This window comes from Podarcis liolepis (assembly GCF_965112155.1).
Source record: "Podarcis liolepis genome assembly, chromosome: 1".
Lineage (NCBI taxonomy): Eukaryota > Metazoa > Chordata > Lepidosauria > Squamata > Lacertidae > Podarcis > Podarcis liolepis.
The window spans coordinates 14234030-14444646 of record NC_139554.1 but is presented as its reverse complement, the minus strand read 5'-3'; the positions used below and the strand labels follow the sequence as shown (position 1 = coordinate 14444646).

Here is a 210617-nt window from a genome sequence, read left to right as displayed (position 1 = left end):
ATTCACCCCCAGGGGACCAATATCAACCACTTTTGAAGACCCTGGTGTGGACAGAACTGAGTTGAAGGACCAGTGGACTGACTGTTTTAATGCACCTTCCTAGCTTCCCCTATGGTTTGTTTGTCTGCTGAAAATTCCCCTCACCTTGTAATCTGCAAACAGGAAACTATATTATGTAATATGTGTTTGAGTATCACCACTCAAATGAAACATGTAAAAAAAAAAAAAAGCAGCTAGTCACACCCAAAACCCTGGTGCACCTGAAAGTCATTATTTGGAAACCATCCAATATGTTACGTGTGCTGACCAAAATGTTATGGTCCCGGTACACCTAGAATAATAGCCTAGGAAAGGATAAGATAGGATGCTAAGCAGAAGTTTAGATTTATTGAAAAGTTAAAGTGCCCATGGAATTAAGTGCATTACTGATTCATAAGAAAACATACCTTCTCTGGTTCCAGATTTTGGGTCTGCAACTGCCAACAGCAGAAACTGTGGTGTCTTTATGATGTATGGTTTATTTATACATATATACAACCTGAGCCTAGATGGAGGGAGTTCAGAGCATTGTCTTTCCAAGAAGGTCTCTGGCTTCTATAGTTGCAGCAGGATTGGCTCTCAGAACAGAGAAATCAGCCATGGTCTCTGTCTCTTGGTTATAGCCTGTCACAGCCAGCCAACATAGTTCTCCTTGCCCCTCTCCTTCTTCCTTCTCACTGCTAACCCTGTGAATTGTCACCCTGGTACTGAATGCCCTGATGGCTCATCTTTTATTAGATTAAGGACCAGCCATCATCAGGTGAACCTCATCAGGAAACTGGCCTTTGCTGTTTCCAACCTGAGTCCCCACTGGATCTGGGAGATCATTGCTTGCAGTTCAACTCCCCAAATCTTGATTAATTCTGTTATCGGACCCAGGAATTTAGGGTGCCTCGCACCCCACAAACTCATAAAAGGAAGTGTTTTCTTTTCCATCCCATAGCTTTCTAGTGAGAGCACCAAAAAGAAATTAAGTTTAAAGTAAGGCACAGAAGGAGATGGCATGTTTCGTAGAAGAGATCACCAATGTCTTAAAACAGGCATTGTTTTCAACCGTTTTAAATGCCATTATCCTTTAAAAAGTACAATCCTGTCCATAGAAATTGGCTTTGTTCATCTGAGTGGGGTTTACTTCCAGGTGAACGCATATCGGACTGCAGCCCACAAGTAGCAATAGATGAATGCACATTTAATCAGTGTTCATGCAGTGCCTTAGAAAAAAGGATGAGAAGACTTTTGGCATTTCACCTATTAGTATGTCTGTCATTCGCATTCCAAATGCGGGAAGAAACCAGAGATGCCTCAGTGGGGGCGGCGGGGGGATATGCAGCCTAAATATGCTGTCTATCCTGGGATAGTGATTGTTGATACATCTGTATTCCTCCTCCTTCCCCCCTGCCGCCGCCCCGACTCATCCATGGGCCAGCAACAGGTAAGTTCTGGTTCTTGGGATCTCCCTTAAAAAGTGTGTTGCAAAAGCTGTATCTTGAGTAAGCCCAAAGAGATGGGTGCCACCCACAGGTATCATAATAGTTTCTGTGTCACTGCCGTTAGGTCATGCATTCTGACATAGAATGGCAGCAGGGAGCAGAGCCAGACTTCTGATGAAGTGTGGAATGAGTCGGTGGAGGCTGGCCCATTGGACAAATGGAACAATGTCCTCATCAACCTCAGTTTGCTCTCGCTTACCTGCCTCGTTTATCTTGGACAAGCAGTCCAAGGGCGTCACTTCCTCTGCCATGGGTCATTTAAAGTGTATGGCTCCCCCATTCAATCACAAGAACTGTACTTTACTTCTCACAATTCCCAGCACCCTTAACAAGCTACAGTTCCCAGGGTTCTTTGGAGGGAGCCATTCAAATGTATGGTGTGGACGTGTTGCCTCTCGTAAAACTCAGCAGGGAGGACAAAATTAGAATTAGTTGGCTTTGCCTGTCATTGGCTCTGGCTGCACCTGCTGATGGTCTCCTTGCTTTCCATCCTACCAGCCCCAATGGGCACCAGCCAGCGCTGGTAGGACTCACCAGGCCTAAAGGGTAGGGAGAAACTGGCCAAAGTTTGTGCTTACTAAGCCTCCTTACTAAGTCTTACTTGATGAGTCTCTGCTGGAAGGAAGAATGAAGGAGCCATGTTGTCTGGCAGGGCAGGGAGAAAATAAGAACTTAATATGAGCCATGCTGGATCAGGCCAAAGGCCCATCTGGTCCAGAGGCCAACCAGGTGCCTATGGGAAGCTTGCAAGTGGAACCAAAACACAGGAACATCTTCCCCTTCTGCAGTTTCAGACAACTGGTCTTCAGAAGCATTACTAGTTGTAAAGGTAGAGCATGATGGCTACTAGTTGGTAAGAGAGAATGATCTTCAGCTGTTGCTTGTGTTTCACCATAAGAGCCCAGGGAGATATATGGAAGATATATGAGGTAGGACTGGAGTTATTAAGGGTTTGTTCTGTTTTTCTTAATGTTTTTCTTAAGTACTGTTGTTTGTGGTTTTACTCTGTGTTTTTATGCTGCAAACAGCCCCGAGAACTTCGGATGAAGCGCAGTATTATTATTATTATTATTATTATTATTATTATTATTATTATTATTATTATATTGTTCATAATGATTCAACATCTGCAGGTCTATTGTGTCCTCCTGGGAGAAAGCGTGCAAATATAAAATGCTGAAGTGTAACGGGGCAACCGTTTTCCCCTGCCTTACAACATATATTTCCATAGACCAATGCAGCAACCACAACTCTTTCTTATAACTACTGCCCTACTTTAAACATCCTGGATTAATTGGTGATGGGATGTAATTCTTATGAATACCATCAATTGTGTGCGTAGGCCTGGGCATGCGATGTTGAAAGCATGAACATAGAACAAAGGGGATGCCTATGTTAGATTTACAGATTTGTAAGATCCTTAGCCTGGAAATGTTCGGCATGCGCAGTAGTAGGTGATCTGTGTGCCAAAGAGTTATCACGGGGTGTTACATAAACACATTTTTTCCTCTTGTTCCTCCCCTTTTATGTGAAATAATGGGAGCGAAAAGGCACATCACAACCCTCAAAATAGTTAACAAGTGAATAAGAGAGAGAGCAAACTCTGCAAACTGAATGCAAAATCTTGCCCCTGTTAAGGTTAATTGGCAAACTCTTGCTGATTTTAAAAGGAGGCAAGATTTCAGGCCTAGGCTGCAAGCCAAAAACACTGTTGCAATTGAAAAGAATTTTCCAAAACAAGCCTAACTGAGTTAGGAATCTAGGGAAAAAAGGTACTCATTCAATATAAATCTCAGCAGGTGCACGGAATACAAATAGGCTAATCCCACTTTAGAAGAGATGAATTAATCAGTTAAGCACCACATAAAATAATTGGACTCCATCCAGGGGACTGTGCACTTACGGACAATAAAAGCCAGCCAACCAACGAAGACAATCTTCCACTGCATCGATGTAGAGAAACAAAGCATTCTGCACAACTCGTTCTGCAAGGTGGAATTCAGGGCTTGGGAGCCACACAAAATTCTTTAAGGTGCAGCAGGGAACAGAGAAGAACAGCGGGTCTTGATTTTATATGCTTTCAAATGTCACTGTTTTTATTGCTTCCATTTGCCTGGCTACTCTTCAATCCCCCTCCTCCCTTTCTTGGTCTATTCGTTCCACTGTTGCACTTCTCCATCAAGCCAAATCTGTCTCTTAAGTTGCCTGGCTGCATCCTTCCCCCCCCCCCCCTCCTTACTGCTCCCTGTCTTTTGAAACCTTCACCACATGGCATCCATTTTTTACTTCATCTGGGACTAGTTTTCAAGCAAACATTTCAACCAGAGGTGGCTAACCTGTGATCCTCTGGACCTTGATGGACTGCAGCTCCCACATCGTCCCTGACTATTGACAATGATGGCTGGACTGGTGGAAGTCCCACAACATCTGAAGACCACAGGTGTGTCACTTCTGCACTAGAAGGCAGCTTCCTGTAATTGTCGGAACCAGACAAACAGAGAAAAATATTTAATCAAAATTGGCACATAGGCCCTCTTTCCATAGATGTGTTTATCCTTGTTTTCTATTTTTGTCTTCTGGGCCCTAAATGAACAACTGCTTAAAGTACCAGCTTGTGTTCAAGAAGGATATGACTGGTTAGCCTAAAAGAATATGTAATTTAGAGAGCACCACTTGACTTTAATTTAGATAAACTCCTTCTGCCGGATTATACAGCTGGGCCGGACTGATTGGAAGCTTGCTAAAGAGATTGCGTACCATTCTGCTTTTCTTTAAATCAGCGGAGTTGGGAGTTTTAAAGGAAAAAACACATTTCCATGTTCTACTGCGCAGAAGACAGCGCTTGCATAGGGCTGAAATTTAGTTCAGCAAAAGGAACTTGGAGGTGGGGAAAGGACTGGAAATAATTATTTGAAACCGTAACTTCTGTACAGCTGTGAAATACAAGTATCAGAGGATCTGCTTTGCACGCAAAAAGCCCAGGGCTCAATCCCAGGTAGGGGTAGGAAAGATGGCTTCTTGAAATCCCGGAAAGCCACTGCTTGTCACTGTAGGCCACAGTTGGGGAACTTTAGGCTCTCCAGACATTGCTAAACTACAGCTCCCATCAGCCACAGCAAGTATGGCAATGTCCGGAGATGCTGGAAGCTACAGTTCAGCATCAGCTATAAAGTCAAAAATGCCTCACCTCTGCTGTACACAGTGCTGAGAAAGAGGGCCCAATGACTTCCTATAAGACAGCTTCCTATGAAACCTCTGCAAACTGCTTGAGGCTACTCCATTCCAGGTGTGAACATATATCAACATATGAAGTTACAAGGTTAGATCATTGGCTTGTCAGCCTAGGATTGCCTATGTGGCAGCAGTTCTCATAAGCAGAGACCTTTCCTAGCTGTCTTGGCCATGATCCTTTAATAGGGGGCACCAAGGATTGTGATGGGGCTTCTTACGTGCAGAATGTATGCTTTGGAGCTGGTAAAAAGGAAGGTGGGCTGGTGTACTTCTTCCAAAAATTGATTGCTGAATTTTGGGACAACTTCCTCTTGGGTCTTGCTGATGCCGCTTCTCCAGTAGAGCCCTGGAGCAGGGCTCCTCGCCCATCAAATCTCAGAGAGTGAGAAGGAATGATATTGACACTGTATGAGGTATGCTAATCCTAGTCTGTGAAGAGCTTTAAAGATTAAAACCAACACAAGGTTGTCGATGCTCTTATCTCCCGGCTCTAGGCCTGGACAGGAAATCCTTATGTTTTGAGACATCTTAAAATAGTCATAAAGATTACGAGGGGATGAACAACAATGACAAGATCCACACTCTACAGTTGCCATGCCCTGTTGTAATTGGAAAATGAAACTTATGAGATGCTGATTCAGAGGAAGCCCTGGATTGATAAAGCAATTGCTGACTCATCATTAACTCACACCCCAATGATTAGGGATGAGCACTGCCTCCTTTGTGTCTAACTTTAGCTTATGCTGACCATCTTGGATCCACTTGATCGTGGTTTCCAGTTCCAAATACTACTAGTCCAGCAGTGAAACAGCAGCTTTTGACAGTTTGGTCGCAGAAATCTAGCTATGGGTGTTATCCGAATACTTGCAATGCTATGCTACAAAGGGCCAGGTCATCTCTTCCTGCAGATTAGATGTTTTTGGGCTGCAAGTTTTCTCATTCCTCCTGACCACTGGCCATTCTGGGTAGGGCAGACGAGAGCTGGATTCATTTGGAAAGCCACAGGTTCTCCATCCCTGATATTAAACAACACCATTCAACCATTTTCCCCAGTAGTGATGTATGGAAGTGAGAGCTGGACCATAAAGAAGGCTGATCGCTGAAGAATTGATGCTTTTGAATTATGGTGCTGGAGGAGACTCTTGAGAGTCTCGTGGACTGCAAGAAGATCAAACCTATCCATTCTTAAGGAAATCAGCCCTGAGTGCTCACTGGAAGGACAGATCCTGAAGCTGAGACTCCAATACTTTGGCCACCTCATGAGAAGAGAAGACTCCCTGGAAAAGACTCTGATGTTGGGAAAGATGGAGGGCGCAAGGAGAAGGGGACGACAGAGGATGAGATGGTTGGATAGGGTTCTCGAAGCCACAAACATGAGTTTGACCAAACTGTGGGAGGCAGTGGAAGACAGGAGTGCCTGGCATGCTCTGGTCCATGGGGTCACGAAGAGTCGGACATGACTAAACGACTGAACAACAACAACAAAAGTGAACCATTAATACAAGTGACAAAGTGGAACCCCACGTAACCCAGCACACCAGCTGCCATGTGGCAGAGTGATTATCCCCAAAGCTATGCGGGGGTTAACAGCACACTGAACAGGAGAGGGGTTTCATCAGTGCTCATTAGACAGCCTTTTCACAATCTGTTTACATAATGGCTTTACATCCTGCGGGAATGAGGAGTTCTTAACAGCCACACAAAATGCTCCCAGAAGCTTAGGAAAGAAAATTAAGACTACCTTATCCACTTGACTTTAGCGAAGAGGGGAACTCAGCAGATTGGAACGCTCCCAGTTAGAACAGTCCAAAGACATTTTAACAAAATGCTGAAAGATCAGGAGGTTTTTCTTGTATACTTCACCAGGAAAACCAAAAATGTGCATTGGCTCAGCATCTTACACAACCACAGTAGCAGCACTTCAAGTGCTAAATGAAGGGATGGGGAGGGAACTACCAAAGCAAATAAACAATTTAATTTTCTTCCACACACCATAATTACGCAATGCTTGAACCTGAGGTTTGTTAAATATATTTCTTTCGCGTGAAGGTTTACCTGGTGCCATTAAGTGCCAAACAGCTGAAGGTCAAACCTGTTTGCAAAGCCAAACGTGCATAATAACTTTATTGCTCGTGGAGACCTAAGGGAATGATTAACAGAATACCAAAGCCATGTTTTCTACCAATCCTCCACTCAGCAACATTTTTCAAGCTGAATATTTTGTTTCCGCGAACAAGGAGCATCTGTTCTGAGACAATATGCTCATGGAACGAGAGCAAACTTTGGGCCTGCTGGGACTCTCAAATGTTGCTAGACTGTTATGTTACCTTAAGCCAGCAACTCCCAAATAGCAGGTAAAGTCTCCCTAGTGGGAACGGGGAGCTTTATGAACTTGTTGGCTATGCTTCGATGTCACAATAAAGGACGGTTTATTATTATGGGAACTCCTAGCTTTCCCGGGCTCCTATACTCCCCCTCCCCTCCTCTGCCGTGGCTATGTAATAATGGAGAATCAGAGAAGTGTAGTGTGGGAAGGCACCCTGAGGATCATCTAGTAGTCCAGCCTCCTGTAGCTGTCCCATACAGGGATCGAACCTGCCGCCTTGGCGCTATCAGCACCACGCTCTAACCAACTGAGCTATCCAGGCATGAACTTAATATTAAATCAAAAGTGGGGAGCTTCAAGCAAGGTGGCTGTCTGTGGCCCTGCAGGCCTATGTGGCCTCCAAGATTCTTACCAGGCCACATCATCATCATTATTTCAATTTATTTCAATTTTGGATTACTGTATTTTAATATTTTGTTAGATGGGATATAAATAATAAATTGTTGTTGTTGTTGTTATATACTGCTCTTTATCAAAAGATCCCAGGTGTACAATGTTAAAAACACATTACAGAACATCAGTGATAAAAACCTAATAACAAGCATACTGACAGACAGCCTAATAATAAAATAGTCATTATAATAGCAGTCCTCTCCCCCACACTTTCCCAGGCCGTAGATTATTTAATAGCCATAGGCCTGGATAAAGAGGAATGTTTTTGCCTGGCACCTAAAGAAATCTAACGATGGCGCCTGGCGAGCCTCTCTGGGGAGAGCATTCCGCAATCGGGGAGCCACTACAGAAAAGGCCCGTTCTCCTGTTGCCACCTTCTGAACTTCTCTGGGATGGAGGGTCATAGAGAAGGGCCTCAGATGACAAATGCAGGGTCTGGGTCGGTTCGTCTCACTTCCACACCCTGAGGGTCATCTAGTCCAACCCCTTGCAGTGCAGGAGCCTTTCACCCAATGTGGGGCTCAAACCCACAGCCCTGAGATTAAAAATCTCATGCTCTACTGACTGAGCTATAAGGTCTAGCATACTCTGGTTAGGTAAGAGCTACATCCATGACTCTCCCTCTGTCCCCGCCCACCATTGGAATGTGGCCCCAGAGAGTTGTCTATAAGGGAATGCAGGCCTCAGGGGTTGAAACAATTTCCTACAGCTGTTCCAAGTTCTGTTTCATTTTTCTTTCATTGCTAATTCCCCTTCTTAGAAACCTGATCTTTGTTGCAGCACACTGTGACTCTTGACTGAGCCACACATGTATCGTTCAAGGACTGTATACCGTATATGCTAGGGCTGCCATACGTCTGGGACATCAAGGGTGGAATTGACTTGGGGGGGGGGGGTTCCAAAACGCGGCACTTTGTCCTGGATCTTAGGCAAGTCAATAAAAAAATCACAATTAATAATGATAATAATAATAATAATAATTTATTTATACCCTGCCCATCTGGCTGGGTTTCCCCAGCCACTCTAGGTGGCTTACAACAAATCACTAAAATACAATAACCTATTAAACATTAAGTTAGATAGTTATTTTTCTCTTTGACATCTGGTGGGTGTCACTACCGAGAAGGCCCTCTGCCTGGTTCCCTGTAGCCTCACTTCTCACAATGAGGGAGCCGCCAGAAGGCTCTCGGCGCTGGACCTCAGTGTCTGGGCAGAACGATGGAGGTGGAGACGCTCCTTCAGGTATACTGGACCAAGGCCATTTAGGGCTTTAAAGGTCAGCACCAACACTTTGAATTGTGCTCGGAAACGTACTGGGAGCTCAACAACTTTCAGGGTGATCTGGCAGCCCTAATATCTGTGTGTTCCTTTACATTAGTGAAGTAACTTAAAAGATGCAGAGTCCAGAGAAAAGTCTGCTCAGAAGTAAGGACCATTAAGTTGTATGAAATTTTCTCCCAGCTAAGCGTCCATAACTGGAGTGAGAACTACTTGTGGTCCTTCAGATGTCGTGGCACTCCTGTCAGCCTCAGCCAGCATGAGGTGATAGTAAAAAGAAAGACAACTATTTGTATACCACTTAACCACAGTGGTCGCTAAGCAGTGTAGTTCAGCCACACTGCATGGCCACAGGTGCCCCACCCCTGGTGTATAAGATTGCACCCTAAGGCTCCATCTCCATTGGGAGAGTTGTCCTAACCAGTGCTGGAGCTGTTGGGGCCTCAACACCCTGGAAAGAATTTTGCCTGTCCCTTCGGTGCTCCCTCTCCTCCCTCTACTGAGAAAAGGGAAAGGGACCCCTGACTGTTAGGTCCAGTCACGGATGACTCTGGGGTTGCGGCGCTCATCTCGCTTTATTGGCCAAGGGAGCCGGCGTACAGCTTCCAGGTCATGTGGCCAGCATGACTAAGCCGCTTCTGGCGAACCAGAGCAGCGCACGGAAACACCATTTACCTTCCCGCCGGAGCGGTACCTATTTATCTACTTGCATTTTGACATGCTTTCGAACTGCAAGGTTGGCTGGAGCAGGGACCGAGCAACGGGAGCTCACCCCGTCGCGGGGATTCAAACTGCCGACCTTCTGATCGGCAAGCCCTAGGCTCTGTGGTTTAACCCACAGCGCCACCTGTGTCCCTCTCTACCGATGCTTACTCCTTTATCTGCTGGCTTTCTGAGCCAGCAAGTAGATGCTAAGATACAGGTAAGTCAGAGGAACTTTGGCTTGAGGGTATTTCCAAAATCTGGAACCAGCCCTGATCCTAATCTTGGAGATTCTGGTCCTGGTCTACATGAAGATTCTGAACCTTACGAAAGGCCTAGCTTTAAAGCTAAGCTTCGACGGTGGACTGAGGTTGTGGACTCTCCTTCCTTGGAGGTTTTTAAGTAGAGGTTGGATTAAAGCTCTGTCTTGGATGCTTTAGTTGAGATTCATGCATTGCAGAGGGTTGGGCGAGATGGCTCTTGAGGTCTCTTCCAACTCTATGATTCTGCGATTCTATGATTAAAGCTAATGTGGCAGAACAGAAGGTAGTTTGCCGTAAGTGAGGCAAAGGCACAAAGCAGAATGACCACAACTAGAATAATAATAATATAATAATAATTTAATATTTATACCCTGCCCATCTGGCTGAGTTTCTCCAGCCACTCTGGGCGGCTTCCAACAAATATTAAAATACAGTGGTCTGTTAATCATTAAAAGCTTCCCTAAACAGGGCTGCCTTCAGATGTCTTCTAAAAGTCAGATAGTTGTTCTTCTCTTTGACATCTGGTGGGAGGGCGTTCCACAGGGTGGGCGCCACCACCGAGAAGGCCCTCTGCCTGGTTCCCTGTAACCTCACTTCTCGCAGTGAGGGAACCACTAGAAGGCCCTCGGAGCTGGACCTCAGTGTCCAGGCAGAACGATGGGGGTGGAGATGCTCCTTCAGGTATACTGGGTGGAGGCCGTTTAGGGCTTTAAAGGTCAGCACCAACACTTTGAATTGTGCTTGGAAACGTACTGGGAGCCAATGTAGGTCTTTCAAGACTGGTGTTATGTGGTCTCGGCGGCCGCTCCCTGTCACCAGTCTAGCTGCCGCATTCTGGATTAGTTGTAGTTTCTGGGTCACCTTGAAAGGTAGCCCCACATAGAGCGCATTGCAGTAATCCAAGTGAGAGATAACTAGAGCATGCTTGACACACAATTTAAGGAAGTTGCTGGCCCAAGATCTGATGGTGGCAGGTGGCTTCCTCTCAAGTGGCTATACTACCTCCAGAATCAGAGGCAGCATTCATCTGAATACCAGTTTGCTAGGAAATAAGTGTGGAAGAGGGCTATTGGCTTTATATTTTGCTTGCCAGGCTTCACACAGAAATCTGGCCCGCCACTGTTCAAAACAAGGTGCTGAATGAGACGCATCTTTAGTCTGATCCAGCAAGACCTATGACTTGTGTTCTTAACTTTGCAGATCCTCAAGACTTGATTCCCAAAAGGATTTTCATGGTGATTTTTTTATTGTTTAGTTCTCCTATTTTAGTTGTTATATTGGCTATGTTCATCGGATTTTATGGTATTTTCTAAGCTGCCCCTGTACATAAAATATTGAAATAATTAGTTGCAAAGGTTGCAGTGGCATTTTTAAGCTGGGAGTGCTGTTCTTTTTGGCTCTGTTGGAACATAAGGATGCAGCCTCCCTGCAATTAAAATTTCAGAAATATTCAGGACTACGGGACACACTCAAGTAGTATAAGTTGTAGCACTTGTAGACACAAGTTGAGGAGTAAATCCAATAAAGGTATGAACAGATTTAATAGCCGAACACATGTGAATCCCTCAAGTCACTACAGTACTGTTGCTATCATTGTGTGGCCCTTTCAGAAATTTATTTGGAACTGCTTCCCTCTCTGAATGTGGGTTTGCCTCTATGAATTATCCTACTTTTACCTGAATCAGGAAACAGCCCTTTATCTGAGCAGGCAGTAGCTAGAAAAAGTTTAGCAGCAGCAAACCAGAATCTACAGTGAAATAAATGAAGCCCAGTTATGTAACATGGGGCCAAATAATGACTACCTTCGTGTAGAATTCATTTGTGTCAAAAATGATAGATGGAAAGCAAACAGGGAAGGCCAATCCACTTTAGTGACTACAAGTTAGAAAGGTCTCAATTTGCCACAATTAGAATTCCTGAATTTCTAGTTCTCAGAAGCTGCTCGTAAAGCCTCGCTGCCTTTCTGTTTTTGTTTTTGTTTTAAACTTCCTGTTAATTGCTAGAGCATTCTGCTATACGAGGAAGAGGTTTCTTGAGGATTAACTACTAATATTTAATTTCTCCCATCTGCCAACTTTGTAATCAGCAAATCAAAGCTCAGGGGAAATCTCCAATCTTGCTAGCTTCCGTTTGAACAGATTTCCAAACTTTCAGGACTACAGCAACGCAGCTGTTACAGGCAGGCTTCCTCTTATTCACTGAATTTCACTTCAGGCACCAGCTGATATGAGATCATAGAGGCGACACCTGGGTCTGACGTTCAGTATTTGTTGCTTTGTGACTAAACCAGCACCGCAAAATTCCAGCGAACAGGAACGGAAACAATCCAGAATTCATCGTCATATCCTAGTTTACATGGCACAGAGTCAAACCTGGATTCTGCCAGTATTTAATCAGTTCCAAGGAACCACTGATGTTTTGGTTCTCTCCTTTAAATAGCATCCTTCCTCTATTTTCCTTACATTTCATTGCAAAACACCTTTGAAACTAAGAGAAGTTTGCCTCATGAAATGGAGGAACAGTCAACTTGGGTACAAGTCTTTGGATTAATCTGAAATGGTCCCTCAGCTAAATACATACATTTTATGGAAAGTGTTCCAATAACATCTATTCATCAGGATTTATGGAATTTAGCAGATTCCATAGGTAAAAGTAAAGGTACCCCTGCCCGTACGGGCCAGTCATGTCCGACTCTAGGGTTGTGCGCCCATCTCACTCTAGAGGCCGGGGGCCAGCGCTGTCCGGAGACATTTCCGGGTCACGTGGCCAGCGTGACGAAGCTGCTCTGGCGGCCGGCACCAGCGCAGCACACGGAAACACCGTTTACCTTCCCGCTAGAAAGCGGTACCTATTTATCTACTTGCACTTTAGGGGTGCTTTCGAACTGCTAGGTGGGCAGGAGCTGGGACTAAAGACGGGAGCTCACCCTGCCGCGGGGATTCGAACCGCCGACCATGCGATCGGCAAGCCCTAGGCGCTGAGGTTTTACCCACAGCACCACCCGCGTCCCTAGCAGATTCCATAGTGGCAGCAATATTTTGTTTCATGGGACAACTGAAGCCACAGATTCAATCATAGATCTCCAATTATTCTAGTTGCCTTTTATCATAGATGTGTCATGGTAATAGATACCCAAGCACGTGCTAGCAATAAGCCAGTTAAAATAAATTAGCACTAAATGCAAGAGAGCCTGCTTAGTTTTCAGGCATTTAAAAATGCACACAGGTCAAGAGAGCATGAGGTTTCTGCACGCATCCAAGCGCTTGATTGGGCATGGGAGGTCTAAGGCGGAAGTTAAAATAAATTTGACCTTTGTTGCAACCCGATAGGTATGGTGTTGTTTTTTCAAATTGAGAATCCCAGCTGGCCTCAGCCTCACCTCTGACCTGCAATATTAACAGTGGACTTACATTGCAGGGCTGCTGTAAGATATTCTCTCAGCACAGCCCCTCCACACTGCAAAAGGGAGAAAACAAGTTAACTACACCACATGCTTAGAATCATAGAGTTGGGACAAGGGTCATGTAGTCCAACCCCCTGCAATGAATGAGGTTTGAACCCACAACTCTGAGATTACGAGTCTGATGCCCTAACAATTGGCTATCCCAGCTTGTTGTATACTAATCTCAGCCCAACCTGCAATTTGGAAATAAAAGCAATGCTTAACACTGCAGGGTTGTTGTACACTCTCAGCTTCGGCCCAATTCCCAATGTGCAATAAGGATTTAATATCACCAACTGAAAACCCTGACCTGCAGTATGCAGTCTTAACCAGTCTAAGGCTGCATAAACCATTCTCTCCAGTCACAACCTCTATGGGGCCAATGAACTACATTCGCTTTGGAATTTGTATTAGCAGGGTGGTGGTTGTTGTTTTTAAATCACAGTAAATATGCACCAAGAAGTAGCAGCAAACATTTTCTGCTCTCTTTGGCAGGTTTGTGAGGTGAGATAAACACAGTAGTGCCCAATTGCAGCTGCAATAAAATCAAGTCACTCCAGTCCATTCATGCTCTAATTCAATATTCTGATGTTTTCCCAACCAGTCCATGCTCAGTCCTCATTGGGCTGTTTTTGGCGATTTGCTCTCACCTGACTTTTATTCTTTTTTTATTTTTTTGGGGGGACGACGTGTTTCAGGTATTCGTATGTCTGCAAATCTCAGGGATCCCTGGAGTGCACGCTATTTCTGGCGCTCTTCTGACCCGGAAGTCAGTTCCTGCGGCAGAAAAAAAATGGTGCCGCAGGGAAGGAAAGCACAGAATCCCCCCCCCCCCGATCCACAGAACAGCTGTGGGCCAGTTCCAGGAAGCTCCCTGGGCCAGAAAGAACTGGCCCATGGGCCTTAGGTTGCTGACCTCTGATCAAGAGTATAAAGTAACAGTCTAAAGAATGGAACAGAAGAAAGTGTGAAACCACTTGAACAAATGGCAAATTCACATTTGGGATAGCACAAGTTTTGGACCAGCATACCTTAAAAACCACTTGCCACTCTGTACACTAGTAGTACGGAACCTGTCAGACTCCCAACTCCTATCAGCTCCAGCCAGCATAGCCAATTGTGAGAGATGAGAGTTCTAGTCCACAGCAGCAGGAGGGCCACAGGTTCTCCACTCATGTCCTAAGATGTTCAGAGACCTTTCTCCAGGTTCCCCTACCTTCTGAGGTATTGCAAAAGGAATAGTTGTGGAATGCTCTCCCCTGGTGAGATTTAGCTGGCACCTACACTGATGACATTTCAGCACCAAGCAAATGTCTTTTATTTTCTCAGACCCTTTGATTTGTTTTCTCTTGGCTGGCAGTTTCTTATGCCGTTTTTACAGATCCTGTTTTTTTTAGCGTTTTTGTTGGCTGTCAGCCTTTTTATATTTTGAAATTCTGTAAGCTGCCCTGGGAATCTGACTGAAGGCTGTGGTTTAAGGCTGTGGTTTAAACCCATATAATAGATGCCAGGCATATTATTATGTGTTATTGCCCTACTCTGCTATTGTGTTGTACTGCAGAGTTGAAATGCAGAATATAATAAGTAGAAATAAATAAAAGTCACACATAATAAGAGATTTTGATCATATTTGGAAGTGGCATGTGATTAAGGTAATACAAATTGCACTAATAATAGACAGCACATTTATTGAGCAACACATTTATTCAGTCCATGGCAGATTACCACTGTGCTAATGCTGTACACAATTAATTTTCCATGGTGGCAGCTTGCTTCATCTACAGTCAGGATGGCGGTTCAAATTCATACTGAAGAACATTTAATGGTGGCCAGAAGAGGATTCTGAAACAACACACACAGACAAACTCAATTGATTGAGCAATTTTCAGGAAGCCATTTGCATTCAACTTCTACGCTGTCATGTTTAGCCACCTTATAAGGACTGAAAAATATTGCAGATCAAGTAGTGGAACACATTCTACCGTCCCCATCAACCTGGTGTGAACACATATGAAACCTGGCAACACCTTTAGAAAGTGTGTTAGTGAGTTTTCTCCAACAACGTTTCCCCTTTGTTAGTTATGTTTATGAGAAACCAATACTTTTAATGACTATATTGGTAAAAGGATACTTAAGTTCATCTATTTTTTAAAATAAAAACGCGCAGTACGCTAAAATCTAGGTAGACAAGCAGCACAATTCTATGCATGACTATTGAGTACAAGGAGCCTTACTTTCTAGCAAGTGTCTTTAAGATTAGTCTGAGAGCCCCTTTGCTGTGCTGATGCAATCTCCGCCCTAGTGACAACAAGCAAACACTAACTAGAGCAGTTGCAACACTTCTCAGAGAAGAAATGGGATGCCGCAGTTCAGTGGCTTCTAGCAAGGAGACACTGCTGATGCCCTCAGCAGTTGGGCAGCTGTTGCACAAGCTATGCCCCCTGCAGCACTCAAGAGCACAGATATACCTGAAGTTTGTAAGGGACATCAGTTTTGTTGATCTGGCACAGATAGTGACTATTTATTTATTTTAATACCAATTATGTTCTAGCTGGCTGGATGATGAAATATAACAGCATGTAGGTTTGGTTTTAAAATATTATGGGCAAATGCCTGCAATATACAGTAGTTGGTTATAAATGATTTTTATTCAGAACATTTCAGAAGTGGCAGCAGCAATTTCAGAATTTTGCACACACCCTCAGCATCAATGATTGGGAACTATTTTACATTTTTTTGGAGCTATTTCAAGCTCTGTCTTGACTAATTAAACATTTTGCAAAAGAAAAGCTGTCAGTACTTACTATTTTCCAGTGACTTTTTTTTACCTAAGAAAATGAAGAAATTAATTAGAAAACTATTAATTAACAGTTCTCGTCAAATTTAGGCACAATGAAAAAGCCAGATTTAAGCCATGTTTTAAACATGACTACTACATCTACATCAGAGGTCAAAATTCAAGACTACCCAGTTTACCAGTTTCTAATCATTCTTAAGTGAGGCAATTCTACACCTGAGGTTTTTATTAAGGCTGAAGTCCTATGCAGTGGCCTGGGGATAAATCTCCATGAGTTTGGGATAGTCTTCACAGTAAACATGGATAGGATTGAGATGCACAACATTTACACTACTGGTTGGAAAGAGATAGTAAGAAAATACTGCTGTGCAACTTGGTAAATATGGGCCATACAATAAGGGACTAGTCAAACTAATTTGTACTGGCACATGTACCTGAATAAATCATGAAAGTAAACCAAGACAGAAGTGTGGGAATCTGTTAATCTTTTACAAGAAGAATCCAAGATTTATCCTGGGCCTACCATAGTGTTCCACAGACCAAATGGAATGTGCACCTTTCATTGAAGCTGTTTTGATTAAATCAAGCTTTAAAAAAAAAACCTCAAATAATAATAATAATAATAATATTAATAATAATAATATTAATAATAATAATTCACATAGAATTTCTTATTTGAAGTTAGGCCCTAGTTAAGGATGGCACCTCTCAGAATATTGAGAATTTTGCTATTAATATTATAGTTTATACAAGTTGTAGCTTGCTATTTTGCATTCAAATGAATGAAAGCTACTTCTGTATATTTTTTTTACATATAACCATAAACATAATCCATTTTTTGTTTTGATTCAGTAGCTCACTATTATTATAGTTCTGTTGGGCTAATATCCTCCCCAAGCCAATTTTAGCTGACACCTATAATTGCAACTTTGGAAGAGAAACGCACAAAACTTACCTCCATAGGAGATTTTGTAAAAGATGAGGCCGGTTAAGAGGGCACCAACCCATAGTTCTTGGTGAACTTGAGTATGGTAAATCTTTTGCATGTCCCACCATCTTGTCAAAGCACTCTTAAACATCTGTAAGTTGGAACAGAATGGCAGTCTTAGTATTTTGAAGTTAGCAAATGTCTAACATTAAGGATATAGTTGATGTTTTTGAAAAAAAGGAGTGGGGAACCTGTGGCCGTCCTTATGTTGCTACCAACTCCTACCATTCCTCACCATTGGTTATGCTGGCTGGGACTAATGGGAGTTAGGTTCCAACAATACCTGGAGAGCCACGGGTTCCCCATCCCTGAGTTACAGGCATAGGTCTCATTACAGGTACAGTGGTACCTCGGGTTACAAATGCTTCAGGTTATAAACTCCGCTAACCCGGAAGTATTGTATATGTAAGTATTGGAGCTCCAATACTTTGGCCACCTCACGAGAAGAGAAGACTCCCTGGAAAAGATCCTGAAGTTGGGAAAGACCGAGGGCACAAGGAGAAGGGGACGACAGAGGACGAGAAGGTTGAACAGTGTTCTCGATGCTACGAACATGAGTTTGACCAAGCTGCGGGAGGCAGTGGAAGACAGGAGTGCCTGGCGTGCTCTGGTCCATGGGGTCATGAAGAGTCAGACACGACTAAACAACAACCCGGAAGTAGTTGCTCCAGGTTGCGAACTTTGCCCCAGGATGAGAATGGAAATTGCGTGCTGGTGGCGCAGCGACAACGGGCGTCCCTATTAGTGAAAGTGCACCTTGGGTTAAGAAAAGCTTCTGGTTAAGAACTGACCTCCGGAACAAATTAAGTTTGTAACCCGAAGTACCACTGTACTTAAAATCAAGAGAATGCTTAGCAACATGCCCAACTCCAATCAATGTTTAATTGCATTTTTTTTTTTTGATAATGTGTTACCTTCAATATGGTCTTTTTAACTCCAAGGTGTATGGCAAAATTCCCCAACCTGGTGCCCTCTAGATGTTTTGGAGTACAACTTCCCAACTAACGGGCAGCCCCAACCACCACAGGGCAGGCTTAAAAACTTTTGCTTAAGAGTTCAGTCACTACATTTAGAGGTGTGAGATAGCTTTAATCAAAATGTGGAATGATTCTCAAGACCAGATTATGCCAGTGAACATGGTCATATGATTTTGACCACAGATGATAATGCAGGAATTCTACCAATGGCTGTCAAATGCCTCTTCAATGCTGTTTGCTCATCTGACATATTCTGAGGTGTCATCTTTTTAGACAGGAAAAGTCAACATGAAGAAAATGGTCTAATATGCAGATATCATGCACACTTGAAATGTCAAAATAAATTTGCCGTGTTGTTAATTGGCCTAGTGGGAATATTTCTCACTGATTCTGAAAGCTCTTTGCCAGTCCATTTCTAGGCATAATTGCTTTTGTTTACCTTTAAAGCCCTCACACAACTTGAGCCCTAGATAACTGAAGGAGTGCTGGACTAAGGAGTGCACACTAAGATCATTGTTGAACGCCCTTCTCTGAGGTCAGAGCACCAAGAGATGAGACAGGTGGCAACTGTTGATGGATGCAATCCTATATTCACTATCATGAGAGTAAGTCCCCCTGACTTGACTTTCTAACTTCTGGGCAGCCGGAACAACTTCTACCATCTCTTCTTGCTCTGCAAATTGCTGCTGCTGTCTCTGCAGGAAAAGTGAAATGCCGGGCCATCTCTGGAGGAGGACCCACCCACCACTTGATTTATAGTAGCTGAGCCGACCTTCACATAGGTCTTCTGAGTTGAGGGGGGAGGAGGAGGTTTTCAGATACTTTGGGCGTAAGCCATGTTAGGGCTAGGCAGCTTTTCTCAATATCAGGGCCTCATATGTTGGGACTACAACGCCCATCATTCCAAGCCATCATGACCAGGGATCACGGGAGCTGTAGTTCAAGAACATCTGGGGACCCAATGTTGAGAATACAGTCATACCTCGGGTTAGACGCTTCAGGTTGTGTTTTTTCAGGTTATGGACACTCCGAAACCTGGAAGTACTGGTTACTTCCGGGTTTCGGAGGTCGCACATACGCAGAAGCGCTAAACTGTGCATGCACAGAAGCGCCAAATTGCAACCCGCGCGTGCACAAACGTGCTGCTGTGGGTTGCGAACGTGCATCCCGCACGGATCATGTTCACAACCCGAGCATCCACTGCATATATAAAACACACTCACTCACTCACTGTAAAAGAAGCAAGCCTTATGTTGCCCACCTCCCTTAGGAAGAATACCTCACAGTGGATCAGACTCCCTCAGGAGGTGGTGGCCTCTCCTTCCTTGGAGGTTTTTAAGCAGAGGTTGGGTAGTCATCTGTCATGGCTGTTTGAGATTCCTGCTTTGCAAGGAGGTTGGGCTAGTTGACCCTTGGGGGTCCCTCCCAAATCTACAATGACAAGAGCTGTTCAGCAGTGCAAGGTGGGGGGTGGACTCTCGTTCACCGGAGATTTTTGATTTTTTTACACAGTGGGTTGAATAGCCATCTGTCAGGGATCCTTCAGCTGCGATTCCTGCACCGCAGCGGGGGTTGGACTAGATGACCCTCGGGAGTCCCTCTCATCTCCACGATTCCGGGATTGAGTCTCAGACCGGCCTCACCCGCCAAGCCAGTTTCTGCGGCTGACCCCTTGGGCTTGGCTCCTCAGTTTAAGTCTCTCTCTCTCCCCACACTCCCTCACGGTCCCGTAGCCAAGGCAACCCCGTTCGCCCTTCCGCAAGGCCGCCACCAAGGCGCGGGGACGAAGGCCCTCGACGCCGCCTCCGCCGCCGGGAGAACAGGGCAAAGCCTTCCGAAGGCTCGGAGCAAAAGGCCGGGCCTACCTCGAAGCCTGTGACACGACAAAGGAGGACGGCGAAGGCGAAGGTCACAAAGCTGCCGCCACCGGGACCGCCACCGCCGACCGTCGCAAGGCCTGCCGGGAGAAGAACGAGGCCTGCCTAGAGCGCCTCGTCGTCCGCTTCCTTCCGCTCGCAGCGCCCCCTACCCTGGAGGAGCTCGCACGACAGCCGCCGCTTTCGCCTGCCCTACCCGGTGGTGGACTGCACGTTGTAATAGGGATGATTCGCGTGGCCCAAGCTTTTATTTTATTTTATATGTCGCTTGACTGGGGACCTCGAAGCGGTTGCGCAAGGCAAATTTACAGCCATAAATTTACAAACACGATTGCAGAAAGTTTTGCTTTGAAGCTGCCGCTCCCACCGGTTTCAATGTACTGCATCCAGATATTAAAAGCTGCGTTTTTACGCGATCCGGATTTGCGAGCAGAGCCCATTGCATTGAGCAAGACTAGGAGCAGCATTAAAAAAAATCGCCTGGACAAGAGTTCCTAGGATAGGAATTAATTCCTGCGCCGCTCGAGCTTTCCCCGGTCGCTCAGGATTCAGCTCGAAAGGTCTCAAATCGTGTTCGCTTTCAAATTAGAGCCAGATCTATGTACATGGTTACTGGGAAATAAATCCAGTGGGGCTTGCTCCTAAGTAAGATTGCAATCTTACTCAGGGTGAGGATGAAGCCTATTAAATTCCGCGGGATTTTTCTTCTGATAATGCATAGGATCGGGCTGCAATAAAACCTCTTTAAAACAACAACGACGCCGCATCTGTTTGAACCATTAAGACCCGCATGTTTGGAGACATCACTGTGCAACATGGGAATAAAATAAGTCTCACTGAATTCAGCAAAACTTCCCTCGGAATAGAGTTGCATGGACTGGGGCAGTTCGACGTGCGAGCCACATGCTTCTTAATTTAAGCGTCTTAAACCTGCTTGCCCAGGCTGTCATTTTTTAATTTTTCACCGCAAGCGCTTGTCTCCTCCCAATAGCAAAAGCAGCATAGGTTACCGGTGCGGCAGGTTCTCCAACGAGCTCAAGGTGGCGCACGTAGTTTTAATTTTAATCCCTCACACCAACCTTGCGAGGTAGGTTAGGCTGAGAGGCAGTGGCTGGCCCCACGTGATCCAGTGAGCTTGACACGTGTACTGTAAACAGGCACAGCTGCTGAAATTCTACTTCTCTTACAGCCGCTCAGTAATTATTTCGCTGAAGTTATTTGAGGATGATCGCAAATCCAGGTAGTTGAGAATGGATCTGAAGTACATACCAGGCAGCTGCATTAGTAGGAGCCATTGGGCACAGTGGGACCTACTTCTGAGCAAACATACACCTGTATTTCTTTATTTTTACCTGTATATCCTCAAGCAGGTGTATGAGATTTCCCTCCTGCCGTTTTATATTCGCGACAGCCCTGCGTGGTAGGCTAGGCTGAGAAAGAAGTGCCTGGCCTAAAATCACCCAACGAGCATCATTGCTGATTTTTTTGGTGGGGGGCGGGTTTTTTTGAACCTGGGTGGGTCTTCCCCATCTGTAGTCCGATGCTGTAACCGCTGTACCACACCGCGCAGGATGGCGCTGTTTGTGGGCTAAGCTGGACTGCCGCCTGCCTGCCGTAGAACAATTGCTAACCTCATTGTAACTAAAAAAGTGCGTATGAAGTGCATGTTTTCCCTCCAGCAGAGTGGCTTATTATGGTATGCACTTTTGTGTTTTTATATTGTAAACCGTCCTGTGATATTTGGAAGAAGGGCAGTATTGAAATTTAATAATAATAATATATCCATCCATACTGTGCAGCAGCAAAAAAATAAACAACACAAATGTTTGCGTAGAAACTCCTCGGTGCAGCCCAAGCAAGCTGACAGGATGCAAATCGTCTCCTCTCGGATGATCAGATTGTCATTTAATTAGCTGGAAGAATGAAAGAGATCCTTGGAGATCAGCTGTGCAAGAGTGCAAAGTGGTCGCCGCTGCATTGCTGTGTGCGGCAACCTCCACCCCCAAAAAGACTAGTCGCTCCCTTTACCCTGCAGTAAGGTAGATTACATTTTTATTTAGAATTGCGAAAGAAAAGAGTAAAAGCGAGCCGACCCCGTCCTCTAGGCACGTTTACTCGTGGATGGAAGAAAAACCGACGAGATAACTGCATTTTGCGCGATCGACGACAGAAGTATAGATAAACCGTATATTGTGGGTTTTATCTATCAGCCTTTCTCATCGACCTTGCGCCCCCCCCCCGAAGTTGTTGGACTACAATTCCCATCATCCCTGACCACTGCTCCTTCTAGCTAGGCATTGATGGGAGTTGTAGTCCAACAAAAACACGCTTAGCACTTTGCAGCGCAGTTTCCAATTTAGGGAGGAAAGAGCAGCCGGTAGCAAAAACACGAAAATTCACCGGATGGTTTTAAGCAAGTGCGAGTAAAGGATGCAGGTCTTTCTCTAATATACACACATCCCATTTCACACTGCAGGGCTTACATTCGAGTAAAGGTGCGGAAAGCAGATTGCACCGCAAGGTTGCTTGCAGGCCTAAACGCGCCTGAGTTGAAGTTGGACTTCAGATTCAAACGGGCTTGTGCGGTCCTTACGCACGTGCGCCGCGCGCGCCTAGACTGGGCGCAAGCCCCTTTTGAACGCGGCGGCAGTTACTTCTGAGTAGATGCGTAGGAGAGCTCTGCACCGGAAGCCACGCCCATTCAAGAGGAGTAGCAGAATTCTGCCTGCGGAATGTTTAGCACGTGGCTGTGGGTGGCGCCTAGCAATTAACCTGGGTTCTTAGGGGGCGCTGGCCCTGCTGGGTTGTCTTGGCTTGGCGAGGGGGCAGAGATGTTGCGAAAGCTCACATTGGACCAGATCAGCGACTGGTTCACCATCGGCAAGGCAGTCAGCGGAGTAGAGTTCTTGGGGGGGCAGCCCCAGGCTGGTGGACCGGCTCACAGCCCGGGGGGGTCTGCGAAAGAGCAGGCCCCTTCTGCCAATGCGTATGTATTTCTGCGGGACAGCTTGTTGCTCACCGTTATTTATTTATATTTTGTTTTGGATGCTTTACTGAAAAATGAAAAAAAGCACAAAACGACATGTGCACAGAGTAAGATAAGACACAAACAGTACCCACTAGAAAACAAAAAGGAAAAAATAATAGTATTGTGTACATTACAAAAAAAAGAGGGGGGAAGCTTGTTATTGTAGTTAACCAGATCATAATCTAATTTGCCGTTATTTATTTTAAAAAGTTTAGCAACTTTCTCCAAAGGAGCCCAGGGATATATATGGAGAGGGGGGGTTTTACTGGTTTGTTTTGTTCTTGTCTTTATTATGTACTGTTTTTTGTGGTTTTATTCTGTGTTTTTATGCTGTGAACTGCCCTGAGGTTTTTTTGATGAAGGGCGGCATACAAATTTAATGAACAGGATTTGTAGATTGGTGTTCCATTGAATGGTGGAAATAGTAATCTTGGGAAGAAATAGAGCTGCATAATGCAAGCACCCCAAACCTAATTAGTAGAGTACATTAATCCCTGAGAAGAGTTGGGGCCTTGCAGGCTAACCTGCACAATCTATATTTATTGCTTACCGCATCACAGGGCAGTTGACAATATAAAAACACAAAAATGTGTAACCTAGTGAAAACAATACCCACCCCAAGGTTAAAATGCCATAGATTACAGTGGTACCTCGGGTTACATACGCTTCAGGTTACATACGCGTCAGGTTAAAGACTCCGCTAACCCAGAAATATTACCTCTGGTTAAGAACTTTACCTCAGGATGAGAACAGAAATCGTGCTCCGGCGGCGCGGCGGCAGTGGGAGGCCCCATTAGCTAAAGTGGTGCTTCAGGTTAAGAACAGTTTCAGGTTAAGAAAGTACCTCCGGAATGAATTAAGTACTTAACCCGTGGTACCACTGTATTTAATTTGTCCAAAGGAAAAATATGCCTTTTTCCAATAAAACATTCCATGCAGCTGATGAAGTGGTCTCTTCGGGACTGCTTTGTAACGAAAAATAGGCTGTACATCACAATCCTGTATGTGCTTACTCAAGAAGTAAGTGCCGTGGAGTTCACAGGGGCCTTACTCCCAGGTAGGTGTGTGTGGGATTGCTGCTTTTGTTGTGAAGATTATTTGTTCCTCATTGCAGGCAGATGTTTGTAGCTCCAGGAGACTGGAGGAAAGCAAGTGAAGAGAAATAGCCTCTTAGGAATACTCAGTCTAAAAAGACATTTGAGGCCCCAGAGTGTATATTATGTGTTTCGTTAGAAACAGAAGGGGGAAAGGAGGAGTATTTTAGGGGTATGATCCCACCTCAGTCACCTGGAAAAGCAGGTGGTTGAGGCTGACTATCTGGCATGGGTATAGCCAGGATTTTTGTTGCGGGGTGCAGGCCTTTTGTTGGGGGGCAGAACCTCAATTATATATTTTTGATTTTTATTCATGGGGCAGCTGCCCCTTCCTGCCCCACTCCCACTATGCCCATGCTACCTGGTAATGTGTTTACTGTTTGTGAACTTCTTGAAGGCATCTCTTTGGCCCCTGTGAGAGAGAATGCTGGACTAGATGAGCTTTTGATAGGATCTCTTAGGTATTGATTTGATGGATTGTTTGATTTCCAAGCTAATCGTGTTACCACCAGGTGATCAACACTTCACTTGCCCACTTTGGTCCTGCAGGCAGTTTTTGGAATGAAAGCAAAAGCTAACGTACAATAATCTAAAAACAGCAGCAACAACACAGGAATTGATAAAATCTAAGCTGTATAAATTAGAATTACAATTCAAAATTTCAAAGCCAGGAATCTTTCAGCGGCATATATTTTTAAATATCAGCGGGTAAGGTATGTCTTGGTCAAGTAAAACCTGACATGTGTGCGCTCTCAAAAGTCACAAGACTGATTTATAAAGCCACTTTTCCTTTATGTATTGATGGTTGACTCCTCTGCGGGAGGGATGAGTTCTTTCGGACAGGACTGGACAGGCACGGCTTTGCAGTAATCAGAATGGCTGCATATCTGTGCAAAATCTAGAACCATGTTATTCAAACGATGGGCCTTGGGCCATTTACAGGCAGGCCTCACCGCCACAAGCTCTTCAGCCTGCCCAGCCCCTTAATTATGTCATAGCTTTTTTGGTTAGGCTGGTGCCTGCACCAACAACTCCTTGCCTTCAGAGTCAAGATGGCTGGGAGATGTTCAGGGGCAAAAGGAAGGAAGGAAGGTCTCTCTCCTAAGTGGGGAAAAAGCTCGAGGAGGAAGTAAAGGAAATTAGAATGTGAGAGAAAAGTTTTCATATTTATTAATAATAACAATAGACTGGAAACCAAAAGGGATTGGGATAGAGCAGAAATGTAATGGGATCATGGAGGAGGGATGATGGAATAAATGGGAGTTTTGAAGGCAGGGAATAAGGTACAAGCTGAGTGTGAAAGGAGAAAGGGAGAAGAAATTACAAGAGGGGGGGTAAAAAATACTTGGAGAGGCATGTGGGAGTGGGAAGGGAAAATGATATATATGTTTTTGGGTTTCCTCACAGGCAAGCATCTTTTGGCTGGCCACTTTGAGAATAGGATCATAGAATTGTAGTGTTGGAAGGGGTCACGTGGGTCATCTAGACCAACCCCCTGAAATGCAGGATTTTTTTTGCCCAAGGTGGGGTTCGTTTGGCCATATCCAGCAGGGCTCTGCTTACATTCTTCTCTTCCAAAGATTAACAATATGATAGCAGCTGAGAGAGATTCTCTCCCCCCGCCTCCATTCAGTCAACAGGTCAGACAGTCAGTTGGGTGTAGTGGTTAGAGTATTGGACTAGGTCCCGATATCTCTGACTACTGGCAGTGATGACAAGGCGCTGATGCGATTTGTAGTTCAGTACCATCCACAGGGGCATCAATTCCCTGGCCCTCCCAACATCATAAATGCAGACTGTGCATGCACCAATTTGTGTGGAGGTCTCTGCATATCCTGCTGTGGAACTGTTGGTTGTTGCAGGGTTTTTTTGGGGGGGCCGGTGTCTGGAAGATAAATTTTGGGGAATAAGGCTTCATTTCTTTGGGAGGGCTTTATTTAAATAAAAAGGATAGGTGCATAAAAGGCAGAAAATCAAGATTGGGCTGCAAAGGGGAATTGATGGAACTCAGAGATCAGCTTCCTTGCATGTTTTTTCCCTCATGCTAGGAGTGCGTTGGATTCAAGATGCAGCCTTGAAAACCTGCCCAGTTTATTATATCCTAAGCATCAGGGGCAAAAGAAATGTTTGTATGCAATAGGAAACTAAAGCCCCGTTTTTACTTAAAAGCAAGTCCTATTGAATTCAGTGGGACTTCTTTTCAGGTGAGGTGGGATTAGGATTGCAGTGTTTGCCTCTCGACTCTAACTTTGCTATCTGGTGGCATAACCCTAAAACTGCAAGCGTGTCAGTTGCTGTTCCGTAATGGTGGGAGTTAAATTTAGCTTGGATATGTTTGCGGAAAAGTCAATTCTGGCAACTATTTTCATTGATTTTCTGCTCTACTTATGTCAGTTGTGGCCACAGTTCCCACATGTCAGTTTCAAGCTATTGGGGGGGGGGAACCACCCTTCTGCATGACCCCCCACAACAAATGCTTGAGGGGAAAAGCATATATTGAAGTGTTTAAAAACCACAGACTAACAACATGTATATGAAAACAAGCAAGATTGGAGTGTTTATATGTATGTATCCCAAGTTGGTTTGTTTTTAGATCTAACCAGGAATTTTACTGTATAGGGAACCTTTTTCTTCAGAAAAATTCTGTAGGCTGCCATGTACTGTGGTAATCAGACATCAAATCTGTAATCCACTTTTTAACCCCACACTGCAGCATAGGACTTGTGGTTAATTTCCACCTCATGCCCCCCCACCTTTAGGTATTTTTCTACTTTAGGATGACTACAAGCAGAGAAGATCAGAGCTCTTAAATTTGTTACACGGTGGAAGTGCTGCATCGTTCTTACACAACTATTAACAGTAGTAAATGAGTGCTGTCCTTGATTTTTTTCTTTCCCTGCCTCTCATTGAAAAAGCAAATAGTGGTGTCCATTGTTTTGTGATTTGCCTTATATCAGAGTGCTTCCTATCTGCTGAAGACCAACGTTATAAATAAGAGTGCACGAAAGGCTGTTTAATTTTTCCCTTTTTTACTGTTGAGTTTTCATTTCAGAGAGTAAATGACTTACTTTGGAAAAGATTGCATGCCTGCCGACCACAGAACAATCTCCCCTTCCCCTTTGCTATTGCTTTCCACAGTAATAATAATAATAATAATAATAATAATAATAATAATAATAATAATTTATTATTTATACCTCGCCCATCTGGCTGGGTTTCCCCAGCCACTCTGGGCAGCTTCCAACAAAATATTAAAATACAGTAGTCCATCAAACATTAAAAGCTTCCCTAAACAGGGCTGCCTTCAGATTTCTTCTAAAAGTCTGGTAGCTGTTCTCTAACATAATAATTTATACAGTGATTTCATTTTTAAAATATTGCAAACTGAAGTTTTCTACCGTACATGCTTATAGGAACATTATGAACAGCATACTTCAGACATCTCATTAAAAAAGTCTACTCTACAGTATGGATTGTGTTAGGAAGGTTCTTTTACACAACATGGTTAGCTAGCAAAACAGTAGAAAGAGGCTGGCATTCTAATTATCCTAAGGACTGTAAATTATATGCAAGTTGTAACAGGTTTAACATTCTGAATTTGCAGCAATGGGGCTGGAGTGGTGTAAAATTCTGTGATTTCTTCAGAGTTGTTGAATCTTGCTGATAACTGAGGGACATCAGAGGCAACCTTGGGAAGAGAGGGAAACTTAACTTGATGGGTAGTAATAGGGAAGATTCCAAATTCTGTGGGAGAAAGTTGGAAACATGCCCTGTGTGTTCTTGTCAACGTAACTAGATACAGTCGGGATCTCCTCTTTGTCTGTTTTGCCTGAGTTGTCGCCAGGTGCTGCAAAGTGCATGGAGCAATTTGTGTTCCAAACGTCGGCCAGCTGCTCCTGCTGAGCCTCTCTCTCCAGATTGGTTAGGAACTCTTTTAAAACTTGCTTGAATATGTACACAATTTCCCAAGGTAAAACGTCGTTTTCTGCCAGAACCTCACGGAATCTAGAAAGAAGAGGGGGAAAAACCCAAACAACCTGAAATCTAAGGTTATCAATCAATCACTTCTTTATTCGACCGTCAGTCAGAAAAAAAAAACATTTGTCAATACACAATTAAAACTCCAGGAAGATTTTAGAACTTAGCCAACACTAAAGTGGGCTAAACAGATAGCCCCATATCAATACAGTCAATTAAAATCTTGCGGCGCTTAAAAGCTAAAAAAAGAAATTTGGCCACCAAAGAAGGTATAGCTCTGGTGACGTTATTCAACAAGTGTAAAACCTGGTTTTCTCCAGGTAGAAAACTAGATTGACATAGGAACGAGTCTATAAAATTTTGTCTAAGCTCTGCATAAAAAGGGCAAGTCAAGAGAATATGTTGGGTGGACTCAACCACACCCATAGCACAATGACAGATTCTCTGGCCGTATGGTACTCCCCTGTACCTTCCCCACAATATCGCAGAGTCAAGGACATTTAATCTAGCTGCTGTAAGAAGTCTACGGTATTCCACATAGTGAATTTCTGCAAGGTAGGGGGCTGAAATCTAAGGTTGATTCCAGACAACTTTTTTAAAATTAATTTTTAATTTTAAAAATTAATTTAATTCTGATTCCTTTGCTGGGTATTGCATGGAAGGGAATTTCCAGTAGATTTTCCCTATCACTTATTGCAAAAGTCTGATGTTTTGGGGAAGTGGTTTTGTTGCCTGATACCTATACAGGAGCAACCTGAATTTGCTGGTATGTGCCTATCACTTCTATCTCTCTTGTTTTTGGTGGCAGTGGAGAAAGGTGTTCTGTCCTTTTTGTGGTTGCTTTCTAAAGACACCATCAAGAAACAGGGAGGAATGGCGCTTGTAATGCATATTGATGTCATACAACAGTGGAAGCTATTCTGCTCCCCCTTCCCATATTAAGCTGTCTGAGCAAGCTGATTCAAACTGACGTTGCCCTCCAGTCTTTTACTGGGCTCAAAAAGAGAGCATAGGATTGTTCTGATTTTCTTTTTTGAATTCCTATACACTGCCTGTGGGTGAAAAGTTGTATGTATAGAATTAGGAATGTTTTAATGGAGAGCTTTTAATAGGCTGCTTTTGTGAGTCGCACATGTTGGCTTTACCCACATGTGTATGAATTTGGATCGTGACTCACTAGTTTCACAACCACAACGATAGCAAGCAAATTTTAAGCTATACACACTGGGGGAAAGGGTAGTTCATACATATGCTGATGCATATCATGTCTAGCAAAAATAGTGCATGCATCTGATTTTTAAATAATAAAGACCTTTTAATAGGCATTGAATTTGCATAAATAGCAAAGCTAAAGTTTTGTTTCTAGAAGGCTTTAGCCTAGACGTTTTGTTCATCACATTCAGGGAACAGATAAACATTGAAAGTTACATCAACCAGCATTTAACTTGTGCAGTTAAATTTGCCAAAATCGCTCCTATGCACACTTGGCTTGAGGTGACCCATTGAACTTTGAGGGACTTAGGAATAAGCTAAGGCTAGAGTCCAGAGCATATTTGCAATGAACCATGTAACCACACTGAGGACTATCTACCTGGGGTTTACTTTCCATAAGCATTATTAAGATGAAACTGCAAGGAAAAGTCTTTACAGTACTTGATTTTTTGCAGACGTTTATGTGATGCTAGGTCAATAAAACGGTGTTACCTGCTGAGAATGATTCCAGTTTGGCACGGTTGGATTTGGGAGCAAAGGACTTCAAGCTGTCTTTGTTCAGTCGCTGGGATAGTTATCTGAGGAGTTTCCTGGCTCTTCAGCCAGTTGTAATCCACACTAGTTTTCTGAACTTTTTGTTCATTTTCTATCTCCTGTATCAGGCGCTCACGTTCCTTGAGGTGCCATTTCAATTCCCTCAGGAGGGTCTTGGTCACAACTTCTGAGCCAGGGTACTGTCCGGTCTTATAGGAATAGTTTTTTGGCCATTTCATCCAGCCAAAGAATGGCATTTTGGCAGCTGATTTAAAAAGATGAGAGAGAAGGTTCTTTATTCAGGTTTGTTCGGTGCAGTTACAGCATTCATAAATTACCACACAATCTGACACATGGAGGTGGCAATTCTATACACACTTTACCTGGGACCAAGGCCCATTGAACTCAGTGGGCTTTGTACCTGAGTAGACATATATAGGATCACACTATTTGGTAACAATCTGGACATATAAGCTTGCTCCCCCTTTAAAACCAATTGGACTCAAACATGTTTGGATTGGGTCAGATTATGCTATGTGTGTGTGTTTATGTGTAAGCTTTTTGCACTATATGAGCTAGGCAAAGCCCAAAAAACTTAACAAATGTACCGTAATCTTTTAAAACACAGAGATAGAAAAGTTTTTCCACTGAATTTAAAGGTTCCAGTTATTAAGATATGCATGTACATAACATGAATACATACAGACATTTGGATGCCTACAGTTTACTAAACTCTTAGAAATCTGGAAGTACAGATCACTACCCTTCCCATGCAAGACATTGGTCGTTTCTGATGCTTCTATATCCTTGTTTGTTTTGTTTTTAGTCAATACAATTTCTAAAGTCAATACAACTACAGTACTGTGCTTTTAATTTTCATTTTGTAAGTTTTGAGTGAAATGACTCACCTACTTACTGTACTTATTGAAAGGCGTATCTTTCCCCGATGTGGCTGTGTACGAGTTTTGCTCGACGTGAAGGCTGTTTATTCCAGCATCGTTCCCTTTTACAGGCAGTTGCACATTCTGTAAAAAAGCAGACAAGCATTCCTCACTCTACCCACTTGAGAAAGGAGCACTGAAGATGGCACATTCATCTTTTTGCATCCTTTTCCAGCTTCTGAGGTTGCTTAATTTGCTTCTTCTTACATTAGAGAGAGCCTGGGCACTTGGACGTGGATCCTTCCGAAATTCTTCTCCCAAAGTCCATTCAGGGCTTCTGCCTTTTAGACAGTTTTGTCTTGAGCAGTAGTTGATCTGTTGTGTGGGCTTAAAAAATAAAGGCAAGGACGAGGATTTCAGAAGCTTGTTACAGCTGCGATATGCATCCAAAGTTATTGTCGGTAGCTGGATGAACAACGATGGTCTGAAGTCATGCCAGATGTGCTTCTAGCTAAAGTTAAGACTGTCGGCCGGATGATGCGATGCTTGGATGTGCATAGCTGTAGGTCACAGTTTGGCGCTCTATTTCTATGCCTGTAGTGCTCTAAAAATAACCACGTTGCTTTCGTTGTCGAACTAAACTTTCAGGCCATTTTGATGCTGGATTCCCCCCCCCCTTTTGTCCCCTCCTGTTAGACTTGTGGTAGAGGAAGAGGAGGACAGGTCAGAGCAGCTGCTCTGTTTTACCTATCCACAGTTAACACACACACATATATAACAAACCAATACAGCCTTGCGATAGCTCATCTCAACTGGATTTGTGCCAGTTGGGGGCTACTTGCACGGCTGCATACAGAGAGAGATTCCTAGTCTATACTTCCCCTGATTAAATTAATCTCTTAGTATTTGCGTAGTTCTTATTTATAGTCCGCAGCTGTTAACGGTTTTGTGGGTTTTTTTTTTTTTAACATGATGAAGGTATTTAAAGAAGCAGCTTGCTTTGCTAGCACCTCCAATAAGCCATGAGAAACTTGGTTTTGAAAAATAAAAATCCTGGCTAGGATTTGGAAGTAAATGCACGTAGCCTGGCCTAGGATGAGGCAGTCTTCAGTATGTCCACCTATCTCAGTGTTGTCTTCTCTGCTTGGCAGTGGCCTTCCAGATCTCAAGCATAGAGAGAGCTTTCTTATCCTTGGCTTACCTGTTTTGTTCAAAAGGGGATGCCCAGAAACCTGTGAGCTTTCTGCGACCAAAACACGATCTTAACTATTGAATGATGGCCCCCTCCAAGAAACCTAGATCCCCAGCTCTTTTAAGAAACAATAGCCAGGTCTTATTGCAGACTTTTCTCCTCCATTACGTGAATATGACTTCTTCCTTAGTCTGCCTTTGCTGACTGGCTGATTGGGGAGGGGAGAAATACCCCCTTTCAAGATTCATTATATGTGTTGTTCGTGCAAAAAGTCTTAAACGGCCGTTTTGCCAAACCTTTTATTTCATTTCCTACCATAAACCTGAACAGAAAGTGTAGAATACAAGTCTGTTCTGTTTTTCCCTCCCGCTGCTGTAATTTCCAGTGACAATATTCTCTTTTATAAGTGTTGGTCTCTCCCAGCCAGCCCCCTTTCCCCTCCGTTGTGTTGTATTGAACTGCTTCGTGTGGTAGAACGGCCATGCAGATCTGGCCTGGATGTCATGCAATATAAAGGGTGACGTGTGTGGCTGTTATTAAAGCCGATGTTACTTATATGTTGGAAAAATTCAGGTGTCAGTATTAATCATCCTCAATAGGGAGGCTTTCACATTGCATTGTGTTTGGGGCAGTACAAAAAATAAAACCCACAAAAAAACGGGGAAGAGACTGGACTTGAAATGGCACAACTGCCTTTGCAAAATTTCCGACGGAATTAAAATGTTCCCTGCCAAATTTTCTCCAGCGGATTTGCTAGGTCCCTGCACTCTTTTTTATTTTTATTTTTCTAAAAACAAAAAAGAAACCTATACTGCAACTAGAAAGTTCTTTTTTAAAAAAAACAACAACACCCACCGTGTTACACATTCCCTTGGAGAATGCGATTCTTCTGTAAAAGGACTGAGTAAATTCTTCTTTCCAGTAGCACCTTAAAGACCAACTAAGTTAGTTCTTGGTATGAGCTTTCGTGTGCATGCACACTTCTTCAGATACACTGTGTATCTGAAGAAGTGTGCATGCACACGAAAGCTCATACCAAGAATTAACTTAGTTGGTCTTTAAGGTGCTACTGGAAGGAATTTTTTTATTTTGACTATGGCAGACCAACACGGCTACCTATCTGTAACTGAGTAAATTCTGTAACCTGTATGTTCAGTGAGCAATCTGCTGGAGATATTAGGCTTGCTTAAAATGTCTATAGTGTGGGGAGAAATTGTAAATGTCTGGCATTCCTCCCTCCATCCATGGCTGGATGCAGCAAAGCAAAGCTCAGGTAGGAATTTAGTTTGACAGACCTGCTGCGTTGGCATAAGTGCTAATGCTTCCATGGAAAAACTGGATTCTCTTCTCCACAGACCCCTATGTATTTTCATAGGTAGGTAGTTTATTTAAGAATGTGCTAACTAATAATGAAATAATATAGTTGTGTGAATTCAAATGGATGCTCTCTTTGCACCTCACATTCCCAAAATTGATCCTGACGTGACACCCAAACTGTTATACCATGCTGGCTTTTGGGTGATTAGCACCCTTTTTTTGTGGGGAGGGGTGGGTGAAATAGCTGTAATCTCTTTTTGTAATGGCCCTGTTGCCATGTGGTCACAACCAGGAGGACATTACTGAAAGTGACTCTCCGCTGTGGAACGATACTCTGCCTTCTCCAAATGTGTTTCGATGCAACTTTTGCTAAGTTTGCTTGTGCTACTTGGTCCCGAAACGAACAGACAAAAAGTTCTGAAATCTGCAGAGCAGGCAGATTTAGACTTGCTACGATTTTGGTGTCCCTCCCTTGTTTCAGATAAAGTGATGCTCTCTTGTAGCACGTTATGAAGAAAACAGCTCTGCTTGATCTCAGCTGGCAAATGACTCATGGCCTGAAGTATTAACTTAAGATTTCTTTATTTTTTTTATCTGGAGTAGTAAGTAGAGCTGGCCTCCTTACTTACATAAGGCTTCCTTTCTGTCTTTGTTGCTTTTTAAAGATATATATGCTATATTAACTGTACTAGTTGGAGGCTTTTAATTAGTATTCATTATAGTTGCGGAGGCACCATCACTTGGTGGTAGAATCTGTGCCTAGAAAGCCATTGTGGTCTAGTGGTTAGAGCGTTGGACTAGGACCTGGGAGGCTGGGGTTCAACTCTGTACTCAGCAGTGAAGCTCCATAGGGTGACCTTGGGCCAGTCACTGCCTCTTAGGCTAACCTACCTCAGTGGGTTGTTGTGTGGGAATCCAATTTCTCCTTGGAGGAGAAAGTGGGATATAAAAGCAGCCATTAAATAGTAGTAGCCATTAAATAGAAGTATTCAGAAGGTCCCATATTCAGTTGGCAGCATCAATTGTTAATAATAAATAATAATAAATTTCATTATTTATATGCCACGCATCTGACTGGGTTGCTCCAGCCTCAACAGAATAGTAAAAACACAATAAAACATCTAACATTAAAGATCTCCCTCTGCATTCAGATGTCATCTAAAAGTTCTTTATTTCCTTGTTAAAAGGAGCAGGCTGCAGAGTCAGACCTTGTCTGCCTAAGACAAGGCCTGCAACTGTTGCTGGCTTTTGTTCCTTCTTAGGCTAGCGGGCATATTTCAAATTTTTATTTATAGGCAGCGACCGTTCTAGGTTCGTCCGATATGTGTTGTGACCGTGCACAAGCGCATTGCTCTGTACCGGAAAAATCACAAAAAGAGGGTGGGTGGGTGGAACTGGGTGTTTGCAGGCTTTTTCAATGGCGTTTCCAATATATGCAATTCCACTTAAACACGCGATGCCTTGGAACGTAACCCCCGGGTAAATTGAGAGTTGCCTGTATTAAATTTGTATCACCTTTGATTTGTAGATCTCAGGGTAGCTCAAAACAGAAGCAAGGCAGATAAAAACACAAAAGACATAATAAGAACGCAAACCCAAAAGAGACCCCCCCGACTAATGAATGTTTTTCTGGGAGAATGCCACAAAATGGCCGCCGTGGTGGGTGTTGCGTAACTCTGAAGGTCTGCTGCATCTAAAAGTTCAGAAAAAGAAATGGCAACACAATATAGTATTTCCCCATCTCACATCGGTAGGCAAAAAGGCACCTACATCAGCCACCACCCAATTCATTCCCTGAGAGAAGCTCTTTGCATCTCTTCTTTGTTCAAAAAGGGAGGGATGGTGCGTGCCCCATCCTGCCATCCCTTTGAAATGGGAGCATTCGTAGGAGAGGCCAGAGCAAACAGGCTCTCACATACGGCGTATTTTGGAGGGGATTATTTGCTGAGACCTTTAGCAGACACCACATGGGAGGTGATTGCAGGGACACGGGCACCTGTGTCTCCTGTGTTGGCAACCCCTGGCCTAGGTTCCTGGAGAGCTGCTGCCAGTCAGAGTAGGCAGTATTGGACTATTTTGACAAGAAGTGTCATGGGGTATAAGACAACTTCCAATGTTGTGAGGCACTAGGGTTGTGACACTGGGTAGAAGTTGGACATAAAGTTCTATGGACCAGATGTGCCTTCTTAAGAAGAAATTTTTAATAGCTTTGGAAGCTGGGGAAAGTCACAGAAAATTGTGGTTAGATTTGAAGGGGATGGGGGCACAGGATAAAAAAAGGACTCTTATCCCAGGTAGGCTGCCTGGATTTTGGGCAAGGCTGGCCTGAGTTGTGTTGCTGTCTGTGACAGGGCACCAATTGCTCCCCCCACCTCCCCCAAGTTAAAGTGCATAATAGGCTTTGCACTGGAGGCAGAAATTGTCCTTCCTGGGCAGTAAAAAAAACCACAAAACCACTTTAAAAATTGGGCTGCAGTTTTATTTATTTCCAGTGTAGAGAGAGCTGTTTTCATCATGCGTGGTCCCAGCGGTTTACAAAGCAATCAATAAAGCAACCCGTCAGTCAAAATCAGGCATAGGCAAATGCTTTGGGACTACAACTCCCATCATCCCTGACCACTGGTCCTGTTAGTTAGGAATGATGGGAGTTGTAGTCCCAAAAAACATCTAGAGGGCCGAGTTTGCCTATGCCTGGTCAAAATAGTGCAGTGTATGAAACCCAAAAAGCACAGGCTCAGAGCTAAGTTGGCACTGTACTGCTGCAATAGCACAATGCTCGGATTGCATTGTTAATAAGGGTGTTTCCCAATGTCCTATTTATCGGGCTTTTGTGACTATTTGTGATCGTGATGGTATCAGGGTGGTCATACATGATCCCACTTTTAGTGCTGTTTGTTCCTGGAAGAGTTTTAGGGCAGTCACACTGCTTCATTTCCAATCAGCGTGTATCCCGTATCTTCTTGCTGAAATCCCGTAACCTTTTATAGGTCTGGTGTTGCGTACAACTGCATCAGAGGGGTGATGAAATATACTCAGAGTCGCAAAGTGATTTCATGCTCTTTATTCAGCTCATAGTGGTGAGGAGGAATGAATGAATGTCCCCTCACAGTATTTGCTTTATATACATTATTTACACAATGGGCCGCACATGATTGGCTAATTCCGGAATTCTACTGTAAGCCAATCAGGTTGTGGATTCACTTCTATCTGGAGCAGGATTGGGTGGTTCCTGCCAACCAATCATATTGCTGCATTGTTCTAGGACCAATCAGACTGCTTCAGTTTGGATCCTATTCAACTCAGTACATAACAGGTGAAGTTGATAAGTTTTTATTATACAGTCACCAGCGCTTTTTACTCAAGAGAAACCATCAGCAGTTTCTTCTGTGGCCTTTCTAGGTGCGATCTAAACCACTGGTGGCCTGTGGCCTGTGAATTTTAAAACTCACTGGACTAATTATTAATGGAGGCATTAAAACTCTTCAGTACAATTCCTATGTCAGAATGACCCCTAGTAGTCATATTTAGGGCTTATGATTGACGTGTCTTGGCTATGTGCTGGAGCTGCTTTGGGCATCCAGCTGAAAGCCTGGACATGACAGCTGACTGACAAGGTTAAGTTGATGGCCATCTCATTTGTGGGGGGTGGGGGTGGGTTGCAGGCTTTCTAATGTACAAATGTGAGATTGCCCTTCAAGAGAACTCTTTAACTGCCAAGGGGTACTCTTTCTATATATTTTTCACATTCAGAAGCGAAACAAGGGGTGTATACCTGAGTTGTGATGGATTTCTCTCTTCCCCCTCCCTCCTCAAAACAAACCTTCACTTAAATGATGCTGTGGTCCTTTCCAAGGAAAAAATGAGAATGGTAGGCAAGACTCAACTGATAAACTAAGGTCAGAATTTTGTGAAATAAGATGGCTGTGAGATCAGGGAATACCGAAAGTCATTCTGGGCCTAGAAGTGGTGACTGATCAGGTTGAATGCAAGGCCTGTAAGCTGTACACCTTTTGTACGTAGCTTGTATAGTTAACACTGAACCCCCCCCCCCTTTTGGGTTAAGAATTTAGATTTTATTCTGCGGTTCTACATAGTCTTCAATATTTATAACTGTTAAGCCCGAAGCTTTGAAATTCTGAAAAGGTACGCGTCATGCTAGTTAATGCAGTGGCGCATTAAGGTTTTTGAATTAATGAGTTTTCCATTCCCCCCTTTCCTTTCCCGAATCAGCCTATTTCGGTAGCTGAATTCAAGCATCTTCCAGTTTTGAATGCTACCTTGTCTACTAAAGGAAAGGCCACAGCCCCTGTGAATGTCGTTTATATAGGCTGAAAACTCTTTTCAGCGAGTGTAATAATAATAATAATAATAATAATAATAATAATAATAATGTAATAGCAGCTCTGTTGGATCACACTAAAGCAGGGGTAGGCAACCTAAGGCCCGGGGGCTGGATGCGGCCCAATCGCCTTCTCAATCCAGCCCGTGGACGGTCCGGGAATCAGCGTCTTTTTACATGAATAGAATGTGTGCTTTTATTTAAAATGCATCTCTGGGTTATTTGTGGGGCATAGGAATTCGTTCATTCCTCCCCCCCAAAAAAATATAGCCTGGCCCCCCACAAGGTCTGAGGGACAGTGGACCGGCCCCCTGCTGAAAAAGTTTGCTGACCCCCATACTAATACATACCATTTCCCACTGTGACCAGCCAGAAGACTTGGGAAGGCAACAAACAGGACATAGTTGAATGGTGGCACTCCCGTAGTATGTAGTGAAGGCCGCAGACTTTGATCGCTTTAACGGAGGGCTAGATTAATTTCATGGATGATAAGGTTCTCAGTGGCCACTAGCTAAGACAGGTGTGTACTTCCGCCAATATCAGAGGTGGCATTTGTCACTGAATATCAGTTTTTAGGGAAGGTTGTTGGGGAGAATGCTGTTCCTTGCAGGTTTCCTGTTGGGAAATTTGGTTGGTCACTGTGAGGACAGGAATCTGAACTAGCTAGCTAGGACCTTGGCTTGATCCAGCAGGAGGAGTCTTCTTTTAGGAGCACAAGAGCATTCTCTTGTGTTCTCCAGTGGCTGATGGTTCAGAGACCTGCTGCCATTGCCTGGTACACAGTGCTTTTTTCTTCTTCTGGTGGAATGTGCCGGAACCCAGTTCTGGCATATTTTTTTGGCCCCTGCCTTGCGCCACCGCCACCTTTGCCATCTTCCCTGCCTTGAGTGTTTGCACCCCGGAGCATGGTGGGGAGTGATGGTGATGCAAGCGGCGCAAAGCACAGCGGGAGATGCGACATTGCTAGGCTACCCACACACACGTCAAAAGCAAAGCAAATGTATTGCTGCCGGATTTGGCTCCTGCAACCCTGCGTAGCACCACCAGGTGTTCTTTACCAAAGAAGGCAACATGATGGAGTTGCAGAATAATCGATGCTGAAAGAGTGAAAGTTTTACCAATCAGAAACTGCGAGGGGTGGGCGGGGGCTCTTTCAGGAAGAGCATCAGGAGCCAATCAAGAAAGAAAGCTGTCGGCCAGTAGGCTAAAGTAAGGCAAGTGTGGGCAACACCATATCAGCGTACTGTGTTGATCATCCTTTTCGTGATGCGCCGATTTGAGGGGCGAAACAATCTGAATCTCCCTATAAGATGGTATAGCCCAGCATCTAGTCATGTGATTTTGGTTTCAAGATGGTGGCGACGTTGGCGACTATGGCGGTGAGCTCCGGCACTTCTTTTTCTGGAAAACGCTACTAGTACACATTTAAAGTACATTGGTACCTTGGGTTACATACGCTTCAGGTTACAGACTCCGCTAAGGATGAGAACAGAAATCATTCTCCGGTGGCACAGCAGCAGCAGGAGGCCCCATTAGCTAAAGTGGTGCTTCAGGTTAAGAACGGACCTCCGGAATGAATTAAGTACTTAACCTGAGGTACCACTGTAGTAGTAGTGGTGATGATGATGATGATGATGATGATAATATAATATTTATGCCCCACCCACCTGGCTGAGTTTCCCCAGCTATGCTGGGCGGCTTACAGCATGTAATAAATGACTTCATAAAACATAAAAGTCAGATAGTTGTTTATTTCCTTGACATCTGATGGGGGGGGGGTGTTCCACAGGGCAGGCGCCACGACCGAGAAGGCCCTCAGCCTGCGCACCAGATGGAGCTGATAAACAGCTGCCCTGGACACAGAATTGACCTGTGCCTCCATGGACAGCTGTGAGTCCAAAATGACTCCAGGCTGCATACCTGCTCCTTCAGGGGTACAGTTTCCCCGCTCAGGATCAGGGAGTCCTCCACACCCCCCCGCCCCACCCCCCCAAAACAGTACTTCTGTCTTGTCAGGATTCAACCTCAGTCTGTTAGACGCCATCCAACCGCCTCCAGACACTCACACAGCGCCTTCACTGGTTCCAATTTGAAAGAGAGGTAGAGCTGGGTATCATCCGCATAATGATGAACACCCAGCCCAAACCCCCTGTTGATCTCTCCCAGCGGCTGCATGTAGGTGTTAAAAAGCATGGGGGAGAGGACAGAACCCTGAGGCACCTCACTCATCCCCCAACACCAAAGTAAATTAATCAAAAGGAAAACAACATTTTTGCCTCTCTTTGTCTCTGGCTCCCCCTACTGTTGAACTTCTGCCCAATCAGTCTCAATAAGCACCTGCTTCCCTGGCAGGTAAGTGCACCTCAGTGTAAGCTTGGGGAAGGTCAAATTTGACACGGGGCATCCACTTCCAGCAGTGACCTCACACTGCGCATAACATTGTCGTTCAGCCCTTCGCCAGCTATAACTGAAGCAGCTGTGAGGGATGAGGAAGACACTGGTGCTGGAATGTGGGCAGTGTTTGTAAGAGCATCCATACAGATGAAAGCACAACCTCTGGGTTGATTGATGCTGGCATCAGTATTAAGTAAAACCCCTAGTCTCTTGCTAACAAAAACATTGATGTAGGGATGGAGAATTGGGTATTAAAGTGGAAAAATAAGGGCCTCAGAAATATCCAGGCTTGTGGAAGATGGGATGCTGTCACAAGTGCTTGCGTTCAGAGTTACGATTTCCAGTGGCTTTGGTACATCTTACTACTTCCACTTAAATTCCCATTGTTCATGTGCTGCCTTAGCACCCTGTCACTTTGTATTATCGAGAGCATTATAGGTCAAGACCAGCCATCTTGTATGTTGAAAATTCTGTGTTAGAATAGCTAATCCCACGACATGTTTTTATATTTTAAGTTCTGGCGATTAATGGATTTGGTGTAGGTTTTCGTTCAGTCTTCATTTGGTGGGGGGTGGGGGGAACCATGTACTGTATAATGAGATAAGACTCCAATGTCTCTATTCAGACCAGGTCTCTCCATGGTTTTAATTCAGCAACTTCTCTTTCCAGTCCATTTCTGAAATTCTTTTGTAATAAGACAGCTACTTTTTACTATGTTAGTTGCTTTTCTTAAAAGCTAACTCAAAGTGACCTACATTAAAATCAGTTAAAAACGACAACGAAAACTTTAAAAAAAGAAAGTCAAATGAAGGACTGAAAACATAGCTAAACCAAAAGGCAGGGCTATAAGTCCTGCCCTGCTAAAAGAGGCCACAATGCCATCCTTCAAATTAAGGGCTAAGAGGCTGGGCGAAAAGAAAAGCCTTTGCCTGGTGCCTGAGACTGGACAAAGATGGCTCCGGGTGTGCCTCCCCATGGAGAGTTTTCACAAGCAGGAGACCACCACTGAAAAATCTCCCTTTTTTGTTGCCATCCCCCAAACCTCACATGAAGGGGGAACATGAAGAGGGGGCCTCCATAGGGTCTAGGTTGGTTCATGTGGGGAGACACTGTCCTTGCAGATAAGGCTTCATAGGTAAAAACCAGTGCCAGAATTGGTGTTAATATGTTCTGACTATCCTGCCATAATTTGTCAGCTGCAGTTTCCATAATGTCTTCAAGGGCAGCTCAACATGTAAATGCCTTGCAGTAGTCCAGCCTAGAAGTTACCAGAGCATAGATAGCAGAGGTTAGGCTTCTTCTGTCCACGTAGGGCAGGGGTCAGCAAACTTTTTCAGCAGGGGGCCGGTCCACTGTCCCTCAGACCTTGTGGGGGGCCGGACTATATTTTGAGGAAAAAACGAACAATTTCCTGTGCCCCACAAATTCATTTTAAATAAAAGGACACATTCTACTCATGTAAAAACACCAGGCAGGCCCCACAAATAACCCAGAGATGCATTTTAAATGAAAGGACACATTCTACTCATGTAAAAATGTGCTGATTCACAGACCATCCGCGGGCCGGATTGAGAAGGCGATTGGGCCGGATCCGGCCCCCGGGCCTTACTTTGCCTGCCCATGACGTAGGGGCACAGCTGGAGCCACAAGTGGGAGCCACTGAGGTCACTTGAATCTGGATCCTACAAGCTACGTACCTGCTCCTTCGGGAGGAGTGTAACCCCATCTTGAGCAGGCTGCCTCCCATCCATCTGGTCTAGGGAGCCATCAGCACCCCAGTCTTGTCTGGATTAAGCTTTTGTTGATTGGCTCTTCAACTTCTTCCACAGCAACTTCTTGCAGTGAGGTTGTTTCAGAGCCGCAAAGTCTTCCAGCTTTTGGATGAGAAATCGTTAAAGATAATAGAAGTACTTCATATACAGTGGTGCCTCACAAGACAAAAAGAATCTGTTCTGTGATTCTCTTCGTCTAGCGGTTTTTTCGTCTTGTGAAGCAAGCCCACTGACGGATTAGCGCTATTAGCGGCTTTTAGCGGCTTATCTGCTGATCGGATCAGCTGATAAGCGGCTTAGCGGCTTAGAAAAAGGGGGGGGGAGGAAAAAAAACCAGCAGGAACTCGCAAGACATTGTCGTCTTGCGAAGCAAGCCCATAGGAAATTCGTTTTGCGAAGCACCCCCAAAACGGAAAACACTTTCGTCTAGCGAGTTTTCCGTCTTGCGAGGCATTCGTCTTGCGGGGCACCACTGTACTGGGATGCTCCCTGTTTTTCATTGTGTGCAGTTGTTGTGACCATCTCTTGTAAAGCATAATAAAAATTGTAACACAGATGTTTAAGAAATGAGAGCGTTATAGCAGTGTCATTTGTAATATCCCTCTCCTTGCTTTTGAGATATGTGTGATGTATATATGTGAAATATGTACATATTTATGTGTGTCTGTGGTTTCCTTTGTATGGGTTCAGTTCTCTCCCCCCCCCCCCCATTTTGCTGTCATTGGCTCACAACCTTTTCTGAGGTCATTTCATAGCTTTAAGTCAGGGAAGACCTTTTGAAATCCCTGAATTCATTTAAAGCCTAACGTGTTATTGTGGGAGTATATTTAGTACAAATGTGCCAATTATTTTTAGTGTTAAATGGTGTTTCCCTCCCAGTAATTCCTCTGAAGGGACAAGCTGGCATTCCTTTCGTTAATTTGATGTTATTTTTGTGGTTAGTGCTTAATAGCTATTTCTTGATACCAAGCAAGCAAGCAGGCAAGAAAAAAAAATAGCCTGAAGAGTTGCTTGGAAATAATTGTAAAGCCCTTGGATTTTTGAAAAATCCCAGCCCACTCAGCAAAACTCATTGGGTTAAACAAATGCTTCCTTACTATTGTATCATTTATGCCAGGATAGAAAAGAATAGAAAATTTACTTTTATCTTCACATAGGGTTGGCCTAAGGCATCTTGCTGTCTGAGGCAGAAAGGCATAATATGACCAAGACTGTTCAGGTTATTATGATACCTGAGGTATCATGACTTTAAAAATATGATGATGTTTATTATACAGTGGTACCTTGGGTTAAGTACTTAATTCGTTCCGGAGGTCCGTACTTAACCTGAAACTGTTCTTAACCTGAAGCACCACTTTAGCTAATGGGGCCTCCTGCTGCTGCTGCGTCGCCCGTGCACGATTTCTGTTCTCATCCTGAAGCAAAGTTCTTAACCTGAAGCACAATTTCTGGGTTAGCGGAGTCTTTAACCTGACGCGTATGTAACCTGAAGTGTATGTAACCCGAGGTACCACTGTAATAATGATTGATTGCATGTAATTTCATCGTCCTTTTATGACAGTTGAAAATCACCTCAGTCTGCTTAATGGTAGGACCGGCCCTGTGGTGCACCTTGGAGCTCAGTGTGTGACTGAGGGACCAAACTTGGTCCAGTGAGCATCCCCAGTTGCCATTTACAACTTGCTGCATCCTTCTCCATCACTTAACAGGAGTGCCTCATTTCATATCACTTGTATGCCACCTTTCTATATTACTATTCACAGGCTAGAACTGGTCTGGGACCGAAATAATAAATTCATTCATTCATTACTATGCACAAGGCAGTTTACAGCAACAAAGAACACACATCTTATAATAATTTGACCCAATATAAAAAGTCACCATAAAACATAACTTGAAAATGTAACCACTTATATCAAACAAAGCAATCTTTAATAATCTATTAGAATATAATAGAATATAATAGTACCATCTACAGTGGTACCTTGGTAGTTGAATGCCTTAGTTGTTGAACAAATTGGCACCCGAAAGTCGCAAGTGAGTGTTACGGTTTGTGAACATTTTTTGGCAGCTGAACATCCGACGCAGCTTCCATGACCCAGTTGGCTGCAGGAATCTCCAGCAGCCAATTGGAAGCCGTGCCTTGGTTTTCGAACCATTTTTGGGAGTCGAACGGACTCCTGGAATGGATTAAACTTGAGAACTAAGGTACAAGTGTCCTCTCAAAGCATCGGCAAATAATTAAACAGAAATCACTCTTTACAATTACAATCAGTAACTACTAAACGATGATCGATAAAAACAACTGCAAGTCACAACACATAAAATGCCACAGTACATACAAAACCATGTAGAAGGATCAAATTGCGAGACAAAAGACACACAACTTGTAAAACTTTTTTAAAAATAGAGGTTTCTTTGAGTTTATGAAATAAGAGTGAGACTGTATTTTGTCTTCCCACCTGACAGAGCTCGACAGAGTGCTGGAGTTGAATATGTTGAAAGATACAGACAACTGGAGTCCGATGAACTCGATGCATCAGACAGCAGTTGGCCTCCCTGTGAACCAGGTAAAAAAAAAAATTCTCCTTAACTTTAAAGGCACCTTAGGCAGCCATGCGTAAATTGTGAGAAGGGATTGTGAGATGCTGCATTTGGGAGAGGCTGGATTAAGATCATGTATGTGAACTTGAAGTGGTGCTTAGTTGGAGTGTTTGTGTATATGCGCAACACTTGTGCACAAGAGTCAACAGGAGGAACTGAGCGCATATTTTCCTAGACTGAAAATGCACGATGTTCTCAGAGGTTGCTGGATTGCATTCTGCATTGTCCCTGGCTATTAACCATGTTAGCTGGGGCTGGTGGAAGTCTGGATAGCTCAGTTAGTTAGAGCATGGTGCTGATAACGCCAAGGTTGCAGGTTCGATCCCTGTATGGGACAGCTGCATTTCAGGGGGTTGGACTAGATGATCCTCAGGGGTCCCTTCAAACACTATGATTCTATGATAAAGTCTGGTCCCAACAACACCTGGAGCACATCAGATTGGCTATCCCTTCCCTACTGTTAAGTGCAGGCATCCCCAAACTCTGCCCTCCAGCTGTTTTGGGACTACAGCTCCCATTATCCCTATCTAACAGGACCAGTGGTCAGGGATGATGGGAATTGTGGTCCCAAAACATCTGGAGGGGTGGGTTTGGGGGTGCCTGGTTAAGTGTCTTCAACAGTAATTTAGGGGCAGGCAGAGTGCAGTGCTCCTTCATCGTTTGCCACCCAACAGATGAACTATCTTGCATTCTGTCCAAGCATCATGTCTGCAGAAGGCCAGTTTTCTCTGGACCACGCTTTGCCACCAGCTGACCCATCACCATTGAAACTGTTATGAGGGTTTTCCTTGGGCCAAAGGAAGGGATGTAGCAACAGTTTTGGAAGCGCAGGAGGAATGATTCTCCCTTCATCCCAAGTCCATTGGAATTCTCCTGATCCCGCTCCTGAAGCAATCACAGTTGCTTATCTTTGGCATGGAGGAGGAACTTATATGCTTTCCATGGCCCACAGAACCTTTGGGACAGTTGGTTCAGTCCACAGAATCTTAAGGGCAGTTGGTTTGGTCTCCCCTTTTGTCTTTCTGCAAAGGCAAGAGGATTCTATGTTAGAAACGCCCCTTCCCTTCCTGAACCCTCAACTTCACCCATAATAACTTCACCCACAGTGGCAAACTTAGCAAAACTTGACAAGAGGTCTCAGCCCCTACCCTGAGCAAAGGTTTGGGGGCCCACCGGCTTAACCCCCCCACCTTCTTATAATGCTACACACTTTGCTGTGTCACAGTTCACAAAAGGGTGAGTGTTGCACTTCTGTGTGAAGAAAAAAAATGTGTTCCATGGCAACCATTTGTGCTGTGGAGAAATTAATACTGGACGCCAGTATTAAGCCCGTAAAGGCTTAATACGTCAACATATCCTCTATAGATCCTACTTAGAGCTTGGAAACAACATGGAATTCAGGATCCTGGGTGTCACCAACAAACTTCTAGGCACCTGGCAGTGAATCTCTTTGGATTTTTCCAATGCTGCCAGAACCATTTTCTCCTAGCGGCTTAAAATATCTTCCAGCATTGGTCAAATCATGCAGAGCTGTTGATGTTTCCATACTGACATCTCTGAATTTGCCAGAGGGTGGGTAGCCAGCTAGCATTGTACTGTTGTGACAGAATGCTGTAGTGTACATGAGTTTTCCCAAGGATTATATTTAGAAGAATCCTGGCCAGAAAACCTTATTACAAGGAGGAGAAGTGTATTACTGCTCATTAGGGGCACAATCTAGCTGAAGTTAATCACCTTTAAATGCTATTGACCTCGGTGGAAGGGGGCTGATTGTTAAGACTAGTTGCATTTGGAATCACAGAATCATAGAATTGTAGCATTGGGAGGCACCCTAAGGGTTATCTAGTCCAACCCTCTGGAATGCAGGAATCTCAAAGCCTACATGGCAGATGGCTACCCAACCCGGGCAACAGCACAGTGGCCCAAGTTGCACATTCATGTCAGCAGTGAAATGCAGGAAGTCTTTAAAGGTAAAGGACCCCTGACAGTTCAGTCCAGTCGCAAACGACTCTGGGGTTGTGGCCCTCATCTCACTTTACTGGCCGAGGGAGCTGATGTTTGTCTGCAGACAGTTTTTCCGGGTCATGTGGCCAGCATGACTAAGCCACTTCTGGCGAAACCAGAGCAACGCACGGAAACGCCGTTTACCTTCCCGCTGGAGTGGTACCTATTTATCTACTTGCACTTTGACGTGCTTTCGAACTGCTAGGTTGGCAGGCGCTGGGACCGAGCAACGGGAGCTCACCCCGTTGCGGGGATTCGAACCGCCAACCTTCTGATCGGCAAGCCCTAGGCTCAGTATTTCCTGTTAACATCCCATAACAGTCTGGTGTGTGCCCTCAGCTTTCTCATCTCAGCAGAGAAGAGGTTAGGAAGTGGTTTACTTCCAAGTGAGTTGTTGCCAACTCCCAATTTCTCTTTCTGTCTTTGAAGCTATGGAGAATCTCAGACATGGGGCTATGACCGGTTGAGGGAGAGATGTTTTTTTAGTAAGCCTTCAGGTCTTCCCATAAGCAAGGACTTGCTCTGAGCCTCCTTAGAAGCTTAGCTGCATGGACAATAGGTGAATGGTGTGAACATGACTACTCTCTGATTCTGTGAGTTTTCTTCTTCCTTTGCTGTGTTTCACAAGAGAGAGGTTACCAGAGCATGGGCAAAAGAAAAAAGTTAGGCTACCCCTGTCCAGATAAGGGCACTGCTGGGCCACCAGCCGAATCTGATGGATGTATGGTTGAAGTATTAAACTGAAGTGTGGTTGTCCAAGCTGGGCTGTTGCACTCTTCTCAGTTAGGGACCAGAGTGCTACATTCCGGCTGATTCCAGACAGATATACCGCTCCTAGTGTGGCTCTTCTGTTGTAATCTGCAAGCGGAATTTCAGTTCAGTTTGTACACGATCAATATTGTATGTCGTTTCATCCACACCAGGGTGCCATGTGGCATCTGTGGGTGGGGCTATTTGAGGCTCAGCAAATATTCATTATAATACTTGCAGAGGAAAGCCATTTTAGGACTCAGTTTTTTGGTTTTTTAAATATTACTATTGTTGTTGTTGTTATTTACATTTCTATTCTTGTACTACCTCCCAGAGGAGCAGCAAAGCCAAAACGTTAAATCAATAATATTTAAAAATAAAAACACGTTTCAAACATTTAAAAATAATGAAACCATCTAAGAACATGAGAACATGTGAAAACAGTTTAAACAGTTAGTCACTTACCCTCACAGCTAATAGTTTCAAGTTGCCAAGAACAATATATATATATATTAATTAAATTGGTATGCTTCCCTTCATCCAAAGATCACAGGGTGGTTCAATATATAAAAATACAAAATAAGAACATTTGGCCATCAAATACCTGGCTAAACAGGATCTTTTTAAAGTTCACCTAAATCACGTGCGTCTTTTTTTCTCCCCCATGTAATTTTGGGAAATAGGATTGCGAGAGGTGCTGTAAAAATACTTGGTAGAAGTCTGCAGCTGATTCAGCTGCCAAATCTTGTTTGTATTCTCTAATAATTTACACATTGTACCAGCAAGGGCAAAGGATCTTGCTTGTGTGCCTGTCTGTGTGCTTTCAAAAAGTCCAGATTTTTGCCACCAGAAAAAAACAGATCTTTCAAGAAGCCATGAATAATGCAAGCTCTGCAAATATGAGGAAATCCAGTTAATCCTCAATTCAAAGCATGGATTTTTTGGGGAAGAATACTCTTTGTGGGGGCGGGGGCAGAGGAGGGGAACTATTCAGAAGATGTATAGAACAGAAATGAATCCAGATTATTTATAGCCAGCTATAAACAGGAGTAAGCAAAGTCCTTTTTTCAAAAAAGTGGCTTCAGATGCAAGAGCATATTTTTAATAAATGCAGAGGCAACATAGTTCATGTAACTAAGCCAGATCTTGGCATACAAAACAGCATACGAAATTGCATTATTTCAGTAGCATCTGCTTTGCAAAAAAATAAATTGTATTTTAGGTAAAATTGCATATAAGCCTCTGTATATTGGGAGAAATTTGCTTTAAAAGCTGATAGATTTTCAAAAGGACTTTTATTTATTTATTCCAAACTGATTTGGAGAACTGAATTTAAGGTTGGAAAAAATGAGAAACTGACAAATTCGCCCATCCGACTTGGTTAACATTTTGACTTGACACATGTTTTCTTAACCTTTTTGACTGTGTCTCCAGCTCCACTCCAACCACCCCAGCGTGAATCCAGTCCTGCAACTTGCATGCCAGTCAGCAATTACAAATATCCTGATCTGCCTGTATCAAGATACAGAGAAGAGGTAAATGATGTTGCATCTTGGTTTTATAAAGTTACGCTGTGTTTTCTTTCTCCCACCCCCAAGCTACTGTCTGCTTGGTTTTCACTTGTGCTAAAACAGGTATTGGAAAGGGTTTTCTTGCCTTTGGTATTTGTAATTCATCAATAGCTTCCTCCCATGTATATCTGTCTCAGGCTTCTCTGTTGATGCATGTGGACTAGATTAATGGACCAGGGAGATGGTTTTTTGGCCTACTCTGAATGAGCATCACAATGCCACTTAAGGAACAGGTTCACAACTTGAGCACTATTAACGCCCCCCTTACTTTGGATGCCGAGATAGTCATTGCATCAAGTCCTTTTCATCCATTAAATCTTAGTGTGCCGGCTGCATCCTTTCTTGGGTAAAGAGGATCTCACTGTAGTCATCGATACTTTGGTAATATTCAGCAAGAATGTGGTGTGGCAGTGTCCCCAGAGCTTTATTTTCATTTTGGACAGTGTCAGGGAACAAGTTATGGCAACTGAAGATGCTGGGATTGAATCGCAAAACCCTACTGTAGAGTTGGAAGCATGGAGAGTCGTGTAGTCCCAACTCAGCGTTCGAAATTCGCCAGGCGGAATTCGGCCACTTGTGACCAAGTGAAGATGCCTGGGTGCCAAGATGGATCCTTAGATCTCACCTGTTTTCACACACTCAACAGCGCATCCTGTAGAATTCCACCCTTGATATTTCATCTGCACAATTGGAACCAATTTCAGGAACCAAAAACTGGAATGGAAAAATACAACTTTTTTTTTAAAAAAAAAATTATTCAAAATTATAACAAGACATATTATCCAAAACATATCATCCTTCCCCCCCATTTTTCCTCCCCCCCACAAAACCCACCCACCCCCCAACTTCCCTCAGTTCCAGTCTTTGGTTTCTCTAAGAATGCTGTTTTCTGCATGTTACAAAGTTGTATAGATCCTCAAACTATTTAGCTGATTATTATCAATAAAAAGTTTGTGAATGTTTATTCAAAACCTGCCAAGGAGTCCAGTTCACTTTGTTGCATCTTCAAATACTTTGTAAAGGGTTCCCAGTCATCCTTAAAGTCACAGTTATCCTTGTCCCGTAGCTTATATGTCAGTTTTGCCAGTTCTGCATAGTCCGTCAATTTTTCTTGCCATGATTCTTTAGTTGGGGTTTCTTCAGTCTTCCTTCCTTGTGCTACCAGAACTCTCGCGACCGTTGTCACATACATGAAGATGTTTTTCAACTTTTTTGGCAGGTCTTTCCCTACAATCCCCAACAAAAATGCCTCAGGGAAAAATACAACTTTTGAGCTGTCTGACCGCAAAATGGCAGCTGGACATTCTGTTTTGGTGACTGTAAACCCTGGTTTAAGGAGCCATTTGGCGCCTAGCTTATATAGCTGAGTTTCTAACACTGGTCCAACCCCCTGCCATGGAAGGTCATGTGCAAGGGAACACGGACTGAAAGAGTAAGGCAAGGCCATGCATAGGATTTGAAGCAGCAGTGGAGAACGGATGGTTTTCTGGCCTCAGTGTTTGCTGGACTGCAGTATCTGCCCTCTCTGGCCAGAGGCTGTGCTGATGGGAGCTGGAGCCCAACCACATTTGGAGGGCCACAGGCTCCCCACTCCTGCCTTAAAGGAGAGGAGAAGCACTGTGTTGAGGATAACATTCGCAAGTGGGACAGAGGAGAAGCTTCTCTCTTTTTTTAAAAAATATATTTTTTAAAGTTTCTTACAGATATAACACATATCACAACAGAAGAAAAACAAAAAACAAAAGAAAAAAGACAAGATCACAAATATAAACAAAAAATAAAATAAAAACAAGGTACCTAAATACCTAAACAACCTAAACAACACAAATTAATTAATTATTTAAACTTCTAACCTCATAAACATATTTTGAGCTTTCTCTGAGCCCTCCCATCTGAATTTCCTTGTAATTAAAATGTAGCAGTTTTCTGGTATCATTTTTTTAAAAACACAGTATTCCAATTCAAATAAAATTTCTTAACTTTCCTTTAGGTTCTAAATCTTATTTATTTAATTAACTCTTAATTTAATCCTAGGCCTATTCTGGTACTTTCAAGTAATTTCTAATTTTTAATACCACAGTATTTATTCAAATAGTCCGTAATTTTTCCCCACTCTTCTTGGTAATCCTCTTCTTTTTGGTCGCGGATTCTTCCAGTAAGGTCAGCCAGCTCATATATTCCATCATTTTCATCTGGAGGAGAAGCTTCTCTTGATCAACCCTCTTAAATCCATCAGCGGGCAACAGAAGGAACCAAATGTGGATCTTTTCCTCTTTTTTTAGAGTGAAAGAACTGAGAAGGTCATCAAAATCCAGAGAAGGCTGTTAATGATTGCGGCCTGTCATCCTGCAGACGTGTCTTAAGTTATGGTTCTGTATTATTATTATTTTTAGATGATCTCCTTGATAGAAAGCAACTCTGTGCTAATCGTGCGTGGATCTACCGGCAGCGGCAAAAGCACTCAGCTTCCACAGTTTGTTTTGGACCACTGCGTGCAGCGCTCCACCTACTGCAACATCGTAGTGACACAGCCTAGGAAAATTGGTGCCAGCAGTATTGCGAGGTGGATTAGTAAGCAGCGGGCGTGGCCCCTGGGGGAACTTGTGGGCTACCAGGTACAGTGGCATGTTAACCCAACGTTAAAGTGCGTGTTGTGTAAAGAACCCACCTGAATCTCTTTTCACTTTCTTCCCTCTTGGAATTGGACGGGCCAAATCATCTGATTCTTAGACGGCCTTTGTTGTGCGCTGAAATAGAGGTTTAGTCGAATCCCAGTCTTCTGTGCCGAAAAGGCATTTGCCGTCCTGCTGCAGGTCTGTGGCTCAAGTTTCCCTAATGAATGACCACCAATTTTAGGTGTTTTCAGAAAGGGCCGCAATTTAATACCTTGCTGCTTGTTCTTCTGAGGACATTTCTCTTCCAGAACAGCTTCTTTTTCATTATGCTCAGGTGACGCTTGGGACAAACAAGGGTGCATTATAGAGCGCCTTTCATACCAGCCCTTCCTGGGCGTGGGAACCATTTCAACCAAAATTTGTTGACTGCCACAAATGTTTTCATGATATGTGTTTGAAGCAAAATGTGTGTTGTTTATATTTTTCAATGGTTTTTAGGTTGGTTTAGAAAAAGTTGCATCCAAGGACACGAGGCTGATTTATATGACGACAGGAGTTCTCCTTCAGAAAATAGTGGGGTCCAAAAGCCTTTCGGAGTTCACCCACGTCTTCATAGATGAAGTAAGTTGAAAGAAGATAAAAGATTGCACCAAGGCTGCTTATCGTAGGAAATGTTTCCGTCGGGCTCTTAACCTCACACCTTCTGCATGAAAATAGCGCTCGGATGCCTGTAATATCTGCGTTCATCATTGAGAGTTGCCAGGTTGGGGGGTACCAGGGGCCAGGGCCTTCTCTGTGGTGGCACCGTATCTTTGGAGTGCACTCCCCATGGAAATGCAGATCATTGTCATCAAATTTATTACGAGTAAAATGAGTAAAACATACCGCGACACAATAGGGTGGGCCCTGTAAACACCCAATGGCCTGGGTAAAGAGGTGCTTCTTCAGCATACACCGAAAGCTGTATATCAAAGAAGCAAGGCTCACCCCTGTGTAGAGGCAATTTTACAACTTAGGAGCTGCCACAGAGATAGCGCTTTCCTGGGCTGCTGCTGCCACCACTCTCAACTTCCGAGTGTGGTGGAACGGTACCAATAGGGCCACACTTCTATTGTTAACACCTGGGAGGGTCTGTAGGGTCAGGATTTCAGGCCTAAGTTGTTTAGGGCTTTAAACACTAATGTGAGCACCTTGAATTGTGCCGGGAAATGGAATGGCAGCCAATGCAATTTTTTTAGGGGTGAGGTGGGTCCAAAATCGCATCCCAGCTGGTAATCTGGCTGCTGCATTTTTTGCCTTTAGCCTGTTTTATTTTCCTTTCGTATTTTGAACCGGTTCACGGTCAAATGATAACTCTGCACCTTTTTAGCTGCAACCAGGAAGGATGGGATGAGAGAGGAAGAGAAATGTGCATGCCAGGGGTACCCTTCTGATCTCCTGACAATTATTATTATTAATAATAATAATAATTTTTATTTATACCCCGCCCTCCCCAGCCAAGACCGGGCTCAGGGCGGCTAACAACCAATAATAAAAACAAGTTGAATGAATACAACTTAAAAACAAAATTAAAATGCAACATTAAATATTGAAACATTAAAAAATGTAGCCTTATCGCAGGAGGAGAAAGGAAAAGAAGAAAGGGGGAGGGAATCGAATTGGCTCCAAGCCAAAGGCCAGGTGGAACAACTCTGTCTTACAGGCCCTGCGGAAAGAAATCAGATCCTGCAGGGCCCTGGTCTCATGAGACAGAGCGTTCCACCAGGCCGGAGCCAGTGTTGAAAAGGCCCTGGCTCTGGCTGAGGCTAATCTAACTTCCTTAGAGTCCGGGACCTCTAGGGTGTTGCTATTTATGGACCTTAAGGTCCTCTGTGGGGCATACCGGGAGAGGCGGTCCCGTAGGTACGAGGGTCCTAGGCTGTGGTGGGGAGAATTAGCTAGGGAGAACGCTGATCTCTGAGCGCAGTGCAGCTCTCAAGTTCACTTGTGTTAAGCCCTCTCATCTGCTGTGACCCCCTTTAGGTGCACGAGCGTACTGAAGAGATGGATTTCTTACTGCTGGTGGTCCGTAAACTGTTGCGCACCAATTCGCGATTTGTGAAGGTAAATTTAAACTACAAGTTAATGCATTCTGAAAATGCAAGATTGGCTTATCATAATTCTGCGGCATGGAAATAATCTCCTAATACTGCAGTTTTTGGTGTTAGCGGTGTCGTGTAACAGCCTACCAGGCTCTCAAAGTAGTGACAGAGTAGGACTTAGACATCAGCATACAGGGACAAAGGACATCTGGCTTGCGTCACAAACAGCTCTATCCTGAGATATCTGGTTGCTTTTGAAAGTCAGTTAAGGCCCACCCTGCCACTTGCACACGTTCTCTCTCCACCCCCACCACCCAGTCCTGCGCCTTCCAGGTTCCCTTGTTGTTCCTTTCACCAATGCCATCTGCTGCCAGCTATCACTCGTTCTCCAGCTGAAAAGGGCATCACAGCTGAATCCAGCCCATTCAAAGCCAGGAAACGCAGCTGGGAATGCCGCGGAGCAATCCCTGCGCATCGGGGCTGGCAAGTTTTCAGCTGGAGTGCATCATGGTTGGACATTCTGTTTCCCCTGGAATACTGTTCCTCTGGGAGCATCTGCAGACTTCAGAGTGCCCCTCGTGCATTTGCGATCTTTTCCAGCTCAACCCTCTGTTCATTGAATAGCGATAATGAAAACTGATTCCAACAGTTTCGCTGTTGGATGAAAAGGCCGCGAAGTGGTGGAAAGCATTGATGTGCTGCGTAAATAACTATTGAAAAGCATGCCATCTCTTCTGAGAAGTTAACAGGCTTCCAGGGCTTCTTCAGGCACCCAACAGTGATGGGTAGGTGATGCTCTAAGACAGCCTTTCCCTGATTGGGGGGGCCTCTGTTGTATTCCTACGAATACAACAGCTGTGATGGCTGGGGCTGATAGGAGTTGCAGTGCAAAGCATTCAGAGGTTGGGAGAGGCTGTTGTAGTAGACAGAGGCACAACGAAGGCAGCTATAGGAGGATAAGGCTATATCCTACCTCCACTGTTGGAAACAGTTGAGGTTGTTTTTGGCATTGTCTCAAGAGACGATGGATTGCGCCTCTGAAGGTGGTCAAACTGCTGTGTTAGCAGCAGCAGAGTGACCTCTCCAGGGTTCAGACCTGGGCAGTGTATATGGAGGTCCTGGGCTGCCCAGACGACAAGCCCGCTCTCTCAGCCTCGTTCCAACCCCCTTCTGCCCACTCTGTTGCAGTACAGGATTGTGCTTGCATTAACCATTCCATTAACCATTGATATGGTCTATTGCTACTTGCAACATTCACAAAGAATAAGGAAGTAACATTGGAGGCGCATATTATAGTGGGGGAAGATATATGCACCAAGTATGTATCAGAGGATCGCCAAAACATTTGCTATCAGGACGCAACATCATCAATGTATTATAGTATTTTATTATTTTTTGGGAAGCCGCCCAGAGTGGCTGGGGAAGCCCAGCCAGGTGGGCGGGGTATAAATAATAAATTATCATCATCATCATCAAAGCTGGAAGTCAGGTCCTTCGTTATTCAGATTTAGAAATCCCCCCCATTACTTTCTCATGCATGCACTTTTCGGTTGGGGCTAAAATGTTTTAAACGGTTCTAATTTTCGTTTGTTTTTTGTTGGGTTGATGTTGGTTAAATGTTTAGTTGTGGTTGGCGGTTATTTTAATTTGGGTATAACTGCAAATTGTTTATTATTGTTGTTATTTGTTTCTATTGACTTATTGGTTTGTTTGTTGCTCGTATAGGATATTTTGTTTTTTAATGTTTAATGCTTTGTTGTTTTTATTTATGTTGCAAGCCGCCCATAGTGGCTGGGGAAACCAGCCAGATGGGCGGGATATAAATTTAAAAAATATTATTATTATTATCCTTGATGTGGTCCAAAGGAAAGCAGGGTAATACATTTGGCACCAGCTTGGCTGCAGGAGTTGCCGGAAGGAGGCATACAAGGCACCATCCAACCGCCTTAGGGACTCCACTCTGGATTTGTCTAGGGTTTATTCCTTAGCTTTTTCTTCTCCTGAAGATATACCTGCCACAAGACAGCGGAGGTTTAGGACCAGAGTTTTCCTTCTCTTAGATGGGCTACCTTCCCAGGTTGACGAGCCCCATCTGCCCCTCACTTCTTTCTACAGCACATGCAGAAACCTCCTTCTTAACTGGCAGTAAGCCTCTAAATTCTAATTGCTGGGAGTTGCAATTGAGCAGTCCTGCTTGGGAGCTCCTCACACTGGCAAACCAGATGCCTCTGGGAACAGGATGCTGGACTAGAGAGGCCACTGGCAGGGCTGCTCTTACATTTTGAGGCCTGATCATGCTGATGATGAACCCTAGAAATGACATTTACACAGAGGGGATCGCATGACACTAGCAGAATGACATTTGGAAGCAGCCCCCCCCCCCGACTCCGATTTTGTGACACTTCGTATCTATTAACGAGAGACCCGTGTTTTGCAGCAGTATTGTGCCCCAAGGGTTTTTAATCTTCCTATTGTGCACATTGAGTAAACATGTTGTGCTTTTTTCTTGTATGGACAAGATCAAATGTAGTCAGTGTCTGAAACTATCTATACCCACTTCTCTTCTTAAAACACACACACACACAAAGTGTCAAATGCAAACAGCTTTATTATTATTATTTATTAAATTTCCCTAGCATCCTTTATCCGAGGAACACATGACAGTTTACAAAATAAAAACATAAAAATACATAGCATAGTAACAAACAAAAACAATACCATTACTGTTATGTACTGAAGTTCTCACCCTGGGCCAGCAGGGTAGATAGTTATGCAAATAAGGAATCAAAAGTGACATTCAGGGATTGGATAGTTTTAGAAAATTGTTACAGTTACGTTGTACTGGAGCTCTATATAAGCAGGCTGACTGAACCCTTCAGTTCAGTTCTGTTCTGGCCTGTGAATAAACAAGAGCTGTTTGAAGAATCGATGTGTCATCTGATATGTTCACCCACAACTTAACAATTACCACCCAAAAAAATTCAGTACACAGTAGGAATTCAAGCTGTGAAGCTTCTGAAGCTCGTTTTCATACTTCCCCCTTTCCACAGGTAATTCTGATGTCTGCGACAATCAACTGCCAAGAGTTTGCCGACTATTTTGCTATCCCAGTCCGCAACAGGCTGTATCCGGCATATGTGTTTGAAGTAGAAGGCAAGCCTCATGCTATTGAAGAATATTACCTCGACGACCTGAGGCCTATTCTCAGTCATATCAGGGTATGGAAAACAACTGGCTTTGGGCTCTCTGTCTAGAAGAACTTTGGGGGCATAAAGGGTAAGGAGATGGGCTTTAAAGTCCCAAGAAATTCCCCCTCTCCTCTTTCTGGCATATGCATAGTAGCTTCAGGAGGTAAGAAAGGAAGCGGTTTAAAGTAGAGATTCTCCCCCACCCACCCTAACATAACGTCTTCCTTTTAAACCAGGTTTCAGATTCTGCATTGTCAGTGTAATGTGATCTAACGAGTGAATCCTGCCGAAGCATTGATTTAATGGTTTCAGACTTAATTCAGTGGGGAGGGGAAGGGGCCAGTGGGAGAGGAGAAAATTAGTTGGCTGTACACTCCAGGCAGGCGTATCTGTTAACCAGCAAGAGTGCCAATCAAAGGCAAACTGATAGACTCCTGCAGTCATCGAAGTCCTGATACACAGAACAAAGAGTATCTGTCCTGTTATAACAATGTCCCGTCAGCATTCATGTATTTGACAGCAGTGTGTTGGCAACACCCATGGACAGAACAGGGAGGGACGCTTATATAATCCTTCTGGATGTTTGTGAAAGAGTCCTGGTGATGCGTGGCAAGTAAGAGAGTCAGGAAAGTTGACTTGAAAGTCTCTCCCTATCAGGTCAGATCAAGGTTTCTTTAGTGTGTGGTTGGGCACAAAATGTGTGTAGTTTTTTTCCGGGGGGGGGGGGGGCGGGGATTTGCAGCTGGGAAGCGGATAATGCGCAGTTTGGAAAAAAACCTGTGTGAAGGATTAGACACATTAGGTGTTACATGTTTATCAATCACTTAAATGACAAGCAATGTCAGGGGCAGCATGCACAAAAATTATATAAGGGTAGAACACACAGTTTCCATATTTAAAAGAAACAGCCCAAACCGTATTTAAACAGCAACAACATTTTTTCTTTCTTTCTTTGGCTGGAACCTCTTCTTCACATTCACCTTTCAGCAGGTAACACTTTGTCACCTTCTTGTTCATAAACTTCTCTTGGTTTTACACCTGTTAGTTGCTGATCTAAGGCAGATAGTCAGTGTATAGTAGACTATACACTGACTATCTCCCCCCCCCCCTTTAAAAGTCTGACGGAGAATTTGTGCAATTGGAAAATCTGCTTTTTAAAAACTTCCAGGATTGGATCTGTCAGACGTGTTATTGCTTCTGTCAATTAGGTTTCCTAGCCGCTTGATTTCAAGCCCGACACCTTCATGTGTATGGGAAAGGGGCTGCTTTAGGATCCTGGCTCCTCTACCCCAACCTTCTGAAAAGATTGTACAGCTTTAATCCTCCCATTATTGCTACTGTATTTCCTCCCCCTCTTCTCACTCCCCCTTCCGCCCTTCCTGGTTTACGGCCCTTCTTCTTTGCTTAGTAGGGAGGAACAAATAGGATAGTACAGGCGGTTGTGTTTTGTACCTTTAGGGCAGCTCTGGAGCAGCTTTGATAATAGCGGTGGAGCCCTTTTGGAGTTTTCCTAGAAGAAAAGGCACCAAGCTTTGTTTGCTATTTTATGAAGGCTTTTGCTTTTTTATTTTATTTTGAAAAAGCTGACAGCTATGGGTGGTATTGAACACTTTGGATCTGCTGATGCAGGACACTTGAGCTAGCGGCCTCCAGCCCACCCTCAAAATCAGCCCCAGAGGGTTGGGCAGATACCAAAAGATTCCAGCTGAGGAACGATTCTGTCCCTGTGGAGATGGCAATTTGGAAACAGTAGCTCATGTTCTGCTGTCCTGTCCCCTTTATAAAGATCTGAGGAATGAGATCATCACCCCACTCCTACTTACCATCCCAGGCCGCCCATCTGCGGCCACATTGTTCTTTCTGTTATCAGATCAAAATGATCAGACAACAGCAAAGGTTGCTAGGTTTATCGAGAGTGCAATGAGATTAAGGGCCACTATCTGAACGATGAGGGATGCGGGTGGCGCTGTGGGTTAAACCACAGAGCCTAGGACTTGCCAATCAGAAGGTCAACGGTTCGAATCCCCGTGACGGGGTGAGCTCCCGTTGCTCAGTCCCTTCTCCTGCCCACCTAGCAGTTTGAAAGCACATTAAAGTGCAAGTAGATAAATAGGTACTGCTCTGGCGGGAAGGTAAACGGTGTTTGCGTGCGCTGCGCTGCTTTGCCAGAAGCGGCTTAGTCATGTTGGCCACATGACCCAGAAGCTGTACGCCGGCTCCCTCGGCCAATAAAGCGAGATGAGCGCCACAACCCCAGAGTCTGCCACGACTGGACCTAATGATCAGGGGTCCCTTTACCTTTTTATCTGAACGATAATCTTGACCATTTGTCCTTTTACGAATTGTTGTCTTTTTAAATGTACATATTGCTTGTTTTATGTTGCTATGGCCGTTGGCTAATGCAAATAAAGTTTTTTTAAAAAAACTCTGGAGAAGCATTTTGGAAAGAGAGTAAGTGATGCATTGGATGCAATTCTATGTAATGGGTTGGATTCCAGTTGGAAACTGGTGTTGTGGCCTCACCGTCAGACGAGGTGGGTCCAAGGATACTCAGCCTCCAACTGGGAAATCGGATCAGGCTCCTCATCCTGATGTGAACCAACAGAGTTCAGCGCTGGTGGTCTGGAGCCTACACAGATACTTGTCCTCTGAGCCTGACTCATCACACAAATCGGCTACCTGTTCTGCCCAGTGATGCAGGGAACAGAAGGAGGGACCAGCGGGTTGTCCCTTTAAGAACCACAGTCTCTCCCTTTACCTCTGGCCTGCGTCAGAGCTATGGGAGCTCTCCATGGTGCTGCAGCTACTAGCCTTTGCTGGCTGCTGTGGAAATTTGGCACAGATGGGTCAGAACAGCTACAGCTTCTTCTTTTTGTGTTTTCATAAAAATACTGAAAATTCTTTTTGTGTTTTCATAAAAATACTGCAGTGCCTGATGCTGCACTGCAGTGCATAGGCCGGTTCTGATGCTTGTGCAGAAGGTACCAGTGCAAAGAGCAGCCTTTCCCAACCTCGTGCCCTTGGTTTATAAGTCCCACCTACCCCAGGCAGCTGTGCCAGTATAACTTTATGAATATGAGGAGGAATAGCATGATTATTTATTATTATTTGTTAAATTTTTGTATTATGGGACTTGTAGATCGGAAGAGGTAAGGTTATGCACAAATTTGGAATTCTTGTTTTCAGCGAAAATACTGCACCACACCCTTTCCTTATGTTTACAGGGTGCAGACCTACTTGCTTGTCATTGGTTACTCTATACAAGGCTCCATTTTTAGTTTGTCTACATCTCGGTGCTTGAAACCCCGTCAACTACTTTTGCCAGTAGCAGAATGCTGTCACCACTCAGTAATGCCACTGGTCTGTGGGGTGGGGTGGGGAGAATCCCTTTTAAGAAAAGCCCTGCTATTTGTATGCCACCTTTCCATAGTTAGAAACATACCGTGATCAAATCCCGCCCGGAAACCAATGTCCCCACTGTGGAAGGACATGTGGGTCCAGAATTGGCTCCCATAGTCATTTACGGACTCATTGTTAAAACCTTGTTTATGGAAGACAATCGTATTCTGCTACGAGTGATCGTCAAAGAAGAAGTAGTAGTTAGAACCATTCTCAAGGGGGCTTGCAACATGAAAAGATTTACGTAATCACAAAGCATGTCAAAAGTTTTATTTCTCTTGTCTGAGGAGAGTTTTGTCATTTTCTTTCTTTACAAAACCCACCACATTTACTTACTTGTTTGCAAAATGTTCTTTTTTAAAAAAAGATATTTAGTGAGAAAAATTTTTGAATATAAGAAAAAATAAAAATAAACATACAAAATAACAAGCAGTTAAAAACACACATTAATTTTCAATAACATAACTTCCATACCCTTATTTCCTCCGACCTCCTCATACTTCCCTTCTTTGTATTCCATTTCAGTTTGTTAGTTCAGCAAATCCTTACCATTAAACTTTTACCCATTTATAATCCTTTTTTCATATCTCCTAAAGCATTTCAGCTGGAAACCGCTTAGTTTCTATCCAACACTTGTTTGCAAAATGTTCTGTACCGTCAACATTAAGAAAAAGTGTCGTCGTGTTGAGCAGCACAAAAATCAACAATAAAATTCCATCAGTAAAACCAAATGCAAAGCACATCACAAATCAGTAGATCGGATTATAATGCATCAACATAACCTGGTGGGGGAAAGCCTGGGGGAACAGGCTTCCTTGCATGAATTGTTGTTGGATCCCAACAGCTGCTTTTCCTCAAGAGTAGAGCAACTTGGGAGTACTTTGGTTTTTAAAGGCAAAATAAATTATTTAAAATTATTCTCTTATTTTTTTATTTCTGTGCTGGGCTTGTTAGAAGCCCGCATTGTGTTGGGTAAAGCTGTCTCTATCAGATTTGTTTCCAGTTTGAATGGGTCACTTCTGGCAGCCAGGGTACCATTTGTGGACTCTTGTACTTGTCAAACTGCAAACTTCCCTGGTAAAACGCCCTGGCAGCTCTTGTCTTCGGAGATAGCAAAAAAAGGGGGGGAGGCGCCGAAGCTTCAGCAAGGTGAAAACTTGAGCTCTGAAAGCTACTGAAGCAGAGAAACTCAAACTGATGGCTTTTACATTCTAACAAGTAAGAATGGAATAGTCCTAGGATAAGATAGAAGATGAAACGGCCTGTAGCCTTCATAAAATGGTTCACCAACCCATCCCGACCATCCAGTCTCACTGCCTTAGGTGAAATATATGCAACTGTTCAAATGAAACTAACATATTCACACAAGGATTTGGGTTAATGGTCACTGAGCAACAGGGTCAGGGAACCTCTCCAGATGTTGTGGAGCTCAATTTTCGCCACCCCTGACCATTAGCCATTCTCACGAACGGGTGGCAGTTGGGGTCCAATGTCATTAGGGCTGCAGGTTCCCATCTCTGCTGTGCAACATGGTTTTTTTGTTTGTTTGCTAACAGTCTGGCATACTTTATATTGTGATTGATTGTTTCCAACATTGCAGGGGGTTGGATGACCCTTGGGGGGGTCTCTTCCAACTCTGCACTTCTGTGTTCACATATCTGTAGGACACCACGCATAGCGTGTGCTACGTGCGCCCAAAAAAATTGTTCCTTCTTTTCTATCTCAGGACTGCCAAGTTTAGTACAGTGGTACCACTGAGCCTCTTGGGCTTGGCGATCGGAAGGTTGGCGGTTCGAATCCCCGCGATGGGGTGAGCTCCCGTTGCTTGGTCCCAGCTCCTGCCAACTTAGCAGTTTGAAAGCACACCAGTGCAAGTAGATAAATAGGTACCGCTCTGGCAGGAAGGTAAATGGTATTTCTGTGAGCTGCTCTGGTTTGCCAGAAGCGGCTTAGTCATGCTGGCCCAGAAGCTGTACGCCGGCTCCCTCAGCAATAAAGCGAGATGAGCGCCGCACCCCAGAGTCGTCCGCGTTGTCAAACGTAATCCGTTCGGGGAGTCCATTCGACTCCTGGAACCATTTGAAAACCGAGGCATAGCTTCTGATTGGCTGCCGGACCTTCCTGCACTCAATTGGAAGCCACGTTGGACGTTTGGCTTCCAAAGAACATTCGAAAACCAGAACACTCACTTCTGGGTTTTCAGCATTCAGGAGCCAAAACATACGAGTACCAAGGTGTTTGGGAACCAAGGTACAACTGTACATAAATGGAACTTGTAGAAATCATCAAACTCTCTTTAAAAAGCATTGTTTCACCATCTGTCTACTTCTGTTACACACAATTTTTAAATATGTTGATTATCCAGGTTTCTCTGACCTTAGAAAGTAATTCATTCTTTAGCCAAGGGGAACAAAGGCTGTTCACTCAGGTGGAATTGCATCTCCTTTTAGAAGACTTCCGGTTAATTAACATTGTGAATTAGGCTTTGAAAAATGTACTGATGGAAGAAGATTTGTGTTGGCTGGGAATTGCAAGTTTCTTCATGTTCGCCTAAAAGCTCCTTTCTCACAAATAGACTACATCTTAGAAGGAAGCAGCTTCTTTATGTTCCGCAATCCGGAGCAGAATGTGCCCTTTTGTACTTCCTGCCTGTCAACTTTGGCATAATTGGAAAGAGAATAAAATCATACTAGAAGTCCTTCCACAGGAAAAGCAGCTGTGCTTGAAATGTATCAGGACTTCAGTTCATCATAAAATATTCTCTCTACCTGTTGGTTGCCTGCCTTCAGTGTCTTGGTGGGGTGGGGTAACCCATTACCACCAGGGCTGTGTACACACTATGCATTTAAGCACATTCCCGCCCCCCTCCAGAATTTTGGGCAACATAGTTTACCCATCACCGAGCTATAATTTCCAACACGAATTAACAAACTATATCAGCCTTATATGGAGACAGACCTTTTGGTCTATCTAGCTCTGCATTGCTTACACAGACTGGCAGCAGCTTTCCAGGATTCTCATAACATGGGGCACCCCCCTCCACCTAGGAATGCTGGGAATTGAACCTGTGACCTTTTGCATGCACTGCAGGTGCTCCACCACCAAGCCTCCATCCTGCCTCACCTTGCTTTCTGTCCTACGTCTCTTCTGATTTCCTTCACTCATCCCTGCCATTCACAACCCATCCCTGACGTCTTTTTGTTTTTCATTTTCATTTGTAATTTCCAGTTATATACATTTCAGTAGTATTACAGTCATTTTAACATTTCAAAACTCTACTTCCTCCTTCTCTTTCTGCGGTTAAATTTATATTTATCACTTCCTGCATATTCTGAATTAACTGATTCTTTTATATTTACTTTGATGAAACTGGAGGTTATTACAATAATCCTGCCAATGTCCTTATCAGTTTACAATTTATTTGTACATATTCAATAAACCATTTCCATTCTTCTATAGAAAGTTTGTTGTCTTGATTTCTTATTTTTCCGGTAAGTTTTGCCATTTCTGCATAGTCTGTGAGTTTTTGTATCCAGTCTTCTTTCATTGGGACTACTACTACTTTCCATTTTGGGGCCAATAACATTCTTGCTGCTGTAGTCGCATGCATAAATAAATTTCTATACTGTTTAGGTAGTTTTACCCTGATAATTCCCAGAAGGAAAGCTGCTGCTTTCCCCCCAAATGTTATTTTAAACATCATTTTCAATTCATTATATATAATTTCCCAGTAAGCTTTAACCTTTCTGCAAGACCACCACATACGATAGAAAGTACCTTCTTTCTCTTTGCGTTCCCAACATTTACTCGATCTTGTTTTATACATTTTTGCCAGTTTACTCGGTGTTAGACACCATCTATATAACATTTTCAGGGATGTGGGTGGTGCTGTGGGGTTAACCACTGAGCCTTGGGATTGCTGATCAGAATGTCGGCGGTTCGAATCCCCGCAACGGGGTGAGGTCCCGTTGCTCGATCCCAGCTCCTGCCAACCTAGCAGTTCGAAAGCATGCCAGTGCAAGTAGATAAATAGGTACCGCTCTGGCGGGAAGGTAAATGGCATTTCCGTGCGCTGCTCTAGTTTTGCCAGAAGCAGCTTAGTCATGCTGGCCACATGACCCGGAAAAACTGTCTGTGGACAAACGACGACTCCCTTGGCCAGTAAAGCGAGATGAGCGCTGTAACCCCAAAGTCTTTCACGACTGGACTTAACTGTCAGGGGTGTTTTACCTTTACTATACAACATTTCCATACATTTTCCTCTTAACATCCCTGACCTTTCTACATCCCCTGTCCATTTACCATTGTTTGCAAGACCCTTCAGGCAAGGAAGGTGTCATAATTCTTTCGGTGTCACCCCACCTCCTTAATACCAGTAATTTTTTATAAATGGCAAGAGTAATAGTAACCCCCCCCCCTTTGCTCTACCCTCTAGATTCCTATTCAAGTTACTGAGGACCCGGTCATACCTGAAGAGATGTACAGAGCTGCAGTTTCTCTGATCCAGTGGTTTGACGAGTTGGAAATGAAAGAGAGCAGGTGAGATTCTGTTCTTCCTGCTCCCTGCGCAAAGTTGCACAGGTGGGCTCCTTGCCTCTGAGGAAGAGACCTTTGAACATTTTGACCAGGAAATTGGTGCTTGTCAGCGGTGGATGGTGTCTGGTAGGGCAGAAGGCAGGGAGTTCAACAGTAGGTGGCGCCAGAGATTATGATAATCTTATTTTATGCCGCCCAACTGCCTGGGTTGCCCCAGCCGCTCCGGGTGGCTTCAGCAATGACAAAGCCAGCTAATTCCAGTTTTGTCCACATCTTACTTCTTGGTGAGTTATACAAGGGCAACACTGAGGCAGAGGAGAAAGCTGATAGGCAGTGCCATCCCCAGACTTGTTATGAGTAAGAAATCAGACAGGTGTTGCCCAGCTGAGGGCAGACTGAGGTTGGGGGCGCAGTGCCATTCAGCCTAATGGACTAGCCTCTACTGGACTTGCACCCCTTTCTCCTTAAAGGGTGTCTTCAATGAACTGTGAAGGTGGGGACTTGAATGCTCCCCCATAACGAAACCAGCATTCCCTGCAGCTGTGGGTCAGTTCTGGAGGAACACTCTCGAGTTTTCCTGTGATCGAGCCCCTTTAGTGCAGAATTCCTAAATGAATTCCGGTACTCAAGACACACCAAGTGAAAACTACACCGACAGAACAGCCCTGGGGCCGTGTTTTCTGCAAGTCCCCTGCTGCGTGTCCTGCCCCCTGTTTTTTTGGGTGCTTCGCAAGAATCTGTCCCTCTCTGGGAAGGTCTTTGGTCCCTTATCTCTTGGCAAGAGTTGCGATGTGGTGCAGACTGTCTTAACCTCTTCCTGTAGAAGTGTCTGGGCCCAAGCAGTAGCCAGTTTGTCACTGGGCTGATGGAGGTGTGCGTGTATGTGTGTGTGCACGCTGTGGCATTGGTTTGTGTGTTCTGCAGTGGTGTGCACTGGGTTGTGTGTGTGCCTCACCAGCCTAAGTTCTTTGCACTGGGGACAATTACCCCCATGTTACCCCTGATAAATTGCACGACTGGAGTCCGGTGCCCTGGGAAAGCAGCCAAATGCAATGGAGATCAGACCGGAAGTCCTGCCTCCATCCATACATGAAATCAATACATGAACTGGGATGGGCATTGAAATATACTTGGAGTCGAGAGTGGATTTCATGCTCTTTATTCAGCTCATAGTGGCAAGGAGGAATGGAAGTTCCCCCAGAATGTCTGCTTTATATACATTATTTACACAATGGGCCCCACGTGATTGGCTAATTCCGGGATTTTCCTGTAGGCCAATCAGGTTGCGGATTCACTTCCACCTGGAGCTGGATTGGGTGGCTCCTGTGGACCAATCAGACTGCTGCATTCTGAATCTTATTGTTCTAGGACCAATCAGACTGCTGCATTTTGGATCCTATTCAACTCAGTACATAACAGGCATCATCACTAGCACAGCCTATGAATGGTTGGACTTGGCAGTACTTTCAAGCCTATCAAGGGCATGTCTGTTCTTTATTTTCTTGGTGCTATTTTCTAGTTGTATGTTTCGTCCCTCCTATGTTGAATGGGTTTAAAATATGCCAACCACTTCTCCCCCACCCCCCGGGATTTCTTTCTGCCCAGATCCAGATTAGGGATGTAAACATGGATTAGGAAATCCAAAATCTTGGCACCAAATTCCAAAATATGTCCCGATACTTGCTGCTGCTTCTTGCCTGTTTTTGTACGCTAATGCAAATTCTACATAGACTAATACGTGTTTGGGCTTTACAGATTTTGTTTAATGCCTTGTTTGCATTTAAAAGCACATCTGTGTATGAGTGTCTCTTTAAGTCGTGTTAAATGGAAGAGTTTGCCTTGATAGCTGTGGGGCAAGATTGTATGTGTGTGTTTGTGTAGTTTATGGATGAAATTATTTCGGAGAGAGAAAAAAATGCAACAAAAACTTCTTATATGGATGGGGGAACCCCAATGCACTTTCTCCTGAGCGCTCTCTCTCTCTCTCTCTCTTTTCATCTTATCTTATTTTGATACTTAATGTCCATGTTAGTTCAGAGTGCAGAACGGATTAAGGCAATGTAATCTGCTGTGCTCCGGAGCGTTTTGAGTAGCCTGGCATGCAGTGACTGCAAAAACCCGAAAGCCTCATAAGGCCGGCTCCTAACTTAAAATTGCATTCTATTGAGATTTTTAGTACCGTCTTGTTGATAAGAGGTATTATAAAAGAGCAGAGTCCTCTATCATCATCTTTTTTTACAGTCTAGCAATTTTAACAATTGGGAGAGAGCTTGTTCTTGCAAGACTTCCAGAGTTGCCTTGTATTTATCAGAGGGCAGTTTCATAATATGAAAACAAACAGAGGGGAAAACATTCACGGACAGATAATTGCTTTGTTTCATGGTAATGTATGACCTTTTTTCTTTTTTCTTTTGGAGAAATATGGCTTGTCTGCACTGCCCCCCTCCATTGGATATCTGACCTAGTTTTAAGTCAGAACAAAATGCTGTTTTTAAAATAGCTGCTGTTAACCTCAATCCTAATACTTTTTTTTACTGTCATAATCTCATTGAGATAAGGAAAATTACACTAGAACAAGTAGATTTTAGATTGCAGCTGCGAAAATGGGAAATTGCCTTACGCAGGGTTGAGAAGATTGTTCCACCTAGCTTAGTATTGTTGACTGTGATTGGCCTTCCATTATTTCAGGTGTGTGTGTTTCTTTCTCGGCCCTAGCTGGTGATGCTAAGAATTGGACCTGGCAGCTTCTGCATTTGAAACAGAGAAGGGGCACCCTTCTCAAACATTCCCTTCCGGGGAACCTTTAGGAAGTCTCAGGCCAATGATGGGCAACCCCAGAGGCCAAAGTGGGTAGAGCAACAATTCAGATTTCACCTCCATACAGTAGTTTCCACACACACTGATACCTCCCTCTGTTTCCTTCATCAAGGCAGCCTACAGACATTCCAGTTGTGCAAAACATTTGAGCAGAGGGTATGAAATAGGACGACTTCTTCTTTGGCAATCACTCATAGCCGAGTAAGATTGTCTTCCATAAACATGGTTTTAAAAGTGGGTCCGTAAGTGACTGTGGAGGCCAATTCTGGATCCACACATCCTTCCACACTGGGGACATAGGTTTCCGGGTGGGAGTTGATCACGGTGAAGGTTTGCCAAACATACCTTCCTCTTAGCACATTTTCCCCTTTCGTCCTGAGTTTGAGCATCTTCAAAGTCCATGGCAGCTTTGGTAAAAGCTGTTCTCCAATTGGAGCGCTCACAGGCCAGTGTTTCCCAGTTGTCGGTGTTTATACTACATTTTTAAAGATTTGCCTTGAGACAGTCTTTAAACCTCTTTTGTTGACCACCAGCATTACGCTTTCCATTTTGAATTTGGGAATAGAGTAGTTGCATTGGAAGATGATAATCAGGCATCTGCACAATGTGACCAGTCCAACGAAGTTGATGTTGAAGAATCATTGCTTCGACACTGGTGATCTTTGCTTCTTCCAGTACACTGGCATTCGTTGCCTATCTTCCCAAGTGATGTATAAAAAATTTTGGACTAGGGAAGCAGAGGCAGACTGGTAATATGGGGCCCCAAGCAATGAAATTTCTTACTTTTCACAATAATTTCTTTTGGTACAGTTTACCCATATATTTACTCGTATTTTACCTGTATAAATATAGATAGTATTGTTGTTGTTGTTATATTTTGCACCCCCTCGGCTTGGTGCCCTATATGGGGGAACCGCCTGCAGCACCCTAAATCTGGCAATGTAGTGAAGGGTGTGGGTGAGGAGGATGTGGGGTGGGAGGTGAGGAGAGTCAGCGGTAGTCAGTTTAGGGCCCTCCAGGTGTTATTGGACTCCACCTCCCATCACCTCTGAGCATTGGTCATGTGGGCTGGGGCTGATGGAAGCTGGAGTCCTGGAACATCTGCAGGGATCAAGGTTGGGAGAAGACTGTTTTAAATAACTGGCTTTCATTTTGTTCGCTGTCCTAAAAGCTCTTTGGGAACTGAAGAATGGTAAACGCAGTGTTCCCCATCATCCTTGACCACTGGTCTTGCTAGCGAGGGATGATGGGAGTTGTAGTACAAAAACAGCTGGAGGCCCAAGGTTGGGGAACACTGGGTAAACGAACAAATATTCATTTAAAAAAAGAAGTCGTTATTATCCTAGACTGACTTCCATCCCTCCCTTAGTATTTTTCTTCTAAAATGAGGTATTTAACAAGGTAAAAAGAGTGTTCCAGCATTGCGAGGCCCCCACTACCAGGTGCTTATGTAATACGTTGCATTCTATCCTCTGGATGCTGTAAGTGAAGTGAATATCTGCAGCGTTTCATATCGAGGTCTAATTATTCCTATGAAGCGGAAGAGATTTGCAATACTGACTTCTTTTGTATTCCCTTATAAAGAGGCTTGCAGTGTGTGTGCCCCCCCCCACGATTGATCAGAAAAGCTCATAATTGGGGAGGCGGGGGGTGACTTTTGTCAGATGGATTTAGCTTCATAGTTTTTGCGGGGTGCCGTTTTGAGTTCTGTTAAAAGTTACCTAAAATTATTGTTAAAGGGGGCCAGGTGGCAAGTGATGGGGGGGGGGAATCTGCCTCAGAATCCCTAGATTTGCTGCCCGTCACATTTCAGATTTTGAGAGTGCTGCGGATGGCAGCAACAAAATGAGCTTCTGGCACAATGGTTTGCTGATAGGTAACGTTAAAGTCTGTACCACTTTGCAGAGCACCCATTTCCCTGATCGGGTGTCCTTGAAATGTTGCTCTACAACGCCCATCATCCCTGACCCTGGGCCATGCTGGCTGAGGTGGTTGGCTAGAAAATGGGGAAGGCCACTCAGATTCCTATTGTGAATAAAACATAGATACATAGTTCGAAAGCATATGTCTTTGTTTTTCAGCTGCTAGAATTGCTCCAAAACATCAAAACTATTCTATTTGTTACATTGCCATCTCTGGGAGATGCATTCCAGTGTGAGCTGCTGTGATGTAAAGAGAGCGCTTGTAAAAGCTTGTTACACAACAAGTTTTTGAGATATAATAGGGAATAAGAACACTTCTCTTTCTGTTAAGGCTATTGTAGGCTTCTTGCTCTTAGCTCCTTCATGCATGTATTTTGCAGAAATTGTAGCTCCAGGTAACACTTTGTAAACACATCTGTTCAATTAGCCGAATAACATTAAACACAAAGGGAAGCTTCCCTCGTTGGCATTGTGAGCGAATCTGTTCCTTAGGCCTTTTTTAAAAAAAAGTAGATCAGTGTTCCTTTTAACTTGAAACTAATGCATACTGTCTCTTTCCCTAAAACCAGAAACCCACATGCAGAAATCCAGAATTTGGACTTCATAACTGAGCGTGGCAGTGTACTGGCATTTTTACCTGGTGAGGTTTGTTTTTACTTTTTTGGGATGGAGGAGAAACTGTTAACATGTTGTAGTGGATGGGAGTTACTCGTGCGTAAACTTTCCCACTTTGAAGCTTGGTTGCATAGTTTAAACCGTTTTGACTGCACAGCCCATCTCAGCGTGGCTGCCTCAGTCGCTAGCAGAATCTGTCTGTGGGCGTTTCTTAAACCTTTGCCAGCATAAAAGCTGTTTGACACCCAATCGTCTCCGCCTCTCATTGCGCGGAAGTCTTCTGCGCAGGGAGGGCGTGGGTAGTGGAGGACCAGTGCTCTCCTCACTGACTTCCAAGGAAGAATCCCGGAGCCCTTCCACCTCCTCTGCCATTTGCTCTCCTGGATCCTTGGTGTTACGCTGATTTCCTTCCCCCTCTATCAAGCTACGTCTCCCCCTTGTGCTGGTACCTTCCCCTGCAGAATCAGAGAGCCTCTCCTTCTCCCGTTGCTCTGATGTCAGTTCCCTGACACATGTGATGAAATGTCACCAACTCTTTGTCGTTTGGGCTGCGGTTTCCTTGTGTAGAGTTAGGCAGATAACCTTACACATGGCCAGACTCTTGGTTCTTTATGGCCCAGTTGCCTGGCAGTGGTTTTCCAAAGACTTGGGCAGAGGTACAGTGGTACCTCAGGTTACATACGCTTCAGGTTACATACGCTTCAGGTTACACACTCTGCTAACCCAGAAATAGTGCTTCAGGTTAAGAACTTTGCTTCAGGATGTGAACAGAAATCGTGCTCCGGCGGCGCAGCAGCAGGAGGCCCCATTAGCTAAAGTGGTGCTTCAGGTTAAGAACAGTTTCAGGTTAAGAATGGACCTCTGGAACGAATTAAGTACTTAACCTGAGGTACCACTGTATTTCAAATTTCCTGCTATCTGATCTTCTCCCACTCTTTTAGATTTAAACTGGAGATGCCGGGGATTATTAAACTTGGGACCTTATCTAGGCACTCCTACATATGGGCTCTCCCTTTGAACTCCCGGTTTCAAACAGGGGCCTAGCCAGATGAGCTAAAGTGGATTATGTGCTCTCATTCTTTGGCTCCCTCATCCGGGAACAAAACGGAACAGCTTCATCAAGGTTGGCCTTTGCCATTGGCCAGGAGTATGAAGCCTGTGAATTGGTCAGGCCTGGTGCAAATACTAGCTTTCGGCAGTTACTTGGTCAAGTGAGACAACCTTCCTGCTTAATTTGAGGCTCTAGAAACCGAACACACCCTCCCAAGATAGGGCAACCATCACTCAGCCTCTCAGCCGAGTCTGGAACATCCTGGGCAGTAAATGTTAACAACTTACGTGAAGGTCACAGGGAATGCAACGGACACAGCACGATAGCAGGGGTGTGAAATGCGAATGTAAGCCACAATCTGAGCACTTGGCTGGAGAATCAAAAAGTGTGAACGCAAAGCAGATCGGAGACGTTTGTTCGGGGTGAAAGCCGCTTGCGGTTGAATAAACAATCTTCCAGATGACTATAAATGATTTTGTACTTCTTTAGCTCCGAGTAAACATGCAGCACACTATTTATCGGTTATTTTTCACCCTCCAGGTTTGGCAGAAATAAATCGCATGCATGAGCTTCTCACGATCATGGCTCACAAGAGGTGAGTCTTGATCGGTTTATGGTGAGAGGCGCTGTGGTGCTAGTCCTGTCGAATAAGGTCATTCTCTCTCCCTGCCCCCAATATATTTGCCTTTAGCTGCAGTAAGCTACATGGATAGGGCAAAATTAAATGAAGGCCACTTGCACTCCCTACATTTAACACATATTTAAAGCCTGTGACGACTCCAAGGAGTGCTGGAAACTCTAGTTTACCCCTCACAGAAATATAAGTCCCAGCACCATTAACAAACTACAGTTCCCAATTCTGGGGGGTGGGTGGATGTGGTTTAAGTGCATGGTATTTGCACAGCCACATTTGATGAAGATAAGAGTTTGGTGTAATAGCACAGAAAGCTTAAGAGAGCCTATTTGGGGCAGCAGAAGGGTGAAAGAGAAACTATTACCCTACATGTTCTCTTTTACAACTGTGGGCCCCTTGTTTGTTGAATCCTGACAAGACAGAAGTACTGTTCTTGGGGGACAGGAGGCGGGCAGGTGTGGAGGATTCCCTGGTCCTGAATGGGGCAACTGTGCCCCTGAAGGACCAGGTGCGCAGCCTGGGAGTCATTTTGGACTTGCAGCTGTCCATGAAGGCACAGGTTAAATCTGTGTCCAGGGCAGAGTGGCTGGAGAAGCCCAGCCAGATGGGCGGGGTACAAATAATAAATTATTATTATTATTATTATTATTATTATTATTCACAGTAGGCGCGCAAATTGCACCCACTTTACTTGTGACGCAGCTTTATGTGCTTGGTGGCTGGCCGATAGCACACAAATTAAATGCATGCAAGGCAGCGAGCTTAAAAGCTCTTTCTGCACCTACTCTCCACCTGCCTTACCTTGTGTGGTCATCCGAGATCTTGCAAAGGCCTCCAGAGCCTGTGCGAGAGTTTCCCAGAGCCCAGTAAGCAAGGCAGAGACCTTGTAAATTCTGGAGAGGTCTTGCATGGCTCTGGAGGCCTTTGTGAGATCTCACACGGCCCCATGAGATCTTGCACAGGCTCTGGAAGGTAAGATTGCTTGTGCAGGGTTGGTTCCAGGGGACTGACTATATGTGATTTCGGCTTTACATGTTATCCCCCCCCCCCGAATAACCCCTGCACAAGATCCAGTTTTATTTACTGCCTTCTTGCAAAACATCAGGGTGATGCGTAGCAACATAAAAAACTGCAAAAGCAACACAGAGCAATCATTAAACCAACTTAAGAAAATGTTAAACAACTGCTTGGGCCCTTTTGTGGGAATAAAAAGTCTTTGAGAGATGCCTGGAAGTCAAAAGCAAGGATGCCTGCCAAATCTCTGCTGGAAATTTCCATACCATGGGACCAGCAGTGCCAGTGTGTGGTTGTGCCCTTCCATTGCTACTGGGGCCACTTCCAGAATGTCAGTATTTTGCCAGTGGGTTTCAGTTGTACGCGGTCAAATTTAGCTTGCACAGTTAAAGTGGGGTTGGTGTTCTTGTGCAACAAACTTATCTCCACCCCGCAGGACTTTCTGCACTAAGGCAGGTGGCAGCAAAGTGCGCTGGGATAAGGGTTCTTGAGGTGGTATAATACCAGTGCAAACAAATCACAGCGATAGCTTGGTAAACAGCGGGCATCGGATTACCTCCCTGCAAACTTTGTGAAAATATATAGAGATGAATGCTCAATAAGCAGGTGGTTTGGAAGAGCCGCAAGTTTCTCACATGTGTTTCCTTAGGTTGCAAGTATATCCGCTGCATTCCAGCGTCACCTTAGAAGAACAGAATAATGTGTTCTTGGCTCCAGTTCCTGGTTACCGAAAGGTGAGATTTTTGAACAATGGCTTCAGTAGTATTCACTCATAAATCTCTTTTTACATGCATCTCAAGGCTTATTTACAAACATGCTAAGATGCCCATGCCCAGTTTTTTTTAAAAAAATTAAAGTAGCTATTGCAGACCATCCATATGCAACCCATATAGTCTTCTCATCTAAATAGCTTGGGGCTAGGATACCTAAAACATTATCTATTCCCATAGACCTACCTGGACAGGAGGTCAGTTTCTGAGCCCCTTCTCCAGGTGCCTTATCCAAATAAGAAGCACCGGATGGCTGCTGGAGATGAGGACTTCTTGGGGGTGGCTTCTGGTTAGAAAATGTGCTTGCCTGGTGCCCACATTATTATGGTTCTTTGGGTGCCTGGTGAACACATTTTTATTTTCTCCCAGGGTTTGAAATTAATCTTTTGGCGCTGTTTATGCTTTTGCTTTTGCTGATGGTGTCTTTGTCTCTCTTTATATCTGTCATGGATGCTTTAGTTGAGATTCTTGTATTGAAAAGGGGTTGGACTAGTTAACCTTTGGGGGATCCCTTCCACCTCTAAAGTTCTATGATTCTACTTGGTCATATATGCTGTATTTAAATAACAGTAATAATTTTTGTTGTGATTATTTGCTTTCTTGTTTTTTTTAAGGCTTTTTAATATTAAGGCTAGTAAATTGTATTGTTGTTGAGCAGCCTTTAAATGCCGTTAATTAAATCAATCATGTAAATCATTAAATAAATAATTCCTTATTTCCTCTTTTTTAAAACCTTCATGTAGATCATTCTGTCTACAAACATTGCAGAGAGCTCTGTAACAGTTCCAGATGTCAAATATGGTAAGCATGTTTTGATGCATTATGGTCATAGGAATAAAAATAAATATTTGTATGTTCTGCTTTTCTTTTCTTCTAGCATTATTGATAAATCGGCATTTAAAACCCTTTGAGCTGCTTGCTTCAGAGTAACTTCTGAGCATAAGGTCCCTGGGTCCCTGTTTTACTTTGTAAGGCAGAATTGCTAAAGTATTTTTCTCCCTGTCTCGGAGCTCTCTCAAAGGCACATTTAAAACTAGGATGGAGTGTTCTCTGTGCCAAAAATTCAAATTCTGCCCCAAGGAAAAGTTTTATTTTGTTCAGAGAGAAAGTCAGGAAGAGGGAGTTATTTATGGCTTTTGGCAATAACTACTCACATTAAATTAGGCATATTATTTTAATTTACTGTGATTCATTCAATTTGCATAAAATCAAATGCACTTGCTTCGGGTACTAGTTTGGTAAGCACCAGAAAGGTAAAGAAGGGGGGAGGTTGTAGGACAGCGAAGTGGGGAGTAGCGTTTATTGTATTAATGCAGTGGTTAGGATGTGTTGAGTAGATGTAAGGAATCTCCTCACATATACAGAAGCCTGGCTTTTTGAGTCTTTTGCAGACAAGTTGCTTGCATTTTTTTACCATAGGGGCTAGAAACTTGAGCTTTTAAAAGTAGAGATTGACAGCTCTTGGCAAGCCAAATATTATAATGTAGCATGGAGTATAATGGTCACAAGGCAGAGGCCATTAGCCATACCAAACTTGTGCAGAAACCAGTGAAACGTACAACACTATTTTTAAAGTGTCAGCCTTCTGCAGCACTTTGATTCTTCCAGCTTCTGGGTTGTACACAAATTGCTCACACCAAAGAATGCTAAGCCAACCCAAGCTGGGTTCTTCAGTGCTTTTGCTTTCTGTGAAATTAAAGTGTGGTTTGTTTGTTTTTTAACTTTGGTAGCTTCAGCACTAGTTGTTTAGTCTGGAACTGCCATCCTTGGTTCGCTCGCTTTTCTTTAAATAGGGAAGTCAGGCAATATTGTTGGCAACCCAGTACATTCTAGTGTGTTCTATATTGTATCTGTGTTTCTCTTTCACATCTGATTTGCGGAGATTTTGTCCTCTTCAAATGGAATTGTCGCTCCAGCCTGTCAAATGAAGACTGCCAAACTTTTCAGCGCTACTGTACTGTTCAGTTGAAGGTTCCTCCCTTTGCCGTCTTCCCATGTCATTGCTTCCTGCCTAGTGGAGATATGGCATCGTTGACTCTCGTTTTATTGACTATGAGTATGCATGCCTTAATTATAGGTTTACTTGAATTACGTTTTCTTTTCTTTTTGAAGGAAAGCGAAGAAAACTTAACCAGGAATTGAAGAGCACACAGGCTGCTGAGAAAAGAGCAGACTAATTAAGTTGCAATTTAGTGCTTTAGTACCCTAATAATAATAATAATAATAAATTTATTTATACTCCGCCTATTTGGCTGGGTATCCCCAGCCACTCTGGGCGGCTTCCAACCGAATATTAAAAACAACACACACCAGACATTAAAAACTTCCCTAAACAGGGCCGCCCTCAGTTGTCTTTTAAAAGTAAAGTAGTTGTTTATTTCCTTGACATCTGCTGGGAGGGCGTTCCACAGGGCAGGCACCACTACCAAGAAGGCCCTCTACCTGGTTCCCTGTAACCTTACTTCTCGCAGCGAGGGAACCGCCATAAGGCTCTCGGCGCTGGACCTCAGTGTCTGGGCTGGATGATGGGGGTGGAGATGCTCCTTTTCCCTTGGAAAAGAAAGCAAGGGGAAGAAGCGTTGAAGAGGACCTTCTAACTAAAATTGCAGGGGATCTTATGTTGAATAAGAAGCATCACGAGTAAACATTACAACAAGCATCTTCACCACGGGGAAGGCGTTGCCTGATGACATGGCACCATATGAAGCACTATGTGATCTTTTAAAAGTCTGCTTTCAGCCAGTTGCAGAAAAATACGATCACACCAGCACGAAAGGGCTCTAACGTAGGAGAAGCCTTTGTGTTGAGGATGTGCGACCTTGCTCAAGAGCCGTAGGCATCAACTGGCCTAATCTGATAGGAGCATTGCTTTTTAAAAACCAACTCTTTCAAATGCTGTATTGCAGTGACGAATGTGTGTGTGTGTGTGTCGCTAGAGAGGAAACCTGCTTTGAGGCCCATAAAGTGTGAGCTGACTCTTGGCAGCAATGTGAAGCATCTAAACAATTATGCGGAGCGACACAAACGCAAGATCAAGACCTTCCGATTGGCACTAGCAGCTTCTCAACAAAAGGGAGCTCCCTGTCTTGTCCCTGCTAGGAGAGAAGGAGGCTTGTTTTCACATCCCGCTCTCCATCCTACCCCCCACCTCCTCGCAGGCACTTCCTTGATTTTGCCTGGTGGTTTGGTATTGCTGTTTTGTGACCTTTGCGCTGGCAGCAGCCCCAAGCTTAGCTGACAATATTCTCATGACCTCTGGTGGTAGCAGCAGCAGCAGCCATGAGGTAAGGAGGAGAATGTCTGTGCCCTTGTCTTAATCTATTCACAGTTGCTTGATTTTTTAAAAGGAGGACAGGCTTTTTCAGTGGGTAGTCAGAATCTTCTGCCTGCTGAAAGCGTATGTTTTAGAAATGATAGCTCCCTCCATTTTAAATCTGGTCTTCAGTTTAGCGGCGAAAAAAGGTATAACTTCTGCAATGGAGATTACCTCTTAAAAATGCAAGCAAAACCAAACACCAATATCTTTTTTTGGGGGGTGTGTGTGTGTGTAAAGTTTGCATCAGATTCAGACTGCGGCTACATATTTTAATTAATCACATGTTTATCCCATTCTTACGATTCTTCGGCCGGGATGTAAGAAGTCATCATTTTCTTTTCCGTCCTGCATTTATCCCATGCAACACTGCTTCAGTTCCACTTCAGTTCATCTTCTGCAAAAAGCGCATTACTCATTCTCCGCTGTGGCGAAATTACGTTCTTCCACTTCGTTCACTTGAGTGCAAAGGAAGCACAATGCAAATAAGGGGAAATCTAATTAATTAAATACTGTTTGCAGACTGAAAGCAACAGCAGTGAATGCAGATTGTATTCAGTGGAGTGATTTTCATTCTGGACGTGGGACGAATAAGCGAACATTGGCAGTTTCTGCTCCTGTTTCTGTTGGAATTCTCCATCTTTACTCTTCAGTGAGGCATATGTGCTTCTTATTCTCTGTCTCCTCTTACAATCCTCCCACAACAGCCCCGTGAGATGAATTAGAGAGTTACCCACATCTTTTTGCGTGTTCATTCTAAGTCAGGGGTTGGCATATTTTTTCAGCCGGGGGCCAGTCCACTGTCCCTCAGACCTTGTGGGGGACTGGACTATATTTGGGGGGGGGGAATGAATGAGGGATAATGAGCAACATGTAAGAGGGCTCCGGAGAGGGACTTCTTTAAATGGCAGCCGCTTGAGAGGGGCGCTCAGCCAACAGCGGCTCCGGTGTCTTGCGAGCGGCAGGGGCTGGAGGCGGCTGTGGCGATCACACAGGGCTCCCGGACATTTGGCGGTCTATTGACCCTGTGGCACCACTGTGATTGCTTTCTTCGCTGCCACCAACCCGTTTCTCCTCACGGGTACATACGGAGTCCAGTCAGTTGTTAACGTTAACAAATAATCAAGTTTATTTTTAGGCATGAACAAGCTTATGGTTTCAGTTAATTTTTCTTGGCAGTTTCTTAATCTTAGTTCCTTAACTGTCCTATTCGTTCCTAACAACTTCAAACTGATTATCCCAACTATCTATCTATCTGACTCCACCTAACAATTCCTCTCACAACACAACTCAACCAACCAACCCACAGACTATTCCTCCCTCCTCCTCCTTCAACTCCCAACTCTCAGCCAGTGTGGTGTAGTGGTTAAGAGCGGTAGTCACGTAATCTGGGAAACCGGGTTCGTGTCTCCGCTCCTCCACATGCAGCTGCTGGGTGACCTTGGGCCAGTCACACTTCTGTGAAGTCTCTCAGCCCCACTCACCTCACAGAGTGTTTGTTGTGGGGGAGGAAGGGAAAGGAGAATGTTAGTCACTTTGAGACTCCTGAAGGGGAGTGAAAGGCGGGATATCAAGTCCAAACTCTTCTTCTTCTTCTTCTAACTGTCACACAACTCCCCCTCTAACCCTAACTCCTCCTATCAGTTTCCACTGGCCAATCACATCACACTCATTTTAACCCTTTCCTTATGACCCACCTTGGAGGCAAACGCCACAGCGGCGGGATGATGAGCGGCTTGCAAAAGGGCTCTGGAGAGGGGCTGCTTTAAATGGCGACCGCTCGAGAGGGGTGCTCAGCCAACAGCGGCTCCTGTGTCTTGTGAGCAGCAGGGGCTGGTGGTGGGGGACGATGAGCAAGGCATGTAAGGGCTCCGGAGAGGGGCTGGCAGCAACAAAGCCCAGCCCCCTTCCTCCTCTAGGCAGGGTGGGGAGAAGCCAGGAGGAGGGAGGGAGGAGGCGCCGCTGCGTATGTGTGTGTAGGAAATGGTGCAACCCGAACAATCAGAATCAGATGCACGCCTATCCGCCTGGCGATTCCCGGACCGTTTGCGGGCTGGATCCAGAAGGCAATTGGGCCAGATGCGGCCCCCGGGCCTTGGTTTGCCGACCCAAGTTCTAAGTCATGGTTTGGCATAGCATTGCTTGCATTCTGGGCCAGTGACTGGCGAGAGCTTCATGTCTGCGTGGGATTTGAACCTGGGTCCCGTCTGTCCCACCCCCCCCCCCAGTTACCATCAAACTTTCTAACCCAGGGATTAGGCACCTGTGGACCTCCAGAAGTTGTTGGACTCTCACTCCCTTCATCCCCAGCCAGTCTGGCCCCAATGATCGGGGATGTTGGGGGCTGCAGACTCCTAGAACCATAGAATTTTAGAATTCTAGAGTTGGAAGGGACTCCAAGGGTCATCTAGTCCAGTGTTTCCCAACCTTGGGCCTCCAGCTGTTTTCGAACTACAATTCCCATCATCCCTGACCACTGGTCTTGCTAGCTGAGGATTATGGGAGTTGTAGTCCAAAAACAGCTGGAGGCCCAAGGTTGGGAAATGCTGATCTAGTCCAACGCCCTGCAATGCAGGAATCTCAGCTAGATCATACATGTCAGATGACCATCCAAGCTCTGCTTAAAAACCTCCAAAGAAGGAGAGTCCACCACATCTTGGGGGAGTCTGTTCCACTGCTGAACAGCTCTTGCCTTCATAAAGTTCTTTCTGATGCTTAGTCAGAATCTCTTTTCATGTAACTTGAATCATTTTGGGTCTTATCCTTTGGAGCAGGAGAAAACAAGCTTGCTCTGTCTTCCATGTGACAGCCCTTAGATATTTGAAGATGCTTATCATACCGTATTGGTCCGAATATAAGCCACACTTTCCCCCCCAAATTTCGACCATGAAAAGTTATGACTGCCTCCAGTTGAGCCAGGTTGAACACAGTTTCTTGTAATGCAACATGCCGTTTCAGAGCATCACTCCTCTGTTTTGCATAGTCTTTTCCTCTCTTTTGTGTGTGTTATCTTACATTAAACCAACATTTGCATTGCAGAAGCACAGTTTTATTCCCTAAACTTTGTTCATTCTTATTTATTCATTTTTGTAGTCATTGATTTCTGTTTGACCAAAAATCTTGTCTGTGATGAAGAGACCAACTATCAAAGCTTGAGGCTGTGCTGGGCTTCTAAAAGCAGCAGTAATCAGAGGAGAGGTAAGGATGATGCTGATGTAAAGTTATTATTATATTATTATTATTCATTTCGTTTGTATATCACTTTATATTTTAAAGACAAACTCTGAAAGTGGTTTACAACACATTAAACCATCAAATAAAACAATCCAGAATACAGTGGTACCTCGGGTTACATACGCTTCAGGTTACATACATTTCAGGTTACAGACTCCACTAACCCAGAAATATTACCTCAGGTTAAGAACTTTGCTTCAGGATGAGAACAGAAATCGTGCTCCAGCGGTGCAGCGGCAGCAGGAGGCCCCATTAGCTAAAGTGGTGCTTCAGGTTAAGAACAGTTTCAGGTTAAGTATGGACCTCCAGAACGAATTAAGTACTTAACCTGAGGTACCACTGTAAAACAAATCCTAGCTTCAAGGAGGATGCAGAACTACAGACCAGGGCGCAAAGAGGCTTGTTCTATAATGAAGTTTGCAGGGGTGGTAGAAATGTTGGTCATGGGGCGGATTTGTCTGATGGGTTTGGAAGGGCTCTATTCCCTTTTCTTTCTTTTTTTGCCCTTCCAAAGGCTGCAAAATTCAGGAAAGATCCCAAAAGGCCCCCAGTGTCTCCCTATTGCTGGTGCCTCTGTGGATGATTGATTCTTTAGTCCATTTTTGAGCATAAGGCTTAAATGAAAGCAAGCAGGCAGCATTTGTGGGATACGGCAAGCTCTCCTCTCAGGAGTAGTCACCGTTAAGGAAGTTTTAAGCTCAAACGTAACCAGTCAAATCAGCTTATGCCTTTTCTGTGAAGGTCGTGCTGGACGTGTTTCTAAAGGATACTGCTACAGGCTAGTGTACAAGGACTTCTGGGAAAATTGTATACCTGAGACCACCTTGCCTGAGATGATGGTAAGAATCACACACAATATAGGTATACCTGCCAATTTCAGTTTCTCTCAGTTCCTCGTTTTTCCAAATCTTATATTCCGTTCTCCACATTTCCGCAACAGTTTGTGAATTTCTTCCCACGAGAATCTGGCAGTAATTTGCTGCACAGCTTTCCCAATAAACACATTTTTGCATGCACTTTTGACTAATAAACACATTTTTGCAAACTGTTTCCTCCAGTATAGTGCATTTTGGTATTTGCATGTGTCAGAGCTGCTCTCAGATCCTAGCTCACAGAGGATCACGCTAGCCAGCGTTCACTTTATAAAAGTCTTTATTGAGTTACAGTTTCCATTTCCAAGCTGCTGCGTGCAGCTCTACGTCCTATAAGCTAGACCGGCGAAGCTCCGTCTGAGTCTCCGCCCCTTGTACACCAACTTAATACCCTAGCCTTACTCCACCTTTTCCGCCTGACTGTTCTCCTCTGGGTCCCTCTGCCCCCCGTGGTCTCTTCCTTCCTGGACTCTTCTGACGCTGACCCCCCGGACCCTCCTGTCTCCTTGCGTCGGGCTTTAGGACCTGGCTCCCTTTCTGGGCTGCTCACTGCGCCGCCTTCCGGTGCATTTGAACTTGGCGCGCGCGCCCATCCTTCCACTTTCCGCTCGACCGTTTCTTCGCTCTCCGATGGAGGTGTGGCCACTCCTGACTCATGCCCTCCCCCCTGCTGCGAGCTGCCAGAGCTCGATACCTGGCGCCTTTCCTCCCCACTGCGCTCTGTTGGTGACGCTGGCCCCGATTTCCAACTGCTGCCCTCTGAACCCTCTCTGGACCCTTCTTCCTGGGGTGTCCCCCTAAGCTCCCCCCTTGCTCTGGCCACTGGCGCTCCTTTCTGTGAATCTTCTGATTCACTGGACAGGCTCGGAGATCTCGGGTCGTCGTCGTCACTCATCTTTTCTTCGGACTCCTCCCCCTCGCTCTCTGTTTCCTCCCTTGCCCTCGCCTCTGCTCCTGAACCCCTGACAGCATGCTTATACACACTTTACTCAAATATAATGCATTTTTGTACACATTGTTTGGAGAAGCGCAAATTTTGAGGGATAGCTGTGTTTTGCTATGCATATTAGGTTGATAAGTGTGAACTGGGTGCTGTCCAATTAAAATGCAAGCAAAATCAATTTTCTAGACATGCCCTTTGAGTATGTGCCCTGGGTCTCGCAAGTGGGCTTCCTGACAAAACAATTCCTCACTTAGCTTGAGAAGGTTTCAATCTTCTGAGGAGGCACTGAACCCCAGTGGGGGACCATGTAGATGTCCAAGGAGCCACAGTTACAGGTGAGCAACCTGTCTCTCCTGCTTGCTATGTCTGTCAGGAGATTGATGGCTTGGTTTGTACATCGCTTCAAGCTGTAGTTAAGCTAAACTATGGTTCAAATCTAGATCTGACATCATGGGCACTTCACATTTTCTCTGCTGCTTCTGCTGCTACTTCCGGGAAACAAGTCATGGTCTGGCTTAATGTATTGTCCAAACCAGAACTCACATGTGTTTTCTCTCCAAGCAAACCACAAACAAGTAGCCAAGGTTTGTTCTTGTTTTTATTATGTATTTTGTGTTTCTTACCTTTTTTTAATGTGGTGAACTGCCCTGAGATCTACAGATGAAGGGCCGGTATACAAATTTAATAAATATACCGTATTTTTCGCTCCATAAGAATCACTTTTTTCCTCCTAAAAAGTAAGGGGAAATGTGTGTGCGTCTTATGGAGCGAATGGCGCCGTGCTGTTCCCCCTCCCGCTTCTCTGGAGGGGCGCTGCGCAGCTCTCCCTCTCTGCGCAGAGCCTGTCCTGGAAGCTTCTGTTCCTTCTCCAGGAAGGGGCGCTGCATAGTTCTCCCTCTCAGACAGGGAGAACTGCACAGCACCCCTTCAGCAAGGCGCCTGTACTGGCTTCTGTCTTAGCCGTGCGCCGCCTCTTCGGGCAGGGGAAGCCTTCATCCCGCTGCCCTGAAGAGGCTTGGCGCGGTTATCCCAGAAGCCAGAACAGCCACACGGTATCCCAGAAGCGAGATCCCTCTTGCTGTTCTGGCTTCTGGGATTCAGAATAATTTTTTCTTGTTTTCCTCCTCCCAAAACTAGGTGTGCCTTATGGTCTGGTGCGTCTTTTGGAGTGAAAAATACGGTATACAAAACGAAAGGTGCTTTCATGGCTTACTGTTTATTGGTTACTTGGAGAAAACAGACCACAAGGCCAGGTTTCTGCCGTAACGCTAAGCCGGGCCACGACTTATTCCTTGCAGCGTGGCAGAAGCGGAAGAGTAGCAAAGCACCCATGGCCTTAGCATGCACTTGCATTCTGCGCATTCATATTTAAGCATGGCTTCAAGTGATGTGTGAACACGGCCACTGTCAGGAGATTATTACTGTACCTCCTCCCCCCCCCCATATGATTTGCTCAGCCCAGAAAGTAAAGGCAAACATCTTTCCAGCCGCCCGCGAAGAGATTTGCAACACAGAATCACATTTGTCGTCACTGTGCTCTTACTCTTCCTTTCAGCGGCGCCCATTGGAAAGTACCGTGCTGAAGGTGAAGCTCCTCGACATGGGTGAACCGAGGGCCTTGCTAGCAACCGCTCTGTCTCCTCCCAGTATAAGCGATATTGAGCGCACCGTTCTGCATCTCAAGGAGGTTGGGCCCTTCTATTTATTTATTTTTAAAATAATATTTTTATTAAGTTTTCCATTTTAACAATCCAATCCAATCACATTAAATATTCCAAATTATACAAATATATATCATAAAGTCCAAATATTTTGCCAAATTATAATTTTTTTGTTGGGGGTTCCCATGCTTCAAGTTCAGTGGGGTCCAATCATCTCATATTTCTACTGCTTTGAGTGTCCACTAGTCCCATCTTTAAATCTTCTTGTTATTATCCTTCTTCTTTCATAGCCTCTGAGTTGTTTCCAGAGCTGAAATGAGCAATATTATGCTTCTGTGTGAACTTTGTATGACTCTCCCTCTTTTTTTCTCTTTTTTTGCAGCTGGTAAGTCTTTTATTTGCAGTATGTCCTCACATGCTGGTATTTATGCTGAATCCATCCAAAAGTCCTTCTCGGTTGGCAGACGCCATCTTTTCTCAGTTCTGATGAAATAGAATCTAGGCGTTTGCTCATGGGCCCTTCTATTTTGATATATCAAACCTCAGAAACAGGGAACACTTCCCCAGGAGGCATCCGCTATCCCTCAGCCACGCCCTTCTCTGGGCCCAAGTGTTTTTGCCTGGCTTCAGCGGGCAAGATTCACCTAATGTGCCCCTCCAGCAGAAGCTCTCTGCAAGGACTTCCCTTGCGCAACAGGGCATCCTCTCCTCTCCCCACATGCCTGTCGGGATTCACAGAATGCTGTGTGAGATAGTAAGTCTGCAGGCTTAAGTTGCTAGCTGATGCAACTGGCAGATGCAATCAGCCTGCAATACTTTCTATGGAAGTGCTGGGTCAGAACGACTCAGCAGTAATGTGCTGACAGGTGATTGGCTGTCAGCGGTTTAAAAGGGAAACCTGTCCAGCAGTAAAGGTGGTGATGTAGAGGAGTGTGGTCCAAGAGAGAGAGAGAGATAGAAAGGTCTTCCTATTTGCCTTAAGGTGCAGCCAGGTACTCTGTTGGACTGTATGAGCTACTCGTGTATTATAGCCTGTAGATTATTGTGTGTGTGTGTGTGTGTGTGTGTGTGTGTGTGTAGATTATACAATAATCTACAGGCTATAATACACGATCAGTTTATACAGTCCAACAGAGTACCTGGCTGCACCTTAAGGCAAATAGGCATGCATATATATATATATATATATATATATATATATGCAGGTTTTGGTGTCTTCGGGTGTCTTCCCGTGTAAGAGTTGGGGTGTCTAGGCGACGTTTCGACGAGGTCTCACTCGTCATCTTCAGGCTGGTGCTTTCGGCTTCTTGTTACTGGAACAGAGACAACTGAGAACTCAAACACTGAGATCCTGCTCTGTTCCAGTAACAAGAAGCCGAAAGCACCAGCCTGAAGATGACGAGTGAGACCTCGTCGAAACGTCGCCTAGACACCCCAACTCTTACACGGGAAGACACCCGAAGACACCAAAACCTGCATTCCTGTACCCGTGAAAATCTACGAAAGCATATATATATATATATATATATATGGTAAAGGGACCCCGACCGTTAGATCCAGTTGCAGACGACTCTGGGGTTGCGGCACTCATATTGCTTTACTGGCCGAGGTAGCCGGCGTACAGCTTCCGGGTCGAGTGGCCAGCATGACTAAGCCACTTCTGGCAAACCAGAGCAGCGCACGGAAACACTGTTTACCTTCCCGCCGGAGCGGTACCTATTTATCTACTTGCACTTTGAGGTGCTTTCGAACTGCTAGGTTGGCAGGAGCAGGGACCGAGCAACGGGAGCTCACCCCGTCATGGGGATTTGAACCACCAACCTTCTGATCAGCAAGTCCTAGGCTCTGTGGTTTAACCCACGGTGCCACCTGCGTCCCACAATATATATATAGCTCACAATAAATATACTGCACTGCACCGAAGAACCTGGAACTCTGAGCATTTCTGCTAAAGTGCCGCGGAGGATTCACGACAGTGCCCCCTGGAATTGGCTCTGGGGTGGGGGTTGGAATAACTCCTGGAGCAGCATGTGGGGGAAGGATTGTTCCGGTGTAAAGGTCATAACACCATGATGTTGAATGGTACCCCATGTCTCCATGAACCAAACGCTTCTTGCTTGTTTGGATTCAGGCGTGTCGGTATGTAGAATGTAGTCTGCTGTACAAAGGTGAAATTTATATTAGCTGCTGTGCCCACTTTTGCCTCTGGCATGTGCCCCCCAGAAGGCAATGTGGCCCTTAGTCTGAGAATACTTTCCCACCCATGTGCTAATTGGTTGAAAAAACTCTTTTTTTTTTTTGTTGTACATGCTCAAATAGTACAGTGGTACCTTGGTTTACGAACAGCCCTATTTACGAACGATTCGGTTTACGAACTCCGCAAAACCAGAAGTAGTGTCCTGGTTTGTGAACTTTACCTTGATCTATGAATGGAATCCAAACAGTGGAAGGGCACTGGCGGCGGGAGGCCACATTAGGGAAAGCGCACCTCAGTTTAAGAACGGTTTCAGTTTAAGAACGGAATTCTGGAACAGACTAAGTTCGTAAACCAAGGTACCACTGTATTGTTTTTAACATTGACAACTGCAAAAGCAGGCATAAGGAAGAAGAACATGGTGAGCAGAGCACTTTTATTTTCTTCTGACTGAAAACTTTTGTTTCTGACTGTTACTGAATTTTACAGTATTGTTGCATTATCTTTTAGATTTTTAAAACTAATTATTGTTGTTGATGATATTATTATTATTAATTGATTGGATTTATATACCGCCCTATACCCAGAGGTCTCAGGGTGGTTCACATAAAAAGATCACAGTAATGGTGGTTCTTTTAAAAAAAGTACGCCGTGTGCCACTCTGAGACCTCAGGGAGGAACACAACCACATGCACCACACCATTGTAAAATGGATGAAGCACTCAATAAGTATTGAAGTTATCAGAAGACGAGGCCAACATGTCCTGGAGGAGGTCATATTCCCTCTTAATTCATCAGTTGTATGTGGGTTTGGACGGATACAATAGCGCAGGCCTGACATTAATAAGTATTTGCAGGTTTGGAATATATATTTTGGGGGATTCTTAATTTTAGCCTTGAGCTTCGTGACTGTTGGCAAATCAGTTTCCCATTAACATCTATCTTTGCTTGCGTTTTGGTATAGATAGGAGCACTTGCTGTCCATTCAGAAGCAAAAAACCCTTATGATGGTGAGCTGACCTTCCTAGGCAGGGTGTTGGCACAGCTACCCGTGAACCAGCACCTTGGCAAACTAATGGTTCTTGGCCACGTTTTTGGGTGCCTGGAAGAATGCATTATAATAGGTAAGTTGGATAACAGAGTAAGTATAGTTAATGCCTTAAGCTGGAAGTTGCATACCTAGGTTTTCCTGGTATCCTCAATATTCATGGTGCTTTAAAAATCATGGTGCTTTTTAAAAATTTTAAGTAATGTAGTTGTCCAAAGGAGCTTACAGAAGGGTTTCCCAAACTTGGGTTGCCAGCTGTTTTTGGTGTTCATTGTTGTATTTTAGTGTTCTGTTGGAAGCTGCCCAGAGTGGCTGGGGAAACCCAGCCAGATGGGCGGGGTATAAATAATAAATAATAATAATTGTTATTATTATTACAACTCCCATAATCCCTAACTAGCAGGATCAGTGGTCAGGGATGACGTGGAAGTAAAATTTGGATCCTAGACCTCTTTTTGTGAAGGAGAGGTGGGGTACACTTTTTAGAATTAAACCCATTTCTTTTTCTTTGTTTCAGCTGCTGCCCTCTCTTTGAACAACTTCTTTGTAATACCTTTTAGGCAGCATCTTGATGGATACAGGTATTTTCCCATGGGCTGTCATTTGATTTTTTTAAAAAAGAAAATTTCAGTGGGTCAGCCAGTGAATTCTACATAAACTTGCATAGAAATACAAAAATAGTTGGAAGAAAACGGCACACTTGCTTTGTTTTCAGATGATGTATGTTAGCATTGCATGAGGTGGATGAATCCCTTCTGTTTGAAGGTTGGTGGGCAGGGGAACAGAATATCTATTATATGAACTAAGGGGGGGGAGTGCTAGGAAATTGGTGTGTTTGGACCTGTTACGCCAAAAAAAAGATGAAGTCGCACCAAAGTTATATTTTGATCTGCCATCTTGTGTGTCTTCACCTATTTTCCATTTTGGCTGAAGAAAAGCATTTAAAACTTGGCAGTTTAGGCTGCAACCCTGAACATAATTTCCTTGCAGCTAAATCTGTTGCAGTGGATCTTCTTTCTGAACGGACGTTACTTAATTTGCTGTTTTATTTTATCAGAACCGGTACTTGCATACAGGTGTTCCTTTGGTGTTTCAGAGGCAGTAGCCAAAAACGTATTTAAAAAAGTAACAGTGTTGTAAAACTGTAAATCGTGACAGCTGCTCTTTAACTTTATAACAATTTGCGGTGAATTGTTTACAGGAATAAACGGCATTTTTCTGGGAATAGCAAGAGTGACTGTATTGCGCTTCTGGATGCCTTTAAGGTAACTTTTCCCCCACTACCCGCAAATTATGTTCCCATTTTCTACTAACAACTGGTGTCACCATGGGGGGGGGGGAGCAAACATTTTGGTACCATCTCTACACTGTGCAGTGGGACCGCCACTTAGTTGGGGGGGGGCCTTGCTTCCAGGGGTCTACACACAAAGGTGAAATCAGGAACCTCTGGAACGGTTTCCCGCCCCCCATAAGGCAGAGGGCTACTTACTGGAATCTAGGAAGGCCCCTTCCCAGGAAGCGAGTAGGCGCCTTTCTTACTGGCCTCTGGGATGTTCCCAGAGCCCTCTCACCTCCTTCCCAGATGCTGGGGTACGGAAGGCAACGCCTTGCTTTCCAGGCTTTGGGAAGGTTGTGCAAGGGCTCTGGGATACTCTCAGAGCTATCCTGTCCCTTTTCCAAAGCCCAGTAAGTGAGGAAAACATGCTGGGTGGGAAAGAAAATGGAGAGTGGTGGGTTTATTGCTCATTTAAAGGTAAAGGGACCCCTGACCGTTAGGTCCAGTCGCGGACGACTCTCGGGTTGCGGCGCTCATCTCGCTTTATTGGCCGAGGGAGCTGGCGTACAGCTTCCGGGTCATGTGGCCAGCATGACTAAGCCGCTTCTGGCGAACCAGAGCAGCACACGGAAACGCCGTTTACCTTCCCGCCGGAGTGGTACCTATTTATCTACTTGCATTGGTGTGCTTTCAAACTGCTAGATTGTCAGGAGCAGGGACCGAGCAACGGGAGCTCACCCCGTTGCAGGGATTCGAACCTCCAACCTTCTGATCGGCAAGCCCTAGGCTCTGTGGTTTAGACCACAGCGCCACCCATTTACCACCTGCCATTTCAAATAGGCATGGCTCCTCCCCCCAAAGAATCGTGGAGACTATAAATGGATCCAGATGTTGAGTGTGGTTAGGAGACACACACCCCAATTCCCCTCGCAGAACTACAATTCCCAGAGCGGGTTAACACTCAGTCCCTCTTCCTAGGGAATTCCCAGCACCCAGGATTCCTTGGGGGAAGTTGGGGGCTTAATGTGTGTGGTGTATACAAAGCCCAGGTCTCGCTCTTGGTGCATGTGGAGTATTTTGTGTCCAGGCTGTGTTGAAGTGCAAATTACCAAATTATTGTTGTGTTGGTTTTTTGTTTGAACCTATTCCCTTTCCCCCCCTCTTGCTTAGGAATGGCAGGAAAGCAAGAAGAAAGGAAAACTGAGACACCCTAAGGTTAGCTTCACTTGTCATTCAGGTGTTTAGGCATCAGTCTGGACTTTTTAATTGCTGGGCACCCAGACATAGCCTTTCAAGTAGTACCAGGCCTGGCTTTCAGATCTGTGGTTGGTTTATTTATTGAGCTTTTAGGTCCACACTCAGGGTCCCAGGAAGGAGTTTAAAACCAGAGCCATTGCCATACACAGCCGATAAGAACATGAATAAAACACTAACACTATGTAAGTAACAGAAAGTTAAAATAAAACAACACCTTAAAAAGCTTGTAGCAACCAGAAATTATGCTAAGACATTGAACAATCATACTCCTTATGGCTAGATCCTAACACCAGACTGATCCTTTGACTTTACAATACATTATTTTCCTCGTACATTCTTTTGCTCTCTGTGCCTTTTCTAAAGAAGGTTGTTTATGATGTAACATTGTTTTCTTCCTGCATTCATTCTGCACTCTCTTCTGTTTTTCCTTTGCAGTTATGTCATTTTGACTTGTGATATCTGTTGTAATGGAAAATTCAGTTCAACAGCAATCAGATTCCTCCAAACACCTGGGTGAACAGCAGGCATGGCCAAATCTGTCAATTCTGGTTTCTCTCCCCCCTCTCATTTTCCAAAACCCAGCTCTCCTTATTTCTCCATATAGCCACACCAGTTTGCATTAAAAATAAATAAAATAAAGCCATCCAAAGTCATCAAAAGCATTTTAGTGTGCCTTTCTAATAACACACACTTTTGAAATGCGTTTCTGAAACTGAACCGAATTTCTACTTCATCCCTACTGAACATATACATTTCCCCCGATTATATAGGAGCCACCACTACCTCCATACGAAAAAGCATTATTATATCAGAAGAAATTGCTTAGCAAACATGTGTATAATTAGGAGAGATTTGTCCTAAAATGCTGATGAATTTGCATGAGGACTTGGGGGAGGGAATAAATCAAAATAAATCAAAATGATGTGGCGATGTGGAGGATTGGAAAAACGAGAAACCAAAAATTTGTATTTATTATTTAGTTCATAAAATTGAATACCAAGAACCTCAAAGTGGTTCACAAAAAGATAAAAGAAAGTCAATAAAAATCCACAACCTTACAACTGTTAAAATACTGCAACAGATTCAAATTGCCTCAACTTTCTAAGCATCTGGATAGGTTTTTGTTCAGGGGCCAAAAAAAGTACAGTGAAAGTGCCTGCTTGATCTCAATAGGCAGGGACAAATTGACATATCCACCCGTCCCTAACGGGAACATCCTGGAAGTTTGGGTGCTGACGTGAGCTCATAGAATCATGGAATAGTAGAGTTGCAAGGGACCCTGGAGGTCATGGCTCCAACTCCCTGCAAGGAAGGAATCTTTTTTTGCCCAACACGGGGCTCGAACCCACGACCCATAGATGAAGAGTCTCATGCTCTACCAACTGAGCCATCCCAGATTACCTCCACGGGATGCTTTATGAGCAGAGATGGGTGTAAGGGGTTGAAGAAACTTTCCATGGCCCCCTTGGACTGGAATTAACTACCCACCAGTTGCCTCCTTTTTGCTGAAGGTGGTGGAGAGCGAAGTGGTTTTGCATGCTTTTTAGCCTCTTAGCTTCCTGGCTTTCTCCCGCAGGATGAGCTCGACTGGGGTCGTTCCAACTACATTCACATTAAGAGAATTAGAGAGGTGAGTTGGATGTGCGTCTTTGTTTTCTTTCCCCCAATAATACAAAGTACCTGGGCAAGAAGAGGCCTGCTGGAACAGACCAAAGGTCCATCTAGCCCAACAATCTGGCTGATCAGATGCCTGCAGGAAGCCCACAAGCAAGGCATGAGCCCAACAGCTGTATCTGTGCATGTAGAATCATAGAATCATAGAGTTGGAAGAGACCACAAGGGCCATCGAGTCCAACCCCCTGCCAAGCAGGAAACACCATCAGAGCACTCCTGACATATGGTTGTCAAGCCTCTGCTTAAAGACCTCCAAAGTAGGAGACTCCACCACACTCCTTGGCAGCAAATTCCACTGTCGAACAGCTCTTACTGTCAGGAAGTTCTTCCTAATGTTTAGGTGGAATCTTCTTTCTTGTAGTTTGGATCCATTGCTCCGTGTCCGCTTCTCTGGAGCAGCAGAAAACAACCTTTCTCCCTCCTCTATGTGACATCCTTTTATATATTTGAACATGGCTATCATATCACCCCTTAACCTCCTCTTCTCCAGGCTAAACATGCCCAGCTCCCTTAGCCGTTCCTTGTGTGTGTAAGTTCCTTCGTACATAATCCACATGAAAACCATACAAGCACCCTCATTGTTTGTGGGATGTTGTTCGCTTACTCATTTCAATGCCAGGAGCTCTTAAGCAGCTCCCCTCAGACAAACACCACATTTTACAATTCCAAAGTGAGACCAGACTATGGGGTTCCCATGATAACCACCTCCTGATCAGCTTTTTTGCTTCATTTTTTTTATTTGTCTCACCATTACATTTATACCTCGGCTTTCCTCCAGAGGGAGCTCAAGGTTTCACACACAGCTAACCCCACTTTTCCTCGTTTTAACTTTCCAACAACCCTTTGAGGTAGGTTGTGCTGAGAGAGCCATCACTTGGACCCAAGAGTCTCCCCAGTCCTAGCCCAACACTATTTTTTGTTTTTGTTCTAACTATTTGTGCTTTCATGTTGCATTTTTATCTTGCGAACTGCCCTGAGATCTTTGGATGAAGGGTGGTATATAAATTTTATTGGTTGTTGTTGCTGCGTGTCAAAACCCTGAGGCCTCCCCCTTATGTTGAAGAATAACACCAGGACACAGTATTTTAGGTTAAATGGGCAAATTTAGGCCACAACTTCATTGGTTACAGAATGTTGAGTGGTAGTGGCTTAGGCCAGTGATGGCCAAACTTGTCCCTCCAGCTGTTTTTGGACTACAATTCCCATCATCCCTGACCACTGGTCCTGCTAGCTAGGGGTGATGGGAGTTGTAGTCCAAAAACAGCTGGAGGGCCAAGTTTGGCCATCACTGGCTTAGGCTTTCGATTTGAACCAAGTATGTCTGACTCCTGCCTGCCATGCTGGGAGTCTAGTAAAGGTCAACGGCCAATAGGGGGAGCCCTGCTGATGTACATCAACTAGAGCTCCCCCAGGGTCCCCGATGGGGTCGTGGCATAGCCCTAGCCCTACCTGGGCTTTGGACAAAGATCCACACCCCTGGATCCCTTTAACGCAGCTGTTCTCAACCTGTGGGTCCCCATATGTTGTTGGACTACAACTCCCATCATCCCTGAGCTCTGGCCTTGCTAGCTAGGGGTGATGGGAGTTGCAGTCCAACAACATCTGGGGACCCACAGGTTGAGAACTGCTGCTTTAACGGAACACCCTATAACATGGAGGGGCAGGTGATGGCCACACCTCCCCTCCCCCAAACCAGGCTTTACCAGTGCCTAAACACCAAACCTTACAAAAGTTGTGATGATTGCTACGAGGTAGGTGAAAACCAAATGGACAGTGCCAGTTTGCCAAGTGAAAAAAATCTTACCAGGCCCCCTCAACAGGCGAGGGCATTTTCAGTAAGGAAGATAATGTAATGGAAAGTTTAATTTCAGTGCTCCCCCCCCCGGAAGTACTTAAGGGTATGCACCACTGGCACCTTTCCCACCCCCAAATGTTAAAAGTATGGCACTTCCTGTAACAACTTTGTGGTGAGTACCTTCACCTTTTTTTCTTAAAAAACAAAACAAAAACTAAGCCAGCTATAACATTTCCTGCCCTGCCATTCCCTGCTCCTCACAGTCTTCTGCTTTTAAAAAGGCATAATTGGATGCAGTTCGTTTCATGTAGGTCCACAGATGCCAATGCGTAACTTAGCAAAAGCTGTTCAGATTTCCTGCTGCAAACAACGGACAAAGGCCGCTAATGAGTGTGCTTGAATCGCGGTGCTCGGTTACTAAGCTTACCCTGCACTTAACGGAAGTTGTTTATCCCCGCTTGAACGTAACGGGTTGCACCCTGAAAGAGTAAATAATGGGGAACCTTCATTGGCAGGGACATGCCTTTCCTCCGCTCCGAGTTTAATTGGGAACATTGCTCCAAGCAAACAAGCCCTTTGATCCAACACACAGGAACGCAGTGGAACTTCTCAGTGCAGCTTTGCAGAGAAAAGTCACAGTGTTTAATGTGGGACTCGGAGCGTACCCTCTCACGATGAATTGTTCTTGTGGCTAAGCAGTTTTGTGTCTTGGCCTGCCGCAGTTTTTAGACCAACGTGCTACTCCAAAATTGCAAATCATTTGTAAAAAGATATTTTAAAATAATTTCACTGCTCCCCATGCTGGCAGCAGCAGGAACGCAACTCTCCTGTTGGTGGGAAAGGCACTGTTTTTAACACCAAGATGACTTTAATACCAAGATGATGTTTCCGAGCACGATTCAAAGTGTTGGTGTTGACCTTTAAAGCCCTAAACGGCCTCGGCCCAGTATACCTGAAGGAGCGTCTCCACCCCCATCGTTCTGCCCGGATGCTGAGGTCCAGTGCCGAGGGCCTCCTGGTGGTTCCCTCATTGCGAGAAGCAAAGCTACAGGGAACCAGGCAGAGGGCCTTTTCGGTAGTGGCGCCCGCCCTATGGAATGCCCTCCCACCAGATGTCAAAGCGATAAACAACTACCTGACATTCAGAAGACATCTTAAGGCAGCCCTGTTCAGGGAAGTTTTTAATGTGTGACATTTTAATGTATTTTTGGTCTCTGTGGAAGCCGCCCAGAGTGGCTGGGGAAACCCAGCCAGATGGGCGGGGTACAAATAAATTATTATTGGGTGCGGCATTTTTCTGGGACAGGTAATAAGCATGGCGGCTGAGAGAGGAGTTGTGTTGCTGCTGGCAAGTGTGACACTGACGTGAAGCTCAAAATAAAAGCTGTATGAAGCTGTTGCAACTGTTGCTGCTTAAGGCAAGGGGCTAATTCCGGTTCAGTTCCGCCCTTGAGAAGCGCACGGCCCGCAAACAGGGCCTCAATAGTCGTGGGCCCTTTTGGTGCCATCTTATTAAGGACATAGGTTCCTAGCAAAGGGCTTCTCCCTCCTTCAGCTTCTAGGATTCCCTCGTTCATACGATGCTGCTATCCTTCCATCTTACAGCAAACTCAAATGGTGAAAGCCAATAAAAATGGTGCCAGAAAAATAAGGCCACTGAGAAGTGAGAGAGGTATCGACATGTTTGGGGAAACCCTAAGGCTTGTGGAAGCAAAAACATAATGTTTTAAAAAATCCTTAAGGTCCACCTCCATCCCAAAAACACTTTGGGGTCCAGTGAGGGACAGCATGTTTGGAAGCCACAGAGTACCAATTGAGAAAGAAAAATGGCAAACTGGTCAAGGTGGTGGGAATGGCCTTTAAATTGGGTTGTGGCTGACCGGAACTCTGTTTTTAGGATGTGGAGATAAACTACAATGTTTTTTCCCCTACCAATATTAATTTAGCTTTTGGCCTAGGCCCTTGGTGCCTATGGCATAAATAGATAAGAAATCCTCTTCTAGTGTTGTGCTGTTACAGTCATTGTATTACGTTTGGCGTATATTTTTTATTTGCATTTTCTGTGAGCTGCTTACAAATATTTTTTTAAAAATAAAATAGTGAGGTGTGGGTTGGTTTGTTTTTGCAGGGTGCAGAAGAGAGGGAGATGTTTTGCCTTAATGAAATTTCCTTTTGATGGTCTTGGGATGTATTGTGCTTAATATTCAGATGTAATTTTTTTAGGTGGCTGAGTTGTATGAGGAGCTGAAAAAGAGAATGGGTGTGTTCAACATGGAGGTCAACCCTCACCCCCCTGTTATGGATCAGGACCATGTGTATAAGCAGCGATTCATTTTGCAGGTGAGATGTCAGGATGTATGAGAGATGTTTTTCTAGATATACATACGTAATATACATACGTAAAAAATCTTTTTTTAAAAATTGCACAACAAAACTCAACCATTTCCACATAAATCACAACAAAATTGAGAATAAATATACAAAAATCCACCAGCAACAACCCTCCGCCAACAAACCCTTCCAAAGCACCCCAGCCCAAGATTCTGTTTAGCGGCCTCAGCTTTTGTAGCTGGAGTCAGTCAGGCCAATTGGAAAAATGCCTGCAAGGCAGGCAGTAGGCCTTCCAGGACTCTTCAGCAGCTTCAGCTTTTGTAGCTGGAGTCAGTCAGAGCCCCACACACCTGAGTCCCAATGAAAATCTGTGAGACTTAAAAATAAATGCTTGGTTCCAAAGTGGAACCTCTTTTACTCCTACTGCAAATTGCATTTACGCAACTACAAACACATTTGCAAGCCCCACGAAACCAGAGAGTTTGGCTCACGTGTCATTGCAGTGTGACGAATGGCTTACTGCAGGAGAACTGCCACCTCTCCTGAGGCAGTTAACTTTTCCTTCTTCCCTAGGTTGTAATGGCTGGGGCTTTTTATCCGAATTATTTTACTTTGGCGGAACATGATGAAGAAATCGCCGTCCGGGAGATGTCAGGCAAAGATCCCAAAACAACTATAATGGTACAGCTAAACTAAGTTTTGACTCTGCCTTGTGAAGCCATGTTGAAGTGTCCTGTCCCTCTTCCCCGATACTGTTGTTTTAATAATCACATTTCTCATATATAATATTTATATACAGTGGTGCCTCGCAAGACGAAAATAATTTGTTCCGCGAGTCTTTTCGTCTTGCGATGTTTTAAGAAAAAAGCGCAAGACGTTTTGGTCTTGCGAAGCAAGCCCATAGGGAAATTCGTCTAGCGAAGCAACGCAAAACCGAAAAACCCTTTCGTCTAGCGAGTTTTTCGTCTTGTGAGGCATTCGTCTTGCGGGGCACCACTGTATATATATCACACACCATTGTTGTTTTTGACCTATCTGAAGGCATACATTTTCCTTAACAGTTGAAGAACATTCCCCCGTACGGCTTCCTCTACCATAAGCAGCTGCAGTCCCTGTTCAGACAGTGTGGCCAAGTGAAATCCATTTCCTATCATGGGACCAAGTAAGGGAACTTCCATTTTTAACATGGGCATAATTCATTCTCGAAACAAAAAAGAAAAGAAAGTCCTTCCAGTAGCACCTTAAAGACCAACTAAGTTAGTTATTGGTATGAGCTTTTGTGTGCATGCCCACTTCTTCAGATACGAAAGCTCATACCAATAACTAACTTAGTTGGTCTCTTAAGGTGCTACTGGAAGGAATTTTAAAATTTTATTTTATTTTATTTATTTTGTTTTGTTTTGGCTACGGCAGACCACGGCTACCTACCTATAACTATAATTCATTCTGGTTTTGCTAATCATGGGCAGGGCAGAACGTTTTCTCTTTTGTGCATTTTTAATATTGCTACCCTGGGATAAATATTTCAAAAGGGCTGTATATAAATACCTAGCGTAAAAAGATTGCCTACACGTTTTCAAAGGTATCTTCGCAGTCATAAGGGTTTGAAATGTTCTGGGTTTGTGTGCCTGTCATATATAACTGAAAGTACTTGGCAGTCATTCTGAATGATTTCTGTACGATTTTACACACATTTTACTTGCCAAGCAAAACTAAATTATATTAATTTTTCCAAAATATCTTTTGAATCTCTAAGTCACATTACAATTTTCTGGCAGCCTTCATTTTTGGAATTTGAACGTTGGAAAATTCAACACGCCCTACCACCTTAGTATTTTCTTCGTTCTAACCTGCAGAACATACTTTATTTTTACTTTGCATTTTCTCCCTGTAGAGCCTTTGTAGAATTTTCCCGGAATCCAACCGAATGCTTTAAAACACTTTCTGCCGTGTATATGGCCCTTAAGATGTCACAGCTGCGGACTCCATTGGAGCTGAATATACATCCCCCAGAGGAGATTGAAGGGAAAATGGATGGAGGACCAAACATGCTGGCGCGGGGTTCACAGTATGACGCAGATTCATCAGTTTTCAAATTAATGCAAATTCTCATGCGCCTTTTTTGCATAAATTTATTCTGTCGGCAAATAAACAGGAACGGGAGCAGTGAGTTAAAGCCGCACTGCACGGTGTGAATTCTGCTCATTCTTTGGGTTCGGAAACTTAATCCCGAAATCTGAACAATAAAGAAAAGAGCAGGTTGTTCTGGAAGTAGGGGAGAGTGGTTTACATTTTCTAGAACGTGCTCTTTCTTTTTTAAAAATATTAGCTTTTTAAAATTTAGATTTACAAAATATTGAAGAGAAACCTATGAAAATGAAAGATGCATAATCATTCACGTCTATGTAAACGTAGCACTTGCAAATTTACGCAAGTTGTGATTGCAGCTGGTAATGCTAACCTAGCCAGGCTTTGCAAACCAGCTGTTTCAAACTCGGTTTCAAGCTCTGGTTTGGAACTAACCATGGTTGACATTTAAAATCAGCCTAGATGCCACACTGCACCATGGTTAGCTCTGAAAATGGAACAGAGGCATTATTATTATTACTATTATGTGATTGGCCATGTGTATGAACAACATTTTCAATGTATTTTAAAAGCATCATCTTTGTTCAACTCCAGTAGCTGCTCCAGCCTTAAAAAGCCAGGTGTTTTGCTCGAGGGGAGCATGTCCTTTTGTTACGTTGAGGCCTTGCCCATGAGAGGAGAAGAGTTCGTTTCAGGTTTGCTGGTTACTTAAACCAGTGATGGGGAACCTGTGGCTCTGCAGATGTTGTTGGACTACAGCTCCCATCAGCCCAACCAGCATGACCTGTGGAGAGGGATGATGGGAGTCGTAGTCTTTCGCTCTGGCTAGGCCAGTTGCTACAAACAGTTTAATTGAGGGAGCAGTCTGCAGGAGGGAGCGATGAGTGATTTCTGTTCTGTTTGCTTTGCACTTCGCATTTCTTTTTAGAGTGAATGTGGACTTTCAGAAGCACACAGTGTCTCCCATGGAGAAGTTCAGTAGTCCTTTGGAAAAACTGCAGACCATCAGCAGCCTTGATTTATCTATCAATGTCACAGAGGTACAAATGTCATAAAACTATACTGCAGCAGTTAGTGCACATTCAGAGTCTGTTGTTGTTTAGTCGTTTAGTCGTGTCTGACTCTTCGTGACCCCATGGACCAGAGCACGCCAGGCACTCCAGTCTTCCTTCCTCCTGCAGTTTAGTCAAACTCATGCTGGTAGCTTCGAGAACACTATCCAACCATCTTGTCCTCTGTCATCCCCTTCTCCTTGTGCCCTCCATCTTTCCCAACATCAGGGTCTTTTCCAGGGAGTCTTCTCTTCTCATGAGGTGACCAAAGTATTGGAGTCTCAGCTTCAGGATCTGTCCTTCCAGTGAGCACTCAGGGCTGATTTCCTTCAGAATGGATAGGTTTGATCTTCTTGCAGTCCATGGGACTCTCAAGAGTCTCCTCCAGCACCATAATTCAAAAGCATCAATTCTTTGGCCATCAGCCTTCTTTATGGTCCAGCTCTCACTTCCATACATCACTACTTTGAAAACCATAGCTTTTACTATATGGACCTTTGTTGGCAAGGTGATGTCTCTACTTTTTAAGGTGCTGTCTAGGTTTGTCATTGCTCATTCAGAGTCTAGATCATATTATTGCTGCCAGAACCACTCCCATGTCCTCTTTGCACTTCTCATTCCCCGCAATCATTGGTTGAGGTCTCTTCATTTCTGCATCAGCTGGCAAGTGTAAGTGCTCATGAAAGCATTTCAGTCTGCAGCTGTCCTAATACACACATTTTTTGCGAGCTGTTTTATGCTCATCGTTATGGAATGGGCAAGGCAGCAGGGAGCTCAGTGCAAGCTTGGCATCGTGAGCATGGGATTAGCTGTGCCCACACTGTGCCAAGCTACCCATTGCCTTGCCAGCCATGTGCAGTTGTTGGAAAGCCTGGCAAGGAACGCTGCCCTGTCAGCTGCTGCTGCTGGGCAGGTTTACATTAAAAAGCGGACTCAGCCAAATTTCTTCACCCACCCCTACCTTTAAAAGCCATTAATGGTGGCTTCCCATTTCTCACGTAATGAGAAACTGCAGTTAGCTGTTGCCTCTTTGCTGGCTTTCGTGTTTCTGCAAAGGGAGTAGCAACACAGCTGACTGGATATCCTGGATGATTAAGTAAGAATTTGACCACACAGTCAATACCTATCTATCTATCTATTCCCTTCCATCTCTTCAGGTGGTCGAAGTTGGGCACTTTTGGGGTTACAGAATTGACGAGAAAAATATGTCTGTGCTCAACAACGTGTCTGCTGAGATCAACCAGCTACAGCTTACCCCTCTGCTAGTCCGTCCCTATCCAGATTTGGTGTGCTTGGCACCCTTTACTGAGTGGGAAGACGAGAGATACTACAGAGCCCAAGTCTTATATGTATCCGGAGAGAATGCAGAGGTACATATTTTTTAAAAGCATGATTGTGTTTGCAGTTTAATTCAAACCCAAGGAAGCACACACAGCTCTGAATCAACTCTGAGGGCTCTAGAAAATGGGGGAAGGGCAGGATTGGCAAATGCTGGGAGAGAACGATTGGAGGGGTTAGAAAAGGCTAAAATATATTAAATAGTAGGGCAGATTCTTTCATGTTGGCAAATTGGGCTGACTTTGCATGGCCGTTTTAAGAAATTGCATCCTTGGGAATCTAGTAAGCTTCCTTAAGCTGCAGTAGTCAACATGGGGCTGTCCAGTTGTTGTTGGACTCCAACTCCCATCAGCCCCAGCCATCATGGCCCGGTGGTCAGGGATCTGGAGGGCACCGTGATGACTGCCCTTGCCATATGGAGTTAGACCATTGTTCTGTCTTCAGAGTTTCAGGCATGAGTGCTTCCTATGTCTTCCTAGAGAAGTTAGGGATTGAACCCGGAATCTTTTGCCTACAAAGGTTACGCTGTCACACCAAGCTGTTCTCCACGGTCCGTTGTCTGCCCTGGTGACAGCTGCACTTGTTCAGCGAGCCACTGGTGTGCCGGGTACTCACAATATGCAGATTGGCACCTCACCTCTGCTCTGTGCTCCCTGACCACTTCAAAACATTCCTGCCATTGTTTCATAGTGGGGGAGAAATGGCGCCCAGCCTCGTTGTTGCACACAAATCACTTTGCCCTTAGATCAGCTGCTGCTGCAGCTGCAAGTTTCCCCATGGTCATTTTAAGCAAAGGGGGCGCCGGCTGAAATGGCTGCCTTAGCCATAAAATTTCACGTGGTGCAATAACGGGCCTAATTTTTGCACCAGGAGGCTCCTCTGAATTTGTAAGCCAATTTTCTTCTGTGCTTTGGAAATAATTGCCAGTCCTTCTATTCATTACTGTTGTTTTACCATCCAGGTTTTCTATGTAGATTATGGCAACAGATCAAAAGTAGCTTTGGGACACTTGCGAGAGATTCCAAGCCATCTCCGAGAGCTTCCGTTCCAGGTAATGTTCCTTTTTGTTCTAAGAATCACGGAACTGTGCTACGTGTTTTCGAGGGAGGAGTGTGTGTGTTAAATAACTATTATTATTGCTATTCTTATTGTTATCTTATTAAAGTGCATATATTCGTATTTGGCGGGTTTTTTTGTTTGTGTTTTGGTGTAGGCTCTGGAATTCAAGCTGCGCAGAATGCGGCCTTCTGCCCAGTCCCTTGTATGTGGAGAGCAGTGGAGTCACGCTGCAAGCCAGAGCTTTGCTTCCTTGGTCAGTGGCTGTGCTCTGCTGGTGAAGGTCTTCTCGATCGTGCACAGCATCCTGCTTGTTGATGTGCTTCGGTACTCTGGGCTTTTGGACATTGTGAACGTCCGTGATATACTCATTCAGGAAGGCCATGCCGAACTGGCGGAAGACTCCTATGAATCCAAAGTGCGTTCTCTTGTTCCTTCTCAAAGTCTTGGCATTTTAGGGTTTTTTGAAGCTGTGAGAGCAGGGGGGATTGAAGGCAAGGCATTGCAGGCTTAACCTCTGTCGTGCTGTTAGTTCTGATGTCGGTGGAGCCGCAGGGGAATGGTTTTCCTGGACAGCTCTGCACAGGGCTCAGGCTGGAGAGCAGAACTGGGACATCGCTTCAGCACCAGCAGTCCCTCAGATCAAGCCATAATAATAATAATAATAATAATAATAATAATAATAATATATTTTATTTATATTTTTTAATTAATATTTTATTAAGTTTTGTCAGTGAAAAAATTCAGAAAAAATGCAAAAACAGAAAAATACAAAAATACAAACATTAAGCACAAAAAAGAAGGGAAAAAAAGAAAAACACATAAAGAAAAAACAAAAGTCCCTCTTTTTAAATTTCTCATCTTTAGTTAACTTATTTTCCTGACTTCCTCGCGCCTCCCTTTTTTGTATCCCTTTTTTAAAATTGGTTCAGCAAATTCATATCCAATTAGTTTATCTATTATCAATCCCTTCTTACATTTTACCTTGTTGCTAGAACCCCTTCAATTCATTTCAACGTGTCAGCATTCAAAATTTTTGCAGTGTTTCTGTAAATAAGTTTTAAATTTCCTCCAATCTTCTTCCACCAACTCTTCTCCCTGGTCTCAGATTCTGCCAGTCATTTAATAATAATAATTTATTATTTATACCCCGCCCATCTGGCTGAGTTTCCCCAGCCACTCTGGGCGGCTTCCAATCGAGTGTTAAAAACAATACAGCATTAAATATTAAAAACAGGGCTGCCTTCAGATGTCTTTTAAAGATAAGATAGCTGCTTATTTCCTTCACATCTGAAGGGAGAGTGTTCCACAGGGAGGGCGCCACTACCAAGAAGGCCCTCTGTCTGGTTCCCTGTAACCTCACTTCTCGCAATGAGGAAACTACCAGAAGGCCCTCAGTGCTGGATCTCAGTGTCCAGGCTGAACGATGCGGGTGGAGACGCTCCTTCAGGTATACTGGACCAAGGCCATTTAGGGCTTTAAAGGTCAGCACCAACACTTTGAATTGTGCTTGGAAACGTACTGGGAGCCAATGCAGATCTCTCAGGACCGGTGTTATGTGGTCCCGGCGGCCACTCGCCGGCAGCGCATTAAATACAAGTTGCACCTCCTGCATCACCGGGGGTTGAAGCAGATAGATGGTGACCATGGTGGCCCCTCGTAACTCTGATTTTGTTATTCTGTCCTAGCAACTGGCTCCACCTTTGCTGAAAGGAGCCCCACCCTCCTTTTTAGCACTTATTGACTCCAATGCAGCAGGGGATGTTATGGTTGTGTTACGGCTTCTGAACTGGAGTCTACTGCCTCAGGCCATGGGTTGACAGGGACTGCAGACACATATTGTGGTGCTTCTGGGACTGGCTCTGAGGGCTATCCACTCTCCCACTCAGTGTTATACCCTGAAGAAAGGGAGTCTGGCCCCAGGCTCAACTCCCAACAAAGCAAAGCTTAAGTCAGGCACCCTCAACCTGCAGCCCTCCAGATGTTTTGGCCTACAACTCCCATGATCCCTAGCTAACAGGACCAGTGGTCAGGGATGAAGGGAACTGTAGTCCAAAACATCTGGAGGGCCAAAGGTTGGGGATGCCTGGCTTAAGTACAGTTCTCATGCCCCGTGTAGTATAACTAAGTCTCTTTCCTCCCTCTGCCCCCGCCCAATAACTCTCAAAATGTTTTCTTTTGAATTTCCCTTAGCTCAGCCACGAAAATCTTAAAGAGCTGTTTTCAAAGCCAGAAGAAAGGAAGAGGGATGCTTCTCTCCAGAGGAGCTCAAATGAAGAGGAGAATCGCTTGATTGAAATGCTCTTGGAGAACGCCTCTGCCAATAGGTTTAGTGCGCCAAACTGCAAGGTAAGCTTAAGAGGCACGGTCATTACTTTCCCCTGCTTTCAGAGTGGCGTGCTGTGGGTGCCCTGAAGGACGTAATTCAGCCTTTCCATCCAAGTATCTATTAATACCAGGTTTCTTCATCACTGAAACCACGTGGCTGGTGAAGGTTACTTTGGGGGTGGGAGATCGCTGCATCTCTACAGAAACGTGTGAGAGCAGCTTGAGCGAAATAACAAAACGCACAATGTTCATGTAAACTTGCGATTTTGTGCAAGCCGTTTTTATGCTTTGGGTTTTCCGGAGCTCTAAGAGGCTGCATTGACGGTACTGCCAAACCATGGTTTAGTGTGTAGGAGAAGGAACTGGAGCAAGTTTCACGCTCCCCGCAAAGAGGATTTTGTTTCAGTGACATCTTGTATGCCATCCACACTTGACAAAGTGTGGTTAGTCTTCACTGTTTGCTTGTTGAAACCAAGCCAATGTCAAGTCATAGTTTTAAGAAGCTGGATTGATTCAATAAACCTTAGTTAAATTTAACTACGTTTAAGGAATGCATGGCACACTTAACTGTGGTTAATCTCAAGCAGGCAGAGTCTTTCAGTCTTTTGGTGGCTGTGCTGGAAGAAGGGGGTGTGTGAGCCCCAGGCTCACGGTAGCTCCTCCTTGCACCGCCAATCCGTGGTTTCATGTTACTCATGAACTGATTTTAAGGGTTTGGGGTGAGGGGGTTATTTTGATGCCTCCATATTTACCCTTCCTACCCCAAAACATGAGCCACACTTTACTACCATAAGAAGAAAATCCGAAATGGACTAATTTGGTTGTTTTATGTTCTGCTGTAATTTTTTTCTTCCTAAGGCAAGGCTTATTGGCCCATACAACCCCTACTGCCTGAAATTCAGCAGCATGACCAGGATTTCCAGATTTAGGTAGGATGGCATGTTACTGTGCTTTGTTCAAGGTCATTCCGTGACATTCTGGCTGAACTGGACTTCTCATTGATCTCCTTCCAGGTCATGTACAAAATTGTGTCCCCCGGTTCTCATAATTTTTATTAGGGCTACCTCCAAATTTGAAGAACGTATAATCAATGAATTGAAATTAATTTCAATGGATTAATTTGCCACATCTGCATAAGCCTGACCTTCATTGAATTAGTATTTCTGGAGAAAAAGGCATACTTGCTTTGGTATTTAGGTTATTTAATTCTGCATTCCTGCCTTAATAAGCCCCAACCCAGCAGTTTTACAAAAAGAAGCAAACCAAAAATGATTATTAAGTAACAAAATAAGCTAAAACTAAAACTGTAAAATCCAACGAAGCAGAGTTAAAAGCTTCAACAATACATTAAAATCCATGCATAGCAAGAACATTTTCAGTGCTCACCTAAAACAGCATCGGGGATGGGGCTAGTCTCACCTTCCTTTGGGAGAAAATCCCCAAACCAGTGTCCATTCTGACATGTATTTGTCATAACCAGAGCCAATTCAGTTTTTCTGCAGTTTGGCTTCTTCCAGCTGTGACGTTATCATCTCACTTTCCACTTACAGCCAGAATTTTACACATTTTTTGGTCGTACTATTGCCATGTTCCATTATGTGATTTCACACCAGTTACTTCATGTGTTCCGTATTTGCATTTCCTGATGTAGTTCTTTGTTGCGGTTAATTAAGACCCAGAGCCCAATTGTACCTGATTTCACAATAATTAAGTATTTAAATGTTAACAGTGGACAGCCATTCCCTTCATCTCACTGACCCTCCCCCCCTAAAAACCTCTCCTCACTCAAGCACCTAATCTCATTTAGACAACTGCAGTGCATTAAGGGCTCATGAGATTAAATTATTATTTACTTGGTCCCAACCTGAGTAGCAGTTTACAGGTCTGAGCTTGTATTTTACATGCATTTTTTCAAGCTGTGTGGTTTTTTGTGCTTCTGGATTTTTGCTTCTTCACAGGGTGGGTGGGTTTGTGTGTAAGTGAATAAACTCCGGTCTAAGAACACACTCCCTCTATTTTTCTAAGTAAACCAACTAAGTAGGAAGAGCAAAGGTTTTCCTGAGGGCTTTCTCACACCTTGACACTTCCCTCTTCCAAAGCAACTAGAATATAATATAATATAATATAATATAATATAATATAATATAATATAATATAATATAATATAATATAATATAATATAATAATAATAATTTGTTATTTATACCCCGCCCATCTGGCTGGGCTTCCCGAGCCACTTTGGGCGGCTTCCCAAAATTAAAATACTGTAATACCTCAAACATTAAAAGCTTCCCTAAACAGGGCTGCCTTCAGATGTCTTCTAAAAGCCTGGTAGTTGTTGTTCTCTTTGACATCTGGTGGGAGGGCATTCCACAGGGCGGGCGCAACTACCGAGAAGGCCCTCTGCCTGGTTCAGGGACGTGGACTTAGAAAAAATATTGGGGGGGGGGGGCCGGGAAAGCTCATGAATAATAAATAAGCTCATGAATATGCAAATAAAGTGGCTCCGGCCCTAAATAGGGCAAGCCACGCCCCCCCCAGCCAGCCGATTGGCTGGCTGGGAGGTGTGGCCAGTCGGGATTCCCCTGTTCTCGCGGGATTTCCGGCAGTGCCTCCGATTAGGGCGCGCGGCTGGCTGGCTGGCTAAGGAGCAGGTGGGGAGGAGGCGGGGGACGGCGGCGGCGCTCTGCTGGAAGGGTGCCCGCCCGAGATTATTGGGGGGGCTGAGCCCCCCCAAAATTTTTTTTGAGGGGGCTCGAGCCCCCTCAAGCCCCATGGAGTCGGCGCCTATGGCCTGGTTCCCTGTAACTTGGCTTCTCGCAGTGAGGGAACCGCCAGAAGGCCCTTGGCGCTGGACCTTAGTGTCCAGGCTGAACGATGGGGGTGGAGACGCTCCTTCAGATATACTTAACCGAGGCCGTGACATTAAATAGCCCTAGCATTTTGCCGCCAGCTGGAGGTTCCAAACACTCCTGTAAGGTAGCTGCAGGTAGAATGCATTGTGGTAATCTAATCATAGGTCACCCAGGCACATATAGCTGTGCCCGGATGTGCCCTTTCTATCAAGGGATGGTGCACAGATGCCACAGTGGGAACTGTCTTGAAGAGAAGCCCTTTCCTCCATGGGGAAGACTGAAGAATGATGCCCCCTGGCAGCAGTAGTTCTATGTAAATGCTTGTACGTAAAAGATGATGATGATGATTTAGATTTACAATGCATACAAAAGTGGCTTTAAAGCAGGCATAGGCAAACTCGGCCCTCCAGATGTTTTGGGACTACAACTCCCATCATCCCTAGCTAACAGGACCAGTGGTCAGGGATGATGGGAATTGTAGTCTCAAAACATCTGAAAGGCTGAGGTTGCCTATGCCTGCTTCAGAGAGGGGGGGGGGGGCGAGAAAAAAAACGAAAGCAATAAAACCCCAAAGGATATAGTACATTGCCATAACAATCATTATCAATTGACGGTTGCAATTTTCGACCTACTATATTTGGTATAAATGAGTTTCAAATTGCATTATACTTGTCCATGCAAAAGAAGAGAAAAGAAAGGATGTTTGATAGAACCCTTTTAGTAGGAAAGGTGTTGAAGAGAATAATTTCGCTAATTAGTCAGTGACAATTTCACGACATTGGATTTCTTCTGCTTCATATTAGGAATTCTGTGCAAGGCTGGTATTTAAACGAACTGAATTGCTTTTCTCTCTCCCTCTCCCTCCCCTCTAGAGCAGTCTTAGTGGAGAAGGAGAGTGTGAACTCTGTGGTGGTGGTTGATGCCCCTGAAGACTCGTTTCAACAGATGCTGGTTGCTGCCTCTGTGACAGTAAATGCAACAGGTAAATGGTGTACCATTCCTGGGTGAATAGAGCATTGATAAAGAGCTGATCGATCACTTGTGCCTGTACTGTAGTTCTGTTACCACTGGATCTTACATTTGCAAAATTATTGCATTCTTTAAAATGACCAAATAGTATTATCATTACTACTGTTGTTTTCTGATAACAGGATCCACAATGTTGCTCAGGGAGACATCTCTGATGCCTCATATTCCAGGACTTCCAGCACTGCTGGCCATGCTGTTTGCTCCTGTGATAGATCTCAGGTATGTGCACATTTCTAAACAAGAGCATCGCAGTCAACTTAAACGCTTGTGCTGCTTCCTTTATAGTTCCCTGATAGAATGTATAACACTCTTTCCAAAGGCTTCATGTTGTGTGACATAAAATGCAGTCCCCCACACTGATAGTAAACATTGATCTTTTTTTCAAATCCAGGGCTATGCTTACTGCCAGGCCTGTGCATATTTAAAGTACCGTATTTTTTGCACCATAACACTCACTTTTTTCCTCCTAGAAAGTAAGGGGAAATGTCTGTGCGTGTTATGGAGCGAATGCCTGCGGGTGGCGGGGGAATCTGCTGCAGTCGTGAGCAGAGGATCCATCGTTCCCCTTCCTTCCCTCCTCCGTGGTTACAAAGCATGGATCCACATGGATCCTCAGGATTTTTGCATTGGACTACTCCAAACTCCAAACTCACTGTCAGATCACATGTCTGTGGCCACAGCATGAACCACAAAAATCATATATCCACTATTTCGTTTAGAATTTTTTTTTCTTGTTTTCCTCCTCTAAAAACTACGTGCGTGTTATGGTCTGGTGCGTGTTATAGAGCGAAAAATACGGTAATTAATTTCAAATGTTGCTGAATTTAAAAGCTTGTAACCTGCCATATTTGAAGTTCAGAAGGTGATACTGAAAATTTGCTATCCCTGAGAATCATATTTCTGTAAAGAAAGAGGTGAAAAGAGTCTGTGGGTAGGGTTTGCCCAAATCACAGAAGCTCAGGCGCAAAGGGATCAGGAGGGGCAGGATTTCAAGAAATCTGATCACAGTAATCCCTAGAGCATGGCTTACTGTGAATGAACATGCTTCTGTTCTTGTCTAGGTCCTCCTTTCCTTGAGTTTCGGGCAATAAACCACGAGTGTGCTTACTGTGAAGGGATGCGGGTGGCGCTGTGGGTTAAACCACAGAGCCTAGGGCTTGCCAATCAGACGGTCGGCGGTTCGAATCCCTGTGACGGGGTGAGCTCCCGTTGCTCGGTCCCTGCTCCTGCCAACCTAGCAGTTCGAAAGCACGTCAAAGTGCAAGTAGATAAATAGATACCGCTCTGGCGGGAAGGTAAACAGCGTTTCCGTGCGCTGCTCTGGTTTGCCAGAAGCGGCTTAGTCGTGCTGGCCACTTGACCCGGAAGCTGTATGCCGGCTCCCTCGGCCAATAAAGCGAGATGAGCGCGGCAACCCCAGAGTCGTCCGCGACTGGACCTAATGGTCAGGGGTCCCTTTACCTTTACCTGTGCTTACTGTGAGGTATGAATCAGCACTCATGGTTTATCTCTCTCCAGACAAACCATAGTGGTAAGCCAAGGTTTGCTCCTGGCCTATGGATCATGGGTCATTTGGGGAAAAACAACCAAGCTTGTTGCTCTTGGAGTGAAATGGGAGCAATTCAGCATGCCTAGAACACTGCTCATTCATGCTTTTTGGTTTACAGTTACATACAAACAGGGCCATTATGTGCAGACAAGCGGTATTCGGTTATGATGCCATATAAAGTTTCTGCACTTGTGTATTTTAATATACCACTCCTCATCTGAGGATCACAGGCCAGTTTACTGTATAAATGACTTGGCCATTAAAAAGCTTGTTGCTCTCATTAGGGTTGATGAAAGCAGGAACAGATACATTGGTGTCCTTTGTGGCTTGGGATGGAACTACTCGCTGGGAGTCCCCATCCTCTCTGACCACGACATGGAGTTTATGTTTGATGTGAAAATTGATGCAGATGACATAACCCAGGTAAATTCCGCACCAGTTCATTCCGTTCATGCTGCCCCCCCCACCCCCGGTTTCTTGGAAGTGAACCCAACTGCCTTGGCTGGTTTATGTGCAATGAGATTGATCCACATCTTGGGAAATAATCCTGTATTTGGGTAGACGATTAAGCTAACAAATTCTTTTAACAGATCTGGTTTTAAAGTGTTTCAGTTTGAATCAGAAAAGTAGTTTCATCAAAAGCTCAACTACAGTGGTACTTCGGGTTACATACGCTTCAGCTTATTGACTCCGCTAACCCAGAAATAGTACCTCGGGTTAAGAACTTTGCTTCAGGATGAGAACTGAAATCATGCTCCGTCGGCAGCAAGAGGCCCCATTAGCTAAAGTGGTGCTTCAGGTTAAGAACAGCTTCAGGTTAAGAACGGACCTCCGGAACTTAACCCGAAGTACCACTGTATTCAACCAGGCGCCATCTCTGCTGCCTTCAAAAAACGACCCTCTTTTATTCACAGATAAACATTATAAGGATCGCCATTAACAAGCTGGTCTCAGATGGTCCAAATGGCCTGATGCATTTTGGTCAAGAGAGAATTGCCCAGTTGCAGGATGCCACTCGCCAGAAGCTTTTAGGGTAAATTACCTCCTTTTTTGCCATAAGAAGTTGCATTCATTTTTATAGCACACAGCATGAGAGAGAGTGCATTACAGATCTGAAGAAGCGCTAACTCAGCTTTCCCTAGCCTGGTGCCATCCAGATGTTTCGAACTCCCACCAGCCCCACCCAGCATGGCCATGGATCAGGGATGATGGGAGCTGTGGTTTCAAACATCTGGTGGGCACCAGGTTAGAGAAGGCCGGGCACAAATGTTAACAATCCTGGAGAAGCGAAAGAACCTAAATGTATCATTATGTATTCGGGGCACTTGTGCATCTGCAGTTTTAAGTTAATTGTATTTACCATATGTCATCACTACTTAACGGGAAACTCTGCGTTTGAAAAACATGTCTAGACAGAATGAATTAAAACGTATCACTGCCGTACTTTGCACAGCTCAGGGAGACAGGAGATGGCAGGCGGGGAGTCTGTAGTAATCGAGTTGTCACACACGACAAAACATTCCCAAAATAACTAGGATTAGATCTGCATAGACAAATTCAGGCACATGCACGTGTATGCACTCGGCTGATGCAAACATTGGCACTGGGAGATCAACTTAAATTATGATGTTTTAAATGCTTGCCTTGTCAAAATACTCCTAATAAATTAGCTCAGCCAGGGCTTGAATTAGAAAGGGGCAGGGGGAGCTGCTGGCCTTCTTAGCTTGTCCTCCTAATGAAGGTTAGGAGGGGGGCAGGATTTGGCTACAGTTGGGGAATGTTGGAAGTGGGCTTTCTGGCTTTCATTAAGGACCCCTTTAATGCCTCCCCTTCCGATAATTAGGGCACCAGATTCTGTGTGACGCTGAATTTTTTTCCTGAGCGGCTTCCCAACAAAATAAGGTTGGCAACTGGTGGGCCCTGGAATCTCCATCCAGCCCTCTGTGTAGCCTCTGCCTGCCCCCCTGCTGGGGACCTCAGCTACTACCCCTCCCCTTGCAAGGCAAAAACACGATTAGAGGCCTGTTGAGCTTCATTCACACCATACATATAAAGCGGTCTTACACCACTTTAGTAGTTTTGACTTTCCCCATAAAGAATCTTGGGAACTGTAGTTTGGCACTGTAGAACTACAGTTCCCAGGATTCTGTTGGTGTACTACGCTGGGCCTTGTAACCAACTTGGGAAAACACCAGGCAGCTGCATTCTCCCCCCCTCAAGCGCCTCTCGGGATGATCCATCACTCCTCTGTCCCGATGCGCTTCTGCGACACATATCCGAAGATACGTGCACACAATACAGTAGCAGAGTCCAAGCAGAAACTAGGCATAGAAGTGTAGATTCTCAGCTAATTTATTATGTACATGATCAGGTGTTACAGAACAAAGGAAACACGTCTCCTCTCCTCTTCTTCTCCGAGAGAGAACAGCAAATGCAAAAATACAACAGTAACGGAACCGTGTAACTGAACTTCCGTTCCCATGATTCCAGTAGTATGGAATGTCAACACAGACATGTGATGAAAACAATCACACATCAGCAGTGGAGAGAATGAAATCCCAACAGATTCTCCATCACTGTTCAAGTGGTATAAGAGTGCTTTAAATGTCTGTCCTACTAATACGGTTTTTCTTTACTCACAAAGAGTTTCTTTCTCCCCGCTCTCTCAGCCTGTTTTGTAAATCAAAACCTCGTGAAATTGTTCTTCCCAAATTCTACCCGAAGCCATATGAATGGAGTCAGGTAAGATTTGCTTCCCAAATTTAGACCTCAATAACACCAGTCCCAAGCCTTCCAGCCTCAGGTATGGTGACTCTCCACGGTCTCTAGCAGATCACATACTACCTGACTGTTTTACTGAAGATGCCAGGGTTTGAATCTGGGGTGTTCTGGTTGGGGATACTTGACGAATTTGTTGCAGTGAATTTCAGTATGACCTGCCCTGATCCACAGCACCTAGACTGCGGTGTGGATTGGAGCACATTTATCCTTTGCATTCCACTCTTCTCTGAATTTTGAGATGTAGTGACCAGCATAAAAATGTCCCCCAAAATGAAGCTAAACACTTCCTGAAAAAAATATGTAAACCGAACTGCAGCCATCGTTCAAAATTCACACACTTCCCCAGATTTAGCAGTGCAGTTCTCTAGTCAAAAAATGCTTGTGTTCAAAAATGAACATACTAATAAAAATAATATACAGAAATGCCCGTCTCTACCCTCATGTCATTGTGTTAGTTTGTAGTTGTGCCTGTACCATCCTGCCAAGTGCTAGAGATAATTTTAACATTCTATACCACATCTACCTACCTACCTACCCACCCATCCATCCATCCATCCTCTGTGAGTTATAAGCTCTGCCCAGGAGAAAATGTTACTGGAACAGACACCCCTCTCCCCCCCCCCTTCAACCTCACCAGAAAACCTTCCCTTCCATTCAAAGCATTAAACCTTCACTTTAAAAGAACAAACAATAAAATGTTCATTATTTGCATGTACTAAGTTACGTTGTTTGGACATTGTTCCCATGTTTTTCTTTCTCATTTAGCCACAGTCAAACATTGTCATTGACCAGTCTGAACCGCAAGATGCACGAGCGAGGACGGATTCCTTGTACCAGCTGCATAAGTTGATTTTGTTAAATGCCTAAGGCTTCAGCACTCATCGTCCTTCGCTGGAAGAAAGTCCCATTAGACCTGGTGCAATCTGCTTCCAAATAAGTGTGTTTAGGATCAGAATGTTGTTGTTGTTTTAAAAAAACCCTATTGTTCTGTTACAGAAAAATATAAAAGATGTGTTTAAAAATGTGACGTTACCAGTTTAACTGTTTGTCTTGTTTTCCTAACAAACAAGAAGCCCCCAGAAAATGACACAGGTATGTGCAGTACAGTATTTGAAATTGGTAGAACTTCAGTGCTGCTCACTTACTAACCACATGAGGCACTGCTTATCCCTAACATTAGACTACCTGGCTTCACCCCTCCAACCTATATGCATTCAGTAAAGTTCTGAATGCCAGGGTTTGTAGGGGGACGGTACATGCTTAGGCTTTTTCATACACCTGAGAGCCCTGATCACCCTTGGCTCCTGGCATTGGGGGAGGGGAGAGTTCGGTGTCAGGAACGGCTTCCCAGGCAGAGTGAAGCTGCTGTGCCATCTTCCTGGCAGGTGGAACAATGTTGCTTACTGTGAGAGGGGCAAGATGACAAGGGGTCTGGTGCAGTGCAGACGCACAGGCAGAGCTAATCTGCTTGCATGTTTGCACTGTGCCAACCTCCCTTGCCACTTTCCCTCCTAGTAAGCAGCAGTGACCCATCTGTCACCGGGGAACTAATGTAATGACTCTGCCCCGCAAAGCAAGCTGTTTCTGCCTGATGTACAGAAGTTGACGGGATGGAGCCAAGCAGCTGTAGGACGAGTGGGAGCACAGTGGGATGTTGCCATGGTGGGCAGTGTCAGGAAGAGGAGTCCTTCGCCACCTCCATTTAACCCTGCCTATGATGTTTCTCTTCTTGAGTTCAAAGCAGGGCTGGGGGGGGGGGAACCTATGGCCTTCCAGATGTTGTTGATCTACAGCTCCCATCATCCATGACAATTGGTCTTACCGGTTCTGGAGGGACAAAAGTCCCCTATCCGTGCTTTAAAGATGCATACAAGTTGCTATGGCTAAGATTCTTGGAACTGATAGTTTTGACAGCAGGGCTTAGCTGCGACAGATTCTTTAAAGTGCATATAATTAAGCCGCTTCAGTTTAGCTCGTAGTTAGCATTCACAGCAGCCAAATAGGAAGATAACGTTTTGGTTTTGCCTTTGGATTAAAGTGCATTTCAAGTTTTAAGTGTTCCATTTAACATTTGCTTTCTGTTATTAGCTATATCTGCAATTGCTAGTTTGCTTTGAAAAAATAAAGCCAATGAGTTTTAATACACTGTGATTTTTGTGTCTTTTAAAATACATATTGGGCAAAAGGAACAGCGTAGATTAAATCAAATCTGTTGTTCCTTTTTACATTCACGCAGCATGATGGAAATTGCCATTTGTTTCTTCCTAGCTTGAAGTGTGTGTGGGGGGTGGGGGGTGGACAGACATACCTTTATAGAAGTTAGCAGTGGAAATACAACTAAAACAAATAGCAACACTAAAGCAAGAAACATAAAGGGCAATTTTATAGAATTGGTTAGAACTGATTAACCAGATCATAATCTTAGTACAGACCACAGAATGTGGTTTGGCAACCAAAGGAAAAAATACTGCAATCAGTCTGCTCAGTTCTCTCCCACCAGTGCAAGAAAGACCACTTACCTTTTAAGGTGGAAATAAAAAAATTCCTTCCAGTAGCACCTTAAAGACCAACTAAGTTAGTTCTTGGTATGAGCTTTCGTGTGCATGCACACTTCTTCAGATACACTGAAACTGTGTGCATACACACGAAAGCTCATACCAAGAACTAACTTAGTTGGTCTTTAAGGTGCTACTGGAAGGAATTTTTTTATTTTGACTTTGGCAGACCAACACGGCTACCTATCTGTAACTTTTAAGGTGGGCGAAGGCTGCAGCGACGGAGGGTGACAGGATAGGCTGCCTAAATTTTAAATCTAAATCGGCCAATGAAGGTCTACGTGTGGGGCAGGGCTTTGGCAGACTGGAGGAACAACATCGGCTTGGCATCATTGGCATCCAAATGCCAGCCTGTAACTCTCACCCCCACTCCAAAATCTGGATTTACTTTTTCTGAGGCAAATCCAAGAAGTAACAAGAAAAAACCCCAACCCTGTTGCCAGCTACTTGTTTTTGCAATATTTCACTGACCCATTTGTCATTTAATCCCGATGTTCCAGAAATTGTACTCCAGAGCAAGATATCCTCCTTGCCTTGCACAAGAAAAGAGGTCTGCATTACGTTGATGTGGTGCCCTTGACTCAATGCATTGCATATAAAGTCTGGAAAAAGTCTTAAAGTAGAAGGACACCTCTAGATCCAATATACTGTTCGATCTATTAAAACATGTGAAATATTCTCAGAGCCGAGTGTGGATTTCATGCTCTTTATTCAGCTCATAGTGGTGAGGAGGAATGGAAGTCCCCTCACAGTATCTGCTTTATATACATTATTTACACAATGGGCTGCACGTGATTGGCTAATTCCGGAATTCTGTAGGCCAATCAGGTTGTGGATTCACTTCCATCTGGAGCCGGATTGGGTGGCTCCTGCAGACCAATCATACTGCTGCATTGTTCTAGGACCAATCAGACTGCTGCAGTTTGGATCCTATTCAACTCAGTACATAACAACATGAATATCCTGCCAGTTTTCTGTGTGGTGAAGACCAACTGCCTGATGTAATAGAACCTTGTTTCCGAAAGAAACGAGCGGTACACTGTTACTTCTGGGAAAGAATTGGGAACACCAGTTAATCCTGCAAGTCCCACGTGTGTGGGACTACCAAGGAAAAATGGCTTACTGCCTGAATTCAAAAAAGCGCAAGCAGGGCTTGACTCATTCTTTCACCAAAACAGCCCCCAGCAGAGTTTAAAACACAGGTCTGTGCAGCGTTTGCAAAGCCTCTACCCCTCTTAGAGTGAATAGACTACAAACCTTGGTATGTTTAAGTGCTTTACTTACAGTAATCACAGATTTCACTCACGCAATGTTCAATGCAACAGCAGAAATCATAAGGGCAAGGTCTTTTTGGTTGCAAAATGCAGGTGTTAGTCTCCAACATGCGGTCTGAGTCTGGAGCCCCAGCCTCTGACGTGCTCAGCTACATGGTTGGAACAAAAGGGGAGGGGGGGAGGAACAAGAAACAGACAATACTTCCTTGCAGAAGGTGAGGGGGCATGACCTAGCCATGCCTTGTCTAACAATTTACAAGTCCTGGGTTAAAGTGTTTATTTCTACTGAACTCACCAAGTCTCTCAGGGCTATCCACCACCCCTTCAAGAGGAGATCTTCTGCCAAAAGCTTCTTCCCAATTTGGACACAAGGAGGGCACAGATGGGGTTGAGAGGGAACATGCAAACCCCAAACTAGGGAGAAAGGCGAAGGAAGCCTGCCCAGGATCTGGATACTGCTCTTGTATATCCCTATTGGGAATGTCTTCCAGCAGCATTTTGCAGATATGGAAGTTTGTCTTTCTTTGATATTTTTTTTTTAATGGTCCTTTGGAACATTCTGCTCACCTCTCCTTTCTCTGCTGACAATATCTGGGTGCGTGGGTAATGAATTCTGCTGCCACCTCACATACTGTTAGAGCTTCCTTTCCCTGTCTTAGGCAGATGTTCCTTAACTGGAGGCTTCTGCCTTTTCTTGCAGGGGAAGTTATCTTGTCTTCTTTGTTCGCTCCCTGTTTTTCCTTCATGGTTTCTGTAGAGTTGTAACAGTTAGGTTCCAGTCCCTGATGCAGTTACAGTTGGATGGTATTTTAGTAGTTGAGGAATTATCTGCCTTGCCAGTCAGTCTGGAGAGAAGGATGACTCCTCTCCCTGGAAGGGAAGCAGAGGGTTCAGAAGACCTTGCCTGTATGGGGAGAAATGAAATATATGAAATATATGTGTTTGTGTGTGAACAACAAAAAGAAATGGCTGAGTGTCTGGATTCAAATGCGGGGGCTAACACAGAGCCCCAGTAGCCCCAGTTAAAATCACAAAATAAGCAGCCCATTAAAGTTTTAGGAATACAGGTTGTTAAACCTCTCATTCAACTACATACAGCAGCTGACCTCTTTCAATCCCTCTTGCAATGAGCAGACCACACACAGTTAAGTAAGTTTAAAATGTTTTACTTACAGATTCAAGGTCTCAGTCATGCATTGTTCCATGCTGCAGCAATGATAATATAGGCAACATACTGTTGAGTAGAAAATGCAGAATATAGTTCCAAACATGTGCTGTAAGCTCAGGAGCAAGCTTACACACATCCTCCTTCAATGATTACATGAAGCACAGGGGGCGGGGGGCGAATAGAAAGGCTTGGATGTAACTTGAGTCTCTCTACAACTCTGTGGTCCTTAACCTCTTCATGCAATAACTAGCAGTTGTGCATAGTTAGGTTTGACTGCAATCTCTTGCAGCCTGATCCTCCCAGCAGCATCACCAAACACAAATTCATGGGAAATACAATTTTCTGTTCTGCTGGGAATCTGCTGCCACCCAGTGGACAGTATGGATTTACTTTGTATTTGAAATTTATTTGCAGGTTTGCAGCTCCTTCCAAAACATGGAATATATATATTCAGTTCATCAACTGCCAACAGGCAGAATGCAAGAGTTAGGCCTCATCTGCACTTTGCTTTGAAAGCAATATCCTATCACTCTAAACAGTCATGGCTCCCACCTAAGAATCCTAGGAACTGAAGTTAGTTAAGGGTACTGAGAGTCACAGAGCTAACAGTGTCAAGAGCGGTTTGACCGTCAATCATTCTCACCAGGGCACTCTAGTAATTGTAGCACTTTGAGGGGAAGAGGTGGATAAAATGGGCACATAGAATGAGTTGCTGCACATGAGTTAAAAGAAAGTTGAAATAAAAACTATCAGTTTGATTGGATCATCAAGTTCCAGATTTGCCAGGCAAATATTTCATAAAAAGAATGCCAAATCATATTAAAGGTGTCTGGAGGTTCCAGTCCTTGTTGAAATCTAAAATCATGAACAATTTCCTCCATTATAGCTATATTCTAGAGTGAGGGTTACCAAGCATCCAGTGTAAGATTTTGGGTTATTTTCCATTGAGTTGCAATTACTATTCTTGCTGCCAAGACCATATATAAATAAGACCAGTTCTTTTGACAATATATTTACATCAGTATCCTCAAAAATTTCCAGTAACATTAATTCTGGACAACAAACAACCGTTTCTTTAGTAATACTTACCATTTCTGTCAAAGTTGAATCCAAAAAATCCTGCACCAACTAACATTTCCAACCATAAATGATAATATGTACCAAGTTTCTTGCAACTCCAACAATTAAGTGCTGTGGAAGAAAACATAATTTTGACATTTGCAAAGGAGTGCAATACCATCTGTGTAGTAATTGTACAGTATACTATTCATTGATGTTTATATTGTATGTTCTTGAATTGTGGTTTAGGATATTTTCTACTGCACAAGTCTCTTTGAGGCCTTAAAAAACAAATAAAAGGAACTAATTTGTCATAACTGGAAAACTACACTTGGAGATGGGATAACTGAATGGTAAATAGGGGGAAATGGATTAATGTAGTCAGAGCTAGAGAGGTGTGAAACAGCTTTATAACCACTTTGTTCCAAAATTGAGTGTTTTCGTATTGCATTAGTATAGCAAGGTACAAAAATCTGCCTATACCTATACACTGCTAGGTGCATTGTGTTTTGTATGTGGGTATGTGTGGGGCGCTGTGGGTTAAACCACAGAGCCTAGGACTTGCCGAGCAGAAGGTCGGCGGTTCGAATCCCCGCGACGGGGTGAGCTCCCGTTGCTCGGTCCCTGCTCCTGCCAACCTAGCAGTTCGAAAGCACATCAAAGTGCAAGTAGATAAATAGGTACTGCTCTGGCGGGAAGGTAAATGGTGTTTCCGTGTGCTGCTCTGGTTCGCCAGAAGCAGCTTAGTCATGCTGGCCACATGACCCGGAAGCTGTCTGCGGACAAACGCCGGCTCCCTCGGCCAATAAAGCGAGATGAGCGCCGTAACCCCAGAGTCGGTCACGACTGGACCTAATGGTCAGGGGTCCCTTTACCTTTATGTGTGTGTTTATGTGAATTCTTAGCTCTGGGAAATTGTTTAAATCTTTTTAAAAAACACAGTGACAAATAAACTACCCTTTCTGTTTAAAAATCACTGGGTACCTTTAAAGCTTTCTCTCATGAGATGAATGATGAAGGCTTGATTGATTGATTGATTGATTGATTGATTGATTGATTGCATAGGCTTTGCAGCCTGAGAGTTTGCGAGTGGCTGTATCTGTTCAGCCTTCTGCAGCGACACCAGCAAATCTAAGGATGTAGTGACTGCAGAAGGGATAAATGTCAGATGGGAGGTGCACGTGCTTTGGATAAAAATAGCAAGTGCACTGAGACTCCGGTTGAGGCTTTGGGAAGATCAGCAGCAGCACTGACCACAGTGGCAAACCTGGAATTGCCTGGAGAGCATAGCATTGGCACCCCATGGCTCCAGCGGCTGAGAAGCTCTTCCCCTGAGCCACGAGAGCTTGTGGGGCTCGCCAGAGGTCTGCCCTGCCAGGGAGGAGGCTAGGGCCTGGGTGCCGGTGCTCAACACTGGGGGCACCATTGGCATTGGGGGCGCCGAGTGTGATGGAGGTGGGTGGGGGAGGTGACAGCCCACAGTGGGGAGACAGAGGATGGGGAACTTTAATGTGCATGATGCTACTTGTCCCTGAGTAAGAGAGCACTTTTGATCTTGTGGGGGAGAGTTCATAGTTCATGCTTTGTATGTTCGATCCCTAACATCTCCAGGTAAGGCTGGGGAAACCTGTTCCTCTGAAACCCTGGAGAGCCCTGCTGCCACTTAGTGCGGATCTGCCTTCTCCAAACCTTTTCCAAACCCTGGAGAGCCAGTGTGGTGTAGTGGTTGAGAGCGGTAGACTCGTAATCTGGGGAACCGAGTTCGCTTCCCCACTCCTCCACATGCAGCTGCTGGGTGACCTTGGGCTAGTCACTCTTAGAATCATAGAATCATAGAATCATAGAGTTGGAAGAGACCACAAGGGCCATCGAGTCCAACCCCCTGCCAAGCAGGAAACACCATCAGAGCACTCCTGACATATGGTTGTCAAGCCTCTGCTTAAAGACCTCCAAAGTAGGAGACCCCACCACACTCCTTGGCAGCAAATTCCACTGTCGAACAGCTCTTACTGTCAGGAAGTTCTTCCTAATGTTTAGGTGGAATCTTCTTTCTTGTAGTTTGGATCCATTGCTCCGTGTCCGCTTCTCTGGAGCAGCAGAAAACAACCTTTCTCCCTCCTCTATGTGACATCCTTTTATATATTTGAACATGGCTATCATATCACCCCTTAACCTCCTCTTCTCCAGGCTAAACATGCCCAGCTCCCTTAGCCGTTCCTCATAAGGCATCGTTTCCAGGCCTTTTACCATTTTGGTTGCCCTCCTCTGGACACGTTCCAGTTTGTCAGTGTCCTTCTTGAATTGTGGTGCCCGGAACTGGACACAGTACTCCAGGTGTGGTCTGACCAGGGCAGAATACAGTGGCACTATTACTTCCCTTGATCTAGATGCTATACTCCTATTGATGCAGCAATAGGAGTATAGCATCTAGATCAAGGGAAGTAACTTCTCTGAAGTTTCTCAGCCCCACTCACCTCACAGAGTGTTTGTTGTGGGGGAGGAAGGGAAAGGAGAATGTTACCCGCTCTGAGACTCCTTCGGGTAGTGATAAAGCGGGATATTAAATCCAAACTCCTCCTCCTCCTCCTCTTCCTCCTCTTCCTTCGCCTCTCAGTGCTTCTGACTATAGCTCCCACCAGCCCCAACCTGAGAGGACAATGGTCAGAAGTGATGGAAGATGAAATATACTCGGAGTCGAGAATAGATTTCATGCTCTTTATACAGCTCATAGTGGTGAGGAGGAGTGGAAGTTCCCCCAGAATGTCTGCTTTATATACATTATTTACACAATGGGCTGCACGTGATTGGCTAATTCCGGGATTTTCCTGTAGGCCAATCAGGTTGTGGATTCACTTCCACCTGGAGCTGGATTGGGTGGCTCCTGTAGACCAATCATACTGCTGCATTGTTCTAGGACCAATCAGACTGCTGCATTATGAATCCTATTGTTCTAGGACCAATCAGACTGCTGCATTTTGGATCCTATTGTTCCAGGACCAATCAGACTGCTGCAGTTTGGCTCCTATTCAACTCAGTACATAACAGAAGATGTGGTTGGAAACATCTCTATGGCACCAGGTTGTCTCAGTGCCACTTCATTTGCATGCAGCCTGTGGAAGTGGTTGGGGCTGCACTAGTTGGGGACTTAGATTCAGCATTCCTATTTCAGTAGTTCACTGCTTCCAGAAAGGAATGAGCTTCAGGAAAGCAATGAGCCTTACTTTGTGGTTGGCATCTGTCTCGCGAGACAGTGGAGTGCGCCTCTGGTATGAAGTCAAATGGAATACGGCATATGTATGGCACCAACTTGGCTGCAGGAACTGCTGGAAGGAGGCTCCAAGGCGCCAGCCTATTGTCTTAGGGACTCCAATCGGGATTTTTGTAGGGTTTACTCCTTAGCCACCCGGAAGATATCCAGCAAGGCAGCAGAGGTATAGGATCAGAGCTTTCCATCTCCTAGGCTGATAAGCCATCTGTCCCTCACTTCCCTCCACAGAATGTGCAGAATCTGCATTCCATTACTGGTCTCATCCACTCAATCTGCCAGAACCTGTCTTCACATCCAGGTTTATAATTTGGTCATCACTGTAATAAATTTGCTGCTCCTTAGCGAGCTGTGAGTTCCATTGATGACATTTCTCCTCTAAGGCTGTCACTGAGCATCTGAGGGAGGGGAACAGGAGGGGAGCAGATACGTAGAACTGGTGTGGGAGGCGATCAGGAGAAACATAATTTTAATGAGAAGTCTTATCTAATCTCTACATTCCTGGTGTCAGATGAAGGCTTTTCTTCAGCCTCCCATGGAGGGGATCGTACTGGAAACTTAAGGGTGAGGCAATGCAGCAAACAACCTCCCCAATTTCCTGGAAACAACCACCCTGATTTGCTGGAAGAGTTTCAGCAAGTGATGGAGCAGAATGTGTTTGCGAGGGTCTGTGGCTTCAACCTATGGAACCAGACGGGTGATGAATAGGACAAGTGCATGGTGCAGAATTTCTTAAAATTATAATAAAGTAGACTGTGCTGGGTTCTGTGATGATAATTTTAAGTGGGAAATTATGAAAAATTGGTGGATTTTTGTTTTAAGTAGCAACTAATAAGCAAAAACAAACAAACAAAACAAACAAAAAACAAACAAACAAACCAGCACAAAAATGGGGATATAAAGGATTAAGTTTTAAGAACACTAGCACTCAAAACTGTCACAGACCCTCCATGTCTCCCTATTTTCCAGGGACAGTTCCGGATTTACAGAAGCCGTCCCGGTGTCTGATTTGATCCCGGATAAATGTTGGAGGGTATGGTACCCTGAGAGACCTGGAGGGGACAGATTGGGCTCCTGGCCTGAGGTTTCCAACCCCTTCTCTAAATAGATATTATACCTCCAACTCCCTGTACATCATCACTTTGCAGCCGGTTAGATTAGCTGCATCAACATTTCGGCATTTGGTTATATCTAGTTAAAGCTATGGTTTTCCCAGTAGTGATGTATGTAAGTGAGAGCTGGACCATAAAGAAGGTTGATCGCCGAAGAATTGATGCTTTTGAATTATGGTGCTAGAGGAGACTCTTGAGAGTCCCATGGACTGCAAGAAGATCAAACCTATCCATTCTGAAGGAAATCAGCCCGGAGTGCTCACTGACTGGAAGGACAGATCCTGAAGCTGAGGCTCCAATACTTTGGCCACCTCATGAGAAGAGAAGACTCCCTGGAAAAGACCCTGATGTTGGGAAAGATGGAGGGCACAAGGAGAAGGAGACGACAGAGGACGAGATGGTTGGACAGTGTTCTCGAAGCTACCAACATGAGTCTGACCAAACTGCGGGAGGCAGTGGAAGAGAGGAGTGCCTGGCGTGCTCTGCTCCATGGGGTCACGAAGAGTCGGACACGACTAAACGACTAAACAACAGCAGGATCTTGCTCACGTTGGAGTGATTTCAGCTGGCGATATGACACTTGAGGTGTCTTTGGCAAAGCTTTCATACGTGCTGGGCAAAAGGCAACTTTCTTGGAAAGAGAAGAAGCAGGTAAAGAATGTGTTACATGGAAAGTTGTCATTTTTGAACTTGTATTACTTTTCATTTACATATGAAGCTGCTGTAAAGCAAGTCGTGGAATGGCTCGTGGATCTGTTGATGGATCTCTGGGCAATCTGCATTAGGTGGGCAAGAACGACTCCCTGTTGTTGTCTCACAAGAGCAATGGCTAAACTGCTTTCTCCCTTTAAATTAGGTTTCTGAAAAAACATGGGTGTCCGCATGGTGGGGCGGAAGCGGGCGGGACTCATCCCCCAAATCCTAAGTGCATTTATTTAATTTATTTATGCAGATTCAGGTAATTAACAAGAGGTTTAAAGTGATCCCTGAGACCACTCCTGTTGACAATGACTGTCAGATTTGGACTCTCTCCACTTGTTGCGGGGAGAGCGTTCCTGGGCCAGCAGGCAGCTCAGACATGCATCAATGCTCACTGGAACCCACAGCTTGCTAAGGAGCAGCACATAAACAGCCCTAAACGGCCTCGGTCCAGTATATCTGGAGGAGTGTCTCCACCCCCGTTGTTCTACCCGGACGTTGAGGTCCAGCGCCGAGGGCCTTCTGGCAGTTCCCTCGCTGCGAGAAGCCAAGTTACAGGGAACCAGGCAGAGGGCCTTCTCGGTAGTGGCGCCCTCCCTGTGGAATGCCCTCCCATCAGATGTCAAAGAGAAGAACAACTACCAGGCTTTTAGAAAACATCTGAAGGCAGCCCTGTTTAGGGAAGCTTTTAATGTTCGATGTATTACAGTATTTTAATATTTTTTTGGAAGCTGCCCAGAGTGGCTGGGGAAGCCCAGCCAGATGGACGGGGTTTAAATAATAAATTATTATTATTATTACATATAGTATAACAATAGCAGTTCCAAAGCAGCTCAAAAAACCAGCTACAATGTGTTGATTAAAACCTGAAAATATAAAATAGTTTTTTAAATTTTGATTTTTATGCTGCCCTGAGATCTTCGGATGAAGGGTGGTATACAGATTTAAGAAATAATAATAAATAATTCAGACTCATGCCAAGTAGACTGAAAAACTTGGTTATTGTATTGGGTAGTTCAAATGGTAATGACATTAACTTGAAAACCCTGTATTTCTTTTTCCTATTTTGCTCACACTCTCGCTCATTTCGGAATCTCACTAATATTATTTATTGTTCATTCTATTTGTGTGTTGCTTTTTGCGAAAAGAATGTCTCAGTGTCTCCCAACAATAGCATAATTCATGACAAATGTGTCAGTTAAAACAGCAATACCTTAACATATCTGTGTTGCCATATTTATATAAATATCTGCTGTACTCACAGATAAGATGTATTAATCTATGGCTTTTAAAACTCTGTGTGGAGGGATTATTGTTTTCATTTCTTACTATGTTATGTTTGTGTTTTTATATTGTAAATTGCTCTGTGATCTTTGAATGAAGGGTGCTACAGAAATTTAATAAATAAATATAAATACCATACAGTTATTGCTTAATGTTATGGAATGTATACATAATCTTTCTTTTAATTTTTTTCTTGTCGTTCTTTAGGAGCTAGGAGCTTGAATTCCACCTATGGCTTGTGCTGCTGCTAATACTGGTAACCTGAATACATTGAAAGCAATAGAAGAAGTGGGAAATAAAAATAGCAGAAGCCTGCTCAGAAGCATGATAAATACTCAATGTGTAATTGTGACTTCCTCTACGGGCGTTTCCAAACCATTGCTATATTGAGGTGTGATTCAATCACAGTCCAGCAAATTCAGATTGCATAACTGCTGTTGACCGGAATATCTTGCACAACATACTCAACTTTCCCCGAATACCAAACTTTTCTTGTTAATGGGAGTGGTAGGCAAATGCTGTGGGGAGTGTGGGACAACACTCACTTTGATGCAACATCATTTAGCTTCCCTGAAAAGTACAGTGGTACCTCAGGTTGCATACGCTTCAGGTTACAGGCTCCACTAACCCAGAAATAGTGCTTCACGTTAAGAACTTTGCTTCAGGATGAGAACAGAAATTGGGCTCTGGTGGTATGGCAGCAGCAGGAGGCCCCATTAGCTAGTGGTGCTTCAGGTTAAGAACAGTTTCAGGTTAGGTACGGACCTCCGGAACAAATTAAGTACTTAACCTGAAGTACCACTGTAAGTGGAATAAATGCTAATTAAATATCCAAAATCTTCTAACCACTCTGCAAAAAACCAGGATGAATGCTTATTAAATAGCCAACATTGTCTAATCTCCCTGCAAACTAAACAGCTTGGATGCTTGTGAAATAGGCAATGTTGTCTAATCTTCCTTCAAACTAATCATAACAAGCATATTAAATAGTCTATGCCAATTATTCATCCTGCAAATGAATCAGGATGAATGTTCAATAAGCAGGTAATCTGGAAGTGCATTTAATGTACGTCAGCAGGCTGAGCCACTATTTCGCACCTGACTCTGGCTGGTGGTTTTTTGGGTTCCTGGAAAAACCCAAAAAATACCACCTACAAGGCTGAAATCTACCCACCTGCCCTGGCCTCTAAGGCTCCAGGTTGTTTTATTCCTGAAGATGCCAGATACTGAACCTGTAACCTTTTGAGCTACAATCTCTTTTACAACATTTCAGTTTTGGCTTTGCTGGCCTGATGAGGTGAATTCAGCTTATTGAAAAGTTCATTATAGCATTGCATTTGCTCTCGCAGATGGGAGATATGTTTCTTTTTTGCAGGGTGGAAACTTAAGCTGTGAAGATTATGATGGCCGCACTCAACTTCATGTTGCAAAAAGCAAAGGGCACGCAAAACTGGCTGAGTACTTGCTGAAAAGCGGAGCAAGTGTTTATGCTCTCCCTCCCTCCCTCTCTCCCTCTGTGTGGCACATCAGATGGGGCTGATCATTGAAGGAGCCGCCAATTTATCATCTCACTTGATCACCTCTGAGTTCCCCCTTCTGGGTAGCTGCCAAGCCAGTCGCAGAGAGAAAGCAAGTGAGTGCTTACACTGGCTTTGTCTTGGCACGTCATCCCTGGTAGTTCCACTAAGGACTGTTGAAGGAACTTATTAACTATGAATTTGTCAATAATTACACTGGTGTTTCTTTCTTTTTTCTATAAAGGGACATGGAAATAATTTGCCTACTTCAGGGAACTGGAGCTCACCTTTCCAGTGAAGAGCTGGAGAATGCCTCTAAGCAGACCACCCTGCCCCCAGCTCTAAAATTAAACCTAAGATCATTAGAAGAGACCTGCTAGATCATCTGAAAGGTCTTCTCTACTTCAGCATCCTGATTCCCATAGTGACCAGTCAGATGCCTCTGGAAAGTCCACTGGCTATGGTGCTATGAGTCTGATGAATCCCCTAGATAGACTCCTGGGAACATACGTAAGAAGTGGATTATAATGTCCTCCCTGCCTATAAGCTGGATGTACCAGTGTAGTGTAAACTGGAATTTTAGGGTGTTTCCAGACAACAAATCTAAAGAAAGTAGTATAAGAACTGTTCACCCAGGCAGGATTTAGTTTAAGAATTGTGTTCTTAGATATGCAGCATTTTGCAATTATACAATGGTATCCATTCTATCCATCTGGTGGGTTGCTAGATCCCACATAGTTCTGAATAACCTGAGAGAGGTCTGGCTTAGTGTATATACCGTTCTGTGCCTTTACTTGCACTCAATTTTGGGGAAGTAAGTTTTTTTTTTGTTGTTTAGTCATTTAGTTGTGTCCAACTCTTAGTGACGCCAGGCACTCCTGTCTTCCACTGTCTCCCACAGTTTGGTCAAACTCATGTTAGTAGCTTCGAGAACACTGTCCAACCATCTCGTCCTTGTCGTCCCCTTCTCCTTGTGCCCTCCATCTTTCCCAACATCAGGGTCTTTTCCAGGGGGTCTTCTCTTCTCATGAGGTGGCCAAAGTATTGGAGCCTCAGCTTCAGGATCTGTCCTTCTAGTGAGCATTCAGAGTTGATTTCCTTCAGAATAGATAGGTTTGATCTTCTTGCAGTCCATGGGACTCTCAAGAGTCTCCTCCAGCACCATAATTCAAAAGCATCAATTTTTTGGCGATCAGCCTTCTTTATGGTCCAGCTCTCACTTCCATACATCACTACTGGGAAAACCATAGCTTTAACTATATGGACCTTTGTTGGCAAGGTGATGTCTCTGCTTTTTAAGATGCTGTTTAGGTTTGTCATCGCTTTTCTCTCAAAGAAGCAAAGTAAGTTTTGCAGCACCATATTTTAGCAAAATGGCTGGTGAGAGCCGCTTCCTCTACATTGCACCCAAACATTCTAGAGAGGTTTTGCAAGGTTGGCTAGCACAAAAAACTGTTGATAAGCTAGTTAAGAGAAACACATGGGCAGGAATCAACCAAAGAATCCCATCAGCAGAAGCCCTGAGCAATGTGATTTTCTGTTCTCTGATTCCTGTCACCCTTGGAATTGGCTCTTTGGGGGTCAGGAGAACCCCCAGAACAGTGGGAGGAGTAGAGAAGGGGGATCATTCGATCCGGCAAGCCAAAATGCCTTCACTGATGTAACACTTGCCTTAGCACAACACTGATTTCCTCTCCATATGACAATTGTTCTTTTTTTATTTTTTAAATCCCCACTCTCAGCCTTGCTGCGACTGGAGATGTGGATGGATTGATGGTTTGGCATTTATCGGGCATAGACATGGAACGCACTGATTATAGTGGCAAGATACCTTTCCAAGTGGTAAGTGCAGGTATCAGTATACAGCAGGGTGAGGAACATTTTTCATTCTGAGGGCCCCATTCTCTTTTGGTCAACTTTCCAAGGGCCACATGACAGTGGTTAGTGGGGTGAGGGGCAATGGGGATGTGGCTTGGTGAGAGGGGAGACTTAGAGATATTTCCAAGGGCCAAATTGAAAGCCCTGGAGGGCCACTTTTGGCCTCTGGCCCTGAAGTTCCATGCTCTTGTTATACAGGACTAATCTGAGCATATTTGCTATGGCAGGGAGGTCAAAGCTGATGCAAAGCATGATAAGGATATAATAGTAATTTATTATTTATACCCCGCCCATCTGACTGGGTTTCCCCAGCCACTCAGGGCGGCTTCTAACGAAGATTAAAAGTACATTAAAACATCAGTCATCAAAAACTTCCCTAAAAAGGGCTGACTTCAGATGTCAGAAGCCAAGGTACAGGGAAAAGTGTAGCAGATTCCCAGCAATAGCTAAAATAGTTTTTTCGTAATGTTAGTCTGCTTTAGTGCTGGGAAGTGAAGCAGAAGCCAACTCCTTTTTGGAATAAAGTCAGCTTGTTTCAGTGCTGCACTGTTTGTGACATGAAACTGAATGCAGTTAAGCAGCTGTGCATGAGCCATCTTTGGACTGTCTGTATTTTGCTGGAGGGATTCAACCACATACTGTGGTACCTCAGGTTAAGAACTAAATTCATTCTGGAGGTCTGTTCTTAACCTGAAACTGTTCTTAACCTGAGGTACCACTTTAGCTAATGGGGCCTCCTGCTGCCGCTGCACTACCGCCGTGTGATTTCTGTTCTCATCCTGAAGCAAAGTTCTTAACCTGAGGTACTATTTCTGGGTTAGCAGAAGCTGAAGCGTCTGTAAGCTGAAGCGTCTGTAACCCGAGGTACCACTGTACTGGAAATTTAATTGATTGATTAATTAATTAATTTCTATACCACCCTATACCCGAAGGTCTCAGGGAGGTTCACATAAAATATCAAATACTTAAAATCAAAACAAAACCAACAATCCAATTAAAAAAAACCCCAAAAGAGCCAGCATTTAAAAACAGGGTATAGGATGTAGATCAAGTCAGGCAAAGGCCTGGCTGAAAAGGAATGTTTTTGCCTGGCACCTAAAGGTGTATATTGAAGGCGCCAGGTGAACTTCCCTGGGGAGAGAATTCCACAGACAGGGAGCCACTGCAGAGAAGGCCCAGGTTATAGAAACAGAGAATTGTAGAATTGGAAGTGACCACGAGGCTCATCTAGTCCAGGCTTCCTCAACCTTGGCCCTCCAGATGTTTTTGGCCTACAACTCCCACGATCCTTAGCTGGCAGGACCAGTGGTCTGGGATGCTGGGAACTGTATCATCTGGAGGGCCGAGGTTGAGGAAGCCTGATCTAGTCCAAGCCCCTGCAATGCAGTAATTTTTTTTTTTTTGCCCATTGCAAAATTAAAGTGAATTGAAGTGCTCTGGTACATCAAATCCACTTCAAACAACAACATGAACTTTATGATGTTAGAATATTGATGGAGTAATTCACTAAAATTGTGGGATAAACTATTGTTTAACTGGAAGGCGTATAACCTCAGTGCAAGTGACTCAGGATGAATGCTCATTTTGAAAATTAAGATGCTCACTGTGGCAAACAAACCAGAACGAATGCTCAATACAGTGGTACCTCGGGTTACAGATGCTTCAGGCTGAAGACTCCGCTAACCCAGAAATAGTACCTCGGGTTAAGAACTTTGCTTCAGGATGAGAACAGAAATCGCACAGCAGCAGTGTGAGGCCCCATTAGCTAAAATGGTCCCTCAGGTTAAGAACAGTTTCAGGTTAAGAACGGACTTCCAGAACAAATTTAGTTCTTAACCCGAGGTACCACTATACAGAGTGAATATTGTATGACCTCTGCATAAGCTTTGTGCAAGCAAATCAGGATGAATGCCCCATAAGTATGTTGTCTGGAAGAGCCTTGACAGCCAGTCGTGTGCTTAGGACTGTAAAATTGGTAAGAGCTGCCAGGCACAAGGGAGGCCAAAGTAAGTGATGGGTACAGCTTGATGGGTTGCAAATTATGCAGGCCTTGCCCATTTTTTGACACCTCTGGAAATTCCTTGAAACATTAAAAAAAGAAGAAGCTCTGGTGTATTTGCAGGCTGATGCTATGAATAAGAAGCCAAGTCCTGGACTTTTTGAATCAGCTGAAATAAATATTAGGTAGGAATTGTTCCATTCCCCCCCCCCCCCCCGCTTTTCCCTTCCTGCAATATGCTTGGTTTTCTGCATGATTTATTGTTGCAGTTATAGTATGTCCACAGTCCATAATCAAGTCTTAACTCCAGTCCTAATTGAGACCTAAACAAACTAGGCGGTATATAAAGGCAGAAAAATATTCAGAGCATATACAGTCATGCAAGATCCTTTAATGAATAGTACCCTGGTTAAAAGATATTTATTTGGTCCCTGAAACTACAATTCAAGGTCATAGACAAATTGCAAAGATGAGGCAATGGTGCTTCTATACAGTGGTACCTCAGGTTACAGACGCTTCAGGTTACAGACTCCGCTAACCCAGAAATAGTACCTCGGGTTAAGAACTTTGCTTCAGGATGAGAACAAATCACACAGACGCAGTGGGTGGCCCCATTAGCTAAAGTGGTACCGCAGGTTAAGAAGAGTTTCAGGTTAAGAACGGACCTCCAGAACGAATTAAATTCTTAACCAGAGGTACCACTGCATAGGTATTTCTTGTTTCTTACTTTTCTATGCATGGAATAAGGGGAGAGGTCTGCTTGCGGGTCAGGAAGTTAAGTAGCAGGAAGCAGAAAGTAGGAATAAATATACCATATTTTTTCGTGTATAACATGCCCCTGTGTATAAGACAACCCCTATTTTTGGGGACTCCAAATTAAGGAAATGGGGGTGGGGATAGCTGGAAATCACTACACGTCTGATTGATGCTGCCAATCGCATGCATCAGCGAACCAATCGTATGCCCGCTCGCCGCCAGCAGCTGCCAATCGCCTGCCCAATTGCCGCAGCGGCACCCAATCAACAGCAGGCCTTGACACAGCCACCAATCACCCGCCCAACTGCGGCAGCAACAGCCAAATGACAGCAGCCCTTGATGCAGCCACCAATTACCCCAAACCCCCCCGCGGAAAATCTCCTGCTCGCGGCTGCAACCAATAGCCCGTCCACCCTCTGCACTATCCATATACAGTGGTGCCTCGCAAGACGAAAATAATCCGTTCCGCGAGTCTCTTCTTCTAGCGGCTTTTTCGTCTTGCAAAGCAACCCTATTAGCGGATTAGCGCTATTAGCGGTTTAGTGGCTATTAAAGGCTTAGCGGCTTAGCAGCTAAAAGGCTATTAGCGACTTAGCGGCTTAGAAAAAGGGAGGGGGAACGAAAAAAATCGCAAGCCTTGCAAGACGTTTTCATCTTGCGAAGCAAGCCCATAGGGAAATTCGTCTTGCAAAGCGCATCGAAAAACAGAAAACCCTTTCGCCTAGCGGGTTTTTCATCTTGCGGGGCACCACTGTATAAGATGACCCTCAATTTGTAACATTATTTTATAAGAAAAAACATTGTCTTATACATGGGAAAATACGGTAAGTATTCTGTAGTAGCCAGTAAAATAGGTTGTGATGTGTGCATAGGTGCGTGCTACCTATAAGTTTCTCTGGTTTGCAAATGGGCACAAGAAGGCTGTCAAGGCCTGCACTAGTTTGTAGAACTAAAATTAACCATCCTTTTTATGATTTTTCCTTACAGTTCTGTGAGAATGAGCATTCTGAACAAAATCTATACCGGTGGAAATATGTTTGAATTCATGACTTTTCTGCTGACTGGATTTTGAAGGTTGAAAAAATAAATGATTGCACTTGACATTTCTGTGAAAATGTAGCAATGAAAACGTCTGGAACATACACATATGTCTTGCAATACTTTCATGTTGACTTCTGTTTTTTTCTCTCCCTGCCATAGAAACATAGATAAATATTTTTGCCATTGTTTAAGTTATTAGGCATAGGTTAAAATAAAGACATAATTCTAGGCAAATACGTACATTCATCTTTGTCACTGAAATTCTACCCAGCACTGACAATTTTAGCACCTCCCATCTTGACATATATTTTTAAATTTCAGCTCATGTCTTAACATAATTATTTTGGAGCAACATACAATTCACATTTGCCACAATAATATCCAAATATTTTACTTTTTCCAAATTGAAACCCTGTTTCAAAACCTTCTCATCTTCTGTTGTCATATTCTCTGTTAACATTTTTGCTTTTTGGTTACTAACCTTAGACCCTGCTAACATACCAACATCATTTAGTTGCTCCATTAGAATCCCCACTCCCTGCAGTGGGTTTTCTAGAATTAACATCTGGTCATCAGTAAATGCCCTTAACTTAAACATTTCTTTTAAAATCTTTATTCCCACAATTCTCTCATATTGTCTAATGTATCTAAGTAAAACTTCCAAGACTAGAATGAAAAGTAGCGGGGACAATTAGGTATATGTGTAATTGGCTTCTTTCCAGACATCTGCTATTTTACCATTGTAGAATATTATTCATTGTCTGTTGCAAGGGTTGTAAAAGTTCTTCAAAAAGTCTTCAAAAGACTTATAGTAAGAAGCCAATAGTCCATCTGGGCCTGGTACTTTTCCTTTCTTTTATTTTTTTATAGCACCACATAATTCTTGAGTAGTTATAGGGCCAATCATTATTTGTCTTTGAAAGTCTGAAATCTTTGGTAGATGTTGTCTATTTTTCTATATTTTTTTGAATATATTACTTGATCTTTATACAACTTAGAATAATATTGGTGAAATACTTTTTCACATTTGTCTTACCTGTTATTACAGCATTTTCTTCTTGCAACTTCAATACCAACTTCCTTTCTTTCTCCTTCTGCAGTTTATATGCTAACCATTTCCCAGGTTTGTGAGCAATTTTTTAAAATTTAAATTCGTTTAGCATAATCCAGTTTTGTTCCTATCTCCTGCACTGTTAACATAGACAATTGTCTCTGCAACATCTTAATTTGCCAAACGGTTAGAGATTGTTCCAATTATTTTTCTTTTTGCTTAATCTCAGACAAGATTTTTTTCCAGTAGCACCTTAGAGACCAACTAAGTTTGTTATTGGTATGAGAAGTATCTGAAGTATCTGAAGAAGTGTGCTTGCACATGAAAGCTCATACTGGAAGGAATTTTTTTATTTTGTTTCGACTATGGCAGACCAGCACAGCTACCTACCTGTAACTAGAACAAGATTTTTTGTAATTTCGCCTGTCTCTTTCTTTTAAGTAAGGAATTCTGTGATATGAAAGAACCTCTGTGGAAAGCTTTGTTGCATCTCAAACCATATGTATCTCTGTGCCTTTAAATTGTTATCAAATAATTATTTCGTAATTTTTGCAATATTCTTTTGCAATCTTTGTTTGCAATCTTGTGCAAACCTTTTCTTGTTGCCATAACACTTTCTTAAGTCTCCAAGTGAAAAAGTCATTCTTCCTTTCGTAAGTCATAATAACTGGATTTTGGCTCCTGAACGCAGCAAACCCGGAAGTGACTGTTCCGGTTTGTGATCTATTTTTGGAAGCCGAACATCCGACGGGGCTTCCGATTGGCTACAGGAGCTTCCTGCAGCCAATCAGAAGCCATGCTTTGGTTTCCGAATGTTTTGGAAGTTGAATGGACTTCCTGAACAGATTCCGTTTGACTTCCAAGGTACAACTGTATTAGCTTTTTGGTGTTAGCTTCTGCGCTGTACCTATCCAAAGGTGGATCTAGGGGAGTGCAACTGGTTCACTTGCAACCGGTTCAATGACAGCCAACAGAAGGCAAGAGGTGGTGGTGGGGTGCTGGATTTTGCCGTCGCACAGGGTGCCACTGAAATTTGAGACACCAAGGTCTGCTGTCGCCGACCCACCTCTGCTAATTCTCCTTGTTACAACTTTCAAGTCAGCACAACAATCCTCCTTTCCAAATCTATTGAGATCTCTCCCATCTTGTTCCACTCTCAGGGTCCTTCCCTTCTATGGCACTGTGGTTGTGCAACCAGCCTTCTCTTTTGTCCCCCTACCTCATCCATAGTGGAATCCAGGATTGTGATGTGCCTCTACAAATCAATGGGGGCTGCATGATGACGGATAAATAGCTGTATCTGTGTGTGGGCATGCGTACGTACGTGTGAGTTAACGTTTGACACAGTTGAAATGATTGAGCCAAATTATCATTCCATAATAGGCTGTCAAAACTGAAAGGTCACTGTTCCTTTAGATTTCTGTAAAGCAGACGGCCCTGTTCTGTTGAATAGCATCCCTGCTGCGATAGTACAGGTGCCCCACTATCTCTAGAAACAACTGAAGACATTTTTCTTCCCATAGTCAGTCCTAACTGGAAACTGTGTCCACTCATTTCTCTCTCAGGACGTTGTTGTTGTTTAGTCGTGTCCGACTCTTCGTGACCCCATGGACCAGAGCCCGCCAGGCACTCCTGTCTTCCACTGCCTCCCGCAGTTTCGTCAAACTCATCCTGGTAGCTTTGAGAACACTGTCCAACCATCTCATCCTCTGTCGTCCCCTTCTCCTTGTGCCCTCCATCTTTCCCAACATCAGGGTCTTTTCCAGGGAGTCTTCTCTTCTCAGGAGGTGGCCAAAGTTCAGCTTCAGGATCTGTCCTTGCAGAGAGCACTCAGGGCTGCTTTCCTTAAGAATGGATAGGTTTGATCTTCTTGAAGTCCATGGGACTCTCAAGAGTCTCCTCCAGCACCATAATTCAAAAGCATCAATTCTTCGGCGATCAGCCTTCTTTCTGGTCCAGCTCTCACTTCCATACATCACTACTGGGAAAACCATAGCTTTTACTATATGGACCTTTGTTGGCAAGGTGATGTCTCTGCTTTTTAAGATGCTGTCTCAGGACAGGCTGAGCTTAAAGAAAGAGATTTTTTTGGTGTTCTATACCAAAGAGGGCTTATTAGGAAGCGGAGGAAAACTGCGTCTACTTTTTTTGCTCCCCCACGAAGTGTGTATGTACACACACACTCACACACACACACACTCTTCATATAAACCACTTCTCGCTTGCAGCCTTTTGTTTTTCCCTCGCTGCTGAGGGGACAGTCTAGTGTGGTGGAGGTAAAACACTTGGGCAGCCATTCGGGCCAGCGGCTTTCAGGGGTTAAGAGCGAAGCCCCTTTAGGTTCCCTTAGGAAACCCCTCGCATGCCCAACCGCCTGCCCTCAGCGCGCCCCAACGGCCTAATGCGGCCTCTTTTTTTGGCGCGGGCGCGGGATGGGGTGGGGGCTGTGTGTCTCTCTCTCTCTCGTCTCACACTTTCCCCCCCTCCCACTCCCCCCCGCAGGCGGAGGCAGGTCCAGGCTCCGGCCAATGAGCGCGGGCGAGCCCGGGAAGGGGGCGGCGCTTCTGAGCCGGTATATGGATGCGCACGTTGCCCGTCTCTGACACCGGCTCGCCCTTTCGGCCAGGTAGCGGCATCTCTTGAGGGGAGACCATGATGGCAGCGGAGGCAGCGCAAGCGGGCGGCTTTCTGGGCCGAGCCCTCTCGTCCACCGAGCCCGCTCCGGCCCTCGAGATCGGCGGCGGCTGCGGGGCCGTGGCCGAGGCGCGGGTGCTGGTGATCAACACGGGAGGGACCATCGGGATGGTGCCTCAGCCGGAGGGTGAGCGAGTGAACTTGCTGGGCAGCATGGAGGGTTGGGTCTGTGCGTGTCTCCTGTGGGAATAAAGACCCCGCGCCACCTTCAGGCAGAGGTCCCGGCAGGTGGGAATTCGGCAGGTGAAGCTTTTCCCATCACCTGTTGAACTTCAGCCTGATAGTTTCCAGAGGGGTTGACCCAGTAGCCTGTTGCATCAAAAGTGACAGAGTTTTATAGTACCTCAAAGAGCAATGCTCACCTCACACACTTTAAAAGGTAAAGGGACCCCTGACCATTAGGTCCAGTCGTGATCGACTCTGGGGTTGCGGCGCTCATCTCGCTTTATTGGCCAAAGGAAGCCGGCGTACAGCTTCCGGGTCATGTGGCCAGCATGACTGAGCCGCTTCTGGTGAACCAGAGCAGCGCACAGAAATGCCGTTTACCTTCCCACTGGAGCGGTACCTATTTATCTACTTGCACCTCGACGTGCTTTCGAACTGCTAGGTTGGCAGGAGCAGGGACCAAACAACGGGAGCTCACCCCGTCACGGGGATTCGAACCGCCGACCTTCAGATCGGCAAGTCCTAAGCTCTGTGGTTTAATCCACAGCACCACCTGCGTCCCTCACCCACCTTACCTGGGAGTAAATAATTTTCTATAGCTCAGCTGGTGGAGCATGAGACTCTTAATCTCGGGGTGGTGGGTTCGAGTACCCCATTGGGCAAAAAAAAAAGTGCATTGCAAGGGGTTGGACTAGATGGCCCTTGTGGTCCCTTCCAACTCTACAATTCTGTGATTCTAACATTACAAACCAAACTTGTTCATGAGTAGGATTTGCTCTTAGCCTGGCTTTGGGGGGATGGCAGAACACTCCATCTGATGTTATGTGCAGAGTTGCAGGTAGTACATGGGAGGTGGGGATTGTGAACACGCAGCTGGCTAGAGGAAGCCCTATGTGCGGGTTTCTCTTCTAGCTCAGGGTATTGGGCTACTTATTCCTTCCTCCAAGCAGGTATTTGGACTTGTAGAATGGCTCAGAGTGTTCCTTTGTTTCAGTGGCTACATGCAGAAGAGAACAAGGCTCACATGGGCATAGCCAGGATTTTTGTTAGGGGGGCAGAACCTCAGTTAGCTATATATTTTTAGTGATTTTTACTAATTTGAGGGGGCAGCTGCCCCTCCCTACCCCCTGGCTATGCCCATGAAGGGTCATGTACTGTTTAGTTATTAGGTGAGGTGCCGTTTGTGCATTCAAAGTTGTGGAAATTCCAGTTATTAAATGGTAGAGCCAGGGGTAGGCAATGTGGTGCCATCTATATTTTGCTGGATTCCATTACCCACAATCCTTAACTACTGACCAAGCTAAACTGACAGAGGTTGATGGGAGCTGGAGTCCAGCAACATCGGGAGACGGCCATGTTTGCAACCCCTGGGCTAAAGAGACACTTTATATAACAGAATTTGTAGACCTCTTAATGACCTTTTATCCAAGAACGACATGCTCAAAAGTCACAAAGCATCACCCAGTGCTATTTTTCTAGAAAAAGAGGTGCCGGAACTCACCATGAATACCTCCCTCGTTCTCTTAGAATGGCAGTGGTGCCCATCTGAGAGGTGCCGGAACTAAGTCCCGATGAGTTCCAGCTGAAAAAAGCCCAGGCATCTCTGTTTCACATCCTGCTGAACTTGCAACCCCAGCAGTTAAAGCGAGGATAAGGAAATTCAGGTGGAGGCAGGAGTGTGGGGTGTGAAATGTATCATCTCAAGCCTCTTTGTCTGGCCCACAAAACTCTCCCCAAGCCCTCCCCTCACTAGTCCTCCAGTGTTTTTGGCTGGCTGGTATGTGTCTTTGAAGTCTGATAATCCTTCTTGTGTGTCTGAATGGAGAGGGATAGAGTATATGTGTAGATACTAGCCTCCTGCACAAAGGTAAAATTCACATTCATTGCTCTACCCATTTTCCTCTGGCTTTGACCACCACTGACATGTGGCCCCCATAATGTCGTTTGTAGGGAAATGTGGCCCTTCGGTTGAAAAACGTATCCCCACCCAAGTTAATACTGGTTGGGAGAAAGGATATTTTCATTACCTTTCAGTGTGTGTTTATAGCCCAAGTTGAGATGCTAATCTGCATTAGTGAGTTTGAAACCATGGAACATAGTTTAGTAAACACAGAATGTGAGAGCATGGCTACTGCAACTCCACCTACAAGGTCACAGTTTTCTCCAGATCACCATTAATTTAGAGCAGCAATTTCACAAATGCAGAGACTGAAAAGTGGGATGTTTACCCTTCTGCCACTCTTTAACCATTCTGATCAATCTGTGTACAGTAATGTGGTTTTGAAAGTGGAGTTTGTTCAAGACCTGTGGTTTTCAAAATCAGGATAGCTAGAATGTGGCAAAAGGTGATAATTCTTCATCCCTTTGATGTATGCTTAGCCACATTAGTAATTATTAATTCAGAAATGAGGTATCAAATAGAAGTGACATTAGGAGTTCTGTGAGAAGATCTCCTACGTATTTTGCCGTTAGGTAAAAGGAGCCATCTCCATTTCTTTTCTTTTTTCCTTCTACTATGGACAAACTCATTACATTTTCCTTTTCACAGTTGCTACCAGTGCTGTTTACTTGTTATTAGCCGTTGGAGAGCATTGGTTGCAAGATGACAACTTTATTTATTACATTAGCTCATGCTTCAGTCAGGCTAAGTCCACACCGTACATTTAAAGCACACACACCTCTGAATCTTGGGAATTATAGTTTGTCAAGGGTGCTGGGAAATGTAGCTCTGGGAGAAGTAAACTACAGTTGTCAGGATTTAGGGGTAATTTAAATGTATAGTGTGTATGTAGCCTCCATTTCTTTGTAAAACAGGGCAGTTTTGTGCAACAGGACAGGGACAAATAATCTTATTTCATATTTTGCTTCAGGAAGGATAAACTCAACTGTTTACATGCAATGTATGAGACAGATTGAGATCCTACAAGTTTAGAGAAAGTCAAGATTCCTTAGTATGACATTACTTGTGCTGAAGTGGACCATACTGTGCTTGTGCTTATTTCATTTCATAAATCCGTTATACCTTTCCATTGTAGAGATCTGCCAGAGGTCATTAATTTGTTATAGTTTTTAAGGATAACGTTCATTAATTTTAAGACGGGTATGCAACAGACAACTCACCCTTTGATTAGTCTTAATCCCACTTGTTACTTTGAAAATACAGAATTCATAATGAAAGCTTGTGAACCATGTATAGTTCTGAATCAACCTAGGATGGTTCCATTTTCCTCATCTGAATTGATTGATTGCATTCCTTCCTCAGCAAAAGCAAATAAAAACAAATAGCAACATGGGGTAGGTGTGGGTTGGTGCAATCAAGATAAGGAAAACTAACAGAAGGGAAAAGTTACTATTACCGGTATATTGCATTACATTATTTATTTATTTATTACATTTGTCAGTAGCTTTATTCTGTGGTTCAGCTCAAGTGGCAAAATATCTTGGGCTGGCCTTGGGAGGGAGAGAGAAAGGATGCAAGAGGGGGCAGTGATGATCTTAAGTTAAGAGATAAATGCCTAGATGGGCAATTTAAAAAATGTATAGAAGTACAGAGGGATTTAAAAGCACAGGCAAGGAGAAAATAAAAACAAAATGAGTGAAAAATAGCTTTTTTGCCCTCTTTACCTGGTAGTCCTGTCTCTGTAATAGACTTTGTTAGGAGAGAGTTTTCACCTGGGTGACATGGAAAGCATTGGGTGGTATTCAATGTGCTTGTCACAGGGCAAGGATTTATGCCTGCGCAATGGAACTCCTCCCCTCCTCTTTCACACACACCCCTGCCAAGAATCAGAGGGAATTTAGATAAGTAAGCAACAATCTTCCTTGGTAGGAAGTTCACAAAACCACTCCTAGAAGAGGGGGACCTAAGCCCCACCAGAAATGCAGTGGGAGGACGGGCAGGCATGGCATGCCTCCAACAATTCCAAAAAAAGAGGGCTTCCTAACTCCAACCTCATTTTAGTCCGTCTTATCTGCTGCATTGGAAAGCTCTTCTCATCTATTGGAGAAGCAGCTGTACTGCTTGGTTGGGCTTCTGAGCTTGTGCATGTGTCTGCCTGCCTCCACGATTCATTCTGGATTGCAGGATTGCTATGGCCCAGAGGCACCCAATGAAGTGCTGATTCCAAGGAATGGTGAAATGTGAGAGGCTAATCTGGGACCGCTTGGAAGAAGGCCAAGGGCCACAGATTGCCCACCTCTGTTATGTATGTTATATACAGTCATAAAAAGGTAAAGGGACCCTGACCATTAGGTCCAGGCGTGACCGACTCTGGGGTTGTGGCGCTCATCTCGCGTTATTGGCCGAGGGAGCAGGCGTACAGTTTCCGGGTCATGTGGCCAGCATGACTAAGCTGCTTCTGGCGAACCAGAGCAGTGTACGGAAACACCGTTTACCTTCCTGCCAGAGCGGTACCTATTTATCTACTTGCACTTTGACGTGCTTTCGAACTGCTAGGTTGGCAGGAGCAGGGACCAAGCAACGGGAGCTCACCCTGTAGCGGGAATTCGAACCGCCAACCTTCTGATCGGCAAGTTCTAGGCTCTGTGGTTTAACCCACAGCACCACCCGCATCCCATATACAGTCATACCTTGGGATAAATACGCTTCAGGATAAGTATTTTCGGGTTGTGCTCCATGGCAACCCGGAAGTAACGGAGCGCGTTACTTCTGGGTTTTGCCGCTCGCGCATGCGCAGTCAAAATGACGTCATGCGCAGAAGCGATGAACACTTACGTTCTTTTCAGGATGCGAATGGGGCTGCAGAACGGATCCCATTTGCATCTCGAGGTACCACTGTATATGAATGTAAGCTGTCCAGAGTGGCTGAGGAAACCCAGCCAGATGGGTGGGGTATTATTATTATTATTATTATTAATTATTATTATTCTGAAGACTCTAGGTATAGGCAGACTGAGATCATTCAGATGGACTCTAAATGTATAGCACCGTCTGGATCCTGTACATCATGGAAAAGGTTTCTTTGGTCTTAGCTGTGCAATTTACATTATGTATTTCATCAGTTGGGAACAAAGCATATGTGTAGCGAGTCAGCTAGAAATCGAACACTTGTCTGCTGCATCTATTGAAAACAAAAGTGCAGTGCAGAGTTTGTCAGTTTGCCACTTCCTTCCCCACCTCCACATTCTCAGAACTTGCACTTCTTGTAAGGAGGTAGTACTTGAGATGTGAATCATTGAATGCTCTGTAATATACGTTCCCACTGAATTCATTTTGCATTAAAGAATGTACGGTACAATTTTCATTCATTTCTAGATGTATCCCTGGATGTAACAAATTAAGCCAAGTTGTCAAAATTTCCCACTTTTTAATAGTGGAAAAACAAAAACAAAATGTATTTTTCTCTCTCCAATATTTTCCAGGTTATTTTCAGTTGCAAATAGTATGTACTGATCTCGGCTCTTGAAATTCTAGCGCATGAATGTGCTCAAAATCACTGCTTATGGCAACTATCCTAAATTATGCATGTAGCAAAATTCTGTGTGTGTTTACTTGGAAGTAAAGTCCTGCAAGGAAATCAATGGGATCCAATGTAGAGTATAAACATTCATTTGCCGTTACACTGTTTTTCTTATCTGCATTTTTCATCACAGATGACTCGATCTGTAATACATTAAGGAAACAGCTATTTTATCTGCAGTGGAACTGGATGTTTATGTGTCTTTGCCCAAGGGCTTATGTGTCAATCATTAATAAACAGTTAGCTTCTTGATCCAACTTTCATTTTCCGTGTATAAGTTCTATGGAAGTTAAGACTGCAGGTAGATTTTAGTTATTTCAGATTTGAAACACACATTTCCCAGTTTACCATTCGGATTGTTTATTTCTGTTTACAGACAGTAACCTGTCCCCCACAAAAAGCTTGATACTTGCCTCTGGAGGTTTTCAAGCAGCTTCACCCTCCTTGTTTCCTTTCTAATTTAGGCAGAGGATTGCAACAGCTGCGTGTGTCATGTTTATTGTGAGCACTGCCCTTAGCAAACACTTCAGATGTTAGTGAAATGTGGCAAAGTGGGTGAAGTTAGGTTTCCCTGCAAGCCCATCCCTTTTAGGGAGTGTTCTCTTAGAAACCTCTAACCTTGACTTTAGCTTCTGTCCTACATGAATACCTGCATCCTGGGCATATGGGCCAGCTATGTCTAATCTTATTTAAAAAAATATTCCCCCCCCAAACATAACATAAACAAAAGCAAATAAAAATAAAATAAATTGCCAGCTGACATTAACAACAACATTAACAATATTCCATCATAATTTAAACTTAATAGTGTAGGATTCACCTAATATGACCTGTCTTGTGGAAGCTCTGTGCAACAATATCTGCTTGTGAAATGGGGCCTTTGCATCCTGTGCACCCCCAAAATTGGCTCTTTTGGGGGTGCCAGGGAAACGCTTGAAACCACAAATTAATATAGGCAGTCCATATCTAAATGATATCATGCTTATAAACCACTATTATAAGCTGTGTTCAAACAGAAAAGGCAGCGTGTGGGAATGTTCAGGGATGCAGGAGAGCATATATTGTTTGATTACAGTGGTATCTCGGGTTAAGAACTTAATTTGTTCTGGAGGTCTGTTCTCAACCTGAAACTGTTCTTAACCTGAAGCACCACTTTAGCTAATGGGGCCTCCTGCTGCTGCGCCGCCGCTGCACAATTTCTGTTCTCATCCTGAAGCAAGGTTCTTAACCTGAGGTAATATTTCTGGGTTAGTGGAGTCTGTAACCTGAAGCATATGTAACCTGAAGCATATGTAACCCGAGGTACCACTGTATATCCTTTCCAACTTGTGTTAACAAGTTCCACAGTTTAGCAGAGTAACATTCCCCTTTTTAAACTTACACAGCAGATACGTTTGCTCAGGCTCGCTAAAGCCTCTATAATAGGTTTTGTTGGTAATTCCCCATTTAGTCCCTCATAAAAAGATAGACATGACACAGTCAGTAGTAGTAGTAATAACAACAACAACAACAACAACAACAACAACAACAACAACAACAACAATATATTTATACCCCACCCATCTGGCTGGGTTTCCCCAGCCACTCTGGGCGGCTTCCAACAAAACGCTAAGATACAATAACCTATTAAACATTAAAAGCTTCCCTAAACAGGGCTGCCTTCAGATGTCTTCTAAAAGTTTGGTAGTTATTTTTCTCTTTGACATCTGGTGGGAGGGTGTTCCACAGGGTGGGTGCCACTACCGAGAAGGCCCTCTGCCTGGGTTCCCTGTAAGATGGCTTCTCGCAGTGAGGGAACCGCCAGAAGGCCCTCGGTGCTGGACCTCAGTGTCTGGGCAGAACAATGGGGGTGGAGACGCTCCTTCAGGTATACTGGACCGAGGCCATTTATGGCTTTAAAGATCAGCACCAACACTTTGAATTATGCTCGGAAACGTACTGGGAGTCAATGTAGATCTTTCAAGACCGGTGTTATATGGTCTCGGCGGCCGCTCCCAGTCACCAGTCTAGCTGCCACATTCTGGATTAGTTGTAGTTTCTGGGTCCTCTTCAAAGGTAGCCCCACATAGAGCGCATTGCAATAGTCCAAGCGAGAGATAACTAGAGCATGCACCACTCTTTTTATAAAAGTATAAAAAAGAATTTACTCACACATTCTGTTCACAATTGGATCCCAGAAGGCAGACTTAGCTTAGAAAAGCAATATACTCCTGGAAACTATCCCATAAGGAAACAGTCCCTTTGTCCTCACTTGGCTGGAAGAGAGGACATCTTAGGCTAAGCAGATGTTGCTTCTTCGATGAATGTAGTCAGAGAGAGAGAGATGGCTGACCAGTCCTGCTATTCTGTTACCTGGGCAGGTGAGGTCACACCCACCTCTAGTCACATGCAGAGGAAGTCTGTCCCAGACAGGAGAAACAGGAAGTTCTGATTGGCTGGTCCAGACATCCCCTTTTATGTCTGCTCTAGGGAAGTTGTACTTGAGTTGACTGCTCTTGAGTTTCACATCCCACACAGTGAGCTCTTAAGACCATTGAGTAGTAGATGGTGGGTGTTTGTCCTTCCAGCCTTGGAGTATATGTCTTTTTGCCACCATAAGGGATGGCAGATGCACAACTTAAGATATAATTTAAGAGTGTATGAACATGATCTGTGTCTAATTTTTGGTGCACAAATTTGTATACAAGTTTTAACCTTATGCAATTAGCACAACATTTCGAGGAGCTAGCCTTTATGGTGTCTTGAGATTGCTGCTATTTTTTGTCATCTTGTTATTTACTATTCAATCTTTTAAAATTGTATAAAATAAAATAAATAAAAATTGCAGGCATTTATCCAGAGGTTTTGGGTTGCTGTTTTTTTGCTGCTGCCATGCTCTTATTATTTTATGTCATTTATTTAATATTTGTATATGTGTAAGCTGTTTCATACATGTTTTTTAAAAAAATAATTTTTATTGAATGGTTTTATGTTACAAAAAACAATACAGCCATACTACCACTAAATATAATTAAGAAATAAAAAATTACATACATCGATATTTAGTTTGTTATTTGTTATTTATCATCTTATTTCCTCCCAAACATTGCATACAACAACACACATATGTGCAGACACCCACACACCCACACCTGCACAGAAAATGATAATAATGAAAGTAAATATTTCCCCCCTTTTATCTTCCAAAATCTTTGCTTCAACTTTGACTTCCTGTCAAGTCCCTTTGCATATGTTTTATCTTACATTCGAATGTACACAAAACAATAAACCTTTCTATATAATTTTTCTAATACATTCTGAAAACATAATAAATCCTTAATTGTAGTCCACCTCCTTTATCACTCGAATGCTAGCACGGAGTCAAAACTATTATTGTATTTTTGAACATATTTTTTGTAAACATCCCATTTTCCCGCTAATTTTTGCTTTGAGTTTCCTCTGAGTTTCCTAGTCAGTTGAGCCGTCTCCACCAATTCCTGTAATTTGATTTGCCAATCTGTTATTTTTGGAGCTTCGTGATCTTTCCATCCCTTGGCCCCAAGTATACGAGCCGTCACCAAGTATACTGTGGTTGCATACAAAAATACCTCTCTTAGATTTTTTGGGATCTCTTTATCTAAAATACTTAATAGAAATGCCTCCGGTTTTTTAGTAAAAGTTATCCCCATCATCTTTTTTAATTCATCGTATATTTCCCCCCCCCCCAAAAAAAATAGTTTCATACATGTTTTGGAGAAGTGGTGTAAAATGCTATTAAATAAATAAGAAAGCAAATAAATAAATAAATATCAGAAGCCTATGCTGTATTTGTAGAATTTAAACCAGTTTTCTTATATACCTTGAGCAGATGATAAGGAGGTTCAACTGTCAGATAAGAAATTAACGAACATTTTCTTTTATTCACATTTTTCTTTTCTTCCTTCTGTTTTCTCAGGCCTTGCTCCTGAGGCCAACATGCTAGCAGGGGCCCTGAAGAAGATCCCAATTCTACACGATGCAACATATGCCGAGGAAACGAATCTGTATTCCCGCCTTCACCTTGGAGATGACACCTTAGTGCTTCCGTATGTATTAGGGAAAGAAGAGTTTCCTTAGAATTCTGAAACTTTCTGTGTAGTAGCATGTGCTTTTAGCTTTTTACCCGATTGTTAGGGCTTTGTATAAGCCGCTGCACAGAAGTAGCATAGGATGTGACATGCGTCAGAAATCAGATTCCTGAACACCTCAGATTTCATTTCTTTTCAAGGCAAATTTCAAACCTTCATGGTTGGAGATACTGTATGTTTGAAACTGTTTGGGTGATGAAATCTAAGAAGCCAGTGGGTTGACTGATGCTCATCCACACTTTTACTTGGTCCATATTTTGATTGTACTGTGTAATGATTAATTCTCCTGGATCCGAGAGCTTTTCTAATTAATCTGCAGCTTTGGCTTTCAAAAATCCGATCTTACTCGCTGCATTGAATCATATCAGACATTCAGAAAATTCAAAGAAAGTTTGCTAACCAACCTTCAGTTCAGCAGGTAACTTTCTCTAACGGACAGCAGATTTGCTGTTCATTAGAGAAGTACCTTGGGAATATGATTATCTTTTTTATAACAGCATACCACTGAGAGGAGTAGTAATTAATACAATTACAGTGGTACCTCGGGTTAAGTACTTAATTCATTCCGGAGGTCCGTTCTTAACCTGAAACTGTTCTTAATCTGAAGCACCACTTTAGCTAATGGGGCCTCCTGCTACCGCTGCGCCGCCAGAGCACAATTTTTGTTCTCATCCTGAAGCAAAGTTCTTAACCCAAGGTAATATTTCTGGGTTAGCGGAGTCTCTAACCTGAAGCGTATGTAACCCGAGGTACCACTGTATTTACAAAAAAAGAAAAAAAAGTGGTTGGCAGATTGTGTTAGAAGAGGTATTCCTTTTTCTGTCTTACTCATGAAGGAATACTTTTTCTACTATGGTATCTGCTGTATTGTGTGTATATCATCTTGAACAAAGGTTACTTTTGGTTTTAGAACTCTTATTTTTTTTTACATGCATAAGAGCAAAAGAAGGTCCATGTAACTGGATGCAGATTTAATTGTCCAATATTTCAACTGGCTAAGATTTCTTCAATAGAATAACAGATGAGATAGGAAGAGAAGTTTATGAAGTTCAATTTGTGTCACAGAGTGAACTTCCTCAGATAGCAACAATATCCCCTTGTAGGCTTTCTTACCATGCACAGCCCAATGTTCAGGTTTCCAGTGGAAAAGGGGCTGCAACTAAAATAGTTCATTTCATAAAAAGTTTTTTTTTCTTTGACAGCATTTCTAGACAAAATAAAAGAATTATCTACACCATCCTGGAACTTTCTCCACTGCTTGATTCTTCAAATATGACTCCAGCTGAATGGGACAAGATTGGCAGTCTCCTGGAGGTATTTTGGATTAATCTTGTCATGCTGTTGGTCACAGAAAAAATATTGAGCCATAGCTAACTAAATAAATTTTGTGAGCAGAACAACTTTCGCTTTCATAACGGGTCTTCTCCCCTCCCCTCCCCCGGGTTCATCCCACATTATCTCCAGATCTGATCCGAAGGGTTGGGAGAACCCTCAGAATATATCTAGGGGAGCACATGGGGAGAGCGGGAGGGGAGTCACATGCCATATGCAGAAGTCCTCATGTAGGGAGTTACTTAGCACTATTTGGAAACAACCATTGTCTTTCACATTGTGATTCCAACAGCCTAGAATAGTTTACATGCTGACAAAACGAAACCACTTTCAGTATCCATAGGGTAACTGGCAGGATGTTTCAACACATGCTGTTCTTTACCAATCTTCGTCGCTGACCAGCAAATGAAGCACATGAATAGTTTTTTTTAATATTCACAATAACATGCTGTTTCCATTTCACCCCTCTTTAAAAATGCAGTGGTACCTCGGGTTACATACGCTTCAGGTTACAGACTCCGCTAACCCAGAAATAGTGCTTCAGGTTAAGATCTTTGCTTCAGGATGAGAACAGAAATTGTGCTCCGGTGGTGCGGCAGCAGCAGGAGGCCCCATTAGCTAAAGTGGTGCTTCAGGTTAAGAACAGTTTCAGGTTAAGAACGGACCTCCAGAACGAATTAAGTACTTAACCCGAGGTACCACTGTACATGCATACATTTAAAGCTTATTGCAACATAAGATTTGCTCCTCAAGGGCTGGCTTTCTGAAGCAATCTCATGACCACGTTGCTAGAGCAACAGCAAAAGTCCCTACATAATCCAGAGTTTTGGTTCTACCCAAAGCTTCCAGGATTAATCTGTAAACAGGATCAAACTGGAATCTAGGATCCTGCTCACAGGATTGTCCATGGAAAAGTCTGATGTAACTTTAATGCAATCAGTTTTCTTTTGCAAAGTTCTGGTTTGTGTTTCTTGCAACACATCACCGTTCTTTATCTTGCCATTTCAACTTCCAGTTAAAATCCGATTGACCACAAGGTGGAGGCATAATGCAGCTTTGAGCACTGCAAGGTTTATTGCATGGTAATGCCAGTTAGACTTTTCTGGATCACAAAACATTTTGGCCTTGAGTTATTGAGGAACATAATTGATTTTTTTAAGCACTTCAGTGGGATGAGAAATGGAGGACTCATAGCTCATTGGTAAGGCACATGCTTCCCATGCATAAAGTCCAGGGTTCAGTTCCTGACATCTCTAATCAAAGGACCTGTAGCAGCAAGACAGCTTTATGCTGAAGACCTTCAAGAGTTGCTGTTTGTTAGAGTAGACAGTATTGGGTGAGATGCATCTAGTGGTCTGACTCAATGGTATATGGCAGCTCTCTATATACAGAAGTATTGACTTGCATTGCATTTTTGTGATTATGCCTAAAAGCTCTGCGATGAGTCGGCAGTTCTGGGCTAGATAAGCCATGTACCTGACTAGGTATAAGGCAACTTCATATATTCTTCATAAGTTTGGGGGAAACTGCCCTGGAATTTTCAATCTGCTAAATCGGGGAAAGCGAACATGATGTCTTCCAGATATTACTGCACCACAACTGTCCTCCGCCCTAGCAAGCATGGCTTATGGTTAGGGACAATGGTCACGAATAATGAGAGCTTTACTGCAGTACCATCTGGACGGCATTACGTTTGCTGTTACATTAACAGAGGATCCAGTTACAGATAGGTAGCCGTGTTGGTCTGCCATAGTCAAAATAAAAAAATTCCTTCCAGTAGCACCTTAAAGACCAACTAATTTAGTTCTTGGTATGAGCTTTCGTGTGCACGCACACTTCTTCAGATACAAGAAGAAGAAGTGTGCATGCACACGAAAGCTCATACCAAGAACTAACTTAGTTGGTCTTTAAGGTGCTACTGGAAGGAATTTTTTTATATTAACAGAGGACTTTCAAATAAACTGCACCCAAAGTCTATACATTTCATAATAATAATAATTTATTATTTGTACCCCACCCATCTGGCTGGGTTTCCCCAGCCACTCTGGGCGGCTTCCACAGAGACCAAAAATACACTAAAATGTCACACATTAAAAACCTCCCTGAACAGGCTGCCTTAAGATGTCTTCTGAATGTCAGGTAGTTGTTTATCTCTTTGACATCTGAAGGGAGGGCGTTCCACAGGGCGGTCGCCACTACTGAGAAGGCCCTCTGTCTGGTTCCCTGTAACCTCACTTCTCGCAATGAGGGAACTGCTAGAAGGCCCTCGGCGCTGGATCTCAGTGTCTGGGCTGAATGATGGGGGTGGAGACGCTCCTTCAGGTATACAGGACTGAGGCCGTTTATATAAGAATGAATATACAGTGGTACCTCGGTTTATGAACTTAATCCATTCTAGTAGTCTGTTCTTAAACCAAAACCGCTCTTAAACCAAGGCGCACTTTCCCTAATGAGGCCTCCTGCCACTGGAGCCCTTCTGCTTTTTGGATTCTGTTCTTAGGTAAAGGTAAAGGGACCACTGACCATTAGGTCCAGTCGTGGCCGACTCTGGGGTTGCGGCGCTCATCTCGCTTTATTGGCTGAGGGAGCCGGCGTGCAGCTTCCGGGTCATGTGGCCAGCATGACTAAGCCACTTCTGGCGAACCAGAGCAGCGCACGGAAATGCCATTTACCTTCCCGCCAGAGCGGTACCTATTTATCTACTTGCACTTTGACGTACTTTCGAACTGCTAGGTTGGCAGGAGCAGGGACCGAGCAACGGGAGCTCACTCCGCCACGGGGATTCAAACCGCCGACCTTCTGATCGGCAAGCCCTAGGCTCTGTGGTTTAACCCACAGCGCCACCCGCCAAACCATATATATATATAAATATTTTAAAAATTGTCCAGTAGCACCTTAGAGACCAACTGAGTTTGGGTATAAGCTTTCGTGTGCATACACACTTCTTCAGATACACTGAAACAGAAGTCGCCAGACCCTTATATATAGTGGGAGGGTGGGGTTTTTCTCAGGAGGGTAGTAGGAGATGGGTGATTGACTAAATGAGTATGGTAAACCTGTTGAGGACTGTTAACGACTGCAATTAGTCCTAAGGAAAAAGCAAGGGATAGTATGCAGATTATTAGCATATGTAATGAGACAGGAATCCAATATCTCTATTAAGACCAGGTCTCTCCATAGTTTTCAGTTTAGTGATAAGTTGTAATTCAACAACTTTTCTTTCAAGTCTATTTCTGAAATTCTTTTGTAATAAGACAGCTGCTTTGAAGTCCTGTATTGAATGTCCTGGGAGGTGGAAGTGTTCTCCTACTGGCTTCTCTGTCTTGCGATTCCTGATGTCAGATTTATGACCATTCTCAAACCAAGACACTATTTCCGCTTTTGTGGAGTTGTAAACCAAATCGTTCTTACACCGGACTGTTCTTAAACTGAGGTACCACTGTAGACAGCTCCATGCCATCTTTTGGACAGAAGAGGGCAGCCTTACATTAGTGATTTGCCTCTCTTGAGACTGGATCCTGGGGCTTCCTTCTCATATGTACTATTACAATGGCCCCAGTTTGCTTAATCTGTTCCCGTAAATGGTATAATCCCCAACTAAAAGAGGCGACAAAGAAATCAGACCATATGACTCATTTGCATATGTTAACATTCCTGTTTTAAAGCAACTGCTAAGCTTTTCTTAATTAGCAGTCTTCCTCTGGTTAAGGACACATCATTAATATGTATACACTGAAGAACAGGTCTTTGAATTTTCTCATAATTAGCTACTGAAAGAACTTCATTTTCTGTTGGCTGTATTCTTTAACAATTAATTATGTTCAAGTCAGAGCTTCTCTGGAAGGAAACATTCAAATGCGAGATAGGAATAAACAAATAAATATGGCTCCATTGGTACAGTGTTTTGTTTTGATTTGGTTGTTGTTAGGCACACAGCCTGCCTCCTCGGTAATATAAGACAGTGTGGTGTAGTGCTTACCGGTAGATTGTTGGACTAGGACCTGTGAGACCATGAAGCTCACTGGCTAACCTTGGGGCAGTCACTGTCTCCCAGCCTAACCTACCTTGCAAGATAAAAAAATTCCTTCCAGTAGCACCTTAAAGACCAACTAAGTTAGTTCTTGATATGAGCTTTCGTGTGCATGCACACTTCTTCAGATACACTGAAACAGAAGTTGCCAGATCCTTCTATATAGTGAGAAGGTGGGGAGGGGTATTACTCAGAAGGGTGGTGGGAATGGGAGATAGGCAGGTAGCTGAGATGAGCCTGTTGACGACTCTTAACGACTGCAATAGGTCTTACAGGAAAAGGCAATGGGTGAGAAGGTGAAAAATGGCTTAGTCATGTATAATGAGATAAGAATCCAATGTCTTTGTTCAGGCCAGGTCTCTCCATGGTTTTAAGTTTGGTAATGAGTTGCAATTCAGCAGCTTCTCTTTCCAGTCTATTTCTGAAATTCCTTTGTAGTAAAACAGCTACTTTGAGATCTTGTATAGAATGTCCTGGGAGATTGAAGTGTTCTCCTACTGGTTTCTCTGTTTTGTGATTCTTGATGTCAGATTTATGTCCGTTTATTCTTTGGCGTAAGGTTTGGCCTGTTTGTCCAATATAGAGAGCTGAAGGACACTGTTGGCATTTGATGGCATAACTACCTTGCAAGGTTCTTGTGAGAATAAAATGGGGAGGACAGAATTACGGGTGGGATTCTACTAATGAGTCCCAGCAGTGGAACCCCAGCACAAGGCATTCTGCTTGAGCAATGGGACTTCTTTCTACCCTGTGCTTCCAGAAATTGGCTCAGGAGGGGTCCAAGATAACCCCCAAAACGGCATGTGGAGGGAAGAGAGGGGTGATTGTTCCATCTGGCAAACAGAAATGCTTGCCCTGATGGAACAGATTAGCTTAGTGCAATGTTGAATCCCTCCCTAGGCACGTCACCTTGAGTATCTCCGAGGAGAGGTGGTATATATACATAAATCTTAATAAGTCTGGTTTGTTCTTCTGGCTAAATGTACACTTAAAAAACCAAACCAGAATTGTCTCACAATAGCAGTGTTTGTATGTCACAACAAACCATGGTTTATCATGATGAGAGGAAATTTATTTTTATGCCACCTTTAAAGGTGATTATTTTTATACCACCTTTAAAGGGACGCGGGTAGCGCTGTGGGTAAAACCTCAGTGCCTAGGACTTGCCGATCGTATGGTCGGCGGTTCGAATCCCCGTGGCGGGGTGAGCTCCCGTCTTTCGGTCCCAGCTCCTGCCCACCTAGCAGTTCGAAAGCACCCCTAAGTGCAAGTAGATAAATAGGTACCCGCTTTATAGCGGGAAGGTAAACAGCGTTTCCGTGTGTTGCGCTGGTGCTGGCTAGCCAGAGCAGCTTCGTCACCCTGGCCACGTGACCCGGAAGTGTCTTCGGACAGCGCTGGCTCCCGGCCTCTTAAGTGAGATGAGCACATAACCCTAGAGTCGGACACGACTGGCCCGTACGGGCAGGGGTACCTTTACTTTTTTAAAGGTGATTTACAAAACATTTCATGTGCCCACACACATATACCGTACTTTTCCATGTACAAGACAAGGTTATTTTATTAAAAAATTATGTTAAAAAATGGGGGTCGTCTTATACACGGGTAGTGCATGGGGGGGGGAGTGGGATTGGTTGCTGCTGCGAGCCAACGGTCAGCGGCTATTGTGTGTGTTATTGATGGCTGCGGCAAGGGCTGGTGTTGATTGGCTTTCGCTGCAGCAAATGGGCGGGCGATTGGCAAGGGGACAGATGATAGGTGAGGGGAGAGACGATAGGTGGCTTTTGCTATGCGTGTGAGTGGCAGAGTGGTATGTTAGGCAGATCAGCGTTTTTTGGCAATCCCCCCTAAAAAAAGCTGAGCAACTCTGGCCAATCTCGCTCCATTTTCTTATTTTGGAGTCCCCAAAAATAGGGGGCGTCTTATACACGGGGGCATCTGATACACAGAAAAATACAGTATATACACTTATACAATAATATTAAAACAGCTTTCCAAATAAAAATTAAAATGTAAGTAATAGTTGTTCCCCCTGCCTCTGCTGTATGTTGCTTCAATATTTGAATCCTGGCACCTAGAATGCATTTGGTCATTTGAAAATTATTTAACAGCATGTTAGAGGAAAATAGTACTATACTAAAAAATCAACTTATTTGGTGTAGTTTCTTCCCCTTTAAAAATTCACGTTGTTGTACTCTCCCCAGACAATCATTCCTGCCCATTTTTAAAATCTATCTTCTTAATGTGAGAAATTTGTTCTCTATCAACAGATATACTATGAAAAGTATGATGGCTTTGTGATCCTTCACGGCACAGACACAATGGCCTATACAGCCTCAGCATTGTCTTTCATGTGTGAGAACCTGGGTAAAACCATTGTTCTGACGGGATCTCAGGTAAGCTGCTTCCTTGAAAACTGAGCAGGGTGGGCTCTGTCTTGTGTCAAAGTTAAGCTGACATGTACAAGGTGGGTGTCTCATTTTACACATAGCAGCCTTGGGAGGTATGCGCTTAATGTGTCTTATTTCACAGATAGGGGACACAAGGCTGTTCCACTGGGGGAAATGGGGCACGGCCCCACCAACCTCAGTCTGCCCTCAGTCAGCCCCCACCTGCCTGCCTCCTTCCCTACAACCAGTCCAGGGCACTGGCTGTCAGTTTCTTTCTCCATTGTCTCAGTGTTGCCTTTGTAGAGGAGGATGGGGAGAAAACTGGAATTAGTTAGGTTAGCCAGTCATTAGCACTGGCTCCAGGTCCACTGGGCATAATCCACCGCTGTCCTACCCTAAAACCACTAGTGTCTGGAGGCGGTTGGAGGATGGATGGGGGCTAACAGATTGAGGTTGAATCCTGACAAGACAGAAGTACTGTTTATGGGGGAAAGGAGATGGGTGGGTGTGGAGGACTCCCTGGTCCTGAATGGGGTAACTGTGCCCCTGAAGGACCAGGTGCGCAGCCTAGGAGTCATTCTGGACTCACAGCTGTCCATGGAGGCGCAGGTCAATTCTGTGTCCAGGGCAGCTGTTTACCAGCTCCATCTGGTACGCAGGCAGAGACCCTACCTGCCCGCAGACTGTCTTGCCAGAGTGGTGGATGCTCTGGTTATCTCCCGCTTGAACTACTGCAATGCGCTCTATGTGCACCTTTGAAGGTGACCCAGAAACTACAACTAATCCAGAATGCGGCAGCTAGACTGGTGACTGGGAGTGGCTGCCGAGACCATATAACACCGGTCTTGAAAGAACAACAGTGGCTCCTAGTACGTTTCCAAGCACAATTCAAAGTGTTGGTGCTGACCTTTAAAGCCGTAAACGGCCTTGGTCCAGTATACCTGAAGGAGCATCTCCACCTCCATTGTTTTACCCGGACACTGAGTTCCAGCGCCGAGGGCCTTCTGGTGGTTCCCTCACTTCGAGAAGCCAAGTTACAAGGAACCAGGCAGAGGGCCTTCTCGGTAGTGGCACCCGCCCTGTGGAATGCCCTCCCACCAGATGTCAAAGAGAAAAATAACTACCAAACTTTTAGAAGACATCTGAAGGCAGCCCTGTTTAGGGAAGCTTTTAATGGTTAATAGGTTATTGGGGTAGAAATAAATAAATAAATTATTATTATTATTATTATTATTATTATTATTATTATTATTATTATTTAGCCTTGCTTTGGGGGGTGGGGGAAGAGAAATACAGTATAGATAGCCAGCGTCTTTCCTTCAGTGGGGCTTATAGCAGTTTTGGAGGGGGTGACTTTGGGTGGGGAAATGGGGTGTTGAAGGGAACAATTAGGCTCTTCTTCCATCAGCATTAGTGGTGTGGTGACATTAGCAGTCTACTGTGCAGTGTTTTGAAGTACAGTAAAGGAGGGGAAACCAAAGCAAAGGAAGGTCTGATTATAGATCTCTCTTGCCACTGGCAGTTTTGCCCTTAGTCACCTGCCAAAGGAGAATCCACGGTTGTCCCAGGATAATGGGCTGCCGGTGAACCAGCCCCACCTGGCAGCTGGCTGCCACATTTTGCACTAGCTGAGGTTTCCAAATAATACGCAAGGCTGTAGGTTGTCTACTGGGGGAGGGAGGGTGTGTCGTAATTGGCAAGTGATATTTCTTCCAGGTTGAAATCTCCACTCTCTCCCTCCTCTCCCTGCCAGCATAAAGAATATGCAAAATTAAAGGATAACTTTATGAGGGTTGGGGAGAATATATTTTAAATTCAACTGGAGAAATTCCACCATCTGCCATAGTTTAGAATGATGGAGAAATACGTCCACGTTCCAATAAATCATCTGATAAGAGAACGTTGCATTAATTATTCATGGATTTACACTTGCTTGTATTACATATCTGGAGTCTCCTCCAGCCCCCTATCTTGCTGCTGCCGCTGTGTGTGTTTTCAACAGCAGTCATTTCTTATTCTCTCTCTTTCTTTCTAGGTACCCATATACGAACTGAGAAATGATGGTAGAGCCAATCTGCTGGGGTCACTGCTCTTTGCTGGACAATTTGTAATCCCTGAGGTCGGGTCACCTTCTTGCTGCTAGTCTTACCTCTGCTTGTCCTGCATGCCTCACTATCCTTGATGATTATCAGCCCAGTCCTTTCACTGACATTTCAGATTTTGCAGTCAGTGTACAAACCAAAAGAGAAGTGTAATTTTCAGTTTATCTTCTTGATAGGGGAACTTTATAAAACAACAACAAATGGTATTTGAGGTTATAAAATCATACATTTCGAAACGTAAAATAACACCTCCTTTAATTTAGGATACTAAAGATAGGGTTTTTTTTTTTTTTGCACAACCCAGAAGGTCCCCATTATAGTAATACATTCTCCTCTTTACATATTCTGTTTTGTACATGTACCATTCCATTAACTTGGAATTAGCAGGTGCCCAACTGATTTTTAAAAAATGATTATATACCTCGCAATTATTTTTAAAAAGGAAATAGCACCCCATTTCGATTTGACATCAGTTATTAAAGAAATATTGCTTACTAATTCCCCCCCAAAAAAAAACATTAGGAATATAGAGCACCACCATCACAGAATCATAAAATCGGCAGCAACCAACTTGCTAGAGGAAAGTGTTGCTTAGGGGAAAGTGCTTTTCCATTGGAGTGTGTGTGTGCTATGCTGGATGCCCCCAGTGGTACAAACTGCAAGGGGGCCTACGCTCCTGTCTGCCTCTCTAGAAATAATACGTGCTTTCCCAACCATTCTAAAGCTTCTGAAGCTATTTATATACCCACAGTGTACTCAAGAGCAGTGCACGTCTTATGGTAAGAGTCCCTTTCAACCCTCACTTTTTAACATCCTAGTCACTGGGTCTCAACTTGAGAGGTTCTTGGCAAACCGTGAGAGCTGCCAAACCTGCTCTTGGATGGAAATGCCACAAGCTGTTAGCTTATATTTAGTTCCAATAGTCTGAAACCCCAAACACTTAAGTGACAAGAGGTGGCACTTTTTGAAAGCACAAGAGATATAAACCTCTCCTACATAATTTTCATTGTATTTATAACTCTCTCCTAAGTCATTCTCATTATATTTAAAGAAAGAGTCAGGCATTAAAATAAATAAATCTGTTGGATCTTTTAATTACAAGGTTTGTATACTGACATGTTCCTTTTCTCGTCCTTGTAGGTGTGCCTGTACTTTCATAATAAACTGTACAGGGGAAACCGGGTTACTAAGGTGGATGCAGAGAGCTTCAATGCCTTTTCCTCACCTAACCTGCCTTCACTTGCAACTGCTGAGGTGGATATTATAAGTAAGCCATGCTGTGATTTCAGTCCTTCCAGCTGTATAATTATCCCATCTGTAACCCTTTCCTGACCTGTTGCAGTACTAGGTCAAGACGTTTAAGCATCTTTATTGTCAGAGCTGCTTGAAGATCCTAGCTCACAGAGGATCACGCTAGCCAGCGATCATTAAGTAAAAGTCTTTATTGAATTACAGTTTCCATTCTCACGCTGCTGCGCGCAACTCTACGTCTAGTAGCTAGATCGGCGAAGCTCCGTCTGAGTCTCCGCCCCGTGTGCACCAACTTAATATCCTAGCCTTGCTCCACCTTTTCCGCCTGACTGTCCTCCTCTGGGTCCCTCTACCCCCCGGGGCTTCTTCCTTCCGGGATTCTTCTGACGCTGACCCGGACCCTCCTGCCTCCTTGCGCCGGGCTTTAGGACCTGGCTCCCTTTCGGGGCTGCTTACTGCGCCGCCTTCCTCTGCATTTGAACTTGGCGCGCGCGCCCAACCTTCCACTTTCCTCTTAACCGTTTCTTCGCTCCCCGATGGAGGTGTGGCCACTCCTGACTCATGTCCTCCCTCCTGTGGTGAGCTGCCAGCGCTTCCCCCCTGGCTCCCTTCCTCTTCCCTGCTTCCTGGCGGTGACGCTGGTCCCGATTTCCAGCTGCTCCCCCCTGAGTCCCCTCTGGCTCTATCTTCCTGGGGTGCCCCCCTAGACTCCCCCCTTGCCCTGGCCACTGGTGCTCCTTTCTGTGAATCCTCTGATTCACTGGAAAGACTAGGAGATCTCGGGTCGTCGTCATCACTCATCTTTTCTTCTGCCTCCTCCCCTTCGCTCTCTGTTTCCTCCCTTGCCCGTGCCTCTGCTCCTAAACCCCTGACATCCATCCCCCCCTCGAAGCCCCCCATTCCCCCCTCCCCTCCTTCCGGTGCCGGAGCTGGGGGCTGCTGTTGCCAAGGGACGAACGTCGGATATCGGTCGCTTCCCGTGGCGGGCCTCCCTCTGAAGTCTCGCGGGTCTTCCTCCCTGCTCTCGTCGACAACGGTCACCTCCGCTTCCATCTCTGTGCCGCCGTGCTCGAAACCAGGGTCGTCCCCGAAAACGTCCATGTCCGTCTCTCCCTCACTTCCTCCTGGCGGTGTTGCTCGTCCCGGGCCTTCCAGCCACCGTCTGCGGAACTGCTCCTCTGGTCTATCGTCCCACCAATACGAGGGTTCTGATGCAGATCCCGAGGGTGACCCCTCCGGGGAACGGACGTCTTGTGTCGGGTCCTCGTCCGAGTCGAACCCCTGGAAAGTGCTGGCCGAAAGCGTGGGCGTGAAAAGCCAGTCGTCGAAAAAGTCTGCTGGCATAGGTCTATGGGGAAAGAGGGCATGAAACTCGTCTTTGAGGAGAGGTTCGTCCAAGGCGTAGCCCGGCACCCAGCTGTTCGCACTGGCCGGGGTGCCCTCCTTGGCGAGAAAGTATTCTACCCCCTCTTCCCCCCATCTGGAGTCCAAAATCTCCGTGACTTCGTTGATGCGCTCCTTCTGTGCCACTCCCGCGTGCCCTGTTCTGTCTCTGACTGGACTCGGCGCTGTTCCGGGTTCCTGGAACCTGTGCGGTGCCTTGTAGGGAGTGAGCACCGATCTGTGGAATACCGGATGCATTCTGGAACCCTCCGGAAGTGCCAGTCTGAAAGCTACCGGGTTGACCTGCTCTTCGACTTGGTAGGGCCCCAGTTGTTTATGCCCTAGTTTCTTCTTGGCCAACGACCTGGCCGGCACTGCGTGGGCTGCTAACCAAACCCAGTCTCCCACGTGGAGCTCTTCGCCAACCCTTCTGTGCTTGTCCGCTTGTACCTTGTATGCGTGTTTGGCCAGCTCCAGGTGGCGCCTCAGCTGATCGTGGACTTCCTGCAGCTCCGACGCGAACGCATCTGCTGTCTGCGGCTCCCCCTCCCCCATTCTTTCCAGTCCCGGGAAGGTTCTGGGGTGCCTCCCGTTGTTGGCGAAGAACGGTGTGACCCCCGTGGACACGTGCTTCGTGTTGTTGTAGGCGAACTCGGCAAGCGGCAGGTAATCCACCCACGTCGCAGGCTGTTGATTTGCATAACATCTCAGGTACTGCTGCATGATGGCATTGACCCGCTCTGCTTGCCCGTTGGTCTGCGGGTGTCTCGCCGACGCCAGGTTGATCTTGACGTTCAGGAAGCCCATCAGCTTCTGCCAGAAATTCGAGATGAACTGCCGCCCCCGGTCGGACAGAATAGACCGTGGCAGACCGTGAACCTTGAACACGTGGTCTATGAACAGTTTGGCGGTTTGCTCCGCCGTGGCCACCTTAGCACACGGAATGAAATGCGCCATCTTGGAAAACAGGTCCACCACCACCAGCACTGCCGTCTTGCCCCTCGAGCTGGGCAGATCCGTGACAAAGTCCAGAGCCACCCTCTCCCAAGGTTCGACCGGAGTTTGCAGCGGTTCCAACAGTCCGGCCGGCGGTTTGTGCACTGGTTTGGCCCTCTGGCAGGTGTCACACCTCGCCACGTAGTCTGCGACCTCCCCTCTCATTCCAGGCCACCAGAAATCCCTGGCTACTAATTCCACCGTCTTCTCCTTGCCAAAGTGCCCGGCCGTGGGCGCGTCGTGCAGCTGCTGCAGTACCTTGGCGCGAAGGTCGTCTCCCGGCACGTAGATGGCCCCCTTACGGATGAGCAAACCATCTCGTAGCTGGAAACCGTCGGCCGCAGCCGTGCCCCTTTGCACCTCTGCCATCTTTGCTTGTGCGAAGGAGTCATCCTGCAACGCTCGTCGCACCGCCTCCAGGTCCACAGTGGCCGCGGCGCACGCCCATACTGTTGGTGCGAAGATGTGCATGGCGGCCGCTGGCGTTGCGTCCTCCAGATACTGTGGCTTACGGGAGAGGGCGTCCGCCATGATGTTAGTGTCCCCCGGGACATACTCTATGCGGAAGTCGAAGTTCGCAAAAAACTCCGCCCAACGTATCTGCCTCTGGTTTAGGAACTGTGCCGTGCGCCAGTGCTCCAGATTCTTGTGGTCCGTGCAAACCTGCACCGTGTGCTTGGCGCCGATCAGGAAGTGCCTCCACGCTTTGAACGCTGCATGAATGGCCAGCAACTCCCTGTCCCAGATGGTGTAGTTCTGCTCGGACTTGCTGAGCTTCCTGGAGTAAAACGCTGCCGGTCGCCACACCCCCTGCTGGTCCTTTTGCAGCAGGACCGCCCCCACGGCTCTGTCCGAGGTGTCTGTCTCCACCCTCATCGGCCTGCTGGGGTTGACGTGAAGCAGCTGCTCTTCCGACGCGAAGAGACGCTTGAGTGCCTGAAAGGACTGCTCCGCCTCCTCTGTCCAAACGAACTTCTTTTTCTTGGAGCTAAGCGTGTCTGTGATGGCCGCTGTCTGCATCGCGAAGCCCTTGATAAACTTGCGATAGAAGTTCGCAAAGCCGACAAACCTCTGGACCTCCTTCCGGTTGCGTGGACTCTTCCAATCCAATACCGCGCGAACCTTGGCGCTGTCCATGGCGAGCCCCTTGTCAGACAACTTGTAGCCCAGAAAATCCACCTCCGTCACGTCAAATTGGCACTTCTCCAGCTTGGCGTAGAGCCTATGTTGCTTTAGTCTGGTCAGCACTTCCTTGACGTGTCTGTCATGCTCCTGCTGCGATTCCGAAAAGATCAGGATGTCATCTAAGAAACAGACGCACGTCTTGTAGAGAAGTCCCGCCAACACGTGATGCATGAAAGCTTGAAAAACGTGGGAGCCATTTTGCAATCCAAAGGGCATAACTCTGTATTCGTAGGTACCCAGTGGCGTGAACATGGCCGTCTTCCACTCATCTCCCTCCCGCATACGAATGAGGTTGTACGCCCCTCGCAGGTCTAACTTGGTGAACACTTTTCCCTTCCGCACCTTCGCCAGGAGGTCGTCGATTCGGGGCATGGGGAAGTCCGACGGCTTGGTCCCATTGTTTAAAATGCGATAGTCCACGACCAGTCTTTTTTGGGGCGTGTCTCGCTTCTTAACAAAGAATACTGGACTGCCCCCCGCTGCCTTGGACTCTCGGATGAAACCGCGCTCCAAATTATGATCTATGAACTGTTTGAGTTCCTGCAGCTCGTCCTCTGACATGGAATACAGTTTCCCCTTAGGCAGCGCCACCCCCGGCAGCAGGTCAATCTTGCAGTCATATGGTCTGTGAGGGGGCAGCCTGTCCGCCTCCTTCTCGCAGAAAACTTCCAAAAATTCTGCGTACTTGTGGGGAATCGCTTGCAGCGTGCCTAGCAGCAGCTGTGACTCCTCTTCCTCTCCTTCCTGCCGGGGCACGATGCAGTGTTCAGCACAAAAGGAAGAGCCGAAGATCAGCTGCCTCTGGTACCAAGCCAGCGTTGGGCTGTGCTTGTCCAGCCAACTCATTCCCAATACAATGGGCGTATCCGATAGTTGAGTGACATTGAAGCTGATGATTTCTTTGTGATTTCCAAGTCGCATCGCCATGGGCGGCGTCTGCTTCACCACTTGCCCCCCTAGCAACTCCCTGCCATCCACCGTGACAACCTGCAGGGGCAGTGTGGCCGGCAGCAACTGTATAGCGTGCTTGTCGACAAAGTCCTGCCCTATAAAGTCCGCATTGCTGCCCGAGTCAACTGTGATGGGCACGTCAGTGGTGATTCCATTGGGCAGCTGGAGAGATGCGGTGAGCCTCACCACTGGTTTGGGCGGGAGGGGGTTCACGGGCTGTAAAACCTCTGGGGACTGCGTCACTAACACGTCTGGCTGGGCCCCAGGGCCTCTTCCTCCAGCCAGACTGCGTCGTTTCCCTGCTGTGGTCCCCCTTGCTGCGGTGCTGCAGTCACCATTGCCGAGGCTGCAGTAAGCTTGTGGAGCCTCTGGGGACACTCTTTTGCCATATGCCCTGGCTCCTCACAGACGTAACACTTCCTGTTCCCTCTAGGAGGCTTCGCTTTCACTGCTGCCGGTGCTAGGGCTCTGGTTGCTGACTGAGCCCTTGCACCTCCAACCTCCATAGGTTCGGCTCCTCCTCCTGGCGGAGGCGTGGATTGCGCCCGCGCTGCTTCTCTGGGAAGGAAGGAGGGGCCCCTGGCTGGTTCGCGCCCTCCACGCCCTTCGTCCCCGCTCCACGGACGTCCTTCCAGCTTCACCCCCACTGCCAGTGCCCTCTGAACGACCTCCTGGGTGGTTCGGGGTCTCTCCCCCCTCGCGATCTCATCTTTAATCGAGTTGTGCAGCCCCTCCCAAAAGAGGTCTCTTACAGGAGCCGAATCTCTGTCCCATTCCAGGGCACTGACCAAGGCGAAAAAGCGGGCATGATACTGCCTGACGCTGGCCCTCCCTTGTCTCAGCCCATGCACCTCCTTCCGTGCAAGATCCACGTCAATACTTGATAAAAAACACCCATCCATCGCTTTAATAAAGGCATCTGCATTCTGGAGCGCCGGATCCTTATCTCTCCATAAATTGCGTAGCCATGCTTTCGCATCCCCATGCAAATGGGACATGATGAACCCCACTCTCTCTTGTTCATCTCTAAAGTCTTTATGCAGCAGTTGCAGTGCGCACAGTACGTCGGCTCTAAAGTTGGGATACTGTTGCAGGTTCCCATCGAAGTGAGAGACCAGCCCGCCTGTCCGTCTCGCCAACCCAATTCCCTCCTGCCGGGGTGTCTGCTTTGTCAGCACGTCTAACCTGACCTGGAGATCCCTGCAGGCGGCAGCTGCCTCCTCCTCTCTCTTCCTGGATGCGAGAGCCTCGGCGTTCAGTTGTGCCACTGCGTTTCTTAGTTCCTCTATCTGCTGCTCAGCCGTCATGTCGTCTGCCGTTCGTGAGCTCGCTAGTAGGCACCTGTTTCTCTCCCCTCCTCGAGGCTGTAGATGCCCACAAGAGGGAGACGGAGCTTACTGTCAGAGCTGCTTGAAGATCCTAGCTCACAGAGGATCACGCTAGCCAGCGATCATTAAGTAAAAGTCTTTATTGAATTACAGTTTCCATTCTCACGCTGCTGCGCGCAACTCTACGTCTAGTAGCTAGATCGGCGAAGCTCCGTCTGAGTCTCCGCCCCGTGTGCACCAACTTAATATCCTAGCCTTGCTCCACCTTTTCCGCCTGACTGTCCTCCTCTGGGTCCCTCTACCCCCCGGGGCTTCTTCCTTCCGGGATTCTTCTGACGCTGACCCGGACCCTCCTGCCTCCTTGCTTTAGGACCTGGCTCCCTTTCGGGGCTGCTTACTGCGCCGCCTTCCTCTGCATTTGAACTTGGCGCGCGCGCCCAACCTTCCACTTTCCTCTTAACCGTTTCTTCGCTCCCCGATGGAGGTGTGGCCACTCCTGACTCATGTCCTCCCTCCTGTGGTGAGCTGCCAGCGCTTCCCCCCTGGCTCCCTTCCTCTTCCCTGCTTCCTGGCGGTGACGCTGGTCCCGATTTCCAGCTGCTCCCCCCTGAGTCCCCTCTGGCTCTATCTTCCTGGGGTGCCCCCCTAGACTCCCCCCTTGCCCTGGCCACTGGTGCTCCTTTCTGTGAATCCTCTGATTCACTGGAAAGACTAGGAGATCTCGGGTCGTCGTCATCACTCATCTTTTCTTCTGCCTCCTCCCCTTCGCTCTCTGTTTCCTCCCTTGCCCGTGCCTCTGCTCCTAAACCCCTGACATTTATACATGCGGCCATTTTTGTTCATGGACTCTGGCCGCACCATTGCTTGTATACTTTAATGATAGGTTCCGTACCACTTCTGCTTTGGATACTATCACACAAAATCATGTGGAGTCATGTTGCTGTTTTTCTGGATCAGCTTGATTCTGGCCAGCTTTATTTCTGAGGATTTTAGCTTTATTTTTTAAAACCTAAAGCGTTTGACAACTTGGAACCAATTTACCCAAGGGACTGCCATGCCCCATATATCTCTACCTGGCACCTGTGCTGCTCAGATGCTGAAAATAATACATGCCCCATAAGTGCACTTAGTTTGTACTAGAAACCAGGGTTTCGGTGATGCAGCTCCAGCCCTCTGGAACAATTACCAGCTGAAATTAAGCACAATGCATCCAGCATTGTGATGTTTAGGTGCCTACCGAAGACATTTTTGTTTAAGAAGACTTTCCCTGAGGTTTTCCCTACATCTATAGAAATTGTTTTATTGTTTTTAGACTTCGTAGGAATGGTTTTATTTGTATTTTAGGATTTCTACATTTTGAATTTTATTGAATTTTTAACATGCACATTGCTTTGATGACTTCAGGCTGATGCATGGTGTACAAATTTGTGTGACGAATGAATGAATGAATGAATGTTAAAAAATAAAATAAGTTTGTAGCCCTCGAACTCTCTGGAGTGGGCTTAGGGGGTAGCATTTTATTTGTATCTCTTTGTTACTACCCTTTTTATTTCTCCTCTCTGTTATCCGCACTTCATTACTGCCACAAAATTCCGACTTCTGCAAAACTGTCAATATTTTTTTAAAAAACAGATTTCAAGTTCAGGCTTAAAATATGGCATTTGAGCTCACTTAGACAAAATAAGTAAATTTGAATAATAATTTGGGTGGGTGTGGGGTAGGTTATTACAAGCTCTATTTCTGTTGGAACTGAATTTAGTCAGGGATTAGTGCAAAGAATGAATGGCCCTGGATAGAAAACTGCTGCCCCAGGTGACAAGGTAAATGTTGTTTCAGGAGAAGTTATCAAGCACAAATACTTTGGTGCTGTGATCCTCCTGGGAGAGTTGTTGCTGAACTAGGCATGCTACATACATACACTTGTTTCCAAAAGTCTAACTTTCTGTTCCCACAGTCAGTCTAGGATGGCAGGTGCCAGACAGACAGATAGGTAAGGGTGGTGCTGTTTCACTTCCAGCAATTATATGATGAAGAGGAAGTGGAGATGTACAATGAGGCCAGTATTGCAGACTGTGAAGACTGCTGGGTAAAAACAAATAGGAATATGTTGTTGGGATTTATGGAGGTGAGTTCTGCTCAGTCTGTCAACATCTGGCTGAATGGTGGGTAAGGGCTGTAGCTCAGTGCTAGGGTATCTGCTTTCCATGCAGAAGGTCCCAGGTTAAATCCCAGGTGCAACTGGGAGAGAGCCTAGCTGGAAACCCTGGAGAGCTGCTGCCAGTCAGTTAGTGTAGAATTCTGCCTTACAGTTAGTGGAACTGCCTGATCTGCATCATTTGTCACAGAGCCCAGCCTCCACTGAGCAGACTAGTACTGGGTTGCATCACATTCGTGCAAGGCTTTCTGCTGGAAAACGGAAATCTGCTCTAGAGGGTTGGGGAAATGCCCAGAACAGATTTCTTTGGGGGGGCGGGCGAGGAGAAGAGGGAAGTTCCAGTGCATAAGCAGAAATCTAGATCAAGGGAAGTAATAGTGCCACTGTATTCTGCTCTGGTCAGACCTCACCTGGAGTACTGTGTCCAGTCCTGGGCACCACAGTTCAAGAAGGACACTGACAAACTGGAACGTGTCCAGAGGAGGGCAACCAAAATGGTCAAAGGCCTGGAAACGATGCCTTATGAGGAACGGCTAAGGGAGCTGGGCATGTTTAGCCTGCAGAAGAGGAGGTTAAGGGGTGATATGATAGCCATGTTCAAATATATAAAAGGATGTCACATAGAGGAGGGAGAAAGGTTGTTTTCTGCTTCTCCAGAGAAGCGGACACGGAGCAATGGATCCAAACTACAAGAAAGAAGATTCCACCTAAACATTCGGAAGAACTTCCTGACAGTAAGAGCTGTTCGACAGTGGAATTTGCTGCCAAGGAGTGTGGTGGAGTCTCCTCCTTTGGAGGTCTTTAAGCAGAGGCTTGACAACCATATGTCAGGAGTGCTCTGATGGTGTTTCCTGCTTGGCAGGGGGTTGGACTCAATGGCCCTTGTGGTCTCTTCCAACTCTATGATTCTATGATTCTATGATTTTATGAAATCTTTGCATGGATGCAACATTTTGTTGGATACAACCCACTATATTTAAATGTTATTTGGATTCATAATACACGAATGGCTTTTCTTTAAAAATGGATTCTTGCAGATTTCTTTACTGCCTTCATGGAATTAATCCTCACTCTGTACGACTGGCCACTGGGAGGGTCTGTAACTCAGTGAAAGGCCGCATGTTTCACATGCAGAAGGTCACAAGTTCAGTCCCTGCTATCTTCAGTTGAAAGGATCAGGGAGCAAGGTGCATGAAAGGCCCTTGCTTAAGAACTGACTGGGAGGACCAGTCACCTGACTCTGTATAAAGCAGCTTCCAACGCTCCTTTTCTCAGGGTTGCTATATTTCAAAAACCAGGACATCAATTCCGCCTTTTAAATCCCGGTTTTATCTAGGAAAATATGGGTGTATGGCAGCCGTACTGTTCCTGTTTCACTCAGAGGGAACTAAGGCTGAGAGAGAGTGAGGAACAAGACCCAAACAATAAGAGCAAGTTAGTGAAGTCTGGCCTAGAAGCCCTGTCTCTAGCTATAGAATTCTGTGTAAGGAGGGACCAAAGCTATCACTGTGATTATCTGGCAATGCTAAATTTTATTTTCCACATGACAGCAAACCTGGGTTTGCCATTGGAATTCCATTTCAATGATAACACATGTTCCTTTCAATTGCAACGTTAACTTTTAAAAGTATTCATAAAACAACTTAGGGCCATACTTTAAAAATGTGTGAAGTGGTCCCAAGCAAGCCATGCATTTCCAGAAAGATCAAGCCACTTTGGTATGTTTAGGTAAAGGTAAAGGGACCCCTGACCATTAGGTCCAGTTGTGACCGACTCTGGGGTTGTGCACTCATCTCGCTCTATAGGTCAAGGGAGCTGGCGTACAGCTTCCGGGTCATGTGGCCAGCATGACTTAAGTCGCTTTTGGTGAACCAGAGCAGCGCACGGAAATGCTGTTTACCTTCCCGCCGGAGCGGTACCTATTTATCTACTTGCACTTTGATGTGCTTTCGAACTGCTAGGTTGGCAGGATCAGGGACCGAGCAACAGGAGCTCACCTTCGCGGGGATTCGAACCGCCGACCTTCCGATCGGCAAGTCCTAGGCTCTGTGGTTTAACCCACAGCGCCACCCACGTCCCTTCTTGGTATGTTTAGATGAAGGCTATTTGCATTACTACCCCACTCGCTATAAATGCAGGCATGTTTATTCTTGTCATGAGTATCTAGGTGGCAGAGTTTTACATATCTCTCTTTTACAAAAATTGAATCAATTATCTTTCAGAAAATTAGTGCCATGAGAAGAGGGCAGTGTGTGTGTGTGTGTGTGTGTGTGTGCGTGTGTGTGCGTGCGCGCCTGAACTGTGCCTTTCTTTGCTTCAAGAACATCCACCCATAGACTCTTTGTGGCTCTCCACTTCTTGGCCACCTCCCTGCATTCAAAATGAATACTTCACAAACCTATGTAATGGGGTCTGGCTTACTTTTAGCCTAGAAAAGAAGAGGTGAGAAGAAAGCATCTGTCTGGAGGTCGGAACTCATTGAAAGTTGCATTTCTGGTTTGATTTCATAACACTGAATTCAGGCACCCCCCTCACTCCTTAGGGAGGTGTCTCTTCTCAGAGCTACTGCACTCCGTGAAGTGAATGAGTTCAAACCTGTATTGTAGCGTGACTCCTGCATGTTGCCTAACCAGAGTCCTACTGCTCTCCATAACGTGCTTGGATTAGTTAAATTTCCCCTACTTTTCAACAGTGTTGTCTTTACTATGTGCAACAAAGAGAGTAGGGCTTGTTTGCAATATTCTGAGTGGCATTTCACATGCTAAATGGGTATATGGTATCTATGACATCAACAGATAGGCTTGTTCCTCACTGCTGATGGTTTTGAAACAACGAGCTTTCCTGGATAACAATAAGGCAATAAAGGCCATCAGCAGCCACTAGACTTCATGGTTATGTTCTATCTTCACTTTCAGGGACATTGTAGTTTTGAATACCATTTTCCTGGGAATCATAAGTGGGGAAAATGCAATCACATTAAGATATTGATTTTAGGCTTCCCATGGAGATCTGGTTGACCACTGTGAGAACAGGAAGCTGGACTAGATGGGCCATTGGCCTCATCCAGGATGTGAGGGCGATTTGGCTGCGACATCTGTCACCCCATTGATCGCCAGGGTTGGTTCAGCTGATCTGGCTGGCTAGGCGGGTGTCCCCTTCCTCCCTCACCGCTCCATGTGTGTCCCTCCCAAAGCTGCATGCTCGGTGGAAGAGGACGACCATTGGTGCTGCTTCTATGGAATCCTTACAACACATGTTTCTACTTTTTAGAATATCTCGGAACTCTTCTTTGTCCCAGGAGACAGTTTCCTCATGTGCTCACATTGTGATTCTCTAAAGCGTTTTAACAATTCTGAAATCAGTTGGGTAACTTTTCTTCCTTACATCTCCTCAACCAAATAGGTTTGTCTGTGCATTTAATGTCAGCCCGGCATGAAGAAATGAAATTGACTAAGCTTTCCCTGTTTCTAGATCAGATCAGTGCCAACTTAATTATTGCATGTCAGCCTGTGCTGTTTGAGGCACAGCACCACTGGCAAAAGGTGACAACCCCCCTCCAAAAAATTAAAATTTAAAAATGCTTTCTAGCATCACTGCCAATATTTTGCACCTGTTGTTTTTTGTGACTATCAGTACCCTAGCCTTCAGTTTCTTTGCAATACTATGGCAGAAAGAGAAGAGAGGGAGGCTTGATGGGATACAGATGAGGTTGACAGAGAAGCTACCGTATTTTTTGCCCTATAGGACGCACTTTCCCCCCTCCAAAAATGAAGGGGAAATGTGTGTGCGACCTATGGGGTGAATGCGGGCTTTCGCTGAAGCCTGGAGAGCGAGAGGGGTCGGTGCGCACCGACGCCTCTCGCTCTCCAGGCTTCAGGAAGCTATCCGCAAGCCTTGGGAGCCCACGGGAGTTCCCGCCGGGCTCCCACGGCTTGCGGAGAGCTGCCTGCATCCTGAAGCCTGGGCGCGCTGAGCAGTCGCGCCCGAGCTTCGGGTAGCTCTGCGCAAGCCACGGGAGCCCTCCCATGGCTTGCACAGAGCAGCCTGTTCTGGGGGCTGGGGAAGCTCGGGCTTCCCCCAGCCCCGCGCCTGGGGGGGAAATAATTTTTTTTCTTTATTCCCCCCAAAAAACTAGGTGCACCCTATGGGCCAGTGCGCCCTATGGGGCGAAAAATACGGTAAATTCTGTCAATATGTCTTTGAGCGTTATTCTAAGGATGCCTAACCTGTTGGTTTTAGTTGGAACATAGGAAACTGCCTTACGCCAAGTCAGGCTGGTCTAGCTCAGCATTGTGTAAGTCAGCCTTTTCTAATTTGGTGCCCTCCAAATGTCTGGGACTTCATCTCCCATTGACCATGCTGATTGTGGCTGATTGGACCTGTAGTCCAAAACCTCTGGAGGGCACTAGATTGCGGAAGACTGGATGGTAAGTTTGGCTACCTATACATGAAAACATTTTTATACTGAGACTTGCATCCCCTACTTTTTGTATGTTTCCCTGGAAGTAACCTGAGTTTATTTAATCTTATTCATAGCTCACAGTGTGTAAGCTTGTCGTTTAATCCTACATATACTTCTTCAGAAGGCTACAGCAGGACCAGCCACCCCCCTCTCTCCCTCCCTCTCCTTCTGGTGATCTGTTCTACTCATGTACAGGAGCCCATGGAGGAAGGCAGTTCAGTTGTTGCAAAACCACGGAGAGCTCCAAGTGAGCAACTTTCTCCACAAGTGTTGAAAGTGAACTGAGGCCTTTTGAGCCTTTTTGTCTGCAGTCCACCTCTCCTAGGTACTGACCCTTTTTGGAAGATTAGAGTCCCTCAAACAGCCAACCCTCTGACCTGAATAAGAGCATTTCATGGGCTTCAGACTGGTATGCTGCCCATGCAATTGTACTGGCAAGGTACTGTGGAACTTGGCTGTTCAGACCCAGAGGAAGGATCCCACTGTTTCTATTTCCACGGCTGCCCTGGTGCTATGGCATCTGGTTCATTAGACTCCTATCCACCAGCTTTGGATTCAGTGGACAGACTGAATTCTAATAAGATAACCGATTGCCCTCTTTGAATGATCTCTTTTAATCTTGGCTGCCTCTCTGTGAGGATCAGTGCCAACGTACATCATCTCAGACGCTGTATTAAAAAACACATACAACTTCCAAACTAGGTAGGACATATTTTGAAGGAAAACTTGGCAATAACTCTTCTGCAACAACATCTGCTCAGAAAATAAGTCCTTCTGGGGTAGCTGATGCCAGACTGCGAGGGGGAAATTGATTGGGGTTGAAAACAAACTAATCTTCAGTTGCTGCAAAAAAGATGACTTGGGTGCTGTGACATTTTTATGACATAAGATTGCTTATCTTTTGGCTTAAAAACAACAACACCCTGCTGAACTCTTATCCGACAAAAAAGTGGTGTTCGGATGTGTGGTGCTTATTGTGTAGGGAAAGAAGAGTTTTGCAGTGGCTGCTGGTTGTGCAGCTCAGTCTGGACACGTGATGGGAAGAGCAGAGGAGTGAGGTATGCAGAGGCAAAAGGACTAGAAGAAGTGTGTCTGTTGAAGCTTCCTGACGAAACCTTTGTGATATTATCATTCTTTCAATGGATTCTTATAATCATAGCTGCTATCCAATTGTGTATGTGATGGAATATGCGTACTTGAGAGGGTCCTAGTTTTGTTTGGTTGTTTATGGATGATATTAATACCCCTCCTAGTAGCTGAAAAGGCTCTCAGAGTGGCATGCAAAAATCAATATTTAGGAGTATAGAGCTTCCTCTATATTCTCCTTCAGTTTTTTGGTGGAAGTTTCATCTAACCCAGTTTGATCAACACAGAGGTTCTTTTCTTTCCCTTTTGATACCATCACACAAGTTGTGTCTACTTCAGTTCACTGTTTCAAAAACTATGGCACAACCAAGGTCCATTTTGTGCTGATGGGGAGCACAACATGTAAGGCCTCAAGGTGTGCTTGGCATTTTCAGTAGTTGTCATGGGAGTCAGATCCAAAAGAGGACAGAGCTTTCTTGCACCTTTAATTACCAAGTAGAAGAGTGTGTTTCCGTAGGTGTAGGTTGTCATGCAAACTCCTGTTTGCCCAGACTCTTCTTTAGCCAGGAATTTTGCTTCTTACCAAAAAAAGTTTGGAAAATAGATATGGATACCATGTGTGGGTTGGGTGTGTTTATACATATTATCCAATGCAACTCTCTGCCAGTCTTTTGAGATTATTTACACACCCCATTGTCTGCTAGGCAGAGATGGTGAGCTTTTCCAGAATTAATAATGACTGTTTGGCATTTAGTAATGGGAACTCAAGAGTGACTATTAGTTAAGCAGCTGGCATCTGGCTTCCAATGTATAATCACACTTAATTGAATCATTGCCATTTTATTTAATCACTAGTAACTGCATTATAAACTCTGGAGATGATTAGTGGTAAGAGTAACAACATCTGTCTTTTAAAAGACATGTGAAATATGTGTCATGTTGCTGATGCCTAGCAAAGTGGCTTTGCAGAGTCCCCCCAAGGTACACATTAAAAGAATCTTGAATTACAATATTGGAATGCTTCTTCTAAACAAGAACTTCTTCATGTTGTGCTGCTACAAAGTGTTAAGAAACTTCAATCCAGATAGTTTGGAGTACTTTGGGGAATTATAGTACAGGTAGGGGGTTATTTGGAGGCATCGCGCCTCTGTATACCAATTGCTGGGAATCACAAATGAGGAGACCACTGTTGTACCCACGTCCTGGATGGCCACTGCGAGAACAGGATGTTAGACGCGATGGGTCTCTGGTCTCAGGGACAGACCTTGGTAATATACCACCCTGTACAAGGCCAACATTTGACACCCTCCCCCCAGCTCTTGTGGTGCTGGCTTAAGCCAGGCTTTGGGAAGGAGGTGTGAGGCTCTGGCTGGGTTCTAGAGCCCTCCCACCTGCTTCCCAAAGCCTGGTCAGTGTTTGCCTGTCTTTGGGAAGGAGGAATCTCAGACCCTGTCAGAGCCCTCATGCTTCCTTCCCAAAGTTGGGGAAGTGCTTAGTGGGCTTTGAGAAGGCGCCTCCCTTGCCTGTGCATCCAGCAAGGCTGTTCTTACATTTGGCTTACTTGTTTTGTAGATTGGGTTGTGATAAGCAGGGCCTGTGCAGGAAATGTGTTGTCTTGTTCAGATCTCCCAATCCTCTAGAGCAGATTTTGAGGGTGTGCCAGGGGGCTGCAGGGGAGAAAAGAGGAGGGGAAGTTCTGTTGCTGAAGTTGAGGTCTGCCACACTAGCAGAACAACAGCGTTAGATATGACCCTTAATTCTCCATTGGATTGAACTGTAAGGCGATTATGCGAAAGGCTTCCTAGAAGGGGTAGATTTTGAACTGGGATTGGAAAGAACAAACACTTTCTCTCCCTCTCAAATAATATATTTGTTTTTCTTTTCACAGTTAACTGGGAGACTGTTTGGAGGGCCAACACTACCAAGAAATTTGCAATCCACAAAATGAACTTTGATCAACATGTTGGCCTACTGAGAATCTTCCCGGGGATCACTGCTGAAGCGGTCAGCCTTCCTCTGTCTGAGAGCATAATGAGAAGAAAAGCTATGATGACACTCATGTGTAGGAGTGTTGATTGCATATAATGAGCAATAAGAAAAGGCGATGGCATTGCTGAGCCACTCCCACAAGGCCGCTGTGCCACTGCTTTTCTCAGAGCTGGTTGCATGTAGTCAACAATCCCACAATACGTGTTCGGATGTGAGAAAGAAGCATCACAGAATACTGTCATGTCCAAAAGTATTCTATGGTGCTTGAGGAGAATGCAATCAAAGATTTTAAAAAACCCAATCTCTTATTATGCTTTTGAATGTTGCATGTTTGAGAAGCGGGGTTGTGCATCATTTCGATCATTTTCAGGCTGTTGAGATTGGGAAGGGGCAATTTGCAGGGGAGAAGTAGCAGAGGCAGTTCATTTGTGGAGTTCCAAACCTGTCCTTATCTTAAAAATGTGGGTGTGAGATCCAAATGTGAGAGGAGGCAGAGTTCGTTGGAGAAGAATTGTAGAGGGAAAGTTGAAAGCTGGATGAAGTGCTATGATTCTGCATAATTAGAATGGACAGGTTACTTGCATCCTTCTGCCCCTCCCCCCATTTTGGCTCCCTGTGCTAATCAAGTTGTCCATCCCCTGTATAACCAACCACTGTCTATTCATCTTGCTGTTGTACTGCCTGTAGTATATACTGGCATTACTTGTCCCCATCCTGTACCCCCTACAGTTATGTCTATGTATACAGCGAAGCTGTTTTGTAAATGTTTTGAACACCTCACTCTCAAACGTATTTATATAGCACTTTTGCTTATGAGGACTTGTGATTATCCATACATTTTGGATGGGCCATGAAAATAATCAAAGTTCGTACAGCATGCCAGCAGTCAACCTAATAAGAATCTGAACTCCATATTTAAAATATTTGATCAATCTTTCCTTGCATTAAAAAAGATAGTGTTGTGTAGAAAAGACCATATTTCAATCTAGGTAAACACTTTTGAACTGTATATATATATTTCTTTCATGCAGGTGAAGGGGTTTCTTTAGAGCCCAATAAAAGGGATTGTGCTTGAGACCTATGGGAGTGGGAATGCCCCCAATAATTGCCCTGCTTTGTTGGAAGAGTTGCAGAAAGCAACCGATCGTGGTGTGGTGATTCTGAATTGCACCCAGTGTCTGCGAGGAAGTGTTTCTTTAGTCTATGAAACAGGAAAGGTGAGACAAATTCTATTCTTTAAATCAGCTTTCCCCAAACTGGTGCCCTCCAAATGCTCGGACTGCAACTCCCATCATCCCTGACCATTGGCTTGCTCACTGTGATTGATGGGAGTTGTGATCCAGAACAGCTTGGGGAAGGCTGTTTTGAGCTATGCCACTGAATTCAGGGTCGCTCAATTTTGGGTTGGGAAGGAATGTTCATCCAGGTAAGATTAAAAATGAAGCTTTCGGCAGGTGAAGGGGTGGAGGCAGTGGCTGCTGTTCTGGTATTTTTTTAATACCATTTGGCTTTCTTCAGTGCACCTGTTGTCTTACTTGTGGCATTTTGTCTTCTGGGTTATGCAGAGCAACCTGTATGGAGGCTGGTGGGTGGCCTTTATATTGTGGTGTTGGCCTTTAGATCCCAGTGCTGTGGCATAAAGGTATGAGATATATTGATAGAATTAGTAGGAACTAAAGAACTTTGGTCAGGAGACACCAACGGTCAGTTAGTCTCTCCCGGTCCCCACCCAAAGGAAGACTTTCATCCAGCAGTCCATGTCACCACCACTAGAGCAGCCAATGTTACTGGAAAGAACCGAATAGGTTCTAGTGCAGAACACAAAAAACTAGTGTAGGCATCTTGGATCAAACTGTCTCTCCCATGAACTTCCTTTGTGGCCTTTTGCAAAGCTCCCCTACCTCAGTCCTGTTTTGATTTGTCATCTTGATTCAAAGTGGCACCTGGCAACCAAGCATTGGCAGAGGTTGTTGCTGCCACCTTGGGAACCCTCATGCCGAGTTTGGCAACAATATCTTAAGAGACAACCAAACCTATGCCCCCAAATGGGCAAAGTCCTGCAAAAGTGATGTTTTGGACTGCCATCTTGATTCAAAATGGCACACGGTGTTCAAACAGTGATGAAGTCTACTGCCCCTAACTCAGGAACCCTTGTGCTGAGTTTTGGCAATGATACCTCAAGACGTGGCCAAACCTATGCCCCAAAATGGACAAAGTCACACCAAAGTCATGTTTCACTCTGCCATTTTGATTCAAAATGGCAGCCTGCCTCAAAATGTTGATGATGACTGCTGCCCCACCTCAGGGTTTGGCAATGATACACCGAGAGGCGAACAAACCTATAGAGAACAGATGGAAAAACAATCAGACAAACCACTTTCCACACCATAATATATCATAGATAAAAGAACTTTTTGTGCCCTGTCTGATATTCATTCATCCCCTTGCCCTTGCTCTCTCCATACTTCCTCTCAGTGATCACACTTATATGATATATTGTGGTTACTTTGATAGTTTCTCAGTAGATGCTCTGGTGTGTCCGCCCTGCCTTGAAATCCCAAACAAGGGCAAGACTGCGCAGGAAAGTAGGAAGGTTCCCTTTAGTAAAACCTGCGGGGATCATTGATTCAGGAAATCTGCTTCTTTTCCAGTATGGAATGGCAGAGTACTGGCTAGATTCGAAACCTTTAATTTTTATCTGTCCAAGCCCTCATCAAGATTTTCATTCCTGTGTCACTCCTAGATGCAAGATCAATTGTAATGGATATTTCCTGGCTTTTACTATGTTGAAAACTTCTGGACACATTTGGTAGTTATAATCCTAGCATATACAAAATGATGGTGTCTCTATCCAATTATGGTTGTGTCATTTTGAAGGGTGTGTGTGCCTGGAACTGGGGACCACCAGAGTGATGAATGAATCAGAGGTTTTCAATATGAAGATGGCTAAGAAATCCCCACACACATCTTTAGATACTTGCCCCTCCCAAAGACTTGATAGTAAACTGAGCAAATCTCGATGGGATATTTCCCAAAGGTTCAAAGTGGGTGGCAGAATTAAAAGCCCCACCTTGATATGATTAGATGAGTTAGAGATAAATCAAATTTTAAGTGGTGCCGCCAAGTGGGCTGGGTCATGCCTGGCATTGGAGTTTTTTATTGCTATTTTTAATGCTGTTTTGTTTTCTGTTTTGCCCCAAAGTTAACCAAGCCCTCCCCCCAGTCTACTACTTGCAAGTTAGGCTTGCAATCTACCACTTTCAGTGCCAAGTACAAAGCTAGACCTGTTGTTTCCCTTTCCCACTTAATTAAAAGGCCTGGTTAATGTGCACATATTGGTAATTATTACTTCATTATATTATACTGCTGAACTGCTTGATATTTTTTAAACTGGCTTGGCTTTCCTAGAAATGTTTTAGCTAAGAGGTTTGCTCTAGGAAAATTGTTGAATCTGCCACTGCAATAATGAAAAAAGAAATAATGTAAGAACTGTCTTCAGTGCAGTTTGAAGTCGTTCCCTCTGGAAATGTGAAACTGGCCTATGGGAGCAACTGCAAACACACTGATCTAATCTAATCTGTGTACTCTGGAGATTACAGGTGAAGAGGCTTGCTTTCAGAGCTCCCCAGGATGTCTGTGACAGCTCAAGAAACTCAGTTCTGGACTCTGTACCAGAGCATGCCTGTTCCAGATATGGGTATCAACTACTGAGGAACATGCAGAGGGCCAGTTCACACATTACAGCAGTCAGCCCAGTTTTACCATTGGGTTTACATTAAACAAAGAGCAACAGCCAATGTCAGCTACCTGACAATTACACCTGTGCGATATAAACATTTTTCACATTCCCACTATTTTTAGGTATGATTTTAATTTAAAACATACTAGGTTTGTGGCTAAGACAGGTAACCGTTCAAGAAAGAATTAGAATTAACTTGGATCCTTATTTGATGAATGTAAGAACTCTTGTACATTTAGCACTGAAAACAATAAACATGTGATTCTGTGAGCTAACGTGGATGGCTTTAAAAGAAGATTAGACAAATTCAGGGAGGAGAGGACCATTAATGGCTACTAGCCACGATGCCTATGCTCTACCTCAGGCATGGCCAAACTCGGCCCTCCAGATGTTTTTGGGACTACAATTCCCATCATCCCTGACCACTGGTCCTGTTAACTAGGGATGATGGGAGTTGTAGTCCCAAAACATCTGGAGGGTCTACGTTCACAGTTGGAGGAGGCAGTTAATGATTTCTGAATACCAGTTGCTGGATCCAACAAGCTTTCATTTATTCTTATGGGAGCAAGATAGTATCAGTGACCACAAACAAAGCACTTTATTAGCCACCAAGGCAGCATTACAATCTAATATAAAAGGAACAAAAAGATTAAATTATCTGACTTGCAGTAACAGATTTTACCTCTGAGAACCTCATATACTTGCAGCACTCAGCACTTTGTAAATAATAACAGATAATTATTAGAATAATTATGGGATGTATGCAGTTGTGGTTTTACACCAGCAGAAAGCACTTCTACTCAGACAAGACTCTGGTGACCTGCTTTGCGCATACCACTCCAACCCCCTGCTCCTGGTCCCCCCAACCCTCAGCAGAAAATTGCAATATCTCACCGGGCACTGCCACGCAACCCAGGTAAGGGAGGCAGCGGTGGCGGTGGCAGCAGCAGGGTGCCATTTCATGTTCCCATTCTGCTTCCGGTGGTGAAACGGGACACATCAGAATTATGGGATATGATGCAGAGGTATAGAGAGTAAAGGGAAACTGGGTACCCAGTGGATACCATTTTTCAATATGCATACCTTACAAAACAGCACACTCATCAAACCACCTTTTCTTCATTGACTACAGACCCTTATGGACGCAGGTGTAATTCCAGGGGGAGATATGACACCCGAAGCTGCTCTTACCAAGCTGGCCTATGTCCTGAGCAAACCTGGTACCTTGGCCGAGAAGAGAGAGGTAATATATCTTTGACTTCTGATTTTTTTTAAAAAAAGTCTAGTAGTCCTTTTCTCAAGTTGTGGCTTTCTGAGCTTTCCTTCCCCTTGACACACATAGGCCTGGACTAGATGGGCCTTTGGTCTGGTTAATCCTAGTATTGTTGAGTTGGAAAGGGACCTCAGGGATCATGTAGTCCAACTCTCTGCAATGCAGGAATCTCAGCTAGAGCATCCCTGACAGATGGTCATCCAACCTCTGGTTAAGAAGGGTGTTTCTTTTGGTCAGAGCCCACAAACTTCCCACTCCATCCCAACTAGGTTCAAAGGACTGCTGTCTATATGTAAGATTAAACTGCAATAATTAAACATATGTAAATAGTTTGCTTATTTTTGTACGTCACAATAACCGGGGACCGAACTGCAGCTGAGGAACCATCACATCTGGTTCATGGCGAGGGGAGGGAGAGAAACTGCTTGTTGTTCTGCCATATGGGGGAATGCCCCTGTACAGCAAATCAGAGTCTCACCTCCCATGGAAAAGATCAGTGAAACGCTCCCACACCTACAGTGTTCTCTTTCACTACTTCTCTTTTTAAGACATGCCTAAACAATGCTAAAGTTGAGGGCAGCCTTCCTTCCCACAGCACTCCTTTCTTTCACTTTGCACAGCCATGTTTCCAGATAGTTATCACAGTCATCTATATTCCCAGACTCTCTCTTTTTCTCTGTAATTATGAAGCAATTCTACATTGCAGAAGAGCTAGGCCACAATTCAATGAAATCATTTATGTGCACACAAGTGCTACAGTTCTTCCATTTTTTTTTAATTTCTGGAAGCCCTTCTCTTGCATAGCATCAGAACTCTTTTCTGCCCTCTCCTCTCCCAAATATCCCAGAAAATTGTAGTTCTGTGAGGGGAGGACTAGGGGGTCTCAAACAGTTCATCTTCAGCAGCCTAATCAAATACATGGATTCTTTGGGGATCTTCAACAACTGCTCATACCCTTTCCCAACTTCACAGTATCCAATCTCTAATATGACTTCTAGGCTGAGTAACTGAAGTCCCATGGCCTTACGGGGTATTGTAACAAAACCTGTGTGTGTGTGTGTGTGTGTGTGTGTAGTGTTGGTTTGGCTGAAGGGACTTACATATCACATGCTAGTATATATATGTAGAGACCTCCTAAGGCAGTAGGAGGGACTTACAGTGGTACCTCGGGTTACATACGCTTCAGGTTACATACGCTTCAGGTTACACACTCTGCTAACCCAGAAATAGTGCTTCAGGTTAAGAACTTTGCTTCAGGATAAGAACAGAAATCGGGCTCCAGCGGCACGGCGGCAGCAGGAGGCCCCATTAGCTAAAGTGGTGCTTCAGGTGAACCACAGTTTCAGGTTAAGAACGGACCTCCGGAACAAATTAAGTACTTAACCCGAGGTACCACTGTACTTTCTAGAGGTTTTCCAATCCCACTTCAAACATTTTAGAAAATAATCCAGCATTTTGAAGTTATTTTTACATGATCCAAGGACCTGGTTCTCATGTCATATTAAACCGGGCTCATGTTAAAGTTGCATACATTATGTCTTTGTTTCACTTTTACTATATCTGAGATCTTTTTACTTACCTGTCTGTCTTCTACACTGGAAAATTATTTAAGGTGAAGACTGTCAATTATGCAGATGGACAACCAAAGGTGCAGAGGTTGGGAGCAGGACCTGCTGCTACAATCCTTCCCCTCCAAACCAAAGACGCACACGCCTTCACCTCTGACTTGGTTCCCAGCCTGCTCACTTACTTCTTTTTTCTCCTTAAGATGGTGAAGGAGAATCTGAGAGGAGAGATGACTGTTGTGCCCATTGGAACCCAGATCACCCTCAAAGATAGCAAGTTTATTCAAGAGATTGCAAAATACCTGTTTATCAGCTGCAAGGAGGTACTTGCTCAAATGACACCTGTTAAAGCAGAAAGCCCGTTGCATAATAACTAGCACCTGGGACCATCTAATAAAGCTGATTGCGTGGCGAGTTCCCGCCCCCCACCAAAATAAATAAACACACGAGACACCATAATTAAGGTTAATTGGGCGAATTAGGCCACAACTTTATTGAATTCAGGAATGAGAGGCATTGGCTTAGGCATTGGTCCTATCGACTATCCGGCTCCAGCCCATTTGCTGGAGACATGGTGAAGGGTTAACACTAATCGGGGGAGTCTCCCGCCGAGGCACGTTGACTAGGAGCTCCCCCGGGTCACCGCTCTGGGGCATGCCTTTGGCCCACACCTCCATAGGCTTCGGACAGGGCCACGCCCCCCGGAGTTCTTTAACGGACCACCCTTCGTTCACTAGGGGGAGGTGATGGCGTTCCTCCCCCCCCACATCCTCTTAACCCCTTCTTACCAATGCCTACCGCCAATGCCGAAGAGTTGTGACGAGTTGCTATGAGGTAGGCGAAAAACCAAAAGGCTGTAAATTGCCAATTGGGAAAAATTCCTACCATGCCCCTTGCGGCAACAGACCGAAGCCCATAGCAAAGTCAGACCTACCTAAAGCCCAACTAAAGGGAGGGAGGGTGGGGAAACGTGGGGCTAGCCGGAGAAGAGAGGGCGAGCCCCCTCCGCTCCGGCCCTAAATAGGGCAAGCCACGCCCCCTCCAGCCAGCCGATTGGCTGGCCGGGAGGCGTGGCCGGACGGGATTCCCCTGTTCGCGCGGGGGCTGAGACCAGCCCCCCGCTCACGTGGGGAAGGGCGTGATGCCCGCAACCCCACCTCCTGGGGCAGGCCTGGAAGTGGCTTTGTTGGAAGCTATAGGACAGACAGAAGAAAGAAATACTTCTTTAAAAGAGCTTTTGACAAAGCAATGGAGGGTGTTTAAGGCTGTCATTGGCTACTTGTCATGATGACTGTGCTCTGCCTTCATATGCAGGATGGTTCTAAATAGTATTTTGGGAATCACAAGTGGGAAGAGGACTATTGCCCGTATGTCCTGCTTGCAGGCTTCCCATAGGCATTTGGGCAAGATGCTGGACTAGATAGCCTTTGACCTGCTCCAGCACGACTCTTCTTATGTTCTTTATTTAAAAAAAAGACAGCAAAGGGGATTGTTGAGTATAGAATGCTGGACATTTATGCAGTTTGTACGATAAATTTCCTGGGAGCACAAAGCACTTTAAAGCAACTTCAGCCCCCTTCCCTCAACAATTCATGCACCCTGGATGTATCAGAACTGAAGACCAGACGCGCTTCACAAGGTCCATGCAGAACAAGCATCTGTAGATAACTTCACACAAGCAAGCCACGCTATTATATCCAGGCACGATGGGATGGGATTATGGGAAATGTGTGGATGTTTGTTAAACTGGGCTGTTTTAATTTCTCAGGAGCTAGCAGCTGTTAGAGATGCTTTGACTCCTCCTCTGGCTTGCGCAGCGGCAAAAAATGGTGACATCGATGCCCTAAAAGCCTTACAGAATATGGTAAGACCCTCTTTTTTATAGTGTATTTCATATGATCATTTGCACCCTGAGCAGGAGAAAGCCTCACAGGCTATGGTCATCTCAGATGCATTTTTGTTTTGGGTGCGTATATAACTCTATGACATTCAGGCTCTATAGTTATGAGGGGAAAATTAAAAACCCAGGGTAGTCTTTCAGCAGGTATAAACAATTACTGTAGATTAGAGCTAGAGTAAGATCAGAATGACTGCTGGCCTTTGTATTTTCAAAGGGGAAGCAACCATCACTTATGATATCAGGATTGTGCTTTTTTTTAAAAAAAAAACAGTCTAGTCCTTTGTTTATTTCGTTCAGAAGTAGGTCCTGTACCAATCAATGAGGCTTACATGCCCTTACGATTACGATATCTTTATTGTCATTGTCCCTTGCGGAACAACGAAATTGAAAATTAGGTGTGCAGCCTAAGACTGCGTAATACCTTCTTCACTAAACATGACAAATGAATTATATTCTTATACTGACTGCTCCTGTAGGTCTGATACTGTGGTGCTATATGTTTTTGTGCCTCCCCAAATTTGTCCATTTATTTATTTTTAATAATAATGTAAGGTGGTATTCAACTTTTACTTAAAGGAAGTCCATTGAAATTAAAGTTAGATCCATTGATTTCATTGGATCTGTTCTGAGTAAAAGGTAGTTGAATACCACCCCAATTGTTTTAACTAACTGGAAGAAATTCAACATCACATACTTCTGATTGGGCAAGCATTTTGAGTTGCAAGATGGAACGATTTCCTCTCCCTTTGCTGCTGTTCAGTGGCTTCTCTTGACCACCCCAATCCAATGGGGGAGGGGGGAGCACAGGGGGAGGAAGGGGCTGTTGCCCTGTTGGGTGAATGGAAGTCCTTGTGCAGGGCTTCTACTGATGAGACTAGTTAGTTGAATCCTGCCCCCCCCTTTTACTGACTTCTCCAATAAGTACTGTGGTGCCAATGGTTTTTGTGTGTGGCTACCACTCCCTGCCCTGCCCAAATTTGCCTGTTAAAAACAATTAAAAAATAGGGCTTTTTTGCCATTCCTGTGGGTTACCTGCCGTAACTCTGTGATTCCGAAAGTTTTTGTGGTTCTCCCATGACCCTCAAAATGCAGCCGCAGCCATTTTTACACTGCAGCCGTACCTTGCAGCCTCTGAAGGGTTGATGATGGGTCATTGTGGCTCTCATACTGAAAAGGTTAGCCATCCCCATTATAAGGTCCCTGATGAGGGCTTTTCAACCTGATCATTGCTGTGTGCCTCAGCTGTCCTGGATTGGCCCACAGAAAGAAGCCTCAAGAGAGTGTTCTCCATTAATTCAAGAGTTCATATTAAAAATAGTAAGAAAGCCAGTTTCTTGGCTGAGAAACTGGGAAACGATAAACTGGGCATGTTGCTGAGGCCTTCGTTAGATGGATGAATTATTATTATTTAAATACACTCCTTTAAATAAACTTGTCACAGGGTGGCAACTTGAGCTCCGAGGATTATGATGGTCGCACACCTCTTCACGTTGCATCCTGTGAAGGTAATTTGGAGATAGTCAGACATCTGCTGAAGTCTGGGGCAACTGTCTACGCTAAAGACCGATTTGGAGCTACTCCACTGCTGAATGCCATAAAGTTCAGGTATTTATTTCTTAAGTGCAATTTACAGTGCTTTTTTTCTTAAAAAATGTTTAGGGGTACTCTCATTCCATCTGAGATTTAGGACAGGAAATGAGGCCGCCATCGGGGTAGCAACGGAACTGATGATTCACTGCGCTATTCAATGGAACTGACGATTCACCGTGCTAGAAAAGAAACAATTTTTAAAAAAATACTTTAGTTTCTTCTCCCATTAGATTCACCCCTGCGTACCCCCCAGAAAAAAAGCACTAGCAATCAGAAAACCCCAAAAGCCCAGAAATGGACCATCCCAAGGGTGGATTGGGGACGAGCCAGGCTGGGATCCAGCTGCCCTCACAGCTGGCAGGGGCTGGGATTGGAGGCTGACGTTGGCACAGGCATCAGTCCCAATCTGCTTCCCTCTGCAGCTGCTGTGGCTGGTCAGGCTGCAGATGTGGCAGTAACTCTTTTGTTGAGCAGCTGCAGCAGCAAGCAGTTTAGATTACTTTGCCCGAGTAGACCTGTACCTGTGGGTGTTGTGAACAGGAAGAAGAAGTGCCTCACACTTCCCCTTCCTCTGTAGCACTGCCTTTCCCAGAATAATTTTTTGTATCTGCCCTGTCCTGGGGATGCATAGGGTGTCCTTGCACCTGGAACATGCTTATATCTCAGGAAATAAAGATAGAAGCACGTCCAATGGGACAGTGTTGTGAAAGAGCAGGAAGCGTGAAGTACTTTCTGTTGCACTTGACAACCTTGGAACATCCAAATCTGTTCTTGGTTGGAGGAAAACCTCTGACCATTGAGTAGGCTAAATATCTCTTTTGCTGAACGTCCGTCAGGGTTAAAAATACTACTATGTTCCTGAAAATATGTTGAATGTATATAAATTTTTTTATATGTGTGGTATTTACTATTTAGTATCATATGCAGACTACGGGTATTCTCTTCTTTCAAGATGCCTCTTTCAGGCTTTCCTGGAAGTATTTTAGAAAAATGCAAGTAGTATCTTTAAATATAGGACCTCTCTTGGGGGCTTTGAGTGGCTCACTTGAGCTCTGAGGATTATGAGCTCTGAGGACTCTGTTCATGTTCTGTCCCTTTCCATGTCCAGAATCTGTTCCCCAATCCTTTCTCTAGTATATCCTATGCATTTTATTCTCCTTCTCCAAGAAGTTTAAAATTCTGCAGATACATGCATCTATGAGAATCAGTTATGAGAAATAACTACATCTTTGCAAACTTTACTTGCTACACAAATATGGTAAGTGTTTGGAGGAAATCTAAAAACTCTAGCTACATTTTAGGCTAGCAAGCTTATCAGCTGCATCTTCCCCATAACTACAGCATTCATAGGAAGCAAACTTTTCTCCTTAAGACTTTAAGAAGTCTTTGGTGCCAGAGTAATTCTTCTGGCCAGGTCTCCACACTCTTGACATATATTTTGTATTGCAGATGGGTCATTAACAGTGCAAACCTATACAACCTATGAAGCAAGTACCTTTGAATTTAGTCCTATACAGCCAGGTAATAGGATGTATAGAATTGCAACCAAAATCAGTTGGCATGCTTTCTTAATAGGCGTTATGACAATCTTGTTAGCTCGCCAAGCTGTTCAGATACAGGAAAATTTGCCAAGAATCTCTTAAAATTCTCTAGGAGCAAGTTAAACAGACTTACTGCTGAACAGAGATGACCCTTGTCCAGCACACCTATGCAAAATATTCCTGCAAACAGCTCTCTCTCTCTCTCTCTCTCTCTCTCTCTCTCTCTCTCTCTGTGTGTGTGTGTGTGTGTGTGTGTGTGTGTGGTTAAACCACACCCAGTCACTGCCTAAGGAATTTCACATAAGTTTGTTATTCAAATTCTTAAGCTTTACCACTCCCATAAGAAACTCCTACTGGGGACTCTTGATCTTTTTAAAGCTGCTGAAAGGCAGGTTGGAAGAGAATGAAGCCGGGTTTTAGTTCAAGCTTATGCTGCTGTCAGGTTGAGAGAAGACCTGAATCATTTGTCAGTTTGCAGAGACTGTAATGATAGCTTCAGGCCTACTCTGCCAGCAAACTTTACTGCTAAGCTTAAGGTGGAATTGGATGGTTGAAAACCTATAGAATCAGTTAGATGCTACTTTTGCAGTTGGAAATAGATTGTGGAATTAATTGTACAAAAAAGGGGAAATCAAGCTTTAATAATATTTTAACGCTTACCAATACAAGTACATATAACTGGAGGTGCAGTATGCAATACTGGAGGAAGAAACTTGGTGGTTATTGCAATCCAGCTCTCTCTCCTGAAGCAATACCCGCTTATATGTAAATATTCCAAACATGATATGGAGCCAGTTAGATAAAAAAAAATAAGCCCTGGCTATATTGTAATGTCCGAGATACTGCTTTTCTCCAAGGCACTGTAGTATTCTTTGCCTCTAATATGACATCATCCATATAGCTGTAGTGATAACTACAAAGTTGCTCTCAAAGTATTTACTCTCTGAAGCCCTAGAGCAATCAGTTCTGAAGCATATCTTGAAGTATTTATATAAACAGTCCCGTGGAATGAAGTAAGTGCATTTTTCCACAAACAATTTCTTAGTGTCCTGATGAGATCTGACAGCAGTTTAGGAACAAATGAAAAAAGTGGAAAGATTGTGGGAACTAAGTTTATACCTGATACATATTATGGGGTGTGGGGTTATGCGTAAGAGGCAGCATGCACAGGCATGGGACATGCAGTGTTGCAATCTTTCCAGATTTCCAACTGAGGAATGAGAGCCCTATCTTGTCCTGGCTCTTTGAAATCTTAGTCCTCGAAGATTCTGATATGTTATGTGGTGCGTCCACCTTTTGAAGTTTGTTCTGTCTGGGGCGTGATAGGTCAGTTCATTGCTTTTGCAGGAGAACCAAGGAGCCAAAGGAATGAAGCCATTCAGGTTTTGGAGTGGGTTACAGCTGCATTTCTTTAAGTGGTAGGTGGGAAATGTGCTTGTGACCCCCCCCCCCATCTCTGTAATGCGTCAATCAGATTCTTCAGGCCCAGTGCAGGTGGGGCCATGAAAAACCATTTAAAAGCATTTGCTGGATTAAAAGATGTTGGTCTTAGGAAGTCTTATGCCCTCCGATTCTGATCATACCACAATAACTAGAATCATGCTTAACTAGGATCATGTTTAGCAAGTATAGAGTGCTTTCCACCTTCGCCGCATCAAGCAGTTGGTCCCTTACCTTTCCCGCCCTGACCTGGCCACAGTGATCCATGCGACGGTCACCTCCAGGCTTGACTACTGTAATTCGCTCTACGCGGGGCTGCCCTTGAAGCTGTCCCAGAAACTCCAGCGGGTGCAGAATGCTGCAGCGAGGCTCCTCATGGGGTCTCTGCTATGGGAGCATATTCACCCAGTGCTTTTCCAGCTGCACTGGCTCCTGGTGGAGTACAGGGTCAGATTTAAGGTGCTGGTTTTGACCTTTAAAGCCCTTCACAGCCTAGGACCCTCATACCTACGGGACCGCCTCTCCCAGTATGCCCCATGAAGGACCTTAAGGTCCATAAATAGCAACACCCTAGTGGTCCCGGACCCTAAGGAAGTTAGATTAGCCTCAACCAGAACCAGGGCTTTTTCAACACTGGCTCCGGCCTGGTGGAACGCTGTATCTCATGAGACCAGGGCCCTGCAGGATCTGATTTCTTTCCGCAGGGCCTGTAAGACAGAGTTGTTCCGCCTGGAGTCAGTTTGATTCCCTCCCCCTCTTTCTTTTTTCTTTTTTCCTTTCTCCTCCTGTGATGAGGCTGCATTTTAATGTTGTATTTTAATCTTGTTTTTAAGTTGTATTCATTCAACTTTTTAATTATTGGTTGTTAGCCGCCCTGAGCCTGGCCTTGGCTGGGGAGGGCGGGGTATAAATAAAATTTATTATTATTATTATTTAGTAGAGTGGTTCCTGGTTCAATCCATGGCATCTCCAGTTAGAACATAAGTAGAGCCTGCTGCACCAGGTATGTGGTCCATCTAGTTCAGCAACCTGTTCTCACAGTGGCCATGGGAATCCCACAAGCAAGACCTGTGTGCAATAGCACTCTCCCCTCCAGTTTCCAGAAAGTGGTATTCCGGAGCATACTGCCTCTGATTGCAGATAGTAAGACTGAGAGAGACCTCTGCCAGAAACCTTGGAAAGCTGCTGCCTGAAAGTCAACAGTAGTGGGCTTGATAGGCCAATGGTCTGATTTGGTATAAAGCAGTTCCATATGTGCATAGGTAGGCCAGTCTTTTTTTATTAGCTCTCACTCTTCTCAGAGTTGTTTCCTCCAACCTCCCATCCAGGCACTAAGCCAGAGTATTCGCCATTGGCATAATCTTAGGAGTTTCCAGACCAGTCACTTGCAATCTCATATCACAGCTGAAAAGTTGTGGCTGGGAATATCTTGACATTTTGATTGAGGTAATTCAGAACAAGTTAACTGCGCTTAAGTCTGAGTTAAATCATTGGGGTGGGTTAAATAAGCTCCATTATTTTAAAAAGGCTCCTAGCATTTATGTCATAAATGCTAACTGGCTGCCATTTGTTTTCAGGTTCAAGTCATAGTGCTCATTTTGGCTTATGAAGCCTGATGTAGCTCAGGACCAAAATACAACCAAGGTTAGCTCCTTAATAATAATAATAATAATAATAATAATAATAATAATTAATAATAATAATTTATTTATACCCTGCCCATCTGGTTAAGTTTCCCCAGCCACTCTGGGCAGCTTTCATTAGAACCTGCCCTGCCTTTATGATTGTCACCTGAGGCACTTCTCTCTGACTTTCTCCAAGAGAAGTGTAGAGTGTGCCAGTAAGGGGATAGGTCTTTTTAGTGGTAGCCCCACCTCCTCTAATAATCTCCCCAAGGAGTTCTGCCTGGTGCCTACGTTATTAGCTTTTCAATGCCAGACAGTTTTGTTCTCTTGGACTTTTTGTTCTTAAAGTGATGTGATTTTAGTCTGTTTCGGTGTTTATCTTTAAATTGGATGGGAAATAATTATGTATGTATGTATGTATGTATGTATGTATGTATAACCCTGTAGTTCAAAGCTGCTTGGGTTATGTTGCATTGTGGAACACAGCACTTGTTGCTACCTGAAAGGGAGAAAAATGTACTTGATGATGTTGCTGTGTCTCAAGAACCCTTGTGATGAAATATTTAAGATAACGAGCAAATGAATGAGGTCTATAATTGCAGTAGCAGTTAATAATATATCTCATGGAATGAAGTATTGCGAAATCATTTCTTTCAGAGAAGGGAAATTGCTTGGTAGTATGATTTAATATTTATTTTCCACTTATCGACAGAAGCAAAAAGAAAAGAAGAAGAAAAAGACTTTTTGGAAAGTCTTATTCTTCATATGTGATAATGTACTATCTTGGTCATATCTGCCAGCCCTTATGCAAGTTTGTATGTGTCATTTCCCTTGAAGTAAACAATAGGGAGCAGTTACCAGCTCACAGATCCTACATGCTACTTCTGAATTGCTTGGTTAGGCATCAGGGTAATATAAAGCCTTTTTGCCTCTTGAAAAGTCTGAATGTGATATTGTAATGTGCTTACACACAGACATAGGATATAACACAGTCATTGTGCAAGAGGATCCCTTGTTCTCTTTCCCCAGGGAGTTGGGCCCATCTTGTGTACTGGGCACAGCTATTGCTGACGATGATCCTGTTCTAGCACAGCCGCCACCAAATCTCTACATGGCTGCTCCACTGAGCAAAGGGCTGTTTTGATTGATAGGGAACCATGAAAAAGGGAATTAAGTTATGGTCAACTCTGTGTGTCCCATGTTTAAGACCACTGGCCCTCAAATGAGTTTCCCTTTCTTCTTTTACTCCCTGAAAATGCCCACTTGACTCACAGACTGTGAAGAATTTTGTGAAGGGATAGCTATCTCCATCTTGATCTATGAGTTTTCCAGGGCCACCCTCTGCTGGAGACAGAGTGTTTGGAATTTAACACTTGATACAGCTAAATATTACACTTGGAGAAGATTTGGCACAGTTTGTGTTTACTTACGACTGAATGATGGGCATGTTGCACTGACCACAAATTCACAAACATGCCTGAGTTTGATTGACAAGTAGGCATTGATACAAATCTTTCCTACATCATGTTATTTGTCATCAGTGTGACTTACAGGTCCCCTTCTGAAGAGAAAAATCAATATGGGAAATGGCTCTTAGATCCAGTTTATCAAAGAGTTGTTTCCATGTTAGCATGCTACAGATATTTCTATTAAGGTACTGGTGTGGTTAAAAATAAGTTTGTCCACTTTCTTAAAGGCACCACGATGTGATCCGCTTGCTACGCACAACGGGAGCTCACCTTTCAAGCCAAGAGCTCGTGAATGTTGGAACAGAACTCTGCAGGTATGAAAAAGTCATTTTTAAATGTCTTCAGATGACATTGCACTGTCTCTATAAACTAGTTGACACATGGAATGACATCACTTGATTTGTCCACACTCATTTACTGTACATTTGATGACCAGCAGCTGAATGAAGTGATTTGAAAGTTCTTTATTTATTACATTTATTGTCAGGAAAAAGCAGCAATGCAAAAGCCAGCTGCAGGTGGCTGGAATGCAAAACAGGATGTTGTGGTCTGGAACTGTACTAGTGGAGAAAGGGTGCAGTCTATTCTCCGTACTGAGCACCGGATGTTAGCTCAGAGTGTCATCTGACCTGTACTGGAAGTACAGGGGCGGAGTTGTGACTCTACTGCTGGAGTCTGGAGGGTACAGACACGTTTCTCTGTACTGCTGAATGACAGGAATAAAACATGTAAATAGGACTCCTGTCTGCCTCTTTTCCCCTCCCTGGGGAATGCAGGGAGGGAGAGAAGGAGGAGGGTGTGTTCTTCTCATGTTTGAGGAGGATCGCCGATTTATGACCTTGCCTGCCGGGAGACGCAGACGGGAAGGTCAACAAGTATCTCAGTCGGTTGCCCGGGGAGGCCAGTTGCCTCTGACTGCGAGCTGAGATACTGACATTTATATCCTCACAACCAACCCTGTGAGGTAGGGCTAGGTTGAGAGGCACTGACTGGCCCAAGGTCACCCCATGAGCGTCAAGGCTGATTCGAGATTCAAACTCTGGTCTGGCAGGTCCTAGTCCTACATTCTAACCACTACAGATTTTATATCTGTGATTGCCCATTCACACAATACATGCCATGTCATTGCTTACTACTGTAGTCATCAAGAGAATGACAGGTATGTAAACCAGGACTTTGTTCACCATTGTATAAAGGTGGCAGTGGAATGATTAAGGATAGTTGGATAACTATTAAAACTGGTTTGTAGGAATACAAATTTCATCCATTTCCAGTTTGGTTTTTGTCGTAAAATTTGGTTTGCAAAATGGTTGCTGTTTTACTTTTAAGGCTCTCAAGCATTAGAGTGTCAAATGTTCGCAGGAAAGTTAAAAGTTCAAGGGTAGATGTTTTGTTTAGGAAGTTTTGTACCAGATGTTGTGCACATGAGGGTCAAAAGTTCATTCTAGGATTCTGGCAATTAAAGGGAAGTAATTGTTAACCAAACTCTCCTCATTTTGTGATTGACTGAAAGATTGATAGGAAGGGGGAGTGAAAATATTGTATATAAGCCACAGTTAATCAGAATGTTGTGGAGTCAGGCTTGGAATCTGCTATGCCAAATTTTACACCTGCCAGGATTATTAAAGGAGGCAGTTAATCCACTCCCCTTATGTTTTTTTCACAAATAAATTGACCCTACTCTTAGCTTCTTCTGCCCTCTGAAGGACTTGTTAAACTGGTTGGCCATACAGAACAGCAAAATGCTTTGAGACTTTCAAGAACAACCAGGAAAAAAAATCCACGTATGATGCAATTTTGTACCAAGGTGTTTTGTTAGCCCTGACTGGTTTTTCAGTTCATATATTTTGTTGTTTCTCCACGGCTTCTTTTAAAAATTAACAATTTTTAAAGATTGGAGTGGATTTTTGGAGCTCTTTGTTGACTAACCAGGTTTCATAGCACAGAAAAATATATAACACAAATATACCAATCCATTCTAAAAATGACTCTGCAAGTTCTTATTTGACCAGAGATTATGTTTGATCGACATCTCTGTTACTGTAACTAGTAAAAAATGAGGTGAGCCTTGACCCTTTCATATTTGGTTGCTGCCCCAAAGGGGGGGAAATGCAAGGGGCTGTTGGAGGGAGGGGGAAAGAAGCAACCAAATTCCCTTTTTCTTTCTATCTCTGCTTCCCCCCTCCTATATATCAAAATGCCAGTTAATGAAATCCAAGGATGCTTTCCTTCAAGCCTGTTATCATAGCCCATCTCCAGGCTAAAATGCTGTTCAATTCTGATCACAGCTGTCGGGGAAAATTATGATTCTGACAGAACTTTGACCATGCCTCTAATACCTGATTATCCTTCTGGAGAAATAAAATATGGAGTGGGGTTTTTATGATCTTAATCTGTCATCTGTCCCAGCGGTTACGGAGACTGCATAAAGAGGCATGGCCAGGCCAGCTAATAGGAACCGTATCCTTGAATGTGCTTGAGGCAGAATTATCTTCCTCTCACTCGAAATCACTACCCTGCTTATCAAGGCTCTTCACCAACAGAGAAGCATAATCTCTTCACTATCTGGGTGACACTTTTCAGCTATAAACATCTCAATCTCCCACAGAGGCTTAATATGCTCCTTGTGAGGAGTTCAGGTAAAAGGATATACAACAGCTTCAGGGCGGCAGTGGTGGTGGGGAGATGAGAAGAGGCGCCTTTGCCCATCTTAGGATGGGCCTGTGCAGCTTGCAACCTACCACATCACCTGTCATGTATTGTGGTGACAACCCATTCAATTTTGCATTATTAGATGGGCAGAACCCCTGCCCCCACCATTTTTTTAGCCCTTGATACTAGGCTTGAGAGCCAGTGTGGTGTAGTGGTTAAGAGCGGTAGACTCGTAATCTGGTGAACCGGGTTCGCGTCTCTGCTCCTCCACATGCAGCTGCTGGGTGACCTTGGGCTAGTCACACTTCTTTGAAGTCTCTCAGCTCCACTCACCTCACAGAGTGTTTTTGTGGGGGACGAAGGGAAAGGAGAATGTTAGCCACTTTGAGACTCCTTCGGGTAGTGATAAAGCGGGATATCAAATCCAAACTCCTCCTCTTCTTCTTCTTCTTCTTCTTGAAGGCTGTGTTAGGCTTTGCAGGTCACAAGTTGCATAGTCATGTCTTACGATACACATTTTGGAGAAAGATGGATGCCAACACAATATTTCATAGAATCATAGTTGGAAGGGAGTCATCTAGTCCAACCCTCTGAAATATAGGAATCTTATCTAAAGCATTCAAGACAGATGGCCATCCAACCTCTGCTTAAAAACTTACAGTGAAACACCAAGTCTACCACTTCCTGAGGTAGTCCATTCCTCTGCCGAATTGCTCTTACTATCAAAAAGCTCTTCCTGGTGTTTAACTGGAATCTCCTTTCTTGTAACTTGAAACCATTGGTTTGAGTCCTACTCTCCAGATCATGAGAAAACAAGCTTGATTCATGTGACGGCCCTTCTTGAAGATGGCTATTATATATCTCCTCCTCTTAGTCTCTTCTTATCCAGGCTAAATATCCACAGCTCGTTCAACTGTTCCTCGTAAGGCTTGGTTTCCAGTCTGTTGGTTCCAGTCTTGGTTGCCCTCCTCTGCACACGTTCCAGCTTCTTAAATTGTGGTGCCCAGAATTGGACACAGTATTCCAGGTGTGATCTGAGGAAGGCAGAATAGAGTGGTACTATGACTTTCCTTGATCTGGACACTATACTTCTGTTGATGCAGCCTAGAATAGCATTAACCTTTTTTTTTTTGCTGCTGCATCGCATTGTTGACTCATGTTAAGCTTGTGGTCCTCCAAGACCCCCAGATTCTTTTCACATGTACTGCTAGTAAGTCAGGTGTCCTGCATCTTATATTTGTGCAGCTGGTTCTTCTTGCCTAAGTGCAGAACCTTGCATTTGTCCCCATTGAAATACATTTTGTTAGTTTGCGCCCAGTTTTCCAATCTGTTAAGGTCATATTGAATCTCAATTTGGGTTGTGTCATTTGTGTGTGGCCTTTTGAATTACTTTTATTCATTTGGTATTCTTAGACTAGAGACAGATGTGAGAGATTCCCATCCCTCCAACCGCCAAGAGGCTTGATGTTTCAGGTGATATAAATCACTCACTCTTGCTTTTGGTGTAGTACTGAACACTAACTAGGCTTCTACAGGCTTCCTACCCCTAGAATTTAGCCACTGAGCTACAATTTCTTACAAAATCTGGCTCCTATGTCTTTATTAGTGTTTTAATTAAATAAATTGGTTTCACTTACCCTCGCCTTGAACATCTGCTTAACTTGCCTTGACATTTTGTTAGCTGGGACTCCCTTTAGCTTATGCCCCAAGAGCTTTTCCAGTTTTGAGAGATAGTTTCACAACTGGAGGGGGTGACTGCTGACAATGCCTGTCTGCCTTGCTTAGCCTTGTCTTGCCAAGGCTGATCATAGTGATCAGAATGAAATGGAGAAGGATGAAGTTTTTAAGGAGTCTACTGAACATTCAGCTTTATGAATTACACTGCAGAGATGCTAGCAGTGGTCTGGTGGCTGGTGCTCATTGGGAACTGGTGGGGTGGAAGGCAGAAGTTCAGAGCCAATGGCAAGCAGAGGCAACCCCTGACTAACCATACTCAGTGGAAATCCACTGAAGTTAGTGGATATGATTAACTTAGGTTACTTAACTCCAGTGGGTCTACGCTGAGTAGAACTTAAGTTGAGTACAGCTCCAAGCTTTTGAGAGGACTTCAACATCCTGTTCTGTCGATCGTTCCATCAGGACAAGCATTTCAACTTGCCAGAAGGAATTATTCTTGCTCTCCTCCTTCCACACACTTCTGGGGGGTTCTCCCAACACTCCCGTGAACCAATTTTTTTTTGGGGGGGGGATGTGCTAGCGGAGGAGAGGGGAAAGCCCTGTTGTGGAAGTGGAAGTCGTTGCACAGGCTTTCACTGATGGGGCTCACCCTTTTCCGTATTTGGTTGCAATTTTTGGTATTTTTTCTGTCCCTTTGCAACTGATGTGCCCATGCTTTCCTTACAGGCGCAAATGGAAGCTTGGGAAGCAGGTTAAGAACACCAAATTGTCCTTTGAATGTGGCCAAGAAAAAGTGCCTTCCTAACCCCCAACAGCTTTTTATCAAGTTGCATCTTAAAGGGGCTTACCATTCATGCCACTATCAGTTTGCTGGTGTGCCCTCTGAACTCAACCAGAGCTAAAAGAATTGTTTGTGTTTTGCCATTTTAAAACCCGGAAATATTGCTCCTTGCTATAAGAGGATCTTAGGCTTATGTATGAACCCAGCTTCATAAACTACATTCTCAACGTTTTACTTAGCGTTGTTTTAATAACAAGTCTTTATTTTAATACATGAAATCCAGCTGAAGACTTATTCATTAGGCGCACTTATGAAACTTTCAACGTATTACTAATCTTGTGTATATCTAAGATGGTGGAAAAGACATGATTAGCGATGCAGCTGATGAAAGAGTTTTGCTTAATCTCCTGACTCATAATGAAGGAAAGGACTGGAATCTTAAAAGGCAATTTTCCCATGCAAGGAGCATAATTAACCCAACATATGAATCGCGAGGAGAGTAGTTTGGCTAAATAAATGACCAGCGCCAATCAATTCCATTCTTTTTAATTGTGATGTCTTCATTTGGTAGGCATCAGGGAGGGCAATATCCCATTTAAATGTAAGTACAGTATCTCCATCTCTGTAGTGGGCAAAAGCCTTTGTTTTAAAAAAATGACACAAAGAAGAAAAAAAATTAAAATAGAATTTGTTAAAAATGTGTATGTGGACACTATGCTTGTCTAGATTGGCCTTTGGGCCTTATCCTGATCCAGCTGGGCTTATTGGCACCTCTTTTGCCCTCTAGGCTGGCATCCCTCAGAAGGCCAGGTTTGTCTGCGGAGGAGAAAGGCCTTCGAGCTGCTAACTCCTACTTTCCACCTTTCATGAAATTAAAGTTAACATGCTTTTGTAGCACATTTGCTGTTATGCTGCGTTCAGGCAGTGAATGCTAAAGTTCTTTTTAAAAATGAAAATGAAGCAATTTGAATGCTGTCTATCCCACTTAAACTGCATGTCATGAGCTGAATCGTGTGTTGTTGTGAAATATGAAACTGCCTGTGCCTTTTCCCCTTTGGTCATGGGCACACCCACTGGGTGAAACTGGCCTGTTGAAAGCTTCTTCCTGTACACTCCTATTCATTTATGCGCCTGATTCATCAACAGTGTTGCTAGCTCAGCTGTTTGGAGCTTTTGTAACCTTGTCCTGCTTCTTCTGGCAGCCATCCCCAGCCTTTTGTTTGTCATCCTTTTTGGAGGTACATTGTTGCCAGTGCACAGAATTGGATGCCATCAGCCCTAGCAAGCATGACCAATGGTTAGGGAGGATTGTAGTTGCATTTAAGCAACATCTGGAGTGCCACAGGTTCCCCAGGCCTGCTGTAGAGGTTTGAATGAATTTCTAGGTCAATATTTTTTGGGCTAAATGTATTAAGAATTGTTAATGGGTCCTGGGAAGAGAAAGCTGGATCTCAAATCAGTTTCCCTACTCCATTTTGGAGTGGGAAACTGATGCTATGTAAAGCAAAGGTAGCCATGTTGGTTCACAAGGAGCCAACCTCAAAGTCACAAAACAGTGGCAAGCTTTCAAGCTATTGTTGTTGTTTAGTCGTTTAGTCGTGTCCAACTCTTCGTGACCCCATGGACCAGAGCACGCCAGGCACGCCTGTCTTCCACTGCCTTCCGCAGTTTGGTCAGACTCATGTTTGTAACTTCAAGCTATACAGAACTGTTTATCAGGCAGAATCACGTTGGATGTTGTTGCCATAAATTCATCGTGGAAACTTTTGTTCTAAGAGTGAGATTGCAGATACTTTTTATACTTCTCCAAATCAAAACATCTTTGTCATTTCACATTAATGTCTCAGTCCTAAGCATGTTTTCTCAAATGTAAATGATATGGATTTAAAAGCAGGCGTGAGGAACCTCCTGCCTGTGGGTCAAACTAGACTCCAAAGTATATTTAGAATTGCAGTCTAAATTGAGATTTAAAATTTGCAATTAACTGTTGTTTCTGGTGCTGAACTTATTGAAAAATATTATTTGCCCCCTTGGTGATAAGCTACCTCCAACGGAGTTGTGGATAGAGAGAATCCTGTGTTTGAGATCGCTAGGCCCGTCTGCAGAACAACAGTCCCCATTCAAAAGCCCCATTCCTTCACAAGTCATTTGGTTTGAAAGCCTTGACAGCAACACATGTTTGAATCTGTTTTAAATTTGCTTGAGAGCAGTACATGTGAAAAGGATCTAGGAGTCTTGGTTGACCACAAACTTGACATGAGCCAACAGTGTGACGCGGCAGCTAAAAAAGCCAATGCAATTCTGGGCTGCATCAATAGGAGTATAGCATCTAGATCAAGGGAAGTAATAGTGCCACTGTATTCTGCTCTGGTCAGACCTCACCAGGAGTACTGTGTCCAGTTCTGGGCACCACAGTTCAAGAAGGACACTGACAAACTGGAACGTGTCCAGAGGAGGGCAACCAAAATGGTCAAAGGCCTGGAAACGATGCCTTATGAGGAACGGCTAAGGGAGCTGGGCATGTTTAGCCTAGAGAAGAGGAGGTTAAGGGGTGATATGATAGCCATGTTCAAATATATAAAAGGATGTCACATAGAGGAGGGAGAAAGGTTGTTTTCTGCTGCTCCAGAGAAGCGAACATGGAGCAATGGATCCAAACTACAAGAAAGAAGATTCCACCTAAACATTAGGAAGAACTTCCTGACAGTAAGAGCTGTTTGACAGTGGAATTTGCTGCCAAGGAGTGTGGTGGAGTCTCCTACTTTGGAGGTCTTTAAGCAGAGGCTTGACAACCATATGTCAGGAGTGCTCTGATGGTGTTTCCTGCTTGGCAGGGGGTTGGACTCGATGGCCCTTGTGGTCTCTTCCAACTCTATGATTCTATGATTCTATGAAATTTGGAAAGCAAATTGTACTGCTTTGAACATGGAAGATAAAATATATCTTCTTCCCTCTCCCCATGCCAGTCTTGCTTTTAATGGAGATGTTGAAGGACTGCTGGCCTGGCATCTGGCTGGTGTGGATCTCAACCATCCTGGTTATGATGGGAGCACTCCATATGCCGTGGTAAGTGTGTGACTACTGTAATATATCCGATGGACGTCCTGTTCAATATGTATGTTAAATCAAACACCTCTTCGGTTCTAAGGCAAATCTCCAAAGAGCCCCGCATCAAATACGACATTTCTGAAATGGCTTTGCACAGGATTCAGTGGAGCTGCAGGAGCAGGAGGGTCTGGAAGGCCTAGGTCAGCCTTCCCCAATCCAGTGTCCTCCAGGTGCTTTTGAATACAACACTCAGGGCTCATGGCGGCTGCAGCCCAAAGTAAGAAGAAGAAGAGGAGTTTGGATTTGATATCCCGCCTTATCACTACCCTCAAAGGAGTCTCAAAGCGGCAAACATTCTCCTTTCCCTTCCTCCCCCACAACAAATACTCTGTGAGGTGAGTGGGGCTGAGAGACTTCAAAGAAGTGTGACTGGCCCAAGGTCACCCAGCAGCTGCATGTGGCGGAGCGGAGACACGAACCCGGTTCCCCAGATTACGAGTCTACCGCTCTTAACCACTACAGCACACTGACTCTCAGTCAGCAAAGCAACTGGAGAGCATCAGCCTAGAAAGCATGGGTCCAAGCAGTTTTCCCCCTTGCCTCGCTCTTTTCCAAGGGAGAACTCACTCTTTAGCAATGCATTGGAATAAATGGCAATTTGGTGAAAACCTGAATTGCCATTTGTTCCAAACAAGTGCTGAAGAGCATTTCCCCCCAGGGAAGAGCAGCAGGACAAGAGGAAGTGTTTATATGCCCTTAGAGCAGTGCCTGGAATGAACTAGTTCAGATTAATTAATTCATTGAATTAGTTCAAAATCTTTGAGATACATCAGGAACTAGAGGAGGAGACTCATGAAGTCTTTTCCAGATCTTTCCCCTCCCCCTTCATCTCTGCTGTCAGGAACTTAATGGGGGAAGCAGGGATACTTGGAAAAGGCTTTGAGCAAACAGGAGCTCATGAGCTGTCTTAAAGGTTTTGCAAAAGCCTCTTTGAGGTAGCTCCCCTGAGCAAGCTTCTTCAAAGGGCGCTTTTGCACAGCCCTTTAATGGTGAGCAGATGAGTGAGGATAAAATCCTTCTTCCTTGGGAACAGGATTGTATAGCCAAGGCAGGATTAAACCCTGCCCTCCCACCCATCAGCTGATGTCAGCTGCTGTTGGTGGGTGAGTGTGGTCTGGGGGAAATGATATCATGTGCCAAATGGACTCCCTGGCAGGCCAAGATTGGCCTGCAGTCGAGAGGTTCTTCATCCCTGGTGTAAACAGAACCACAAGGGCATTCTCCAGTGCCTATGCTGATGTTTCGAAATGGCAGGGCCTCTAGGGAAATAACAGGGCCAGCAAGAAAGAAAGTGTGCAACTGGGTGATTGCTCAGGGTTTTGTGCAAGTACCTGCTCAGCTTTTGTGCGCAGGGGAAAGGGCTCTGATTCTAATACTTCTAGATTGGTGCTAAATCACATAGACAGTAGGCTAGGGAGAAAGCTACTGTCTACTCATAGCTTTAATGGAATGAAAAATCTCAATTGAGTTTGTGTGGTACAGTATAGTTATTTATTTAGCTATCTGTTTTTTGAACTTCTAGTCTGCCAACTCAGCTAAAAGAACTCTCTAGTACACCATTTAAAAATTACATAGTATGCAATAAAATACACATAAAGTCTCTTAATGGATAAACAACCATAAAAGTTAATAGAAAGCAAGGAAAACAGCAGAAATTAAAACCACTTGATTTCTAGGCTCAAAAAGAAAGAGACCTGTTTCTAGCGATCCATCTTCTAAACCACTGATCTCTTTTTCAAGCCATCTTCAGCACTCTGGAAATCATCCAACCTATCACTGTAAACCTGATGAAAGGAAAAGATTTCTATTATTTTCCTAAACTTTCCAATTGGCCAATCCTGGTGAGTTTTTCTTGGGAGAGGAATATGCCACCCCTGAAAAGGCCCTGTTAGTAGATTCCAGTTTGGCCTCAGGTGTTGAAGAGATCGGAAGCAGAAGTTTTTCATTGAAGAGTGAAGCATATAGACGGTGCATATGGGAGCAGCATGTTTAGGTGCCTCTGTGTGATTTGTGCATGTGTATGAGCACCTATGTGCAGATGGCATAGCAGCACTTACTACTATCGCAACCTTTTCTTGTAGGCAAGAGCTGCAAATCGTATGAAAGTCATGGAGTTTTTATGTCAGCTGGAGGCCTAACTTGGTAAGGCTTACGCTTTGAGAAACAACCACCACCAATGTTTGGCGGTGTGCATGTGGGTCATTCGCTCCATGAGGAATGTTTGGTTTGGGAAATGGACCTAGTTGGGACCACAGTCCTCTGGTTTGAGTTCATAGCAGCATATATCCATCTGTTTTATCATTACTTGGTGGGCTAAGGTGTCTTGCATGCTCACTAAGCAGATGGCTAAATACAGTCAACTTTGAAAGCGCCAATTCGGGGGATCTCAAGATTTGGGAAATAGATCATTCCCATCAAAACTAACAGCACTGCCCGTTTGGGAGGACAATCCTTGTGTGCACTAGTCTGTAAAGGCTGCATCACATGTACACCTAAGGTTGTGGTATATACACACACACACACACACCCCGATGATGTAATCCCGTTTATGTAAAGTGCAAATGGGACTGGTGGTTTGATTCAAGAGTATCATGCTGGTAAGCTTGCCATGGAGGCTGGATTGGCCAAGACTCCCTCTTGGAGACAAATGGGGTGTTCTGCTCTGGAGTATATGAAACCACCCCAGGGTGGCTTTTCCTCAAGGAAGGCTGTGAAATCCTCCTCCTTGAAATTTCAGGCCATGTCTTAAGTTATTTGAAACATGGCTCCATACTGTGAAGCGAGTTTCTCCTTGCTTCACGGGCATGGTGAAATGATTTCTGCTACTTATCTCTGTATATTCAACAGTATGCAAACACCTATGGGCAATGATCCTGACTCGCTATGGTGCTTTATAAATGGATTACATCATTCTTTTGGCTGTCTGCTGAAGCAACAAAGTTGTCAGCTCATTTTTTTTGCACTGGATTTCTGTCATTCTGCAGCCCAGCCTCCCCTCTCTGCTCACCCACATGTTACAAGGGCAGATCGCTTGTGTTTCAAATTAATAGCTGCATTTTTAAAAGCTTAAAACAAGAAAGCCACATTTTATGTATAAAATGTATCTTAAAGGAATACCAATATTCAGTTGAGCAGTATTAAACAGAAAGTTCAATCCCACAGAGGTTCATGTCTCCTGACCATTATTAATAATTTTTATGACTAGCCAGTGAGAAAGTGGAGAGTACACTTGTCAAATATGCATGTGATACAAAATTTGGAAGAACTGCAAATGCAATAGAGGATTTTATATACAGTTTGAGAAAATACTGATAGGGTAGAACTCTGGAGTGCAATGGGTAATTTTGGGTGGCTGTCATTGTAAAGAGGAAATGTCAACCACTTGCACTCGGACAGTTATCTACCTACCTACCTATTTATCTAATATATTTTCCTGATTTTCTTTAGATACTTGGAGCTTCCCTGAGGCAAGATGGGGAGGAAAGGCACACATCGCTGCAAGCAACACAGATAACAATTGAAGAATGCAAGCTTATACTCACTGTTTTTAGTAAAGAGAGTCTATTTTCTTATATATATTTTTTAAAAGAAGAAACTAATGCTTAGCAAAGGACATTGCAATACTTCAGACTCAGTGCCCATACTAGCCTATTGAATCAATTTGTGTTTTCAGGAAGGAATGTGTGATGTTGAAACAAACAGCTGTTCTCAAATCACGTATGAAATTGCCTTATAGCAAGTCAGGCCATGGATTCAGTGGTGGCATTGTCTGCGATGAGTAGACACAGCTTTGCAGGGTACCAGGCAGAAATCTTGCCCAGACTTGCTATCAGATATTGTTTTAACTTCAGTTGCTGACTATTGGACCTGAGACCTTCTGCAAGCAAAGCAGAGTGCTCTGTTGCAGAGCTACTGTGTCTCACTATAGCTCAGCGGCAGATGACTCAGGGCAGGAGCTTCTTCACAGAAATCTAGACACAGAAATCAAGTTTCACATTTCAGCGGGGGCTACCGTTTTTCAAAAGATGAGATAATCGGGAATTTCAGAGAGAAGCATCATTTTTAAAACCAATCTTCTAATGCTGTGTACTGCATTAGAAACCTGGTATTAGCTTTCCTCTCAAATTAAGTGGGGGGGGGGCACACACATCACATTGCTTGAGAGAATTGTGGGCCTTCCAGAAGGGGGAAAAATCTTTAAAATCTAGAGAGGCAGCCCTCTCAAAATATAGTATTTCACAAGAAATGACAGGATAGATATGGATTATGAAGAGGAAGGAGTTTGGATTTGATATCCCGCCTTATCACTACCTGAAGGAGTCTCAAAGCGGCTGACATTCTCCTTTCCCTTCCTCCCCCACAACAAACACTCTGTGAGGTGAGTGGGGCTGAGAGACTTCAAAGAAGTGTGACTGGCCCAAGGTCACCCAGCAGCTGCATGTGGAGGAGCGGGGAAGCGAACCCAGTTCACCAGATTACGAGTCTACCGCTCCTAACCACTACACCACTAATGCCATGTGTATACTGCCTCTGAAACCAGTGATGGGGGTGTACAGGTTGCAGAGTAGGCAGGAGTGTAATGCACAGCCCCAGAACGTGCTCAGTCACAACAGGATATTGAGTGTTGGTTGGAGGAGAAAAACAGAAAACCCGGGAGTATGGCCAGCTGGCCCCTAAACCTGAGGACTCCTGTTTGGACATGAGAATACACTCCAACTGGGATGGGTAACCTGTGGCCCTCCAGATGTTGCAGGGAAACAACTCCCACCATCCCTGACTCTTGGCCATTCTGGCTGGAGCTGATGGAATGCCTTCCCATCAGATGTCACGGAGATAAGAAACTATACAACCTTTAGAAGAAATATGAAGGCAGCCCTGTATAGGGGAGTTTTTTTAGTGTTTAGTGTTCGATTATGTTTGCATATATGTTGAAAGGTGCCCAGAGTAGCTGGGGTAACCGAGTCGGATGGGCAGGGTACTAAAAATAAAAATTATACTTATTATGGGATTTGAAGTACAGCAACATTTGGAGAGTGACAGGTCCCACTTCCCCTTCCCCATGCTACAACATTTTGTTGAAGGTCATCACTTGAAGGGTCAGCTTGCGGTGGTGGTAAAATCTTGGTAATTTGCAAGGAAGTCAAAATAATGCCAAAATTTGTAAGCATTTTTTGGTGGGCTCTTGCCTAAAGAGAAATCTGAGGAATATTTGAAGGAGGTGGCGGTGTGGGTTAAACCACAGAGCCTAGGACTTGCTGATCAGAAGGTCAGCGGTTTGAATCCCCGCGACGGGGTGAGCTCCCATTGCTCAGTCCCAGCTCCTGCCAACCTAGCAGTTCAAAAGCAAGTGCAAGTAGATAAATAGGTACCGCTCCGGCGGGAAGGTAAACGGCGTTTCCATGATCTGCTCTGGTTCACCAGAAGCAGCTTAGTCATGCTGGCCACATGACCCGGAAGCTGTATGCTGGCTCCCTCGGCCAATAAAGCAAGATGAGCGCTGCAACCCTAGAGTCGGCCATGACTGGACCTAATGGTCAGGGGTCCCTTTACCATTACCTTTCAGGGAAGAAAATACATGTAGGTATTTTGAGAACAGCTTAATCGCTTTTGATAAGATTTGTGCCAGCACATTAGACCTCTCCCACCACTGTGTAATAGTGGGAGTTACTGTGGAAATAATCATGATCTCTTTGCTGTGCCTTTCAATAAAATCTCTAAAAAATATTAGCTCAGCACTAAGTGCTTGTGGTTTTTTTTTAGTGGGGCAGTGAGGAGGAGGAGGATTTATTGATCTGATCAGTTAACAAGAATGGCAGCTGTAATGAGTATGGGTGGCTCGTGCGTAAGTTGCCGCCTCTCCAGGCTTTGTTGCCTTGCTAAACCTTTCAGTCTGGGCAGCCCTTCACTTCGTGGCTGCCTCAGTCGCTAGCAGAATCCGCCAGTGGGCGTTTCTTAAATCTTTTCCAACATAAAAGTTGTTTGACACCCAGTCTCCTCCTACTCTCTCTGCGCGGAAGTCTTCTGCGCAGGGTGGGCGTGGGTAGCGGAGGACCCGTGCTCTCCCCACTGGTGTTCGGTGAAGAGTCCTGGAGCCCTCTCGCTGATTCCCCCATCAGCCCCTCTATATCCCTGGTGTTGCGCTGATTTGCTTCCCCATCTGCGGAGCTGCCTCTCTCCCTGCTGGGCCCTTCTCCAGCATCATTTGAGAGCCTTCCCTCCACCTCTAGCTCCGATGTCAGTTCCCTGACAACAGCCGTCAATGGTATTCTGCTGGTGAACAATACCATCACCCCAGGTGCCAGCTTATTACACTTAAGACAAGTCCTGATTGAATGGACTTCATCTAGCCCAGTATCCTGTTTCCAACAGTGATCAGGAAGACCAGGAGCCCACAATCAAGTCCAAGAAAAGGAAAACACAAAATTATATAATAAAATACTCATAAAAGCATAACAGAATATCCACACACACACCCACACACCCCAATTTACGTAAGAATCTACACCAGAAGCAGCGACTAAAAACTTGGCTGGGAAAATAAAAATGTTTTGGTCTGTCCCTCAAAAAATGACAAGAGTTGGTGCCAAGTGAATTTCCCTGATAACTGGGAACCTACTACATTACTGTCAATTGTTACCCCACACTTCTCCCCCCCCCCCCGCCATCACTTTCCTAACTGCAAAAGGTCCATTTTTAAAAATGGATTTGTTGTGTGAGAACTCTTTAATTGAACAATCTTTAATTTCTGGTATGCGGTTGAATCCCTCTTGCAAAACAGTGAGAGTTGGGAGGTGACCTATGTCTGTGAAGTCAGTGCGTTCTCAGTCCTTTGTCAGAACTCTTGAGCATCTTGGATATAAACGGCAACTTCACTATCATCTTGAGGGTTTAGAAATTGCCCCGTGTTAAGAGCAGAGGCCCCAGATGTCTGAAGTGCCTTAATTGTGGGGTATACAAAAACACTGATTTAAGCCAGTTCACCAATGCAGAGAATTCCTCTAAGCACTCCTATTTCTAACTTTCTACATACAGAGTTGTTATACTTAACAAGCATCAACTTGGACCTAAGCAGTAGGGAGGGAGGCATGCCAAAGCCACAAATCCTTTTGCTTAAAAAGATTGGCTGGCCTGTGTTAACATTGCCGTAGTTATTATGTGATATAAAGAAGAAAATCACCGCAACAGATGCTCTCGAAGTGTGTTGTATTGCCTCCTTTTCCTCTTTGCAATTTAATCTTGCATGTATGCAAAGAGAGGCTAAAACCTTGCTGAGAATGTTGCTTCCATCTGTCTCCCCCACCCTCCTCCTAGACTGAAATGATGATCCAAGAGCTTTGGGTGACTGAAACTATTAACTAGAGTCTAACAGCAATCTGGAGTCGCCATGTGCTTCCCTTCAAGCCCTTTGGCAACACAGCCACAGGTGAGAATTACATAACCGGTTTTATCCTAAATTCTGCTTATGCACAGGCTTGGCTCATCCCCTGGGCTGTTTGGGGTTGCACTGTGGAAAAACACGTTTGGAACATGTAGTTTGACCTCCAAACCACACATGGCTGATCCAGCCCAGGATATGAGCTGACGGACAGCTATAGGAGCAACTTCGCCCCAAGCCTGATCGGTCACATTTTCAACATCCATTAAAGTAGTTAGCCCTGGCGCAAAGAGAGTAAATTAAAGGCAAGCAGGTTAACCGTGGTTTACGCAGTGGATTAAGCTAATGAGACCCTAAAATAATGATAGAAATAAACATCAAAAGGAAGCCAACTCGGAAAGTGTCTTCCAGGACCCAATTTAAGCTGGCGGTGATGGTGACAGCTTATAAATGAAAATGACAACGTAAACAGAACGTATGTGTGCTGCCTTAATTATGGGGTGTGTGTTTAAGTTCGCTTGCCGAGACCTAAACTGTGTCCACATGCTTGCCTTCATCATCTCCGACATTTTGTTTCTCAACACATTGCTCCTTGTGCAGGCGAGTGACTGCAGACAATGCCTGCATGAGATAGCTCAGGTGGTAGAGCATGAGACTCTTAATCTCAAGGTTGTGGGTTCGAGCTCCACGTTGGGTGAAAGATTCCTGCATTGAAGGGGGTTGGACTAGATGACCCTCGGGGTGCCCTCCAGTTCTGTGATTCTATGAATGTCCCATGCCGTTGTTGGACATGCCTGGGTTATCAGCAGATGTGCACCTGTGCTGACCCCAACACCCCACACACTCCAGGCTTGCAATGCATTCGGGTTGTTACCTTTCCTGCTTTTTATATAAGATCTCACTACAAGCTGAGTTAATGGTAAATCAAACTCGATATCTGTATAGTGAAGAAATCAAACTGCCTAAACAGACTTCCAAAATCATCTGCTTCAGTCGGTGGAGCTTGCCTTTTGAGAGCAATCAGGTACCTTCATTGTACTTGTTTTTGGCACCTGCTAAAATCATTCCTGTTTAGACAAGCCTACCCAGATGCTTAGAAATTTGAGGTGACTTTAATCTGTTTTCGTAATTTGTAGTCAGGTTGTGAATTTTTCTTGGTTTTACTGTTTTATCTTTTGTAAACTGCTTTAAAGTTTGGTGGTTTTTTGGTGTGTTTTTTTGGTTTTTTTTACAACCAAGTAGCAATGTTATGGAACAGATAAAACCAAGCACCGAATCTGGAGGCTGCCGGATTTGGCGCCCTCCCTGCTGAATTGCAAGAAATCACTACTAAATTGCGCAAACCTGGCTAGGTCTGGAATTGCACGTCTAAGCGGGAGCTGTATGTATCATTAAGAGCAAAAGACAAACCTGCTGGATGAGGCCAGTGGCCAATCTAGTCAGGCATCCTGTTCACACAGTGGCCAACCAGATGCCAGCAGGAAACCCACAAGCAGGTCCCGAGAGCAAAAGCGCTCTCTCTCACTCCAGTTTCCAGCAACTGGCATTCAGAAGCATGAGAATGAAATTTATTACGGTCAGAGACCAGCCTGAGAAACACAAATGGAACTACAATCCCAATAGCAAAACCAACATTTAAAACAATATACAACAATGGATTTTAAGTTTAAAAGTGCAATACGCATTGTTGTTGTTTAGTCGTTTAGTCGTGTCCGACTCTTCGTGACCCCATGGACCAGAGCACGCCAGGCACTTCTGTCTTCCACTGCCTCCCGCAGTTTGGTCAGACTCATGCTGGTAGCTTCAAGAACACTGTCCAACCATCTTGTCCTCTGCTGTCCCCTTCTCCTTGTGCCCTCCATCTTTCCCAACATCAGGGTCTTTTCCAGGGAGTCTTCTCTTCTCATGAGGTGGCCAAAGTATTGGCGCCTCAGCTTCACGATCTGAAGAAGAAGAGTTTGGATTTGATATCCCACCTTTCACTCCCCTTCAGGAGTCTCAAAGTGGCTAACATTCTCCTTTCCCTTCCTCCCCCACAACAAACACTCTGTGAGGTGAGTGGGGCTGAGAGACTTCAAAGAAGTGTGACTGGCCCAAGGTCACCCAGCAGCTGCATGTGGAGGAGCAGAGATGCGAACCCGGTTCCCCAGATTATGAGACTACCGCTCTTAACCACTACACCACACTGGTTCTCACATCTGTCCTTCCAGTGAGCACTCAGGGCTAATTTCCTTCAGAATGGATAGGTTTGATCTTCTTGCAGTCCATGGGACTCTCAAGAGTCTCCTCCAGCACCATAATTCAAAAGCATCAATTCTTCAGCGATCAGCCTTCTTTATGGTCCAGCTCTCGCATATAAACACATAAAAACTTTAAAATAGACTACCTCAGAGAAATGACCCAAAGTCACCCGTGGATCCGGGTTTGGGAATTTTCTTAACAAACTAGATTGATTTGGGGGGTGGTCTGTGCGTACAGATCTGTGCGCAGAATCTGGCAACAATCTGGGTCGCCTTGTGGTCTTTGCCTAACGGAAGATCGAATTTTTGCTTTACCAGGAGGTCAGCAAGCCTCTCCAGCAGGGGGTCAAGGGGTTCTCTACGTGCCTGATCATAAAAGGGACATCTAAAAAATATGTGTTCAGGGCTTCCTCTATCCCCCAATGGACAGGTGCAAATTCTCTGGTCATATGGGACTTTTTTAAAGGATCCTTCCAAGACCGGCGAGGGCAGAGCCAAACATTCAGAAGCAATTATTGCCTCCAACGGTGGCAGTGGAACATGGGCATTAACAGCCATAGCCCAATCTAACAGGAGGGATGCGCATATGTTTCTAAAAAGCTTGGATTTAGCTAGTTGGCTATTCAAAGAGGTAAAGTAGGGTGACCGCTGGATTTGGTTCACCTCCTTTCCCCTCCAAACAACAGGATCAGCAGGGTTGTTTTTGAAGGCAGTTGGATTACAGCCAATGTGTTTCAGAAGAGGGACAACTGGATTCAGGGCTGCTAACCAGTTTGTTCCACAAGGGTTATATACAATTTTGTTGGCCGGGTTCCAAACACAGGCCTTCAGCAGGGCATCTCCAAAACTAGAGAGAGACAGAGAGAGAAGGGGAAAGTCTGGAGGTTGTGATGCCCTTAAGGAGACAGTGCAGAGTTAATTCGCTGTGCCTGAATACGATGCAGGAAGCAGTTCCCATTGTTCCTTCTTGAAGTTTCACAGCAACTATAGAATGTTACCAACCTAGATCAGACATCCACCCCCCCCACATTTTTAAAAAATCAAAGGGACTTGGTATGTAGGTTCATTTAATTGCTTATAACAATAGCCAGTGCATACAATAAGTGAGCTGGCCAAAAACAGAAGTGCTTCTGGGGAATTATCATATGTGCCCTAGAATAAGAGAATTGGGGAACTGCTGTTTCTCCTGACGTGGCACCTGTCATTCCAGGACAGCTGTTATAGTCAAAGAGCTTCTTCCCAGGCTGGTTGCTGAAGATCTTTCAAGGCATATTTATGAGCCGAATACCAACTTGAGTATGTTGTTTTAAAAGGCATTATTGATTCCAAGAAGATGAGTAAGCCTGTTCAAGCCACGGAACTTGAGCGACTCTGATGATGCTACATGATGCATTGCCCGCCCGTGGCTTGGCACAGCTTCTGCCAATGATAATGTGTGGTAAATGAAGAGTCTTCTGCTGCAACCAATGGGCAAAGCCCGTGGACATGGTGTGATAATTCTGCAAAACACGTCTTGCAAAATGCACCATCCGTCCTACGCAGAAAATTCTGGGGTGAGTTGCAACTTGCAAAGGAAGCAATCCAGGAGATCGTCAAATGATTCATTTTCTTTTTCCTTTGTGATGCATTTAAAGCTTGGCCATGAGCACTGGAACTTAAATGGCAAAGTGATACCTGTGTAGGGTTTGGAAAGATTAGACCAGCCTGTCTGGAACTGATGGCAATTGGAGGGCACCAGGTTTGTTGAAGTCTGGATTAGTGAGAAAGGAGAGCTATGCCAATAAAAGCTGGGTAGACATAATCTTCTGAGCTATGGTTTTTGACTATGCCAGATTTCAAACTGGAGGCACTGTCCCCAAAATAAATTGATTTTTATTGTAAAATGTTGCCAGTAGTAAATGGTATTTGGGGCAGTGGCGGGGGGCACGGGCACAGGAAGGTAAGGATGGAGGAAGATGTCATTTTTTAAATCTCTTTTACTCATTTTTCCAATATTAATTTCAGTTGCCCACATTTTGCAGCAATTTGCAATTAAAAAAACCCCTTCATGAAAGTTAATCAGCATTTTGGTGCAACTTTCTCGTAAAACACATTTTTATATGCAGGTCTGCAAGCAATTCCCCCTAATATATGCATTTTTGTAAGTTATGTTCACCAATATCTTCATTTTTATGCACACTTTCACCAAATTTATACATTTTTGTAAACACTGGCTGGAGAACTGTTTTGCTCTATTTGGGTTCATATACTGTTTTGGACGCGGGTGGCGCCGTGGGTTAAACCATAGAGTCTAGGACTTGCCGATCAGAAGGTTGGCAGTTCGAATCCCCGTGACGGGATGAGCTCCCGTTGATCGGTCCCTGCTCCTGCCAACCTAGCAGTTTGAAAGCACGTCAAAGTGCAAGTAGATAAATAGGTACCGCTCCGGCGGGAAGGTAAACGGCGTTTCCATGCGCTGCTCTGGTTCGCCAGAAGTGATTTTGTCATGCTGGCCACATGACTCGGAAGCTGTACGCCGGCTCCCTCAGCCAATAAAGCGAGATGAGCACCGTAACCCCAGAGTCGGCCACGACAGGACCTAATGGTCAGGGGTCCCTTTACCTTTACCTTACTGTTTTGGAAGGTGAACATTTGATAGATTCAGCTTTAAAGGCATACTGGATTGAATTTCTCCTCCATCTCTAGGGGAAGGTGTAGTTGGCCAAGAAAAGCAAGGCCTTGGGTTTACTCTTGCCTGCTCACTAGTTTGCCCTGTGTGCTTCTAGCATGGTGGCTGGGTTTAGATGTAGGTATCGAAAATCATGCCAGCTTGAGCCCTACTTCCTCCCCATGGAGCCCACCCCTTCCTCCTCTCCCAACTAAAGAGGAGACTTCTTGGATTGTTACCTTACAACCCTTTTCAGGAATTGAGCCTGAAGGCATAGAGGCAAAAAGGATATAGGGAAGGCATAGAGGCAAAAAGAATATAGGGAACTGGGATCAAGCACATTGCCCTAAAAGTCTACATGTGTCCGTTCTACCTGCAATCTTCCTGCATGGAATAAGTACGTAAAGACATAAGAAGAGTTTGGTGGATCAGGGCAGTGGGCCTGTTTATTCCAATGCTTTTGTAATTTAAGATGCATATATGTTTTGTGAAATTTATTTTTTTATTAAAAAAAATTAAAAACCACAATGAAAAAGACATCTGGGTCAAAGGACAAGGAATTCCGCCCTCCTATTCCATGTACAAGAGCCAACTCAACTGGCACATGGTTCTTATTTAGACAAATGCAACAGGGCAGTGTTCTCCACTGTGTCTAAGAGCTGTAGGCTAGTTTTGATGACACATTTCTGTTCCTCCTAGCATCTTCCTAATAGAAGAAGAAGAAGAAGAAGAGTTTGGATTTGATATCCCGCCTTTCACTCCCTTTAAGGAGTCTCAAAGCGGCTAACATTCTCCTTTCCCTTCCTCCCCACAACAAACACTCTGTGAGGTGAGTGGGGCTGAGAGACTTCAGAGAAGAGTGACTGGCCCAAGGTCACCCAGCCGCTGCATGTGGAGGAGCGGAGACGCGAACCCAGTTCCCCAGATTATGAGACTACCGCTCTTAACCACTACACCACACTGGCTCTTAATAGCTGGGGCCATTGCTAAATTAGGAGCATTGATCTTTGGAACACTTGACACCCTTGAGCATTTTCCAAAGGAGCAGTCAAGAGGTGAAACACAATGTGTTGTGATACCTTCCTTAACTGTTGGGATCTTATAATAGAACTTGGTATGTATAGGACTGACACAATTGTTTGGTTGAAGTTCCAACACCAACTCGATTCCTGTCCCTATTTTGGGGGAAGGCAGGGATGGTGAAAAGACTCAACGTCCACTGCCGTGTGAAATCTGACTCTCTCAAGTGCTCTACTTTACTAGATTTTACTGCATATAGCAGAAGAAAACGTACACAACTCACTATAAAGGGATGGCAAACAGAAGGGAGACAGGAGACATTGGTGCCATCTGCCTAATAAGGCTTCAGAGAAGATGAATGTATAGTGGTACCTCAGGTTACATATGCTTCAGGTTACAGACTCTGCTGACCCAGAAATAGTACCTCGGGTTAAGAACTTTGCTTCAGGATGAGAACAAAAATCATGCAGCGGTGGCGCGGCAGCAGCGGGAGGCCCCATTAGCTAAAGTGGTGCTTCAGGTTAAGAACAGTTTCAGGTTAAGTACGGACCTCCGGAACAAATTAAGTACATAACCAGAGGTACCACTGTATATGAAAACTTTTTACTATGTTTTAATTGCTGGACAGTCTTACTCTCAACAAAAATCAAATCAATACCTCTGCTAAAAAGCCTGTCTAACCAATGGACTTCATAATAGGGCAGGTTCACAGCACTAGGAAAAGTAGATTTCAGGCATCTAGCTCTTTCCATGGTACCAATTTACATCAATTTACAATATATAAATTGTAAGCCTCCACTGGGGCTGCTGAAGTTATTGTTGAAGCTCAACTTTGTAACTAAGTTGGAGGCTATAATAAAGGGATTTAAGAGCACAAAAATAGGTTACTGACAATGCCAATGTTCAGCAGTAATAATTGCTCTCTTGTCAAAAAGGATTATACTGGCAAAAGTAAGCATGACATGTTTGCATCACGAACGGTTAGATGTGTTTAGCACCACAATGGCAGCCTATAGCAAATCCAGATGTGAACAACCTGTTGAGGTTCTGTTAGTGGTCTGGAGTCAGGGCAACCCAGCATGTTGTGATTGTGCATCTCCAGCCCAAAATCAGCAGCTTCTTGGGGCCAGTTGGAAGCCTAAGAGTAGCTTGGCAGCTGCAACACCACCACTGTCCATCTGTAGTGGTGGCATTGCAGCATAGAAGAGAGCAGATCAGCAGTTCTTTCCTCCAATAAGATAGCTGGATTGCAGTGGCTGATTCCGCAAGTCCCTGCCAGTCAGGGATGAAACAGAAAGTTAGTGTCTTTTCTTTGCTAGGACTGATAACTGGTTAGAGAGGATTGGGGACTGAACTTGGCTGTTCTTCCCAACTCAACAAGTAATTGGTGCTTTCAGCGCAGACACTTCTGGCCTATTAGTTGACAAATACACACATTCATCCAGATCAGGACTAACAGTAGGGCAATTGACTGATTAAAAGAACTTTTGATTGAATAAACCACTGCTTTTTAACGTAATTAATCAACTAGTTCTTAAATTTTACACAATGTGCATCTTTTCCAAAGCTTCAATATAGGAGCCTCTTTTGAGATGCGTTGTTACCAGAAAAAGCCGCCGTTAATATTTTCTTTTTCTTTCGCTGTACCAATAACAGAAAAAGATCTTTCACTTGTACACTCACTGGGTTTGAGCTGTAGGTAACTGAGCGGGAACAAGACCATGCGTGTGTGTGTGTGTGTGTGTGTGTGTGTGTGTGTAGCTCCGTGGCTACTACTCACAATGGCCATGTTCTGCCTCTACTTTCAAAGGCCTTTGAATACCAGTTGCTGTGGAGCCCAAGACCTCCCATAGGCAACTGGCTGGCCCCTGTGGGAAGAGGATGATAGACTAGATGGGCTTTTGGCCTGATCCAACAGGACCGAAGGGTTTTAGGTGGTGAGCTAACATGAAAATTTGATATACACGTAGGCCATCTTTGCACAATCTTGCCAGGCTCTTGACTTGAGCAGAACTTAGAAACATGGAAACCTGCCTTGTGACTTTTGTCCATTGATGCCCAGTGTTGTTGACTGTGACTAATGACAACTTTGTGGGATCTCAGGGAGAGAAAGGCCTTTCCCCACCACCTCCTAGTTGTGCATTTTGACTGGAGATGCCAGTGACCGAATCTGGGGCTTTTTGCATGTGAAAGATGCGAATAAGCTACAGTCTCTCCTCACAGGTCCACAGGAATTCGTCTAGATTGGGAACATGCTTCTCCCTCCCTATGTATCTATGCAGATGTCATGCGACTGGGAGTCTTGTTTAGGTTGGAGAGCTATGATAGGCAGTGTCTCCTCAGAACTGGAAGGAGGCCAGCGGGGTGGGTGGGTGGGGGAAGT

The 210617-nt window shown here is 44.5% G+C and overlaps 3 protein-coding genes and 2 long non-coding RNA genes across 9 annotated transcripts; 2 read left to right on the top strand and 3 right to left on the bottom strand.

Moving 5' to 3' along the window:
* Nucleotides 1–22351: 22351 nt before the first annotated feature.
* Nucleotides 22352–112990, top strand: TDRD9 (tudor domain containing 9). 3 transcript variants are annotated; one of them, XM_083517004.1, is made up of 36 exons: nt 22352–22849; nt 44074–44174; nt 48397–48497; nt 50927–51148; nt 51647–51769; nt 53171–53251; nt 56280–56447; nt 64252–64355; nt 69661–69731; nt 71298–71352; nt 73055–73139; nt 73919–73976; nt 79582–79686; nt 80464–80561; nt 83093–83224; nt 86357–86516; nt 86958–87021; nt 87642–87705; nt 88887–88931; nt 90550–90603; nt 94666–94782; nt 95347–95454; nt 95835–95935; nt 96668–96841; nt 97790–97901; nt 99071–99283; nt 100213–100302; nt 100465–100725; nt 102501–102656; nt 103494–103564; nt 106363–106472; nt 106642–106738; nt 108353–108491; nt 108983–109101; nt 110738–110810; nt 111615–112990. In XM_083517004.1, exons 1-36 carry the CDS (start codon nt 22695–22697, stop codon nt 111714–111716), a joined length of 4089 nt encoding a protein of 1362 aa, XP_083373130.1. In that variant the 5' UTR covers nt 22352–22694; the 3' UTR covers nt 111717–112990. The 3 variants fall into 3 exon arrangements, with proteins under 3 accessions (XP_083373130.1, XP_083373131.1, XP_083373132.1); XM_083517005.1 differs by lacking the exon at nt 22352–22849 and adding an exon at nt 38636–38817; XM_083517006.1 differs by lacking the exons at nt 22352–22849; nt 44074–44174 and adding an exon at nt 45354–45444.
* RD3L (RD3 like) lies at nt 27023–31371 on the bottom strand. 2 transcript variants are annotated; one of them, XM_083520373.1, is made up of 3 exons: nt 30626–31371; nt 29668–29974; nt 27023–27990 (listed from the first exon to the last, which is right to left on the bottom strand). In XM_083520373.1, exons 2-3 carry the CDS (start codon nt 29964–29966, stop codon nt 27693–27695), a joined length of 597 nt encoding a protein of 198 aa, XP_083376499.1. In that variant the 5' UTR covers nt 29967–29974; nt 30626–31371; the 3' UTR covers nt 27023–27692. The 2 variants fall into 2 exon arrangements, with proteins under 2 accessions (XP_083376499.1, XP_083376498.1); XM_083520372.1 differs by having other exon boundaries at nt 30618–31369.
* Nucleotides 112991–114666: 1676 nt separating the features above from the next.
* LOC310685875 lies at nt 114667–116424 on the bottom strand. Its single transcript, XR_014515580.1, has 2 exons — nt 115852–116424; nt 114667–115582 (listed from the first exon to the last, which is right to left on the bottom strand). It is a non-coding gene; the product is annotated as an uncharacterized lncRNA (long non-coding RNA).
* A 17693-nt stretch (nt 116425–134117) lies between these two features.
* ASPG (asparaginase) lies at nt 134118–200684 on the top strand. Its single transcript, XM_083518571.1, is given in 17 exon segments — nt 134118–134328; nt 143781–143910; nt 145155–145266; nt 151585–151710; nt 153740–153823; nt 154947–155073; nt 170492–170607; nt 171624–171638; nt 171642–171809; nt 175464–175574; nt 177373–177492; nt 178938–179033; nt 180511–180674; nt 186962–187048; nt 194811–194910; nt 197034–197094; nt 198400–200684. Coding segments are annotated over 16 exon segments (1782 nt in total). The 5' UTR covers nt 134118–134159; the 3' UTR covers nt 197091–197094; nt 198400–200684.
* LOC310685916 lies at nt 196421–206157 on the bottom strand. Of its 2 annotated transcripts, none has more exons than XR_014515602.1 (2): nt 205766–206157; nt 196421–196736 (listed from the first exon to the last, which is right to left on the bottom strand). It is a non-coding gene; the product is annotated as an uncharacterized lncRNA (long non-coding RNA). The 2 variants fall into 2 exon arrangements; XR_014515603.1 differs by lacking the exon at nt 205766–206157 and adding an exon at nt 200322–200416.
* Nucleotides 206158–210617: the final 4460 nt, after the last annotated feature.

Bases quoted from the DNA above. Each gene is read 5' to 3' on its own strand.
- TDRD9 (XM_083517004.1), top strand. From the start codon at position 22,695: ATGTTGCGAAAGCTCACATTGGACCAGATCAGCGACTGGTTCACCATC. The intron at 95,455-95,834 runs GTACAGCTAAAC...TTTCCTTAACAG, and splicing joins ATCCCAAAACAACTATAATG to TTGAAGAACATTCCCCCGTA. The intron at 110,811-111,614 runs GTAAGATTTGCT...TTTCTCATTTAG, and splicing joins AGCCATATGAATGGAGTCAG to CCACAGTCAAACATTGTCAT.
- RD3L (XM_083520373.1), bottom strand. From the start codon at position 29,966: ATGCCATTCTTTGGCTGGATGAAATGGCCAAAAAACTATTCCTATAAG. The intron at 27,991-29,667 runs GTAACACCGTTT...TCTTCTTTCTAG, and splicing joins ACTGGAATCATTCTCAGCAG to ATTCCGTGAGGTTCTGGCAG.